At 41.2% G+C, this 288358-nt stretch overlaps 1 protein-coding gene across 1 annotated transcript; it reads left to right on the plus strand.

The window, feature by feature from the left end:
- Positions 1–32642: 32642 nt before the first annotated feature.
- On the plus strand, positions 32643–35495 carry LOC147458979 (uncharacterized). The gene is given in 7 exon segments (XM_086509742.1): positions 32643–32711; positions 32834–32956; positions 33173–33404; positions 33642–33728; positions 33731–33794; positions 34987–35105; positions 35257–35495. Coding segments are annotated over 7 exon segments (933 nt in total).
- The last annotated feature ends 252863 nt before the right edge of the window (positions 35496–288358 follow it).

Consider the following 288358-nt stretch of genomic DNA (forward strand, 5'->3'; position numbering starts at 1 on the left):
TTCAAGGTCACTTGCATGTGATGGGCCAACCTAAAGATGCTTTCTAAATGCCAAGACAGACAAGTCGAGATACCCCGCAGGAGCCACCTGTAGGGCCTCATGGTGGGGCCCACCTACATTATGCACCCCTATGGAACCTTCACGGTCTAAAATGATATTTTTGGTGAATAGATAGTCCCTTTTATGTCCAATATTCAATGTGTGGTCAAATGACACTTAATTAGGGCTAATCACTTACCCTAATTAAGTGTAGCATAATCCCACTCCTACACAACTATAAATAGCCCCCCTTGGAGAGACTCAAGGACACACACCTATATTTTCAACTTCATGTTGTTCTTGATCAATAGTAGAGAAACCCCCAACTCTCCCTCTTTCACATCCTCCCTCCTAACCCTCCTCTTTGGAGGAAGTGCAACTCTATCCTCCACTCTTTCTATTTTACAATCTCTTACTCCATCAACCCAATAAATCATTGTAGCACCTCGATAACTTGTAGATACATCATGATCTCTCTCATGGTTATGTTAATGATCATTAAATCATCTTCAAACAATCAAGTGTCGCAATTCGTGATGGTTAGCCAGCGTCTGTCTACCCCTTAAAAGGTGTGCGAGAAATCAAGTAAGTGTTCTACTCTCAATTTACCATTGGTTTGTTTCTCCACACTTATTCAATTAATCTAAAGAAAATTCTCACTCCAACTCTCTTTTGCTTCATTACATATGCATGTGGCTACCTCTCATGGTGATTTTATTTGTCACGGCATTGCATAGATGGAGATGAGCTCTCTATGCAAAGTGTGTTAGTTCGATGTAGGTGATTCTCTTGTCTGTTTGAGAGGCAGGTCTTGTGCGCATGATTTTTTGATGAGTGCTTGAGAGAGGAGGAGTTTGGATGTATCATGGGTATTCTTATGGGGATAAGGCGAATGCTATTACACAAATTGCATATTTACATTTGATGCACGGCATTGGGTTGCATAATCGTTTATGGTGTCAAGTGTCCAAAGTGTACATAGAGTAAGGGTTCTCAAAGTGTGTTGCTTGAGTGGGTGAGTGCAAATGTTATTTTGATTGGTTTCCTTCTCCACTCCCAAAAGAAGGTGGTGCCCCAAGTAGTGTGCGTACCTCTTTACGAACATTTTGTGAGGGTAGGCCCATTGGTTTGGGTTTAGAGGCCCCATTTCAAAATGCTCGCCTTCAATGGCTTGCAAAATTCAAAGCGAGCATGCTTTACCTGCAAAATATTTTTGCCTTGTATGGTTGGGGAAGCACACGTTCACCATGTGTAACAGTTTTTCCCTTCTACAGCAGGACCACAACACTAGGCTGGCTTTCTGTTTAAGCCGTAGGATGAACTGCTCCGCATCCGACCTTACAAGACAAATTACATTCTTTTGGAGATAGACTACCCGTGGCGTGTGCTCCTTTGGCAGGCACTCAAGTTCCTCAGGGATTTCGCTGCAGCTGGTTAGTAGCACGCCATTAAGATCAAGCACAATCATCCACCTGGGTCTAGCAGCCACATCAGGCTGCAACAATGCGCTTGTCGGTGTCTTGTCTAGCCACCAACTTACTACAACACCAACAAACATAATGAGTGGGGACAAATACACATTGAAAACATCATATCTAACTGGTCCAAAAACTACCAAATTTGGTACTGTATTGCACAAGTGATAAGGACTATCCGAAATCAAAAGTTCAAGAAGTACCAAATTGGTACTGTAATAGTGGACAGACGTGCACCCAAGTTCAACAGTACCAAAAAGTACCAAATTTGGTACTGTAATGCACATATAGTGAGTACAACTGAAACAGTAATGTAACGAAAGGTAACATACCCACACAGAACTAGATAGAAAGAACAGATAAAGCTCAGGGCCAAAAAATCAAGTTGACTCAGTCACTAAAATGCACAAAGTGAGGAATACAATAGATTTTCACTGGCTACAGTTTGCATGCAAGGGATAATTGATCACGGGCGCGATTGTGCTTCTTTCTCTGCAAACAGAAAAGTTCCTGCAGGGTCACGGAATCAGGGGAATCACCTCTCCGCTTCGAAACAACATCGGTAGCAGTAGAGTCAATGCCCCCGTGGGTGCTGTCCACAACAGTATCGTTCACAAGTACTTCTTGCTGCTCATCCTTGGCCTCCCTCCGATCTTTGTTTCCTTTTGACCCCTCTTTGACCTCCCCTTCACTCCTCTTTGTGGTTTCCACCCCCTCCCCAACACCCCCCTTTGTGGGTTCTTCCTCTCCCTTCTTGGCCGTTGCTTCATCGAGCTTTGTGTTGGCAGCATCCTGGCTTTCCTTTGCATCCAGCTCCACAACAACAGGGACTTTACCTTCCTCCTTGTCCTTAGTATTTTTACCATCTCTGGCCTCCTCCTCACTTTTACTTTCGCTGTCACCTATCTTTTTATCATCTCTGGCCTCCTCCTCACTTTTACTTTCGTTGTCACCTGTTGCCTCACATCTTTGCCCCGTCACATTGTCTTTCCCTACAGAATTACCTTGCTTCAGATCGTGGAGAACATCTAATATCTCCCTTGTCACCTCATCCACATCCCATATTCGACTTGCAGCCAACTTTGTGGCGTGCTGGTCAACAACTGCAGCATCATGCTCCTCTGCAAACACAAAGAAAGATAGCACATACTAGCTTGTATGAAAACCTCACTGAGTTGCAAGTGTGCATATGTATTAAAAAATGCACACATACTTACTCCTGACAACTTGAAGCCCATTGGCCTAGGACTTTGCCAAATCAGAGATTACCATATTACAACCCAGCTTGACACACTGATCCCTGCTTTGTAACAGAGCACTGAAGCACAACGGATGATACTGGTGTCGGCACTCTAGCATGAAGGTTCCGACTACATGTGCGCACTCCAAGGGCTCACCGCATGCAACACACACACCAAACACCGGGATCACAATTACCAAATCATTAACCTGGGGCCTAGGATATAGTAGGAACCTCTTCCCAAGCCTGATATTAGACAACATCTCCTTCACAAATAGGGTATGCTCTTGACCTTCCTTCCATTTTTTCTCCAGAGTGTCATACTCAGCCTGTTGACAACCAGCGGTCCCAATTAGTTTCAAAAACTACCAAGAAGTCATACCGAGACTCATACTTCTAAGTACTCTACTATGAAACAGAACCCAAACTACCAAAACCACCAAAACTACCAAAAACTACTAAGGCGGTCCGGGGCGGGCAACAAGAAGAGCAACCTCTAGACACCCTTCAAGGCTCCCGTGCTGCTCAATGGGGTTGGGGCACAACACAACACAAACCAAAACAACAAACCCACAGCCAAATCCCAACTACACAAGGGGCACCACCTAGTTTAAGAGCGAACTAGGACGCAAAAGAGGAGAATCGTTAGAGCAACTCACAAACAAGCAAGGAATTTACACTAACCCTAACACCAATGGAACACTCTCACACACTAAAACACGAGAGAGAGAGAGAGAGAGAGAGAGAGAGCGAGAGATAGTGCTCGGGCTGCTTTGAAACGTATCGGCAATGATCAAGCAAACACAACTATATATTTAAGAAAGAGAGAGAAAGGGGGAGGGGGTTCTTGTTGCATAAATACCTTCTTAATAATCTGTCATGACAAATCAAAGTTAGATTAGTATTTGTTCAACATAGCTTGCGTAAATTTCACCACAACACATCACAAAAAAAGCCACCCCAATCACTGTCTTAAGGCCAGGGGAGTCCTCTCCACCCTGTCGCCCTCTTACAGTATGTGGGCTTTATGGCTAGATTGATGACAACAGGAGAGACAAGCTATCAAGAACTTAACAAAAAACACAAAGACACTTACGCATCATTGTTGTCTATTACTTCACGTTGGAAGGGAGACAAAGTATCCAAGCTTAGTCCAAATCCACCCTCCTTGATTCAGCAAATGTTGGGCTTACACTAGTAGGAGAAATGATAGATTTCCTACTCTCAATTGAATGATCACTCTCTCTCTTACAATGGCATAGAGTTCCCTTGCTAGTCCCCTATTACAACACATGCACATGCATAAGACAATGAGCTTCCACTCAAGAGCTCCTTCTAGAGAGGTTGAGCTTGGCTTCTCAAGCTATAGCATAGTGCTCTGGCTATGGCTCCCCCTTTTTGTGCTAGCTACACCCTCCTTTTATAGCAATTTTGAAGGCTAGGGTTACTCCTCTAACCATGGTTGGGTTAGATTTTCTGCAATATATCTAATTTCTTTTGCTTGGAATTATCAAGAAGTTGGTGGGGAAAGAGAGAGGAGAGAAATGGAGGTGATAGGACTTTTCATAGTGGGTTAGTGTTAGTAGAGTTAGTATTAATTTACAAATGGAATTGGATATTTACAATGGGAGTATCCATGTAGGATACAAATAAGGAAGAAAAACTCTTAAGAGGTAAGAAAAGGTGGATTTCTTACAAGGTTGATGCTCCAAGTGTCTTGAGTAGGGCCAATTTTGACGCTTGTTGACGGTCCACTAGCTTTGAGAGTACATTTTTCTCCACTCTTGACCTTCCTTGAGAGACAAGGTAATTGAAGCTGAGTAATCTACCACCATGATGCTGTCTTTTAAGAGAAGAGGCTGAATTTTGTGGTTTTTTTGATAGATATGGGTAATTTGGAGAAGGAAAAATGAGACTAGGTAGTCAATTTTGGAATGGAATTGTGTGTGGGAGGTATGAGTTCACCATGGTTTTTCTTACTCTTCAAGGTTGAGGAGAAGGTGAGTAGGGTGCAGAGAGGAGTGGTGAGAGAGGTGGGGATGATGAGTGGAGAAGTGTGTGTGAAAGAGGAAAATGATAAAGCGGAAGAGAGAGTGTGGCTGCATAACATGGGAAAATTGGGGTCCACTAATAAAATCATAGCTCACAGCGCGTAGCTCAAAAAAATATGAAAAAATTTGAGGCAAAAGTTCAGTCCACGAGCTACAACTTTTGTTTGTATCACCTTTTCAAATTCGGAGAGCAAGTGAACTTTAAAAATTCAGCAAAATCGATCGTTTTTTTCCACTGCACAAGGTCCTTGTGGGGTCCGTCTTTGGATGATTCTTTTGAATACCTCCAAGAGTGAGCCCTCCATAGTGCATGTATGCATGCCACCTACCCTCGACTTTATTTGGTAGGTCTATAATTGAAGATATTGTTGAGATCATGATATAAGTGAATAGTACAACTAAGAAAATCAAATATTGAGGGGTCTAAAAAATATGTACATGTCAAATATAAATAATATAAGTGGAAAAAATATAGAGGGGTCAAAAGAAATCTCTCTCATTATGAGGCTATCATAAAAAGATAAATATTTTTGGTGTTCTAATTTTTTAGAAAAAAAACAAAATAGATGTAGGAAGGGAAAAATCACAATAGTGAAAAAAAATATACACATAAATAAAACTAGTTTTTTTGGAATTTTTTTTTTTGGGGTGGAGCTACACCAAATATAAGAGAAGCTTACATGAAAATATTTCTGTATAGAATAAAGAGTATGAAAAATGGTAAGAAAAATTGTGGTAATGGTGAGGCAATGTACAGAGCATAAATAACACACACCTAGGTAGAAATATTTAAATAAATACCAAAATAATTATGAAAAAATCTTTTATTTAGGCCCTATATACAAAGAAATATTTACATACGCATGGGCCATAATATACTTATATTTTTATTTTATTTTATTTTTTTGGCTCAACTAGCCCAATGACTAGCTAATTGAGGGTTTTTTATTTTAGTAAGGAGATATGGGAAAAAGTCCCCTAACTCACACTCACCTATATACAGTGAAAGGGTGAGGGTAACCACAGTGTTTGAGTGATTTGATAGGGTGAGGAAGCTTACTATGGCAGTTATGGAAAGCCGAAAAATGGCTATCATTAGCCCCCCCCTTAGATAATGGTACATTCATGTACCATTTATCCGATCATACAACATGTAGATTGTGTAACGTCTGTCTTTGTCTGCTCTCATCTTTGAAGAAACTTTGTTGTATGATTAAAAAACCTTGTGTGATATGAAAGGTTCTCGAGCCAATAGTAGGATGAAGTGACTGAGGAAACCTCCTCCACTGAGAAAGTTTCCATAAGCACCCCCTAGGATCAAAGATCTTGAAATATCTTTCCCAAAGAGAGATGTATGGTATGGAATCACTTACTGATTTTGGTTGAAGAAACTTGTAGATTTTACTGTTTTCCATCATTGCATCTATCACTATGAATGTGATATAAAAGATTGGTTGCTCTTTCTCTTGTATAAAGTTGATGTATCTGCTACGATCTTCAAGAGCTTGTATGAGCGAATTCCTGAACTGTAGCTCATAAAATTCATTCAACCTGGGTAGGCTCACCAAGTAAAAAATTATATGGCCTTCATGATTTAGGAAAGCTTGATCCATGCTTCCAGCTGCTATTGGAAGGTATTGCAAATAGTTTACCACATAAGTAGATAATAGACGAAGGTTTCTATTGCTTCCAACACATTGGAAGAGAATAGATTTTGGTACTGATTTATGAAATATCCACATGTAGCAATCAACAAGTTTTTCATCTATGATGAAGACCAGAAGCATCACAATGTGCGACCTCCATACACCAAAGAACCAAGTGAAGAAGATTTGGAAACATCCGTTTATCACCAAGTATTCATGTCCTCTTCCACTTAAGAAGGTATGGTGTCCCCGATGAAAGTTATATGTGAAGAGAGGAGAAGTTGACCTTGAAAAGGTGAAACCCAATGTGAAGATGATTGGGGCTTCAAAAGCTTGGATTTTCTTGCTAAGAGATTGTCCCATGAATGAAGAGCCACCCACTAAAACACCATTGGAGAGAATGATACCCTTCTGATAGTTTCCTTTTATAATTTTATCTTTTACTACTCTCCCATGTTCTTCATCCCCTTCTAAGCCCCCCCTTTGGCAAGGTTGTAACTCCTCACATTGTACCACCTCAAAGGTTGATGGAATACTGTTTGATTTTGTGAAACATTTGGCTTCTTGCATGATAGGTTCCTCTATGCTTAACATACATGGGTCATACCAATGCTTTTCAACATCCTCAAACACTTCTTCAAGATTTTCCTCACCTGGATTCAACTCACACTCTTCTACTTTGTTTTGGAGTTGGCATTCCATGTACACAATCATCTCTTTATGATCAATGTGGTCTATGATCTCTCCACCTATGATTTCATCTTCTTCTTCACTCTCTTCTTTTAGAAAAGATACACTCTCAGAACATTCCATAAGATCAAGGTTACCTTCAAGGTCTTCATTCTCCATAGAGTCATGTTGTGCAAAAGCTTCGTCTGCTCGGACTAGAAATTGATCCTCCACCAAAAGGTTGGATGTATCCATTATTGAATCATCAATGCCATTTGAGATATCTTGTGTCGATTTTTGCATGCTTGTGATAAAGGTAGAAGAAAGAGATTCCACATTTGAATCTTGGCCACACACTTTAGCACTTGAATAATCAGTTGGCATGTAAGTAACTTCTTCAACATTTGTCGGAGTAGAAGGAGACAAGTATGGCAAAGGAGATGACTCCTTGATAGAAACACTTTCATCAAGGTTGGTTCTTCCAGCATGATGGAAACCATTTTTGATGTAGAAGTACTTGTGAAACTTCCTTCGGGCAATAATGACCGCTTCTTCAAAGGTAGAGGGTCCACTACAAGTAACCTTAGTCTTTAGGAAAGGAGACAAACCCGAAATAAATTGCTCCATTTTTACATAATCTGGAAATGTAGAACTAAACCCATATCCTCCCCATTGACGAGAAAAAATATTCTCATAAGCATAGTAGTTTTCACCATGTTGTTGAAGTCTCCATTCTAAAATCAGCAAGAAAATCATCAACATCTTCTTCTAGATTTCCGAAGAAGATTGGGATATCATCAAAGGTCTAGCGTGTCATAGTCTCTCAATGCTAGAAACACACAAAGATTAGTTCCAAACAATCATTTTCTCTCATGACATCAACTAACTACACAAAGTTTTGAAAGGTCTTTCAACATGAATTTTAGATTCTTATGTGAAAATGTTTTTTTTTTTTCTTATGTTATGCTAATCCAAACCATATTCTAGATCAATTTTTGTTCCCTTGAAATTAAACTCGGTTATACATGTTTTCATGATTCATAAAATCTACTTGATTATGCTGAAATTCAAGCATACATTAAATACAACAACACTAAGCACACGATCTCTCCTCCGTGGGGGCACCAATTTGAGGCGGTCCGGGGTGGGCAACAAGAAGAGCAACCTCTAGACACCCTTCAAGGCTCCCGTGCTGCTCAATGGGGCTGGGACACAACACAACACAAACCAAAAAACCAAACCCACAGCCAAATCCCAACTACACAAGGGGCACCACCTAGTTTAAGAGCGAACTAGGACGCAAAAGAGGAGGATCGTTAGAGCAACCCACAAACAAGCAAGGAATTTACACTAACCCTAACACCAATGGAACACTCTCACACACTAAAACACGAGAGAGAGAGAGAGAGAGAGAGAGAGAGAGGGCGAGAGATAGTGCTCGGGCTGCTTTGAAACGTATCGGCAATGATCAAGCAAACACAACTATATATTTAAGAAAGAGAGAGAAAGGGGGAGGGGGTTCTTGTTGCATAAATACCTTCTTAATAATCTGTCATGACAAATCAAAGTTAGATTAGTATTTGTTCAACATAGCTTGCGTAAATTTCACCACAACACATCACAAAAAAAGCCACCCCAATCACTGTCTTAAAGCCAGGGGAGTCCTCTCCACCCTGTCGCCCTCTTACAGTATGTGGGCTTTATGGCTAGATTGATGACAACAGGAGAGACAAGCTATCAAGAACTTAACAAAAAACACAAAGACACTTACGCATCATTGTTGTCTATTACTTCACGTTGGAAGGGAGACAAAGTATCCAAGCTTAGTCCAAATCCACCCTCCTTGATTCAGCAAATGTTGGGCTTACACTAGTAGGAGAAATGATAGATTTCCTACTCTCAATTGAATGATCACTCTCTCTCTTACAATGGCATAGAGTTCCCTTGCTAGTCCCCTATTACAACACATGCACATGCATAAGACAATGAGCTTCCACTCAAGAGCTCCTTCTAGAGAGGTTGAGCTTGGCTTCTCAAGCTATAGCATAGTGCTCTGGCTATGGCTCCCCCTTTTTGTGCTAGCTACACCCTCCTTTTATAGCAATTTTGAAGGCTAGGGTTACTCCTCTAACCATGGTTGGGTTAGATTTTCTGCAATATATCTAATTTCTTTTGCTTGGAATTATCAAGAAGTTGGTGGGGAAAGAGAGAGGAGAGAAATGGAGGTGATAGGACTTTTCATAGTGGGTTAGTGTTAGTAGAGTTAGTATTAATTTACAAATGGAATTGGATATTTACAATGGGAGTATCCATGTAGGATACAAATAAGGAAGAAAAACTCTTAAGAGGTAAGAAAAGGTGGATTTCTTACAAGGTTGATGCTCCAAGTGTCTTGAGTAGGGCCAATTTTGACGCTTGTTGACGGTCCACTAGCTTTGACGGTACATTTTTTCTCCACTCTTGAGCTTCCTTGAGAGACAAGGCAATTGAAGCTGAGTAATCGACCACCATGATGCTGTCTTTTAAGAGAAGAGGCTGAATTTTGTGGTTTTTTTGATAGATATGGGTAATTTGGAGGAGGAAAAATGAGACTAGGTAGTCAATTTTGGAATGGAATTGTGTGTGGGAGGTATGAGTTCACCATGGTTTCTCTTATTCTTCAAGGTTGAGGAGAAGGTGAGTAGGGTGCAGAGAGGAGTGGTGAGAGAGGTGGGGATGATGAGTGGAGAAGTGTGTGTGAAAGAGGAAAATGATAAAGCGGAAGAGAGAGTGTGGCTGCATAACATGGGAAAATTGGGGTCCACTAATAAAATCATAGCTCACAGATCGTAGCTCAAAAAAATATGAAAAAATTTGAGGCAAAAGTTCAGCCCACGAGCTACAACTTTTGTTTGTATCACCTTTTCAAATTCGGAGAGAAAGTGAATTTTAAAAATTCAGCAAAACCGATCGTTTTTTTCCACTGCACAAGGTCCTTGTGGGGTCCTTCTTTGGATGATTCTTTTGAATACCTCCAAGAGTGAGCCCTCCATAGTGCATGTATGCATGTCACCTACCCTTGACCTTATTTGGTAGGTCTATAATTGAAGATATTGTTGAGATCATGATATAAGTGAATAGTACAACTAAGAAAATCAAATATTGAGGGGTCTAAAAAATATGCACATGTCAAATATAAATAATATAAGTGGAAAAAATATAGAGGGGTCAAAAGAAATCTCTCTCATTATGAGGCTATCATAAAAAGATAAATATTTTTGGTGTTCTATTTTTTTAGAAAAAAAACAAAATAGATGTAGGAAGGGAAAAATCACAATAGTGAAAAAAAATATACAGATAAATAAAACTAGTTTTTTTGGATTTTTTTTTTTTTGGGGTGGAGTTACACCAAATATAAGAGAAGTTTACATGAAAATATTTCTATATAGAATAAAGAGTATGAAAAATGGTAAGAAAAATTGTGGTAATGGTGAGGCAATGTACAGAGCATAAATAACACACACCTAGGTAGAAATATTTAAATAAATACCAAAATAACTATGAAAAAATCTTTTATTTAGGCCCTATATACAAAGAAATATTTACAAGAGGTTGTGTGCTCTTGTGACGCTGTTAGCGACGGAAATACACTAGGTTTTTATAACCCCCAGCGTCGCTAAAACCGTCGCTAGTAGCGTCGCTACGAGAGCGTCGCTATAACCGTCGCTATGAGCGTCGCTATATAGCGACGCGTATAGCAACGTATATAGCAACGCTCATAGCGACGGTCATAGCGACGTTTACACAGAAAACTATAGCAACGCTACAGAGCCATAAATAGCGACGGTTATAGCGACGCCCGATAGAATTTTTTTTTGGTGACAGGGCGTTGAATGCCCTGCCACCCATCAACCATATTGTACTTGATTCACTTTTTAAAAAAAGTGCAAGGGTAGATAATAGACCCAAAATAGTCACCCACAAGACGCATTGTTTGCAAAATTGACAAGCGTAAAATTGACAATTGTACACATCATAGGCAAAATGAATTGATTGGCAAATGTAATAATGACAATTGTACAACATCATAGACATAAAGAATTGATTGGCAAAAGGAACTGCGGTGACAATGTAATAATATACATGGTTCAAAAAGACGTATAAAACCCGTCTCATGATACATAAGCTATGAGAAACCGTAAACTAATGCTATCTAGCTACGGCTAAACTGACGTCGTCTAGTCAGACGTCTCATCGCGTCCAAGCGGCGTATCTGTCGGATTCTGCAAAAAAAGACAATAAGACAGCTTTCAGTAAGTATAAACATATAACGACATTTATAAAACAATACAAAAAATAGAAAAGAGTAAACCCTAATACTAACCATGCCGCCGCGAGAACTGAGAATGTCCACCAAGGCGTTTAAGCCCTTCCTGCCTGCGTACTCGCGCTGGTACGGTGTGGGATCACGTCCTGTCATCGACCATTGTCAAAACATACAAAGATTTTATTATGTTAGAACTAAAAAACTCATAAACCCTAAACTATCGAACATGCATAAAGAGCAATGTGAAAAGACTTACAAAATCGGCCTCAAATGATGCCCATCCACCGCTCCCCAAGTGGTGCGAGCTCCCTGCCTCTACTCGCGCTCTGGCTGCATCCTTTTGTTGCTTCCACTTGTCGGGATTCTCACGCGCTGCTTTCTTCGCATTCTTCCAATCTTCTTTGGACAGCCAATCCGGCCTGTTCCACCCATTCTTGATTGCTTTTTGCACTTCGGAACGCTTGTGTTTGCAGTATTCGCGCATTCGAATCTTCATCACGTCTTCATTGAAGCGCTGATCCCGTGTTGGAACGGGAAACTCATCATGAAGTATAGTGATGACTCTGTTTTTTAAATCACTTAGTACTTCACTCCATTTGTTTAGTATATAGTGTCTAAATAGCTGAGAGCAAAGACCACGCATGCACGAGATCACCTTCTTGCCGTCATCATCCATGATGATGCCGCCGCTGAAGTCGACGGAGTAAGGCAAGTCCTATGGCCGGTGACGCGTGAACCTGGGTGTCCCGGCTGGGGTCTCTAGCAGCATGTCGATGGGGGTACAGACGTCAGGTGTCTCCACTGGCGTCTGGGCCCCGAAGCGAAGAGTGTCGAGTGGGGTGGCTCCTAGCGGAGTAGGTAGAGGTGTGTAGCTGCTAGGAATAGTCAGCCGCGCAAAACCTGGCGTAGATGGCGATGCTGTGGCTAGTGTGGGGGCGGGCAAAGAAGGGGAGGGTAAAGAGCCTCGTCGAACACGAGGTGGCGTGGAGGCATCGGCGACGGAATCCCCACAACAACCGCCACCGCCACCACTGGAGCGCCGGTGTCTAGACGAGTGTGAAGATCTTCTCGTCGATGCCGAAGCTTCGGAGCGCGCCGAATGCTCTGAAAGAGAGGGAGATGCGGATGGAGTAGGAACGCGCGATGATGCGCGAGAGCGATGACGCTCCACGTACCACTGTCTCTGCTGCGGTGACAAAGAAGAAGAAACTCCTCATCATCCATACCTGCATTAAACACACGAATATTTAAACTTAATATTGAATGAATAGAGTAGACAATGACGCAAAGACCATTAAATACAATGACGTAATGACGCATATAAATACAATGACGCAATGAATTGAGTGATAGAAGAGGCAAGTCGAAAACTTAGAATTTTCAATCAAAAGATGTGAGCGCGAGTAGAAAAGAGCGTTATACACCATGGAAGGTACTTAGAGAGCCAGAGCTTTTACAACACAGAGCAAAATTGTTCAAATACCATATTTGTGGCTTTAAGAGATCTCTCTCTCATCCTGGCATAACTCAGCATAACTTCCTAAATCTATATAGAGCTCTCCGTTTAAACACATATCCTCTGTTTAATTTTGTAGCTCCTTTGCATGCACCCCATATAGAGTAGTAGCATCTTGATGCTCATCTGGCACCACCGCAGCGGCTTCTGATTGAGCATCTTCTCTGATCTCCTCCATTGATGCCGTTGTGATTGGCACATGGTAGCCTTCATACGTCCTTGCACTACGAGGGGCTACCTCTATGACGTACCACCAGTTTGATGTAGACTTTGTAGGATGAAATATTACCTGCCAGAGCCACATTGTTGTGCGCTTTTCAATTGGTTGTGCAACCATCTTAAGCTCATGAAGGTTGGTAGGCTCTCCAGACCCGTCGGATAGTGCATCGGTGGTCGTCTTCCCCGTCTCCACTCGATTCGTGCCCTTTGTCGCTCTTGCTTTGCATCCTCATATTGTGAAATCCACTTTTGCATCACTGGATTGTGAAGCATGCAAAATCGGTTGATTTTAGCCTCTAGATCTTCCGTCATCTTCTTCTCAACACCGAGATTGCACATGACAATCCCAGATATGCGCTCATCATCTATGGTTCGCCATAGCGTGTCCCGAGCTTTATCAAATCCGTCCAGCCACTCTCCAATGTACACTAGGGACTCTGATACCAACCAACCTTCTGCCATGCTACCCTCCGGACATGCCTTTTGACGCACATATCCCTTAAGCGTTTTCATGAAACGTTCTAAGAAGAACACCCATCTGGAATGAACTGTGCCAGCTATTTCCACCTCATCAACTATGTGAACAAGAAGATGCACCTGAATGGTTAGCATGGTAGTAGGAAAATATTTCTCAAACATGCACACAAGCTCCGCAGCATTTAGTTTGGCGAATGGTATGGAGTCTACGTTGATCTCCTTTTGTGAGATCCATTGCACCAGCTTTGCAAGTTTGTAGATTGTGTTACGGATGTCGAGAGACAAACATCCCTCAATGGCAACCGGTAAAATAAACTGTAAAGTATGTGCAGCAATGATATTAAAGTCCACATTTTATGCAATGATATTAAAGTCCACTATGAACGTACCTGACACATTTTATGCCAATCGTGTGACTTCAAACCGGTAAGCTTTCCGTCTTTAGTAAAACACGTTCGGAGCGAGTGCATTACGGCAGTGGGGGTCCGCAAAGATCGAATGGTCTCTTTTACTTTGCGTTCTTGGGCTCCTGTGAAAATCCATGGTGCTTTAGGGAGTTTTATCGATCCATCAGACGCTGTTTGCGGCCAATATTACTCCATACGATCCACATTTCTAAGGTCAACTCTGGCTCCCAAAGTATCTTTCTTTCCGGTTAGATGGTTCCATAGTAGATTACCCACATTCTTGAATATGTGCATTGGATCGAGCAAGTGATTGATCATGAGTCGGGGCCAGTATGGTAACTCGTACCATAGAGATAATCTCTTCATCCCTGGAGGAAATCCATCATCGCACATCTCCTTCTTCTCTAACCATGCTTGTGCAAACATCCTTGGTGGCTCTCTTCCCAAAAAGCCGTCGCGTAACACATGATTCTCTGGAAGATACGCTTGATGACCTTCGTAGATTTTCTTCTTTAGTGAGGGCGCCCTACGTGCATTCAGTCTAGGTCCACATGTGACACATGCTCTGTATCCACTTGTTTGAAGCCCTGCATGTATACACATGATAATAGATCAACTATGGGAAAAAACAACATTTACAGTGTCTGAGTAAGGAGTGTCAATAGATCACCTGAGCATTCTGTTAGCCCGGGATAGTCATGCATGGTCCACATTAGAATGCCTCTGATCAAAGCATTCCGTCGTCCTGTGTGTCGGCTCATATCCACCACCTCTATGCCAATCCACAATTGTTGTAGCTCTTCCAATAGTGGACGAAGATACACATCCATATTCTCCACTTTATATCGCCCTGGCACAATCAAGCTTAGCCATAGGTGCCCCTTCTTCGTAGTCAACCACGGGGGAATGTTGTAGTTGACAATGACAACGGGCCATACACTGTAAGATGTTTATCTTTGACCAAATGGATTAACGCCATCCATAGCCAGGCCTAAGCGCAAATTTTGAGCTTCCCTGGCAAAATCCGACCATGTTCCATCTATATGTTTCCAGGCTGCGCAATCTGCAGGAATTCGTAGCACACAATCGGAAGATTTATTCTCCTCATGCCATGATGCTAGGGCGGCCATGGACTTACATTCGAAGAAATGCTTGATGCGAGGAAGCAAAGGAAAATGTCGCAAAACCTTTTGTGGAATTTTTGTCCCGTGGAGATCTACTCGATATCTTTCGGAATCACATTTCGGACACTTCTCCATGTCTATGTATTCCCCTCTGAAAAGAATGCAATCATTAGGACAAGCGTGGATAGAATTGTAATCCATCCCCAAGTTTCGCAAAATCTATCTTGCTTCATCTCGGGAATCTGGCATCACATTGTCAGCTGGTAGTATGTGCTCTTTAAGCAATCTACACAACATAAAAATACGATACAATCGTGTAAAAATCTATCAGATCATTATACATTTAGAGTTGTATTAATAGATCACCTGAAAAGCGTTGTGACGCTAGTGTCACTCCATCCAAACTTTGCCTGCATGTTGAGAAGAACCAGGAGTGCTTTCAATCTAGACATACGTGCTCCATTATACAATGGCGTATCGGCTTCACTTTTCATATCATCATAGATAAGCCTTTCTGAATCCATGATCGTCTCGATCATTTCATCAATCTTGGGCTCAAACATTGCCTCGTTGGGAATGTGCTCTGCATGATCATCCCCCGAGCTGTCAGAGGCTACATCTTGTGGCCTCACATATGCTGCTTGACCAAAGCGCCTGCGAACACGTCTATTGGGTTGCAAGATTGCTGCTTGTTGGCCAGCGTCAGAGTCCGACGAGTTATAATTGGCAACAACTCGATCTATAATAGATGGATCGAACTCGCCAAATTCGCGAACGTGCTGTAAAGAAACACGTCTTGTCTGTCGCACAGCATGCTTGCATTGATTACAAGGACATAAGACCCTCGTTGAGAGATAGGTGTTCCGGTTGGACGGTCCCACATCCTCGTCACTACTCATAATGAGGATAAAAATCTTATAACCTGGACAACAAATTTAATATTCTATTGGCATTCTTCGTCTTATCTCTCTCTCTCTCTCTCTCTCTCTCTCTCTCTCTCTCTACCTCACATTCTCTAGTCATGTCCAATCCCCGCACACCTCGGTCTAGAGGTGCACGGAGATCAGAACCACCGGGTTATAATCTCGTCTTTATTGGTCAATACCTATATTTGTGGGTACAAGAAATCTACAGACCCACGTCTACATGATACTGCATGTAGTTGACAAAACCCCTTTGCCTCTTCTCTAGCTGTAGCACTTCACAGCATCTTAACATCTTTTCACAGTAGATCTTTTCACTTTTCGTCTAACTCTAAACCCTAAACCGTAAGTAATTCTTGCGTGGACTCGATCTAACGTAAATAAGCGTAAATCTATTTAAAAATAAACCTAAATCTAATTTAACGTAAGTCTACATCTAACCTAATCTTTAACGTCTTTTGAGATAGTTTCCTACGACGTTAAAACTCTCTTCTTCTTGTGTGTGTGTGTGTGTGTGTGTGGGTAAACCTAAATAAAACTAAGTCTAATCTAATATAACATAAATCTAAATCTAATGTAAATTATGTTATATTAAAAACAAAGAACTAAACTAACAGGGATTATAAGAACCTTAAAACTGATTTAACACATAATTTTTCACATAACTCGGCAAGAGTTGGCATTCTCATCACTAAAGATGTGAGAGTTAACTTCCGGCGGTGATGCTGCCTCATCTCCATCCACATCTGACGACAGCAATTGGCCCTTTAGACCGTTCTTGCTCTTGTTACTAACTTTGAAGTTCCTGTTGAATGACTAGAGGTTGTCTAGATGGTCATTGTGTGGGGGATGTAGTGACTCTTGCCGCCCTGAAGATCCACCTTCTTCCCTATCTTCTGAAGACATTTCACCAATACTTTTGGATCAACGGAGCCCACCATGAGTGAAGGCAGCAATACCCTATATTCCATTGAGGGCTTTCTTCACCCGCTTCATGCAGGCATCGCAGTCTATGGAGACCTAAATCTAATCTAATATAACGTAAATCTAAATCTAGCGTAAATAAACGTAAATCTAATTAAAAATAAACCTAAATCTAATCTAATTTAACTTAAATAAACCTAAATCTAATTTAACGTAAGTCTACATCTAACCTAATCTTTAACGTCTTTTAGGATAGTTTCCTTCGACGTTATAACTCTCTTCTTCTTGTGTGTGTGCACGTGTGTGGATGCGTGTGCCAATAAAAAGAGATAAATGGTATAACCTTTCTATCACCCATGCCAAGTATGATAGATTGGTTATGCCATTTCCCTCTTGAATAATAGGTCTTGAGTTCAACTCCTCGTCGGCTAGATCTTTAGGTCTTTTAATTTTAATTAGTTTCCTACGACGTTAAATTAGTTTCTCTCTCTTTCTCTCTCAATGTGTGTGCGTTTTTTTGGATCGTATGCATGTTTTCTCTCTCTTTTCCTCTCTCAATGTGTGCGTTTTTTGTTTATACATGTTCTCTCTCTTTTCCTCTCTCAATGCGTGCGTTTTTTGTTTATGCATGCTCTCTCTCTCTTTTCCTCTCTCAATGTGTGTGTGCATTCTTTGTTTATGTATGTGTGTGTGCGTTTTTGTTTATGTTTGTACTTTCTCTCTCTCTCTCTCTCTCTCTCTCTCTCTCTCTCTCTCTCTCAAAAACACTATGTGTGTGTGTATGTGTGTGTGTGAGAGAGAGAGAGAGGGAGAGAGAAAGAGGGGAAGGGAACATGAGAGTGAGGAGAGGGAAGGAGCATACCTGGCTCTCCTTCCTCTCCTCGTGTGTGTGTGTGTGTGTGTGGAGAAGAAAAAGATAGAGAGAGAGAGAGAGAGATAGAGAGAGAGGGAGAGCGTTACCTGCTCCTTGCTTGAGGGCACCGAAAAACTCAGATGTGAGATCTGAGTTTTTGGGCGCGCTATGTTATTTTTTTAGCCCAGTCGGCGTCGCTATGAGCGTCGCAAATTTCCAGAAATTTGCGACGCTCATAGCGACGCCGGGAGTTTTTTTTTGAGTGTCGCTGTGTGAGCGTCGCTAATATGAATAGCCTCTTGTAGTGATAGTACCAGAAATACCAAACCATAAGATAGAAGGAAACCATAAACTACCTAGAATAAAAACAGTTCTACCATGAGTACCTAATACTAACAATCCCACCAAACCAAGCATAAACAGTTCTATCAAAGGTACCTAACACTACCAATCCCACCAAACCAAGCATAAACAGTTCTACCAAAGGTACCTAACACTACCAATCCCACCAAACCAAGCATAAACAGTTCTACCAAAAACTCCCAAAACTACCAGCACCTGTTGCTCTAGAATCTCCTTGTCGAGCAATGACGTATCTTCACTGATTTCGTATCGACGTAGCATCCTTCGACTGGCAACCAAATCAACTTCTATCACATTGATTTCTGCATCATAGCCCGTGTTGGCCTCTCTCAGTGTTTCCAGTTGGGTCTCATATTCCTTGATGTCATCCATAATCTGCTTGACAAGTTTATTGGAACCCTCTGCCCTCAAGAGTGTTTCCTTCTTCTGCTTCAGAGACATTGTCAGCTCTTTTAGCCTATCGGCTACCCCGACACATGTCCGAGGGACTCTCCCAACCATAGCTTCAAGGTCCGCAATATAATCAGGTGTCTTCTCCTCATGACGCTGTGGGGGGACTTTCTGTGTAGGGGGCATACTACCAACTGGCGTAAGTCAGGGCTTCTTGGTATTTGACGGGTGGCCTCCTTGGGACTCATTGTTTGCCTTTCTCCAATTCTCAACCTTCTTTTCCAAGCTCCTAGTCGAGAGGAACACATGTTGAGTACACTCTCATCAAACCCGGCCCATGCAACCATGTGGCCCGCAGGGTCCTTTGTGGCTGCATGACACTTATCATATGCAAAATAGCGGGCAAATTTTGTAGTGATCTCCCCACATGATGGTGGGGCTTGGTACACCTTATGGAATAGGAACCTGCATTCATCCTGAAGCCATGGTTTCACATGATTTAAGTAAATCTTTGTCTTCTTCTGGCTGGAATGCCTGAATATAGTGAGCCACTGGTCATCGGGGATGTCATCTTCCATAAGATCCTTTGCCAGCACCCCCTCCATGCTCAATCCATAATCATCATGAAGCTCTTGTGCTGTATAGCAGAACTTTGTCAAGATTGGGTACTCCTCCATCTTGTTTTTTTCTGCGATGTGGAAACAACACGCAAGTAAAGACATGCCCTCATTATATGCCTCATTTCAGTTGTGCAAAACAAAACACAAGGAATGAAATGAATGTATCTCATTCAGGTGACAATTGCAAAATTCAGTTGTGTACAAAGCCAAATTTGGTAGTGGTTAGTATCAAATTTGGTACTGGTTAGTACCAAATTTGGTTATGCTGACATCCCTACTGAGCTTCAACTTTGTGCTATGCTCATGCACAACATATACTGATTTTTTGCACTTGCATGCATGTAAGTTAGCAATCTAAAGAGCGGCTTATACATGTAACTTTGTAGCTTTCCTAAACCCTAAATTCCTAAGAAAATCCCAAACATGCACATGTACTTACTGCATGCAAAAAAATAAAATGCAGACCTCATCAGATAAAAGACATGTAGAAGCTTGCATGCATGGAAAATAAAATGGTAAATCACCAGAAAACGTACAGCTCTCATAGCACCTACCTTTAGATGTTGTAGATGACTGTGGAGTCTCATCATCGGCAAAATGAGGCCCAGGCTTAAATGAAGTCTCCATGGACACAACAGGTTTCTCCCTCTCCACAAAGGAGTCCCCCTTGCTAGCCCTCGTATTTGGGGTGTCGATGTTCTGAGGGGATTTTGCATCCATTGTCCTCTTCTTCTTTTTCCCATTGTCCGGTGACGCTTTGGCTGCTGATTTCCTCGATGGTGTCCTCATCTTCCTGATTGTGAGTAGCCGGGGAGCTTGTTACCTGCAACTGTAGTGGTTTGTAGAAGGCGACGTAGTAAGAGAGCAAGGCGGAAGCTGGAAAATGTGTTGAGCAACTGCGCCACTCGCAGTCTGTGATGGGACTTTTGGCATGGTTTCAAAACACCACTCACATTACTTATTGCCCCACCCACGTTTTCTTTCATGGAAATTTTAAATCATAAAAATTTCCCTCCTACCATTCTTTAACATAGATGAAAAAAAAGGTTCCCTCCAAAGTGTGGACATATGTAGAAGTACCAACCAGGTAGAAGAAAAAAAGGTCCTTTTTTGGTACCACCAAACCATTCTTTCACCCGGCAATGAGTATCCTCTTTGGGAGCTTCGATAGTGGAAGCTCTAGGAGTCTCATTGCGAGAATTTATTTTGGGGAAAGAACGATAGCCATGTCCTTGATCCCAACACTTAAAACATTTGTGATCTTTGCGAAAGGTTTCAAGCTCTTCAAGAGAGAGTTTATTTTTACCTTTGTTAATTAACTCCTTTCTCCTTGGACCGATTGTTGTTGTTATTGTTGGAATGGCCGTCGGAAAAATTTTGGGCATTAATTTTTCCCTTTGCATCACTTTTGTCTTTATTTTCCATGGGTTTGACATACTGTCTAACCCCTTGTTGGAAATTGATGCGTGAAGCAACCATGGTATGGTGGATAACTTTGTTGATAGAGTCAGGCGGTTGAGAGTTGACATACTCGGCTATCTCTTCAGGTAATCCCACATAGAATTGTTGTTTTCTCCTAGCAAAGTTTATCTTTTGAAAGACAGTATCCTTGAGATGTAAATCCAAAAAGTTGTCCACATATTTTTGGATAGACTCATGAGGGAGAAGCCTTAAACTCCGCCATTCGGTGAGCACTTTGTCCTTTGCATCACTTGCAAGGAATTAAACCATGATGGAAACTCGTAGATTTTTCCATGTCTTTGGGGCTTCACCATTGCCTCAAAGGCTAGCCCACCATTGATGATCCAAGTTTTGGAAGTGCATAGCTACATTGCGTAGCTTGGAGGACTCCGTGAAGCCCTCGTCTCCAAAGGCGGCATCAAATTGTTGGATGAAGGCCAATACTTTGTCGGTAGCACCAAAGGTGCCATCATAGGTGAGAAAAGAGATACTCTTTCCTCCCTCTTTGAACTTCTTGAGCTTTTGTGACCTTCACCATGCAGAGTAAGATTTGCGATGTCCTCCCCTCTTATATTCTCTAGAAGAATAGCCATAGCTTTCATCGGTAGAGGAGGAAGGTGAAGAAGAAGGAGAAGAGGGTGACCTCTTTCTTGTCCTTTTCTTCCTTCCTGTCTTCCCTTTTGGAGTGACGAGGAGAAGGACTATGGGTTAACCGTTTCCTCTTGTGAGGAGTTGGCGATCGTTTAGTCCTCCTTCTTCGTGGAGCCACATCTTTGGAGGAATTTATGGATGCATTGCTTTCTTGATCTTTGGATTCCTCCTCTTGTATGGGAGAGAGTCTTCTTTTGGGGGTCTCTTCAAGAGGCCTCGTAAACTCTCTCTCCTCTTGGAGAGGAAAGGAAATCCCATAAGCACGACGTTGTTTGAGTAACTTTGTCTTGCAAAGTGGGGTTGCCCATATCTTTTTGCAACCTAGTGAAAAGATAATTAACAAACATGGGGGCATCATCATTGGCACCTTCATGTGAAAAATCAAAGTTGTCAATGTTCATTCTCCTCTCTTGGTTATTGTCATCCATGCTAATTAAACTTATGTGTCTACTTAGTGTACGCTTTGGCAATTCAAAACCTTAGTTGCTACTCCTCTTAGCCTTTGAAAATAGGCACTTAAGTATCTACACCCACGGCTCGAATTGGTTAATTATAGAGAGTAGTGGAGTGAGTCTAACATAGTGAAGTTGTCGAGGGATAGCTCCTTTCGGACTTCTTATTGCTCAATAATGGTAAATCCTTAGGCATGTCTAAAAAGACTCCATTATTAAGACAAAACCTCGCGAGGTGTGCTCCATATCCCACATAGTGGGCTCAACAAAACCGATAATAGATCCCATACCCACTTACCCTAATATAATTAACAAAAACAACCATTAATAGGCTACTTAACACTAGGTTGGTAATGGGACACTTTAATGTCTTGGGACACTTTTATGTCCTGTTAAGTGACCATTTTCCTTGAATTATGTCAAGAGTTTCAAAATGGATTTTGAGGTGCTATCTGTCTAGAAAGTTGTCTAATGAGCTGAAAAAAACTTGACATTTTTTTGGAATATCAATTCCATCTTTAACCTTGTCCTTGCACAACATTTCACAACCTAAACTGTGTGAAAAAATGGGTGCTGTTTTTGGCTTTTTTCAACTTTCTGCAGCTATACCACTCTAGAATTCATGTTTGTGAGGTCCATAATGCTAGAGAACTATCTTTAGTAGTCCTCAACATGTCCTGATGCTTCTAGGGAGAAATAAATGTTAAAGTTGTAAGTTATGACCAAATTACAAAAATGGTCAAATCCTGTTTTTTAGCCAATTTTAGCTCTTCTATGATTTTTTTGGTGGCTTTCATGATATCCAAATGCAGTTTTGATTTTCTATGTCGCATATTGTAACATAAAGCTAATATTCCTTAAGTTTTGGGGCACCTAATACCCTATTTTTCATAGTAGACAACGATGGTTGATTTTTTCAATTATAGAAGAAAACAAAGCATTCTAGTATATCAAGTATAGCTTTTTCAATATTGTTAGTTTCTCGTGACAAATACATGCATTTTGTAGGTAGTAACCATATCTAGTCATAAGGATCAAATTTGGCTAGATATTGAATAGTTTCTATGGGATTCTACAACTCATAATGTTGAACCCAGTTTAATTTTCATGTTTGCTGTACTTAGCACTTCATCTTTGTCCCCAAGATTCCCCTTGGTAAGATATGTATTATTCTTTTGACATGCTCCATGGCTCCTTATGAACCTAAAGGACAGTAGGGAACTAAGAAAACATGCATATAATATTATTTGTATTGAGCGTGGCTATAGAAACTTTGACGATAGGTTTGCAGAATGGTAAAAATTCAACTTTTTTGTACCTATTTCTTTTGGAAAAACAAAAAATGGTGAGTGAGAAGGAATCATATGTAAAGATCACCAACCCTTTGAAGTTAACTAGGGAATTTATCTCAAGTCCTACAAAAATACCTAATCTTATTTTTATGCAACAAAACGTAAGAAATGACTGTTTTGATGAAAATGTACTGGTCCATCAACTTTGGAGGCTTGGTGTGACCAAAAGATGACAAATTTTACAAGTTTCTTATTTTTTCCATGTGTAGTAGGCCTTGAAATATAACCTCATGAAAGGATTTTACAAAATGAGTGGATCTACTATGGTCTTGGAGGTTTTTTTCAAAACCCTGAAAGGACACTTTTATGTCCTGTTAGGTTACCAACCTAGTGTTAAGGACCGATCTTCTTAAGCAACAAAAGAGGAACCAAATGCTCTGATATCAATGTAATGTAAATTGCCTATGAACTTTGAGAGTAGCGGAATTAGGAAATTAGGTGAAGCACTTTTGAGAGATTCTTTGTGAGCATAGCGGTTGAACTCAATTGATGGTAGCAACATAAACATGGTACTTAGTTAAATTGGAATGAACAATACTTTTGCAAGAGAGAGATTTTAGAGAGCATGACAATAGTTGAGGACCGGATTCATATGGAGCCCGTCTCCCCTCCAATAGGCATTTGTATTATAGTTTCTCCCATCAAGAGAGACTTGGTACAATACAATCTTGTGTTCCTTTTAATCTAGGTGATGCAATGAATATGGAAATTATCTTCATGCATCACAAGCATAACATAAACTTGAAGAAAGCATTAACTACCCCAAGCCTCAGTCCCAAGGCCTCAAACACCTTCAAAGGTGGAGAGAGCTCGCGGGGAATGAGGATAGGGAAGAGGAAGAAGAAACATTCCATAAGAGAAAGAAATAGTTCCTCACTTATCATTACTCTTCTTGCTAGCATACATAATAGCATAGTAATGAAGATGGAGAAGATGGCAAGCTTAATCATTAAAGCATGACTCTTGGTTGGATTTGCATTCCATAGCCAAGAGTGTTGGTGTAGGCTTTCACAAGCTTGGAGAAGGAGGTGGTGTTCCTCAACTTTCACCAAGTGAGAATGTCTTTGCAAAATGAGTGTGCGTGTGTGGAGTATATCCCCCTAGCATCCCCCCCCTCCTTGCTTTGGGTGAGTGGTGACCTTTCTACATGTTGCAAGCTCATTGGCCCCTCTCCCCCTAGCCAATCACATACATCATGCAGTCAAGTACATGGGTAGTCTTTTGACAAGTGTTCTCCTTACCCCTTAGAGAGAGAGAGATTGAAAATATCTAGATATTTGTTAGATGGAAGTAGAAGCTCATTGGACGCCTCTTTAACCCAACCAATAGCATTCAAGCACACCATGTGGTTAAGTTTAGTGAGAGTCTCACATGTGTCCCATGTGCTCTTTTAAAATTCCCCTAACTTTGAGATTTTTATACATAAAAATTTTCTCAAGCAACTTCCTCATTAAGTGTGTAGGTTCTCTTTTTGACTCAAGCATCTTACCTCCCATGTGTAGGAAGCTTCTCAAGAAACTTCCTCATTAAATATGACAAGTACCTCAAGTACCTTAGTCATCAAGCATGACAAGCACCTTAGGTGGAGTTCCCACCTCAAGCATAGCCCTAGCTTGCTTAAGTTTAGGTCGGGTTCCCACTTCAAGCTCAGCCCTTAGTTAACCTTGCTCTTTGACATACCATCTCTTATTTGGTCCCCTTTACCATTGGCCTCGTGTTAAGATAGATCCGTAAGCACATTTCTATATTCTAATCCTTGTTCCAATTTATTATCCCATATTAAATGATGATTTTAATATGAGAAAATCATTTAGGTTGGTTAGATATTAGATATTTAATGACAATATATTCTCTCTCTTTCTCTCTCTCTCTCTCTCTCTCTCTCTCTCTTCCCCCAATGCGGTGTACACATATATTCACATTCCACAAATTTATATTTTTCTTGAGTACGATTTTATTCATAACACCCATTCAAGGGTAGCAATAGCCGCTAGGTGCCTTTGGATGGAGCCCGGCTCATGGCCTAAACTCCATGCTTGGTCACATTGAGAACTTCTCCCCTATGAAAAAGCTTTCGTAACTTTGATGTTTATTAAAAATTGTATAAAGGTGTTTAGGTTTCAAGATCCACCACTTGTCCAATTCAACCTTGCTTCCATTGAGAAGCAATGGCTGGACATTAAGAATAAAGGTCCTCTCATTGTCTACCTTGGGAATTGACATTAAAAGTACATGGCATTAAAACGAGGTCCATCACTTGTCTAAGCTATAGTCTAGCGAAGAAAGAGGGTTTTGGTTTCAAGAACAACTAGTTGGGCCACCACTTGGGCCGCCACTTGTTCAACATTGATTCCATTGCTAGATTTTCATCTATTGGTGTATCAAGGGTGGTTTAATCACAATATCTGCTACCACTTGTCCAACCTACCTACATCTTTTGCATGTTGTAACATGGGGAATTTGAACTTGAGAGAACCCAAGCTAAGCCCCATTGATGCATGGAGCTAACCACTTGTCCAACATAGACTTGATTGGGCTCATTGCTTTGAGACTAAGTGGAGTTATAATTCTTATAACCCTCATGTATTTTGTAAAATGGAAATTTATTTATGACTATGAACTTGACAAGACCATCTTTTTAACTTACAAGATGGATTTCAAATCTCGAGAGAACGTGCATATGATACTTGATGATGAAATTGAGGGTATTGGTTGTGTGTGTAGAACAGATCGAGATTCCCTTTTGTGGGGGTACAAAGATAGGACCAGGAAATGTATCTATACTAGTAGAGGAATGTTTGAAGGATGTGGTTCTACACCGTTCGATGGCCTAAGTAGGGATTTTATTAATAACATTGAGTAATCACTTTTCAAAATACACGATCACGTTAAATATTCACGTGACTTCCCTAACCGATAGAAATTGTCCAAATTTGTAAGCTCACTGGGATTTTTTCACTTCTTGGTGGGCTTAGTTTAGCATTCTTATAGTTTCTCGGTGGTCCCATCGAGGAAAAACATATACCAGGTGAGGTTTTGGTAGGTTTCCAAGTCACAACTTATGGGATTTTTTGTGATCACATTAATTGTCATTATGTGAATGTGATAATAAACATTGTGATCACATGAAATTTCACATGATCACGTAAACATTAAACCCCTGGGCCTAAGCTTTTCTGACAGTCTTTCATAATAAATGATAATTTAATTGAAAAAAACAACAGTTATAGTGGTGATTAACAAGGGAATCATTCTGATCCTCTAGTGACAGATGTAATACCCATAACAAGCCTAGAATTTGAAACATTGATTCAAGAATTTTGGAGAAATCAGACGGTCCTATTAAAGGATGACACAATGATGCAGATTGTAAATGAAGGCACCATATTATATGCATTTCCACATGATTATGTCAACTTTCAAAAACTTGGTAATGATTTTTTGGGTGTGTGGGTATTGAAAGGGCAAATGCAATCACTGAGAATATGGTTGAAGTGGGTAGCATCACTTTGCCAAAGTGGCCCATCAAGCAGACAACATTGTTGAATGGAATCCCATTACAACGCTTTGTTCATATTGATGGTATCCATGATAGATGTGAGGATGTATCCAAAGATGATAATGTTGGAAAAATTCTTGATGGGAGTAACATTGTCCCTTTGTCAAGGAAGAGACGATACACATTCATCAAAAAGACTCAAAAAGCAAAAGCGGCACCAGCTGCTTCCTTTTATCTCTCATCCGAGTCAATTCAAAGGGTTTCATACATTGATTGTTGTAAACAAAACTATTGTCAATTTGCAGATTGTGATATGGTGACAGGGTTATGCAAAAAATTTTGGAGATAGTCTTAGAAAGCATGCACTAATTATGTTTATGATGTTCTTTCTATTTGCTATTCGAAAGATGAGAAGATGCAATATCAAGTCAGGCTAAATGGCTCTATTGTGTGTCGTAGAGTATGGTATGAGCTACATGGAATACCAAAGACATCATTTTACTGCTACAAGGAAAAAAATTGAAAATGGTGTGCGTCAATATGTGCATGGAAACACATATACATGGAGAAGAGGACTTCAATATACCAGTTTAGCAAGAGCATTGCTAAACGAGTTTGTCGATAAAACCTCTAAGAAGATGGCACATAGAAGTAAAACACTTCTAGATGGCTCAATAGAGACTCAATTAGTGATTCCATCAACATAGAATCAAGTAGATATTTTAAACAAAATCAACATGACACTTGACCAAATGGACTATGAGAAGAAGTTATCCCAGTCCTCTTTCAGTAGAATTTGGAACAAAAAATACTTACACGTCACTTTAACAAAGACGAGTGAGTTCTCTAAGTGAAATATTTGTAGTTCAATCAAAGCAAGGTTAGAACCTAAACCTTCTCTTGAAGAGAGATCTCTTCTCTTCAGAGAAGAGAAGAGCAATATTTGTAGTTCGATCAAAGCAAGGCTAGATGCTAAACCTTCTATTGAAGAGAGAGCTCTTCTCTTCACACACACACACACACACACACACAGAGAGAGAGAGAGAGAGAGAGAGAGAGACAGAAATCCACATGGCACAACAAAAGTGCTGTAGGATCTTATATTATGCATGGCGCACATAATCAAAAACTCAACCACAAAAATATGTGTGTATAATTCATGATAAGATGGATCAAAAGAAGAATTTCATTCCTCGATTACGTATTGTTCCTAAGGGTGTGGATTTAGGATATGATTTGCAGGTGGCATTGATAAGTATGATAACTCATGGACATGGAGAAAGTCATTACAGACACTTTTTCTTGAATAGTTTGTGGCCAGATGATCCAAATCTTACAATTGGCTCAATTGCTATTTTTTTACATAACTTAGAGAGGATAGATAAGCATCCTCTTGGGGATCTACTAACAAATGGACTTCCAAGGAGTAGTGTTTCACTTCTACATGCTTTGAACTCAAGGGACGCTTTGGACTACCACAACTTGTGTGATGGAAAAGAGCCCATTGTGCAACCATCAGAAACTGCAGAAGAGAAATGAACGTCAACATTTCAAAAGCTACCAGAGAACTTGCTACTATAGCTAGATAATGGTATAGGGGGAAAAAAAATTTGATATTTATTTGACTATTTGTTTGCTTGTTGTAGAGGGGTTTACAAAACTATCTAGCTAGGAGTTTTGATGGTCGGGCATACACATGAGGACATAGATACCATGCTCGGTAGGTTTTTAGATAAACTGAGAGTAACCCAAGCATATACTTTGCTGCATTTGATGGATACGTTACGAAATAGCTCATCTTCATGTCCATCTCCATTTCTGCTTACATAGCTCCCTGATTTCAAGCAATATTGTGATGGTTATCTTTGTGATGGACAAGACATACTTGTTGGACATTCCAAACCACTTCAATTTATGTTTTTTATGCAAGAGGAGACACCAATGATGCAATATAAAGCACATGCAGGTATGTCAAGTTGGAGTGGAAGTATTTGTCTTTGGAAAATAGATACAGAAGGCAAACCAATGTTACCACATGGAGATCCACGTCCTTTGGTACCAATGACGGAGTATGTCAAGGCTCATGAAGAAGTGATTTCAGGGGGAGGAATTATATAAGGTTTTGGAAAAATTTAGGGAATGGTTCAAGTGTGCCACAATATTATAGACCTATGATAGATAATTGGAGTAAGGTAATTGATGAGATTGGAAAAGTAATTATATCATAGGGAGTCTTGTATGAAAATTTTTGGCCAAAAGCTCAAGAATATTCTCCTACAAAGGACTACAATGAATTTACAACACAAAGCTGAAAGATTCCTTGGCCTTAAAGAGCTGTATGATCATTTTTGTCGTCCTCAACGGGATAGAACAAGGGAAGATTTTGACCATATGACTGATGTGCACCAAGGTGACTTTGATATGCTAGTTCCAAGTGACACTGAAATCTACTCGATTTGGCTTGCAATGGCTTTATCCGACATTGATAATGAGCCTACATCACCAAACTATAGAAAAATTTTGATTCAATATTTGGCACCTTGCGCGAGAAAGGATGGGATGACAGATGCTCAAGCTTACACGAACTTTTGAAAAGATTTTTGGGTTGTCAACTATAAGGACCCACAAGTGTGGGAAACTGTAGATACAATTGTTTGGTCCTGGAGACCTAGCAAAGAAGGACAATTTTCTAGACTTAAGATCCTAGAAAGGCATTATGTAAAAGCAAAAGCAGGCCTCAATTGTGCACATCAATCACGCTTGGATCAAAGTTTGGATACAATATCAAATTTTCAGTGGATTATGTGCAGCTTCTATTGTGACTATAATAGTCAATTTTGAAAACATGGTCTTTAGATGTACCTTTCTTTGTTTTATTTAATCAATAGTATTTTTTCAAATTCATGTGTTGTGTGTACTCATGTTCTGGTTTTTATGAATACCACAATTCTATAAGATTTTCACTCTTTTTACCAACCATACATTGATAACTTCTCATTTTTTCCCACTTTAAGTGAAAATTTCCCAAATTACACGAACTTGGTCGATTTGGAGATTCCCATAATTAATGAGGGATTTCTACCAAAATACCTAATATGGTCTATACTTTCTCGAGCATTAGAATGGCCCTTCCAGCACTTGAACCCTCTTCCCCAATTTGGCCTTTCTTGAGCCCTTTTGGACCCAAAAAACCACATCATACATACATTTTCACCATCCCTTGCCTACCTAGGCCTTGCATACCAGCTCTAACACTTGACCTCACACTTGTAGGCACCCTTTGCACTACTTGGAACCACTTTTAGCTCGAACCAACTTTTCTTGCACCAACGTGCATCGGCTAGGAAGGGGGAATTGTTTGGCTAGAACAGCTTATAGGCACCCTCCTAGTCAGACACACAATCCAAAGCCACATTTTTCACATATTGTATCATATTTTTTGGGAAACTATGTAAATGAGTCTATTTATTTTGATCCTAGACCTATAGATCCTTGAGTTGAGCTGTAAATGTCAGATTATGTACTCAAGACCCAAAGTAGCCAACCATTGGCCATTTTTTAAAGCCCTAGGTATAAAAGCCAATAAATCTAGTTTCAAAGGATGATTCTTTTGGAAAAGAAAAGCTCTATTGAACAAACTATCAAGTGGCTTCACAACTCACATTTGTACATGCCATCATTGGGGATGGAGCAACACGATGCCTTGTGCAAGAATAAGCCATCCAAATAACCATTGTTTCATGCCTCAATACCATTTTTTGTCCATTCTTTATGATAAATATATTTTCCTTCTTTTTTTTAAATATTAGATAGACAGAAGTACCCAAAATTGAATATTTAGTGCCAAAGCAAGGGCAGTAATGTTTGAGATAATAATGCTGGTAATGTATGCGATAATAATGGATTGCCATCTTGAATATACATCTTCTTGAAGTAACCAACTATTGACTTGGTACAAATCCTTCTAGTGGGTGCTTGTACTTGTCCAATCATAAAGAAAACCATTTTTCCTTGGCACTAGTGTAGGAGAGCATGTAGGGGATCCGGTTGTCAAGTGATGGCATGGGTGTTGCAGCAACTAGTGTTATGATATGCCATTGTGAAATAATCTTGACAATTCAATCATTGTCGGTGCTCCTAGACCCTCCTGCTGAGAGAGAGAGAGAGAGAGAGAGAGAGAGAGAGAGAGAGAGAACCAACTTTCTCAGTGCCGAAGATGGTGGCCTACACCTCAACCGAAGAGAAGAAAAGAATGGTACTTCTTGTGCCCTTGAGTTGACATTTTGAGAAGCCTTAGATTAACACGTACCGATATTGAGAAACATGTATGCAATTGGGGTTGAAAAGCTGTGCAAATTTTCCATTGTTCGATTGATCGTAGGACATATATGATGACCCTGATCTGACGTCAGAGAACTCAAAAATGTGGAGGAGTTTGGTGGCTCATTTGATAAAAAGGCCTTAGGCCAACCATGTAAAGGTAATCCACATGCCCTCAACTTCGTTTTTGATTGCATCTGCCCATCATCTGCTAGCTACAATCTCATTGACAAGCTTGGTTGGCCTTGTTGTGACAATTTATTTTCTCAAGCTATAGTAAAATACTATTGAAGAATTTTTTTCAGCAAATAGTATATCACGATGAGTTCTTTGCCCATCTTAGTGTCTTCCAAATTGTGACATGCCTTCAAGACGCAAGCATAGATGCTATGCTTGGATTTGGAGAGGTGTTCTTGCTTTGCATCAACTAAAAACAGTCCAGAGCTTCCTGGCCCTGCCCATGTTTGGCATATCCCACAATGAGTGCATTCTAAGACTTGACATTCAGGATAGTCATCTCCTAGTGTTTTTTGAAGTACATCGCACTTCTTGGACCTACCCCTGTTCTACATATCCTGCAGTTAGTGTGTTTCAAGAGTCGACATTCTATACAAGAAGCTCCACAAGCACTTTCTGTGCTTTTTGAAGTACACTATATTTGGCATACTTGTCGACCAAGACAATGCCAAGCACAACTTCTCTTTTGTGCAATCCTTGACTAACAATATCATCGTAAATTTGTTTATCCATATCAATGTCTTGACTAGTTTCGCATATCAATGTTTATCCACATTTGGCAATGCCAAGCATAATGTTTTATTCAAGAGTCCCTAACTAACAATATCATCATAAATTTGTTTATCCTTGACTAACAATATCATCGCAAATTTGTTTATCCATATCAATGTTTATCCACATTTGGCAATGCCAAGCATAATGTTTTATTCAAGAGTCCCTAACTAACAATATCATCATGAGCTCTTTTGCCCATCTCAGCGTCTTCGAAGTTGCCACGTGCCTTCAAGATGCAAGCATAGGTGATTGCATTTGGAGAGATGAGCTCCCTGGCCCTACAACGTAGATTGTTGATTACATGTTTGCTGTTCTCTCCATGCACTGCTAAATGGAATTGTGCAAAGCTTGGAAAAGCACCATCGTAGGACGAAGCCGATTTAGCTTCCCAAGTCACGATAAGTAGCCTTACAGCATATCCGAGTTTCTGCTGTTAGAAGGCATAACTTATAAGAGCTCTCTCTCTCTCTCTCTCTCACACACACACACACACATTCACAACAAGTTTTAGAGCTTTTCGCACCTGTGAAAAAGAGTGAGAAAATTGAGATTCACACCCACTGTGTGGGAAAACGACATTTTCATACGCGCAAGCGAGAAAAAATTGAGCGTGAAAATCTGATTTTCTATTGAAAAAGAAAAATTATCGCTCTTGGAACAGTCACGGCGCCGTGACTGTTCCAAAAGCGAGTGGAAAAGTCAACTTTCACTATACAAAAGTTCATTTTTTTAATGGGAATTCTATTTTTTTAATCGTGAAACTTTTATACGTCATCCAAAATTCTTCGATGAAGTGTAAAAAGGAGTGGAAAAAGGGGCCCTTTTTCCCAACTAGTGAAAAGTTCTAAAACTTGTAGTGATTAGCCTAGAATCATGGCCGCACCTGTATTCTATACGATATCCTCAGTCCAATACCAGGGATACATTGATAACCCATTTCAGGTATAAATGAAGGAGTGTGTGTGAAATGTGTGTGTTCATGTCTGTGTGTGTGTGTAAGAGAGAGAGAGATAGAGAGAGAGAGAGAGAGAGAGAGAGAGAGACTGAGACTGCACGAGTTGCAGGTGTGGTACAAGGACGACTGGTGGAGATTTACGGAGGACAAGGCAGGCAATCCAGCGTTTGCCCTCATCAACAAGGGCTCTAAGGTGGCTCTCAAAGCGGACGCCGATGCCGCGCCTTCTCATGTGCTGTTACTGTTACGTACATCACTCACAGCTAATGATATCATCCTGAATATATGATCATGCATGAAATGAAACTGGACCTCCCATTACGAGCCTAGCTTGGGATCAGTAGAGCCCTCACCAACAGAAGAGCGCCTAGCTTGGGATCAGTAGAGCTCATAGGTTTATATGATCTCGATTTAGTATCAGGCATGAGAAGTATTATTGATTGTGTAGGTGTCTCTCTTCACTGAGTACGATCGCTCTAAAGACACCACCCTGACCACCGCGTGGACACTGCGCGCAGTTTCCTCCTCGTCGGAGTACGTGACCATCTTCTCGGTGGCTCTTCAGATGCCCTTGAGGCTTGGCATTGGGACGTCCGCTCCAAAACCAGGCGATGGTGTTGCTGCCATTCTCAACGCCTCCTCCTCCTCTGCTACAGGGACGTGGACCCTCGAGGCTTTCGGTAACTCGATCTCTCCCCGTTGTCTCTCTCATTTCCTCACTTGGGCTTGAAATAATGGATATCAGTATCAAGGATATCATTCAAGGGGATTATTTCTAGGTTGAATAGTAGAACATTGGGTTTTTTCATGAACGATCCACTGTATATACAAGGACCTTAAACACACTTGATACAGAGGGTTCACATATAATAAATTATGAAAGACTCAAATCAACTAATGTATTGTCATGCCTCCAGTTCCAAAGGCCTATATTCTCCAATCACAATGGGTTAGCCAGATTCTTGTTGCTAAGCCACCTCATACGGATGTAACATTCACCTCTGGTGCTCTTTCAATAACTAGCTTGGAGTAGTTGGAGTCAATCAAGCAAACACTAATGGAGTGCAAGAGGTAGGGTAAAACCCCCAACTTAAGGCCACCTAAGAGAGGATGCATCGTTCACAAACGATGCTGCATCGTTTTCGCCTTGGAGAGGCACGTTTGAAAGTGGAGCAAAAACCCTATACGCAGCAAAATTTGAATCGCGACAGAGAAACACAGACGCAGAATGACGGCGAAATGCAAACTGTGTGTATCAAAAAGTGGAGCATAATGTGAACCACTCATGGGCATGAAAGCAGCTGTTGCGCCACGGGGGTTTGAACTCCTCATCAGACGGCCAAGATGCATAGAGTGTTGCTTTAAACCACCCAGCCACCACTAGCGCTTGCTTGTCTCATCTCCGGTGCGAGATTATCCTTATGCAGACAGCAACTGTGTCCTCCATTCCGGGGGCGGTTTTCTATTGGGGTCTTTACCCTAGTACATAACTCTTTCCATGTTATCAACCCTATGAAGTAAACACTTTTTATCTTAAAGAATTAAAAAACTAGCTATGTTATATGTTACAAATTGTCATGTATGTTATTTAGCGTCTTAATGATCTTCTGTTTAAGAGTGATCAACGAAAACTTCCATCAACTTCCAAAACTGCAATCTAATGATGGAACTAGCTACATATGGTTTTTGGCTAGCCATACAAATTAATTTGTATTTGATATGTCACGAAAATAGTCCAAGCAAATTCTTCTACAGATTCATTATGGTCCCAAAGGTGAGGAGGATCTCAACTTGAGTAACTCTAAACTCTGTAGTAGTAAAAATCATGCATCAATTGATGCCACCATTCTTTGACTAGGGGGCAATCTTGAGAAGCGTCTCTAGTTGAATCTTGAACTTGTTGCAAGCATTGAGGGTGTACCTCACATTTATATTTTGACACTAATGTGTTCAAGTATTCACCCACGTAAAGAAATAGGGACATTTTAAATAGAACGTTAAGACTAGAAACATACCTATACATGTCAGACATTTTTTTCCACCTCTTCTTCAAAATTTGATTAGATGGGCCTCATTAATCTCAAGATGACGTGTGACAACTTTGTCAAATTAACCTGATTATGTTGTCGTGTTAAGATGTATAGCTAGAGCATTTCGAACATCGGGATTATGAAAGTAAATTTTTAGATATGATTTTATATTTTTATTTACACACTCCACCATTGTACACATAATTAGACATATTACTTGATGATGGCCTTGGGTTTGGTATAAAGTGCTTGCTGCGAGTCCACTCGAAGATTCCAACTCTTCATTCTTTATCATTAGTAAGATGAATGGAAAAGCTTTAAAAGGATCCACAAAACCAGGAGATAAGGTATGGTTTACATTTTCTTATTTCTTGAATAATCATATGAGATCACATAGCCCACTGCACTTCCTATTCATGCTAACCTATAGTTTTAATTATGAATAATATTTGATATGTGAGCCACCAATTGTTTATCACATTTCAATAAATGAATATGTACATGTTAACAGAGTTTGATCCTCTTGATTACAACTTTGTCTGGTCCGAGGATCGATCATTGAGTAATGGACAGAGATACCTTGCCATAAATCTTCCAAATAGTGATAGCAAACTACATTGGTTTCTTCCACCGGACAAAGAGTACCAAAAAGCAGCTTATAATCATCCTCTTACCTTACGTGAAGCTACAACTTCGTCTGATACTAGAAGCCAATGGAGTTTTGTTCCCTTCACCTCTTGATGTAAGCTTTACTTGAAGCCTCATTGATGCAATATATTTGTTAAACCTTTTAATGATAATATTGATGAGATTTTTATAGTGTTTCTAATTTATGATTATTGATGTTCCAGGCCATTCATGTGAATTTCATGCTTGATGGGAAGAAGTAGCTTATTTTTCACTTCCTTCATACATCTTTTAACCATGTCTACCACTTTTTAAGAAGCCAACAACAAATAATGTACTTGACAATCGAATTAAGACATGTACTTTATTGACTTTTATGTTTAGTAATGGCTCAAAAAAACATACAATGTTGATGTGTTATGAAATAATGATGTTACAATCCATCCTTTAAATCTCCATGGGTATTCATTACCATCACATCTCAAATTCCCAGCTTGTGTACACCCCACTAAATATCATATCTTTTCTAAATTAAAATCTCAATTTGCAAACCGGTTTTTTGTTTTACCAAGGTTTTGGGGTTGTCCTATGTACATTTCCTCTCAAATTTGCAGGGTGCGACCCCCAATGTGCTATCTAGTTGTGGGCCCAATTTTGCACACATATATCTTGAATTGTAGGGTACATGGATCACAAGCAACATTTGAAATCTCTCTAGAGCAATGGTTAGGCGTTGTTGTGCGGATCTCACAGCCAAAAAAATAATTGATTTTGGCAATGGGCACGATCCATGTTCCACCCTCTTTGTGGACTGTGGTTGCATGGCAAGATTTTGCCCTTTGTGGGGAATTCACTGGTAAAATATTTTTGAATCTCGATATCATTTGATATCTCGATGGGCCCCTAAAAATTTGTAAAATCCCTATCTTACATTTGATCTGTGCAGATATTTCAATGATTTTTGAACCATTCAAAATTGATCTTGCTTAGTTAAGGTTCATACCTATGAAATCTGGTGGGGTAAGAGGCCTATGAGTGTCCGTATAGATGAAAAAACAGTAGCTAGTTCTACCTCACCAAAGTTGTGTGTGTGTGTGTGTGTGTGTGTGTGTGTGATAGAATGCAAATGATCTCTATCCTTCCCAATTTTTCCTATTTGCTCCCTACCTACCCAGAGCGTTGAGTGTATTCTTACCTTGTTTCCTCACATGTTTCATGTCATACCATCTACGGCTCAAACGGATCATCATTTGGATTCCCGGTCATCAATGTTCCCTGATTTTGAAAAACTTCTTGACTTGTGCCAACTTCTTTCAAACTTGACATGCTCAAAGCTCTTGCTTTGTAGATTCAAATGTTTGTTTTCAAAACTTCAGTCCTCATTTTCTAGCTTTGTTTATTAATTTTTTATCCTTAGTTTAAAAAGATAATAAAATTACTAAAAATTTGTATTATTTGGCCAAAAGTTTAGCCAAAATTATTCCATACACTCATATATACATACTCTAATTCTGGACATCATGTCTGTTGAGATTTGTTGTTATGGCTCATTACTATGCCTAATAACAGTTAAATATTACTAAAAGAAAAAAAAAACATTTTAGCGACAAAACACTCATCATCTTGCAGCTTTAGATCTTGCAACAAGCTTCTCAAGCTACTATTACTCCCCACTTCCCATCCCGAGTCATCCCAGACGAAGGTTTGTGCAATGTGCTTGGGCACAAATAGCATGTCTATGCAAGGCCGTGGAATGTGGCCGTATTACATGTAAGGAAGACATGAATTGGGTAACAATATGATGTGCATTAGGCAGATAATGAACCAATTGTGCAAAGGTTTTCATTGGCAAGGTTCTATCTAAATTGTGTTGTTCGAAAAAAAGATTTTCTAAATGGCACGCTCATTCTTTGATGGTTGGTTTTGTGAGTACTTTTGGTTGGTAATCATTTCGCTAGGCATAGCTTTTTGTACCCATGTGTAGTTTGGTTTTGGAGATTGCCAAGGTTGTTGTCGTTTTGGTTGCCTGGGTCTCCATTGCCAAGTTGGTTTATTGGAGGTTGGTGGTTTGGATGATTTGGATTCTGAAATCTATTTATACTTGGGTTAATTAAATAAAGTGTTGGTGTCCTGTGTGGATTTCTTACTCCAAGTATAACCACATTGAGGGATTTGTTTCCTATGGAATGTGGCTGGATTGAGATGAAAGGCTCATTTGAATTTGGTGGCTTGGGTAGCCACATCTGCTTCAAGCTTGTTGTCATTATTGATTTCTTTATCCAAAATTTTTTGATTTATTTTCCTTGGATTTGTGAAGGTTATATAAGCCGCAATGCAAAGTGTGATTCTAGTTGTACTTGGTCCAAATTCCAAAAATGATATGTTGGTGCCAACGAAGTGACATACGAGGTGCCCTTAAGATTGAACTTTAGGGTGTCATATTTCCAATCTTGAATGGCCTTGTACGTTTGCATCCACCATGAGACTCCTAAGATAAGTGCTTCATTGAGATCATTGTCGTCCATTATGTGGAGTTGAGGTGGATAGTGATTGCATCAATGTTGAATGATATGTTAGCCTGTCCTAAGCTGACCATTGTGCCTTTGTTGGCTACTCTCAGCTCGATCTTTATTGGTATAAATATCTCATCTGATAGCTTGAGTTATGTCGAATACTTCATGGAATTGACATGTGCATCCATATCTACAAGTTCTCTTTCTTTTGATCCATGTGTTAGCTATATATTGATCCGTATATCCATACCATCAAGACAATCTGGCCCTCTCTAAATTGCCTCGATAGGAGGAGATGGGGTTTTTAATTGTCGAATTGGAGTTGTGTTGTGCCATTCTTTACGATGTAAAAATCAGCAACTTTGCTTCCTCCTGGGCATGGTCTAGGATGGCTTGATAAATCTGCTTCCATTTCTTTCCTTGATGAAGCATGTCAGTAGTGAGTGGTAAATGATCTCTTTAAGCTGCAACCATTGATCCAGTTAGACATCAGGCTACACTAGGTGATATGTTGTTGATCACAAATGGGCCATTTCCCTGCTTTTTCAATTTCTTGGAGTGATGATTCAAGGTATAGGCCAATACATAGTCCCCCTTTTGAAAATCCTCGTTTATTATGTGTTGATCATGAAAATCTTTAATTTGTTGTTTTTGTGTATATATGGTTGCAATAGCCTAAGTTTAATTCATCTAACCTCGTTAATCAAATAGCCATCTCTGACCATTCATGTCCAATCCATCCTAAATTTTTGGCTACTCCTAGTGTGGGAACTAAGAATTCTATGGGCAATATGACATTTCTCCCAAATACCAAATTGAGAGTGTTGTTGTGAGTTTTGTTTTGTATGCTACCCAATATGCCTAAAGAGCTAAATGTAGCTTCTAGTCCTAGTTTTCTCTTGATTCATCTATAATTGTGGTGAGCACTGTACATAAAACATTATTTGGGCTCTCCGCTTGTCTGTTCTCTTGAGGGTGATATGGCATTGACTTTTATGTTTATTAATGGTTCCAAAAGACATAAAATGTTATTGTGTTATGAAATAATGATGTTACAATCCAGCCTTTAAATCTCTATAGGTATTCATTACCATCACATCTCAGATTCCCATCTTGTGTACAATCCTACTAAATGTCATATCTTATTTTCTCTCTCTTACACTATAAGAGGAGTTGTCTATAACCGCTAACATTGCCGTAGAAAAACAAAAGAAAAAGGAGAGAAAAATCAGCGGGGGTGGCAATAACCGCCGTTATGTATGTGGTAGTGGTTTCTCAGCAATAAGCGCGGTAATAGTCATGACAATATACCCGTAGGTATTATCACTTCAGATGTCGTGTTTATTACCGCGCTTATTCCGCTACACGCTAATTCAAAAATAAAGGTGCTCATTTGGGCCACCCATTTTGGGTGGCCCAAATGAGCACCTTTATTTTTGACATGCATAAAACAATGAAACATCAATTGTCTTTTGGAAGAGTATAAAAAATACCAAAGAACTGAAACATAAACCCAAACCAAATTCAACAATTATCAACAGCTCAAAACAATTGATACAAAATTACTTGTTTAAACTTACCGCTTGTAGTGGTCCAACCACCGCGTCTGATTGCTCGTGAGAGATGTGGTTGTTTTTGTACAACCATCGCCAAGTATCAAATTCTGTATGTCGCTCCCAATACTTGACCATCTCTCTGGTCGGTCAAGAGAGAGGGATATTTTCCTAAGTTAGCAATAACAATACCAAATCATTAACTACAATCATTATAATCACCGATCGACATTATAATTCAATTACTCTTACATATTTATCCTTTCAAGCTCCCTTGCCTCCTTAGCCATAGTGCGTGGGAGTTTGTCTTGTGCGAGCCTCGCGTTGTTGTCTATATGATGATCCCGTCGCAACTTGATCGCTCTTCTCTTAAATTGCCCACTCCCGCTCCGCGTCTGCCATGTTTCCACCGCGGTAGCTCCTTTCTGGATCTTTGACCTGGTTGGCTGCTACACGCTGCACACTAGACTGCTTGTTTTTGAGAAATGTCTTTATGTAGCCCTCCAACCATTGTTGTGAAAAACGTTGATCAGGGGTGTTTGAAAATCTAGCTAACAGAGCGTCCTCAATGTACCGTGCATGATCAGGCATTTGGTCTCTAAAATTTATTAAAAAATTCTTATATGTTGAATGTATAAGAATTTGTAGATAGCGTCAAAATGCCCTGCCATGCCCTATGCCAAAATCCACCTCCCTGCCATATTTAACCATGTAGTAGCACCCATGCGTGTCTGGCACGGGTGCGTCAGTATCCTCGTCCTCTGCATCAGGGGCGGCGCGCTCTGAAAGTGGGGACTCCGTTCCCCCACCACTACCAAAACATGCAAAACCACAAGATCCACTGCCCGCTTCGTCTCTCACGGTGCTCGCTGCCCTGAGACAAGCGTCAACGCGTGCTGCCAGAGGAAGTCCGTCGACGATGTTCTGGCGAAGTAGAAGTGGAGTGGAGTGGCATAGGACCCTGTGATGCCATGGGAGTAGGACCCTATGATGCAAGGGGAGTAGGACCCTGCGATGGAATAGGAGTAGGACGATAGGAAGGGAGAGCAGAGGGAGGTACTCTCGGTGCAACGCTTTATAGGTAAGGAGTCCCTCCCTGACTCCCCCATGGTGTAGTCTACGGAGAAATGCCGTACATGGCAATCTAATACGGAGTGTAACGGCCAAACGAATCCTCCATCGAATGGAGGCACTGCACTCATAAAGAGATAGCCAGCTGTAAGTGAGGATCTACGACCGGTGGAGGAACCTGAGAAGGGTAGGTGTAGGATGGCCATGCCTGCAAATAACAAAAAAAAAACCTATGACACTCATGGTTTAGGGTTAACTACGTAGAAACATTCTTTATTTCTTTGCTTGTTCTCACCGACTTAAGACTCAGGTCCACTGGAGGCGATGTCCCACCTCGGTGGGAGCCCACCCGAGATGTGAACCAACCAAAAGGACAGCCAGCTGGCTACTCCTCACTAGTTGGTCTCTCGTGTGACATCTACATTACAAAGAGCAATATAAGATAAATCTTTCCATCCTACTCACTCATCTAAAAATACGTACACAAGTATATTAGCACACAAACACGTAGGTACATATACATACTAGTAGACCTAAGTAGAGGCTAGTAGTGCCAAAGGTCAACCGCATCTCTTTAGATATCATCGCAGTCTCAACCGTGGTAAAACCAAAGGTACATTGCAGTAATCCATGCATGTGTGGATCAATGACCGCAACGCCACGATTAAAAAAAGGACTATACCCAAGAGGAAGCGTCTAAGCTTCGGTGCTATGCTCCCATACTTAGTGTCTACATACATGCATAAACAAATATATATGTACACACATACATATGTTATGGTTTGTAGATGTAGCCATAGTTTTGTGTTGGCTACACCTAGATTCAACGTCTAAGTGATCAATTGATTGTAACATTAAAATTCTCTCCCAGAGGATATATATATATTAGCACACAAACACGTAGATACATATACATACTAGTAGACATAAGTAGAGGCTAGTAGTGCCAAAGGTCAACTACACCTCTTTAGATATCATCGCAATATCAACCATGGTAAAACCAAAGGTGCATTGTGGTAATCTACGCATGAGTGGATCAATGACCGCAATGCCAGAATTAAAAAAGGACTATACCCAAGAGGAAGCGTCTAACCTTCGGGTGCTATGCTCTCATACTTAGTGCCTACATACATGCATAAACAAATATATATGTACACAAATATATGTTATGATTGTAAATGTAGCCATCGTTTTGTGTTGGCTGCACCTAGATTCAACGTCTAAGTGATCAATTGATCGTAACATTACAATTCTAATGTAATGCAATAAGTAATTCCATTTCTCTCACTGAGTCTCTCTCTCTCTATCCCTCTCGCTCTTCCCTTCTCGGTCTTGGAGTTGAACTAGAAAGCGGAAGCTCCAACCCAGAGTCATGCCTATGCCTCCATGTAAAGCAAGCACTTCATTCAACAAAGCGTCCTTGCCTTGAAGGTAATCTTGGTGTTGGTCGCTCAGGTATCTCTTTGGAGCCCAATTTTCATCTCCTTAACTTCTTTCTCTCTGTCCCTCTTTCCCTCTCTCTCTCTTTCCCTCATTCCCTATCTCTCTCTCTTTCCCTCGTTCCCTCTCTCTCTCTCTCTCTCTCTCCCTCTGTCTCTCTCTATCCCTCATCCTCTCTATTTCTCTCTCTCTCTTTCCCTCTTTCCTATCTCTCCCTCTCCCTCTCTCTCTATCTCTCCCTCTTTCCCTCTTTCCTATCTCTCCCCCTCTCTTTCTCTCTCCCTCACTATTTCTCCCTCTTTCTCTCTCTTTCTTCCTCCTCCTCCTCCTCCCCCCCCCCCCCTCTCTCTCTCTCTCTCTCTCTCTCTCTCTCTGTATGTATATATATATATATATATATATATATATATATATATATCTTTCTCTCTCTTTTTAAAACCCGTAATATGCGGGTATACACAAGGCTGAAAAAACCTTTGTCTCTCCCTTTCTCTCTATCTCTCTTTCTCTATCTCTATCTAACTTTTTTTATCTATTGTTTTTTTTTTAAAAGGGGGGAACCCATAAGATGTGGAGTGGCACCAAATAGGTCAAAAATAATTTCTTCAATCCTTTAAAATGCATAACAGGTTCTTTGAACCTTACTCTTAGTAATGATAATCTACTAAATCCGATATTAAAAGTGTATGTGCATATAAGGAAGATTTCTTGTTGACGAAATATAACTCCACCGAGTTTGGCAAGCCCAAACTGGGCGCATACAGTTGGCAAAGGCACTGGGTATCATAATGATAAGCGCAGCGGACTGCATATAAGAAGCGTAGAGGGCTTTCAAGAGAAAAAACCGACTGTGCACTCATACTGAGAATTCTTTCACACACACACACACACACATCGTAGGCAGTGTGGCTTGGTGTTGTCCTTTACACAACATGGCTTGGTGCTGTCTTTCACACACACACACACAGTGGCTTGGTGCTGTCTTTCATACACACACACACATCGTAGGGAGCGCGGCTTTATGCTGCTTCAAGCTTGAAAAAAAGGGACGCATGTCTATTTGAAGGAGAGCTGTCCTAATCTTACATAAGCGACTCACACACGGAATCTCAGTTGCCGAATCCTCATCATCCAGAAGCATAATCAGGATAGGCGTTGATAGCATTGGAATACGGCACGGTAAGGGAAACCTGCGATTCTTTACAGTACTATAAATCCTGTTACATTATGAAATGTTTAAATCTTGGTAGTTTGATGTACGTAAGGAAGGTTTACAGAAATATTGTTCGACATGTAAACTACTGTACTTTGTATATAAAAAAGAAAACCATTTTTTAGAGAAGAAAACTCTATGCAATGCAATAGAAGAAGAAACGGAGAACGGATAACTGCTCTACATAAATGTGTATAGACGCATGTTTTCAGTCTGATATAAACTCTGTTCACATAATCTAGAACACTATTTTATCTGCATGTTTTGGAACACGGGGTATCTCATATGAAAACAAATACATGGTGTAACTATTAGAACAGACATCGGATATACCATGGGCTAACTGTATTTGATATCAAATTCCAAAAAAAGTAAGATAATGATTGAGACAAACATAGAAAAGGAAAAAAGGTTTTTTCTGAACAATGATTGAATGAATAATGGTAAACTTGTTCGAATTAGGGTTACAGAGAAACACACACATCTTGGAGAAGACAAAGGAAGCTCAAGGCACACAATAGAGAGTGTGTTACTTAGTGTGCAATGGAAAGATAGATAGCCCTAAAGTGATGGGCATATATACAATGCACGGGGGAAAAAACCTCCTAAAGAGGGAATAAATGCCCCGGAGGTCCTAGTGTGTTCACACACATCACTACCACATGTATATGGTAACAAATCCCCCGTGGAGTGATGCGGTGAACGAGAGCTGGCACATGAGTAAAGGGAAGTGCGATGCCTTGAGGATAGGATCAGTCCACAAAGGGGAGTAAGCCCAAAGCTTTGCGGAAAGCTTCAAGCTTCTCACGAGACAATGCCTTTGTGAAAAGATCTGCAAGGTTGTCCTGTGTTGGCACATAAGCCAAGCTGATCTCTCCTGCTGAGAGCCTCTCCCTGACATAGTGGTAACGCACCTCAATGTGCTTTGTGCGAGCATGAAAAATTGGGTTTCTCACAACTGCTAATGCGCTCTGACTGTCAGTGTAGATAGTGTTGGCAGTGTCTTGTCCAACACCCAAATCAGCCATAAGGCGTCTGAGCCATACACACTCAACCGTAGCTGTGAAGACTGCCTTGTACTCAGCCTCACAACTCAAAGTGGCCACAGTAGGTTGCTTCTTGCTCAACCATGATATACATGAACTGCCAAGCATGAAACAAAAACCACTTGTGGACACTCGCATGTCAAAACAACCAGCCCAATCTGAGTCCGAAAAAGCATGTAAGTCTGGCGGCAATGATCCCCCCTTGGGATAAAACAAGCCAAGATGTAAAGTGCCACTAAGGTAGCGGAAAATCCTCTTGACAGCCTGCCAATGCTTAGACCCTGGGCTATGCATAAATCTGTTGACCTGTGAGACTGCAAACTAAATATCTGGCCTCCTATTGCATATATAAATGAGGCAGCCAACAGCAGTTTGGTAAAGAGTGACATCAGCAGGATCACCAACATCATGTAGACTCAACTTCAAACCTGTTTCCATGGGAGTGGCAATAGGTTTGCAATCCTCAAGTCCAAACTTACATAGCAATGTCTCTATGTAAATTTTCTGACACAAGGAAATACCACCATCACACTGCTTAAACTGTATAACCAAATAATGATGCAACAGCCCCAAATCTTTCATCTTGAAAGTAGCATTCAAATCAGCCTTAAATTCAGCAATATGTCTCTCATTTGGTCCAGTGATCAGCAAATCATCAACATAAAGAACCACAATGAGAAGTACATCACCCTCACGCTTTACATACAATGTGCTTTTTGTTGGACTGTTACGAAAGCCTTGTTTGAACAAATGAGTGTCAGCTTTCTCATACCAAGCACGAGGAGATTGCTTCAACCCATACAAAGCCTTGTTCCATTTGCACACTTTGTCCTCTTGTCCTTTTATGACAAAACCGCGAGGCTGCGTTACATAAACTTCTTCAAATATGTCACCATTCAAGAAAGCAGTAACAATGTCTGATTGATGTACATCCCAACCAAAATGAGCTGCCAATGCACATAGAAAACGCACAGTAGTCATACGACAAGTGGGAGAAAAAGTCTCTTCATAATCTATGCCTTTTTGCTGTGCATAAACCTTTGCAACAAGTCGAGCTTTATGGTGATCGATCTCACCATCCGGCTTGCGTTTCAACTTGTAAACCCACTTAGTACCAATGGCCTTTTTGCTTGGAGGAAAATCACATAAAGTCCATGTGTCATTTTCTATAAGTGCATCATATTCTGATTACATGGCAGCCATCCAATTTTCTGAATTTTGTGCTTCATCAAAAGTCAGAGGCTCCTCAACATCATGTAAGCAAAGCATAACAATCCGATGCATAAGATGCATGGCAAGAGCCTGATCAAGTACGACTAGACAAAGGTGCATCCAATTTACTATCACACAAAGTGTGCACCAACCATTTTGGCATACCTCTGGCCTGCTCATTTTCATCCCTTTCCTCATCAAGTACATCATGTACATATGCATCAGTAACAGGCTGATCTAGAACATCTTCAGAAACCCCCATAGGTTGTACATTTGACTCATTGGAACTTACATTCGTATTTCCACCACTGAAAAGAGGCAACAAAGTGTCATAAATGTCCTGTGAGCTTACATTACTGTCTCTAGTACATGACAGCAAGGGCTGAACATAATCTTCCACAAACACTACATCCCGTCAAACCAGAATACGTTTTGTTTGTGGATGATACAACCTGTAACCTTTGCTTTCAGCACTATAACCAACAAAACTAAATTTGACAGCCTTATCATCCAATTTTCTGCGCTGCACTTGTGGCACCAAAGCATATGACAAATAGCCAAAAACACGCATGTGCTCAATAGAAGGCTTTCTATCATGCCATGATTCATATGGAGTAATAGACTACAAAGCTTTCGTAGGACACCTGTTAAGTACATAAGTGGCACACATAATGGCCTCAAGCCAAAAAGAATGCGGCAAAGCTTGACTTTTGACCATACATCATGCCATTTCCGTCAGTGACCTGTTTTTCCTCTCAGCAACACCATTTTGCTGAGGTGTATAAGGCACTGTACATTGGTGTTTTATCCCACGACTAGCCAGAAATGCATTAAATTCATGAGACATATACTCCCCCGCTCGATCAGAACGGAGGGTGCCCATAGTACATATATTTCGAGACATTTTCAGCCATAGCTAGAAATTGTTTGAAGCACATAAAAACTTCGGACTTCGCTCTAAGCGGAAATACCCATGCATGCCTAGAGTAATCATCAATGAAAGTCACGAAGTACAAGTAATTTCCCAAGGACGGAGTTTGCATGGGCCCACAAACATCACTATGCACAAGCTGCAACCTGCATGTGGCCTGAACTGAACCATCCTTTGGAAACTTAGAACGCTGCATCTTACCCAAAATACAGCCTTCACAAACATGTTTGATAGGTGCTTCAAGAGGTGGCAAAGAAGCAACCATATCAGATTTCTACAAACGCAGCAAACTGGCAAAATTCAGATGACCAAAACGTGCATGCCAAAGTTTTGCATATGAAATAGCCCTTGAATCTACAACAGCATTTGCAAAATTTTGTCCACACTTGTCATACAAAGTGAGCTTATACAACCCACGGCACAAAAGCCCAGATGCAACAATTTCATCACCAAAACTAAGATCATGAACTGTACATCTGTCATCCACAAATTTGACTACAAGTTCAAGTCTAGCAAGTGCGGATACAGACAAGAGATTCTTCTTGATCCCAGGTACATAAAGTGCGTCAACAAGTGTGAAGGAACTGCCATTAGCAGCAGTGAGAAACAATCTTTCCAATTCCCTGAACTGGATAAGAGGCGTTGTTGGCACAAGTGACTAAATTCCCATGAGGGACAGACTCAAGAGAGGTAAACAATTCACGATGTGAGGTAATGTGCTTTGTAGCACCACTGTCGAAATACCACACATGTGAATCTGCAGCAACAGACAAGCATGCATCATGGATAGCAGGATTGTAAGTGCACTCTGCGCTAAAAGCCCATTCTGCATCAACATCAACAACACAGTCTCCTTTCACAGAAGACTCAACAATGGCTGCATTTGTAGTGGAACCAGCATTTGCAGTGGAATCACCCTCTTTCTTCTTAGCCTCTTTGGCCTTCAACTTAGGACACGACTTGATCAAGTGATCATTGGCTTTACAATAATGGCAACACATCTTTCTTTTGCCCTTATCACCAGAATTGCCATATGAAGTACTGTCAGCAGAAGCATTAGGAACATAATTTTTGCCACTCGCAGCAGAACCATAAGAAGTGGCTGCATTACTGTTACCACCCTGTCTTTGAGAAGAAATAAAAGCATGTTCAACTGCACGCTGCCTAGTCCTATTTTTTCTAGAAAGTGACTCTTGCAACAGCAATGTGCATAATGCATCAAACTTGACAACTTTAGGATTTCCCTGGGTCATCAGTCTCCAAGTACTAGCAAAATTCTGGTAGGAATCTGGTAAGGCATCAAGAACAGTCTGCACAAGGGAACTGTCTGAAATGACCACCTGTAGAAATAAGCTTCTCATTGATATCCTTGACACTATCAAGAAAAGTGTCCATATCATCTTCCTTATGCATAATCTTCGACTCCAGCTCTTTACGCAGCAAAGCAATTTTAGACTCATTGCGGCTTGCATAAAGACCTTGCATAAAGACCTGCTAAAATATCCCAAGCCTGTTTTGCAGATTTTGTTGAACGGATGTGAGGAACAATGGTGCGCTTCACAGACAACGCAATCAATGCATGAGCCTGCACATCCTTAACATCCCAACGAGCTTGTTCTACCGTAGGCAAAACAACTCTAACAGCTGCAATCCTTGCAGCAAGACCTGCAACATCCTCAACATTGCCTACATCATCAGAACCAGGACATACATCAATGCCCTTCACAATGTTCCAGACACCCTTTGACACAAGAACATGTTGCATCATATAAGCCCACATAGGGTAGTTGTCCCCATCCAACCTGTCCTCAACAACAAACATCTTGAACACATCTATGTTGTTGTTGTCAGCCATGGTAAATGCTGCACCTGATGTGAAAACTGCCCGAAAATAGGAGAAACAGAGCGGGAACAACCTGTGCTATATAGCACAAACCGTAGAAGACTATAAGGCACCTGTAATGCAAGAAACAGCACTGACAAAAATTCTACACAAAATGACAAAATAGCCTGTGCAGTACTGCCTGTAGTGGAAACGGAGGCCTAAATGAGCCCAAATCAAAATTTTGATTTTTGTCAACCTGCGAACGCTTGCCAAAGCTCACTGAAATCGGAGAAAGTGAGCAGGCGTGTGCTGGAGCAGCTGGCGACTAAGCTCGGGAGGACGTGACTTGCTCTGATACCAATTGTTGGAATTAGGGCTGCAGAGAAACACACATAGCTTGGAGAAGACAAAGGAAGCTCAAGGCACACAATAGAGAGTGTGTTACTTAGTGTGCAATGGAAAGATAGATAGCCCTAGAGTGATGGGCATATATACAATGCACGGGGGAAAAAACCTCCTAAAGAGGGAAAAAATGCCCCGGCGGTCCTAGTGCACTACAAGAGGTTGTGTGCTCTTGTGACGCTGTTAGCGACGGAAATACATTGGGTTTTTATAACCCCCGGCGTCGCTACGAGCGTCGCTACGAGAGCGTCGCTATATACGTCGCTATCAGCGTCGCTATATAGCGACGCCTATAGCGACGCTCTCACAGAAGACTATAGCGACGCTCATAGCGACGCTACAGAGCCATAAATAGCGACGCTTATAGCGACGCCCGAGAGAATATTTTTTTGGTGGCAGGGGATTGAATGCCCTGCCACCCATCAACCATATTGTACTTGATCCACTTTTTAAAAAAAGTGCAAAGGTAGATAATAGACCCAAAATAGTCACCCACAAGACGCATTGTTTGCAAAATTGACAATTGTACACATCATAGGCAAAATGAATTGATTGGCAAATGTAATAATGACAATTGTACAACATCATAGGCATAAAGAATTGATTGGCAAAAGGAACTGCGGTGACAAATGTAATAATATACATGGTTCAAAAAGACGTATAAAATCTGTCTCATGATACATAAGCTATGAGAAACCCTAAACTAATGCTATCTAACTACGGCTAAACTGACGTCGTCTAGTCAGACGTCTCATCGCGTCCAAGCGGCGTATCTGTCGGATTCTGCAAAAAAAGACAATAAGACAGTTTTCAGTAAATATAAACATATAACGACATTTATAAAACAATACAAAAAATAAAAAAGAGTAAACCCTAATACTAACCATGCCGCCGTGAGAACTGAGAATGTCCATCAGGGCGTTTAAGCCCTTCCTGCCTGCATACTCGCGCTCGTACGGTGTGGGATCACGTCCTGTCATCGACCACTGTCAAAACATACAAAGATTTCATTATGTTAGAACTAAAAAACTCATAAATCCTAAACTATCGAACATGCATAAAGAGCAATGTGAAAAGACTTACAAAATCGGCCTCAAATGATGCCCATCCACCGCTCCCCAAGTGGTGCGAGCTCCCTGCCTCTACTCGCGCTCTGGCTGCATCCTTTTGTTGCTTCCACTTGTCGGGATTCTCGCGCGCTGCTTTCTTCGCATTCTTCCAATCTTCTTTGGCCAGCCAATCTGGCCTATTCCACCCATTCTTGATTGCTTTTTGCACTTCGGAACGCTTGTGTTTGCAGTATTCGCGCATTCAAATCTTCATCAGGTCTTCATTGAAGTGCTGATCCCGTGTTGGAACGGGAAACTCATCATGAAGTATGCTGATGACTCTGTTTTTTAAATCACTTGGTACTTCACTCCATTTGTTTAGTATATAGTGTCTAAACAGCTGAGAGCAAAGACCACGCATGCACGAGATCACCTTCTTGCCGTCATCATCCATGATGATGCCGCCGCTGATGTCGACGGAGTAAGGCAAGCCCTCTGGCCGGTGACGCGTGAACCTGGGTGTCCCGGCAGGGGTCTCTAGCGGCGTGTCGATGGAGGTACGGACGTCAGGTGTCTCCACCGGCGTCTGGGCCCCGAAGCGAGGAGTGTCGAGTGGGGTGGCTCCTGGAGGAGTAGGTAGAGGTGTGTAGCTTCTAGGAACAGTCAGCCGTGCAAAACCTAGAGTAGACAGCGATGCTGTGGCTGGTGTGGGGGCGGGCAAAGAAGGGGAGGGTAAAGAGCCTCGTCGAACACGAGGCGGTGTGGAGGCATCGGTGGCGGAATCCCCACAACAACCGCCACCGCCACCACTAGAGCGCCGGTGTCTAGACGAGTGTGAAGCTCGTCTCGTCGACGCCGAAGCTTCGGAGCGCGCCGAATGCTCCGAAAGAGAGGGAGATGCGGATGGTGTAGGAACGCGCGATGATGCACCAGAGCGATGACGCTCCACGTACCACTGTCTCTGCTGCGGTGACAAAGAAGAAAGAAACTCCTCATCATCCATACCTGCATTAAACACACGAATATTTAAACTTAATATTGAATGAATAGAGTAGACAATGACGCAAAGACCATTAAATACAATGAAGTAATGACGCATATAAATACAATGACGCAATGAATCGAGTAATAGAAGAGGCAAGTCAAAAACTCAGAATTTTCAATCAAAAGATGTGAGCGCGAGTAGAAAAGAGCGTTATACACCATGGAAGGTACTTAGAGAGCCAGAGCTTTTACAACACGGAGCAAAATTGTTCAAATACAATATTTGTGGCTTTAAGAGATCTCTCTCTTATCCTCGCATAACTCAGCATAACTTCCTATATCTATATAGAGCTCTCCGTTTAAACACATATCCTCTGTTTCATTTTGTAGCTCCTCTGCATGCACCCCATATAGAGTAGTAGCATCTTGATGCTCGTCTGGCACCACCGCAGCGGCTTCTGATTGAGCATCTTCTCTGATCTCCTCCATTGATGTCGGTACAAGAAATCTACACACCCACGTCTACATGATACTGCATGTAGTGGACAAAATCCCTTTGCCTCTTCTCTAGCTGTAGCACTTCACTTCATCTTAACATCTTTTCACAGTAGATCTTTTCATTGTTCGTCTAACTCTAAACCCTAAACCGTAAGTAATTCTTGCATGGAATCCATCTAACGTAAATAAGCGTAAATCTAAATAAACGTAAATCTAACTAAAAATAAAGCTAAATCTAATTTAACGTAAGTCTAATGACTAGAGGTTGTCTAGATGGTCATTGTGTCGGGGATGTAGTGACTCTTGCCGCCCTAAAGATCCACCTTCTTCCCTATCTTCTGAAGACATTTCACCAGTACTTTTGGATCGACGGAGCCCACCATGAGTGAAGGCAGCAATACCCTATATTCCATTGAGGGCTTTCTTCACCCGCTTCATGCAGGTATCGCAGTCTATGGAGACCTAAATCTAATCTAATATAACGTAAATCTAAATCTAGCTTAAATAAACGTAAATCTAGTTAAAAATAAACCTAAATCTAATTTAATATAAGTCTACATAGAACCTAATCTTTAACGTCTTTTAAGATAGTTTCCTACGACGTTATAACTCTCTTCTTCTTGTGTGTGTGCGCGTGTGTGGATGTGTGTGCCAATAAAAAGAGATAAATGGTATAACCTTTCTATCACCCATGCCAAGTATGATAGATTGATTATGCCATTTCCCTCTTGAATAATAGGTCTTCAGTTCAACTCCTCGTCGGCTAGATCTTTAGGTCTTTTAATTTTAATTAGTTTCCTACGACGTTAAATTAGTTTCTCTCTCTTTCTCTCTCAATGTGTGTGCGTTTTTTTGGATCGTATGCATGTTTTCTCTCTCTTTTCCTCTCTCAATGTGTGTGTTTTTTGTTTATGCATGTTCTCTCTCTCTTTTCCTCTCTCAATGCGTGCGTTTTGTTTATGCATGCTCTCTCTCTCTTTTTCTCTCTCAATGTGTGTGTGCATTCTTTGTTTATGTATGTGTGTGTGCGTTTTTGTTTTTGTTTGTACTCTCTCTCTCTCTCTCTCTCTCTCTCTCTCTCTCTCTCTCTCTCAAAAACACTATGTGTGTGTGTGTATGTGTGTGTGTGAGAGAGAGAGAGAGGGAGAGAGAAAGAGGGGAAGGGAACATGAGAATGAGGAGAGGGAAGGAGCATACCTGGCTCTCCTTCCTCTCCTCGTGTGTGTGTGTGTGTGTGTGTGTGGAGAAGAAAAAGAGAGAGAGAGAGAGAGATAGAGTGAGGGAGAGCGTTACCTGCTCCTTGCTTGAGGGCGCCGAAAAACTCAGATCTGAGATCTGAGTTTTTGGGCGCGCTCGGTTATTTTTTTTACCCCAGCCAGCGTCGCTATGAGCATCGCTATAAGCGTCACTATGAGCGTCGCAAATTTATTTGTAAATTTGTGACGCTCATAGCGATGCCGGGAATTTTTTTTTTTGAGCGTCGTTGTGTGAGCGTCGCTAATATGAAGAACCTCTTGTAGTGGTGTGTTCACACACATCACTACCACATGTATATGGTAACAAAACTTATACTCACAGATAGCATATTGTATGTGGTTTATTTGGAAACATCATATCAGACAGCATTCGAAAACGGTTTAAGCAAGACACATACAGATGACGACCCCGAGATCTCAGGTAGACTGTCAGCCTACTGAGAAGGTGTTTTTCCAGAATGAGGCACTAGGTATCATAATGATAAGCGCGGCGGACTGCATATAAGAAGCGCAGAGGGCTTGCACGAGAAAAAACTGACTGTGCACTCATACTGAGCATTCCTTCACACACACACACACACCATGGCTTGGTGCTGTCTTTCATACACACACACACACACACACACACACACACATCGTAGGAAGCGTGGCTTTATGCTGCTTTAAGCTTGAAAAAAGGGACGCATGTCTACTTGAAGGAGAGTTGTCTTGATCTTACATAAGCGACTCACACACAAAATCTCAGTTGGAAAATCCTCATCATCCGGAAGCACAATCGGGATAGGTGTTGATAGCATTGGAATATGGCACGATAAGGGAAACTTGCGATTCTTTACAGTACTGTAAATCTTGTTACATTATGAAATAATCTAGAACACTATTTTATTTGCATGTTTTGGAACATGGGGTATCTCAAATGAAAACGAATACATGGTGTAACTATTAGAACAGACATCGGATATACCATGGGCTAACTATATTTGATATCAAATTCCAGAAAAAGTAAGATAATATTTGAGACAGACATAGAAAAGGAAAAAAGGTTTTTTTTGAAAAATAAATAATGGTAAACATCTACTCATAGATAGCATATTGTACGTGGTTTATTTGGCAGCATCATATCGGAAAGCATTCGAAAACGGTTTCAGCAAGACACATACAGATGACGACCCCTAGCTCTCAGGTCGACTTTTAGTCTACTGAGAAGATGCAGAATTAGGCATAAGGTTTCCTTTCTTTAAATTGATATAGAAAGTAGGAAATTATTAGCAAAATGTGTATAATTCTTGTATGCAAAATCTAATGTAATCTTCTGAACGAGGTACTTGTAAATGAAATGCTACGTAATATGTAAGCAGAAGAATATCCTTATGTAAGGATCCGCAGAGAGGAAGGTGGGATGTGATAGAAATAAATACATTTTTTTCTAGAAGGTAAAGATGGTTGTTTTTATTTATTTTTTAAAGTGTGACATAACCATACCTTAGAAAGTACGTATATATTTGGATAGATAGGTTTATTTTTACTCTCTTCAAGCATAAATCCTCATGTGAGGCTCCTACAAAAGGAGGGATAGTATACTTTTTTGAAAAATGGGTCCACATATAAACAAAACTCTGCAAAAAATTTGGCAAATTATATCTTATCCATTATACAAACCCAAAAATAGCTATCGGATCCTACATTTTCTTAATATTTTTTCTTAATATCTCTCTCTGTATCCTCTCAGGCTATAACTCTATCCATTTAGAGGATAGTATGTCCAAACCTCATAGATAGTTAATAGGAAAGTGTTGTTGTATAGCCGAGTTTTTCCAATTAGTCTTGGAAACGAGCATCTAGAATAGACCACTAATAGACAAGATTTGGTTTATATACATGTACTATAGGGCATGATGCTATCTATTGGAAGCCAAACTATGGGGGATATACCATCCTTTGAGAATGCAAGCCCAAAAACGCGCAAGAGATGCTACCTACCCAATGGAAAGCCACGTCCCTCCGCCATACATGATTTTCCGAAAGGATGCAAATCAGCCTTCATCATCAAACCTGAAACAACCATTGTACCAGTAGAAATTATGGTAGAGGAAAGTCTGCCAAACAAAATTATGGTGGAAAGTACCGTTAAAAGATGAATCATGCCTGCTAAAGAAGCAAAGAAAAAACTCCGTCGAAATGCATATAAGGAGAGTGAAGGGGTTTAGAGCTATGTGATAGCAATAACAAGCAAAATAGATTGTTTGGATACCTGTATTCCCATCAAGGTTTCCCATGTTCTAACTGGCTGCTTATGTTGGATGGTGGCAGGTATAGGTCTATTCACTCATGGATTCTGGGACTCATTTAGTCTTCTACCAGGATTGGATGTACCAACTTCATTTATAAAAAAATGGATTGTGTCGATTTTTTCATATATTGGCTACTGTAATTTAGGTCTTGTCTATTCTAGGTCAAGTGTCAATATAAGAGGGGATGTCAAATTTAATCTCTCTCTCTCTCTCTCTCTCTCTCTCTCTCTCTCTCTCTCTCTCTCTCTCTCTCTCTCTCTCTCTCCTCCCTCTTTCTCTCTATCCCTCATCCTCTCTATCCCTCTTTCTCTCTATCTCTCCCTCCTCCTCTCTCTCTATCTCTCCCTCTTTCCCGCTTTCCTATGTTTCCCTCTCTCTTTCTGTCTCCCTTCGTATTTCTCCCTCTCCCTCTTTCCCTCTCTCCCTGTTTCTCTCTATTTCTATCTATCCCTCTCTCTCTCTCTCTTCCTATTCCTCTTTCTCTCCTTATTTCCCTCTATTTCTATCCCTATCCCTCTCTTTGCCCCTCTCTCTCTCTCTCTCTCTCTCTCTCTCTCTCTCTCTCTCTCTCTATATATATATATATATATATATATATATATATATATATATATCCCTCTTTCTCTCTCTTTCTCTTTCTCTCTCTCTCTCTCTCTCTCTCTCTCTCTCTCTCTCTCTCTCTCTCCCCCTATCCCTCTCTCTCTCGTTCTCTCTTTAACTCTCTCTCTCTCTCTCTCTCCATTTATCTTCCTCTCATTAATTCTATCCCTCTTTCTCTCATTCTCTCTTTATCTCTCTCTCTCTCTCTCCATGTATCTCCCTCTCATTAAATATCTCTCACTATTTATCTACCTATATCCCTCTTTCTTTCTTTCCATCTTTACCTATCTCTCTCTCTCTCTCTCTCTCTCTCTTTCTCTCCCTCTCTATCTATTTCCCTCCTCCTCTCTCTCTATTTATCCTTCTCCATTTATCTCCCTCTCTTTAAATTTATCTCTCTCTTTATCTCTCTCTTTCTCTAACATTCTTCCAAAACAATCATTTCCAAGCGTGCCTAACAAATCAACTTGATTTTTGAAATTTTACCCTCTTTTGTTTACCATAAACACAATCTTCACAGAACTCTAAGTCCACTTCTTTCAAACTTGGTAGTCGCCTCTTTATTTGAAGGATTTGCATTCCTTTGGAGCTCATATGCCCAAGCCGTTAGTGCCACACCGTAGTGTCAACTTTTATAATTGTTGCACAAGCTGAAGGTTGTATGCTGATAGTACACAAGTAAAGTGTACCGACCTTTTCTCCCTTGGCAACCACCAAAGATCCTTTTGAGATCTTCTACCATTTGTTTCCGAATGTAATGTTGTGACATTCATCGTCCAATTGTCCTATAGAGATCAATTTTTTCCAAAGACACGGAACATGCCTAACATCTTTAAGCTTCCATTCATTTCCGTTAGCACTTTTGACAGAAATTGTACCTTTGCGGGCAATCTTAGAAGCTTCATTATCTACCAAGTATACATACCCAAAATTACCTTGGGTGTAATCTTGGAAATGTTGCTTGTGTGGTGTCGCATGGAATGAAGCCCCAGAATCTACTATCCAGGAATTAGACACATTGTCTAATGAGAGAATTAGAGCATCTTGCTCTACTTTACCTGCCACATTGGCCTCCGATGTTGGCTTGTTGTTTTGAGACTCGGTCTCCTTCTTCTTCTTAGACCAGCGGATCTCAAGGGCCTCTATTTTCTTGGTACTGACCTCATGAGGCCCTGGGCTTAAAAAATGCTATATCTTGAGCTAGAGACGTCAGATTTCAGTGTTTTAAAGAGCTATCCTATGGTTTTTGGATGTTTCGAATGCATCCGTGGGCTTAAAAAGTGCTATATCTTAATCCTAGGACCTCATAAGGTCAGAACCAAGCGAATAGAGGTCCTAGAGACCCCTCAAGCACCCCTTTTTGCTTTGTTCTGACTCCTTCATAGTCTTAAATAGTACCTATCAATCACTATCCAGTACAGTCTGTTCGAATTTAAATTACGAGTATTTCATAAAAAGGTGATTGATACTTGTGCGAGATGCACAAGTACAATTACTTCACTTTATAGGATAGCAACAACGGGTCATAAAATGGCGTTCGGTGCTTGTGCCAGATGTCATTATCAAGCGCCTTACTTTTCTGATGATAGTGAAAATTTCACCAAAATGGTTTCGTGGACATTTTCAAAATGAGAAAAAATGTTTTTTCAACGTAACGTTAGCCTTCTTCCTATTGGCTAAGTAGCATTCTCTCACTAGAGTTGAAAGGCCCGAAAATGAGTCCATTTCTTTCCTAATGCTTGAGCGATCACGACCCTTTTGGTTTTTGAACCTCTCCTTAGGTCTTCCTCTTGTTTCCACTGACAGTGCAACACTTGATGATTCTTCTGTGCTTCTCCTTTGTATTTCCTTGTTTAGGAGAACACCCACAACATCATCAAAATTAAGAGTATTTGTGCCAAAAATAGAATTACTTACAGCCATCACAAGGCTGTCCCAACTATCCGATAGAGATGATAGTATAAGGAGAGCTCGTACTTCATCATTGAAATTGATTTTCACCTGATCGAAGTTGACTTATGTTTGTGTTAAATTCATTTAGGTGTTCTACAATTGAACCATTCTCTGCCATCTTTGGATTGAACAAGCGCATCATAAGAAATACCTTATTGGATGCCAATGGTTTCTCGTAGAAGTCGTCAAGTGACTTCATAAGTCCTCCGTGGTCTTCATCCCCGAAACTTTGAAGTCCACCATTGACACCAAGCTTAACCGGATTTTTCCCTGTGTCTTTTGATCAAGGACAATCCATGCTTCATCTGCCATTGTTGCAGACTTCTTTGCAAGACCGCCTAGTGGCAAATAGAGGTCCTTCTGGTAGAGATAGTCTACAATTTTCATCTTCCAATGTTGGTAGTTTTTGTTGTTGAGCTTCTCGATCTTGAGCTTCCCTTCCTCCGCCATAACTCCCACTCAATTCAAGGAATCCTTTCCTTGAGATACCTTAGCTATGAGAAAACCTTGCTTTGATACTAGTTGTTAGGAAATTAATGACGTAGCCAAGTAGATAATTTAGTAGATTACTTAATGGAGAGAGATAATTTACACACACAAGAGATTATAGAGTAGAGAGAGAGAGTACACACAATATACGTGGTTCACCCAATGTGGGCTACGTCTGCGGGAAAGCAGCCACTCAATGGTTTTAGTACTTCAAAACAAGAAGTAGATTACAAAGGGATTATACCCTTTTGGAGCTCCCGCTTTGCTTCACTCTCACCACCTCACACCCACTTTGTTGCGTCAACTTCACACTATGAAATGTGTGTAGAAATGGACTCCTTTTATAGGCCAAAAGGGTTGCGCTCTATCATGAGAGGTAGCCGTATGTAGCCCCCTTGCGTAGATAAGTCCAGATCGGGACCCTCCAATCCGCCCATGTGTGGCCGCCCTTGAGAAGACAAGTCCGCTTTTGAATTCGGCCAGCGGTCATTAACTTTCGACCACTTGCCACCGGCAATTGAATATCGGTCACCCGCCGACCGGCCAACAGACCGCTCATTTTTCAACCACCTTCGGGCCGTCGTCCGACCTGCGGCCATAATATTTCGGCATTAAAATTTTGGTTTTTGGTGAGTGATTTTTCTTCCCGCACGATGGCTTCTCCTCATAATGGGGGCCTTACAAATGTGCGTTTTTAACAAAAAAAATTACAAGGGGTAAATCAGGCTCCATACCTAACAAGTACATCGGTAGTGTTTGGTCAAGTGTTCTCCTTACCCCTTAGAGAGAGAGAGCTTGAAAATATCTAGATATTTGTTGGATGGAGCTAGAAGCTCAGTGGACCCCTCTTTAGCCTAACCAATAGCAATCAAGCACACCATGTGGTTAAGCATATGGAGAGTCTGACATGTGTCTCATGTGCCCTTTGAAAAAGCGGTGCCCTTTGGGTGAGTGGAAAGTTAAGTCAAAGATTTCCCTAACTTTGGGACTTTCATGCATAGGAATCTTCTCAAGAAACTTCCTCATTAAGTTTGTAGGGTCTCTTTATTGACTCAAGCACCTTACCCCCCATGCATAGGAAACTTCTCAAGAAACTTCCTCATTAAATTTGTAGGGTTTCTTTTTGACACAACCACCTTACCCCCCATGCATAGGAAGCTTCTCAAGCAACTTCCTGATTAAATTTGTAGGGTCTCTTTTTGACTCAAAAACCCTACCCCCCATGTGTAGGAAGCTTCTCAAGCACCTTCCTCATTAAGTATGACAAGTACCTCAAGTACCTTAGTCATCAAGCATGACAAGCACCTTAGGTGGAGTTCCCACATCAAGCTCAACACTAGCTTGCCTAAGGTCAAAGGCAAGTTTAGGATGGGGTCCCACCTGAATCTCAGCCCTAGCTTGCCTAAGGTCAAAGGTAATTTTAGGTCGGGTCCCTACCTCAAGCTCAGTCCTAGCATGCATAAGGTCAAGGGACTTTTAACACTAACCATTGGAGGTCTTTAATGAAGCTATCCCTAAGGTCTCTTAAGCTCCATTAGATGCACATTGCTCTTTGATAAACTACCTTCTTCTGGATCCCTATTGAGATGTAACCATCTCTCCTCTTGGTCCCCTGCAAAGGTAAGTCTACAAGCACTTATTGCACTTGCTCTTTGATAGACCATCTGTTTTGGACCCCTATTGAGATGAATCCATCTCTCCTTTTGGTCTCATTTTGACATAGGTCTAGAAGCACATGTCTCTATTCTAACTCTTGCCCTTTATTCTCCCACATTAAATTATCAGTTTAATATGAACTTTGAGAGTAATGGAACTAGGAAATTAGTGAAACACTTTTGTGAGATTATTTTGTGAGCATAGCGGGTGAACTTAATTGATGGTAGCAACATAAACATGGTACTTAGCTAACTTGGCATGAACAATACTTTTGCAAGAGAGAGAGTTTAGAGAACATGAAAACAATTGAGGATCGGATCTATACGGAGTCAGTCCCCCCTCCAATAGGCATTTGTATTATAGTTTCTCCCATCAAGAGAGACTTGGTACAATACTATCTTTGTGTTCCTTGTGACCTTGGTGATGCAATGAAGATGGAAAACTTCATGCATCACATGCATAACATAAACTTTGTAAAAAGCATTAACTATCCCAAGCCTCAGTCACGAGGCCTCAAACACCTTCGAAGGTGAATAGAGCTAGCGGGGAATGAGGATAGGGAAGAGGAAGAAGAAACATTCCATAGGACAAAGAAATAGGTCCTCACTTATCATCACTCTTCTTGGTAGCATACATAATAGCATAGTAATGAAGATGGATAAGATGGCAAGCTTAAGCATTGAAGCATGGCTCTTGGTTGGATTTGCATTCCATAGCAAAGAGTGTTGGTGCAGGCTCTTACTTCTCACAAGCTGGGATAAGCAGGTAGAGTTCCTCAACTATCACCTAGTGAGAATGAATCCACACAATGAGTGTGTGTCTGGTGTATATCCCCCTAGCACCCACCTTTCTTGCTTGGGGAGAGTTGTAACTTTTCCACATGCTGAAAGCTCATTGGAGCCCTCTCCCTCTAGCCAATCACATGCTACATGCATTCAAGTACATGAGTAGTCTTTTGACAAGTGTCCTACTTACCCCTTAGAGAGACACAGCTTGAAAATATCTAGATATTTGCTAGATGGAAGTAGAAGCTCATTGGACCCCTCTTTAGCCCAACCAATAGCATTCAAGCACACCATGTGGTTAAGCTTAGTGAGAGTCTGACATGTGTCCCATGTGCCCTTTGAAAAAGGGGTTCCCTTTTGGTGAGTGGAAAATTAAGTCAAAGATTCCCTTAACTTTGGGACTTTCATGCATAGGAAGCTTCTCAAGCACCTTCCTCATTAAGTTTTTAGAATATCTTTATTGACTCAAGCACCTTATCCCCCATGTATGTGAAGCTTCTCAAGCACCTTTCTCATTAAGTTTATAGGGTCTCTTTTTTACTCAAGCGCCTTACCCCCCATGTATGGGAAGCTTATCAAATACCTTAGTCATCAAGCATGACAAGCACCTCAGGCACCTTAGTCATCACAACAAGCACCTCAAGCTTAGGTCGGGTTCCCACCTCAAGCTTGCCTAAGGTTAAAGGAATTTTAGCACTAACCATTGGATGTATTTAATGAATCTAACCCTGAGGTCCATTAGTTGCACGTTGCTCTTTGATGGACTACCTCTTTTTGGACCCGTATTGAGATGTAACCATCTCTCCTCTTGGTCCCCTACTGAGATAAGTCTAGAAGCACTTATTGCACATTTCTCTTTGGTAGACCATTTTCATTTAACCCGTATTCAGATGCAACCATCTCTCCTTTTGGTCCCATGATGAGATAGGTCTAGAAGCACATGTCTCAATTCTAACTCTCGAATCGTTTATTCTCGTACATTAAATGATCATCTTAATATGAGAAAATCATTTGGGTAAGCTAGATATTAGATTTTATGACATTACCTCTCTCTTAAAATCATAGTCTTATAAGACTAGTTTTTTTTTTATTGTGTACAAATTTAAGAAGTATGCATGCTTAAAATCATGGTTGTGGTGACTACGTCTCCCAAACACCAAGTAGAACTTGTCACTCTACTTTGGAAGTATGATATGGACTAAAGAGCAGACATGCTTGCGGCAACTATGTCTCCCAAGCACCAAATGAATACGTCATCCATCTTGGAATGATGTCGTACGGTAAAAAGAGATCCTCTACTTGCTAAGAAACATGGACTAATGACTAGGCTTTATCTTTTGTACCTCATAGTTGAGGATGACTATGATCTCAAGAGAGAGGTAATGTTCTAAAATATAATATCTAACTTTATCAAATGATTTTCTCATATTAAACTGATCATTTAATGTGGGAGAATAAAGGGAAACAAGAGTTGGAATAGAGACATGTGGCTTCTAGACCTATCTCAAGACGGGACCAACAGGAGAGATGGTTGCATCTCAATAGGGGTCCAAAAGGAGATGGTCTATCAAAGAGAAATATGCAATAAGTGCTTCTATACTTACCTGACATGGGACCAAGAGGAGAGATGGTTACATCTCGATAGGGGTCCAAAAGGAGGTAGTCTATCAAAGAGAAATGTGCATCTAATGGAGCTTAAAAGACCTTAGGGATAGCTTCATTAAAGACCTCCAATGGTTAGTGTTAAAATTCCTTTGACCTTAGGCAAGCTAAGGCTGAGATTGAGGTAGGAACCCGACCTAAACTTAACTTTGACCTTAGGCAAGCTAGAGATTGAGCTGGGAACCCGACCTAAACTTGCCTTTGACCTTAGGCAAGCTAGGGATGAGGAGCTTGATGTGGGAACTCCACCTAAGGTGCTTGTCATGCTTGATGACTAAGGTACTTGAGGTATTTGTAAAACTTAATGAGGAAGGTGCTTCAAAAGCTTTCTATGCATGGGGGGTAAGGTGCTGGAGTCAAAAAGAGACCCTAAAAATTTAGTGAGGAAGTTGCTTGAGAATGCATGGGGAGTAAGGTGGTTGAGTCAAAACGAGACCCTACAAATTTACTGAGGAATTTTCTTGAGAAGCTTCCTATGCATGGTGGGTAAGGTGCTTGAGTCAAAAGAAGACTCTACAAACTTCATGAGGAAGGTGCTTGAGTCAAAAAAAGACCCTACAAACTTAATGAGGAAGGTGCTTGCGAAGCTTCCTATGCATGAAATTCCCAAAGTTAGGGGAACCTTTGACTTAACTTTCCACTCACCCAAAGGGCACCCCTTTTTCAAAGTGCACAGGGGATACATGTCAGACTCTCCTTATGCTTAACCACATGGTGTGCTTGAATGCTATTGGTTGGGCTAAAGAGGGGTTGAATGAGCTTCTACTTCCATCCAACAAATATCTAGATATTTTCAAGCTCTCTCTCTCTCTCTATAAGGGGTAAGGAGGACACTCGTCAAAAGACTACCCATGTACTTGAATGCATGTAGCATGTGATTGTCTAGAGGGAGAGGGGTCCAATGAGCTTGCAGCATGTGGAAAAGTTACAACTCGCCCCAAGCAAGCAAGGTGGGTGCTAGGGGGATATACACCACACACATACACTCATTGTGTGGATTCATTCTCACTTGGTGAAAGTTGAGGAACTCCACCTACTTCTCCAAGCTAGTGAGAAGTAAGAGCCTACACCAACACTCTTGGCTATGGCATGCAAATCTAACCAAGAGCCATGCTTCAATGCTTAAGCTTTAAATCTTCTCCATCTTCATTACTATGCTATTATGTATGCTAGCAAGAAGAGTGATGATAAGTGAGGAGCTATTTATTTCTCCTATGGAATATATCTTCTTCCTCTTCCCTATCCTTATTCCCTGCTAGATCTCTCCACCTTCGAAGGTGTTTGAGGCCTTGGGATAGTTAACGTTTTCTACAAAGTTTATGTTATGCTTGTGATGCATGAAGATTTCCATCTTCATTGCATCACCAAGGTCACAAGGAACACAAAGATTGTATTGTACCAAGTCTCTCTTGATGGGAGAAACTATAATACAAATGCCTATTGGAGGGGAGATTGGCTCCGTATGAATCGTGTCCTCAATTGTTGTCATGTTAACTAAACTCTCTCTCTTGCAAAAGTATTTTTCATGCCAAGTTAACTAAGTACCATGTTTATGTTGCTACTGATAGCCGTTTTTCGGCTTTCCATAATTGCCATAGTAAGCTACCTCACCCTATCAAATCACTCAAACACTGTGGCTATGCCTACCATTTCACTGTACATAGGCGTGTGCGAGTTAGGGGTCTTTTCCCATAGAAACCCTCAATTAGCTAGTCACTGGGCTAGTTGAGCCAAAAATAAAAAAATAAAATAAAAAATATAAGTATATTATGGCCCATTTGTGTGTAAATATTTTATTTTATATAGGGCCTAAATAAAATGATTTTTCATAATTATTTTGGTATTTATTTAAATATTTATACTTAGGTGTGTGTTATTTATGCTATGTACATTAACTCATCATTACCATATTTTTTCTTACCATTTTGCATACTCTTTATTCCATATAAAAATACTTTCATGCAAGCTTCTCTTATTTTTGGTGTAACTCCGTCCCAACAAAAATCCAAAAAAACTAGTTTTATTTATGTGTATATTTTTTCACTATTGTGATTTTTTCCTTCCTACATCTATTCTTTATTACTCTCATAAATTAGAACACAAAAAATATTCATCTTTTATGGTAGACTTATAATGAGAGAGATTTATTTTGGCCCCTTTATATTTTTTCCACCTATATTATTTATATTTGACATATACATATTTTTTAGACCCCTCAATATTTGATTTTTTTAGTTGTACTATTCATTTATATCATGATCTCAACAATATCTTCAATTATAGACCTACCAAATAACGTCAAGGGTATGTGGAATGCATGCATGCACCATGGGGAGCTCAGTCTTGGAGGTATTCAAAAGAATCATCCAAAGAAAGACCTTACAAGGACCTTGTGGAGTGGAAAAAACAATCGGTTTTGCTGAATTTTTAAAGGTCACATGCTCCCCGAATTTGAAAAGGTGATACAAACAAAAGTTGTAGCTCGTGAGCTGAACTTTCACCTCAAAGTTTTTCATATTTTTTTGAGCTACGAGCTGTGAGCTATGATTTTATTGGTGGACCCCAGTTTGCCCATGCTATGCAGCCACACTCCCTCTTCCACTTTATCATTTTTCTCTTTCACACACACTCTTCCCTCTCCTTCCCACTCCCAAACCTGCAACTCCTATGTCCTAATTCACCCTCTTCACCATTGCCACATATCTCACACCTCCATAGCCTTCATCCTCCATTTCTACACCCTATGTGTCCCCCTTTCTCTCTACATATGTGTCTATATTACCATACTCTATTCATCTTTGTAAAGAACTTCAAAAAATCGGCAAAAATCCATAGTTAACCTCTGCAAATGAAGGCTTTATCATGAATTTTTCAAGGTTTGAAGATAACATAGCTTCATCGACACGCGCTACTTCGCCATGCTGATCGCTTCTTCTACCGGTGGTGTAAAGAGGTGAATGTCAACTTCTCCAAAGCTTCAACCTCTCTTTACAAGCTCATCCCTTCTCTAACCTTTCTCATCATATATCTCACCATTTGGTGAATGATTTTGTAAATATCTTTTAGTGATAATTACTAACTACTAACCACTAACCTTATTGTAAAATGCACCCTCTACTAGAGTAGGCACTCCCAAATTATTCACTCAATCCTCTCTCCTTTCATCCTCAATAATTCTCTTACCCTGAGCCCACATCCATGTGACTCAAAGGACAAGAGAGACCCACCCTAATTAAAATAAAAAAATAAAGAAATGCATAATCTTTTATTCCTTCAAATAAACTTGATTAGGCCTAATCCTAATCGGGGCTTGTAAAACCTATAAATAGAGCCCTTCTCTCCCTTGTAAACCACATGATTACACTACACAACACCATTCTCAACACATAACACACCACTCTTCAAGACTAGTTGTGTAGACTGTGTGCATTGTGAGTGCTCTATTCCATCACTACACATAGGTGCATGTAGAAGCTTGAAGTTAGTTATGCCATCTAGAGGAGTGGAGTGATACTATACTCTGCAATCACACTTGTAGCCTACTCTTGTCCATAAATAAGATTCATAGTTTTGGGTGCAATTGTATGTTGCAACTACGACTCTTCTCTCCAAATTGACTTGATAAGTTGGCTCATCAGGTGGTTGAAGGTATATTGTCCTTGAAGTTTGTTGTTTCATTTCATGCTTGGTGGTTTGAGGGCTTGTTGAATTGTTTGCCTAAAAGGTCAATTGTAAGAGGGTGCTCGGTGAGAGGGCTCCCGTGACCCTAAGACAATTTGTGTATTGGCAACAAGGTCAAGTTTTGTGTTGTCTCTCTATTTCTCATCAAGCTTTGTGTGCATCTAGTCTTTAAGGCTAAGACTGAGTTGCTCAAGTTGATTTGTGCGCTTTACCTCTCTGGCATGGTGAATGTTTGTGTTTGGTGTGTGTGTCTATCTTGCATTCCCCTCTCTTTGTGCGTTTGAGTACAAGGAGATATCACGTGCGTCCTAGCTCGCATGTACAACTAGGTGGTGCCCCTTTTCTTGTTTGGTTTCTGGCTGTGGGTTGTTGTTGTCTCTGATTGTGCTTGCCACAGTCCCATTTGAGCAGCACGGGAGCCTCGAAGGGTGTTTAGAGGCCGCTCTTCTTGTTGCCCACCCCGGAGCGCCTCAAATTGGTGCCCCCACAGAGGAACCAACTTGTGTATAGTTTTGTGTAGGATCAATCTTTAGAATAGTCAAGTAGTTTGCATGAATAACGAGAATTTGTATGATCCCTTCATTCCCATTGAAAGGCAAAAGTTACACATAATTGTTAGTACTAAGTTGCAATTTCAACATGTAATTCGTAGAATTTTAGGTCCTCTTAGGTTGGCAGAGATAAACGCATCAGTAAATCCTTTTATTTTGCCTCTCATTAGCTACGACTTTAGTTTGGACGTCTATATTTTTGTTTTGTTTTAAGAATTAGGTCATGCATAGACCATGGATAATGGCCCAAGAATAGAGGTTTTCCCCTTTCATTTCACTCCACACATTAGAATAAACATTGCAATTAGTAGAAAAATCCATTTTCAACAACATATGGTATTCATGTTTGGTGCCCAAAGAGTAGGAGAAATTCTCGCATCACCAAACCCTGTCATCCTGCCTCTTATTGATTATCATAGGTCATTTGATGTGAATATTTTTATTTTGTTGTACAATAGATTGCAATTTAGAAAACATTATTGTGTAAATTTTTTAAGAAAGAAAAACAAAAATGTGTTGTCACTTTGAAACCGATTCAATGGAGGCCCAACGCCAAATGTCCGGATATCCTCTTTTCTTTGGAGATGCTGGAGAGGATGTAGAATTATTTTTAGCAAATTTCAAGATGTCTTGTCGTATCAAGAGGATAGTAACTGATCAAGAACGTGTAGAGATGTTTGAGGTGGTCCTTAGGAAAGATGCTAGCACTTGGTTTGACTCTTTGCCTGAGGAAGTTAAAGGGAATTACACGGAAGTTGTGAATCATTTCAAGAGATACTTCTTTGATCCCCAAAACACTCAAAAGCTATGGCAAGACATTGTTTCTCATAAGCAAAAAGACTTAGATGACTACTACTTGTACAAGCAAGAGTTTCTACGTCTTTGGGCTGTATGGGTGAGAAATGTTGCTAACCCTCGTGATGGTGTAGAATTTCTAAAGAAGGAGAGGTTCATAGCCGGACTCTTTCCTGACCTTAAGGTAAAAGTTGAGGCGGGTGCACTTGCTACCTTTGATGCAGCTGAAACTAGGGCTGCTGAGAAATATAGGAAACTCAAGTGCTTAAGAGGGGAGGTTCCAATAGAAGGTCTTAGACCCAAAGGTAAGTCACAAGCATCAACATCTAGAGAGATTCCTGAGGTACCGACGGAAGTGATTGAGAAGTTAAATGAATCTATAAGCAGCCTATCAATTCACCTTGCACAAGCTGTAGGTTCAAAGGGACAAGCAAAGAAGTCTGAAGAGCGAGATCCACGACCTAGGAGAGTCTTGCAATGTTGGAATTGCGGAGAGTCTGGACATGGGATGTATAATTGTCCTTGGCCCCGTGGGGAACCAAGGAGACCTAGCTTGAATTACCCAGTGATGAATGCAGGTGAAGGAACTGGTCAACAACCAAGGCTTCTACAAAGGCCAAATGGAGCAAGACCACCTCCACAAGGGGTAGAAGGAGTTCCACCTTTGCCAAACCCAAAGGTGCATGTGGTAGAGGTGAAAAACTCAAATGAGGTTGACATGGAAGCAAATGGCATTAAGCGTGGCCGAGGAAAAGGTAAAGAGAAAGAAGGTGTCACATCACAGAGTGACCATGGACGAGGCAAGAAGGCAAAGGAGACCAAGGAAGCTAAGAGGAATCGACGTCGTATAAATCTCCAAGACTTTCCTCTTGGACATGGTATGGATCCATACAACCTATTGGAAGAAATGAGAGGTAAGGGTCCTGATATCTCATGGCCTCAGTTTCTTGCATTATGCCCACAAGTTAGGAGGGATTTAACAAAGGCAGTTAGCACTAGGAGAAAGGTAAAAGAGAGTGTGCCTATTTTAAAAATTGCACATGTTGAAATGAATGAGGATATTACACCTGTGCTAGATTGTTACATCAAAGGAAGATTGGTTAGGAAAGGTCTAGTGGATGGGGGTGCACAAATTTGCATCATGACAAAGGGACTCATGCAAAAACTAGGCATGCACATCCATGAGACACCTGAAATTAAAGTCAAGATGGAAAACAATAGCAAAGCTAGGTGTGTAGGCATTTGTAAGAATGTTTTTGTAGAGACCTTTGGCATTAAGAAGGCGGCGGATTTTTATGTTATGTCTACCAAAGAAAATGGTTACCCATTTATCCTAGGGAGACCATGGCTGATGAAAATGCGAGCTTTGCAGGATTGGGAGAGTGGAAGGCTAATTTGCAGGAGCTCCATGAAGAATCATCTCAAAGTGAGACGGAGGAAGGCTGGACCGATAGCACTTCAGACGGAGAAAGTAGCGGCAACATTACTGAAGAGGAGTCTTCCATCAAAGTCATGGGGGTAAGGTTTAAGCCAAATAACCAAGAGACCTCTTGCCCAGGTTTGGAAGAGGTAGGTTCCCAAGAAAACCAAAAAGTGGAAGATGAAAGAATGCTAGAAGGTATGTTATCTACAACACTTACAAAGGATGAAAGAGAGGAGCTCAAAGGTGTGTTAAGGAAATTTCCTAGGCTTTTCGCTAAAGACTACACCGATGTGCGTGGAGTAGATGTTGTTCAACACAAAATTGAGTTGAAGCCAGAGGCCACACCTAAGGCTCAAAAGCTACGAAGGCTAGGAGTCATCAAGGAGCAGGCTTTACTCAAGGAGGTAAGAAAGCTTCTAGCAGCAGGTTTCATTTATCCAGTGGAGAATTCAGAGTGGGTCTCTCCGTTGTTGTCACTCCTAAGAAAAATGGCAAGTGGAGGGTGTGTGTGGATTACCGTCCACTCAATGAGGCAACAAAAAGAGATCACTTTCCCCTCCCATTTCAAGATGAGATACTAAATGAGGTAGCTGGTCATGAGAAGTACACTGTGTGTGATGGCTACTCGGGTTACTTTCAAATAGGTATCGCATTGGAAGATCAGTTAAAAACAACCTTCATCACTCCTTGGGGTTGTTATGCTTTTAGAGTCATGCCATTTGGTCTGACAAATGCTCCTGCAACATTCCAACGTTTCATGAACATGGTGTTTCAAGCATTCTTTGGAAAGTCAATTAGGGTGTTCATTGATGATTTCTGCATTTATAGCTCAAAATCATTGCATCTACAAAAGGTAGAAGAAGGTTTAAAGAAGCTCTATGACATGGGAGGTCAACTCAACCCCGACAAATGTCACATAGGTGAGGATGAAGTGATCTTTCTTGGTCACAAGGTTTCCTATAAAGGCATTGAGGTGGATCCTTCAAAGGCAAAGGCTCTTATTGAGCTCCCATCACCCAAGAATCTCAAAGAGGTCATCTTATTCATTCAAAAGGTGAAGTATATGTCACGCTTCATTCACTTAGCCTCGGAGTTACTTCACCCTTTGCAAAAGTTGACACAACAAGTAGAATTTGCATGGTCTGATGATCTTGAAGAGTATTTTTGTAATATTAAAGTCATTTTGTCAGAGCTACCAACACTCGTGCCTCCTTGTTGGGAGTACAGATTCTTTGTTAGCTCTAATGTTGGAAAGGAAACGATTGGTGCAGTTTTATTACAACAAGATCCCCACAGTACCAGGATGCAACCCATCTACTTTGCTAGTAGGGTCATGAATGCTTTGGAGAGAGGCTACACGGAGGTAGAACTCATGATGCTGTCTCTCATGTTTGCGGTGAGAGAAAGTTTAGATCCTACTTGCTACTAAAACCTTTTGTAATTCTCACTGCAAAAAATTTGTTTCCTTGGGTGTCATCTCAAATGAATCTTAGCACTAGGATCTCAAAGTGGATTATGGAATTGCAAGAGTTCCAATACTTTTTCAAGGTAGAAGATAGTGTGCGTGCACAATTGGCAGGGATCCTTACTTATAGGGTACATGAGAAGGAGATTAAGGTGCCTGAAATAAAGACCCTACCATTGCCACCACCGAAAAATATTCCTAATGCTTTTACCTTGTTCTTTGATGGAGCTTTTCGACGAGTCACAGGAAAAGCAGGGGGAGGGCTAGTGTTGCTCAACCCAAGTGGGGAGGTGGTCATGAAAGAGAAGGTCAATCTACCAGGTTCAACTAGCAACAATGAAGCAGAATACGACACACTACTTCATGGTTGAAAGATATGCATTGGTCAAGGTATACAACGTCTCATGGTAAAAGGGGATGCACTTCTCATTGTGAAGCAAATTTTAGGCATTTGGGCATGCAAGAATGAAAGCCTAAAGACAAAAGTTCATGCCATTCGTAGATTGTTTAATCAATTTGAAGAAGTACAACTATATCATATTCCTAGGAAACAGAATGAAGATGCCGATTTACTTTCACAACAAGCAGTTACATGTGTTGAGAAAGAAGTGCAGGTCATCATGGTGGCAGCAACTGTCAAGCAACTGAGATACCAAGGATTGGAGTCATTGACTCCCATTATTAGCTACATTTTGGAGGGTGAGTTTCCACAAGACTTCACGAAGGCTCAGAAGAAGAGACTCATGAAAAAGGCAAGCGCGTATCTCTTTCTAGAAGGATCCCTTTATCAAAGAGGGAACGATCAAGTGTGCAGAAGAGTACCAAGTACTGAGGAAATCCCAGCCATTCTAAAAGGTTTGCATGAGGAAGCGTGTGGTGGTCATTTTGCACAGGAACTCACTGCAATAAAGATTTTTCTTGCCGGATATGTTTGGCCAAGCTTGCACATTGATGTTCAACATTGGTGTAAAATCTGTCACAACTGTCAGATTAATGGAAACAAGCGTCTGTTACATGGTCCACGTCAGTTAGTCCTTACAAATGGTCCATTTGAAAAATGGGGCATTGATGCTATGGGTCCATTGCCTAGGACTAAAAATGGGAAATCGTATATCTTGGTGGCCATAGACTACATGACGAGATGGGTAGAAGCACAAAGTGTGGCAAAGGTAAATGAGAGGACAATGAGAAAATTTGTCTACACTCACATTTGTTGTAGATTTGGCACACCTTTGGAGATTGTTCTGATAATGGTCCAAGGTTTAGAAAGGGCTTGCTTACAGAAGTCTGTGAAGAACTTCACATTCTACATCGTCATAGTACACCCTACTATCCCTAATCCAATGGTCTGGTAGAAAAAGCTAATGGTGTCATTGCAGGCATCATTAGAAAGATGGTGAAAAACAAGACAAAGTTGTGGGATGACTTCTTGGATGGTGCCTTATGGGCATATCGAACCACATATAGGGAAGCCACGGAGTTCACACCATTTCACTTGGTCTATGGTCAAGAGGCTTTACAACCAATTGAGCTCAACATTCCAACAATACAACTTCATGGCAAAGCAGCAAAAGATGATCAAGAAGCATGGATGGATCGACTTCTTACCTTAGCTGAGCTTGAGTGGAAAAGAGAAGCAGCATACGAGTGCTACAAGAGGAAATCTACGCAGGCGAAAGAAAAGCTTCACAAGAAACTAAAGGACAAAGGCATCAATGAAGGAGATCTTGTGCTAAGGTATGACAATCGACTCGATAATCGTTTTGATGCCAAATTTGAAACTAGATGGCAGGGGCCATACATAGTCAAAAAGGCTTTCAACTCAAGTTATTATCAGCTTACGGACTTGAATGGGAAAGAGCACTCTAGGAAGGTAAACGGGTATCGCTTGAAGCCCTATTTGAGTCGCCTTCTACCAAAGGATCTACCAAAGATCTTTCAAAAGGCATCTATCTCATGTAGGTATTGTTTTGTGAAGCATGAGTGTAACTCAAACATAGAAACCCTCAATTAGCTAGTCACTGCGCTAGTTGAGCCAAAAATAAAAAAATAAAATAAAAAATATAAGTATATTATGGCCCATTTGTGTGTAAATATTTTATTGTATATAGGGCCTAAATAAAATGATTTTTCATAATTATTTTGGTATTTATTTAAATATTTATACTTAGGTGTGTGTTATTTATACTTCATCTTTTTATGGTAGACTTATAATGAGAGAGATTTATTTTGACCCCTTTATATTTTTTCCACCTATATTATTTATATTTGACATATACATATTTTTTAGACCCCTCAATATTTGATTTTCTTAGTTGTACTGTTCATTTATATCATGATCTCAACAATATCTTCAATTATAGACGTACCAAATAAGGTCAAGGGTATGTGGAATGCATGCATGCACCATGGGGAGCTCAGTCTTGGAGGTATTCAAAAGAATCATCCAAAGAAAGATCTCACAAGGACCTTGTGCAGTGGAAAAAATAGCCGGTTTTGCTGAATTTTTAAAGATCACATGCTCCTCAAATTTGAAAAGGTGATACAAACAAAAGTTGTAGCTCGTGAGCTGAACTTTCACCTCAAAGTTTTTCATATTTTTTTGAGCTACGAGCTGTGAGATATGATTTTATTGGTGGACCCCAGTTTGCCCATGCTATGCAGCCACACTCCCTCTTCCACTTTATCGTTTTTCTCTTCACACACACTCCTCCCTCTCCTTCCCACTCCCAAACCTGCAACTCCTATGTCCTAATTCACCCTCTTCACCATTGCCACATCTCTCACACCTCCATAGCCTTCATCCTCCATTTCTACACCCTATGTGTCCCCCTTTCTCTCTACATATGTGTCCATATTACCATACTCTATTCATCTTTGTAAATAACTTCAAAAATCAGCAAAAATCCAAGGATAACCTCTGCAAATGAAGGCTTTATCATGAATTTTCCAAGGTTCGAAGATAACATAGCTTCATCGACACGCGCTACTTCGCCATGCTGATCGCTTCTTCTACCGGTGCTGTAAAGAGGTGAATGTCAACTTCTCCAAAGCTTCAACCTCTCTTTACAAGCTCATCCCTTCTCTAACCTTTCCCATCATATATCTCACCATTTGGTGAATGATTTTGTAAATATTTTTTAGTGATAATTACTAACTACTAACCACTAACCTTATTGTAAAATGCACCCTCTACTAGAGTAGGCACTCCCAAATTATTCACTCAATCCTCTCTCCCATCATCCTCAATAATTCTCTTCCCTTGAGCCCACATCCATGTGACTCAAAGGACAAGAGAGACCCACCCTCATTAAAATAAAGAAATAAAAAAAATGCATAACTGTTTTTTCCTTCAAATAAACTTGATTAGGCCTAATCCTAATCGGGGCTTCCAAAACCTATAAATAGAGCCCTTCTCTCCCTTGTAAACCACACGATCACACTACACAACACCATTCTCAACACATAACACACCACTCTTCAAGCCTAGTTGTGTAGAGTGTGTGCATTGTGAGTGCTCTATTCCATCACTACATATAGGTGCATGGAGAAGCTTGAAGTTAGTTATGCCATCTAGAGGAGTGGAGTGATACTATACTCTGCAATCACACTTGTAGCCTACTCTTGTCCATAAATAAGATTCATAGTTTTGGGTGCAATTGTATGCTGCAACTACGACTCTTCTCTCCAAATTGACTTGATAAGTTGGCTCATCAGGTGGTTGAAGGTATATTGTCCTTGAAGTTTATTGTGCCATTTCATGCTTGGTGGTTTGAGGGCTTTTTGAATTGTTTTCCTAAAAGGTCAATTGTAAGAGGGTGCTCGGTGAAAGGGCTCCCGTGACCCTAAGACAATTTGTGTATTGGCAACAAGGTCAAGTTTTGTGTTGTCTCTCTATTTCTCATCAAGCTTTGTGTGCATCTAGTCTTTAAGGCTAAGACTGAGTTGCTCAAGTTGATTTGTGCGCTTTACCTCTCTCTGGCGTGGTGAATGTTTGTGTTTTGTGTGTGTGGCTATCTTGCATTCCCCTCTCTTTGTGCGTTTGAGTACAAGGAGATATCACGTGCGTCTTAGTGCGCATCTACAACTAGGTGGTGCCCCTTTTCTTGTTTGGTTTCTGGCTGTGGGTTGTTGTTGTCTCTGATTGTGCTTGCCACAGTCCCATTTGAGCAGCACAGGAGCCTCGAAGGGTGTTTAGAGGCCCCTCTTCTTGTTGCCCGCCCCGGAGCGCCTCACTACCATGAATTAAGTTTACCAGCTATGCTTACAAAGTAATCTTATAGAAGTGCTCTATCTTATTTCGTAATTCCGCCACTCTCAAATTTTATAGGCCATTTCCATTACATGTTTCACCAAAATCCCTTGATTAGAAAACTCATTATGAATAAAATTTTCCAAGGTGATATCTTGCACTACAAAGGTGATTGTATATATAGAAGCCCGGTTTAGTGGAGTTTTCATGGTACAATTGTTGCTTTATATATATTTTAAGGTTTACAAAGGATACAATAATCAAGCATAACATGTCTTTTTATTTCCTTACTGTTTTATTAACCTCTCTCTCTCTCTCCATCTCTCTCATTATGCACTTGCACACTCGCCATGGCTCTTCTTCCCCACTAACTGCATCCACCATAGGCTTGCAACCCATTTTCACCTACCTCGCTTACCTTAGATGAAAGGGTCGTTGATCTGGGGCTTTGCTGGATAGAATGTGTTTCCTAGGTCATGTTATTTTTGTTAGGCTCACCTACACGATTAGTGTATCGATGGTTGAATGACCTACACGGCTAACACATCGGGGATTTTGCCTTGTCTTTGATTAAACACCTGGTGTTGGGCATCGAAGAGGCATGGCACCTAAAATGGTATGGTTGGTGTTGATACCCTACTACCTACTAGTACTTGGTATCCTTTTAGAGCTTGGTTTCATGAAAGGAGACGAAGCAGTCTCAGCTTATCTCTGGCTCAGGTAGGTTGGAGGTGTTCTGGCTCTCTCGCGGGTAAAGTGAAATTCTCTTTGTCCGTAGTACAGCACAAGTGGATGGGTGTACCGGCCAATCCCTACACGAGGTTCGATGCTCTGCTAGTTATTTTGTCATAAAGTTTTTGATGTTATGGTATACCGAGATTTTGTCATTGCATTAATGTATGGTTTAGTGCTTCATTTAGATGTGGCATTTAAGATTCTATGTTGTCATCCTGTCATCTCTCTATGAACTCTACTTCATCCTCCACTATTATAATGGAAATTGCCTATGAACTTTGAGAGTAGCGGAATTAGGAAATTAGGTGAAGCACTTTTGAGAGATTCTTTGTGAGCAGCGGTTGAACTTAATTGATGGTAGCAACATAAACATGGTACTTAGTTAACTTTGCATGAGCAATACTTTTGCAAGAGAGAGTGTTTAGAGAACATGACAATAGTTGAAGACCAGATTCATATGGAGCCGGTCCCCCCTCCAACAAGCATTTGTATTATAGTTTCGCCCATCAAGAGAGACTTGGTACAATACAATCTTTGTGCTCCTTGTAACTTAGGTGATGCAATGAAGATGGAAAGCTTCATGCATCACAAGCATAACATAAACTTGAAGAAAGAATTAACTATCCCAAGCCTTAGTCCCAAGCACTCCAACACCTTCGAAGGTGGAGAGAGCTAGCGGGGAATGTGGATAGGGAAGAGGAAGAAGAAATATTCCATAGGAGAAAGAAATAGTTCATCACTTATCATCACTCTTCTTGTTAGCATACATAATAGCATAGTAATTAAGATGGAGAAGATGGAAAGCTTAATCATTGAAGCATGGCTCTGGGTTGGATTTGCATTCCATAGCTAAGAGTATTGGTGTAGGCTCTTACTTCTCACAATCTTGGATAAGGAGGTGGAGTTCCTCAACTTTCACCAAGTGAGAATGGCTTTGCAAAATGAGTGTGTGTGTGGAGTATATCCCCCTAGCACCCCCCCCCCTCCTTGCTTTGGGTGAGTGGTGATCTTTCTGCATGTTGCAAGCTCATTGGACCCCTCTCCCCCTAGCCAATCACATGCACCATGCAGTCAAGTACATGGTTAGTCTTTTGACAAGTATCCTACTTACCCCTTAGACAGAGGGCTTGAAAATATCTAGATATTTTCTAGATGGAAGTAGAAGCTCATTGGACCTCTCTTTAGCCCAACCAATAGCATTCAAGCATACCATGTGGTTAAGCTTAGTGAGAGTCTGACATGTGGGCCCATGTTCTCTTTTAGAATTCCCCTAACTTTGAGAAGTTTCTCAAGCAACTTCCTCATTAAGTGTGTAGGTTCTCTTTTTGACTCAAGCATCTTACCCCCCATGCATAGGAAGCTTTGAAGAAACTTCCTCATTAAATGTGATAAGTACCTCAAGTACTTAGTCATCAAGCATGACAAGCACCTTAGGTGGAGTTCCCACCTCAAGCATAGCCCTAGCTTGCTTAAGTTTAGGTCGGGTTCCCACCTCAAGCACACTCCTAGCTTGCTTAAGTTTAGGTCGGGTTCCGATCTCAAGCACAGCCCAAGCTTTCTTAAGGTTCCCACCTCAAGCACAAACCTAGCTTGCTTAAGTTTAGGTTGGGTTCCCACCTCAACCTCATCCCTAGTTTGCTAAAGGTCAAAGGACTTTTAACACTAACCATCGGAGGTCTTTAGTGAAGCTAACCCTAAGGTCTTTTAAGCTTCATTAGTTAACCTTGCTCTTCGACAGACCATCTCTCATTTGGGCCCCTTTACCATTGGCCCTGTGTTGAGATAGATCCATAAGAACATGTCTATATTCTAACCCTTGTTCCCGTTTATTATCCCATATTAAATGATCAGTTTAATGAAAGAGAAATTGACTACGGGACCAGTTTTGACTTTGCCGGACTTGCAGAAGTCATTTGAAGTATATTGTGATGCTTGTGGTCGTAGTTTGAGTGCGGTCTTAATGCAAGAAGGCCAAGTCATTGCTTATGAGAGCCGATTGTTCTCAAGGCCGGAATTGACAACACAGATTTATGAGAAAGAGTTTTTGGCGGTTATCCATGATCTTACTTAGTGGCGGCATAACCTCTCTCTTGAAAATCATTTGGGTTGGTTAGATATTAGATATTTAATGACATTACCTCTCTCTTGAAATCATAGTCGTCCTCGACTATGAGGTAAAAGAGATAAAGTCATAGTCATTAGTCAATTTGTGTTAGCGGGTAGAGGATACCTTTTTACTCTACGACATCATTCCAAGATGGATGACTAATCCATTTGGTGCTTGGGAGACATAGATGCCGCAAGCATGTCTGCTCTTTAGTCCATTTCATCCTCCCAAGTAGAGTGACAAATTCTACATTGTGTTTGAGAGACTTCGTCATCCCAAACATGATTCTTAGTATGCATACTACTTAAATTTGTGCACAATAAAGAGAGAATTAGTCCTATAGGACAAAAACATTGATCTTTTAAAAGAAACATGTACATTTGGTTACTCTAATGTACCATTGTCAGCGTTGACAAGGTTCATAATATCTGTTGGCGGATACGCTGCGACGGACGTTAGCACAGCGAGAACTTACCTAGCAAGATTTGTCAGCTAATGACAAAGCTCGACCTGCAGGCGCGTGGAAGCAAGCATAGGGCGTCAACCTACACTCGACTCACTCAACTAATTCCTACAGAGGGCTCTACCCAATGTCTAAGATACAGCCTTCAGGAGTGCATAAGTAAAGGTTTCCTACAACGCTTCCAAGAGCCAAATACCCATCAAACGGTCTCGAAACGCCACAGAACTTGAAGGAGACCCTACTAACACCAATAGGTCGCTCTCCCTAAGGTCCATGAACCAAAATCCCAACCTTAAACACCTGGTGCAATATCACATAGGATGTCTGGTCGAAATTGTAGGTCGTCGTTTTGAAAACTAAAGTGCCTAATGTGTAGCTCTACTCAATGCAAACGTGTGGATATGCTGAAATGCAAAAACGGATAACATATGCTCACCAAATCACCAGTTGAAGCTCGTAGGTTGAGCCACGAAACCAGACCGTACACCCACAATGTAGGTATCGGCGCGTAGCTCTCGTTGGGGGCAACACGTTGCACTTCTCCACACTCGATTCCGACCATGGTGCACGCGTAGCGTCAAGATGAAACTCTCATTGTCTCTCTCTCGTACACAGTACGCTCACTCACAGACATAAATTTTTTAAAATGACAAAGGTTTTCTATTAAGGTCAAAAAGTTTTATAAATACCTTACAATCTCAAACCCTAATGTTCCAATTTAACCATCTACTCAATCTAAATGTCAAAAATGGGATACAATCCGGAAACTTCTATAAGCCCCAATATTTACAAAGGTGAAATGTCAGTTTTGCTCAATAAAGGAATAATTACAAAAAATAATCTTTCACCGAGCTCCATAGGGTGTGTCCTGTTGCTTTTCAGTCTAGGCTTTCTCTCATCTTGAGAAGTGACTCATATCTCGCATGTTGAGCTAGTAGCGTCGGGCCAAATATGTATGTGCTGACCGTGAAGAAGCCGGTGTAGAAGAATTCTTCAAAGACCTAGAGGTGATACGATGGCAAAAACATGATCCTTTGATACAATGCATGTATCACCTCGTGGGAAGGCTGACCAGACAGATCATATGCACATATGTATGTATATTGAAAGAATAAGATAATGTCTATTGCCTGGCCTGGTTTGAATGCTTCAAAGACTCCCAAAAGTTTTTTACATATCTTTCTCATCATGATGCAAGATAGGTCAGGTGAGCCAATGAGATATTTGATGGCGCTCGTTAGGGTTTTCACCATGTATTGGTCACTTATTCTCTCCCCTGTCTTCAAGCCTAGCAGCTTCGGGTAATTTAGCCAAGTAGGTTGGCTTCTCTGCAACAGCTCGTGGGCTTTCCATGTCCTCATCCTTGGTAGAGAGCATAAACTGAGGTTATCTCTAATCACTTTAGGTGCCTCTACCAGATGGATTAGATATTGAGGATACTTTGTCAGCCATGCCTTTCTCCACCTTGGCTAAGAGTCCACTATCAGCTTGACTCCTTCATGTTTGGAGATATCTACTTTGTACAATGGCACTGTGGGTTCCTCTTTTATTCATTTTTTAATCGTGGGAGCTTCATATTTTAGCAGAGGATATGGGAGAGAGAGATGTATCCATTCATGCCGAAGGTTGCTGGCATCTATCTTCTGAATCATCATCAACTTAAACACCCTCTGCGCCCACTCCAATGCTTCCCAAGCTGTGTCTTTGACTGTTGCTTCTATGTCCTTTTGCAGCTTCTCTTCTTCTTCTTGTGTCAGATCTTGTGGCTCTTGTGAGGGTCTTAGAAGGATTTCCTCTTGTATGGTGGTGTCCACGGGTTTGACACATTATCTATGTCTATTCCCTCCATGGCTGCTAGCCCAGTGCTAAACTGCTGCTCTTCGGTTTGTTGCTGGCCTCTCAGCTCTTCTATCTACTTCTGAAATGTTTTCTTCTCCTCTTTCACTTGCTCTCCCATGTTTACTAGGAGGTTGTTTAGATCTGCATATATTTTCTCCGCCTCCTCGAGATTTCTCTTGATGGATTCAAGCTCATTCCTTCTGGCCTAATTTTCTTCTTCTAGACGGTTTTGCATGATCAATGACCCCTCGGCCAGAATCAGCCTTTGTCGCTTCTCCAATGTTAACTCCTTTTGGAGATCCTTCATTTGTTCTTCATAAAGCTCATTATCTGAAGAGGTGTGAGCCGAGATAGCAGCTCTCACTATGGTAGGAGATGCTCGCAGCATTTGGATGGTTTGATCTTTGACTTTCATCTGCTCTTTAAGCTCTATTACCTCATCGTGGCTCGCCTCATGCTCTATCTCTGCCTTTTCCTTGGCATTTCTCAATGTTTCCACATCCTTGGATTCTTCAACAAGTTGTAGGGTTAGGTTGTCCCTTTTCCTCTCTGCATTTGTCAATGACTTGTTGGTTTTTCTGTATTCTTCTTCAGCTCTTTGAAGTCTTTGATATGCTGTCTGATTTTCCCATTCCATCTTCTGGCATCTTTGTAATGACGTGGCTAGACTGGCTTGCAACTCTGCTTCTTTCTCTATATGCTCTTGGCTTTGTTTTTGTAATGTGTTGACTTCAAATTTGATAAGAACTTCATTGGCTTTTAGATTGTCAATCTCACTTTCCGTGGCCACTGATCTTGCCCTGAGCCCGGTTAGCTTGCGCATCATCACATCCCAGTCATTGGTAGGTGGATGTACATTAGGAAAAATATGGACCCTCCTTGGGCCTTTTTGATTAGTGAAGGCTTAAGCGAGAACCAATGAGAGGGCTCTTGGGATATCACCTAGAGGGGGAGGAATGGTAGGGGTGCAACCTAATTGTCTCCCTCTTCAATGCTTGGTTCTTAGAGAGAGGTGGGGGGGGGGGGGGGGGGGGGGGGATAATAGGGGGAAAGAGGTGTCATAAAAGAGGGAGGGACCCCCCAAAAGAAAAAATGCGCAGGCTTAAAAACTCTAAAAATTGTTTTTTTTTTAAAGTGTCAAAATTGACTCATTTGCCTCCAAAACTGTCCCAAAACATAAACTAACTTCAAAAAGTCAATTTCCCCTCCTAAAATTCACTTTTCTCTCCCTCCCTCACTACTTTTTCTCTCCCACACTCTCCCTCTTCTCCCTCCTCCCATTATCTCTCTACAGTCAAGGCAGCCATAGCCAAAAGATTTCCACCACTCTCTTCCTCTCTCCATAGCTCCCTCTTCTCTCACACCTCCATCAACCCTCTACAGTACCACACCCCATAGCCCACAACTCCACTATCCTCTCGACCTCTCACTCCTCCCCTCTTTCTCTATCTCCACTGTCAAATCCACCATAGCCACCATAGGCAGCTCACCTCACCCTCCCCTGAGCTCCTCATTCTCTCTCCACATTACCCACACACAATAGCCCACATCCTTGCCCACTTCTCTCCCTCACCTTCCTCCCACCCATTTCCAATCCCTTCCTAAGCCCAACTTCCCAAGCATGTCCATCCCTAACACGCATAGACGGCCCAAACCAGAGATACAAGAGATTGTGTTGCACAACACAAAAAGTTTAGAGAGGGGATGGATCCCACAGGTATTCAAGAAGGGTTCATGGGTCTACATGCAACCGTCCAGTGTTGGACCTCATCGCGTACAATGTTGAGGCGTATTGGAACTCCATTGGAAGGGAAGACTATTGGCATTCAAAGAAACCAAGTTCGGAATGGTGGCCATCGTGCAACATGTGTACAGTGCAACTGAGATCCACCTGAAGAGAGCTTCAACTCAATTTGCACCTCATTGTAAGTCCTCATGGTTTAGCTATCCCATGCATATATCATGTTTACGTACATGCGATCATTATGTTTGACTAAGGGCATTTGTAAAGATGTTTTTCCATCCAGCTTAGTTGAGGAACAACCGCTTAAGTGCCTCTCAGGCATGTTCATGGTTGTGAATGCTCACATTGGGGAGCTTATGTTTCCTAATGTCTCATCGAAAAAACTTACCGAGCAACGAATATTCATGTACTCCCACAAGTACATGGTGCCGAAGTCAAGCCAAAGCTATGGTAGGTTAGAAGTCGTGGAGACACCCTCATTGCAGAGTGCAGAATGGCCAACTCCAGACCATTGGGCCTTGCTTTCTTTCAAGCACAAGGTGCTGCAAGATTTCCAAGGGTCCCTAAAGTTTGTTAAGGCAACCAGATTGGTGGGTCTCAGTTGGCATTGTCCCATTCATTTGTTTGTGCATGCATTCCGCTCTCTGCCGATTGTAGAAACGCCGACAATGTTTGTTTGCAAAGAAGCTGACATAGATGCAATGGAATCCATTCTAGGTGTCAATTGGGGCTATGTTGAGGGTTTACATGATGGTGACCATTACAAGTGCAATGTGTCCCCCACAAAGCTTTGCCTTTGATATTTGAAGGCAAGGTGCACCTTGTATGCACGGTTTAGCTACGAAAGGTGGATGCACAAACGTGGCAAATGGATACCCTTGCAGCTGATAGCCGAAGAGGTTCAATCCTTTGAAAGTTGTGTCCGCATGCCCAATAATGAGGTGGAGGTGGTTGTAGTGAATCCATATTGGACTCTTGCCAATCTTCGGGAACACTTTGTCATAATGGGATTCGAGGATGTCGGCAATGCAAGTTTCAAACTGGAACAACGCAAGGTCTGCTTTGTGCTTGCTTAGCTACCTTTTCTTAATTTTTGTGGGTATTTGTAATTTGATTGCCCATTTTTTGGTTGTGTAGATTGGAAGGCGGATGGAGGCCACTATGCTTGTTTACAAAGATTGTGGTACAGACGAAGTCATCTTGTCTAAGTGAATTGGCTTGTAACTTTAATCGTTTATATATTGGATATTTTATTAAAGATTTTGAAAATTTTTCAGGTGTTGTACTTGATTTTTTACTTGAGTTTTAAAATTTATTTTTAAAATGCATATTTTTTATTTTTTTCGAGATGGAATATGTCTATATAAGGGGGAACACCTCCTCATTTCACCATTTTCATCCCAGCATTGCAGAGAGACCTAGCATACCCAATCACGCAAAGAGAATACATGGCTGCTACTAGTGCTTTAGATGCATTCCTTACTAAGGCTGGGCATTCAAATCGCCCTGAGCTTCAAGCATTTTTCACAACCCAACCCGATTTGGAAACCACCTTGACCCTCCACTCTCAATCTCTTGAGCACATTACTTCATACATTTCCACGTGCATGGGGAGACTCATTGTTGAGTTACCAAACTGGCAAGGGAAATGGGTCCCTAAGGGACTTCTGCACCACATCTACCAAGGGGACATGCCATTTCATCAGCGGCTTGCACGCTTTGCCACCATAGCACAACCCGCTGGACAATATGTGCGGTTTGAAGTTGATGATGTGCGAGCAATGCGTAAGGGAAGGATCGGAAACACTTTTTCTCTGTCGAGGCCATAATGATCTTCCTCCTTCACAAGTGCCCAGCAGGCCCTGACGTAGTGCTACCACACTTGCAGATCGGCGGGGTACTGGCTGATGTGAAGGACCCCAAGCCCTCGGCCATTGACACATCCGCAAAGGAGAGGACGCTTGTCTTGAACTACCCTGTAGGGATTTAAGGCCTCTTGGAGGCCTCTCCATCTGTCAGTTCATCCTCGGGACCGCCAGAAGGAACCAACACTCTGGATGCCATCCCTGAGGTAGAGATTACCCGCTTCTCCTCCATTGTGGTGGGTGGGGAGGAGTTTGTGTTTATGCACGATCTGGAGAAATCCTTTGAGATTTGCATGGATGAGTGTTTTTCCATCCTTGATGCCCATGGAAAGTTTGAGATTGATACCACCACCTCCCATGACGATGATCTCCTACTGTCCACGGGGAATACTTTGGCGGACACAATGGCGATCGCACAAGCCAAGGTGGCAGCGGCCGGGCAGGCCAAGGTCTCTAAGGAGGAGTTTGCATCCGTGCAAGCCATGTGTTTGGCTAAACGAGCAAGAGTGGATTCACCATCACCTCCTACAACACCTGTTTTGCTTGATCCAAAGGGGATGTCAAGGGTGGATCTATACTTGCACCCAGATGCTAATGAGGAGGATCGTAGAAAAGAGGTATAGATGCTCACTTACATTTGATTGTTACAAATGATTTTTTTAATATTATATCATAATTCTCTGCCATATTTCTCACAAACCTATGTTTTGCAGGATGTTTTGGAGGTTAACGCCTGGGCGCAACGGTCAGGCGGGAGGAGGACGCCGTTCGGACCTCAAGCGGCACTTGCTCACTACCTCGGCACACTTCCGACTGGTGTTGTGCTGTTTGTGCATGCCGAATACTCTCCCAATGGTCACTACAACATTTTTGCTCTCCGTTCACTCTCCAAGGCGTTGTGCTTAACAACCCTTGCCCAATCGGCCAACCTTGTAGTGCTTGTAAAGAAAGATTTTGCAATATCCACTTTCGGCGTTAACTTTCGCGGGCGCCTTATCGCCCATGTCGGCATGAACCAAGCTGTAGGGGTTAACGACACCCAAGAAATCACAACCACTTTACTAAACAGGGAGCCACCCCAAAAGGCCAAGCACCAGAAAATTGTAAATCGAAAGATCCTAAAGCAAAAGCCGGATATCATGTAAAGCATTGATTTTTTTAATGAAACTACTTTTTGGTGTCTACGACTCTCTTACTTGCAAGTTTTTGAATTTGTTATATGTTTGGCTTCCATTGTGTATGAGAAGCACCATAATTTTTGATATGACTACTAAAGGTTTTGGCAGGCCTTAAAATTATTAATATGCATACTTTGTTATATGTTAGGCTTCCAAAGTTATTGATTTGCCTAGTGAAGGGCTTGGAAGGCCCCAAAATGGGCTGCCACAAGGGCGCGCATTTGGGCCTTCCATCAGCAAATGAAAGGGGCAAATGCGCGCCCTTGTGGCAACTCATTTTGGAGCATGTAAAACCCATTTAGGAGCATACCCAGGTGCATTACATGTGCAAAACCCAAAGACAAGAGATAAACATGTTTTGGCAACTCATTTAACGTAATCTCAAGCCCATTTTGGACTAGACCCAGATACTTAAATTTGTAACACCAAATCACAAGAGGAAACCATGTGGAAGCTCATTTTGGAGCATAGGGCTAGATCCTTTACAGTTGCAATAACCATCCTTCAAAATTTCTATGCTACATGGACTAAGGGGGGATGATTTCTAGATGCATCTATGCTAATTGAAGCATTGAAGCAAATGAAATATCCTTATTGCTTGCTGAAATTTTTTGGAAACCATTGGAAAGGGCTTGGAATGCCCTAGAAAAGGCTTCCACAAGGGCGCGCATTTTGTCCATCCATATGCCTCTGGAAGCCCCAAATGTGCGCCCTTGTGGCAACCACTTTGGGGGCATTCCAAGCCATTTTTAAGACTTTCTAGATGATTTTTCAATGCAGTAGTGAGTTTTCCCTTGCTTCAATGCTTCACATAGCATGGATGCATCAGGAAGTGCATGCCCCACTTAGCCAAGGTGCTTAACATAGGCAAGTTTTCACAATAACAAGCTAATGGCTACATACATACAAAACAAGGTAGACAAAACATGGTCCAATGCTACATCGCATGGTACATAATTAAAGCAATACAATGCGCAGTGGGGTATACAATCAAAAGACGCTTATATTCAAATTCTTCCCAATCTTGGAAGTTTTGTAAATACAAAAAGGTTTGATGCCTAATTACAAGCTATTTCTCATGGCGCAAACGGCAGGCAAGCTGCATATCCTTGGGCATAATGGTTACACGCTTTGCATGGATGGCACATAGGTTCCAATCCTCGAATATGCTAGTTAGATATTTCTCTGCTGCCTCTTGGACTGCCTCTATGGCCATGGCGCCCATCCGAAACTGAGTGTTGTACAATTACAACACCTCCTTGCATAGCCTTACAGAAGGGGCCCTCCGAATCAAGAGCTCGGTGCTCTTCTGATAGTGGCGAATCTCCGCAAAAGCACGGCTGCGCTTTTGCACCTTCTAAGGTTGACGGGGAGGTGCATTTGTTGCATGAGTTGGGACAACTTCCTTCCTCTTCTTGTAGAAAATGCTCTTTCTCTTTTTTGGCCGCACAAGCACTTCCAACACCCACTCTCCATCTAATTCGTGCTCTTCACTATTGAGCGGATGTGATGGTGTAGGTCCACTCCCTTTAGGGAGTGTGTTACCCCCAATAGACATGTGAGCCTCATAAGTTTGTATTTTGATGCCAACCCATGGGGGATCTCTATCCGTTTGCATCTCTTCGGAGCCTTCTGACGGCTGCTTTTGGTTGTTTGTTTCTTTGCCTTGGTTGCTTGCATCCTCCCTCTTGCCATCAGAATCGTTGGAGTCTGATGAATAGACAACAAGACGATGCTTCCTTCTCTCTTTTGCTGCTGTAGAGGACTGGCCATGCTGATTTGAAGCTCTAGCTTCTTCTGTGTGGACCTCACCTTGAGCTTGTGAAGTTCCAGCTTCTGTTGCTGTACCTTTGAGTCGTTGGCCATCCGGCCCCTCTGGATATGCAATCCTTGCTATTTGTTTTGTTCTTGCCAAGGTAGCACCTAGTAGGGAAAATGACAAAATGAGTGCCTTCAACCTTTAGATAGGGTTTTTTGGGATTTGGGCCCTTTCACACTATGCGGCCAATTAAGTGAAACTCAAATAAACCAATTAAATTTAACAATTAAACCTGGATCATGAGGATGAATGACGCAACGCCCAAACGCTGCCTTTTCCATACTTAGTTGCATGCCAAGCTTCATGGCCCAGGGACGCTCGCGAGCGTTTCCACTTCTCGGATGCTGCAGTACGGGAGGCATTGCGTAACTGCTTTGCTAACATCGACTCTCTTGCTTTCTGAATAGTGCGAGTTCTCCCAAAGGTGTGCCTAAAAAACCAGTTAAACATCTCTTAGAGGTAGTTGGAGTGTGAACCACCACCACCATGCCGAGCATTCTTGAAGTAGACTCCTTTTGCTCAATAGTGGGACTTCTCCATGCCTTGTGTACTCCATATATCAAGCGAACCATAGTGGTCCATGAATTATGCACCATGCGCATAGAGAATGTGCTAAAACAACCGAAAAGGAGATAAGCCAACAGAAAAGTTGCATTTTCAAACATTGCATATGTATTAAGTCCGTTAAAACAAACCATGTAGTGTGTAATCTTGCTTTCAGACCATCCGTCCTTAGCGGCCTTTGTGAATTCATAAAGCACCTTCTTGAACTCCTCTCGCTGCTCAACGGTGGTGCTTGAAAGATGCATCAATTGCACAACCTTTTGAAAGGATGACCATACTAACTTGCGTTGGTTAGCAACCTCCACATTGGGATCTTTGTCTGTCATTCATGAACACAAATCTTTCCACAACTCCCACCGCTTCTCACTTGCTAGATCGACACTTGCCTTGGATACGTGCATTGGATACTTTGACATCTTCTTGAAAAATCAACGTGCCTTGGCTCCATTCATGGAAACCTTATGTGCCACCTCATATGTCTTCTCCCTACAAGTCCCTGCTACAATGTTGACCCTTGATCGGTGACATCCAATCTCATTAAGGAGCATCTCCACCCCTTGCAAGGAGTCTTTTGGCCGTTGAAGGGGCTTCATTGTGAAAGCATAATAAATGTGATGCTTTAGGATCCTATCAAATATTCGCATAAACGCATGCAATGTACAAAAGTGAACATTGTCGAGGGAGAAGGGAACTATGGGGTTCCACCCAGAATCTTTACTATCCCTATTAGGCACCTCTAGCATATCACATGAAAGAACCGAATTTTGCCACTCCCTATTTATATGGTCATCATTATCTTCGTCTTGAACTTCCACTTGAGTTGCCCGACTTGTCTTGTGCCCTTTCACACAAAATGGGCAGGGAAGTAAAGAATTTGCACCTTGTTTGCATCCAAGCATGCACTTTATGGTCTTTAGATCACCACCTAAATTACATTCAACATCAAACTCCCTACATCCTGGAACCATGAGCTTCTCACCATTTATTTGAGCTTTAATGACCTTTGTGACCCATGGGATTCTACTAAAAATCCATGCAAGGACTTCATGTGTCTCTTTCGAAACTTCAATTGCACCAAGCCACCATATATCCTTCTCTGATTGCACACTAAAAGAGGGCTTTGTCGCTTCACTCGAACTGCAAGATTGCTTGGCATAATCTAGGGCTTCATTCATAAGCGTGATGCTCATTCTCTCCAGCTTTCTCCCTTTTAAAATTACACACTCATCCAATTTCAGCACAAACACAAGGTTGCCTTAAAGAACTGCCAACAATATAAAGCCTCAGAATGCATGTTATGACACATCATAAATCATGTAGGCAACCCTAAACTAACCTGCATCACTCAAATTGTAGAAAACAGCCATGGACTGCTGCAACCATATCAAGTCCACAAAGATATTTTTGAATTTGGTGTAAACAAACCCTTCGGTCCACAACACACTGTTAAAAATAGAACCGCTTCCCTTCCTGCGGCCCTTCCTTCCTTGTGATTTGCTACGGAGCGGCTGAAGAGGCATCGTGTCTTCAATATACAAGTAGTCCCCTAATCGGTGAACAACATCTTCATTTGACACCCTCTTGGTAATCTCCACTCTGTGAGGAAGTGGGAATAGGTTTTCCGTGACTCCTCGACTTCTTAATGCATCTTTTAACACTTGATGTATTGCTTGATATCCCTTCATACTAATCCCAATAGCACCACAAATATCCTAAACAACTAGATTAGTGACAATATTAGAAAAAGCACCACAAATATCCTGAACATCTAGATTAGTGACAATATTAGAAAAATCACTAAGAACACTCTTAGTGATTGCATCTTTCAAGTGTTTTGCCTCTAGAGCATCAAGCATCCCAATAAAGTCCTCTTTGTTGAAACAAGAACGAAGTAAAGAAGCCCGAGCTGACACATTCTTGCCGCCGCACATTTCTTGGACGAAGTTCCTACTACCCAAAACAAGACTTGAACAACATGAGGGACAGAACATCTTACCTCATAGCTGTCACCCTTTGTTTTCTTGCACCACCACGTGGTGCAAGAGTCTGAATTTCGGACAAATCTCATTTCATCACCCTACCTCCCATGGAAGTACTCTTCATGTTTGAAAGAGTATCCTCAAGCTTTTTAATTACATTTTCCTTGGTTACGATGGTGTTCTTTGCCTGCTCAAGCGCACTAGTAGCTGTTTGCATCTAATCTTGAAGATTGTGGAAACTCCCATTCAACAACTACCAATGATGCAAGTAGATCTCGGACTGCACAATCTCGTGTCTGTTGAGTCTCTTGCAGTAGCCCAACAAACCTTGCTCTCCATTTCCAACGTATTGCAACAATGATGGAATGTTTGTAAAAGGCGGATGGACATTGAGAGAAGGATCCTTTGGATACAAGCATCCGTTTGTCCAGAGATCCACATTCTTCTCCCCTTGAGCGCGGCGTTTGTTGGCTAAAGGTAATCTACCGAAGCATGTCTTCTTTGTCGGAACATACTCTTGAGGTAGGCGTAGGAAAAGCCCCGGAGACCTACCGTGTGAAGAGCTTGCTGGGACATTGGTCACGTCGTCAAGAGGCATTGTAGGATGGAGAGATGAGCTTGAGGATGGAGAGATGAGCTTGAGGATGGAGTGGAGCTGAGATGGAGCGATGGTGTAGGTGCAGCAGCGCAGGTGAAAGTGCAAGGGGGATGGGTGTAGGAGAGGAGCTTCGATTAGGAGGGAAAGTGATCAATTTTGGGGGGAATTTCCTAAAAGTCTTGGAGGGAGTAAAAAAATGCTGAATTATAAGTAATTTAGCTTAAAAATATTTTTTTTCAATATGTATATATGTTGGGGGTACTTTTTAGGGAGAAATAGAGTTTTTTTGAAATTTTTTGAAAAAATCATTTTTTTGACCTCTTTGACCCACGGATTTGATTAGGTGGCATGGGAGAGTTAAGAGGCCACTTACAAGTCGGCCCAAAAGCTAGAGAGAGAAGACCCCCTACCCCCTTACTCTTCAAATGGTTTAACCCCCCCCTTCCCTACTTTTAAATAGTTACCCCCCCCCTTCCCCCTACATTTTTAGGGGTCAAAGGTGGAGGAGACCCTACCAAAATAGCCCCATTCAAAGCCTTTGTCCCCCTTAATCTTGGCAGGCTTCCTTGAAATTAGGAATTCTTACAAGGCCCATGGAGAGTCCATATTTTTTCTTAATGAGGTCCACTGTATCAGTGGCCATCTCTTTTAGTTCTACTAATCGCAGGCTCTGCATCTGTTCCTTGGGCCTTGTGCTTTCCAGCTCAAATGCCACAGTGGCTGCCTCTTCTCGTGAATACCCCGCAGCTAGTAGATCAAGGAATGTTCTGAAATTCTTTTCTTTTGGATCCACCTTTTCCTCTTTCTTCTCATCGTCTTCTTTCTGCTCTTGCTCTTGGCTCTTTCCTTGCTTAGAATCTTCTTGTTCCTCCTCCTTTTGTTGGGTTTGTGGAGGGCTAAGAGGAGGTGGTGATAGCGGTGGGTTGGACTCCCTGCTTGACGGTGGAGTTGGTGGCTTTCTCTTGAAATCCCTGTCCACCTTTGTCTTTATGTCCCTTTCTTGGCCTTCCTGCTCTTCTAGCAGTTGCCGTCGTACTTCGTCCACTTCTTCTTCTGTAAAAGGGACATTTGGAATATTTTCTGTTGTAGCATCTAAAATTTCAAAATTCTTGATGTAGTCTTCAAATCGATCTTTGTGCACCCTTCGGGATGATCCCGACATGGCTTCTAGTGAGGGCTTCCACAGCTCGCTTAGATCTCCCTTGAGGGCTCTTTCGGCTCTGAAGCTTTCCATTAGCCGCTCTAGCCGCGCGGTTTTTTGTGATTTGGTTTCTTTGATCGGCACTTGTGCACTTTACTTCTTTCCTTTCTTCGACTCCGGTGGGTCTTCTAACACGGTCTCTAACCGACACTTTAAACGTGTTGCTACTCTGTGTGCCCTTGGAGGCTCTTCTTCTTTATCTTCTTTGAGCTTTAGCCAGTCATTCTGTGATGGAGGGTCAGGCCATTTTCCCTTGGCATGTAGTTCTCCATAGACCACTTTTGTTATCAGCTCACCCGACACAATGTAGGTGGGATTCTTGTTGCCCATCTTCACCAAGTTGTCATGGATATAAGCAGCATAATTTATCACCTTTGGCTTGCTCTTTTTCATTTCCCAGGTGAAGGTGGTAGCAATGGCTCCAAGCGGCACTCTGTACTTTTGTGGCCGCTTTGTACACATGTGGAAGTACTGGGTTGTAGAGCTGGCTCATGATAGCCACTTTAGGGTTTGCAATATTTTCAAAAGTGTAGTTGTTCTTCTTTTCGGAGTACACCTTGACTTCATCTCTTCTCTTGGTCACACTATCTCCTTTGTTGGAGATGTCTAGTGCAACTGCCACCACCCTCTCTGTGATGATAATCATAGTGTCTGGCTTGCCTTGTAGATCAGTGACCTCGGCCACTCCATCTTCTTTGATAGTGGTTACAAACTCCCAGACTCGTTTGATGTCAATCCCCGCTGCCAAAGCTTCAAAGTAGTTATGAAGATCTATATTCTCTAGGTAATATCCCATCTTGCTTCTCAAAAACTCATTCAGCTCCCGTGATATCATGGGTAGCTCTACTGCATTTCCTTCAGGATCTTTGAGCACGCCTTGGTAGATCTTCAAATGATTTGACTCTAGCAAATCATCCTAGCAAATCAAAAAGTGCATTTCTGGACAGATTCAGGCTTTTTGGCTTACAAATTGGTAGGATGTCCTCAACAGGTGGAAAATGATATTCAAATGGGTTTTGAAATTTTGATATATGAGCTTCTTGCCACCATGTTAATGGCCCCTTGAATCATTTCTTGCACAGTAAGTCAAAATCATGATTTACTTGTGAAATTGGTTCTGTGGGTAGCTCTTGGCATGTGGAACATGGCACTGCTCTTGGATTTTTAATTTGGACAAGAATTGGTGTTGTTTAAGAGCATGTGTAGTGTTTTTAGGCTCAAAAATTGCATCTTGGAGGTGTTGGGGGCCAAAAGAGATGGGAATGGCTTGAAACTTGATATATGAGCTCGTGAAGGGGTTAATAAAGAGATCTGGAGTTGAAAAATACCATCTGGGGGCCAAAAATGTCATTTAGACATCCTACGTGTAGCGATGTCTATTTCATCATTTTTTACATGTGACCACACGGATAGCTTGGCAATGTGCTCATGAGTGTATTGTGCAAGTTTATGTGATTTGGACAAGTTTTGGTAGGTCTATGGCCCATTAATACCTCTATGCCCTAAGTTTGCGTTTTTTGATGCACATGAGGTCAATTTCTGTCCAAATGTGATGAAACTTGGTGGCTAGCTTGTACAGGCTATCTAGAAGCTGTGTGTGATGAGAAATGTTAGGTTTGGTGCCCAGATTTGGCCTTGAGACATCCTACATGTAGGATGTCTCCTGATGAAATTTTTGTTGGAGGTGCTACTGGTGCCTGCCCTGAGCCCCCCTGAGTCCCTTTTAAGAATTACTTCAACAAAAAAGTCAAATTGATAGAAAGAAACTCCTTGTGTGGATTTCAGAGCCTTCGAGCCGTTTTTTGACTTTTGGAGTACTTTTTGGCGATGAAATTTCTTGATGTTGGTCTCCATAGCTTCCCGATCCCTTGAGGATCCTTGCCATATGGTTTTTGTCGACATTGGCTTCACTGGAGCTCTACTTGGCAATTTGTCGCTTTGAAAGCACCCGTGGTTGCGTTTTCATGTCTTTGATGACTTGTGGTGGTCTAACACCATAGGACTTGGTTGTTGATGGTTTAGGAAAGCCGCTCGTGAAGTTAGGTGACAAACGGACATGCGGTTTGTCCGTGAGAGCTATTTAACGCTTTGTGTGTCTGATGCCGTTTCTAAATTTTAGTGCCGCTTCAGGTCACTATATGGCCATGTGGGCTATATAGACTTGTCGAGCATGTTGAGATTCCTACCCATGAGTTTTGGTAGCATTTGGGCGCCTTTTCGCCAATTTCCCATTTGGTGGCCTCTTGCGGAGCTCTAGGAATTAGGGTTTTTCCCGATGGTTTTCTACTGCTTTTGTTCATCCAAAACTGGTCTCCTATGCTAGGTTAAGCCTCCGATGAAGTCTCATTGCTTTTGGGTTAGCCGTTAGGTGGTCACTTCTACCTGTAGGTCTCTACTGCCCTCTTCTCGTGTGAACCCTACGCTAGTTTTTGCGACAAAACAACAAACATCCGCGAAAAGCTCAAGGTGGTGAGCCTACCTCTCATGTCTGGAGTCTGTTGGGTAGTCGTGCGCATCATGGAAGCTGCTAGAAGTCTTGTTTGCTCTAGGTGGCAGGAGCTCTCTCTCAAAAGGGAATAGTAGAAATGAGCTTAAAATGAAGTGAAAATTTCTTATAATGGGGCGCCCCAAACCACTTTCCATGAAATTTGACATGTGCTCCCAACTTCTTGCGAGATGCGGTTTAGGCTCAAAAAATTTGACGTTTCCATCAGAATCTGGCCAAAACACACTTTCTGCTCCATTCACATAATTGCACCCCCATTGTACCATAGGTTTTCCTATAGTCACTGATCATCCCCATATTTTTCGTTTTTCATTAGGACCGTTTTTCACCTGCTTTTTGTATTTTTGAAGTTTTTCTGCTGAAAATTAGTAAATTTATAAGAAAAATAGCAAATTAAATCCAAAAAAATCCCTAAAAATCATAATAAATCAAAAAAATCACCGCAAAACACTATATACACTCACATGCAATTTTTATGGATAAATTTCTTTCCGTTTTTTCAATATTTTTTCCGAGAAATGGCTATTTTTACTTATATACACACACCTAGGGGCTTGATTTGGCGTTTGGCCCCATATACTTGTCTATTCATGCTGTTTAAGGGCATATGTACTTGGGTTAGTCCAAAAAAATTTCGCAATCAAACGACAACCCTTAAAAATAGTCGAAAAGCATGTCCTTTTTTGCTCTTTCTGCCTGCATTGGGTCCGAATTTGAGAATGCCTCCCCCCCCCCCCCTAGCCGAAGTCCTCCCGGACGACAAGGTATCGCCTCGGAGTATGTTTCGTGCATGGGTTAAAAAAAATTATGCTAATGCTTGGCCGTGTAATGTGGCCCTATATGATGCATACTCGGTCAATGCATGGAAAAATTAATGATGTGCAAGAGGAGGGTATAAACAAGATGCTTATTGGCATTTTCCATCGAGGTTTCCTGTTTGTTGTTGATTTGGTCGGCAAATTTTCTTTGCAAAGTAAAAGTTGTAACTCTACCACTCTTTGTTTCATCGTCTTTCTTGCAAAAGTTTCTTGTTTTGTCTCTATTGTCGATATGGCCATAGTCATCTCCTTGGAGACAATTATCGTGTCAGAAATGGCCATAGTCTTTATCTCTTTTGCTTTCCATTTGTAGCTTTGCTTTAGTGGTTTGTGTAGGTTTATTGCTACTTCCACGGTTGTCATGGTGTTGCTTCTAATTGGCACCCACATAGATTTGTTTGTTAGTTTCATATGTAGTGTGTGTCTGTATGCCGATGTTGCTTGTAGTGAAGGGAGTTTCTTTTGTTTTGGTTTCAGGATCCAAATGCAAGTCGCACTTAAGTTGTTACTGAGCATTCTTTTGGGGATCCATATCTCTTTTATTCCTTTGATTTTTAGTTGAACTGGCTGCTTCTGTTGACTTCTTCTGTTGTATTGTGGTTTGTCTTCCATGTCACCTCTATCCTTCCTCACCCATACTTGTCTTTCGCGTGTTGCTAACCTGGATGTTTTCACTACAATCTATGTTGTTTTATGCTTGTAGTGAACATGGTTGGCAGTTCCCTGTTTGTTAGACATGGGTATCGTGTTGTTCTTTAGTGGAACCCATCATTTTTGTTCCTTATCCAATGATTGTGTTGATGGTAGCTGGTTCTCTTCTGGGGTTGTTGAGCAAAGGTTACCACCTGTTGTTCTTGTGCATGCTGAATCTTGACTGCATCCACATTCCAATCTATCTGCACATTGTACTCTTTTTGCCAAGGTTGTCCCAACAACATGGGGTGTTGTGTGCTTTCATCCACGACCACATAAAACTTGTTTGGGTAAATATATTGATGTACTTGTACATGCAATATAGTCCAGCCCACTGTTTTCAGCGAGTGTGATGTACTACTTTCCAGCACTTGTGGAGTAGGATGTACTTGACCTTTGGGCTTGAACAGTTTGTATAATCTGGAAGAGATTAGATTTTCTTGAGCTCCAGAATCAAGCAATGCCATCGATTCAACTTGATTGCTACCCACTTTGACTGCAATTATTGGCTCCACTGTGTCTTCATCAAAATTCGTTAGTCGAATGGCATTTATTCGCAAAGGTGATCCACATTGTTGTTGTTGTTGTTGTTGTAAAAGCCGTCTTTTTGCAATCTGTTCTTTTGCTTCTGCTTGGGCTTCTTCCCGTACCCTCTGTTTCTCCTTTATCCGTTGTTTTTATTGATGGATTTGCTGAAGCATGTCCTGTGTTAGTGGTAAATTATATTTTTTTAATCGACACCCACTAATCCAATTTGGCATTTCTTCACCTCCTAATGTAGCAAGCTTGACAGCTCCACTTTGTGATAAGTCACTAATCACAAAGGGTCCCGTCCCTCATTTTTTAAGTTTCTTGGCATGTTGTTTCAAGGTATAAACAAGTACATAATCACCTGTTTTGAACTCTTTCGTGCACACATGCTTGTCAAAAAAATCTTTTTGTCTTCTCTTTTTAGCATAGATCGAAGCTACAGCTCTCAAGCGAAGTTCATCGAGCTTTTCAAGATCATCTATTCTTGAAGAGAGATCATGCCCTGTCCCTTCTAAGCGTTTTGCTACTCGTAGAGTTGGAATAAAAACTCTGGATAATATAGCATTTAGGCCAAACACCATGTTGTATGGTTTTGTTTCTATTGACGTTTTGTATGCAGCCTACACTGTATGCCCATAGTGTTGAGTATAACTGCTGATCCCAGTCTGTTCTTGACTCTGATACAATTTTAGTCAAAACAGTGCATAGTGTTTTATTTGTGGCCTCAGCTTGTCCATTTTCCTGTGGATGATATGGAGCAGATTTTCTATGTATGACCATGAATTCCTCTAGTAGATATTCAATGACTTCATTAAGAAAATGTGTCCCTCAATCACTGAAAATTGCTATTGGTAATCCCTATCGTACAGAGACATTCTCATACAAAAATTGCGCAGTAGTCCTTGCGTCTGCGTTTTGTGTTGCCTTGGCTTCCGTCCATTTTGTGAGATAGTCCGTAGCCACAATGATATATTGGGTATGGTTGCGATATGCAGGGTGTGAAATAGGCCCCACAAAATCAATGCCCCATTTTGAAAATGCCCTTGCTCCCATCATTGGCCGTAGTGGCATCTCATCTCTCTTTATTGGCACCTTGGTGCGCTGACATACGTCACAACGCTTTACAAACTCCTCGGAATCCATATGAAATGTAGGCCACCATATCCCTCCGATCGGTTAAGACAAATTTTGCCGTCTTATCGCCTGAAAAATGGCCTCCACTTATGCCTCCATGTGCGTGTTATAGAATCAGCATGTATTCACTTTCACTCGCATAGATTCTAAGTTGATTGTCCTTTCCTTGCTTATAGAGTTGGTTCCCAATTAAATTATAGTCGCGAGCCTCCAGCTCTATAGCCCTTTTTCATTCTTTTGTTATGTTTTCAGGAAATGTCCTTGTGGTTAAGAAATCAATGATATATTGACTCCATGCAGGTACAATGTTTATCTGAAACAATGTCGTGTGACCCACTGGTCGTTTGGCACTACATATAGTACAGTTGTTAACATAAGCATGTGTGTCATCATACATAGTTGGCCAATAAACTCCTAATTGTTTTAGTCTTTGGTGTGTTTTCATTGTTGAACAATGAAATGCACAATCCTGGACGTGCGCTTCTTCAAGATAACACTCGTATTCCTCTAGATTTATACATAATCATAGAATCTGGTCCGATCCTAGATGATATAGTCATTCTTCAATCAACTGGAAGTTTTTTGTTTGTCGAATTGTTTGTTGTTTGGATATGTCTTCCTTGTTATCAAACCTACCTCCAAAGGAAAGAATGCTAACAATTTCCTGAGACCAGACCATTTGGGTATCATTTCAATATTGAAAAGATAAGCATCATGTATGTCATCATCTACTCCTTCAGGAGCCTCCCCCCTTTTGCAGCCTTGAAAGATGATCCGCTTGTAGATGAGTTTTACCCTTTTTGACCACCACTGTGAAATCAAACTCTAGCAATATAATAAACCAGCGTACAATTCTCCCAGTATTGCATGGTTTTATTTACCAGATACAAAAGAGCTTGATGATATGTGAAGAACACAAATTTGTTTGCAAGAAAATAATGCCGAAATTTCTTTACAACATAAATCATTCCTAACCCCTCTCTTTTGGTGGTTGTGTGGTTCTTCTCTGCACTATTTAACTGTCGGCTTGCATAACAAACTAGAAAATCCATTGTTCCATCTCCAGGTTGAGCCAGAATACTCCCGATTGCATATGCAAATGCATCAATGTGAACATGCAATATCTTCTCCCAATCTGGTGCTTTAAGTAAAGGTGCTGATACAAGGTTTTCCTTCAGCTTTTGGAATGAAGTTTCACACTCCTCAGTCCAATCGAAAAAGACTAACAAATGATACAGAGGTTGTGCAATGACTGCATACATATATATGAATCTTCAATAATATCTGCAGTGTCCCATGAAGGATTGCACTTGTTTCGCATTAGTACGCCTGGGCAGGTCTACTATGACTTTGATTTTATCTAGGTCAGTGGTCATGCCATTTCTTGAGACAATATGTCCTAAGATGCCGCCTTGCCTAACCAGAAAAAATGCACTTTTCCGGGTTGAGACAGATTCGATATGTTCTGCATTTCTCAAATACCTTTTCTAAATGGTCAATATGTTCCTCTCGTAGAAGAGAGTGTACACAAAGATCATCCATATATATTTCTAAGAATATTCTCAAGTATTCTTTGAACGCATGCGTCATTAACCTTCGAAAGGTAGCTGGGGCATTGGTTAAGCCAAAATGCATAACTCTATATGCATATATTCCCCATTCTATGGAAAACTCTGTTTTGTGTTGATATTCTATTGCAATTGCTAGTTGGTTATACCCTGAAAACCCATCTAGAAAGGAATAAGCCCATTTCCTAGCCACCCGCTCAAGTACATATTCTCTGATCGGCAAGGGATAATTATCGCTTATGGTGGCTGCATTTACCTTGTTGAGGTTCACACACACTCGCAGCTTTTTGTTCTTTTTGGAGACAACCACAATGGGTGACACCCAACCTTTATGTTCAATTTCATAGATGAATTCAACATCCATCAGCTTGTCAATCTCCTCTTTGATTTGTTTAGTAAATGTGTCATTATACGTATAAGGACGTTGTTTGCTTGGTTTGGCATCTGATTTCAAAGGAATTGTATGTTGGCATATCAATGGATCAACTCCCTTGAGGTCTTTGTAGGACCATGCAAACACATCTTTATACTTCTTGAGAAGTTGTGCTAACTGTTCTTCTTTTTCAGGCTCTAAATCAATTGCAATATAGACCGGCTGATGCTTTTCACCTGGTTCCGCAAGGTCTATCCGTTTTGCATTTTCCGGCCCATCGTAAGATTCCTCGTTTATTCTTTCCCTGATTGGTGGTGTCATTATGATTTTTTTGTCTTCGATGGTGAATTTCGGATAGTGTGATGATGGTACATTCATGTTTCCTTTTTCTAACCCCTCCTTACCATCACTTTCTCCCTCAGTAGTCCATACCTCTCGTAAAGACTGTTTTAGTTCTTGGTATTTGTTTTTACGCTCCAATTTGGTCCACTCTAGGTCTTTTGTTTTTTCTTGTTTTGATTCTTGAGATTTTTTTTATTTTGTTTCTGTTTTGGCTTTCCGTACTTTTTTTATTTCCTCTTGCGTCCGTTCCCTTCGCACTCTCTCGAGAATCTGTCTAATATTTGGTCTTTTACACGATCCTTCGCTTTGACAAGCATTAGATAGTGAGTTTTATCTTTTATCATGGCATCAGTTTCTCTCTCATTTTGTTTTCTACTTGTTTTTTCCTATAGCATTCCTGGCGTCTAGGGTGCCGATTGACAAAATCATAAAACTTCGTATTCGCTGTTTTCTCCCCCCCCGCTCGCTTGAGCTGTCGGAACACTCGTTATCTGCATCGTGCTTTACCTCCAGATGCTCAGAGGAGTTATAAAACTCTTCTTCTTCTGGTGGTTCTACAATCTCATCTCCTCCTAGTATAAGGCTTACCATGTAATAGGGTAGCACATCATAGCCATCCTTATCGCAAAATTTTGTCGTTGGGCATCTTTAGGAAAAAGTTCCAGAATATAATCCTTGTCCTCAATGCCTCTTTCTAAGACGCATTCCTCTCTTTTTAAGCTCCCACAATGTGAAGCTCCGCACATCCATAGCTCCTTTTTTTTCCCTAACCATGCTGGGAGTTCGGACCCTCCCAATGTAGCTGAATCAAACTCTTCCACCAGTGTCTGGTTCACATCTTTGTAACTATGGTCTTTCAGGTGTATTTTGGTCGTAGTGTCTCCATGTCTGAGGTATATGTGATCCTAACCCCAATCTTGGACCATCTTTAATTGTCTCATGAATGGTCTTCCCAAGATGATCTCGTAATTGTTCTTTTTGTCGAAATCGACTATTGCAAATGTATGCTCATACTCAATTCCACACAAGGTGACAATTACTTTTTCTAAGATCCCTAGAGACTTTTTCATGAACCCATCTGCCAATTTCAATTTCATTCTGGTAGCTCTCAAAGCCGGTTTTTCCCATTTTATCTAGATTTCCTTGGTGGCTATAGTGACTCCTGCTCCACTGTCGAGAATAGCTTTGGAAACTACTCCTTGGAATTCTACTGGTAGCGTGGTGTTTCCATCTTCTCCCTTGCAATATTCTCCAACCTTGTTTAAAGGTATCGGTCTAGTGTTTAGTTGAGGCTTGTCCAATTCTCTGATCCCTTCTTGAAGCTTCGAGGTGGGGTCTTTTACTCCAAATGTTTATAAGCGTTTGCCTACTGTGGTCCACATGTTTGGTCGTAACGTCCTCAGGAGTTGGGCTAATGTGATTGCACATGCCACATGGGTAGACAATAACTCAATCAACCTTTGTAAATCCATCACTCTGTTAGAAGAAAGTCTTTGAGATGGGATTGCTCTCACCTCAGACTTGGCTTCATACTCTCCTAGGTAAGAGGGTAGAGTTTTTAGCGAGTCTGGTTGGCTGTGCCCCGAACTAATTGATCCCTGGTCTCCCCCTTGTGAATGCATATCAAGGTTCAATTGTGATCGTGCCTCAAATTCTTCAATAGGAGGTAAGATCTCAGTTTTCTCTTTTCTCGTGCTATTCATGTGGTAACTCACCCTATTAGCTTCGTTGGCATCACGGATTTGCTTCCACAGGTCATCTAAACCATTACAATCCTTACCCATTTCTACCAATGTTTTAGGTTGGAACCCCTCACTTGTCTCATCTGTTGTATTTGGCACTATGATAGGTTCTCTCCTAGACTCAAAGGCATTCGTGAGTCTCTCCTTCATTTCTACTTGTCTCTCTAAATTTGGTTTGATAGGGGTTGGTACTTCATGCCAACTTGTAGGTTTACCAAGCGGGTTTTCTATTGAGGCGGTCCGGGGCGGGCAACAAGAGAGGCGACCTCTAAACACCCCTCAAGGCTCCCGTGCTGCTCAATTGGGGCTGGGGAAACTACAAGCACAACAAAATAGCAAACCCACAACCAAACCCAAACAAGATAGGGGCACCACCTAGTTATGGTATGCGAACTAGGACGCAAGAGAGATTTTGGTACAACCAAGAAGATGCACCACACAACACACACAAGCAACCTCACACCAAGACACACACAAAATGGACCAGAGAGAGATAGATCAAAGGGAAGAAAGAGAGAAAAGGATCTTGCGTAATACCTTATTTGTGACTTGCAAATGGAGATGGTTCGTTATGATGCTATCGTAGAACTTGTACAAAACTCACTCAATGCTTAGTGATTGCTAAACATTGCCAAAACACACACACACACACTGTCTTAGGGTGTGGGAGACCTCTCACCACAATACCCTCTTACAATGGACACAAAATTGGCAATGAAAAACACACTAAAACACTTCCTAAAATCAAGATCAACCGATAAAAACTCAAAATACACAAGTCACCTTGAATTCACCAAACCGTATTGCACAAATGGAAGGACGAAGATTTGAACATTGAATCACGCCTTTGATGCACCAAACCTCAATTTATTGATGATGAAGGAGCATATAAAATAGTGGTTTTGAGATTTGTGGAACTCGCGCTCTCTCACTTGCAATGTGTAGCTTGAAAGATTCTCTCACACCAAGAGTGAATCTCACAAGTGGTTGCTACACCTAAGTCTCTCCTCACACATAGAGTGTTGGGGTGCTATGTGAGATGTTGGAGGTTGTTTTACAAGAAGGAGAGGGGCCTATTTATAGGTTGGAGACCCCTCATTAAGATTATTGGAAATCCTAATTTACAAGCTAACAAATCAGGATTATGATTTTTTTGAACATCAAAACATTGCGGGCCTTCTTTGTCTGCTTGAGTCATGGGTGTGGGCTCAAAAGAGAGCATTATTGATGGTAGATAAGGTGAAAGTAAGTAAGGAGAGAGAGAGAGAGAGAGAGAGAGAGAGAGAGAGAGAGAGAGAGTTTTTATACACATGTCTTGAGGTGAGGTGTCTTTTATAGTTAGGTCAATGGCTATTTTGTGTTAGTATGTTAGTGATTAGTGTTAGTAATCACTAGAAAGTTAATGATATATTTACAATGGGTAGAATGGGGGGAATGGTTGAAGTAAGATGGTTGAATGAAGTGAGAAAATCCTTGTGATGGTGAAGCTTGAAGAAGTTTTGGACTTACTTGTGTAGGTTCTCTAAATGACTATCGATCTTCTTCTTCGTCTTCCCTTCTTTACGCCACCGCCGCCAAGGTTGATATCGTGATGAAAATGGTAATTCCGTTGATGAGATCTCTTGATTTGCAGAGGTTAAGCATGGTACACATGCTGAATGTATGTATATATATAAGGAGTAAGATGGAATTGTACTTTGGAGATAATAGAGAGAGGCATAGAGATGGTGTATGTACATGTGGAGCTTATATGAGAGCTATGGGAGTAAGAGGGGAGGTTAATGGTGAAGAAGGTGAGGGAAACCATTGAAGGTGCAGGTTTGAGTGAGGGATTGAGAGGAATGTGTGTGTGTGTGTGTAGAAGTGTGGAAAGGGTGAGAGAGGACTATGGGCTACTTGTGAGAAAAGTGGGTAGACTCGGGTCCACTCAAAAAATCATAGCTCACCGTGGTGGTCCAAAAATCACCAAAATTTTTGAGGTGATTATTCAGATCTTGGTCCACATTTTCTCTTTTGACCACCGCTCCAAATTCGGAGTGGAGATGGGTGCCAAAGTTCTCACCAAAAAGCCTGTTTTTATGCCTGCAAAGTCTTTTAGTGGCCCCCTCCTTTGTTGAATTTGTAGAATTCATCCAAGATGGAGCCTCTCCTTTGTCATATCATAATACAAAGCATCCAAGTTGCCCTTGACCCATGCATGGAGGAGGATTATTGGTGGATAAAGAAATATATACATGGTGGGACTAGTGTATGAACTATTCATGGACTTTAGCTCAATGAGCACATGGTGTTAGAATAATGAGTAAAAATAATAATAAAAATATGGAGGAATTATGGATATGGAAAGATATTGGAATCATATGATATGGTCCCTCTTTGTATTATTTTGGGTGAAAGAGGAAAAGGTATGCAAGTAAATAATATAATAAACGTGACCAATGAGTAGAAATCAATTTTTTTGTTTTCACGAGGGTGAGGGTGAAAATGTGGGGGTGATTCGTATAAAAGAAAAGATGAGGTTAGAGTATGTACACATTGTCAAAATATACTTATGGTGTAAGAGGATGAAAGAAGGCTTACACAGGTTTAATAAAACACACACCTAAGTATAAATATTTAAATAAAATACCAGAATAATTATAAAAATCCCTATATTTAGGCCATATATATAATTCAATATTTACACACAAATGGGCCATAATATATTTTATTATTTTTATTTTTTTATTTTTTGACTCAACTAGCCCAGTGACTAGTAACTGAGGATTTTAAGAAGATATGGGAAAAGCCCCCTAACTCACACACGTCTATTTACAGTAAAATGGTAGGGATAGCCATAGCGTTTGGGTGAATTTTGTAGGGTGAGGTAGCTCACTATGGCAATTACGGAGAGCCAAAAAACGGCTATCACTATCAAGGATTGGGCTGGTTCAATCATCTTTTGACACATTTCCAACCTCTGTTTTTCTATTTCAGCATATGGATAAGTCATCCATCTTTGCTCTTGGGTTTGGTTGTTTTTGAGTCTGGCTTCGTAAGCTTTTAAAAGTGCGTCTAACTGCTCATTTACCTTTTTTGCCAACACTGATCCTCCTGATCCTGCACTTTTGGATTCTTCTATTTCCTTGGGTGCTATGGTTGCCGCAGTGTGTGAGCTTAGACTAGCTAGATCCTCTAACCGCTCTAATCTATCCTTTGTGTCTTTTAACTCCTCGGATAGAGCCGTTTGCTCTTGTTCTCTCCTGGCTTTCATACGTACCTTTCTAGCTTTCCAAGTGCTTCTCTAATTTTTCCTTTCTGAACTTGGGGCATTGGTTTTTGGATCTTAAATTATGGGTTCATTCGTCATTCTTTGAGCTTGGGCTCGTGTAACTGCCTGAATAGGTATTATTGTCTCGTTTTTTGACCCTCCACTGGAAGGCATTGCTTCCAGCATCTTCAAGGTAGTTTTTTCTCCTTTGCTCAGGTTCTTAGGGAAATCAGGAATCAAATGAGTAATTCCACACTCGGTGCAATATACATTGACTCTAATGATTTCATCATGAGGACAGTCTCTTAGTCAATGGTCTCCACCACACTTGTAGCAGAGTCCCTTAGGTTTTTGAGGTGCTCCTTGAGATCCTCTTTGTTGGTATGCATGTCTCTGTCCGCCCATGCCTCCATTGGATATGAACAAAAATGTTCGTTCATCCAAGCTATATCTTCCTTCTCCTGCTGCTTGTGCAGCTGTTGGTGGTCCTGCGCTTCCTATCATGCTCCATGGTTCTCGCGTTGAGGGTTCTTCCGGTGGATAATGGAAAGGATTTGCAGCATATCCATTGGGATCTTAGTAATATGCATTCATAGGCACCAAAGCCTTCTCTTCTGGTTCGGTTACTGTTGGTGTGTATCTTATGCCAATTGGTTGTAATCCTGGTAGGGGTGGTTGCTGCCCCAATACTGGTTGTGGTCTCTCTACACCTACAGTCCTGGTAGGTTTCTTGCCTGATATCGAGGCATTGGCTAAAGTTGAGGAGATGCTACCTGAGCCTCGGGAGCATAAGGTCGTTCTCTCAAATACCCCTTGTTATAATAACATTCCTCTGTCCCATGGTTTGTCCATTTTTGTTCAATAGCACACCATTTTGGCTGTTTAGCCTGAGGTTTGGTATACAGGTTAATTTTTTTTAGCACTTTCTCCACAAGCTGCTCCTGGCTTACAGCTACTTCTCCATTAGGTGTTGTCTTAGCGGACTTACTTCCACTTTGTTGTGAGGATGAATCATCGTGAAGATCCTTGAATTCACCCTCTTTGTAGACCGCACAATTGTCCACAAGGTAAAGATCCTCCTTAGTTAACTCATTTAACGTCGTGCTCCTCTTCATATGTAAGTCCTTTCTAGAGATCTGCATTCCTTAGTCCTTGAATAAATATAGGCATAAGTCCGGACTGATTTAGCAATTCTTCCACAGGGTAGAATTTAACATATCTTTTTAGCCGTAGGGCTGCCTTTCACACAGATTCCCCGTATTTCTGTTTGAATTTATGGATTTGTGAGACTGTATTATGAGCTAACCCCCTTTGTGATAATTCCTCGATAAACTCATCAAACGCCTCCTCCATAGACTCAAAGTCTCTACGCTCCATAGAGTCAAACCAAGTAGCTGCATCCTTCTCTAGAGTTATTCCAAACCCTACAAATTGGGTAGGAAAGTCTAACACCTCTTCTACTCTAATTACATGCACAAAGGCTGCTACATGATCTCGAGGATATCTGTTTCCCGTGTATTTCTTGTTTACCCATTTTTTCACTTGAGAAGGTCTAGTTCTACGATGGTCTACAAATCTCATCATTGGATCTCCTTGTCCCAATCTATATACCTCCTCTGGCCTTCGGTAGTGGGCAGGTTCCTCTCCCAGTGGTTCTCCTAAGCAGTAATTTCTGACATTTTTGCAAGAGATGGTTCATCTCTGCGAACTCGTTCTATGGGAGGTCTTCCAGTCTCTATTGAACCTTGATTTTTGGCTTACTCTCACCCTGATACCGTGAATAGAGTGGTGGTTCTTATAAATCCCTTAGCCCTTGTGCGATTGGATAACCATCTCAGTTTCAGTCTTGTTCTAATGTTGCACTCTGTCGAAGCCATGCCTGCAATGATGGTTGAGTTGTTGGTTGGTTTTGGTAGTTGAACATCTGTTGTCGGGTACAATGTGAGGTAGCGTCATACTCTTATAAAAATGGATTTGTCGGCTTGCCAGGGGTGTAGGTGGCTCTTCGCATTTCTTTAGGGGCATATGTTGATGCTTCTGGAACTGTTTCCTTTTCTATTTCCTCTGGCAGAATACGTTGGTATTCTTGCCCGTACCTATCAACAAAAACAATATCCTTCCCCATAGCAATTTCATAAGATAATAAGTAAAGAACCTTGTCTTTGCTTAATTAATTTGGATAGGGTTCTTTGCACTGAAAATAGGAGATTATTCCCTCGTTCTCATGCTTGTAAATTCCCACATTCTCATTATAAGTTGAGACCCTGGTTGTTTTCTTATCATACATAAAAAGAGCTCCGGGTCGATCAATGTTTGGTGGCGGTTCTTGAGTTTCTGAAACCATTTTTCCTTTTGCCACGTTATCTCCATATCTATTGTAATCCTCAGGGTTACTAACTATTAGATAGTGGTTCCCCTTTTCGTCTCGGAATCTATCTCCATCATCATAGACTCAAATTATCTCCAGTCTTTGAGCCGGCCTTTCTTCAATACAAATACACTTGCGTCCTCGATAGTTAGAGTAAACTATGACTCCCCTCGAGTTTGTTCCTTCTAAGAAGATTACAGTGAACTTGGAATCATTCAAAGGATTTAGGGAGGTGCTTCCTCCTAGCATTGGTCCTTCATTGGAGAAACCTCCTGGCTGTTGACTACCCATCATGAATAAGGGTTTTTTTTATGAAGTGTCAGTATCACCACCCTCCTTAATGATCAGTGCTAGTGGATCTAGCCTTGTCTGGGTTACACTCTCTTCGGTGGACACTAAGCTACCCTGATCACCTGCCACCTTTTGATCTCTAAGAATGTGTCTTCCTGATCTTAAATTCATCAAACTTAGCTATGAAATTTAACACAAATCCAACCACTCACTTGGAAAAGGATCAGTTTCTGCTCAACTTCTTGCTTTGCTACTGAATATACCTATACACAAGCGTTTAACTTCGGCAATCGAATCAAAGCATTTAACCGCTAGAGGTGGTCTTAGTAATGATTGGTATAACTGGAGGGTTAACCCCAACCACTACTGTATTTTATACACTTCTAATGTTCTGGATTAGGTTTGCTAATCTGGAACTGTACTTCCATCAAATGTTGGTCAATTTACATGAAAAGTCTTAGTTCAGTCTTTGCTCCGTCAATAGGTCAAACAAGGTCCAAATTCACTTCTGAAAGAAGTTCTGGAATTCTTAAGTTAATTGGAACATCATTGTATGTCCTTAGTCAATTTTTCACTTCCCTAAGCCCCAGTAGACATCCTACGCGTAGGATGTCTCCTGCTCTGTTTTGCCTCGTTTTTGCACTATAGACTCCCCTTGATGTGTTGAGTCCACAACTATTTTTACTTTTTGATTTGGACACCTATAAGCTGGTCAATTGATCAGAAATCTGTTCCAACAGCGTGATGTTGGTGTGACCAGTCAAATCAACTCCAATTTGGACCAAAATTGACTAGGAGGCTTGCCTCAGGCTCCCGGGGAGGTCACCTAATAAAAATGTAACCTATCACATGAGTTCAACAAAAGGGTATTTAAAGTTCTTGAAACTTACAAAAATATATATACAAAAGGGAATTACTTTTTAAATTTGAAAAAAACTTACAGATTTTAAAAGAAAAGGGTAGTTTATATTCCTTTAAAAAATCACATATAAGGGGTTTTACAAACATGACTTGAACGCACGTCATATGGTAGTTTTACATATAGTGAACCCCCCGAGCTTAGGCTGTACAATACCCTGCTATGCCTACAATCAGTTTCTGGCTCCAATTTCATGCATTAGACATTCTACGCGTAGCATGTCTAACTGCTTAAAATGATTTCAAATGCAGAGCACAGACTCTCCTTAAGGTGCTGATCACTTTGGTATGCTCAAATCAAGGATTGGAGTGCTAAATCACACAGATGACATCCTACGCATAGGATGTCTTTTTGGCCAGTTTGATCCCATACTTGAGTCACAGCTTCCCCTTGATGTCAGCAACCCAATGCTATGCTTAGATTTTGGTTTGGATTTCAAAAGACCCCAATTTTAGCTGTTCTAGCCCTTTTCAGTCAAAGATGCTAAAGTCTGCTTAGAACCCAATTTTCTCACCCAATTGAGATGAAAACTTCCTCAGACACTCGATTTATCATGCAGATCATGCTCATGCAGCCATCCTATGGTTTTGGTCTTAAAATAATACCTTGGCACAATTTGGATAGGATGTCTGGCAATTTCTATCTAACTGGCCTTATCCTGTCAAGATATGGTCAAATTTCCACTTTCCAGTTGAAAAATAGGGTAAACCCTACCTTCTGAACTCACTGGTCTACTCAAAATTTCAAATTCCTACTAGATCACCCTGTAGACATCCTACGCGTAGGATGTCTCCTGCTTAAAATATAATTTTTTCCTGAGAAATTCTCCTGATGCTCTCCAGCTCTCTCAGAAACACTCACAGCAACTTTTAACTTCACTTCAACTTTCAAACACTCTTTTGCGTCTTTTACAACCTTGTGATGAACCTATCAGCAAGTGTAACATGCATGAAGTGCTCTAGATCATAAATCATGATGTCCTACTTACTCTACTCCTACTCATCATGTGAAATGGTGATAATGGTGTTTTGGTTGCTTCCTTGCCTCTTCGGACTCTCAAGCTCTCCTTTCACCGCTTCTACCACTCGAACTCCTACTCTTTACACCACAACTAATTCCTAAAACTATCTAAGTCTATCTAAGTCGAAGGATCTAGGCGAGACACACGCTCCCTAGACTCCCTCTAATACCTAGAGAGTCCTCCACCCTCTGATCCTATCTAAATGTAAAACGAGACTCTGGCAAGCCAGAGAATCCCTATCCTCAAGGACTAGTCTCGGTCACCTACCTAGGGTTTTCGTCCCGGCAGCGGCGCCAATGTTGGCCGATACGTCGCAACGGACGTCAGCACAGCGAGAACTCACCTAACAAGATTTGTCAGCTAAGGACAAAGCTCGATCCGCAGGCACATGGAATCAAGCATATGGTGTCAACCTACACTCAACCGACTTTCGAGTAATTCCTACAGAGGTCTCTACCCAATGTCTAAGCTACAACCTTCAGGAGTGCATAAGAAGAGGTTTCCTAAATTAACACTTCCAAGATCCAAATACCCATAAAACGGTCTCAAACACCACAGAACTTGAAGGAGACCCTACTAACACCAATAGGTCTCTCTCCCTAACGGCCATAACCAAAATCCCAACCCTAAACACCTGGTGCAAAATCACGTACAATTTCTGGTCGAAATTGTAGGTCGTCATTTTGAAAACTAAAGTGCCTAATGTGTATCTCTACTCAATGCAAATGCATGGATATGCTGAAATGCAAAAAACGGATAAGGTATGCTCACCGAATCACCAGATGAAGCTCGTAAGTCGAGCTCGCAAAACCAGACCGTACATCCACAATGTAGGTATCGGCGCGTAGCTCTCGTCCGGGGCAACACGCTGCAGTTCTCCGCAATCAATTCCGACCACCGGTGCGCGCATAGCGTCAAGATGAAACTCTCACTCTCTCTCGTACACAGTACGCTCACTCACAGACATGTCTTTTTTAAAATGATAAAGGTTTTCTATTAAGGTCAAAAAGTGGTATAAATACCTTAAAATCTCAAACCCTAATGTTCCAATTTAACCATCTACTCAATCTAAATGTCAAAAATGGATACAATCCGGAAACTTCTGTAAGCCCCAATATTTACAAAGGTGAAATGTCGGTTTTTTTCCATAAATGAATAATTACAAAAAATAATCTTCTGCCGAGCTCCATAGGGTGTGTCCCGCTGCTAACACTATCCTTAAGCTGGATTCCTTGCATCCATCTAGCATCTTCAAAAGGATAATTTTTGAACTTAATAAGATACCGTTGGATAATCTTACCATGTCATAGTACCTTGTCTTCATGCCGAAGGATAGCTTCGGGTTGTAGTACCTCTTCTTGATCTTCGATTTAGGAGGGTCTTCAATAATTGGTTCATTTGGAGGCTCTCCTTTGTAGGACTTGAGTAGGATCACATGAAAAGCATTGTGTATGAGCCAATGGTTAGGTAACTTGAGTTGATAAGCCACCTCATTGATTGGCTTCAAAATTTGAAAAGGACCTTAGTATCTTTTTGCTAGTTTAGCATAATACTTTTGATGGCCCGTAGGATTTTTGCCCATCGTTTGCCTCAATCAAGCCTTAGGAAACTTAAGTAAGACCCAATCATTTTCTTTGAACGTTAAGGCCCTTTGTGTGCTTGTCAGTAACAGCTTTTTTCCTTAGTTGGGAGATGGATATAGTTTCCTTAATCTTTTGAAAAGATGTTTGTAGGTCACGGCTATACTCTTCGGTAGCGAAGATCTTCCCATGTACTTTAAGTAGCAAGGGACTTTTAGGTCTTCCCTCTATGATTTCAAAAGGTGATTTTCCCATAGAAGTATGGAACTAGTATTATTATATGCATACTCTATAAGAGGTAAGTACTTTTCCCATTGTGAGCGTTGATCTACTTCTGTGACATAGGTCTTTAGTAGATCAAGAATCGTAAGATTTGCTATCTCACTTTGGCCATCCGTTTGTGGGTGATAGACCGAAGAGAAATTCAATCTTGTATCTAGATTTTTGAAGAGACCTTTCCAGAAATTATTGGTCATTCTAGGATCTCTATATGACACGATGGATGTTGGCAATCCATGATGTTTGAAAATATGTGATATGAAGAGAGTTGACGTTTGGTGTGTCTTAATAGTCTTCTTGACAGGGGTAAAGTGTGCTTGCTTGCTAAACCTGTCGACTATTGTCCATATTCCCATTTTCCCATGGATAGATTTTCGTAATCCAAAGATAAAATCCATGGATATACTCTCCTATGGTGAATTAGGAATTGGCAACGGCTGGAGTAATCCAGGATGCTTCCCTCTATCATACTTGGTCTTTTGGCATACGACAGATTTTGAAACATACTCTTGTATGTCCACTTTCATGGTAGGCCAATAAAAGTATGTCTCTACTCGTGAAGAGTAGGTTGAATGCCTCTATGCCGCGCATAGGGAGGAGCATGGGATTCATACATGACTTTCTCATGAAGGGAGCGGGTAACACATAGCCTATTGCCATGGAGAAGATAACCATCCTGCAAGGTGAATGGTCCTCTTTATTCCCCCAAAGCAAGGGCTGACATTAGTTCTTTAAATTCATGGTCAGTAGCATACTCATCTATCATAGAGAAGATAGATCATTGTGAGTTGCTATTGACACAGCATTAACTTTTGGTCGTCGTGAAACTGCATCAGCCACTTGATTGTGCTTACCAGCAATGTGAGCAATGTGGAAATTAATTTGAGAAAGAAAATTGGCACACCTCATTTGTTTGTCGGAAATCTTTGTTTGCATCAGGAAGTACTTGAGACTTTGATGGTCTGTTCGTAAGATGAATGGAGTCCCCAATAGATAGTGCTTCCATATGTTTAGGGCATGTAGAACAGCTAACAGCTCTTTCTCATAAATGCCTAAGACCCGTTCATCCGTGTTGAGCCTTCGGCTCTCATATGCTATGGCATTACCTTCTTGAATCAAGACTGATCCAAGGCAATCACCATAAGCATCACATTGGACCTCAATGACTTTGAGAGATCTGGAAGCATAAGGACTGGTTGGGAGATAAGCTTCTCTTTGAGCTTGTCAAAAGCACTTTTCTCCTTAGCAGTCCATGAATACTTAATGTTTTTCTTTGTTAAGTCATGTAATGGTCCTGCTATTTGAGAGAATTTTTCTATGAAGCGTCTATACTATGCATACATACCAATAGCTCATGTAGATTCCTTGTATTAGTCCATGCTTTTATTACCTCCAACTTTGATGGATCCATATGGATACCATCTCAAGAGATAATATGACCTAAGTATTGAATCTCTTGAAGGAAAAATCTGTTTTTCTTTTGATTGAGAAAAAGCTTATTCTCCCTTAATGCTTGAAAAATCACTTGGATTCCTCCAAGGAATTGGAGTGAATGATGATATCATCAAAGAACACTCCATTGAATTTGCGGTAGGGTCTAAAACATTTCTCCATTAATCAATTAAATATAGCTAGTGCATTAGTCAATCCAAAAGTCATGACTAGATACTCATAAAGGCCAAACGTTGTACGAAACGCGGTCTTTAGGATATCTTCATCCCCTGGATTTGGAGGTAAGTCCATAGGGATATCATCAATGAGCACATCTTGGAATTCTTTTAGAAAGTTAGACAAGTCTAACTCTTCTTGATTCCTACCATTCACCTTTGATGAAACATTAGGACCTTTTAGGGATTCTTTGACAAAAATCATGTACGCAAAAACTGAGCTTTTCATTGATTTATCAAGGGGGAGAGGATTTACAAGTGGTATAGTACGACCAGAATCATTAGCATCTATATACACATTCTTTCCCCTGTCCTTTCAAGGAACTTCATGTTGGCAACCATGCGGTTGAACCATGGTATCCCTAGGAGACAGGAGATATGAAGAAGTCTTCTTTGTCGACATAGCTTTGGACATGAAGCCTCAACTTCCCAATCAGGGGAGTAACGGAGGCTTGCTGTCCCTTGAAATTGGCATCAGCAGTTACAACATCTTCCATCTAAAAAGCTTGAATGCCCAACTTGGTGGCCAACTCCATTGATATGAAGTTGAGAGTAGAACCAGGGTCAAACAAGATGAAATCATCATGCTCCCTTACCTTTGCCCAAGCATAGGAGAGAGGTGATCCTTTGCAATGAGTATCCTCTTTTGGAGCTTCGATAGTGGGAGCTCTAGGAGTCTCATTGCGAGCATTTCTTTTGGGACGAGAACGATAGCCATGTCCTTGCTCCCAACACTTAAAACATTTGTGATCCTTGCAAAAAGTTTCAAGCTCCTTATGAAAGAGTTTATTTTTACCTTTGTTAACTCCTTTCTCCTTGGACCGATTGTTGTTGTTGTTGTTGGAATGGCCGTGGGAGAGCTTTTGGGCATTAATTTTTCCCTTTGCATCACTTTTGTCTTTATTTTCCATGGGTTTGACGTACCGTCTAACCCCTTGTTGGAAATTGATGCGTGAAGAAACCATGGTATGGTGGATTACTTTGCTGATAGAGTCAGGCCATTGAGGGTTGACATACTCGGCCATCTCTTCAGGTAATCCCGCACAGAATTGTTGTTTTTACTCAGCAAAGTCTATCTTTTGAAAGACATTAGACTTGAGATGTAAATCCCAAAACTTATCCACATGTTTGTGGATAGACTCATGAGAGAGAAGCCTTAAACTCTTCCATTCGGTGAGCACTTTGTTCTTTGCATCACTTGCAAGGAATTGCTTCATGATGGAAACTCGTAGAGTTTTCCACGTCTTTGGGGCTTCATCATTTCCTCAAAGACTAGCCCACCATTGACGACCCAATTTTTGGAAGTGCATAGCTACATGGCGTACCTTGCAGGACTCTGTGAAGCCCTCGTCTCCAAAGGCCGCATCAAATTGTTGGATGAAGGCCAATACTTTGTCGGTAGCACCAAAGGTGCCATCATAGGTGAGAAAAGAGATACTCTTTCCTCCCTCTTTGAACTTCTTAAGCTTTTGTGACCTTTGCCATATGCAGGGTAAGATTTATTGCGATGTCCTCCCCTCTTCTCTATTCTCTAGGAGAATAGCTATAGCTTTTTCATCGGTACAGGAGGAAGGGGAAGAAGAAGGAGAAGAGGGTGAACTCTTTCTTGCCCTTTTCTTCCTTGGTTTCTTGTCTTCCCTTTTGGAGTTACAAGGAGAAGGACTATGGGTTAACCGTTTCCTCTTGGGAGGAGTTGGAGATCGTTTAGTCCTACTTCTTTGTGGAGCCACATCTTCGGAGGAATTTAGGGATTCATTGATTTGTTGATCTTTGGATTCCTCCTCTTGTATGGGAGAGAGTCATCTTTTGGGGGTCTCTTTAAGAGGCCTCGTAAGATCTCTCTCCTCTTGGAGAGGAAAGGAAATCCCATAAGCACGACGTTGTTGAGTAACTTCGGCTTGCAAAGTGGGGTTGCCCATAGCTTGTTGCAAGCTAGTGACAAGATAATTAACAAACATGGGGGCATCATCATTGGCACCTTCATGTGCAAAATCAAGTTTATCAATGTTCATTCTCCTCTCTTGGTTATTGTCATACATGCTAATTAAACTTATGTGTTTACTTAGTGTATGCTTTGGAAATTCAAAACCTTAGTTGCTACTCCTCTTAGCCTTTGAAAATAGGCACTTAAGTATCTACACCCACGGCTTGAATTGGTTAATTATAGAGAGTAGTGGAGTGAGTCTAACATAGAAAAGTTGTCGAGGGATAGCTCCTTTCGGACTTCTTATTGCTCAATAATGGTAAAGCCGTAGGAAAGTCTAAAAAGACTCCATTATTAAGACAAAATCTCCCAAGGTGTGCACCATATCCTACATAGTGGGCTCAACAAAATCGATAATAGATCCCAGACCCACTTACCATATATATAATTAACAAAAACAACCATTAATAGGCTACTTAAGGACCTCTCTTCTTAAGCAAGTAAAGAGAAACCAAATGCTCTGATACCAATGTAATGGAAATTGCCTATGAACTTTGAGTGTAGCGGAATTAGGAAATTAGGTGAAGCACTTTTGAGAGATTCTTTCTGAGCATAGCGGTTGAACTTAATTGATTGGAGCAACATAAACATGGTACTTAATTAGCTTGGCATGAACAATACTTTTGCAAGATAGAGAGTTTAGAGAACATGACAATAGTTGAGGACCGGATTCATATGGAGCCGGTCCCCCCTCCAATAGGCATTTGTATTATAGTTTCTCCCATCAAGAGAGACTTGGTACAATAAAATCCTTGTGTTCCTTGTAACCTAGGTGATGCAATGAATATGGAAAGCTTCATGCATCACAAGCATAACATAAACTTGAAGAAAGAATTAACTATCCCAAGCCTCAGTCCAAAGGCCTCAAACACCTTCGAAGGTGGAGAGAGCTCGTGGGAAACGAGGATAGGGAAGAGGAAGAAGAAACATTCCATAGGAGAAAGAAATAGTTCCTCACTTATAATTACTCTTCATGCTAGCATACATAATAGCATAGTAATGAAGATGGAGAAGAAGGCAAGCTTAAGCATTGAAGCATGAATCTTGGTTGGATTTTCATTCCATAGCCAAGAGTGTTGGTGTAGGCTTTCACAAGCTTGGAAACGAGGTGGTGCTCCTCAACTTTCACCAAGTGATAATGGCTTTGCAAATTGAGTGTGTGTTCACGGAGTATATCCCCCTAGCATCCCCCCCTCCTTGCCTTGGGTGAGTGTGACCTTTATACATGTGGCAAGCTCATTGGACCCCTCTCCCCCTAGCCAATCACATGCAGCATGAAGTCAAGTACATGGGTAGTCTTTTGACAAGTGTTCTCCTTACCCCTTAGAGAGAGAGATCTTGAAAATATCTAGATCTTTGTTAGATGGAAGTAGAAGCTCATTGGACCCCTCTTTAACCCAACCAATAGCATTCAATCACACCATGTGGTTAAGCTTAGTGAGAGTCTAACATGTATCCCATGTGCTCTTTTAGAATTCCCCTAACTTTGAGACTTTTATGCATAGAAATTTTCTCAAGCAAGTTCCTCATTAAGTGTGTAGGTTCTCTTTTTTACTTAAGAATCTTACCCCCCATGCATAGGAAGCTTCTCAAGAAACTTACTCATTAAATGTAACAAGTACCTCAAGTACCTTAGTCAAGCATGACAAGCAGCTTAGGTGGAGTTCCCACCTCAACCACAGACCTAGCTTGCTTAAGTTTAGGTCCAGTTCCCACCTCAAGCACAGCCCTAGTTTGCTTAAGTTTAGGTAGGGTTTCCACCTCAAGCACAGCCCTAGCTTGCTTAAGGTTCCCACCTCAAGCACATCCCTAGCTTGCTTAAGTTTAGGTCGGGTTCCCACCTCAAGCTCAGCCCTAGTTTGCTAAAGGTCAAAGGAATTTTAACACTAACTATTGGAGGTCTTTAATGAGGCTAACCCTAAGGTCTTCTAAGCTTCATTAGTTAACCTTGCTCTTTGACAGACCATCTCTCATTTGGTCCCCTTTACAATTGGCCTTGTGTTGAGATAGATCCGTAAGCACATGTCTATATTCTAACCCTTGTTCCCATTTATTATCCCATATTAAATGATCAGTTTAATATGAGAAAATCATTTAGGTTGGTTAGATACTAGATATTTAATGACACTATATTCTCTCTCTTTCTCTCTCTCTCTCTCTCTCTCTCTCTCTCTCTCTCTCTCTCTCTCTCTCTTCCCCCAATGCGGTGTACACATATATTCACAATCCACAAATTTATATTTTTCTTGAGTACAATTTTATTCATAACACCCATTCAACGTAGCTATAGACGCTAGGTGTCTTTGGATGGAGCCTGGCTCATGGCCTAAACTCCATGCTTGGTCACGTTGAGAATTTCTCCCCTATACAAACGCTTCCGCAACTTTGATGTATATTGAAAATTGTATAAAGGTGTTTAGGTTTCAATATCCACCACTTGTCCAATTCGACCTTGCTTCCATTGAGAAGCAAGGGATGCACATTGAGACGAAAGGTCCACTGATTTTCTACCTTGGGTATTGACATTAAAAGTACATGGCATTAAAACGAGGTCCACCACTTGTCTAAGCTATAGTCTAGCGAAGAAAGAGGGTTTTGGTTTCAAGAACAACTAGTTGTTCAACATTGATTACATTTCTAGATTATTATCTATTGGTGTATCAAGGGTGGTTTAATCACAATATCTGCTACCACTTATCCAACCTACCTAGATCTTTTGCATGTTGTAACATGGGTAATTTGAACTTGAGATTACCCCAACCCAAGCTAAGCCCCATTGATGCATGGATAGAAGCAAGGTCAACCACTTGTCCAACATAGACTTGATTGGGCTCATTGATTTGAGACTAAGTGGAGCTATAATGCTTATAACCCTCATGTATTTTGTAAAATGGAAATTTATTTATGACTATGAACTTGACAAGACCATCTTTTTAACTTAGAGGATGGATTTAAAATCTTGAGAGAAAGTGCATATCATACTTGATGATGAAATTGATGGTATTGGTTGTGTGTGTAGAATAGATCCAGATTTCCTTTTGTGGGGGTACAAAGATAGGACCAAGAAATGTATCTATACTAGTAGTAATGTTTGAAGGACATGGTTCTACACCGTTCGATGGCCTAAGTAGGGATTTTATTAATAACATTGAGTAATCACTTTTCAAAATACGTGATCACGTTAAATATTCACGTGACTTCCCCTTACCGATAGAAATTGTCCAATTTGGTAAGCTCACGGGAATTTTTTCACTTCTTGGTGAGCTTAGTTTAGCATTCTTATAGTTTCTTGGTGGGCCCATCGAGGAAAACATATACCCCGTGAGGTTTTGGTAGGTTTCCAAGTCACAACTTATCGGATTTTTTGTGATCACATTAATTGTCATTATGTGAATGTGATAATAAACATTGTGATCACATGAAATTTCACATGATCACGTAAACATTAAATCCTTGGGCCTAAGCTTCTCTAGGAGTCTTTCATAATAAATGATAATTTAATGAAAAAAACAACAATTATAGTGGTGATGAACAAGGGAATCATTCTGATCCTCTAGTTAAAGATGAAATACCCATAACAAGCCTAGAATTTGAAACATTGATTCGAGAATTTTGGAGAAATCAAGGGTCCTATTAAAGGATGACACAATGATGCAGATTGTAAATGAAGGGACCATATTATATGCATTTCCACATGAATATGTCAACTTTCAAAAACTTGGTAATGACTTTGTGTTGAAAGGGCAAATGCAATCACTGAGAATATGGTTGAAGTGGGTAGCATCACTTTGCCAAAGTGGCCCATCAAGCAAACAACAATGTTGAATGGAAGCCCATTACAATGCTTTTTTCATATTGATGGTATGCATGATAGATGTGAGGATGTATCCAATGATGATAATGTTGGAAAAATTCTTGATGGGAGTAACGTTGTCCCTTTGTCAAGGAAGAGATGATACACATTCATCAAAAAGACTCAAAAAGAAAAAGTAGCACCAACTGCTGCCTTTTATCTCTCATCCGAGTCAATTCAAAGGGTTTCATGCATTGATTATTGTGGACAAAAATGTTGTGAGTTTGCAGATCATGATATGGTGACAGGGTTACGCAAAGAATTTTGGAGATAGTCTTAGAAAGCATGCACTAATTATGTTTATGATGTTCTTTCTAATCGCTATCAGAAAGATGAGAAGATGCGATAGCAATTCAGACTAAATGGCTCTATTGTGTGTCGTAGAGCATGGTATGATCTACAAGGAATACCAAAGACATCATTTTACTGCTACAAGGAAATTTGAAAATGGTGTGCATCAATATGTGCATGGAAACACATATACATTTTGAAGAGGACTTCAATATACCAGTTTAGCAAGAGCATTGCTAAATGAGTTTGTGGATAAAAAATCTGAGAAGATGGCACATAGAAGTAAAACACTTCTAGATGGCTCAAGAGAGACTCAATTAGTGATTCCATCAACGTAGAAACAAGTAGATACTTTAAACAAAATCAACATGACACTTGACCAAATGGGTTGTGAGAAGAAGTTATCCTAGTCCTCTTTCAGTAGAATTTGGAACAAAAAATACCTACACGTCACTTTAACAAAGACGAGTGAGTTCTCTAAGTGAAATATTTGTAGTTCAATCAAAGCAAGGTTAGAAGCTAAAACTTCTCTTGAAGAGAGAGCTCTTCTCTTCAGAGAAGAGAAGAGCAATATTTGTAGTTCAATCAAAGCAAGGCTAGATGCTAAACCTTCTATTGAAGAGAGAGATCTTCTCTTGAGAGAGAGAGAGAGAGAGAGAGAGATAGAAATTCACATTGCACAACAAAAGAGCTATAGGAGCTTATATTATGCATGGAGCACATATTCAAAAACTCAACCAAAAAAATATGTGTGTATAATTCATGATAAGATGGATCAAAAGAAGACTTTCATTCCTTGATTACGTATTGTTCCTAAGAGTGTGGATTCAGGATACAATTTGCAGGTGGCATTGATAAGTATGATAACTCATGGACATGGAGAAAGTCATTACAGACACTTTTTCTCGAATGGTTTGTGGCCAGATGATCCAAAAATCTACTTACAATTGGCTCAATTTCTAATTGTTTACATAAACTAGAGAGGATAGATAAGCACCTCTTGGGGATCTAGTAACAAATGGACTTCCAAGGAGTAGTGTTTCCACTTCTACATGCTTTTGAACTCAAGGGGTTCTTTGGACTACCACAACTTGTGTGACGGAAAAGAGCACATTGTGCAACCATCGAAAACTGCGGAAGAGGAACGAAGGTCAACATTTCAAAAGCTACCAGAGAACTTGCTACTACACCTAGATAATTGTGTAGGGAAAACAAAAACAGATATTTTATTTGACTATTTCTTTGCTTGTTGCAGAGGGGCTTACAAAACTATCCACCTAGGAGTTTTGATGGTTGGGCATACACATGAGGACATAGATGCCATGTTCAGTAGGTTTTTAGATAAGCTGAGAGTAACCCAAGCATATACTTTGCCGCATTTGATGGATACATTACAAAATATCTCATCTTCATCTCCATCTCCTTTTCTGCTTACATAGGTCCCTGATTTCAAGCAATATTGTGATGGTTATCTTTGTGATGGACAAGAAATACTTGTTGGACAGTTCAATTTATGTTTTTTATGCAAGAGGAGACACCAATGATGCAATATAAATCACATGCAGGTGTGTCAAGTTGGAGTGGAAGTATTTGTCTTTGGAAAATAGATACAAAACGCAAACCAATGTTACCACATGGAGATCCACGTCCTTTGGTACCAATGACGGAGTATGTCAAGGATCATGAATAAGTGATTTTAGGGTGAATTAATTATATAAGGTTTTGGAAAAATTTAGGGAATGGTTCAAGTGTGCCACGATATTATAGACCTATGATAGATAATTGGAGTAAGGTAATTGATGAGATTTGAAAAGTAATTATATCATAGGGAGTCTTGTATGAAAATTTTTCGCCAAAAACTCAAGAATCTTGTCTCTACAAAGGACTACAATGAATTTACAACACGAAGCAGAAAGATTCCTTGGCCTTAAAAGTTGAATGATCATTTTTGTGGTCCTCAATAGGATAGAACAAGGGAAGAGTTTGACCATATGACTGACGTGCACCAAGGTGACATTGATATGCTAGTTCCAAGTGACACTCAAATCTATTTGATTTGGCTTGCAATGGCTTTATCCGACATTGATAATGAGACTACATCACCAAACTACAGAAAAATTTTGATTCAATATTTGGCACCTTGCGCGAGAAAGGATGGGATGATAGATGCTCAAGCTTACACAAACTTTTGAAAAGATTTTTGGGTTGTCAACTATAAGGACCCACAAGTGTGGGAAACTGTAGATACAATTGTTTAGTCCTAGAGACCATTAGGAAATTTTGGAGGTCATTTGGAGGGCCTTCTAAGAAAATGTATTTTTGGCACTCTGTCTCTAGAAAATATGGCGAATAATAGAGGCAGGTCTGTCATGGTAAAGTTCAAAAGGTGTACTTTTAGTAGATTCTTTACCCTTCTGAACATTCATCCGTAATGATTGAGGGATAATCTTCTTTTCAGTTGCATTGAATGAACCTCGTCAACATGGAGGGACGAAGCCGCAACAACTATGCACTTTTCATTAAACCTGCACCTTTGGCTAATGGTGCACTCCTCAAATGGGACAAATGTTACACAGAAATGAGACAAATATCACCTTCACAATGATTTGGACAACGAGTACCAACCATTGATTAAGCGGAGTAAAATAAACACACATATATCTCCTGCATCCATAGACACACTCAGAGCTCAGGGAGCTAAACACATAGATATCTAGATGAGAGGCTCTCTCTATCCTAAGAATCAAATGACTAATGCCTCTCCAGCATTTTTCAATCCTACAAGCTTATTGACCTTTGCTGGTGATGGAGAAAACAGCCTTCTGGGTTATTGTAAATCTCTTACAAGGCAAGCTGAAACTTATAAGGGCGTTCTCCAAGCTCAACAATGTGAGATTGTTCGTCTTTCACATTTTCATTCTACATATCAGGTTACCATTTTGCAACACAAAACAGAGGTACAAGAACTGAAAGGAAAGGTACGAAGTTGTCAAATGAAGGACACCATCTTGGGTGGTCGTATCCAAAAGAAGAAATTGCGCAATCTTGAAAAATTGCAGGTTGCATCCAGAGGTCTTAAGAATAGAATCCGAGCATTAAGGTGATGCTTCTTGGTTGACTAAATAGTCTTAGTTAAGTAGATTTTTTGTTTTTCTAGTTACGCATTGTTTTCATGTGCCTAAATAGTGTTAGTTAAGTAAATTTTATGTTATTTACTTATGCATTGTCTTCATGTAGAGATTCAATCTATCCTGACAAGGAAAACATTGACCCCAAAGCCAATATAGGAAAGAGATTGAAGCCACTTATAAGTAGAAGCCTTGCAACAGATATAGTACATGACAAGAAGTTTAAGTTCTACAACAAAATTTAGTGGACCGCTTTATTTCATAGAACTCAGTGCCTGCAAAAGAGATACAAGGCACACTTGATTCACTTGGGGTAAGCAAAAGAGGATATTTGGCTATACAGAAATCTGTGTCATTCATCTTTGTTAATAAGGGAATAAAGTCCAAACTTTTACCATTAGCCTCAAGTTTTTGGAAAGAGAGGCTTCAACTTAACGACGCACAGGGAGAATATCTTGGACAACCGTTTCATATTAAAGCAACTTACAGTGGCCATGGAGCAAACATAGCATATGATGAGTTCAATAATATTTTTATGGACCTGCAGATGTTGCAGAAGAGAATGGTGGAGTTTTACAACATCACATTTGAAGAGTCACGAGGGGTATTACATTTTGTGTTGAAACTGGATGAGTGTGAGCTTGTTAAAGACAAGAAGCTAGAGCATGTTACTATTACTACTAATGAATAGAGCCCTCTCAAAGTGTCCCACTGATGATCCTTTGTATTTTAGTGTTCAATCAGAATCTAACGTATGGTGGCTTGGTGCTTTTGAGGTAAGCTAGATTCTCAGCTGAGCTCAAATGTTCACATCTACTTAAGTCTCATTTATTTTTGTTGCAGGTAAAGAAAGAAGATCATGACGTTCTATATTGGTTGTTCCATCAAACTAATGTTCTAGAGGTGATTGATCGACAGACTAACCATGGAGAGGTACTACATCTAGATGGAAGGGGAGACTTTCAAGTTCAGTGGCATCTTGCAGGTGACCTCAAAACATTAAAGTGCATGTATAATTGTGGAATGGGTGCAATGGAAAAGTCGCCGTGTTTGTTCTGCATGGAGCCTGCAAAGGTCATAGACTCAAAGTGGTGGAGAAAAGCTCCAACACATCACATTGAGGACCCTGCTTTTTGACCGGTTTTGAAAATACCACTTATGAATGTCCACATCTGTATAATGCATGCCCTTTGTAGAATTGTGGAGAAATTGGTCTACTTATATATTGGGTTTGCTTGGAAAATCAAGAACTTAGCAGAGCGACAGATGTCCCTGCAGTGCTTACAATTGGTACTGTTGGATATGGGGCTTCATGGTGGCAATGTGAAAATCCAGCAGGATGAAAGAGATCAACTGTTGAGAAGGATGTCCCATGCAAACCATCCATCGGTGGGGTGAAGGCATGGAGGTTTTTGTCTAAACCCCTAGGAATACGAGATCCAAAGCTCAAAGCATGGAAAAATATATAAACATCTTATGTTAGCAAGGTAGAGTATCAGAGCTGGAAAAAGCTACATATTGCAGTCAAAGATCAAGAACCAACTACTCATAAAGCGAAGGCTGAGGTTTGGCGATCGATAGACATGTCTATTTTTGATGTGCGATAAAGATGACTAGTCATAAGGTGATATGAGAAAGTTCAAGGAGAATCTCAACCTTGTCAAGAAATCATTCAAGACAGCATGGACAGACACCCAGATTACTCACTATATGGTATTATTGTGTATTCTGATTCTCTTTTATGTGTAACTATGTGAGTGTAAAACATTCTAAGTAATATGTTTTCATATCCAGCACATCATTTTCAATCATTTACCATATTTTATACAAAAGTATGGGAACCCGGCCATATGGAATACCCAAGGGATGGAAAAGTCTCATTACATGGCCACAAATGCCTATTTCAGGCACACACAACATGGCAGCTCTCGAATCAAGCCTAACAGTTTGAGAGAACTATTTGAATGGTTCTATCGTAGAATCATTCATCAAATGCAGGCAAAAGAAGTATTGGCCTCTTAAGCAAAAGCACAAGCCATCAAACATTTACAACAAAATAAAATTAAAAGATCAATGGCATACACTAACTTCAGTGCTCATGAAGGTCAACGAAGGTGGAGAGACACAATGGTGTATGTGAACCAGGAGTGGAGAAAGATACTCTGAGTGGATAACATTGTACAAAATTTCAATATTTCTATAATACATGCTCTTAATACAATTGCTACTTGAAGTGTATCAAGATTTTGAAGGTTCAATTTTGTTTTTCGGCACATCACCCTTGTAACGAATCATGAGATGTTTTCCATACTCTAACATTTCATCTGGGTTTTGTCTGCCAAGAGCTAGCGCCATTGCTGTGTAAGTGTAGTAATATGCCGCCCACCACCTGTATCGGCCGGGAAAATACGCACACACACTTGCACACGAATGCCAAAACAATTTTGCAAACATTGTCCACAAGAATGACTTATCTGCACTTTTGGGCAGCAGGGGTCCACCTAAGAAGCACAATAGTGTCTTTAATGTGTAAGTTGTTGTTGTACCCTCTTGTGACATTCCATTGTGAAAAACTATTATCGGCACCTTGCAAAGCTTTGAAAGGTACTGTGATAGGGCCGCATCCCTTCCACGATACTCTCGAGTCTGCAGTCCAAGGAATTCATCCTTGTCAGCAATCCAAGACTGCACATATCATGTCCGAGTAAGTGACACACACACACACACACACACACAGAGTTACCATGAAGCTCTCATCCTGCAAAAAGAGGTTTTCCTACCACAGGTCCACAAAAGTAGTTGACTCCTGACTTGAATGGCTAAACCAATCCTCCACTTGTTTGTGACTTGTTGATGGTCTTAGGCTTTGTCTTATTGCTTGGAAGGTGGCTTTTTCCGATAGTGTCTACTTGTATTTTTCAGCTTTCTCAAAGCAACTTTGGAGGCATTCCATTGGATTGTTGGATGTTTCCATTGCCTCATCATCGCTACTATCCTCTGAAACAAATCCACTCCTCTCCTCTTGGATTCTAGGAATGATAGCCAAGGAGAAGTCCTCCCTTAAATAAAAGATGCTTTGCACATCATGTAAAAAGATATAGGTCCTATCTCCAATCTTGAACTCAGGCACAACAGGCAACATCATCTGAGCATGCTTCTCAATGAAGCCACTGACATCCAAGGGTAGTTTAATTTCTGTTGTTTTCACAAAGAGCATCTTACTTCTTTGAACTTCAATTTCCTCAACCTCAAGGTCGACTGTATCTTCAACCTCCTCGACCTCTTGTATGTGTGTTGTCTCCTCGTATTCTTCATATGGTGCTGCATCCTGCTCCTCTATCACCTCATCAAGATTCTGCATGAGGAGTCCAAACAGAGTGTTCAGGTAAATCATAAAGCCAAAGGATTCTTGAATAAGTTTGCACTCTTTTTGGTGCGAAGGGAAAGTTGAATGTCGGCAAGTAGGTGGTAATTCCCTATACTTATTCAGTCCCTGTCCTTTGCCGCCGCAATCATTTAAATGAACCATAGCCATATTGGGCAGAACAACCCTCCTTATCTGTATCATAAGTTCAAATTGATCTCTGTAGCGCTGCAAGAATTCACTGTGCTGAGCTAAAAGGTCTTCCATATCAAATTTTGAGTTAAACATAGAGTGAACTAGATCATATTTGTCCCCAGCAGCACACGATGCTGCAAAATTGAACAGCCTCTCATCAGCTACAGCTGGCTCTTCCAGAGAAGGCACATCATCTTTGGCTTTACCTTTACTTGCACAAGGACTGCTTGCTGGGAGATGTGCATCATCTGCGAAGTCTATATTCCTCTTTGGTGTATTTTTCTTGACAAGTATTGTAGAGGGTGAGGGAACCTTGTAGGGTGAGGGATCCTCTTCGCTAGCCAACCTCTCTGACTCATCTTCATAGATTGACTCTTCTTGATCAAAGTCCTAACAAAAGTCAACAGTTCTTTTGGCAGAAGCTCTAAGTAACTGAGCTTGTAAAGGTTGGAATCCTGGCAAAAGCTCTGGGTCCGGTTTTCATATTTTCTGCCTACTGCACCTTAATCCTATTCATCAGGAATCAATGTCAAGTCTTTGTTCTCTCTCTCTCTCTCTCTCTCTCTCTACCTCTCCCCAAATCACATCAAAACACACACACACACACACACACACACTCTCTCTCTCTCTCTCTCCTCTCTCTCTCTCTCTCTCCTCTCTCTCTCTCCCCAAAGCACATCCAAACACACACACACACACACAAACTCTCTCTCTCTCTCTCTCTCTCTCCAAAGCACATCAAAACACACACACACAAAAAAAATCTCTCTCTCGGTCTCTCTTCTCTCTCTCTCTCTCTCTCCTCTCTCTCTCTCTCTCTCTCTCTCTCTCTCACACACACACACACACACACACACACACTTTCTCTATGCCTCTCCACAGTACTAAAGGCGCACGTAGGGACTTCCAACGTGTACTTGGTTGTCTCCACGTGCCTTTAGTACACACACACACACACACACACACACACCCAGTGCGCCCCTGTGTCTGTGTGTGTGTGTGTGTTTTATAGAGAGAGAGAGAGAGAGAGAGACAGAGTTTTTTTGTGTGAGTGTGTGTGTATCTGTGTGTTCAACAGTATAGATTTGTTTGTTTCCACACACACACACACACACACGGCTAGCTATTGTTAGAAAGAGAGAGAGAGAGAGAGAGAGAAAGAGATGACCTTTTTTGGGAGGAGTCTATAGAAACTCCTTGGGAGGCGTGTGCTCCATTGCTCTCTCTCTCTCTCTCTAACAATAATAAGTCTCCCTCCCTCTCTCTCTCTCTCTCTCTCTCTCTCTCTCTCTCTCTCTCTCTCTCTCTCTCTTTCTCTCTCCCTCTAGAGACGTGTTAACGTTAACACCCGGCGGTGCCCCACGCGTGACATAAAAATAGTATGTTTACGGATATCAATCAGTACCCGATCATGGTTTTGGTCATTTAATGCGGCGCGATTACTGATAACGGTTAGTGATTGAAACCTAGAAAGGATGAGAGAGAAAGAGAGAGACCGAGAGATTGAAAGCGAGTGAGAGACATAGCAATAGAGAGAGTGAGAGTGAGAGTGAGAGAGAGTGAGTGTCTGCAACAGAGGTTGCGTCTGTGACAGAGAGAAGGAGAAAGAGAGAAAGACTGAGACATAGTAGAGTCAACCAGACAGTCTCTCTGTGACAAAGAAAACCAAGGTTTGGCCCTCTCTCTCTCTCTCTCTCTCTCTCTCTCTCTCTCTCTTTCTCAAAGGTCTCCCTATCTCTCTCTCTCTCACTCTATCAGTCTCTCTCTCTCTCTCTCTCTCTCTCTCTCTCTCTCTCTCTCTCTTTGTCACAAGAAAATTTCCATATCTCTCTCTCTTACACTCACACACACACACACACACACACAGAAACTCTCTCTCTCTCTCTCTCTCTCTCTCTCTCTCTCTCTCTCTCTCTCTCTCTCTCTCTCACTCTCTCTGCTCTGTGTGTGTGTGTGTGTGTGTGTGTGTGTGTGTGTGTGTGTGTGTGTGTGTGTGTGTACTAAAGGCGCGCGGAGACATCCAACTACTCTTTGGATGTCTCTATGCACGCCTTTAGTATTGTGGAGAGGCAGAGAGAATGAGTGAGAGAGAGGGAGAGTGTCTGTGTGTGTGTATGTTTTGATCTGCTTTGGAGAGAGAGAGAGAGTGAGAGAGAGAGAGTTTGTGTGTGTGTGCCTGTGTTATAGAGAGAGGGAGAAATAGCTCTAAAAACGCAGTCGTTTTTTGACCTAGTATACAGCAGTCCACTCTTTTGATCATAACTTCTTCATCCGAACTCCGATTTGGGTGATCTATAGCTTCAATCGAAGAGCACGAAGGCCTCTATACATTGATGTAAAGACAGAAATTTTCAGAGTTATGGAAGGAGTTTCTGTAGCAGCATTTCCGAAGTGAACAGGTTCAACAAAATTGACTCTCATCTCCTATTTTACATACAATATTTTACATACAATGTCTTCCGGCACTCGCAAGGGTTCTTCTTCTTCAACAAGGTCCACAACCATTGTGGAAAATGATCCAAAATCTCCTAAGTGTGGAGATAGCAACACTTCCACCCAACCAACGACATCGAAAACCATGATCATGGCGTTCTTGGTATCATTGCAAGAGACCGTAAACAAACAAGGCGAAGACTTACGAGCACTTGCAATGGAGAATGGCACACTAAGGGTACTTGTGGTTGAGAATGAGAATCTCAAGAGGACACTTGAGATGCAAACAACACGTTTGATGCAACTTGAAGAGGAAGTCAAGGAATGTAAACGCTCTCTTGTGGACTTGAATGCTTTGAAGGAGCGGATGAGCAAAGTAGAGCATGACCATGTATTGAAAGAAGAGAAATTTGACACTATGAGCCGGGATGTATGCGACATGAAAAATGTATGTACAAACAAGTCTTGGGCTGATGTATGTGGTAGCAATGTGGTTTCTAATTCCTCACTCATGCAAGCTATGGTTCAAACAAAGAATGTTGAGAATGTGGATGTGGAGGAGTTGAAGGAATGGGAGCGATGTTCCAAGAACATTGTTATTCGTGGAATTCCCGAAGAGAAGTTAGAGACACCTCCTTCTCTTGCCATTGTTAATGAATATTTCTTCAAAACCCACTTTGGCATGTCCGGAGTTATGGTCTATGGAGCACATAGAGTGGGGAAGCAAGGAGCTCCTCGCTCGGGAGAACGGCCAATTGTATGCACCATGCCGGATGAGACCAAGCAAAAGATTATCCTTGATAATAGTTGGATCTATTTGAGGGATACAAAATGTTTTGTATGTGAAGATCGCACTATTAAGCAACAAAATATGTGTCGCAAGGCATATGAGGAAAAGAATAATAAAAACAAGGAGGTCTCTCATGAAGAAAATGTGCCCAAGGAGAAGGCAAGTCTCTCAAGCAAATAGGGATGCGTGACCTATGAGACCGAGTTACAATTGAAAATATGCTTTTGGAATTGTAATGGATACCCATGGAATGCGGGGGTTGGCATTGATGAACTAACAAGCAAAGCCGATGTTGTACTTCTTGTTGAAACTTGGGAGCATGATACACAAAGGATTAACGGCTTGGAGGATTACAATGTACATTCATTGATGTGGTCAAACAATCTCAAGCAACAAAGAGGACAAGGAGGGTTAGCATGTATGGTTAAGAAAGGATTGGAAGATTTTGTATCAATTGTGAAAGATGACAAGTATAAACGTTATGTATGGCTGAAAATTATGACACCAAAAAGAGCACCCGTTTTTGTAGCCGGTTGCTACATTCCTCATCATGATTCTCCCTTTTATGCTTGCATGGATAGAGATCAACCATTTTCTGATTTGGAAGAGGACATTGCTTATTTCAAAGGTGAAGGTGATGTTATTGTATTTGGGGATATGAATGCTCGTACAAAAACATTGCAACATGATACTCAACAATTTGATATGCCATACATTTCAAGGGAGTTGGAGGAAGTTCACTGGTATGATCGTACTTCAATGGATGAGAAAGAGCCGGATCACTATGGAAAGTTACTTTTACACATGTGTAATAGCACGGGTATGCTCATTGACAATGGTGTATCTTTGTGGAGTGGAACCAATGGATTTACATGTAGGAGACATAATGGGGATAGTGTGATTGACTATATGCTACTCTCTGAAGCCATCATGTATCGCATAAAGAGTTTTATGTTTGGTCAATGGACCCCGGAATCCGACCATCGCACCTTATGTATTGACCTTTCATGTGGAGAAGCAACTAAGCATGATAATCTCAGCCAAAGGAAAGAGAAGTTATCACTATGTATGAATTTCAAACGGGCACCAATGTACATTGAAATGGTTGAGCAAAAATTATGGATGACAAAGCTTCAATGTGATGCACCATTGGAAACTAAATGGGAAGATTTCAAGAAAGCTATTTGTTCTTGTGCGGAAGAATGCTTTGCCATAAAGCATCTCCATGGTATCAGCAAAGATAGATCACGCAAAAGGTGGTTTGATAAAGAATGTCAAGATGCTCGAAAGTCCTTGATAAAGCTTGATGCAACTATGGACAAAGACAACTATCAAAGTCATTTGCATACATACAAGGCATTGATTCAAAAGAAGAGAAGAAGATGGGAAGTAAAGCAACAAGAATTTCAAGTCCAAGAAAAGGCACATGCATGTGGAAGATTTTGGAGAAACTTGAGAGGCAAGCGGGTTGAGAACTTTGGTAACTTGAGTCTAGTGGATATGTACACACATTGTAGGCAATTATATGAGCAAGTAAATACTGAAAAAATGCCATTTTATGGTTCACTCCCATGTATGCCGTCTTTTTTTACTATTGAGGATGTATGTGGTGGGCTTGAAAAGTTGGCCACTCGCAAAGCGGGAGATCTTCAAGGTATCAAGCCGGAGATGATCAAATGGACGGGAGATTTTACCCATGAGTGGATGCATGATATGTTCAACCTTGCACTTCAACATGGTATGCCTTATGATTGGAGTACTAATTGGGGTAAGCCTTTGCATAAAGGAGGGATGTAAAGAATGTAAGCAACTACCGGACTATAATGATTGCGTCTCTTATGGCAAAGTTGTTTGGGTGCATAATGGAGATGAAATTGAGTGATTGGGCTGAAGAGAATGACAAGCGTGCAAAGGGACAAGCGGGTTTTCATCGATGCCATAGCACCATTGATCATCTTGTCACTCTTCGTGTTCTCATGGAGGAAAGTCGGTTGAAAGGCAAGCGATTGTATTGTTGTTTTGTGGACTTTAAGAAAGCCTTTGATATGATTCCACGTAACAATTTGTGGAGAAGGATGGAAGAACTCCAAGTGCCAAGTGAGTTTATGCTTGCGGTTTCTCGAATCTATGAGAAGGTGATTTGTCAATTGCGCATGGGAAGAGAAATTTCAGAAATTTTTGTAAGCACTATTGGGGTTAAACAAGGATGTCCATTGTCACCAACTCTCTTTGGTATATGCATCGATCAATCAGAACAAATGGTACTTGACTTTATGCAAGAAGAAGGCATTGAAGAGGTCACTATTTGCAATGCGGTAATCATGCTTTTGTTGTATGCGGATGTAGTGCTTCTAGCACACACTTTAGAAGATGCACAAAAGCTTATGGTTGTCCTTGAGAACTTTTGCTTGCATAGTGGGCTGATTGTAAATGAATCCAAAACAAAGGTTATGCTTGTGAAAACCAACCATAAGGAGAAGCCATGCATTGTGTACGAAAACGAGACACTTGAAGTTGGTGAGAGCTTTAACACTAGGTTGGTAACCTAACAGGACATAAAAGTGTCCTTTCAGGGTTTTGAAAAAAACCTCCAAAACCATAGTAGATCCACTCATTTTGTGAAATCCTTTCATGAGGTTATAGTTCAAGGCCTACTACACATGGAAAAAATAAGAAACTTATAAAATTTCTCATCTTTTGGTCACACCAAGCCTCCAAAGTTGATGGACCAGTACATTTTCATCAAAACAGTCATTTCTTACGTTTTGTTGCATAAAAATAAGATTAGGGATTTTTGTAGGACTTGAGATAAATTCCCTAGTTAACTTCAATGGGTTGGTGATCAGAACATATGATTGCTTCTCACTCACTATTTTTTTGCCAAAATAAATAGGTACAAAAAAGTTGAATGTTTACCATTCTGCAAACCTATCATCAAAGTTTCTATACCCACGCTCAATACAAATAATATATGCATGTTTTCTTAGTTCCCTATTGTCCTTTAGGTTCATAAGAAGCCATGGAGCATGTCAAAAGAATAATACATCTCTTAGCAAGGGGAATCTTGGGGACAAAGATGAAGTGCTAAATACAGCAAACATGAAAAAGCTGGGTTCAACATTATGAGTTGTAGAATCCCATAAAAACTATTCAATATCTAGCCAAATTTGATCCTTATGACTAGATATGGTTACTACCTACAAAATGCATGTAGTTGTCACAAGAAACTAACAATATTGAAAAAGCTATACTTGATATACTAGAGTGTTTCGTTTTCTTCTATAATTGAAAAAATCAACCATCGTTGTCTACTATGCAAAATAGGGTATTAGGTGTCCCAAAACTCAAGGAATATTAGCTTTATGTTACAATATGCGACATGGAAAATCAAAACTGAATTTGGATATCATGAAAGCCACCAAAAAAATCATAGAAGAGCTAAAATTGGCTAAAAAACAGGATTTGATAATTTTTGTAATTTTGTCATAACTTACAACTTTAACATTTATTTCTCCCTAGAAGCATCAGGACATGTTGAGGGCTACTAAAGATAGTTCTCTAGCATTATAGACCTCACAAACATGAATTCTAGAGTGGTATAGTTGCAAAAAGTTAAAAAACGCCAAAAACAGGACCCATTTTTTCACACAGTTTAGGTTATGAAATGTTGTGGAAGGACAAGGTTAAAGATGGAATTGATATTCCAAAAAAATGTCGAGTTTTTTTCAGCTCATGAGACAACTTTCTAGAAAAATAGCACCTCAAAATCTATTTTGAAACTCTTGACATAATTCAAGGAAAATGGTCACTTCACAGGACATAAAAGTGTCCCATTACCAACCTAGTGTTAAGTACCTTGGCCTTGAGGTTCCATCCAATCACAAGTGGCATGAATGTGCTATGCGTCGTTTGGAAGCGGGAAAGAGAGCATATTATGCATTTGAGAATATGTGTAATGCGCGAAACATCAAGTGTTGGGTTCTCAAGAAGTATCTTTTTGATGCATTGGTGACACCGGTTCTTCTTTATGGAGTTGAACTGTGGGGCGGGAGCATCTCAAAGTCTACTTGGAAAGAGTTTGAGAATGTCCAAAAGCGTTTTCTTACAAACTTTCTCCAAGTTAAGACAGAAACACCATATATGCTCCTACTTCTTGAGTCGGGATCTCTTCCAATTGAGGTTATGGGCATGGAAAGGGTTGTGGAGTACATGATAAAGATGCGTCAAAACCCCTCATATCGACTTCCTACAATTGCATGGGAAGCAAGCAAAAAAGTTCAAAAGACGCATAAAAGCAAGATCTTGAGCACGGGATGGATGCAAGACATAAAGAAGTGGTTTGGGAGATGGGATGCATTACACTTGCTACATGATGCTTCAATTGACTCTCAAGTGAATGAAGCTTTTCTACAACGCCAATGTATTACGGCTTAGGAGAAATCCGGTGGGTCACGCTTCATACATTACACCACCTATATTGCCCCCAACTACAAAACCATGTTCTTCGCTGAGAGAGGAAACCGTACTCACACTTACATGCTTGAGCCTATTCCCTTGTCCGTGATACGCACTATCGCAGCAATTCGGCTTAGCTCCCATTTCCTTCGATGCGAGATAGGGCGTTGGGGCAATGGAGAAGAGTCAAATCGATTGTGCACATTATGCTCACTGCAAGTTCAAGAGTCTGAGTACCACACACTACTAGAGTGCTCAGCTTTTGATCACATCCGAACTTGCTTCTCTCACATTTTCAGCCATAACTTAGACCTACACACTTTCCTCTCCCAGCCAAAGTGTGGGCTCTCCATTGCGACTCTCATCACTACAATTTTGGAGCATCGAGAGTCACTCATCAGCCATACATATACTGCATCACATGTAACTTTGGTCCCATAGGTCATATTTGACCTCCGAGGACGATAATAAAATCTATCTATCTATCTATCTATCTCTCTCTCTCTCCTTTTCACTAACGACGCGTGGAGGCGTATTTTATCGTCATAAAATGCTTTCACGTGCGCCGTTAGTGATGAGATAAGTTTTGGTGAGAGACATGGAGAGTAAAGCTCCCTCTCTCTCTTTCCTTTTCACTAACGGCGCGCGGAGGCATATTTTATCATCATAAAATGCTTTCACACGTGCCGTTAGTGATGAGATAAGTTTTGGTGAGAGACATGGAGAGTAAAGGAGAGAGAGAGAGAGAGAGAGAGAGAGAGAGAGAGAGAGAGAGAGAGAGAGAGAGAGAGAGAGTTTTTAGAGAGAGAGAGAGACACTCTTCTGTTTGTATACAGTGGGATGGCTAGAAGAAAGGCCACTGCAAGAATGGGGGGAAAGGGACCAGGGTTAGTAGAAGCTAAGGCAAATAGCAGATCTGCAACCCCAAAGAAGAGACCTGGAAAACCAAGTAAGATTTTGAAAGGTCCAAGGATGAAGAAGGTACAGAGCTTCATGGGACTTTTTAGAGAAATCAGGAAGGCACAGAAATGTGTTGATTTGTGCATACCAAAGCTACCCTTCCAGAGGATGGTGAGGTCCATTTGTGAGGAATCAACCTGGGGCACTAAAAGGTGGAAAGTGGTTGCACTGATGGCTCAATAGGAAGCAACAGAGGACTTCCTGCTTGAATACTTCAGTGACATGACCATTGTAGCATCCCATGCCCATAGGGTGACTGTAATGGACAAAGACATCAAGACACTCAAAAGGGTAAGGTGGAGGTATGACAAACTCCTGGTACCCAATGACTGCAAGGATTAAAAAATGAGGGAAATTTTGCTATACAACACCCCCCCCCCCCCCCCCCCCCCCCGAACTATTGCCACAAGTCACAGTTGTAGATGTCACACTTGATGTTAATACAAGGGCAAGGGCAGAGACGGCTGCTCTCCAAACAGAAGACATAAGGGAAGCAGAACACAAGGAGAAAACAAAAGTAGCAGTGGAGTCCCATAGGAAAAGAGAATGCAATGTGACACGCTCTATAGATGCTAGCAGCAAAGATACTATACTGTTAATGAAGGATGGTTTGCTTGCAGAGATACCATTTATAGACGGAGCCAGAAAGCTGGCTCTAGATACAGTGGATGTTAATATATTGTTGGATCCAGATGCTTAGATAACAGATTCAATTTTCTATATTTATCTTAAGTAAGTTTTAATATTTTGCTAACTTTGAAAATTCAAATGATAGGTGCACTAAATTAGGTACATTCCTTGCAGCTTGATCAAAAGTCAACTTCCACCCACGCACCCCCACATGGAGGTGTTTCTTCTTGATCCAAAAATTTTTGTGATTATTAGACAGAAGAACACTCCATCTGGCACATTCGAAAGTTGGTTTTCCCACTGTGCTATGCTAGAAGTAACCGTCATCGTCTTTCCTTATGAGAACAACCATCACTGGAGTCTCTCATATGCCTTGATGTTCACCAGCTAGCATTGTGGGTGTTCAATTCAATAAAAGGAACCCACCCTGAAATTAGGTTGTAAGTGTTATGTATCAGAAAGTGTTTCTTATGGATATCTATCTAAATTTGAAAGCCTCAAGCTAACATCTTGATACTCTTTCATGCAATTATGTAAAGAGATTATTGCTTGCTTATGGCAAGCTATGTGGAAGGTACGAGCTATACAAGGCCCCAATCAAAGATGTGCCTGTACCAAATCAAACCGATGCAAGTTCTTGCGGCTGGAGATGTCTTCTCCATGCTGAATATGTCCTACAAAGCTACTTTTCATTAAACCTTTCATGACTAAGGTAACCATTTGGCAATGCATTGAGTTAGTTTTGGTTTTCTATATACAAGACTTCTCACTATATGGTCTAGTTTCCATTTTGTAGAGTGTTGTGGAGAACTACACATATGAGTATTTGCAAAGATATCGGGAAACTCTAATAAAACACCTACTCACTATGTCGTACCCCAGAGTATTAGAAGATGAAGATAGTTGCTTGGACGACCGCACAATCGATATTACAATACGTGAAAAGCCACCACCACAAGCCTTGCATCAGAAATAGTGAAACCACAATGGGCCGAGGGTTCATACCAGCCAAAGATGAAAGGGCTGAGGATGCAGAAAGGCCAAATGAGGATATGCAAGGTGCTAGTGTACAAGCAGAGGGGCTTACGGAGGAAGACAATGAAAGAGGCAAGTAGGCTAGTGGAGGAGCCAAAAAAGCCCATGGAGGAGACGCTGGTTGAGACAAGCAGGTATATGGATGAGGCAAGCGATCCTCCGGAGGAGCCCCACAAGCCCATGGATGCGACCCTGGATGAGGCAAGCAGTCCTTTGGATGCCGCAAGCAGGGAGGAGACAATGGAGGAGGCAAGTAGGCCAGAGGTGGAGCCAAAAAATCCCATGGAGGAAACCCTAGATGAGGCAATCCAGTCTCAGGAGGAGCCCCAAAATCCCCTGGATGAGGCACACCAGTCTCAGAAGGATCCCCAAAAGACCATGGATGCGACCTTGGATGAGGCAATTGGGCCTTTACATAACGCAATCATGGATGAGGAAAGCAGGCCTATGGATGAGGCAGTCCGGCCAATGGGGGATCCCCAAAAGGATATGGATGAGACAAGCCGGCCAACGGAGGGTGAACAAAAGACCTTGGAGGAAACCATGGAAGACAAGCAAATTGATGAGGCACAAAGAGCTATGGGGGAGACCCTTGATGAAAATGAGAATGAAGACTACGACGACGAAGCTAAAGCAGAGGATAGCAACAACAACAACAACACTTCAAAGACCCAGTATGGACCCTTGCTACCTGTAGATACGGTTGTTCCGGTAATGTCTATTCAAGTATGGCAAAATATGTTCAGCTTCTAGCTACTTATATGTACTTGTGAACTTTTGCAGAGGTTGATTATCTTGGACATCAATGGATTGTTGTTGATGCGCCTGGCTCTGGGTATAACAGACACCTACAAGGATTTGTAACATTTCGGATGGGTACTCATCGAGTTCTGGTTCATCCACGAACAAAAGAATTTATTCAGTTTCTTCTTCCGCGCTTCAGAGTTGCCGTATGGTCTTTAGTGAAACCGCAAAACTTGTTGCCACTAGTTAGAATAGTTTGCGTTGTATCCGGTGTTCATACGGGAGATTTTGCCTTTTTGTATGATCAGAGAAGATACGTTACCATCGAGGGCCACTACCACCCTAAAAAACCCAATTTACATCTTTTGTACAAACTGTCCAGCCAAATTGATGTACCCTTTGATGCAAATAATACACTACTGATTGATGATAATGCTAAAAAGGGAGACCTAAATCCACCAGGAACAACTATCTCACCACCCTCTTTTGAAAGGCATACCTTTGATTTTTACCTTGAAGACATTTTGATTCCATACTTACAGAAATTGTATCTCAGTCCATTGTTCACGGACGATTTTGTACTTTCTAATGAATTAAGATGACTCTTCTATCATGTCTTTGTGTTGCCTGACATTGTGTCTGTGTGTGTGTGTGTGTGTGTGTGTGTGAGAGAGAGAGAGAGAGAGAGAGAGAGAGAGAGAGAGATATGGAAATGGCTAAAGAAATGTATTTCATAGACCACGATTGACAAATGAGCTCAAAAAAACTTCATGTATTGAAAGTCACTCATATACACTTGGGTTCACAAGAATCTCTGTTACATTGACACTATTTCAACCCAACCATCCAACTCTTTTCACAAAATATCTTTCTCCCTATGCCGCATTAGCTTACGGCCAACTGGGAAAAAGGAAAAATTTGAAAGGTCCCTGTCCATTGACTCTTCGATTATGTCCTGCCGCAGCTGCAAAAGACTGCATAGCTCCCTTATTGTAACCACCAACATTAGGCCATGCTCTTTATCAAATACTTCCACATCCGTAGCAGGATTGTCTTCCAAACCTGCAGAAACCTGATCCATAGGAATGTAATTTACCTCTGAGCATTTGTGATCGCATATACCAAAAGGAGACTAATAGTGATTGGCTTGCAATCATGTACTTGACAACTAGAGTGTCAAGCGCGACCTCAGTCCGTATGCCAATCTCTTCCTTTATAGACCATCCTCTGTCAAGAAGTTTGTCACAGGATGACTTGCACATGAACATAGTTTTCATAACACGTATATTGTAGTTATGAAACAACTTTATGAATAGTGCAGCAGGACAAAAGATTGAAATTCTAACCAGTTTGGTGGGAATAGAGCTACGTAGAGACCTCTGTATATCCTTGTAGAGCTTACTTCGCATTGCCTCCACCATTGTTCCCTCGGGAACCGGCCAGTCCACAGTGTTCCAGCCGGTTGGTAGAGGCACTTTCACCAACATGCCATTCTTATTCCCTGGGCAGAGTTGGTAGAAGTGGTCATAGAAAAATATTCCTTCATCAGCCAGGCTTTTGCTGGTTCTCCATGAATACTGTAGAAAACCAATGTGGGCATGAACGACAAGGAAGAGGCCTATTATGCACTCCACAGGCTCCCATTGCTCATAAGAAGAGGGATAAACATCTGCAAAATATATAACAAGAGTTAAACGAAGAGTATCAATAAGTGAAAATGAAAAATCTAATGTAGTTGAGATGTTAAGAATGGAGCCATTTCTCATAAGAAGAGGGATAAACGTTGCAAAATATATAACAAAAGTTAAACTGAGAGTATCAATAAGTGAAATGACAAATCAATGTAGTTGAAAAGTGAAGAATACTTACAATTGCAATGTGGTTGATGTATATCTGACACATTTACACCCTTCGCTATCACTTCTGGATGGGTAAATACATGCTGAACAAGAACTTCCTTTACATATCTTTTGTTGATTTCAACTTGGAAATCCAACACTCTGGCCTTCCATGCTGATTGGTAGACATTGATAGCACTAGACCTCTTGGCTCTTCTTGGTTGCATTAGGACCCATGAACCTTTGCTTATCCTTTGTCCAACCCATTGGTTCTCTGCACTTATTAAGGTTGATATTGTAATTGATGTTATGCTACTACTTGGCCTTCTAGGCAAAGTGCAGGTGTTGCTAGTTGGTGTGAGAGACCATAAACACTTAGAGCTTCTTGGGCGGGAAGATGTGGAAGCCATAGCTCTGAGAGAAAAGATTTAGTGGAGGGAGATTCACTTTGAAAGTATCCTAATGCAGGGAAAGTGTTTTACAATTCCAATATCTTGTACGGGCTTAATGGCCACCCTCCACTACGTTAATGACCATAAGAGAATATCAGCAGTGGGACCACACATGCACCTAACAACTCGGTAAAAGAAAAGAAGTTATGATGCCACAATGCTAGATTTGTGAAAGTTTTTAAATTATTTTCCTATTTCTTGACTCTTTCCACATATTTTCCTACGTAACGTAGCCCTAAAGCTCATTGGACGCGCTCTATTTTCTCTCTCTTTCATATGGCCCTCTAAATGACCTCCAAATTTTCCTAATGCTAGCAAAGAAGAAACATTTTCTAGACTTAAGATCCTAGAAAGGTATGATGTAAAAGCAAAAGCAGGCCTCAATCCTACACATCAATCATGCTTGGATCAAAGTTTGGATATAATATCAATTTTTTAGTGGATTATGTGCAGCTTCTATTGTGCCTATAATAGTCAATTTTGAAAACAGGGTCTTTAATTGTGCCTTTCTTTGTTTTATTTAATCAATTGTATTTTTTCAAATTTATGTGTTGTGTGTACTCTTGTTCTGGTGCTTATGAACACCACAATTCTATAATATTTGTACTTTTTTTACCAACCATACATTGATAACTTATCTCATTTTTTCCCACTTTAAGTGAAAATTTCCCAAATTACACGAACTTGGTCGATTTGGATATTCCCATAATTAATGAGGGATTTCTACCAAAATACCTAATATGGTCTATACTTTCTCAGGCATTAGAATGGCCCTTCAAGCACTTGAACCCTCTTTCCCAATTTGGCCTTTCTTGAGCCCTTTTGGGCCTAAAAAACCACATCATGCATACATTTTCACCATCCCTTGCCTACCGAGGCCTTGCATACCAGCTTTAACACTTCACCTCACATGTGTAGGCACCCTTTTCACTACTTGAAACCACTTCTAGCTCGAACCAACTTTGCTTGCACCAACGTGCATCGGCTAGGAAGGGGGAAGTGTTTGGCTAGAAAAGCTTATAGGCACCCTCCTAGTCAGACACACAATCCAAAGCCACATTTTACACATATTGTATCATATTTTTTGGGAAACTATGTAAATGACCGTATGTATTTTGATCCTAGAGCTATAGATCCTTGAGTTGAGCTATAAATGTAAGACTATGTACTCAAGACCCAAAGTAGCCAACCATTGGCCATTTTTTAAAGCCGTAGGTATAAAAGCCAATAACTCTAGTTTAAAAAGGATGATTCTTTTGGAAAAGAAGAGCTCTGTTGAACAAACTATCAAGTGGCTTCACAACTCAAATTTGTACATGCCATCATTGGGGATCGAGCAGCCCGATGCCTTGTGCAAGCTAAGCCATCGAAATAACCATTGTTTCATGCTTCAATACCATTTTTTGCCCGTGATGACACACTAGTACCCGTGCACATGTTCTTATCCTTAGAAGTTATAATGCAGCGAACTGGAATTCACTGCTCATAACTTTCAGCTTCCGAAGTTGCACACTTTTCCTTGTATGTATAAGTAGCCTTACAGGCCCAGCTTCAGCCAGCATATCCGAGTTTCTGCTGCTAGAAGGCATAACTTATAAGAGCTCTCTCTCTCTCTCTCTCTCTCTCTCTCTCTCTCTCTCTCTCTTCTATCTCTCTCTCTCTCTCTCTCTCTCTCTCTCTCTCTCTCTCTCTCTCTCTCTCTCTCTCTCTCACACACACACACACACACACACACACACACACACACACACGTTAGCCTAGAATCATGGCCGTACGTGTACTCTATACGATATCCTCAGTCTAATACCAAGAATACAAGCTGACACCACGGGGCCCTCAGGTTGTGCTGGAAGTAGAAGACATTGATAACCCATTTCAGGTTTAAATGAAGAAGTGTGTGTGAAATGTGTGTGTTCATGTGTGTGTGTGTGTGTGTGAGTGAGTGAGAGAGAGAGAGAGTGACTCAGACTGCACGAGTTGTAGGTGTGGTACAAGGACGATTGGTGGAGATTGTTAGAAGCTGGACACACCCACGGAGACTAACTACTTAGGGGATTATCATTTTTTTTTGTCATTATTCATTTATTGAGGAAACCTGATTTTTCACCTTGTAAATATTGGAACTTATAGAAGTTTCCAGATTGTATCCCAGTTTTGATAGATAGACGGAGTAGTTGGTTGATTTTCGAACTTTAGGGTTTGAGAATTGTAAGGTATATATACCACTTTTCAACCTTAATGAAAAACCTTTTGTCATTTTTAAAAACAAGTTTTGAAGTCTGTGTGAGTGAGTGTACTGTGTACGAGAGAGAGAGTGAGCTTCATCTTGACACTACGTGTGCACCGATGGTCGGAATCAAGTGCGGAGAAGTGCAACGTGTTGCCCCTGACAAAATCTACAGGCCGATACCTACATTGCGCGCGTACGGTCCGGTTTTGCGAGCTCCTTCTACGAGCTTCATCTGGTGATTGGGTGAGCATACGTTGTCCGATTTTGCATTACAGTATATCCATGCATTCACATTGAGTAGAACTAACACATTAGGAACTTAGATTTCGAAAATGAAGACTGAAATTTCGGCCCAGACATCCTACCTGATTTTGCACACGGGTGTTTTGGGTTGGGGTTTTGGTTCATAGACCTTAGGGAGAGCGACCTCTTGGTATTAGTAGGGTCTCCTTCAAGTTCTATGGTGTTTCAAGATTGTTTGATGGGTGTTCGGCTCTAGAAAACGTTGTAGGAAGTTTCTCTTATGCACTCTCAAATTGAAGGTTGTGACTTAGACAATTGGTAGAGACCTCTGTAGGAATTAGTTAGGAGTCCGTCGAGTGTAGGTTGACACCTTATGCTTGCTTCCACGTGCCTGCGGTCGAGCTTCGTCCTTAGCTGACATTATATGTTAGGTGAGTTCTTGTTGTACTAACGTCTGTCGCGGCGTATAAGTCCAACATTGGCGCCGCTGTCGGGGACGAAAACCTTAGGTAGGTGACCGAGACAAATCCTTGACCCTACTTTCTAATGAATTAAGATGACTCTTCTATCATGTCTTTGTGTTGCCTTACATTGTGTGTGTGTATGTGTGTGTGTGTGTGTGTGTGTGTGTGTGTGTGTGTGAGAGAGAGAGAGAGAGAGAGAGAGAGAGAGAGATGTGGAAATGGCTAAAGAAATGTATTTCATAGACCATGATTGACAAATGAGCTCAAAAAAACTTCATGTATTGAAAGTCACTCATATACACTTGGGGTTCACAAGAATCTCTGTTACATTGACACTATTGACACTATTTCACCTAACATTATATGTTAGGTGAGTTCTTGTTGTACTAACGTCCGTCGCGGAGTATAAGTCCAACATTGGCGCCGCTGTCGGGGACGAAAACTTAGGTAGGTGACCGAGACAAATCCTTGACCCTACTTTCTAATGAATTAAGATGACTCTTCTATCATGTCTTTGTGTTGCCTTACATTGTGTGTGTGTATGTGTGTGTGTGTGTGTGTGTGTGTGGTGTGTGTGAGAGAGAGGAGAGAGAGAGAGAGAGAGAGAGAGAGAGAGATGTGGAAATGGCTAAAGAAATGTATTATCATAGACCATGATTGACAAATGATCTCAAAAAAACTTCATGTATTGAAAGTCACTCATATACACTTGGGTTCACAAGAATCTCTGTTACATTGACACTATTTCAACCCGACCATCCAACTCTTTGCACAAAATGTCTTTCTCCCTATGCCGCATTAGCTTACGGCCAGCTAGGAAAAAGGAAAAATCTGAAAGGTCCCTGTCCATTGACTCTTCGATTATGTCGTGCCGCAGCTGCAGAAGACTGCATAGCTCCCTTATTGTAACCACCAACATTAGGCCATGCTCTTTATCAAATACTTCCACATCCGCAGCAGGATTGTCTTCAAAACCTGCAGAAACCTGGTCCATAGGAATGTAATTTACCTCTGAGCATTTGTGATTGCATATACCAAAAGGAGACTAATAGTGATTGGCTTGCAATCATGTACTTGACAACTAGAGTGTCAAGCACGACTTCACACCGTATGCCAATCTCTTCCTTTATAGACCATCCTCTGTCAAGAAGTTTGTCACAGGATGACTTGCACATGAACATAGTTTTCATAACATGTATATTGTAGTTATGAAACAACTTTATGAATAGTGCAGCAGGACAAAAGTTTGCAATTCTAACCAGTTTGGTGGGAATAGAGCTACGTAGAGACCTCTGTATATGCTTGTAGAGCTTACTTCGCATTGCCTCCACCATTGTTCCCTCAGGAACTGGCCAGTCCACAGTGTTCCAGTCGGTTGGTAGAGGCACTTTCACCAACATGCCATTCTTATTCCCTGGGCAGAGTTGGTAGAAGTGGTCATAGAAAATATTCCTTCATCAGCCAGGCTTTTGCTGGTTCTCCATGAATACTGTAGAAAACCAATGTGGGCATGAACGACAAGGAAGAGGCCTATTATGCACTCCATAGGCTCCCATTCCTCATAAGAAGAGGATAAACATCTGCAAAATATATAACAAGAGTTAAACGAAGAGTATCAATAAGTGAAAATGAAAAATCTAATGTAGTTGAGATGTGAAGAATGGAGCCATTTCTCATAAGAAGAGGGATAAACATTGCAAAATATATAACAAAAGTTAACCTGAGAGTATCAATAAGTGAAATGACAAATCAAGTGCAGTTGAGATGTGAAGAATACTTACAATTGCAATGTGGTTGATGTATATCTGACACATTTACACCGTTCGCTATCACTTCTCGATGGGTAAATACATGCTGAACAAGAACTTCCTTTACAGATCTTTTGCTGATTTCCACTTTGAAATCCAACACTCTGGCCTTCCATGCTGAGTGGTAGACATTGATAGCACTAGACCTCTTGGCTCTTCTTGGTTGCATTAGGACCCATGAACCTTTGCTTATCCTTTGTCCAACCCATTGGTTCTCTGCACTTATTGAAGTTGATATTGTAATTGATGTTATGCTACTACTTGGGCTTCTAGGCAAAGTGCAGGTGTTGCTAGTTGGCGTGAGAGACCATAAACACCTAGAGCTTCTTGGGCGGGAAGATGTCGAAGCCATAGCTCTGAGAGAAAAGCTTTAGTGGAGGGAGATTCACTTTGAAAGTATCCTAATGGAGGGAAAGTGTTTTACAATTCCAATATCTTGTGCGGGCTTAATGGCCACCCTCCACTACGTTAATGACCATAAGAGAATATCAGCAGTGGGACCACACATGCACCTAACAACTCGGTAAAAGAAAAGAAGTTATGATGCCACAATCCTAGATTTGTGAAAGTTTTTAAATTATTTTCCTATTTCTTGAGTCTTTCCACGTATTTTCCTACGTAACGTAGCCCTGAAGCTCATTGGACGCGCTCTATTTTCTCTCTCTTTCATATGGCCCTCTAAATGACCTCCAAATTTTCCTAATGCTAGCAAAGAAGGAACATTTTCTAGACTTAAGATCCTAGAAAGGTATTATGTAAAAGCAAAAGCAGGCCTCAATCCTGCACATCAATCATGCTTGGATCAAAGTTTGGATATAATATCAATTTTTTAGTGGATTATGTGCAGCTTCTATTGTGCCTATAATAGTCAATTTTGAAAACAGGGTCTTTAATTGTGCCTTTCTTTGTTTTATTTAATCAATTGTATTTTTTCAAATTTATGTGTTGTGTGTACTCTTGTTCTGGTGCTTATGAACACCACAATGCTATAATATTTGTACTCTTTTTACCAACCATACATTGATAACTTATGTCATTTTTTCCCACTTTAAGTGAAAATTTCCCAAATTACACGAACTTGGTCGATTTGGATATTCCCATAATTAATGAGGGATTTCTACCAAAATACCTAATATGGTCTATACTTTCTCGGGCATTAGAATGGCCCTTCAGGCACTTGAACCCTCTTTCCCAATTTGGCCTTTCTTGAGCCCTTTTGGGCCCAAAAAACCACATCATGCATACATTTGCACCATCCCTTGCCTACCCAGGCCTTGCATACCAGCTTTAACACTTCACCTCACATGTGTAGGCACCCTTTTCACTACTTGGAACCACTTCCAGCTCGAACCAACTTTGCTTGCACCAACGTGCATCGGCTAGGAAGGGGGAAGTGTTTGGCTAGAAAAGCTTATAGGCACCCTCCTAGTCAGACACACAATCCAAAGCCACATTTTTGACATATTGTATCATATTTTTTGGGAAACTATATAAATGACCCTATGTATTTTGATCCTAGAGCTATAGATCCTTGAGTTGAGCTGTAAATGTAAGATTATGTACTCAAGACCCAAAGTAGCCAACCATTGGCCATTTTTTAAAGCCGTAGGTATAAAAGCCAATAACTCTAGTTTAAAAAGGATGATTCTTTTGGAAAAGAAGAGCTCTGTTGAACAAACTATCAAGTGGCTTCACAACTCAAATTTGTACATGCATTCATTGGGGATCGAGCAACCCGATGTCTTGTGCAAGCTAAGCCATCGAAATAACCATTGTTTCATGCTTCAATACCATTTTTTGCCCGTGATGACACACTAGTACCCGCGCACATGTTCTTATCCTTAGAAGTTATAATGTAGCGAACTGGAATTCACTGCTCAGTAACTTTCAGCTTCCCAAGTCGCGCACTTTTCCTTGTATGTATAAGTAGCCTTACAGACCCAGCTTCAGCCAGCATATCCGAGTTTTTGCTGCTAGAAGGCATAACTTATAAGAGCTCTCTCTCTCTCTCTCTCTCTCTCTCTCTCACACACACACACACACACACACACACACACACACACACAAACGGTTCGCGACGCGGTTGTGGAGACGACATAGAAACAAACATGATGCCGATGCGATCGCATGTGCAAATGTCATAGAAACAAATGTAATATCAATGTAATCACATGTGCACACATATATACAAAGCCGAGATGTATGAACATATTGGGGTCCCCAAGATCTCAACAGCTGGCAATTGTCATCATCATGGATTTACGTAGCATGGCATCATGGTATTCACCATGGCATAAGAGACGCTCAGAAAAACTTTAAAATAGTAATCATCATGGTTTTACATACCATGGCATCATAGACGTTTTCTTCAAATCAAACAAAAACTGTGAAATAGTAATCATCATCATGGCTTTATGTACCATGGCATCACGGTATTCACCATGGCACTAGAGATGCTCAGAAAAATACTGTGAAATAACAATCATCATGGCTTTACGTACCATGGCATCATAGACGTTTTTCTTCAACTTTTAAATAAAATTTAGAAAATAGTAATCATCATCATGGATTACGTACCATGGCATCAGAGATGCTAGTTTTGTACGAAATCTGCAAAACCTCAAGACAATAATTAGTGAGTAGATAATGACTTGGTAAATCTTGTAATCTCTTGATTGATATGATTCACATGAAAACCATCACATACGTTAGTATACAATCTCATAAGACGATCATAGAATTACGTGAAGTATTTATGAAAAATTGCAACGAGATCAATAGCAACAAATTGCAAGAATTGATGTCCAAACATACAATCTCAATATGGCAAGGTTGAGGTGGCCAGAAATATTTGTGCCTCAATCCAGGTAGAAACAAATTACAAGAACTTGAAGGCTCAAAATAACAATCAACATGTATACCCATTTAGTACTTACGGGAAAATATATTCATAAAGATAACATGATGGTGCTACTCTGATCGAAGCCAAAACCAACCTTCACGCTGGTCATTAAAACGGTTCGCAGAGACCGCAACAATCAAATAAGAGGTTTTTGCAAGTTTCTCTTGTCGGCAATAATAGCAACAATAATATTTCACCTTGGTGAAGCATGATCAAAACAAAGTCACTGCAAGTTGGGGCATTATCGTACGGCCATGACGACTGCGAGCTCATCATAGTAGCGGCCCATGCAGATTTGCAGGTGGTTGTTGAGGCCAACCTTTACTGTAGTATACATGAGAGCTCGTAGCGGCCCAACCAGATCTGCAAATCGAGAGTTGTGACAATATAATAGGCCAATAATACTAGGCTTGTCAACTCTAGACGACTAGATGTGCTAACTACATGTCCAGTAGCTTGTGGCACATAATCTCTTAAGTCGGCATGGGGCAGCCACCATAGGCATGAGAGATCAATCTACGAAAACACGTCATGGTAAGGTAGACAAGCTATGACCAACACTTGAATTTGCTATTTTTGGACAGAAGATGGTGGCTCATTGCTTTGCAGTCATGCCAGACAAGCTTGTGATTTGTAGTTACGTCTGCCTGAGGCCAAAGCAACCAGACACATGCGCACACTTGGTTGCTTTGTAGCCGTACTTACCAGCTACGTACGGCCAAACAAAGAACACACAAGCGCACATGCTTGGATGTTGCTTTACATCCTTATAAGCTGACGACGGATGAAAAGAGCGTGATTGGCCACCCTCTTTAGCGCTAGGTGTGAAGAGATGCTGTAACCAGCTAAATAAAGCAAGTCAAAAGCAGTCGATGAGTTAAATAAAGCAAGTCAAAAACAGCTGATTGCATGCATATGAGCGCCATTGCCAATTGCGTGCAGATGAGCAGTGCAAGTGCAGAAGGAGGGCCGATGGACCGGTGAGTTTGCAGCCTTGATGGCTCCTCCCGACGAATTATTTTCCTGTCCGATACACCTGGGATGCAGCCGCCTGTGTCCGGATAACCACTGCTCGCTACCTGGCTCGTGATGAGATGCAAACACTCGACTGCAACTCATCTCTTGTCACACTTAAACTGTTCTAATTTGGGCAAAGGCATGCTGACGATAGCTAAAGACAGGAAAGGCAGTGTTTTTTTTTTTGAATAACGCAGCCTAGTTTAGAATAACACAGAGTATAAAATAGCGGGTATTTTCTTAATATACATATGTTGCCGATTGGGGCGCCATAGTAAAATAGACTTGTTGGGGCCAACGGTTGCATGAGTAGCCCTTGTGAGATGCTGTTGCATGGAAAAAAAAATGTTGCACGTGCAAGGCTGCAACCTGTAGGGCTATGAGTACCTTCAACCGACGTTTCTAAGACTCATGAGGTTTACGTCGAGTTGCCAGTTGCTTATCTACAAGTATACCTAGCCGCTACTCTTCCTGTTCATGCTGCTATAAGCCTACATCTCTAAGTTTCTACGCTTAACCATAAACAAAATTGAATAAAACAAAGCTTCTTGAATTATCATAAGAAAAGAACAGCATGAGTAAACTTATCTTTCATGTCTATGCTCTCCATAGCTCTGATACCATGTTGAACCGGAGAGAGAGAGCGCAGGTAGACGAGAAGAGAGACAAACGACACCATCATATGCAAACCCCAAAGTGTGTCTACTGATCACACTAGATGTGTTTATATAGAGGGGACCAGGGTGCTATATATAGAGATACTATATATAGCTCAACACATCCAACAAAAAAAACCAACCAGCAAACCAGCCATCATTGCAGGCATGGCTTCGACAGAGTGCAACATTGGAACAAGACCAAAGCCGAGATGGTTATCAAGCCGCACGAGGGCTAAGGGATTTGCAAGAACCACCACTCTATTCAAGGTATCAAGGAGAGAGTAAGCCAAAGACTCAAGGGTCAACAGAGCCTAGAGGGACACCTATAGAACGAGTTTGAAGAGATGAACCATCTCTGGCGAGAATTGTTAGAAATTATGGGTTAGGAGCACCACTGGGAGAGGAACCAGCCTATTACAGAAGACCTGAGGAGGTATATCGATTAGGACGTGGAGATCCAATGATGAGGTTTGTAGACCATCAAAGAATTAGACCTTCTCAAGTGCAAAAATGGGTAAACAAGAAATACATAATAAGCACAGACCCAAAAGATCATGTAGCAGCCTTTGTGCGTGTAATTAGAGCCAAAGAGGTGCTAGAATTTCCTACCCAATTTGTAGGGTTTGGACTAACCCTAGAGGATGATGCTGCCACTTGGTTTGACTCTGTAGAGCGTAGAGACTTTGAGTCTATGGAGGAAGTGTTTGACGAGTTTATCCAGGAATTCTCACAAAGGGGGATAGCTCATAATACCATCTCACAAATCCATAAATTCAAATTTAAAGATGGGGAATCTGTTCGAGAGGCAGCCCTAAGACTAAAAAGATATGTTAAGTTCTCTCCTGTGGAAGAACTGCCAACTCAGTCTAGACTCATGCTGATATTCATCCAAGGACTAAGGAATGCGGATCTCCAGAAAGATTTACATATGAAGAGGAGCACGACGTTGAATGAGTTGACTAAGGAGGCTCTTTACCTTGTGGACAATTGTGCGGTCTACAAAGAGGGGAGTTCAAGGACCTTGACGAAGATTTATCTTCACAACAAAGTGGAAGCAAGTCTTCTAAGACAGCATTGAAAGGACAAGTAGCTGTAAACCAAGAGCATCTTGTAGATGAAGTGCTAAAAAAGATTAACTTGTACGCCAAACCCCAAGTTAAACAGCCCAAGTGGTGTGTTATTGAACAAAAATGGACAAACCGAGGAATGTTATTATTAAACAAGGGATATGTGAGAGAGAGACCTTACGCTCGCCAAGCTCAGGTAGCTTCTCCTCAAGTTCCACCGATGCCTAGGTATCAAGCAGGCAACCTACCAGGACCTGTAGGTGTAGAAATACCACAACCGGTGTTGGGGCAACAACCACCCCTACAAGGATTACGACCAGTCGGTATAAGATACACAACAACCGTAACTGAATCAGAGGATAAGGCTTTGGTGCCTATGTATGCATATTATGAAGATCCCAATGGATATGCGGAAAACTCTGTCTATTATCCACCGGAAAAAACCTCGACACTAGAACCATGGAGCATGATAGAAAGTACAGGACCACCAACAGCTACACAGGCAGCAGTAGAAGGGAGATATAGCTTAGATGAACGAACATTGTTGTTCATATCCAACAGAGGCATGGGCGGACAGAGACATGCATACCAGCAAAGAGGAGCTAAAGGAGCACCTCAACAACCCAAGGGACCCTGCTACAAGTGTGGTGGAGACCATTGGCTAAGAGACTGTCCTCATGATGAAATCATTAGAGTCAACACGTATTGCACTGAGTGTGGAGTTACTCATTTGATTCCAGATTGCCCTAAAAACCCGAGCAAAGGAGCAAAAACCACCTTGAACATGCTAGAAACAGTACCTTCCAGTGGAGGGTCGGAAAATGAAACAATCATACCTATTCAGGCAATAACACGAGCCCAAGCTCAAAGAATGACGAATGAACCCATAGTTGAAGAGCCAAAAACCGATGCCCAAATTTCAGAAATGAAAAATCAGAGAATCACTTGGAAAGCTAGAAAGGCGCGTATGAAGCCAGGAAGGAACGAGAGCAAACAACACTATCCGAGGAGTTGAAACATACAAAGGATAGATTAGAGAGGTTAGAGGATCTAGCCAGCCTAAGCTCACACACCATGGCAACCATAGCACCCAAGAAAATAGCAGAGCCCAAAAGTGCAGGATCAGGAGGATCTGTACTGGTAGACAAGGTAAATGAGCAGTTGGATGCACTTCTAAAAGCTTATGAAGCTAGACTCAAAAAGAAACAAACCCAGGAGCAAAGGTGGATGACTTATCCATATGCGGAAATAGAAAAACAAAGGTTGGAAATGTGTAAAAGGATGATTGAAACAACTCAATCATTGATGGAAGACCCGCTGGGTAAACCTGGAAATTGGCATGAGGCACCAGCTCCAACACCTACCCAACCAACTTTAGAGGAACATGTAGAAACAAAGGAAAGACTCACTAATGCCTATGAGTCCAGAGGAGATCCTATCATAGTGCCAAATACCACAGATGAGGCAAGTGATGGGTTCCAGCCTAAAACATTGACAGAAATGGGTAAGGACTGTAATGGTCTAGACAATCTATGGAAGAAAATCCGTGAGGCCAACGAGGCTAATAGGATGAGTAACCACATGAATAGCATGAGAAAAGAAAATAATATAACCTTACCTCCTATTGAAGAATTTGAGGCAAGGTCACAAATGAACTTTGAGATACATTCACAAGGGGGAGACCAAGGATCAATTAGTTTGGGGCACAGCCAACCAGACTCACTAGAACTTTACCCTCTTACCTAGGAGAGTATGAAGCCAAGTCGGAAGTGAGAGAAATCCCATCTCAAAGACTTTCTTCTAACAAAGTGATGGATTCACAAGGATTGATTGAGTTATTGTCCACCCCGGTGGCATGCACAATCACATTAGCAGAACTCCTAATGTTACGACCAAACATGTGGACCACAATAGGTAAATGCCTAGAAAAAATTAGAGTGAATGACCCCACCTTGAGGCTACAGGAAGGGATCAGAGAGTTGGATAGACCTCAATTAAACACTAGGCCAGTACCATTAAACAAGGTTGGAGAGTATTGTGAGAGAGAAGATGGAAACACCACGCCACCAGTAGAATTCCAAGGAGTAGTTTCCAAAGCTATTCTTGACAGTGGAGCAAGAGTTGCTATCACCACCAAGGAAATATTGAAAAAATGGGGAAAACCAGCTTTGAGAGCTACCAGAATGAAATTGCAATTGGCAGATGGGTTCATGGAGAAGCCTCTAGGACTCTTAGAGAAAGTGATTGTCACTTCGTGCGGAATCGAGTATGAGCATACATTTGCAATAGTCGATTTCGACAAAAATAACAATTATGAGATCATCTTGGGAAGACTATTCATGCGATAATTGAAGATGGTCCAAGATTGGGGTTACGACCACATATACCTCGGACATGGCGAGACAACAACTAAACTACACCTGAAAGACCATAGTTACAAAGATGTGAATCAAACACCTGTGGAAGAGTTTGATTCAGCTACAGTAGCAGGATCAGAACTCCCAGCATGGTTAGGGCAACAAAAAGAGCTATGGATGTGCGGAGCTTCACATTGTGGAAGCTTAAGAAGAGAGGAATGCGTCTTAGAAAGAGCAATTGAGGACAAGGAGTATATTCGGAACGTTTCCCTGAAGATGCCTTGGAACCTCTAGAATGGGAACACATACTAGCAACATTGGATGTCTGTACCATTACAGATAGTCCAACAACAAAATTTTGCGATAAGGATGGCTATAATGTGCTACCCTACTACATGGTAAACATTCTACCAGGAGAAGATGAGACGATAGAACCACCGGGACAAGAAGATTTTTATGACTCCTCTGAGCATCTGGAAGAAAATGATGATGCAGATAATGAGTGTTCATACACCTCAAGTGAGCGTGGAAGGGAAGCCGAGAATATCAAGTTTTATGATTTTTCTAATCAACACCCTAGACGCCACGAACGCTATAGGAGAAAACGAGCAGGATTGGAAACAAAGTGAGAGAGAACCTGATGCCGAGGATAAAAGGTAAAACTCACTATTTGGTGCTTGTAAAAGCAAAGGATTGTGTAAAAGATCAAATATCAGGAAGAGTCTCAAAAGATCGAAGCGAAATAATGCGAGAGGAAATAAAACAGGTACGAAAAGCTAAAACAGAAACAAATTCACAAAAATCTCAAAAATAAAAAAAGAAACAACAAAAGACCAAGAGTGGACCAAATTGGAGCGTAAATAGAAATACCAAGAACTGAAACGGTCTTTATGAGAGATATGGACCACTGAAGAAGATAGTGATGGTAAAGGAGAGTCAGAAAAGGGAAACATGAATGTACCATCACACTATCTGAAATTTACCATCCAGGACAAAAAAATCATCATGACACCACCAGTCAGGGAAAGAACCAACCAAGAATCTTATGATGGGCCAGAAAATGCAAAAAGGATACACCTTTCAGAACCAGGTGAAAAAGCCTCAGCCAGTCTATATAGCAAACGATTTAGGGTCTGAAGAAGAAGAACGGATAACACAACTTCTCAAGAAGTATAAAGATGTGTTTGCATGGTCCTATAAATACCTCAAAGGAGTTGATCCATCGATATGCCAACATACAATTCCTTTGAAATCAGATGCAAAACCTAGCAAACAACGTCCTTATACATATAATGATACATTTGCTAAACGAATCAAAGAAGACATTGATAAACTGATGGAAGCTGAATTCATCTATGAAATCGAACATACAGATTGGGTGTCACCCATTGTGGTAGTTCTCAAAAAGAATGGAAAACTGCGAGTGTGTGAAACCTCAAAAAGGTAAATGCAGCCACCATAAGGGATAATTATCCCTTGCCAATCACAGAACATGTACTTGAGCGGGTAGCCGAGAAATGGTCTTATTCCTTTCTGGATGGGTTTTCAGGATATGACCAACTGGCAAAAGCAAGGGAGGATCAACACAAAACGGAGTTTACCACAGAATGGGGAATTTATGCGTATCGAGTTATGCCGTTTGGCTTCCAAAGGTTAATGACACATGCATTCAAAGAATACCTAAGAATATTCTAAAAATTTGCATGGATGATCTTTGTGTACACTCTCTTCTACGAGAGGAACATATTGACCATTTTCAAAAGGTCTTTGAAAAATGCATGACATATCGAATCTGTCTTAACCCGGAAAAGTGTATATTCATGGTTAAGCAAGGCCGCATTTTAGGACACATTGTCTCAATAAATGGCATAACCACTGACCTAGACAAATTCAAAGTCATAGTGGACCTACCCAGGCCTACTAATGCTAAACAAGTGCAATCCTTCATGGGACACTGCGGATATTATCGAAGATTTATATACATGTATGCGGTTATTGCACAACCTCGGTATCGTTTGCTAGTCAGTTTTGATTGGACCAAGGAGTGAGAAACTTCATTCCAAAAGATGAAGGAAAACCTTATATTAGCACCTGTACTGAAGACACCAGATTGGGAAAAGATATTCCATGTTCACATTGATGCTTCTGCATATGCCATTGGAAGCATTCTGGCTCAACCTGGAGAAGGAACAATGGATTTTCCAGTTTGTTATGCAAGCCGACAGTTAAAAAGTGCGAAAAAGAACTACACAACCACCGAACAAGAAGGGTTAGGGATTATTTATGCTGTAAAGAAATTTTGGCATTATTTGCTCTCAAACAAATTTTTGTTATTCACAGATCATCAAGCTCTTTTGTATTTGGTAAATAAACCATGCAATACACGGAGAATTGTACGCTGGTTTATTATATTGCTGGAGTTTGAATTCACAGTGGTGGTCAAAAAGGGTAAAACCCATCTACGAGCGGATCATATTTCAAGGATACACAACGGGGAAGCTCCTGAAGGAGTAGATGATGACATACCAGATGCTTATCTTTTCAATGTTGAAATGGTACCCAAATGGTCTCAGGAAATTGTTAGCATTCTTTTCTTTGGATGTGGGTTTAATAATACGGAATACATATCCAAACAATAAACAATTCGACAAACAAAATACTTCGAGTTGATAGCAGGACGGTTGTATCATCTAGGATCGGACCAAATCCTACGATTATGTATAAATCCGGAAGAATTCGAGTGCTACCTTGAAGAAGCACATGTCTAGGATTGTGCATTTCATTGTTCAATAGTGAAAACACACCAGAGACTGAAACAGTTAGGGGTTTATTGGCCAACTATGTATGCAGACACACATTCTTATGTTATCAATTGTACTATATGTAGTGTCAAACGACCAGTTGATCACGCGACATTGTTTCAGGTAAACATTGCACCTACATGGAGTCAATATATCATTGATTTCTTAACCACCAGGACGTTTCCTGAGAACATCACAAGCGCACGGAAAAGGGCCATAGAGCTGGAAGCTCGTGAATTTCAGTTGATTGGGAACCAACTCTATAAGCGAGGAAAGGACAATCAACTTAGAATCTGTGCAAGTCAACGCGAATACCTGCTGCTGATTCTAGAACATGCACATAGCGGAATAAGTGGAGGCCATTTTTCGGGCGATAAGACGGAAAAAATAGTCTTAACCGCAGGTATATGGTGGCCTACATTGCACATGGATGCTGAAGAGTTTGTAAAGCGTTGTGACGCTGTGAGCGGGATGGAAACACACAGAAGGCCTCTATAACGACCCGACACACACTCTTGGGAAGATACACACACACACACTATGGGGCACCACTCGGCTTAGACAACACACCTGGCCGAGACAGGGAACACACATCTGGAGTGAGAGGAGAGAGACTATCCACTTGCCCACTCCACACGGACACACACACACACACACCCAAAAAACTCAGCTCAAAAGAGGATAATTTCTGATGTTTAGATACAATTGAGCTTGGGCCAACACCAATGGGGTAAATATCTCACACAATATGGGTAAAATAAGCCAGATACAATCACAAACTGGAGCAGAAACTTCGCTCATAGGAGAAACTTACACAGAAAAACAGCAGGAAAAGAGTGAGGAATTTGGCAAAATGGACAGCACCATCGCATCCGGAACGGCCCAAAACCCAGTCTACAATGTCAAAGTGCTCAAATCCGGCCTCGGATGAGCAGTTTACGGCCAAAACAAGCTCCAAAATGAGCAAAAACACACCTGCGGCTGTTCCTCCTCTCTTCTCCACGTTTTTCTCGTCTTCTCTCAATTTTTTCAGTTCCCACACTTAGCTTTATTAGTTGGGCACTCTTGGCCTTTTAGATGACCTCAAACGGACCCCGAACAGGCCAAAAATTGACTTCGCAGTGCATAGTTGTCACCCTGCTGCATCCATGCGCACACGTGGCACTCATTTCTTTTCAATAATGCGTCTCTCAACCACGTGAAGTGGCCCCAAAAAGTGGTCCTAATGATGACCTTTTTGCATAACTCTCACAAGAAAACACCACTTTGTGTCTGTATTCATCCACGTGCAAATATTGACCCCATTCGCCCTCCTGACGCCACTAGATGCCATCTGACGCACCTTCTTACCTCATGTCGTTGGCCCGCGGATAGCTTTCTCGAGAAGTTTTACACGCTATAAACTCCTCATTATTGTAGAAAAAACATACAGGTAAAACTAGTGATAGTGAAATCGTTGCACTATGTACATGCTGTCCTACTGTACACATGTGGGCCCCACGTAACCACCTGGCTATGGAAATTGGCAATCCTTTATTCGATGCACCATGCATGTGTATGTACATATGCGCAATCCCTTGCTCCAAAAAACTCCTGACAACGCGTGTCAGTGTTAAGTATGGAGCCTGATTTACCCTTGTAATTTTCTGTGGTAAAAGCGCACATTTGTAAGGCCCCCATTATGAGGAGAAGCCATCGTGCGTGAAGAAAATCACTCACCGGAAACCAAAATTTTCACGGACAAGAATCAGGGGAAACTTTAAAGGCTCGGGGCGGAGGCCCCCGAGACTTTTTTCGCCGGAATATTCTTTTTCGCCGAAATATTATGGCGGACGGCGGCGGGAAAGTGGTCGGAAAACAAACCGGTCGGTTGGCCGGTGGCCGGTAGTCAATGGCCGATGGCTGGTGGTCGGAAGTCAATGGCCGGTGGCCGGTGGTCGAATTCAAAAGCGGAATTGTCTTCTCAAGGGCGGCCACACATGGGCGGATTGGAGGGTCCGATTTGGACTTATTCGCACAAGGGCGGCTACACATGGCTGTCTCTCATAAGAGAGGGTAGCCCTTTGACCTATAAAAGGAGGCCATTTCTACACACATTTCATAGTGTAAAGTTGATGCAACAAGGTGAGTGTGAGGTGGTGAGAGTGAAGCAAGGCGGGAGCTCCATTAAGGGTATAATCCCTTTGTAAATTACCTCTTGTTTTGAAGTACTAAAGCCATTGAGTGGCTGCTTTCCCGTGGACGTAGCCCACATTGGGTGAACCACGTATATCGTATGTACTCTCTCTCTCTCTCTCTACTCTATAATCTCGTGTATGTAAATCTGTCTCTCTCCATTAAGTAATCTACTCAATTATCTATTTAGCTACGTCTTATTTCCTAACAACTGGTATCAGAGCAAGGTTTTCTTGTAGCTAAATTATCTCAAGGAAAGGATTCCTTGAATTGAGTGGGAGTTATGGCGGAGGAAGGGAAGCTCAAGATTGAGAAGTTCAACGGAAAAAACTACCAACATTGGAAGATGCAGATTGAAGACTATCTCTACCAGAAGGACCTCTATTTGCCACTAGGCGGTCTTGCGAAGAAGCCCGCAACAATGGCAGATGAAGCATGGATTGTCCTTGATCGAAAGGCACTGGGAACAATCCGGTTAAGCTTGGCGTCAACGGTGGCCTTTAATGTTCGGAGATGAAGACCACGGAGGACTTGATGAAGTCACTTGACGACTTCTACGAGAAACCATCGGCATCCAATAAGGTATTTCTTATGAAGCGCTTGTTCAATCTAAAGATGGCAGAGAATGGTTCAGTTGCAGAACACCTAAATGACTTTAACACAAACATAAGTCAACTTCGATCAGTGAAAATCAATTTCGATGACAAAGTACGAGCTCTCCTTATACTATCATCTCTACCGGATAGTTGGGACAGCCTTGTGATGGCTGTAAGTAATTCTATCTCTGGCACAAATACTCTTAAGTTTGATGATGTTGTGGGTGTTCTCCTAAGCGAGGAAATGCGAAGGAGAAGCACAGGAGAATCATCAAGTGTTGCACTATCAGTGGAAACAAGAGGAAGGCCTAAGGAGAGGTTCAAAAACCAAAAGGGTCGTGATCGCTCAAGGCGGAGCAAGTCACGCACAAAGTCAGTTCTTGAATGTTGGAACTGCGGCAAGAAGGGCCACGTCAAGAAGGATTGCTGGTCCAAGAAGAAGAAGGAGACAGAGTCTCAAGACAACAAGCCAACATCGGAGGCCAATGTGGCAGGTAAAGTAGAGCAAGATGCTCTAATTCTCTCATTAGACAATGTGTCTAATTCCTGGATAGTAGATTCCGGGGCTTCATTCCATTGACGACACCACACAAGCAACATTTCCAAGACTACACCAAAGGTAATTTTGGGTATGTATACTTGGGAGATGATGAAGCTTGTGAGATTGTCGGCAAAGGTACAGTTTCTGTCAAAACTACTAACGGAAATGAATGGAAGCTTAAAGATGTTAGGCATGTTCCTTCTCTTCGCAAAAATTTGATCTCTACAGGACAATTGGACGATGAAGGTCACAACATTGCATTCGGAAACAAACGGTGGAAGATCTCAAAGGGATCTTTGGTGGTTGCCAAGGGTGAAAAAGTTGGTACACTTTACTTGTGTACTTTTAGCACGCAACCTTCAGCTTGTGCAGCAACTACAGAAGTTGACAGTGCGGTGTGACACTACCGACTTGGGCATATGAGTGCCAAAGGAATGCAAATCCTTCAAACAAAGAAGCTTCTACCAGGTTTGAAAGAAGTGGACTTAGAGTTCTGTGAAGATTGTGTTTATGGTAAACAAAAGAGGGTAAAATTTCAAAAATCAGGAAATGAAAGAAAAAATAAAAAACTTGAGTTGGTTCATTCTGATGTTTGGGGTCCTGCAAGTACACCATCACTTGGTGGCTCATTGTACTATGTAACATTCATAGACGATGCGACTAGAAAAACATGGGTTTATGTCATGAAGAATAAATCCGATGTATTTTCCATATTTCAAAGGTGGAAAGCCTTTGTGGAGAATGAAACGGTACCAAGGTTAAATGCCTCAGATCCGACAATGGAGGCGAATATTGCAGCCAAGCTTTTGAAAGCTTTTGTGCTAGCAATGGCATTCGGAGGCAAAGGACAACCCCAAGGACACCTCAACAAAATGGGATTTCGGAAAGGATGAACAGGACAATCATGGAACGAGCACGAAGCATGCGGCTACATGCAGGCCTACCGCTTGAGCTTTGGGCAGAAGCTGTAAGTACGTCTGTGTACTTAATCAAGCGGTCACCCTCAACGGCATTGGATGGGGGAGTTCCAGAAGAGGCATGGACAGGTAAACCGGTGAATTATGCATTTCTCAAAGTGTTTGGGTGTGAGGCTTTCATGCACATAGATAGAAGCCTAAGATCAAAGTTAGATGCAAAGTCCAAAAAGTGTTTCTTCATTGGCTATGGAGAAGGAGACTTTGGGTATCGCCTATGGAATCCTGAAGATGGTAAAATATTAAGGAGTAGGGATGTAATTTTTAACGAAAAAAATATGTACAAAGATTACTTGGAAAGAAAACAAACAAAAGAAACAGGTGATGAGTACATGGAGCTTGAGGACGGTGAAGACTCAAGGACTGCAAACGGTGACAATGTGCAACAACGTCAACCAAATGAGGAGCCTCAACCTATTCCCCGAAGATCTACAAGAGCAAGTAGACCTCCAGAAAGGTTTGTTCCTTCCTTCAACCATCTCTTGATCTCAGATTCTGGAGAGCCGGAATCATATGAAGAAGCTATGCAACATGAATCCAAAGAAGAATGGACGAAGAGCATGCAAGTGGAGATGGACTCACTACATCGCAACCAAACATGGGAGTTGGTTGAGTTGCCTAAAGGTAAGCGGGCACTTCAAAACAAATGGGTGTACAAGATAAAGGAAGAAGAAGGTGGGAAGAAAAGGTACAAGTCTAGGCTTGTGGTAAAAGGTTTTTCTCAAAAGAAAGGTATTGACTTCAATGAAATATTTTCTCCTGTTGTAAAAATGAACTCAATTAGGCTTGTCTTAAGCCTTGTGGCTACTCATGATCTAAATCTCGAGCAAATGGATGTAAATACGGCATTCCCTCACGGTGACTTAGAGGAGGAAATCTACATGCTTCAACCAAAGGGGTATGAAGTAAAAGGTAAGGAGAAAATGGTTTGCAGATTAAAGAAGAGCTTGTATGGTTTAAAGCAAGCATCAAGACAATGGTACTTGAAGTTTGATCGATGGATGTTGGATCATGGATTCACAAGATGCAACTCGGATCATTGCGTCTACACAAAGAATTTGGGAGATGGGAAATTCATCATCCTAATGTTGTATGTTGATGACATGTTGATTGCAAGTGCTAACATGCAGGACATCAAAGACCTAAAAGAGGAGCTGTCCAAATCTTTTTCAATGAAAGATTTAGGTGCTGCAAAGAGGATACTTGGTATGAAAATATCAAGGGACAGGACGAAGAAGACAATAAAGCTATCTCAAGAAGATTACATCAAGAAGGTACTAGAAAGGTTTGCAATGCAAAATGCAAAACCAGTTTCTACACCTTTCGCTGGTCATTTTAAACTAACGAAGGATATGTATCCAAAGACACAAGAGGAGATAGCCTATATGTCTAAAGTTCCATATGCTGCAGCGGTAGGTTCTCTAATGTATGCTATGGTCTGGACAAGGCCAGACATTGCACATGCAGTGGGAGTTGTGTAGGTTCATGGACAACCCAGGTAAAGAGCGTTGGCAAGCTGTGAAGTGGATACTTAGGTATCTAAAAGGGACAACAACAAATGCTTTGTATTTTGGAGGAACTGATATTTTTCTAGAAGGGTATGCTGATGCAGATATGGCAGGTGACAAAGATACTCGAAGGAGCACTATGGCTATGTGTTCACGGTTGGAGGCACAGCAGTAAGCTGGGCTTCAAAGCTGCAGAAAGTGGTTTCACTTTCTACCACGGAAGCAGAGTATGTAGCAATGACGGAGGCAAGCAAAGAAATTCTGTGGCTTCACAGATTCTTAGAAGAGCTTGGATTCAAACAAGACAATTGTGTCTTGTACAGTGATAGCCAAAGCGCTATCCATCTTGCGAAAAACTCAGCCTTTCATTCAAGGACAAAGCACATTGAGGTGAGATATCACTTCATACGCACTCTTTTGGAAGAGGGACAACTAAAGCTAGGAAAGGTGCATACAAGTGAAAATCCTGCAGACATGTTTACAAAGGTGGTCAACAAGGAGAAGTTGAGCTTTTGCTCATCTTCAATCGGCATTCAAGGATAAGAAGCCAGAATGGAAAGCAGTCACAGGTTTGGTTTGGAGATCAGTCTCCAAGTGGGAGATTGTTAAGTATGGAGCCTGATTTACCCTTGTAATTTTCTGTGGTAAAAGCGCACATTTGTAAGGCCCCCATTATGAGGAGAAGCCATCGTGCGTGAAGGAAAATCACTCACCGGAAACCAAAATTTTCACGGACAAGAATCAGGGGCAACTTTAAAGGCCTCGGGGACGGAGGCCCCTGAGACTTTTTTCGCCGGAATATTCTTTTTCGCCGGAATATTATGGCCGGACGGCGGCTGGAAAGTGGTCGGAAAACAACCGGTCGGTTGGCCGGTGGCCGGTAGTCAATGGCCGATGGCCGGTGGTCGGAAGTCAATGGCCGGTGGCCGGTGGTCGAATTCAAAAGCGGACTTGTCTTCTCAAGGGCGGCCACACATGGGCGGATTGGAGGGTCCGATTTGGACTTATTCGCACAAGGGCGGCTACACATGGCTGTCTCGCATAAGAGAGGGCAACCCTTTGGCCTATAAAAGGAGGCCATTTCTACACACATTTCATAGTGTAAAGTTGATGCAACAAGGTGAGTGTGAGGTGGTGAGAGTGAAGCAAGGCGGGAGCTCCATTAAGGGTATAATCCCTTTGTAAATTACTTCTTGTTTTGAAGTACTAAAGCCATTGAGTGGCTGCTTTCCCGTGGACGTAGCCCACATTGGGTGAACCACATATATCGTATGTACTCTCTCTCTCTCTCTCTCTCTCTCTCTCTACTCTATAATCTCGTGTATGTAAATCTGTCTCTCTCCATTAAGTAATCTACTTAATTATCTATTTAGCTACGTCTTATTTCCTAACAGTCAGCGCACCAAGGTGCCAATAAAAAGTGATGAGATGCCACTACGGCCAATGATGGAAGCAAGAGCATTTTCAAAATGGGGCATTGATTTTGTGGGACCTATCTCACCCCCTGCATATCGCACCCATACCCAATATATCATTGTGGCGACGGACTATCTCACAAAATGGGTCGAATCAAAAGGCAACACAAAAAGCAGATGCACGCACCACTGCCCAATTTTTGTATGAGAATGTTTTTGTACGATACGGGTTACCAATAGAAATTGTCAGTGATTGTGGGATACATTTTCTTATTGAAGTCATTGAATATCTGCTAGAAGAATTCATGGTCAGACATAGGAAATCTGCTCCATGCCATCCACAGGCCAATGGACAAGCTGAGGCCACAAATAAAACACTATGCACGGTTCTCACTAAAATAGTGTCAGAATCAAGAACATATTGGGATCAGCAGTTACACTCAACACTATGGACATACAGAGTAGCTTACAAAACATCAATAGGAACAACACCGTACAACATGGTGTTTGGCCTAAATGCTATACTACCCATAGAGTTTTTAATTCCAACTCTACGAGTAGAGAAATGCTTAGAATGGACAGGGCATGAGCTCTCTTCAAGAATAGATGATCTTGAAAAGCTAGATGAACTCCGCTTGAGAGCTGTAGTTTAATCTATGCTAAAAAGAGAAGACAAAAAGAATTTTTTGACAAACATGTGCGCACTAAAGAGTTCAAATCAGGTGATTATGTACTTGTTAATACTTTGAAGCAACATGCCAAGAAACTTAAAAAGCGAGGGATGGGACCATTTGGGTGAAAGCATGTTAACATGTCGCGCTTTTTGTGCTAGTTAGCAGTTTCAAGTTAGCACATCTTCAAAAAGTTGGGCATCCGATAAATTTTTTACAAATAATATCAAAATTTGTCAGAGGTTGTACATTTGGATTCCTTGTTTCAAGTGCTTTCTATTGATATATCATATGTCATAGATCTTGGAGATGTAGCTCAAGTTATTGTACTAGTTAGCATATGTCAAATTTGTACTAGTTAGCATTGTCCGGGACATGAAAAAGCACGAGAGGTTAATATGCTTTCACCCATTTGTGATTAGTGATCTATCACAAAGTGGAGTTGTAAAGCTTGCTACATTAGCAGGTGAATAAATGCCGAACTGGATTAGTGGATGTGGACTGAAGAAATATCATCTACCACTCACACAGGAGATGCTCCAACAAATTCATCAAGGAAAACTACGAGAGGAAGCTCAGGCAGAAGCAAAGGAATGCATTGCAAAATGAAGACTTCTGCGACAACAACAACAAAGTAGAGCACCATCACGAATCAATGCCATTCGACTGACGAAGTTGGATGAAGACACAGTGGAGCCAATAATTGCAGTCAAAATGGGCAGCAATCAAGTTGAATCGACGACATTGCTTGATTTTGGAGCTCAGGCAAATTTGCTCTCTTATGAATTATACCAACAACTCAAATCTGCAAGCCAACTTCATCCTACTCCTCAAGTGCTGGAAAGTAGTACATCACACCTATTGAAAACATTGGGATGGACTATATTGCATGTACAAATACATCAATATATTTACCCACACAAATTATATAGGGTGGAGGCTGAAAACACACAACACCCAATGATGTTGGGACAACCTTGGCAAAAAGAATACAATGTGCAGATAGATTGGGATGCAGAGGCAGCTTCTACGACGTGCACGACTACCCGACGAGCTTCAGACATGAGAGGTAGGCTCACCACCTTGAGTTTTTCGCGCATGTTTGTCATTATGTCGCGAAAACTAGCGTAGGGATCACACACAAAGCGGGCGGTAGAGACCTACAAGTAGAGGCGGCGACCTAATGGCTAACCCAAAAGAAACAAGACTTTATCAGCAGCTTACCCTAGCATAGGACACCAGTCCTGGATGTCCAAAGGCACTAGAAAACCATCGAGAAAAACCCTAATTCCTAGAATCCCGCAAGAGGCCACCAAATGGGAAATCATCGAAAAGGCGATCAAATGCTATCAAAATCCATGGGTAGGAGCATCTCGACATGCTCGACAAGTCTATGTGACCCGCATGACCAAAAAGTGACCCGAAGCGGCACTAAACTTCAGAAACCGCATTAGACACACAAAGCGTCAAATTGCTCTCGCTGCCAAACCGCATGCCTGTTTGCCACCAAACTTCACGAGCGGCTTTCCTAGACCATCAAAAACCAAGTACTATGGTGGTAGACCACCATTAATCATCGAAGACATGTAAACGCAACCATGGGTGCTTCTAGAGCGACAAATTGCCAAATGAAGCTCCGGTGAAGCCAAAGTGGACAAAAACCATACGGCAAGGATCCCCAGGGGATCGGGAAGCTATGGAGACCAACATCAAGAAATTTCATCGCCAAAAAGCACTCCAAAAGTCAGAAAATGGCTTGGAGACTCTGAAGTCCACACAGGGAGTTATTCTCTATCCATTTGACTTTTTTGTTGAAATTAGGCTTAAAAGGGACTCAAGGGGACTAAGGGCAGGCACTAGGGGCACAATCCATGAAAAAATCATCAGGAGACATCCTACGCGTAGGATGTCTCAAGGGAATTTCTAGGCACAGATCCCAACATTTTTCATCATACACATTTTCTGAATGACCTTTACATGCTATCCACCAAGTCTCATCACATTTGGACCTAAATTGACCTCATATGCATGAAAACGCAAAGTTAGGACATAGAGGCAATAATGGGCCATAGACCTACCAATCCTTGTCCAAATCACATGAAACTTGCACAACACATTCACCAACACATCACCAACCAATCTGTGTGGTCAAAAGCAAAAATTGGTGAAGTAGTCATCCTACGCGTAGGATGTATATTTGACTTTTTGGGCCTGCAGAGGATGTTCGTTCATTACAGATCCAATCACCTCATCATCAAGAGCTCATATATCAATTTTGAAACCATTCTAATCATTGTTGACCCCCAACACCTTCAAGATACACTTTTTGAGCCCAAAAACACTACACAGGCTCTTACAAGCATCAATCCTTGTCCAAATCCAAATCCAAGAGCATATCCATGTTCCATAGGCCAACGACTACCCACAAAACAAATCTCATGTCATTTTGATGAAAAAGACATCCTACGCGTAGGATGTCTCTAACATAATTTGGACCTTCTGTGCAAAGAGTGACATCATGGGAGCCAATACCATGATGCAAAGAGCCCATATACCAATTTTCAACCCAGTTGGATATTAATTGCTACTTGTTATGGACTTTCTACCCAATTGGTGACCTAAAGCCTGAAACAGCCAAAAAATCCACTTTTTGATGCCCAAATCCATATCCAAGCATATAGCCATGTTCCATAAGCCATGCACTACCAGCATGTCAAGTATCAACCAATTCTGATGAAAAAGACATCCTACGCATAGGATGTCTAAATGGAAAATTTTGGCCAGATTTGCACTGTGAGCACATGCACAGCTTCACAAGTTCCTTTTAAGCTTTATTTTCAATTTTCAAGTCATTTGGGTAGTTAAAACTCAGTTTCTCAGCTAATATGGAAAAAACGCTAACTTCGGACTACTGAGTGCAACAGGATCTATGGAGGCCGCGAAGTCACCGGCCAAGAAGAAAAGAATGACCATCAAGGATTACCTAGAAGAAGTGGAACCCTTCGTCATACCAGAAGGAACATTAAAGCCCACCAGCACATGGATCCAAGAAGATCTGTTAGAGTCCAACGACCTAAAGATCTACCAAGGAGTATTTAAAGACACTGAAGGCAATGTGATCGAGCTACCAATGCTATCACGAGAACTCAATGAGTTCGTAAGCAGCAAGATGGCCGGGTACTTGAAGAAGATTGATCTCCACAACTACTTTGAAGCTGTACCGGCAGGGGTGGATATAAAGAGAGTCTGGGAGTTTGTGACAACCATCAAAGAAGATGGAGTGGCCAAAGTAACAGATCTACAAGGCAGGCCAGAAATAGAAATAATCATCATTGAGCAGGTTGTAGCAGATGCACTAGACCTCTCCAACAAGGGGGATAGTGTAACTAAAAGAAGGGATGAGGTTAAGGTGTCCAATGAGAAGAAAGGAAACTACACCTTTGAAGATATTGCCAACCCAAAAGTGGCAATCATGAGCCAGTTGTAAAACCAATACTTCCACATGTGTATGAAGAGGCCACAAAAGTACAGAATGCCGCCAGGTGCAATTGCCACGACATTCACTTGGGCAATGACGAAAGGCAGCCCAAAGATAATCAATTATGCATCATATATACATGACAACCTAGTGAAGATGGGTAACAAGAATCCAACATATATTGTGCCAGGAGAACTAATCACTAAGGTGATTTATGGGGCACTGCACGCAAAAGGAAGATTGCATGACCCCCTGTCTCAGAACGACTGGCTGAGGCTAAAAGAAAACAAAGAAGACGAGCCCCAAAGAGCACCAAGGGTTGCCGCAAGACTGAAAGACGGCTAGAGCCGGTCCTAGAAGAGCAGCCTGAGCAAAATAAGGGGAAGAAAGAGTTTCTCCAAGTGCGGTGTGAAAGAAACAAAGTCACAAAAAGCGGCAAGATTAGAGAGGCTAATGGAGAGCTGCAGAGCAGAGAGAGCCCTTAAAGGTGATTTAAGTGAACTCTGGAAGCCTTCTCTAGAAGCTATGTTGGGATCATCCCGAAGAGTGCAAAGGGACAAATTCGAGGATTATATCAAGAATTTTGAGATTCTTGATGCCGCATCAGAGAATATACCGCATGTACCTTCAGAGAGGAGGAAGTGGAGCAAATACGGCAGAAACTGCTAGATGAGCAAGAGAGCCAAGAGAGAGAAAGAAAAACAAAGGCAGACAGAGATCTAAAGAAAAAGCCTACATCTCTACTGGCCAGCCCATATCCCTCACCACCCCTCTACAAGAAGATAAAGAGGCTGAAGACAAACCAGAAGAACGGGAAGAGGCCAAGCAAGAGCAAAGCCAGGAGTCAAAGCCAAAGGAAGAGACTAAGCCTCGAAATGAGCAACAAGAGTCGGATGATTCATATCACACATTTTTGGACCTTCTAGCTACAGGATACAAAAAAGAAGAAGCTGTTACAGTCGCATTTGATTTGGCCAGCACAGGGCCTAAGGAAAAAATGCAAGGCATCAGGCTCGTGGAACTAAAAGAAATGGCCACAGATACAGTGGATCTGCACCCACCTTCCAATGATTGGGATGTGGTGATGACGAAGCTAACCGGGTTGAGAGCGCAGTCCATGGCTTTAGAAAGCAAGATGGTAGCTCTCAAGGCCACTGAAATAAAGATAAAGATGGAGGTAGATTCTCTGCAAGGACAAAGACAAAGGTAGAAAGAGAGAGAAGCTGAGCTACATGCCAGCCTAGTAAGGGTATTGCAAAGATGCCAGGCAATGGAGGAAGAAAATCAGGCAACAGCACAAAGAATGCAAGGAGTTGAAGAGGAATGTCAGCAGCTCAGCAAATCACTGATAGATGCCGAGAGGGAAAGAGTTAACCTGACCCTACAGCTGGCTGAGGAGTCTAAAGAAGTTGAATCCATGAGAAACGCCAAAAAAAAGGCGGAGATAGATCAAGAAGCCAGCCAGGATGAGGTCCTTGAGCTCAAGGACCAGATCAATGTGAAAGATCAGACCATCCAGAGTCAGAGCTACTAGCTCGACTCACATCACTACGGAAAGTCAACTCTATGAAGAACAGATGCAAGAACTTCAGAAGGAGCTGACTCTAGAGAAAAAGCAAAGATTGATGATGGCAGAAGGGTCTATTGTCATGCAAACAAGAATGGAAGAAGACCAAAAAGCCCTGCAAGAGGAAGTAGAAAGTATAAAAAGAAAGCTCGAGGAGGCGGAAAGGATAAACGCTGAATTAAATGACCTCCTCCTCAATATGGACGAAGAAGCTGAATCAAGAAAACAGAAACTCCTAAAGTAGATTGAGGAGCTGAGAGCGGACAGTAAGTAGGAGAGAAAGAGGGCACAGGGCCAGCAGCCAATGACGGCATGATTTAGAAAAATGTGTCAGATCGGTGGACATGCCTATGCAAGAGGAAATCCTAGAAGGATCCTCTCATGAGCCACAGGATCTAACACAAGAAGAGGAAGAAAAGTTGCGTAAGCAATAGAGGTGAGATCAGAGAGGCAACAAAGGAAGCCTTGGAGTGGGAGAGAGGGTTTCAAGTCCATGACCATCCAGAAGATCGATGCCATCAACCTCAGGCGCGAATGGCTTCAACTCTCTCTCCCATATCCATTTTTGATGAAATATGAAGCAGCCACCATCAATAAGCGGATAAGAGAAGAGCCGACCGTACCACTCTACAACGCAGATACCTCCCAACCAGAAGGGGTCAGGCTAATTGTTGACTCTCAGCCAAAATGGAGTAAGGCCTGTCTCACAAAGTACCCACAATACCTAATCCACTTGGTAGAGGCACTGAAAAACATCAGAGACAACCTCAGCTTTTGTCCTCTACCAAGGATCAGGACGTGGAAAGCCCAGGAGATCTTGAAAAGCAGCCAACCCACTTGGCTGAATTACCCTAAGCTGTCGGGCTTGAAGGCAGGTGAGAGAATAAGTGTCCAATACATGGTGAAAACCCTAACGGGCGCCATCAAATTGTTCACTGGCTCACCTAACCTTACGTGCATCATGATGAAGAAATTCTGTAAAATTCTCTTAGGAGTATTTGAGACATTCAAGCCAGGCCAGGTGACAGACAGTATCTTCTTCTTCCAAGATACTTATAGATGCGCTTATGATCTGTCTAATCAGCCTTCCAAGGAGGTGATACATACAGTGTATCAAAGGATAATGTTTCTACCATCCTATCACCTCCAGGACTTTGAAGAAGCGTTCTACACAGGCTTCTTCACCATAAACACTAATATTTTCCGCCCAACAATGATGAACCTGCATGCAAGATACGAGTCACTGATCAGGATGCATGAAACCATACGATGAAGAAGCGGATCAGCGGCCATGTCGGGGATGACATGAGCAAGGAGGGAGGGAGTGTTAGAAGCTGGACACACCCCACGAAGACTAACTACTCGGAGGATTATCATTTTTTTTGTAATTATTCATTTATTGAGGAAACCTGATTTTTCACCTTGTAAATATTGGGACATACAGAAGTTTCCAGATTGTATCCCAGTTTTGATAGATAGATGGAGTAGTTGGTTGATTTTGGAACTTTAGGGTTTGAGAATTGTAAGGTATATATACCACTTTTTGACCTTAATGAAAAACCTTTTGTCATTTTTAAAAAAAGTTTTGAAGTCTGTGAGTAAGCATATTGTGTACGAGAGAGAGTGTGAGCTTCATCTTGACGCTACGTGTGCACCGGTGGTCGGAATCGAGTGCGGAGAAGTGCAGCGTGTTGCCCCCGAGGAGAGCTACGTGCCGATACCTACATTGTGCGCGTACGGTCCGGTTTTGCGAGCTCCTTCTACGAGCTTCATCTGGTGATTGGGTGATCATACGTTGTCCAATTTTGCATTACAACATATCCACGCGTTCACATTGAGTAGAATTACACATTAGAAACTTTAGATTTCGAAAAAGAAGACCTACAAATTTTGGCTAGACATCCTACGCGATTTTGCACCGCGTGTTTTGGGTTGGCGTTTTGGTTCATAGACCTTAGGGAGAGCGACCTATTTGTATTAGTAGGGTCTCCTTCAAGTTCTATGGTGTTTCGAGATTGTTTGATGGGTGTTAGGCTCTAGAAAGCGATGTAGGAGGTTTCCTCTTATGCACTCTTGAAGGCTGTGACTTAGACAATTGGTAGAGACCTCTGTATGAATTAGTTAGGAGTCGGTTGAGTGTAGGTTGACACCTTATGCTTGCTTCCGCGCACCTACGGGTCGAGCTTCGTCCTTAGCTGACATTATATGTTAGGTGAGTTATCATTGTGCTGACGTCCGTCGTGGCGTATCCGTCCAACAAAGATTTACGGAGGACAAGGCGGGCAATCGAGCGTTTGCCCTCATCAACAACGGCTCTAAGGCGGCTCTCAAAGCGGATGCCGATGCCGCGCTTCTCATGTACTGTTACCGTTACCTACATCACTCACACCTAATCATATCATCCTGAATATATCATCATGCATGAAATGAAACTGGACCTTCCATTACGAGCCTAGCTTATAGGTTTATATGATCTCAATTTAGTATCAGGCATGAGAAGTAATATTGATTGTGTAGGTGTCTCTCTTCACTGAGTACGATCGCTCTAAAGACACCACCATGACAACCGCGTGGACACTACGCACAATTTCCTCCTCGTGAGAGTATATGGAAATTTTCGGCATCAAAATCTGACTCGTATGACCCGTTTTAGCCTAAAACCAATTTTTCATAACATTGTCCGGGGAGGCACGGGGGCCCGGGAGTGTGTGGGAACAGGTTCCAAGCCACTCCATACCAGCTTTAGCAGCTAGGGAGCACCCTCTTGCCTTGTGGGAGTCTTTGGGAAGTTTCCAAGCTTGCAACTAAGTGTGAGAACCAGTTAACTAAACCAACTGGACACTTGGTGGGCAGGCAACTAGACTTGCCATGCAAGGACTGAGTGCCCACTCAGATGCTTATAGCAGCAAAAATCGATTTTCAGCTTGAGGAGGCCTATTTAAAGGCATGCACACACACACACACACACACACACAAATGCTCACACACACACCCAGTACACACACACACACACACACCTACACACACCTTGGGGAGGTGCTGCCGTTACACACACAGTTTTTGAAGGAGAAGCAAGGAGGGAGGTGCTGCGAAATTCTCATCTTGAGGATTCATTGGATCAGAAAAATCAGAGGATTCTCAGCCCCTAATCACAGTAATCATGGTTTAATTACTGCTCTTCTTAATTCTCATCTTTATTCTCCAAATTCCTTAGCTACTATGCTTAATCCTGGCTATAATTCCCTATAGCTGCTCTCTAAATCTCCATAGCTATACTCCATTGCATAATCATCATTCAATTAGCTAAATTATGTAGCCATTCATCATCCTTAACCAAGGATTAATTCATGATTAGGAAAGATTCTCTCTCTAGGCAGCATAGTTAATAAATTTATCAGTCAGTAATAGTGTAGATTTGATGAAATTCATTCGTTTACCACTCAATAGTGTTGTAATTAAATTAGACTCAATCTTCTCCCACATTAAAATGTGATTAAGGCTGAAAATTAATCCGTCATTAGTCCATTAAGAAGAGAATCTTTATGTCACACATACCTGCGACAATTCTGCATCTTCATATTGTTCTAGGAAAATAATTGAGCTTGCTTACTTCATATCTTTCGTGAATCAATTAGTAAAATTTTTGAATTTCTTAATCATCTAAACAAAGTAATTAACCTTAGAGCCATTTCCCATAGGGTAAGTAAGGAATTACCCATAAAAATGCTAGGTCTCGAAGGAAAAATCTAATCTCTTCCCCTAAGGAGGATTCTTTAATAATTCTAATCTTCCATTTAGTTGTTATGATGCTCTCGGACTTTAGCTCTTTTCTTCAAGTTTATCAGTAAAATAGTGATTAAAATGGCCCCGGTTAATATAACTCGCTTCGGTGGTGCCCACAACCACGAGGCGAGAACGAGCAATACAAATGGAAAAGAAAAAGCTCCCATGGTCGAACAAGCAGCGGCCATCTCATGAGCCAATGATGAAGAAATGGAAGAGGTAGATCACAGTTTTATTCAAGTTGTTTAATTTAACATTGCATACGTTTACCTAGGAATGAACATATCCCCAAACATGTTGGAGAATCCGACGGAAACCTCGGCAATTGCATTCATTTATATATTAAAGTCTAAAGTAGGAAAGAAATGATTGACGGATATACTGCTTGCAATAGGAAAGAATGTCTGCTAGGAAACTTTAGCTCGGCATGTTCATTCTATTTCCAATGTTGAATTAGTCATGAACCCCCTCCTGATCACAGGGGTAGAGTTCCTGGTTAAGAGCTCTTGAATCCACGAGTGTTGGTTAAGCGGTGGATACCCACGACTGCTGATTAAGCGGTGGGAACCCACGTCTGCTGGTTAAGCGGTGGGAACCCACGTCTGCTGGTTAAGCGGTGGGAATGTCCATGTCGTGCTTTCTATGCGGTGGACATACCTAGTTGTATGGGCAGGTAGGCAACAACGGGAGGAGTAAACTCTCGCTGGAGGGGGGGATGTTGTACCTCCAGAACATTGGAATTTTAATGAATAAGTTTGAGTAGAATTTTTTACTAGAATAATGTCTTGGTGTTGTTTGCAATACTGGTTGAAGGGCTGTCTTAACGAACAATGTGCTTCGGAATAAAACAAGGAATGTTTATGTTAAACAACCCTTATATATAGTAATTAGGTCACACAAGGAAGTGTGAGTGTGGGGGTGGAAAGTGGGGCTTGGCTCAGGTTGCCAATGCCTACGAGATGGGTGGTCCCGATTGGTCGGGAACTCTCTGTCCCCATAGTGCCTAATTCGATATTAGTAATACTCATTGCCCCTAGAGCGGTGAAATCTCGAGAGTACGTGCCTCTGAAACATGGGGAAAAAGGCACTCGAGGTTTCTCTCCTCTTGTAAGGTGAGTCTTAGGATCGCTAGATAGCTTAAGTACGCTTCCCCTACGAGGTGGAGCTAGATCTCATTGCTAGTAGGCTCGAGCTCGACTCACTTTGTGATGAGAGATCGTCCGCTAGCTGAACCCTAAACCACTTTGTTTGCTTCCACAATAGATCTAGTGGCCACCAGGTTCACCATCAAATCCGCTGTTTGATATGGCGGATTGGGGAACCTCACACCTAGTATCAGAGCTATAGGTTTACGAACGTGAAAATGATGTTGTTTGAAATTTTAAAAAATAAGGGATAGTAGGATAGATCGTACTCAAAGCTTGAGCATGATGTTTCCTAAAATATTGACATTTGATTTGTCTCGTGGATTGTCTAATGAGTAATGCTAAAGAGTTTTACTCGTTGAGCTTGTTGGGATTCAGTGGGTTTCACATTATGTTTTTTGAGAAGTCGTTGGTGCGACTAGTGCTGCGGGCAGGTAGCATGTTGATGCACATAAAGTTATAAGTATGGATTAAAGCTCTCGAGTAAAGTTTTTATCATTATTTATCGGACAGATTGGATGTATTCAATGGAATTTAAATTGATGGTGGAATGGTTAAATCCTTTGTGATAGCTGTACAGATTAAGTAGGCTGGTTAAGCCCAAAAGTTAAATTTTTCTTGAGTATGAAAAAGCCTAGGTTCATTTGAGAACAATGCTATAGTAATGAGGTTTATACCATTGGATAGGTACCGTCTATTGGGCTATATACCGCCGTTCAAGAGAAAAAGCTTCTCCTTAAGCAAGCTCAGCCTCCAACCTTTAAAGGCGAAGGGGAAAATGTGGGAAGAGATGCAGAAGTATGGATGGAGCCTATGGATGACTATTTCGAAGCTGCGAGAACTCAACCCGAGAACCAAACCATGCTTGAAATGTTCCGCTTGTCTGGTGATGCCAAGATCTGGTGGAAACAACATTGCAGGGACTTGGATATCAAGGGATCTTCCCAGTCATGGGAAGACATCAACGCTGCTGTGATGGAGCGTTACTTACCACCCGCCTATAAAACCTTGAAGATGAATGAGTTCTTTTCCCTTCGGCGGCTGACTTCATCTGTCGAAGAATATTATTCAAAGTTTGTCACTCTTCGGAGATATGCTCTCTAAGATAACATTGGAACAACAGGTAGCACGGTTCTGCCAAGGACTCATCGACCCCCTGAACAACCGACTAGAAGATCTTAGGCCAGCAACTCTGCAAGATGCCTTGCTTAGGGCCAAACTGTTAGCTAAAGAGATTCAGAGGATTACCCAAGATAGTCAATACTATTTGTCAAAGAGGGCCAGGACAGACAACTGGAGTAAGAGTCCAATCAACCCTGCATATGACCATCGTCCGGTAGTAGCTACTACGGCAGCTACCGAGTTTCCAATATAAGATGCTTTGAGTGCCAGGAGTATGGACATTACAGAAGCCGATGCCCAAAAAGGATTTTCCAAACATCCGGTATTAATAATGTACCTCCAAACGTTGTGAGCGGGATGAAAACACACACAGCGTCTCTATAACGACCCGACACACACTCTTGGAAGGATATACACACACACTATGGGGCACCACTCGGCTTACACAACACACCTGGCCGAGACAGGGAACACACCTCTGGAGTGAGAGGAGAGAGACTATCCACTTGCCCACTCCACACAGACACACACACACACACACACCCAAAAAACTCAGCTCAAACGAGGAGAATTTCTGATGTTTAGATATAATTGAGCTTGGGCCAACACCAATGGGGCAAATAGCTCACACAATATGGGTAAAAGAAGCCAGATACAATCACAAACTGGAGCAGAAACTTCGCTCATAGGAGAAACTTACACAGAAAAATAACAGGAAAAGAGTGAGGAATTTGGCAAAATGGACAGCGCCATCGCGTTCGGAACGGCCAAAAACCCCAGTCTACAATGTCAAAGTTCTCAAATCCGACCTTGGATGAGCAGTTTACGGCCAAAACAGGCTCCAAAATGAGCAAAAACACACCTACGGCTGTTCCTCCTCTCTTCTCCACGTTTTTTCTGGTCTTTTCTCCATTTTTTCAGTTCCCACACTTAGATTTATTACTTGGGCACCCTTGGTCTTTTAGATGACCTCAAAAGGACCCCGAACTGGCCAAAAACTGACCTCGCAGTGCATAGTTGTCACCTTTTTGTATCATTCGCACACTTGGCACTCAGCTTTTTTCCAATAATGCATCTTGCCACCACGTGAAGTGGCCCCAAAAAAAGGTCCTCATGATGACCTTTCTGCATAATTCTCACAAGCAAACACCCACGTTGTGTCCGTCCTCATCCGCGTGCAAATATTGACCTCGTTCGCCCTCCTAACGCCACTAGATGCCATCTGACGCACCTGCTTACCTCATGTCGTCGGCCCGCGGATAGCTTCCTCGAGAAGTTTTACTCGCTACCAACTCCTCATTATTGTAGAAAAAACATACTGGTACTGGTGATAGTGAAAATCGATGCACTATGTACATGGTGTCCTACCTGTACACATGTGGGCCCCACGTAACCACCTGACTCTGGAAAATGGGCAATACTTTATTTGATGCACCATGCATGGATATGTACATATGTGCAATCCCTTGCTCCAAAAAACTTCTGACATAATTTGTCCATCCCCTAGCCTGCTAGATCATTCATGATCAGCAGCAGCAAAGAGCGATATGAGACTCGCCGCATCACATGTCTCCTGATCGAGCCAAACTTTCCCGGCCATGATAAAGAGGTAAATTGGTCCTCAATACGAATAGTTCCCCAATCATGCCTTGAGCTGCTTCATGTGCCTCTCCATTTAGAGCACGTTCAATGTGTCTGATGCTCCATGCTTCAAACTTTTTTAACAGGCCTATAATTCTAAAGCACATTTCCTTCAATGAGGTGTTCTTGCTCTTCCACACACCCAGCACTTGCTTCAACACTAACAAGGCATCACCTTTTATGCTCAACCTTCGAACCCCATGCTTCAAACAAATGTGTAATCCGGCTTCCAATGTAGCATATTCAGCCTCATTGTTACTATGCGCATCCAATTTGAACCCTCTCTTGCATACTAGCTTCCCCTCTGGATCATAAAGTGCTATACCCCCTGAAGCTGCATCGTGGCTCTTTCTGTATGAACCATCAAAGAACAACACATGTGCATTGCTGATCTGTGGCACTTCTTCAACTACCTTTCTCACCACCTCTTCCTTAACAATAAGGGGATTCTCCTTATAGGTCAACAAATCAGCTAGGGTAGCCCTTGTACTATCTTCCACTAGAAAAGAGAACTCAAACTCTTGCAGCTCAATTACCCATTTCTTCACCACATTTGACATGTTAATACCATTAATTAACTGTGGCAAAAAGGCATAACTCGTCAAGAAAACAAAAGGCCGTGGTAGCAAGTAATGACGAAATTGTCGACAAGCAAATATTACACTGGCCATCACTAGCTCTACTTCCGATAACTTTCTCTCCGCTACCAGCTTCACTCGGCTTGCACAATAAACTGGCCTCATATAATGGCTGCCCTTCCCCTTTTGCAATAGCATGCCTCCAATGGCATCATCCCCTACTGATGGATTTACATTAAAAACTTTCTCCCAATCAGGAGCCTGCATGGCTGACAACCCCCCTAACACCTCTTTCACCTCTTGAAACACTTCTTCACACTTGTCATCCCATTGCAATGGATCATGCTTTGCCACTTTCTGTAATGGATAAAGAAGCTGCGAAGACAATGGAATAAACCATGCCATGTACTTCACTTTGTGTGTAAAGGTTGCCAATTGCTTCGTACTCGTAGGTGATGGAAGAAGAATAATAGACTTAACCTTGTTTGGATCAGCCTCAATGCCATTTTCAGACACCATGTGGCCCAATAACTTCACCCTTGGCTATGCTAGATGACATTTCTTTGGATTTAGTTGTCCTCCACATTCATCACATCGAGCCAATACCATCTGCAGCTTCTCATGGTGTTCAGCCCTACTACTATAAACACAGAAGTCATCCATAAAAGCTTTAACACAACTACCAATGAACGGTTCCAACACCCAATTTGCTCTCTCTTGATAGAAGGAAGGTCCATTTGACAACCCAAATGGCAATACTGTGTAGCAATAGCAGCCCCATGGCATAATAAAAGTTGTCTTTGTGCGGTCTTTAAGAGCAATCTTCAATTGAAAATAGCCTGAAAAACCATCACACACACTGTACCTCTCATAACCTGCCACTGAATCCAAGATCTGATCAATGAATGGAAGAGGATATGGGTTCTTCTTAGTGGCTGTGTTTAAGGGTTTAAAATCCACACAAATTCTCCACTTCCCATCCTTCTTTGGACTGACTACAACTGGACTCACCCATTTTGTGGTCTCCACTGGAACTATGAACCTTGCCTTCAATAACTTGTCCACCTCTACCCGCAAGGCTTCCATTTTCTCTTGACCCATCCTTCTTAGCCTTTGCCGCACTGGCTTAGCACCTTCTTTCAGCTCTATATGCATCTGTTCACCCTTGAACCCTCTGATCTCTTCATATGAAGTAATGAACAAATCAGGAAAACTAGCCAGCATATGCAAAAATATATCCTTCTCCATAGCTGAGAGGTCTCCACTAATCATTTGCGTCATTAATTCCTGCTTCTTTGACAACTCAACCTTGGTTTGCATCAGCCCTTCAATCACTTCATAAGGCCCTTCACTTTCATCTTCAACTTCATTCGCAAATGCGACTAAACCACACTCCTGGATTTCTTTATCCATCAAAAGAAATGCAACATCAACATCCTCATCACTGCTGGTAGTGCTATCACTATCCTCATTTGTCACCGTGGAAGAGTCTTCATCACTAGACTCATCCTCATCTTCATAAAGCTCCTCTAATCGTTTCCTTGTGTCCATATTATAAAGCTTCTTGATACCTGTCTTTCCATAGAGGCTAATCGTACCATGTCGCGAATCTTGAACAGCTCCCACTGCACGTAACCATGGTCTGCCCAGTATAATAGGATATGCTCCCAACCCTGTTGGCATCACATGAAAATCAACCACTGCCTTCGCATCATATGCCTCCACTTCTAAGCTCTTTACAACACCTAAGCATTTTACTTTTTGATGGTTTGCCAATCTGATCCGAAAACCTGACACCCCAGCCACTGTGAGACCCATCTTCTCAACGCATGAGTGTGTTATGACGCATATTTGGGCTCCGCCATCCACATAACCTTGTCCCAAATTTTTCCTTTTATGCCACACATCTACTATTGGACAAATGTCCCCTGGTAGCTCATCCATTGCCAACACCTTCACTGAACCTCTCTCTGGCTCTTTCTCCATTGGGTTAACCATCCTCTTCCACTGTCGCTTTAGTTTAGGAACCATTTCTATGAGCTGCCCAAAGTAACATCTGCCTTCTTGCTCGTCAGATCCTCCTTCAAGTCATAGCTTAATTGCCCATCCCCTAGTGGAAAATCTGAAACATGAAACTTTCGACGAGCTCTCCTTTTCTCTTGGCCTTGACATCCTCGCCTTCATGGCTCTTTCCTTTTTCTTACTAGGACCTGGGGCACTTCTTCCTTCCTTATCCTCTGTGGTCCTCTTCCCAATAGGCATCACTAATGTATCCTCTAGCTTTGATGCCTTCTCCAAGGTGACTACACTTAGCACTTTTGTCTTTCCCTTTTCCTCCTGGGTCAATCCACTGGTTCCTTCGTCTCCCTTAATTTCGATGCCATAATCATTTGACCTAGTTAGCACTGTCTGGCAATGTATACATGTCTCCCCATCTTGGTGGCTTATCACATTGCGGGCTGATGTGACCCAACTCTCCACAATTGTACATGTGGGTGTCTGCCTCCAAAACCTACCATTGCTTTGTCCAACACCATTCCTAGGCCTTTCTTCACCTCCTGGCTGATTTGCAAAACCGCCCTCGACCTCGATTATTTCCCACTTGACCTAGCATGTTTAGGCTGAGATTCTTCATCAAATCTACCATTTGCCTCATGTCTTGCCTTAGCCCATCATCTTGCACTGCTGTAGTGACCACTGCTGGCATAACCTGAGTAGTAACAGGAACCATTGGTTCGTGATGAACCCCTGACATGCGACCTTGTAAAGACTCTATAGGCTGAAATTCAGACCTCATGGGCAAAGACTCCACCCCTAACTGGCTCATTTTCCTCAACTTCCACTCTTTGTTCCTTGCCACCTCTAGTGCATCTTCATATGTCCTAGGCTTCTTTAGCTCCACTCTCAACGTATATTCTCCCAAAGACCAGCCAAGAACCTGTCCTTCTTCATCATGTCAGGCGGGGGGTACCTGTGGTGCTAAAGCCTTGCACATCCTCTCCCATGCCAATGAAAACTTTCGTATATACGCATCTACTGGCTCACCTTCCTTTTGCACTAAAGCCTGTACTTCTTGCCACACTTTGTCAGGGTCTTATATCTTCACAAACTCCACTTCCAATCCATGCCTTAGATTGTCCCAACTCAATCTTATAGGTGGATCAGCCATACGCAACTCCTCTTCAAATACTTTGGACCAAGCTCGTGCATCACTCTTCAAACAAATTTGGAGAAGACGTAACATTTGCGCCGGTTCATGAATCTGGTTGCTAATGCAGGCAACCTCCATCTTTTCCAGAAAGTCCTCCACAACTTCATCACTTCCATGAAACTCCGGATAAGAGAAATCCATGGCTAGAGAACCCCTTCAAACACACGTGCAAGAACCCAAAACTTTTCACTACCCAATCCCCAGAAACTTCAATGGAGCTCAGATTTAGATGAGAACAAAACATGCACATCAAATGAGTTTTCATAGTTGATCATTGGAATTACCACAGGCAAAGGACATTCCAGGATCTCTCTCAATCTCCTTGGTCCAAACATAAAGACTATGCGCTGCTGGAGAAAGATCTTCCTGGACACATGAACATTAATCTGAATTCTTTGAGTTAAATGAAAAGGAGTGAACTGAGGGCCATTTTGATCATCCATTAAAGCCAACCATGAAGCTCCCAAAAATGCACACCTGACTCAACCTCTGATTTTGCCAAAATTTCAGCAGCATAACATCATAAAATGGCTCAAAAGACCAAAGACCAGCCATCATAACTTGGAAAAATTTTGACAGAGTTTCCCCAGAAATAGAGCAATGAGAACCCAAAATATAGACTGTATCAGTATGCATAAACTGCCAACAATAGAACTCGAGCATCAAATAGGACTCACTAGTACATAGCCTATGGCGAGGTCACAAAAAGGGTGCTCCAGCTACCTGTATCACCGAAATGATCTCCACATTTGAGAATCCCCCAGCTCAATAAAAACCTCACGCTATCGACCCTCACACGAAGGATAATGCAAATCGCGTATAGTCAAGTCTCAGAAATGACTATCCTCCAGACCAAGTCTCAAAAATGGCTGGGACTGCCAAATACAACCAAGTATGGCTCCACAAATGCGTACAATGGCAGTTTCCACAAGTAACGTACAATCCAGTAGACAATGCGCTCAAATAGGCGCCAAGTGATGCATATCCACAACAACTGCAAGTGACATCACTGCTAGTATATCACTATACTCCAGCTACCTGTACCTGTGTTAATTACTTGCACTTGTATCTGTAACCTGTAACCTGTAACCTGTAATCTGCAACCTGCAACCTGTAATCCCCAATCTCGAAGCTCGAAGCTTGAAGCAAAAGGTACTCAAAGAAGATCCTCCGTGGGGACGCCAAAAGAATGTGAGCGGGATGAAAACACACACATCGCCTCTATAACGACCCGACACACACTCTTGGAAGGATATACACACACACTATGGGGCACCACTCGGCTTACACAACACACCTGGCCGAGACAAGGAACACACCTCTGGAGTGAGAGGAGAGAGACTATCCACTTGCCCACTCCACACAGACACACACACACACACACCCAAAAAACTGAGCTCAAACGAGGAGAATTTCTGATGTTTAGATACAATTGAGCTTGGGCCAACACCAATGGGGCAAATAGCTCACACAATATGGGTAAAAGAAGCCAGATACAATCACAAACTGGAGCAGAAACTTCGCTCATAGGAGAAACTTACACAGAAAAAAAAACAGGAAAAGAGTGAGGAATTTGGAAAAATGGACAGCGCCATTGCGTCCGGAACGGCCAAAAACCCCAGTCTACAATGTCAAAGTGCTCAAATCCGACCTTGGATGAGCAGTTTACGGCCAAAACAGGCTCCAAAATGAGCAAAAACACACCTGCGGCTGTTCCTCCTCTCTTCTCCACGTTTTTTCTGGTCTTTTCTCGTTTTTTCAGTTCCCACACTTAGATTTATTAGTTGGGCACCCTTGGTCTTTTAGATGACCTCAAAAGGACCCCGAACAGGCCAAAAACTGACCTCGCAGTGCATAGTTGTCACCTTTTTGCATCATTCGCACACCTGGCACTCAGCTTTTTTCCAATAATGCATCTCGCCACCATGTGAAGTGGCCCCAAGAAAAGGTCCTCATGATGAACTTTCTGCATAATTCTCACAAGCAAACACCCACGTTGTGTCCCCTCATCCGCGTGCAAATATTGACCTCGTTCGCCCTCCTAATGCCACTAGATGCCATCTGACGCACCTGCTTACCTCATGTCGTCAGCCTGCGGATAGCTTCCTCGAGAAGTTTTACTCCCTACCAACTCCTCATTATTGTAGAAAAAACATACTAGTACTGGTGATAGTGAAAATCGATGCACTATGTACATGGTATCCTACCTGTACACATGTGGGCCCCACGTAACCACCTGGCTCTGGAAAATGGGCAATACTTTATTTGATGCACCATGCATGGGTAAGTACATATGCGCAATCCTTGCTCCAAAAAAATCCTGACAACGTCAACAGGCGAGGCCAACCAAACGGAAGAGGAGGCCGAGGAAGAGGAAACATAGGACAAGGAAGCGGAGCTTTCGCTTATGCCACAGTGAGACAACCAACTGTGGGTGATGAAGCTGATGAGAGAGCATCTCTGTATGGTGCAAATGCTAGTGAGCAATAATTCAAGCACCAGGACATTATCAAAGTTCAGCAGAATAAGACACATAAAACTAAAGACAATTCTATTATCAAAGGATGACTTTACTTTCGACAAGGGATATATGTACCTAAGTAGTTAGCATAGAGTTTCTCTGGATGTATCTTGAGATGAGGACATCTCAAATTTTTCACGATGGGGAGGTTGTAAGGTCTCTGACCCCGATCAAAAAAAGCACCATTGTACCTTGAAATGAATATAATGGAAAAAGTTACTATTTCTAACAGTTTTCCAAATTCTGTCAGTGCCATGATGTTAAGAATGTTTTAAAGCTTCGAAATGTGAATTAAAATAATTTTTGTGAAAATTTTCCAACTATAGTAAGTTTTTGGTCTCCCGACCCGTCTAGTTTTGACCGTCTCGAAAATCCGTATCCGTACCTCGAATTTGAAAAAGAATGCATTTTCGAACGCCAAGGGGGGGGGGGGGGGGGGGGGGGGGCTTGCTAAATATGGCAGGTACTCGGGCCAGTATGCCTTAGTTAGAGCTTGCTATAGCAGTTTTTGGCATCAAAATCCGACTCGTATGACCTGTTTTAGCCTAAAATCAATTTTTCATAAAATTGTCTGGGAAGGCACCGGGGGCCTGGGACTGTGTGGGAACAGGTTTCCAGGCCACTCCAGAGCAGCTTTAGCAGCTAGGGGGTGCCCTATTGCCTTGTCGGAGTCTTTGGGAAGTTTCCAAGCTTGCAACTAAGTGTGAGAACCAGTTAACTAAACCAACTGGACACTTGGTGGGCAGGCAACTAGACTGGCCATGCAAGGACTGAGTGCCTACTCATATGCTTATAGCAGCACAAGTCGATTTTCATCTTGAGAAGGCCTATGTAAAGTCATGCACACACACACACACACACACACACACACACACACACACACACACACACCAGTACACCACACACACACACACACCTTGGGGAGGTGTTGCCGGTACACACACAGTTTTTGAAGGAGAAGCAAGGAGGGAGCTACTGCCGAAATTCTCATCTTGAGGATTCATTGGATCAAAAAAATCAGAGGATTCTCAGCCCCTAATCACGGTAATCATGGTTTAATTACTGATCTTCTTAATTCTCATCTTTATTCTCCAAATTCCTTAGCTACTATGCTTAATCCTGCCTATAATTCCCATAGCTGCTCTCTAAATCTCCATAGCTATACTCCATTGCATAATCATCATTCAATTAGCTAAATTATGTAGCCAATAATCATCCTTAACCAAGGATTAATGCATGATTAGAAAGATTCTCTCTCTAGGCAGCATAGTTAATAAATTTGTCAGTCAGTAATAGTGTAGTGTAGATTTGATGAAATTCATTCTTTTACCACTCAATAGTGTTGTAATTAAATTAAACTCTATCTTCTCCCACATTAAAATGTGATTAAGGCTGAAAATTAATCCGTCATTAGGCCATTAAGAAGAGAATTTTATTTCACACATGCCTGCGGCAATTCTGCATCTTCATATTGCTCTAGGAAAATGAATGAGCTTGCTTACTTTATCTCTTTTGTGAATCAATTAGTAAAATTTTGAATTTCTTAATCCTCTAAACCAAGTAATTAACCTTAGAGCCATTTTTCATACGGTAAGTAGATTTCGGACTTTAGCTCTTTTCTTCAAGTTTATCAGTTAAATTAGTGAGTAAAATGGCCCCGTTTAAGAGAACTCGCTTCGGTGGTGCCCACTACCACGAGGCGGGAACGAGCAATACAAATGGAAAAGGAAAAGCTACCATGGTCGAACAAGCACTGGCCATCTCACGAGCCAATGACGAAGAAATGGAAGAGGTACATCACAGTTTTATTCAAGTTGTTTAATTTAACATTACATACGTTTAGCTAGGAATGAACATATCCCCAAACATGTTGGAGAAATTCGACGGAAACCTCGACAATTGAATTCATTGATATGTTAAAGTCTAAAGTAGGAAAGAAATGATTGACGGATATACTGTTAGCAATAGAAAAGAATGTCTGCTAGGGAAAATTTAGCTGAGCATGTTCATTCTATTTCCAATGTTGAATTAGTCATGAACCCCCTTCTAATCACAGGGGGCAGAGTTCGTGGTTAAGGGCTCCTAAATCCACGACTGCTGGTTAAGCGGTGGATACCCACGACTGCTGGTTAAGTGGTGGGAACCCACATCTGCTGGTTGAGCGGTGGGAATGTCCATGTCATGCTTTCTATGCGGTGGACATACCTAGTTATATGGGCAGCTAGGCGATAACGGGAGGAGTAAACTCTCACTGGAGGGGGGGATGTTGTACCTCCAGAACATTGGAATTTTAATGAATAAGTTTGAGTAGAATTTTTTACTAGAATACTGTCTTGGTGTTGTTTGCAATACTGGTTGAAGGGCTGTCTTAACGAACAATGTGCTTCCAGATTAAAACAAGGAATGTTTATGTTGAACAAACCTTGTGGTAGTAATTAGGTCACACAAGGAAGTGTGAGTGGGGGGGTGGAAAGTGGGGGCTTGGCTGAGGTTGCCAATGCCTACGAGTTGGGTGGTCCCGATTGGTCAGGAACTCTCTATCCCCATAGTGCCTACTTCGATATTAGTAATACTCATTGCCCCTAGAGCGGTGAAATCTCGAGAGTACGTGACTCTGAAACATGGGGAAAAAGGCACTCGGGGTTTCTCTCCTCTTGGAAGGTGAGTCTTAGGATCGCTAGATAGATTAAGTACGCTTCCCCTACAAGGTGGAGCTAGATCTCATTGCTGGTAGGCTTGAGCTCGACTCACTTTGTGATGATAGATCGTCCGCTAGCTAAGCCCTAAACCACTTTGTTTGCTTCCGCAATAGATCTAGTGGCCACCAGGTTCACCATCAGATCCGCTGTTTGATATGGCGGGGCGGGGACCTCACACCTGGTATCAGAGTTATAGGTTTACGAACTGGAAAATGATGTTGTTTGAAATTTTAAAAAATAAGGGACAGTAGGATAGCTCATACTCAAATCTTGAGCATGATGTTTCCCAGAATAATGACATTGGATTTGTCTAGTGGATTGTCTAATGAGTAATGTTAAAGAGTTTTACTCGTTGAGCTTGTTGGGATTCAGTGGGTTTCACATGATGTTTTTTAAGAAGTCGTTGGTGCAACTAGTGCTGCGGGCACGTAGCCTGTTGATGCACATAAAGTTATAAGTATGGATCAAAGCTCTCGAGTAAAGTTTTTACCATTATTTATCGGACAATTTGGATGTATTCAATGGAATTTTAATTGATGGTGGAATGGTTAAATCCTTTGTGAAAGATGTACAGATTAAGTAGGTTGGTTAAGCCCAAAAGTTAAATTTCTTCTTGAGTATGAGAAAGCCTAGGTTCATTTGAAAAGAGACTATAGTAATGAGTTTTATACCATTGGATAGGTACCGTCTATTGCGCTATATACCGCCGTTCAAGAGAAAAAGCTTCTCCTTAAGCAAGCTCAACCTCCAACCTTTAAAGGCGAAGGGGCAAATGTGGGAAGAGATGCAGAAGTATGGTGGAGGCTATGGATGACTATTTCGAAGCTTTGAGAACTCAACCGGAGAACCAAACCATGCTTGCAATGTTCCGCTTGTCTGGTGATGCCAAGATCTGGTGGAAACAACATTGCAGGGACTTGGATATCAAGGGATCTTCTGAGTCATGGGAAGACATCAAGGCTGCTGTGATGGAGCGTTACTTACCACCCGCCTATAAAACCTTGAAGATGAACGAGTTCTTTTCCCTTCGGCAGCTGACTTCATCTGTTGAAGAATATTATTCAAAGTTTGTCACTCTTCGGAGATATGCTCCTAAGAAGACATTGGAAGAACAGGTAGCACGGTTCTGCCAGGGACTCATCGATCCCCTGAACAACCGACTAGAAGGTCTCAGGCCAGCAACTCTGCAAGATGCCTTGCTTAGTGCCAAACTGTTAGCTAAAGAGATTCAGAGGACTACCCAAGATAGTCAATACTATTTGTCAAAGAGGGCTAGGACAGACAACTGGAGTAACATACCAATCAACCCTGCATACGACCATCGTCAAGTAGTAGCTACTACGGCAGCTACCGAGTTTCCCAATATAAGATTCTTTGAGTGCCAGGAGTATGGACATTACAAAAGCCGATGTCCAAAAAGGATTTTCCAAACATCCGGTATTAATAATGTACCTCTGAACGTCAACAGGCAAGGTCAACCAAACAGAAGAGGAGGCCGAGGAAGAGAAAACATAGGACAAGGAAGCGGAGCTTTTGCTAATGCCGCAGTGAGACAACCAACTGTGGGTGACAAAGCTGATGAGAGAGCATCTCTGTATGCTGCAACTGCTAGTGAGCAATAATTCAAGCACCAAGACCTCATCAAAGTGCAGCAGAATAAGACGCATAAAACTAAAGACAATTCTATTATCAAAGGATGACTTTACTTTCGACAAGGGATATATGTACCTAAGTAGTTAGCATAGAGTTTATCCAGATGTGTTCTTGAGATGAGGTTATCTCAAATTTTTCACGTTGGGGAGGTTGTAAGGTCTCTGACCCGGATCAAAAAAAGCACCATTGTACCTTGAAATGAATATAATGGAAAAAGTTACTATTTTTAGCAGTTTTCCAAATTCTGTGAGTGCCATGATGTTAAGAATGTTATAAAGCTTCGAAATGTGAATTAAAATAAAATTTGTGAAAATTTTCCAAATATAGTTAGTTTTTGGTCACCTGACCCGTCTAGTTTTGACCGTCTCGAAAATCTGCACCCGTACCCCGAATTTGGAAAAAAAATGTATTTTCGAACCCCGGGGGGGCTGCGAAATATGGCAGGTACTCGGGCTAGTACGCCTTAGTTAGAGCTTGCTATAGCAGTTTTCGGCATCAAAATCCGACTCGTATGACCCGTTTTAGTCTAAAACCAATTTTTCATAAAATTGTCCGAGGAGGCACCGGGGGCCGAGGACTGTGTGGGAACAGGTTCCAGGCCACTCCAGAGCAGCTCTCGCAGCTAGGGGGTGCCCTCTTGCCTTGTGGGAGTCTTTGGGAAGTTTCCAAGCTTGCAACTAAGTGTGAGAATCCAGTTAATTAAACCAACTGGACACTTGGTGTGCGGGCAACTAGACTTTCCATGCAAGGACTGAGTGCTCACTCAGATGCTCATAGCAGCACAAATCGATTTTCATTTTGAGAAGGCCTATTTAAAGTCATGCACACACACACACACGCACGCACGCACACACCCATGCTCACACACACACCCAGTACACGCACACACACACACCTACACACACCTTGGGGAGGTGTTGCCGGTACACACACAGTTTTTGAAGGAGAAGCAAGGAGGGAGCTGCTGCCAAAATTCTCATCTTGAGGATTCATTAGATCAGAGAAATCAGAGGATTCTTAGCCCCTCATCACGGTAATCATGGTTTAATTACTGCTCTTCTTAATTCTCATCTTTATTCTCCAAATTTCTTAGCTACTATGCTTAATCCTGCCTATAATTCCCTATAGCTGCTCTCTAAATATCCATAGCTATACTCCATTGCATAATCATCATTCAATTAGCTAAATTATGTAGCCATTCATCATCCTTAACCAAGGATTAATGCATGATTAGGAAAGACTCTCTCTCTAGGCAGCATAGTTAATAAATTTGTCAGTCAGTAATAGTGTAGATTTGATGAAATTCATTCTTTTACCACTCAATAGTGTTGTAATTAAATTAGACTCAATCTTCTCCCACATTAAAATGTGATTAAGGTTGAAAATTAATCCGTCATTAGGCCATTAAAAAGAGAATTTTATGTCACACATGCCTGCGGCAATTCTGCATCTTCATATTGCTCTAGGAAAATGAATGAGCTTGCTTACTTCATCTCTTTTGTGAATCAAGTAGTAAAATTTTGAATTTCTTAATCCTCTAAACCAAGTAATTAACCTTAGAGCCATTTCCCATAGGGTAAGTAAGGAATTACCCATAAAGTTGCTAGTTCTCGAAGGAAAAATCTAATCTCTTGCCTAAGGAGGATTCTTTAATAATTCTAATCTGCCATTTGGTTGTTATGATGCTCTCGGACTTTAGCTCTTTTCTTCAAGTTTATCAGTTAAATTAGTGAGTAAAATGGCCCCGTTTAAGAGAACTCGCTTCGGTGGTGCCCACAACCACGAGGCGGGAATGAGCAATACAAATGGAAAAGGAAAAGCTCCCATGGTCGAACAGGCACCGGCCATCTCACAAGCCAATGACGAAGAAATGGAAGAGGTAGATCACAGTTTTATTCAAGTTGTTTAATTTAACATTACATACGTTTAGCTAGGAATGAATATATCCCCAAACATGTTGGAGAAATCCGACGAAAACCTCGACAATTGAATTCATTGATATGTTAAAGTCTAAAGTAGGAAAGAAATGATTGACGGATATATTGTTTGCAATAGAAAAGAATGTCTGCTAGGGAAAATTTAGCTGAGCATGTTTATTCTATTTCCAATGTTGAATTAGTCATGAACCCCCTCCTGATCACAGGGGGCAGAGTTCGTGGTTAAGGGCTCTTGAATCCACGACTGCTGGTTAAGCGGTGGATACCCACGACTGTTGGTTAAGCGGTGGGAATCCACGTCTATTGGTTAAGCGGTGGGAATGTCCATGTCATGCTTTCTATGCGGTGGACATACCTAGTTGTATGGGCAGCTAGGGGACAACGGGAGGAGTAAACTCTCACTGGAGGGGGGGATGTTGTACCTCCATAACATTGGAATTTTAATGAATAAGTTTGAGTAGAATTTTTTACTAGAATGCTGTCTTGGTGTTGTTTGCAATACTGGTTGAAGGGATGTCTTAACGAACAATGTGCTTCGGAATTAAAACAAGGAATGTTTATGTTGAACAACCCTTGTGGTAGGAATTAGGTCACACAAGGAAGTGTGAGTGTGGGGGTGGAAAGTGGGGGCTTGGCTGAGGTTGCCAATGCCTACGAGATGGGTGGTCCCGATTGGTCGGGAACTCTCTATCCCCATAGTGCCTACTTCGATATTAGTAATACTCATTGCCCCTAGAGCGGTGAAATCTCAAGAGTACGTACCTGTGAAACATGGGGAAAAAGGCACTCGGGGTTTCTCTCCTCTTGGAACGTGAGTCTTAGGATCTCTAGATAGCTTAAGTACGCTTCCCCTCCGAGGTGGAGCTAGATCTCATTGCTAGTAGACTCGACCTCGACTCACTTTGTGATGAGAGATCGTCCGTTAGCTGAACCCTGAACCACTTTGTTTGTTTCCGCAATAGATCTAGTGGCCACCTGGTTTACCATCAGATCCGCTGTTTGATATGGTAGGGTGGGGACCTCACACTCTTACCTTACGTGAAGCTAAAATTTTTTCTGATACTAGAAGCCAACGGAGTTTTGTTCCCTTTACCTCTTGATGTAAGCTTTACTTGAAGCATCATTGATGCAATATATTTATTAAACCTTTTAATGATAACATTGATGAGATTTTTATAGTGTTTCTAGTTTATGATTATTGATGTTTCATGCCATTCATGTGAATTCCATGCTTGATGGGAAGAAGTAGCTTATTTTTCACTTCCTTCGCACATCTTTTAACCATGTCTACCACTTTTTAAGAAGCCAACTATACTTGACAATCGAATAAAGACATGTACTTTATTGACTTTTATGTTTATTAATGGCTCAAAAAAACATACAATGTTGATGTGTTATGAAATAATGATGTTACAATCCATCCTTTAAATCTCTATGTGTATTCATTACCATCACATCTCAAATTCCTATCTTGTGTACACCCCACTAAATACCATATTTTTTCTAAATTAAAATCTCAATTTGCAAACTGGTTTTTTGTTTTACCAAGGTTTTGGGGTTGTCCTATGTACATTTCCTCTCAAATTTGCAGGGTGCTACCCCCAATGTGCTATCTAGTTGTGGGCCCAATTTTGCACACATCTTGAATTGTAGGGTACATAGATCACAAGAAACATTTAAAATCTCTCTAGAGCAATGGTTAGGCATTGTTGTGCGGATCTCATAGCCAAAAAAAATTTGATTTTGGCATTGGGGGAACATCGATCGTGATCCATGTTCCACCCTCTTTGTGGATTGTGGTTGCATGACAAGATTTTGCCCTTTGTGGGGAATTCACAGGTAAAATATTTTTGAATCTCGATATCATTTGATATCTCGATGGGCCCCTAAAAATTTGCAAAATCCCTATCTTACATTTGATCTGTGCAGATATTTTGATGATTTTTGAACCATTCACAATTGATCTTGCTTGGTTAAGGTTCATACCCATGAAATCTGGTGGGGTAAGAGGCCTATGAGTGTCCGTAGTAGATGAAAAACCAGTAGCTAGTTCTACCTCACCAAAGTTGTGTGTGTGTGTGTGTGTGTGTGTGTGTGTGTATGTATGTGTGTGTGTATGTGTGTGTGATAGAATGAAAATGATCTCTATCCTTCCCAATTTTTCCTATTTGCTCCCTACCTACCCCGGACTGTTGAGTGTATACTTACCTTGTTTCCTCACATGTTTCATGTCATACCATCTACGGCTCAAACGGATCATCATTTGGATTCCCAATCATCAATGTTGCGTGATTTTTCAAAACTTCTTGACTTGTGCCAACTTCTTTCAAACTTGACATGCTCAAAGCTCTTGCTTTGCAGATTCAAATGTTTGTTTTCAAAACTTCATTCCTCATTTTCTAGCTTTGTTTATTAATTTTTTATCCTTATTAGTTTAAAAAGATAAGAAAATTACTAAAAATTAGTATTATTTGGCCAAAAATTTAGCCAAGATTATTCCATACACTCATATATACATACTCTAATTCTAGGCGTCATGTCTGTCGAGATTTATTGTTATGGCTCATTACTATGCTTAATAAGGGTTAATATTACTATTTTTTAAAAAAACATTCTAGCAACAAAATACTCATCATCTTGCAACTTTAGATCTTGCAACAAGCTTCTCAAGATACTATTACTCCCCGCTTTCCAACCTGAGTCATCCCAGACAAAGGTTTGTGCAATGTTCCTGGGCACAAACAGCATGTCTATGTAAGGCCGTGGAATGTGGACGTATTACGTGTAAGGAAGACATGAATTGGATAACAATATGATGTGCATTAGGCGGATAATGAACCAATTGTGCAAAGGTTTTCATTGGCAAGCTTCTATCTAAATTGTGTTGTTCAAAAAAAAGCTTTTGTAAACGGCACGCTCATTCTTTGATGGTTGGTTTTGTGAGTTCTTTTGGTGGGTAATCATTTCGCTAGGCATAGCTTTTTGTACCCATGTGTATTTTGGTTGTGGAGATTTACAAGGTTGTTGTCGTTTTGGTTGCTTGGGTCGCTGGTTTATTGGAGGTTGGTGGTTTAACTGATTTGGATTCTGAAATCTATTTATACTTGGGTTAATTAAATAAAGTGTTGGTCTCCTATGTGGATTTCTTATTCCAAGTATAACCGCATCGAGGGATTCCGTTTCCTATGGAATGTTGCTGGATTGAGATGAAAGGCTCATTTGAATTTAGTGGCTTGGGTAGCCACATGTGCTTCAGGCTTGTTGTCATTATTGATTTCTTTATCCAAACTTTTTTGATTTATTTTCCTTGGATTTGTGAAGGTTATATAGGCCGCAATGCAGACTGTGATTCTAGTTGTACTTGGTCCACATTCCAAAAATGATATGTTGGTGCCAACGAAGTGACATACGAGGTGCCCTTAAGATTTAACTTTAGGGTGTCATATTGCCAATCTTGAATGGCCTTGTACATTTCCATCCACCACGAGACTCCTAAGATAAGTGCTTCATTGAGATCATTGTCGTCCATTATGTGGAGTTGATGTGGAGAGTGATTGCGTCAATGTTGATTGATATGTTAGCTTGTCCTAAGCTGACCATTGTGCCGTTGTTGGCTGCTCTCAGCTTGATATTCATTGGTATCAATATCTCATCTGATAGCTTGAGGTATGTCGAATACTTCATGGAATTGACATGTGCATCCATATCTACAAGTTCTCTTTTTGTTGATCCATGTGTTAGCTATATATTGATCCGTATATCCATACCATGAAGACAATTTGGCCTTGTCTAAATTGCCTCGATAGAAGGATATGGGGTTTTTAATTGTCAAATTGGAGCTGTGTTGTGCCATTCTTTATGATTTAAAAATCAGCAACTTTGCTTCCTCCTGGGCATGGTCTTGGATGGCTTGAGAAATCTGCTTCCATTTCTTTGCTTGATGAATCTTGCCTAGCATGTTAGTAGTGAGGGGTAAATGATCTCTTTAAGATGCAAACCATTGATCCAGTTAGACATCAGGCTACACAAGGTGATATGTTGTTGATCACAAATAGGCCATTTCTTTTCTTTTTCAATTTCTTGGAGTGACAATTCAAGGTATAGGCCAATCTAAGCTCTATAGGTAAGGAGTCCCTCCCTGACTCCCCCATGGTGTAGTCTACGAAGAAATGCCGTAGGTCGCAAGCTGCTGCTAGTGTAGCGGCCAAACAAATCCTTCGTCAAATGGAGGCACTACTCTCGTAAAGAGATAGCCTGCTGTAAGTCAGGATCTACGATCGATGGAGGAACCTGAGAAGGGTAGGTGTAGGATGGCCATGCCTGGAAATAACAAAAAAAAACCTATGACACGCATGGTTTAGGGTTAACTACGTAGAAACATTCTTTATTTCTTTGCTTGTTCTCATCGACTCAAGACTCGGGTCCACTGGAGGCAATGTCCACCCCGGGTGGGAGCCCACCTGAGATGTGAATCAACCAAAAAGAGAGTCAGCTGGCTGCTACTCACCAGTTGGCCTCTTCTCTCACATCTACATTACAAAATCAATATAAGATAAATCTTTCCACCCTACTCACTCATCTATAAATACGTACACAAGTATATTAGCACACAAACACGTAGATACATATACATACTAGTAGACCTAAGTAGAGGCTAGTAGTCCAAAAGGTCAGCTACACCTCATTAGATATAATCACGTCTCAACCGTGGTAAAACCAAAGGTACATTGCGGTAATCCATACATGAGTGGATCAATGACCGTAACGCCACGATTAAAAAAAGAGGAAGCGTCTAAGCTTCGGGTGCTATGCTCCCATACTTAGTGCCTACATACATGCATAAACAAATATATATGTACACACATACATATGTTATGGTTTGTAAATGTAGCCATCGTTTTGTGTTGGGTGCACCTAGATTCAACGTCTAAGTGATCAATTGATTGTAGCATTACAATTCTCTCCCAGAGGATATATATATTAGCACACAAACACATAGATACATATACATACTAGTAGACATAAGTAGAGGCTAGTAGTGCCAAAGGTCAACTGCACCTCTTTAGATATCCACAACAAGAGGTTGTGTGCTCTTGTGACGCTTTTAGCGATGGAAATACAGTGAGTTTTTATAACCCCCGACGTCGCTATGAGCGTCGATACGGGGACGTCGCTATGCCAGTCGCTATAAGTGTCGATATAAACTCTCTATATAGCGACGCTGCAGGGCCATGAATAGCGACGCTTATAGCGACGTTGCAGAGCCTAATATAGCAACAGTCATAACGACGCTCGAGATGAAATTTTTTTGGTGGCAGGGCATTGAATGCCCTACCACCCATCAACCATATTGAATGTTTCATTTGTCTATTTACCTTTGAAAAAAAGTGCAAAGGTAAATATAAACCCAAAATAGTCACCCACAAGACAATATAATCATTTAACTCCATCATCCATAGTACGTATTGTTTGCAAAATAAAGATACAAAAATGACAAGCGTGAATTGATGAAAGTAAATCAATGACAATTGTACACATAGGAAAAATCACTTGATTGTTAATGTTTGCAAATATATTAGTTACAAACCATTGTCATTATTTAAAACATATACATGGTTTTCAAAAAGACGTATAAAAGTCGTCTCATGATACATAATCTATGACAAAAAGAAACTAATGCTAGCTAGCTATGGCTAAACTGGCATCGTCTAATCAAACGTCTCATCGCGTCGATGCGGCATATCTGTCGGATTCTACAAAAAAATAAAATAAGATAGCTTGTTGTAAGTATAAACATATAGTGACGTTTATAAAAAAATACAATAAATAGAAAAGAATAACCCCTAATACTAACCATGCCGTCGCGAGAACTCAGGATGTCTATAAGGGAGTTTATGCCCTTCCTGCCTGCGTACTCACGCTCGTACGGTGTGGGGTCACGTCCTGTAAATGACCACTGTCAAAACATACAAAGAATCCATTATGTTAGAATTTCAAATCCCATAAAACCTAAACTATCAAACATAGATACGAAAATACTTACAAAATTGGCCTCAAATGATGCCCACCTGCCACTCCCCAAGTGGTGCGAGCTCCCTGTCTCTACTCGCACTCTAGCTGCCTCCTTTTGTTGCTTCCACTTGTCGGGATTCTTGCGCGCTTCTCGTATGCTTCCAATATTCTTTGGCCAGCCAATCTGGTCTGCTCCACCCATGCTTGATTGCTTTTTGCACTTCGGAACGCTTATGCTTGCAGTATTCGCACATTCAAACCTTCATCACATCTTCATTGAAGCGGTCATCCCGTGTTGGAACGGGAAACTCGTCATGAAGCATTCTGATGACTCTGTCTTTTAATTCATTTGGTACTTCACTCCAGGTGTTTAATATGTAGTGTCTAAACACCTCAGAGCAAAGAATGCGCATGCACGAAATCAGCTTCTTGTCTTCATCATCCAAGATGATGCCGCTGTTGAAGTCGACGGAGTAAGGCAAGCCCTCTCTCCACTGACGCGTGAACCAGGGTGTCTCGACAGGGGTCTCTAGCGGCGTGTGAACGGGGGTACAGACGCCATGTGTCTCCACTGGAGTCTAAGCCCCGAAGCGAGGAGTGTCCACTGGAGTGACTCGTGGAGGAGTAGCCAGTGGTGTGTAGCTCCGGGGAACGGCAGTCAGCCGTATAAAACCTGGTGTCGATGGCGATGCCGCGTCTGGTGTCGGGATGGGCAAATAAGGGGAGGGTAAAGAGCCTCATCGAACACGACGCAGTGTCAAAGCATGAGTGGCGGCACCCCCACAACAACCGCCACCGCTACCACTAGAGCACCAATGCCTAGACGAGTGTAAAAATCGTCTCGTAGACACCGAAGCTTCGGAGCGCGCTGAGGACTGGAAAATAGAGGAAGATGCGGATGGAGTAGGAAGGCCGGATGGTGAGCCAAAGTGATGACACTCCACGTACCACTGTCTCTGTTGATGTGACAAAGAAGAAAGAAACTCCTCATCATCCATACTTGCATTAAACACACGAACAATTAAACTTAATATTGAATGAATGGAGTAGAAAACATGGACAAGTAGATAGATATATAGATAGATAGATAGATAGATAGAGAGACAGAGAGAGAGAGAGAGGAGGAGAAGGAGGAGGTGGTCGTCGTCTCTGCTTATGAGAACATACCTAGAGCATACGTAACTGGAGTGGATGCAAAGACCATTAAATACAATGACGCAATGATGAAAATACTTAGAGAGCCAGCTGAGTAGCGTTAAATGGTAACCTTGCATTTGCACTACATTTCTACTCAAATGTATATATTTTTTATCAAAGTTTTAACCTAGTGTTCATTCTCTCTTTCCGTAATAGCCTTTTTCCATACAAACACCTTACCCCTATTAGATCTTTATGCATTTACACATATTTCTCTCTTCATGCTGAATGTAAATAGTAAACTTAATTCTACTCTCCTAGTTTTTTTACTGCATATTCTTTTAACTAATTACCTTTACTAATTTAAATACCTATCTACATCCCATAATTTGTAAATAAATAATTTATGGGCACTTATCTTACCCATCTTCTCTCAAGGGTAGGGTTAACCTTGTAGGCCTTCCCTTCCCCACCACTATGTGACCCAAGTCTTGGATCATTTACTTGTGTTGGTCAACAAATCTTAAATATAATTTATATCCCCAATAAATCAAACTTTATTGGAGCCTACCTCATTTGTTTAAGGTGGATTCTCTTTTGAAAAAGCAGGCTACACCTTGGATGCATGCTAAAGGGCCCCCTACAAGGAGACTTGGTTCAAAAGGTGTTTTGGATGCATCTTGAACGCCTTAGCTCATGGGTATACTTGAGGAGCACTCCAAAATCATCTTAAACACTTTGAGAAGGTCAACTTTGCCTTTTACAGCACCCAATTATGAGTTACAGGCTGAAAGTTATGGTGAAAACAAGGTACTACGAACACTGTTACTACAGGTCAAAGTTACAATCAGGTAAACCACAAAGGTGAAAAGTTTTCTTGACTTCTCCAACATTTTAAAATACCAATGGGGAGTTAAAAACCACTTGCATTTGGAGGGGTCGGCCCAAGATGCTTCCAGAGACACAACAAACAGGATGGGGACACTCTGCAGGGGCCACTGGAGGGACATCATGGTGGGGCCCACATACATTATCAACTCTTATGGAGACTCCACGACCTAAAAGTCTATTTTTAATAAAAAAATAAGTCCCTTATTCGCATAATTGAAGGAATGGTCAAAAGGGAACCTAACTATGGTTAATTACCTACCCTAGTCAAGTTTAACCTAACCCAAGGTCTTGTACAACTATAAAAAAGCCCTTTGGCAAGCACAAAACTACACACACCTACTTCATTGCTGTAAATAAGCTCCTCTAAGGTTAGGGAAGCCCTAATCTCTCTCCTCTTGTCTCCCTATCCATTTCCTAAGCTCGCTATCATAAGCGGCACCATAGAGAGAGCATCAATATGCTATTGCTACCATTCTCTTGCAAACATTCCTCTTATCATACTCACCCCTAAATAAGGATTGTAGATTCTATATGAGAGCAAGGATATCAAGTTCAATGATCTATCTCATGGTCTGATCAACAAATTGTTGCAATTGGGGTGTCGTCGTCACACTTTTACTCTAAACGCATGTAAAATTCGCAAGCCTATCTTGGCAGCTTCTCATATTTTGTGCTCATTGGGTTGCTTGTTTGTTGAGAAAGTCTTTTGTGCACCATGGTGTCTATTTGCTTGGCTTCTCTCCTTATGTTGTGTGTAAGTAAGTCTTGGGGCTGCATAGATGGAGAAGAGCTCTCTATGCATGCCGCCTTATGTGTGTAAGTAGTCTCTTCTTTTGGGAAAGGAAAGGAGTTGTCAAGTATTTGTGCATTATGGTGTTTTGAGTTTTGAGGTCTTGTGCTTGCTTTTCTTAGAAGTATATGAGCACTAATATCAATCTTTGCATGTGAGTTTGTGCAGTGTTCAAAGGGATTGCTTAAGGAGTGTGTGTTGAATGGTTGAAGGGCATTTTGTGTTGAAGCACATAAGGAAGGTGTGAGTGTGTGTGTGTGTGTGTGTGTGTGTGTGTGTTGTATATGGTTTGTTTTGGTTTCCTTCTTTCTCCATAAAAGAGGGTGGTGCCCCTAATAAATATGCGTGTGTAGGGTCTCACGGAGTGGTTGTCTGGTGGGAGTATTGAGTTGAGCCCCATCTCCAGAAATCCGCTCTCATAAAAGTGGTGCCCCCACGAAGGAACTTTCCTAATTGCCTTCTATTCTCCTCATGAACAATAGAGTTGCACCATATGCTTTTCATCTTTCACAACGCATTAGAATTAACATTTGTGTAGATCGCAATTTTTTTTTACCAACAACACATTGTTTTTATGTTTGGAGAAGAAAGACTTGGTGAAATCTTGGCATCTCCAAATCCCATGATTCTTCCATTCATTAATTATGATGATTCATTTGATGTCCATGTTTTTATTTTTTTTTGAGGCAGGGACAAGAGGCGCTTAGATAGCGATCCACTCAAAAGAAACTTTCTTCAAGAGAAAGAAAAAGGAGAACACATTGTCACATGAACCAACCTGGAGCTGCTTCTCCTTTTACACCCATAGCTCGTCAATCTGTGCACATCATAATTGCTACAAAATTTAGATTTCAAGCAACCATTAGGAGAATTTTTGGACCCACTCGCCTTAATGAAATTAATGCCTCAATCAACCCTTTTATTTTGCCTATGATAAATTATGAACTAACACTTGATGTATATATTTTCATTTTGATGTGATCACTCATCGTAGTCAAAACTTTGTGGTACACAAGCCTCCTTGTATTGTAAAAATTTCAAGCACTTTTCCTACCTTTCATTCTAAAAATGGTGAGGATGCACAAGAATTTCTGGATAATTTGGAGATGGCACACCTCATCTCTGGGAGAGATCAAGAAGAGGTAAAGCTGCATGCTTTTCCACTCGTTTTCAAAGGGGAGGCTAAGGCATGGTACGAGGCCTTGCCACCTCAAAACAAAACCAATTGGGAGAGGCTACGTGCAATTTTTCTTGCCAAATTTGGGCAAGGAGATACTCCAGAGGGTCTTTGGAATTGTCTACTTCAACATAAACAGGTATTCCTTGAAGACTACCCATCTTATGAGGCCGTTTTCCTTAACCTATGGGATAGATGGGAGGCTACCTTACAAAACCAAGGTGGTGCACTAAACTTTCTAAAGAAAGATAGGTTCATGGATGGCTTGTATCCAATTTTGAAGACCAAGGTAGAGTTAAAATTCCCATCAACATTTGAGGAAGCACGTGAGGTGGCCATGGTCAAATTCAAGAAGTTAAATTTTCAAGCACATAGAACAAGGGACCTAAATGAAGTAATTGAGAGGGATTCTTCACCAAGCATGGGAGCACAAGTTAGGGGCTCTCTTGCCCAAACTTCACAAATAGGGGAAGGATCACAACAAGAGATCTTGCAAAGATTAACTCAACAACTAGAGAGTCTCACCTTGAATCTAGTGCAGGGCCTACCCCAACAACGACAACCAAGAGAAGGGAATCGCAATCAACGACGTCAAGCACAAGAGTTGAGATGCTGGAATTGCAACGAAGTTGGTAATGGCATGTATAATTGCCCTCACCCTCGAAGGCTTCCAGGGGACATATACCCTCCTAGACCCCCTCCGCTCATGGTGCAGCAAGAGCATGCTCAAGCCCCACAAATTCTTCGTCGACCATCACCACCTCCAGTGGCAAACATCCCTCCTGTCCCACCAGTGGAGGAAGAGAGGGGAGTAAATGTCATAAAGCTGGAAGAGGAGATAGAGGTGAGCCCTATACATTTTGATGTTATGCCAGCAGAAAAGCGCACAAGAGCACACAACAAGGATGAAGACACAAGGAATGAAGAGTCAGAACCTACAAGGAAGGAGAGGAAGAAAAAGTCAAAGAAGGAGGAAGGAGGCAAGAAGCAGAGGTCAAGGCGAAGGGAGATCGGCATCAACGATTTTCCATTAGGAAAGAATATGGAACCCTACAACATCTTAGAAGATTTGCAAACTCAAAAGCCCAATATTTCTTGGCCTCAACTCCTACATCTATCACCCAAGGTGAGAAAGCACTGGTCCAAACTTGTAAGCACAAGACTCCCAAGAAAGAAAGAAAAGGTGACAGTAAAGGCATTGACTTCAAAGCCACAAGAAGATGTGGAACCTATTGTAGACGCTTATGTAAGGGGTAGGAAGGTATCCAATGTGTATGTTGATGGTGGAGCACAAATGTGTGTGATCACGGAAAGAGCCATGAATAGACTAGGGCTTGAAATCACTAAATCCTCTAATTGTCAAGCTAGGCTGGCCAACAATGCAAGTGTGAAGTGCCTAGGGATCATTGAGAATGTAAAATTTTATGTATGTAATATAGATGCACGTGTGGACATGTATGTTATGCCGGCCAAGGGGGAGGGCTATCCCATCATCCTAGGGAGGCCTTGGCTCATTGCTGTGAATGCAGATCAAAAATGGGGACGAGGACAATTGATTCTCAAAAAGGGGCAACATGTAGTTTACGATTGGCATGAAGGAAAGCAGCTCGACATCAACTATGAGACCACGACTGATGAAGAAAGTGAAGAGAGTTTTGGCTCAAGCGATGAGGAAGGTTCAACCACTACATCCAATAGCGAAGAAGAATCATCTTTGGAGGTAATGGGAATCATCTTCAACACATCAAAAACTCCATCAATAGAGGTTGACCCAACAAAGGAGAAAACAAAGGATGACAAAGGTGACCACAAGCACTTTGAAGACTTTGAGAGGATGCTTGCAAAAGATCTTACCCCTGAGGAGAAGCGGTCCTACATCGATATGCTCAAGAGGTATCCCAATTTGTTTATCACTGATTACTCACAAATTAGAGGTGTGGATGTTATAGAGCATGGCATAGAATTAAAACCAAGTACTAAACCTGTGGCTCAAAAGCTAAGGCGCCTAGGAAAAATACAACAAGAGGCACTTTTGACAGAGGTTAACCGGCTCCTCAAACCTGGTTTCATTTACCCTGTGTCTAACTCTGAGTGGGTGTCCCCAATTGTAGTAACTCCTAAAAAGAACGGAAAATGGAGAGTCTGTGTTGACTACAAACCGCTCAATGCTGCAACAAAGAGGGATCATTTTCCTCTTCCTTTCCAAGATGAAATCTTAAACGAAGTAGCCGGCTATGAATGTTACACAGTGTGTGATGGGTATTCAGGGTATTTTCAAATCAGAATAGCAGAAGAAGATCAATTAAAAACCACTTTCATCACACCTTGGGGTTGCTTTGCCTATGGAGTGATGCCATTTGGGCTCACAAATGCTCCTAGTACCTTTATAAGGTTTACAACTCTTGTCTTTCAGCCCTTCTTTGGAAAGTCAATTAGGGTTTTTATGGATGACTTCTGTATCTATAGTAGCCAAAGACTTCATTGCCAAAAAGTTGAGGAGGGGCTTAGGAGGCTTCATCAATTTGGGGGATAGATTACTCGTGACAAGTGTCACATTGCAGAGTCACAAGTGGTATTGCTAGGTCATGTGGTTTCTTTGCAAGGAATTCAAGTGGATCCATAAAAAATAAATGCTCTCTTGTCACTACAACCACCAACGACAACCAAGGAGCTCATGACTTTCAACCACAAAGTAAGGTACATGTCTCGTTTCATTCACCTTCTAGCGGAAGCTATTGCACCTTTGCACAAGCTAGCAAACAAACCCACATTTGAATGGAGAGAGGAACACGAATTATGCTTTACTGAAGTAAAGGGTATTCTCAACTCTCTTCCAACAATAATGCCACCAAATCCAAAGGATACATATTACATCACGCCAAGTGTAGGAATGGAGGCCATCGGTGTAGTTCTCATGCAAAAAGACCCAAAAACATGCTACATGAGGCCAGCATACTTTGCAAGCAAAGTCATGACCGCTGCAGAGAAGGGCTACACCGATATGGAGAAGGTGGTATTCACAATTATGTTTGCGGTAAGAAAGTTCCGATCATATCTCTTACCTACACCATTTGTCATTCTCACCATGGAAAAAAAATTACCATATGTTGTGCAACACATGAGCCTCTCATCTAGGATAGCCAAATGGGTTCTAGAACTTCAAGAGTTCGAATACACTTTTCTTGTGTAAGATAGCACAAGGGCAGGTCTTGCAAACATTCTCACATACAAAGTGAGAGAAAGGAAAGAGTCACCAAAGGCAGGAGACAAAGCTACACCACAAAAGAATGAGGAGGAGATGGACAATGCACACATTTTGTGCTTTGATGGAGCTTACAGACGACAACACGATCAAGCAGCGGGGGGGTTCTTATTCTAAGTCCACAAAGGGAAGTTCTTGTTAAGAAAGGTATCACCTTGGAAAATGTTCATTCTAATAATGAGGCTGAGTATGTCACCTTAAAGTTGGGGCTTGAAGAATGTAGAAAACTTGGCATCGAAAGACTTATAATAAGAGGTGATTCCTTACTAGTTATTAGGCAAATCCAAGGGATATGGAAGTGCAAGAACCCTACTCTAATGGAGTGGCTTAGACAGGTGAAGGCTTTGATAAAGAAATTTGAAGCTACACAGGTACAGCATGTTGTGAGAACCCTCAACAAGGAATCAGATTATCTCGCCAATGAGAAACTTCAGATCATGGTGGGAGGTGTGAAGCTCTACGAACCAAAGTACCAAGGCCAAGAGGAATTGAAGGACATCATATTTTTCCTCCAAACTGGTGAGTGCCCTAAACACTTGGATAAAGTGCAAAGGCATAGGTTGGTAAAAGAGGCAACTCCTTACCAACTCATAGGAGATGATTGTATCATAAAGGGAAAGATTTGGTGCTAAGAAGGGTGCCCTCTGTTCAAGAAATAGAGAGAATCCTCTTTTCATGCCATGATGATGTTTGTGGGGGTCATTTTTCTCATGATATTACAAACAGGAAGATTTTGCAAGCAGGGTTTGTTTGGCCAAGTCTACACCGTGATGTCCAGCATTGGTGTAAGTCATGCAAAGGTTGTCAGATTGCTGGAAATCGACGACTCACTTACGAACCTTGAGTTCTAATAATTTTGTATGGTCCTTTTGAGAAGTGGGGTGTGGATGCAATAGGACCCTTACCTCGCACATCTACCGGGAAGGTCTTCATCATTGTGGGACTAGATTACATGACACGATGGGCGGAGGCAGCAAGTACAACACGAATTACAGCCGAGGAGGTATCAAAATTTATCTTTGATCACATATGCAGTAGATTCGGCACACCACTAGAGATTTTGTCAGATCGTGGTCCAGGGTTTAGAGTAGAGCTCCTAGATAATCTTTTGGCAAAGTTAAAAGTCAAACATTTGCATTCTACACCTTACTACCCTCAGTGCAATGGGTTGGTTGAAAAGGTGAATGGAATGATATGTAAGATCATTTCTAAGCAGGTTGCAGATCGACCAAACGACTGGGATCATCATTTGACCGCAGCTCTATGGGCATAGAGAACATCTTTCAAGGTATCCACTCAATTTACTCCTTTTCATTTGGTATATGGACAGGAGGCACTCCTTCCTATTGAGATGGAGATTGCAAGCCTACGCATTCTCTAACGGGGAGCAAAGAGGCCAAAAGAAGCTTTGCAGGAAAGAATTTTAGATCTTCAATGACTTGAGCTTGATAGAGAAGAGTCCATCGACTATTACATTGCCCAAGCCACAAGCAAAAGGGACAAAATCAACAAGAAGCTCAAGGGGAAAGGATTGAAGGAAGGTATGTTGGTTCTTCGCTATGATAACCGACTTGATACTCGACTTGACAAATTTTTTTTGCAAAGATGGGAGGGACCTTTCATGATAAAAACAAAGTTTGGGAATGGTAGTTACAGATTAGCAGATTTATCAGGAAAACTCCACAAGACCAGAGTCAATGGATGGAGATTAAAGCCCTACTTTCAACGTATCAATCCGTTGATAGGAAGTCATCTACCCACATCGTCTAAGCTCCAAATTCGCATGGCTCCCTTCGGCTTGGCAAATGCTCCACCTATTTTTAAAGATTTGATGTGCAAAGAAGAACCAGCCTTGGAATCTCAACATACCCAAGGCAACCCTCCCATCTCCGATTTATGGAATTGAGGTAATGAAAAGCAGGTCTAATGAAGTAAAAAAGTGTATATCACTCCTCCTTTTTTTAGAAAAATAAGAAAAAAAGAAAAAAAAAAAAGAAAAAAAAAAAAAACTCTTTTGTTTTATCTAGGAGCATGAATGATCCTAGATGAAGGGGGAGGGCTAATATGAGTAGCGTTAAATGGTAACCTTGCATTTGCACTACATTTCTACTCAAATGTATATATTTTTTATCAAAGTTTTAACCTAGTGTTCATTCTCTCTTTCCGTAATATCTTTTTTCCATACAAACACCTTACCCCTATTAGATCTTTATGCATTTACATCATATTTCTCTCTTCATGCTGAATGTAAATAGTAAACTTAATTCTACTCTCCTAGTTTTTTTATTGCATATTATTTTAACTAATTACCTTTACTAATTTAAATACCTATCTACATCCCATAATTTGTAAATAAATAATTTATGGGCACTTATCTTACCCATCTTCTCTCAAGGGTAGGGTTAACCTTGTAGGCCTTCCCTTCCCCACCACTATGTGACCCAAGTCTTGGATCATTTACTTGTGTTGGTCAACAAATCTTAAATATAATGTATATCCCCAATAAATCAAACTTTATTGGAGCCTACCTCATTTGTTTAAGGTGGATTCTCTTTTGAAAAAGCATGCTACACCTTGGATGCATGCTAAAGGGCCCCCTACAAGGAGACTTGGTTTAAAAGGTGTTTTGGATGCATCTTGAACGCCTTAGCTCGTGGGTATACTCGAGGAACACTCTAGAATCAGCTTAAACACTTTGAGAAGTTCAACTTTGCCTTTTACAGCACCCAATTCTGAATTACAGGCTGAAAATTATGGTGAAAACAAGGTACTGCGGACACTGTTACTGCAGGTCAAAGTTACAATCAGGTAAACCACAAAGGTGAAAAGTTTTCTTGACTTCTCCAACATTCTAAAATACCAATGGGTAGTTAAAAACCACTTGCATGTGGAGGGGTCGGCTCAAGATGCTTCCAGAGACACAACAAACTGGATGGGGACACTCTACAGGGGCCACTGGAGGGACATCATGGTGGGGCCCACATACATTATCAACCCTTATGGAGCCTCCACGACCTAAAAGTCTATTTTTAATAAAAAAATAAGTCCCTTATTCGCATAATTGAAGGAATGGTCAAAAGGGAACCTAACTATGGTTAATTACCTACCCTAGTCAAGTTTAACATAACCCAAGGTCTTGTACAACTATAAAAAAGCCCTTTGGCAAGCACAAAAATACACACACCTACTCCATTGCTGCAAATAAGCTCCTCTAAGGTTAGGGAAGCCCTAATATCTCTCCTCTTGTCTCCCTATCCATTTCCTAAGCTCGCTATCATAAGCGGCACCATAGAGAGAGCATCAATATGCTATTGCTACCATTCTCTTGCAAACATTCCTCTTATCATACTCACCCCTAAATAAGGATTGTAGATTCTATATGAGAGCAAGGATATCAAGTTCAATGATCTATCTCATGGTCTGATCAACAAATTGTTGCAATTGGGGTGTCGTCGTCACACTTTTACTCTAAACGCATGTAAAATTCGCAAGCCTATCTTGGCAGCTTCTCATATTTTGTGCTCATTGGGTTGCTTGTTTGTTGAGAAAGTCTTTTGTGCACCATGGTGTCTATTTGCTTGGCTTCTCTCCTTATGTTGTGTGTAAGTAAGTCTTGGGGCTGCATAGATGGAGAAGAGCTCTCTATGCATGCCGCCTTATGTGTGTAAGTAGTCTCTTCTTTTGGGAAAGGAAAGGAGTTGTCAAGTATTTGTGCATTATGGTGTTTTGAGTTTTGAGGTCTTGTGCTTGCTTTTCTTAGAAGTATATGAGCACTAATATGGTGAAGGTCAATCTTTGCATGTGAGTTTGTGCAGTGTTCAAAGGGATTTCTTAAGGAGTGTGTGTTGAATGGTTGAAGGGCATTTTGTGTTGAAGCACATAAGGAAGGTGTGAGTGAGTGTGTGTGTGTGTGTGTGTGTGTGTGTTGTATATGGTTTGTTTTGGTTTCCTTCTTTCTCCATAAAAGAGGGTGGTGCCCCTAATAAATATGCGTGTGTAGAGTCTCACGGAGTGGTTGTCTGGTGGGAGCCTTGAGTTGAGCGCCATCTCCAAAAATCTGCTCTCACCAGAGTATTTACAAAACGGAGCAAAATTGTTCAAAACGGAGAATCGTAAAAGACTTGAAGGTGCTTGTAGCTTTGGAATGTTCAAAGGCTAGCAGCAACAGAAAGCGTTCTTCTTCTACTCAACTTGAGTGATGTAAGAGGCAAGTGCATAACTCTAAATTTACAAAACGGAGCAAAATTGTTCAAATACAATATTTATGGCTTTAAGAGATCTCTCCCTCATCCTCGTATAGCTAAGCATAACTTCCTCTATCTATATAGAGCTCTCTGTTTAAACAGATGTCCTCTGTTTCATTTTGTAGATCCTCTGCATGCACCCCATAGAGAGTAGCAGCTTGATGTTTGTCTGGCACCACCTCCACGGCTTCTGACTGAGCATCTTCTCCGATCTCCTCCATTGATGCCGCTATGAATGGCACATGGTAGCCTTCATACGCCCGTGCACTACGAGGGGCTACCTCTATGACGTACCACCAGTTTGATGCAGACTTTGTAGGATGAAATATCACCTGCCGGAGCCACATAACTTACATGAGAGCTTCCAAGCACATAAATTCTAAAATGGGATGTTAACTATTTACATACTTACTTGTTCACAATGCTCGGCTAGTACGAAAGTGTCTCTTAGGTCAGTCCATTTCTAAGTTGAATCCACCTTAAGAAAACCACACTCTCCTCTATGCACAGTAGCATTGCAACCCTCCATGATTATCTTGAACCATTGCACGTCCAACAAGTCGACAAAAAATCCTCTATAATCAATCCTCAAAATCTCTTGTAGCGTGCCGAAGTAAGTGAGTTCCGACACCACAGGATCTGCATCAGAGGACCTTCATCGACTAGACTGTTCAAATTTTGCCATGATTCCACAATCTTGAGTAAAACTCCTTTTGTCGATCCGCTCCACCCTAAAATGTCGACCTTTACACCATGCTGATGTGTATGACTTATACTACAATAAACAAAGAATATGAGTGGCCGTTCAAACATCTAGAAAGTCACTAGTCGTACATTGCAAACTTACCTTGGTCGCGCAACCCCGAGAGTACTCCCACTCTTCCTCAGTCAGTTCTTCACCGCATTGTTGTGCGCTTTTCAATTGGTTGTGCAACCATGTTAAGCTCATGAATGTTGGTAGTCTCTCTAGACCCGTCGGATAGTGCATCGATGGTCGTCTTCCGCGTCTCCACTCGATTCGTGCCATTTGTCGCTCTTGCTTTGCATCCTCATATTGTGAAATCCACTTTTGCATGACTGGATTGTGAAGCATGCAAAATCGGTCGATTTTAGCCTCTAGATCTTCCGTCATATTCTTCTCAACACCGAGATTGCACATGACAATTCCAGATATGCGCTCATCATCTATGGTTCGCCATAGCGTGTCCTGGGCTTTACCAAATCCGTCTAGCCACTCTCCAATGTACACTAGGGACTCTAATACCAGCCCACCTTCTGCCATGCTACCCTGCGGATGTGCCCTCTGACGTACATATCCCTTGAGCGGTTTCATGAAACGTTCTAAAAAGAACATCCATTTGGAATGTAGTGTGCCCGCTATTTCCACCTCATCAACTATGTGAACAAGAAGATGAACCTGAATGGTTAGCATGGTAGTAGGAAAATGTTCTCAAACATGCACACAACCTTCACAGCGTTTAGTTTGGCAAATGGTATGGAGTCTACGTTTGATCTCCTTTTGTGAGATCCATTGCACCAACTTTGCAAGTTTGTAGATTGTGTTACGGACGTCAAGAGACAAACATCCCTCAATGGCAATAGGTAAAATAAACTGCAAAACACGTGCAACAATGATATTAAAGTCCACACACGAATTTGTTACACAATTACCACTATGATTGAACATACCTACAATTTTTATGCCAATCGTGTGACTTCAAACAAGTAAGCTTTCCTTCTTTATTAAAACACGTTCGGAGCGAGTGCATTACACTAGTGGGGGTTCGCAAAGTTTGAATGGTCTCTTTTACTTTGCGTTCTTGGGCTTCACTGAACATCCATGGTGCTTTAAGGAGTTTTATCTATCTATCAGACGCTGTTTGCGGCCAATATTTCTCCATACGATCCACATTTCTAAGGTCAACTCTGGCTCCCAAAGTATCTTTCTTGCCGGTCAGATGGTCCCATAGTAGATTACCCACATTCTTCAATATGTGCATTAGATCGAGCAAGTGATTGATCATGAGTCGGGGGCCTGTATGGTAACTCGTACCATAGATATAGTCTCTTCATGCCTAGGGGCAATCTATCATCACACATCTCCTTTTTCTCTAACCATGCTTGTGCAGAGATCCTCGGTGCGTCTCTTCCTAAAAAGCCGTCGCGTAACACATGATTCTCTGGAAGATACGCTTGATGACCTTCGTAGATTTGCTTCTTCAATGAGGGCGCCCTATGTGCATTCAGTCTAGGTCCACATGTAACACATGCTCTGTATCTGCTTGTTGAAGCCCTGCATATATACACATGATAATAGATCAGCTTGAGTAAAACCAAGATTTATAGTGTCTGAGTGAGGAGTGTAAATAGATCACCTGAGCATTCTGTTAGTCCGGGATAGTCATGCATGGTCCACATTAGAATGTCTCTGATCAAAGCATTCCATCGACCTGTGTGTCGACTCATATCCACCACTTATATGCCAATCCACAATTCTTGTAGCTCTTCCAATAGTGGACGAAGATACGCATCCATATTCTTCACTTTATATCGCCCCGACACAATCAAGCTTAGTCGTAGGTGCCCCTTGTTCGTAGTCAACAAGGGGGAATGTTGTAGTTGACGATGACAACGGGTCATACACTGCAAGATGTTGATCTTTGACCAAATGGATTTACACCATCCATAGCCAGGCCTAAGCGCAAATTTTGACCTTCCGTGGCAAAATCCGACCATGTTCTATCTAAATGTTTCCAGGCTGCAGAATCTGCAGGAATCCGTAGCACACCATCCGAAGATTTATTCTCATCATGCCATGATGCTAGGGCGGCCATGAAATTACATTTGAAGAAATGCTTGATGGGAGGAAGCAGAGGAAAATGTCGCAAAACCTTTTGCGGAATTTTTGTTCCGTGGAGATCTACTCGATATCTTTCGGAATCACATTTCGGACACTTCTCCATGTGTATGTATTCCCGTCTGAAAAGAATGCAGTCATCAGGAGAAGCGTGGATCAAATTGTAATCCATCCCCAAGTTTTTCAAAACCTTTCTTGCTTCCTCTCGGGAATCTGGCATCACATTATCAATTGGTAGTATGTGCTCTTTGAGCAATCTACACAACATAAAAATATGGTACAATTGTGTAAAAATCTATCAGATCATTATACATTTAGAGTTTTATTAAAGTAAACTAATTGTAATAGATCACCTGAAAAGTGCTATGACGCTAGTGTCACTCCATCCAAACTTTGTTTGCATGTTGAGAAGAACCAGGAGTGCTTTCAATCTAGACACACGTGCTCCATTATACAATGGCGTATCGGCTTCACTTTTCATATCATCATAGACAAGCCTTTCTGAATCCATGATCGTCTCGATCATTTCATCAATCTTGGGCTCAAACATTGCCTCGTTGGGAATGTGGTCTGCATGATCATCCCCCGAGCTGTCAAAGGCTACATCTTGTGGCTTCACATATGCTGCTTGACCAAAGCGCTTGCGAACACGTCTATTGGGTTGCAAGATTGCTGCCTGTTGGCCAGCATCAGAGTCGGACGAGTTATAATTGGCAACAACTTGATCTATAATAGATGGATCGAACTCGCCAAATTCATGAACGTGCTGCAAAAAAAACGCGTCTTGTCCGTTGGACAACATGCTTGCAATGATTACAAGGACATAAGATCCTCGTTCAGAGATAGGTGGTTCGGTTGGATGGCCCCACATCCTCGTCACTACTCATAATGAGGGTAAAAAAATTATAACATGGACAAAAAATTTAATCTTCTATTGGAATTCTTCGTCTTTTATTTTTCTCTCTCTCTCTCTATCTCTCTCTCTCTCTCTCTCTCTCTTTGTTCACACTGTAAACTAACTCACATTCTCTAGTCATGTCCAATCCCCACACATTTCACACTGTAAACTACCTCAAATTATCTAGTCATGTCCAATCCCCGCACACCTCGATCTAGAGGTGCACGGAGATCAGAACCATCGGGTTATAATCTCGTCTTTATTGGTCAATGCCTATATTTGTGGGTACAAGAAATCTACACACCCACGTCTACATGATATTGCATGTAGTGGACAAAACCCCTTTGCCTCTTCTCTAATTGTAGCATTTCACAGCATCTTAACATCTTTTCATAGTAGATCTTTGTTTGTAGTATGCACGTACGTCATTCTTGCAATGTAGCTGATGTCTGCTCAAGGCACTTAATTCTTACTCTAGATTGACGGGATGTGGTGTGTGTGTGTGTGTGTGTGACCCTTGGAATCGTCATCTTTCATCACTAATTTCTGTGTAGGCGTATTTTTCTCTTCCATTAGCTGAACATGACGGCTTATTGTATGGTAGTAGCAGTCCAACATGCAGGTGGAATTGGTGGTCCGCATGGACTGTCAAGGTTGTGAGCACAAGAAATTTTCTTGCCATTTCTTCAAGCCTCTTCTAACCTTATTTTTATCTTAAACGATAAAAATAAGAAAATGGTATAACCTTTCTATCACCCAAGTGTGGTAGATTGGTTATGCCAATTCCCTCTTCAATAAACAGGTAAATAACGTAAATAAACCTAAATTAATAAACCTAAATCTAATCTAATATAATGTAAATCTAAATCTAACGTAAATAAACCTAAATCTAATCAAACGTAAATCTAACTAAAAATAAACCTAAATCTAATATAACGTAAGTCTATATCTAACCTAATCTTTAACGTCTTTTGGGATAGTTTCCTACGACGTTAAAACTCTCTTCTTCTTGTGTGTGTGTGTGGGTGTGTGTGTGCCAATAAAAAGAGAAAAATGGTATAACCTTTCTATCACCCAAGTGTGGTAGATTGGTTATGCCATTTTCCTCTTGAATAACAGGTCTTGAGTTCAACTCCTCGTCGGCTAGATTTTTAGGTCTCTTTAATTAGTTTCCTACGACGTTAAATTAAAATCTCTTCTTCTCGGGTGTGTGTGTGGGTGTGTGTGCACGCCATAAAAAAAGGAGAAAAATGGTATAACTTTTCTATCACCGAAGTGTGATAGATTGGTTATGCCATTCCCCTCATGAATAACAGGTATTGAGTTCAACTCCTGTCGACTAGATCTTAAAGGTCTCTTGGGATATTTTCCTACGATGTTAAGACTCTCTTCTTCTTCTTCTTCTCTCTCTCTCTCTCTCTCTCTCTCTCTCTCAATGTGTGTGTGCATTCTTTGTTTATGCATGTGTGTGCGTTTTTGGTTTATGCATGCTCTCTCTCTCTCTCTCTTTTCCTCTCTCAATGTGTGTGTGCATTCTTTGTTTATGCATGTGTGTGTGCGTTTTTAGTTTATGCTTGTGTGAGGAGAGGGAAGGAGCATACCTGGCTCTCCTTCCTCTCCTCGTGTCTGTGTGTGGTGTGGAGAAGAAAGAGAGAGAGAGGGGGGGGGGGGGGGGGGGGGGGGGGGGGGGTTTTACCTTGCTTGCTTGAGCGCGCACCGAAAACCTCAAATTTGAGATCAGAGTTTTCGGATGCTCTCGGTTATTTTTTTTAGCCGTGGCGGTGTCGCTATAAGCGTCACTATGAGCATCGCTATGTTACAAGTAACATAGCGATGCAGTGGTTTTTCATGTTTGAGCGTCGCACTACGAGTGTCACTACTATTAAGTACCTCTTGTAGTGATCATCGCAATATCAACCGTGGTAAAACCAAAGGTACATTGCGGTAATCCATGCATGAGTGGATCAATGACCGCAATGCCACAATTAAAAAAGGACTATACCCAAGAGGAAACGGCTAACCTTTGGGTGCTATGCTCCCGTAATTAGTGCCTACATACATGCATAAACAAATATATATGTACACACATATATGTTATGATTGTAAATGTAGCCATCGTTTTGTGTTGGCTGCACCTAGATTCAACGTCTAAGTGATCAATTGATCGTAGCATTACAATTCTAATGTAATGCAATAAGTAATTCCATTTCTCTCACTGAGTCTCTCTCTCTCTATCCTTCTCGCACTTCCCTTCTCGGTCATGCAGTTGAACTATGAAGCGGAAGCTCCATCTCAGAGTCATGCCTATGCCTCCATGTAAAGCAAGCACTTCGTTCAACAAAGCGTCCTTGCCTTGAAGGTAATCTTGGTGCTAATCGCTCAGGTATCCCTTTGGAGCCCAATTTTCATCTGCTTAACTTCTTTCTCTCTCTCCCTCTTTCCCCTCTTTCTCTCTCTCTTTCCCTCGTTCCCTCTCTCTCTCTCTCTCTCTCTCTCTCTCTCTCTCTCTCTCTCTCTCTCTCTCTCTCTCTCTCTCTCTCCCTCCCTCTCTCTCTCTCTCTCTCTCTCCCCTTTCCCTCTCTCTCTCTCTCTCTCTCTCTCTCTCTCTCTCTCTCTCTCTCTCTCTCTCTCTCTCTCTCTTTCCCTCGTTCCTATCTCTCCCTCTTCCTCTCTCTCTCTCTCTCTCCTCCCTCTCTCTCTCTCTCTCTCTCTCTCTCTCTCTCTCTCTCTCTCTCTCTCTCTCTCTCTCTCTCTCATCTCTCTCTCTCTCTATCTTTCTCTCTCTTTAAAAACCCGTAATATGCGGGTATACACAAGGCTGAAAAAAACCTATGTCTTTCGATTTCTCTCTATCTCTCTTTCTCTATCTCTATCTCTAACTTTTTTTTCTTAAAAAGTGGGGAACCCATAAGATGTGGAGTGGCACCAAATAGATCAAAAATAATAACTTTAATCCTTTAGAATGCATAACAGGTTCTTTGAACCTTACTCTCAATAATGATAATCTACCAAATCCGATATTAAAAGCGTATGTGCATATAAGGAAGATTTCCTGTTGACGGAATATAACTCCACCGAATTTGGCAAGCACAAACTGGGTGCATACAGTTGGCGAAGGCACATGGTATCATAATGATAAGCGTGGCGGATTGCATATAAGAAGCGCAGAGGGCTTCCAAGAGAAAAAACCGACTGTGCACTCATACGGAGCATTCTTTCACACACACACACACATCGTAGGTAGCGTGGCTTGGTGCTGTCTTTCACACACACACACACACACACACATCATGGCTTGGTGCTATCTTTCATACACACACACACATCGTAGGCTACGTGGCTTTATGCTGCCTTAAGCTTGAAAAAAAGGGATGCATGTCTACTTGAAGGAGAGCTGTTCTGATCTTACATAAGTGACTCACACATGGAATCTCAGTTGGCAAATCCTCATCATCCGGAAGCACAAACGGGATAGCCGTTGATAGCATTGGAATATGGCACGGTAAGGGAAACCTGTGATTCTTTATAGTACTGTAAGTCTTGTTACATTATGAAATGTTTAAAGCTTGGTAGATTGATGTACGTAATCAAGGTTTACACAAATATTTTTTGACATGTAAACTAATGTACTTTGTATATAAAAAAGAAAAAAAAAATTAGAGAAGAAAACTCTATGCAATGCAATAGAAGAAGAAACGGGGAACGGATAGTTGTCTACATAAATGTGTATAGACGCATGTTTTCAGTCTCATATAAACTTTATTCACATAATCTAAAACACTATTTTATTTGCATGTTTTGGAACACGGGGTATCTCATATGAAAATGAATACATGGTGTAACTATTAGAACAGACATTGGATATACCATGGGCTAACTGTATTTGATATCAAATTCGAGAAAAAGTAAGAGAATGTTTGAGACTGACATAGAAAAGGAAAAAAGGTTTTTTCTGAACAATGATTGATTGAATAATGGTAAACATCTACTCATAGATAGCATACTATATGTGGTTTATTTGGCAGCATCATATCGGAAAGCAGTCCGAAATGGTTTCAGCAATACACATACAATGAGACGACCCCGAGCTCTCAGGTAGACCTTCAGTCTACTGAGAAGGTGTTTTTCCAGAATTAGGCATAAGGTTTCCTTTCTTTAAATTGATATAGACAGTAGGAAATTATTAGCAAAATGTGTATAATTCTTGTATGAAAAATCTAAAGTAATCTTCTAAACGAGGTACTTGTAAATGAAATGCTACCTAATATGTACACAAAAGAAGATCCTTATCTAAGGATCCGCAGAGAGGAAGGTGGGATGTGATAGAAACAAATACATTTTTGCTAGAAGATAAAGACATTTTTTTTTATAATAAAAGTGTGACATAACCATACCTTAGAAAGTACGTATATATTTGGATAGATAGGTTTATTTTTACTCTCTTCAAGCATAAATCCTCATGTGAGGCTCCTACAAAAGAAGGGATGGTATATCCTACAAATATATCTTATCCGTTATACAAACCCAAAAATAGGTATCTGATCCTACATTTTCTAAATATTTTTTCTTAATATCTCTCTCTGTATCCTCTCAGACTATAACTCTATCCGTTTAGAGGATAGGATGTCCAAACCTCACAGATACTTAATAGGAAAGTGTTGTTGTATAGTCGAGTTTTTCCAATTAGTCTTGGAAACAAGCATCTAGAATAGACCACTAATAGACAAGATTTGGTTTCAATAAATGTACTACAGAGCATGATGCTATCTATCGGAAGCCAAAATATGGGGTATATACCATCCTTTGAGAATGAAAACCCAAAAACTTGCAAGAGATGCTACCTACACGTCCCTCCGCCATACGTGATTTTCCGGAAGGATGCAAATCAGCCTTCATCATCAAACCTGAAACAACCAATGTACCAGTGGAAATTATGGTGGAGGAAAGTCTGCCAGACAAAATTATGGTGGAAAATATCGTTAAAAGACGAATCATGCCTACTAGAGAAGCAAATAAAAAACTCCCTCGAAATGAATATAAGGAGAGTGAAGGGGTTTAGGGCTATGTGACAACAATAACAAGCAGAATATATTGTTTGGATACCTGTATTCCCATCAAGGTTGCCCATGTTCTAACTAGCTGCTTATGTTGGATGGTGGTAGGTATAGGTCTATTCCCTCATGGATTCTGGGACTCATTTAGTCTCCTACCAGGATCGGATATACCAGCTTCATTTATAAAAAATTGGATACTATAATTTAGGTCTTGTCTATTCTAGGTCAAGTGTCAATATATGGTTCTATAAGAGCGGATGTCAAATTTAATCTCTCTGTCTCTCTCTTTATTTCCCGAGTTGTCCTTGGTTGGACAACTACCATGTATTGAAGTTTCCTTCATTAATAGCTACTTACAAAGTTATCTCTGGGAACATCCTTCAAGTTGGCTGGATTGTATCCCTCACACAATCTGGATACTCCAACAATAAAAGGTTTCATATCCCTCCTATTGGAACACAATGTTTACTATCATGCTTCAAAGGGACTGACTTTCATAAAAGTCTCCTTGACTATGAGAAGAAAGCAATACAGGAACAAGAGCTTTTTGCCTTAAAAAAACCATTTGTTAATGACTGGTTAAAACTCTTATCCCTTGCCAAAAAAGAACTTACACAACTTACTAACTTACTAAATTCTTTCCTACTATCATTATGCTTTATTGATGCTCATGGATGTTCGGATTTAGAGTTCTATTTTTCATCCCTACCCTCCATAATTAATAAGCTATATTTTATCAATAATCTCCCTATCTTGCCGCTAGCAATTAGACAATCTCAAGAGATTGTGAACCCTCTTTTAGATCTAGATCTCTTGGATCAAGAAGAAAAGGAAGCCCTAGGCCTAACTGAGGACCCTTCTTCTCAAAAATTGAAAAGTTCTATGCCGAGACATTTTTCTGAAGTCATTCCGCTACTTCCTTTCAGACAAATTGAGCTCGACACTATTCACCTTGAAAACAAACTTTGGGATTTTGAGATACCGACTCAATGTGCTCCATTCACAATCGACTCTTTAGCTCTGCTTTGTAGTTTACCACCTGATGTGGTAGAACAATGCAAAACATCTCCACTTCAATCAAAACATCTACTATCGCAGGATAAACCCTTTACACTAAAGTATATAAAATTGTCCAACATTGACAGTAAAAAGTGCTCTATTTCTTCTATGGTAGCCCGTACAAAGGGACTGTCACTCAACGAGAAAGAAAACCACGTTTGGAAGTTCTTGAAAAATTGCTAGAATACATACAGACATTCATCAAGTGTACTTGTAAGAGGAATGCTGATTCTAACTTGCCCAAAAAATTTCATATGGTTTGATCACCTTCTTTGGTTTGTATTTCAAAATCTTCCGAGGTTTTTTCCTTACTCTTCTGGGCCCACACAAGTATATGCTTTCATTGGATGGGTAACATATTTTCCCATTGAGGTTCGACATGTGATAGTAGTCTTTTATGCTCTTCATGAGCATCTGATTGATGTAGCAAAAGGTTTGGTATTATATACACCAGGAACTCCATTACTCTCTCGAGTTCCACTACAAGAGGTTGTGTGCTCTTGTGACGTTTTTAGCGACGGAAATACATTGGGTTTTTATAACCCCCGGCGTCGCTAACAGCGTCGATATGGGAACGTTGCTATGAGCGTCACAATAACAGTCGTTATATGCGTTGCTATAAAAGTCTCTCTATAGCGACGCCTATAGCGACAATTATAGTGACATTTGCAGGCCATCTATAGCGACGTTCATAGCGATGCTGTAGAGCCTTATATAGCGATGCCCGAGAGGAAAAAATTTTGGTGGCAGGAAATTGAATGCCCTACCACCCATCAACCATATTGAATGTTTCATTAATTGATTCACCTTTGGAAAAAAGTGCAAAGGTAGATATAGACCCAAGATTGTCTCCCACAAGACAATATAACCATTAACTTTATCATCCATAGTATGTATTGTTTGCAAAATAAAGATACAAAATTGACAAGCGTGAATTGATGAAAGTAAATCAATGACAATTGTACACATCATAGGCAAAATCACTTGATTGTTAAACTTTGCAGATGTAATAGTTCCAACACCATTGTCATTATTGAAATAATATACATGGTTTTCAAAAAGACGTATAAAAGTCGTCTCATGATACATAAGGTATGACAAAAAAAAACTAATGCTATCTAGCTACTGCTAGACTGGCGTCGTCTAATCAAACGGCTCATCACGTCCAAGCAGCACATCTGTCGGATTCTGCAACAAAAAAAAGATAGCTTTTTGTAAGTATAAATATATAGCGACGTTTATAAAAAAATACAACAAATAGAAAAGAGTAAACCCTAATACTAACCATGCCACTGCGAGAACTCAAAATGTTCATCAGGGCGTTTAAGCCCTTCCTGCCTGCATACTCGTGCTCGTACGGTGTGGGATCATGTCCTATCATCGACCACTGTCAAAACATACAAAGAATCCATTATGTTAGAATGTAAAAACCCATAAACCCTAAACTATCAAACATAAAGAGCAATGCAAAAACACTTACAAAATAGGCCTCAAATGATGCCCACCCGCCGCTCCCCAAGTGGTGTGAGCTCCCTACCTCTACTCGCGCTCTGGCTGCCTTCTTTTGTTGCTTCCACTTGTCAGGATTCTCGTGCGCTGCTTTCTTCGCATTCTTCCAATCTTCTTTGGCCAGCCAATCTGGTCTATTCCACCCATGCTTGATTGATTTTTTGCACTTTGGAACGCTTGTGCTTGCAGTATTCGTGCATTCGAACCTTCATCACGTCTTCATTGAAGTGGTCATCCCGTGTTGGAATGGGAAAATCGTCATGAAGCATGCTGATGACTTTGTCTTTTAAATCATTCGGTACTTCACTCTAGGTGTTTAGTATGTAGTGTCTAAACACCTGAGAGCAAAGACCACGCATGCGCAAAATCACCTTCTTGCCTTCATCATCCAAGATGATGCCGCCACTCAGGTCGACAGAGTAAGGCAATCCCTCTCGCCGCGGACGCGTGAACCTGGGGGTCCCGGCAGGGGTCGCTACTAGCGTGTCGACGGGGGTACGAACATCACGTGTCTCCACTGGAGTCTGAGCCTTGAAGCGAGGAGTGTCCACTGGAGTGACTCCTCGAGGAGTAGCTAGTGGTCTGTAGCCGCTAGGAGGGGAGGTCAGCCGTGCAAAACCTGGTGTCGATGGCTATGTTGTGGCTGGTGTCGGGGCGGGCAAAGAAAGAGGGGAGGGGAAAGGCTTCATCGAGCACGATGGCGGTGTCAAAGCATCGGTGGCGGCATCCCCACAACAACCACCACCGCCACCAGTAGAGCGTCGGTGCCTAGACGAGTGTGAAGATCGTCTCATCCTCGACACCGAAGCTTCGGAGCACGCTGAATGCTCCAAAACAGAGGGAGATGCAGATGGAGTAGGAACGCGCGATGGTGCGCCAGAGCGATGACGCTCCATGTACCACTGTCTCTATTGGGGTGACAAAGAAGAAAGAAACTCCTCATCATCCATACCTGCATTAAACACACAAACATTTAAACTTAATATTGAATGAATGGACTAGAAAACATGGATAAGTACATATAGAGAGAGAGAGAGAGGAGGAGGAGGAGCGTAGTGCTTGTCGTCCCTGTTTGTGAGAACATACCTAAAGCATATGTACCTGGAGTGGACGCAAAGACTATTAAATACAATGACGCAATGATGCATATATATAGAAATGGACAAAAAGCCACGTGAACACAATATATATTATAAAACGGAGCAAATCTATTCAAAATGTAGAATCGTACAAGAATCTTAACTATCTCTTTCTTTTTTGACGTATAACTCGAAGGTGCTTGTGGCTTTGGAATGTTCAAAGGCTAGCATCAACAGAACGCGTTCTTCTTCTATTCAACTTGAGTGATGGAAGAGGCAAGTCGATAACTCATAATTTTCAATCGAGAGAGAGAGAGAGCGCACACACAATCAAATATATCTTACAGTCAAAAAACCAGGTGGTGGAGCTGCATGTGGCCATGGATTGCCCAGGATGTGAGTACAAAACCAAAAGAGCGTTATACAACATGGAAGGTACTTAGAGAGCCAGAGTTTTTACAAAATGGAGAAAAATTGTTCAAATACAATATTTATGGCTTCAAGAGATCTCTCTCTCATCCTTGCATAGCTCAGCATAACTTCCTTATCTATATAGAACTCTCCGTTTAAACAGATATCCTCCATTTCATTTTGTATATCCTCTGCATGCACCCCATAAAGAGTGTCAGCTTGATATTCATCTGGCACCACCTCAACGGCTTTTGGCTGAGCATCTTCTCCGATCTCCTCTATTGATGCCGCTGTGATTGGCACATGGTAGCCTTCATACGTCCGTGCACTACGAGGGGCTACCTCTATGACGTACCACCAGTTTGATGCAGACTTTGTAGGATGAAATATCACCTGCCGGAGCCACATAACTTACATGAGAGCTTCCAAGCACATAAATTCTAAAATGGGATGTTAACTATTTACATACTTACTTGTTCACAATGCTCGGCTAGTACGAAAGTGTCTCTTAGGTCAGTCCATTTCTAAGTTGAATCCACCTTAAGAAAACCACACTCTCCTCTATGCACAGTAGCATTGCAACCCTCCATGATTATCTTGAACCATTGCACATCCAACAAGTCGACAAAAAATCCTCTATAATCAATCCTCAAAATCTCTTGTAGCGTGCCGAAGTAAGTGAGTTCCGACACCACAGGATCTGCATCAGAGGACCTTCATCGACTAGACTGTTCAAATTTTGCCATGATTCCACAATCTTGAGTAAAACTCCTTTTGTCGATCCGCTCCACCCTAAAATGTCGACCTTTACACCATGCTGATGTGTATGACTTATACTACAATAAACAAAGAATATGAGTGGCCGTTCAAACATCTAGAAAGTCACTAGTTGTACATTGCAAACTTACCTTGGTCGCGCAACCCCGAGAGTACTACTCCCACTCCTCAGTCAGTTCTTCACCGCATTGTTGTGCGCTTTTCAATTGGTTGTGCAACCATGTTAAGCTCATGAATGTTGGTAGTCTCTCCAGACCCGTTGGATAGTGCATCGATGGTCGTCTTCCGCCTCTCCACTCGATTTGTGCCATTTGTCGCTCTTGCTTTGCATCCTCATATTGTGAAATCCACTTTTGCATCACTGGATTGTGAGCATGCAAAACCGGTTGATTTTACCCTCTAGATCTTTTGTCATCTTCTTCTCAACACCGAGATTACACATGAAAATCCCAGATATGTGCTCATCATCTATGGTTTGCCATAGCGTGTCCCGGGCTTTATCAAATCCATCTAGCCACTCTCCAATGTACACTAGGGACTCTGATACCAGCCACCTTCTGCCATGCTACCCTGTAGACGTGCCTTCTGACGCACATATTCCTTGAGCATTTTCATGAAACGTTGTAAAAAGAACATCCATCTGGAATGTACTATGCCAGCTATTTCCACCTCATCAACTATGTGAACAAGAAGATGCACATCAATGGTTAGCATCGTAGAAGGAAAATGTTTCTCAAACATGCACACAACCTCCACACTATTTAGTTTGGTGAATGGTATGGAGTCTACGTTGATCTCCTTTTGTGAGATCCATTGCACCAAATTCACAAGTTTGTAGATTGTGTTACGGACGTCAAGAGACAAACATCCCTCAATGGCAACCGGTAAAATAAACTGCAAAACACATGCAGCAATGAGATTAAAGTCCACACACAAATTTGTTACACAATTCCCACTATGATATATTCCTCTATGAACCTAACTGATACATTTTATGCCAGTCGTGTGACTTCAAACCGGTAATCTTTCCTTCTTTAGTAAAACACGTTTGAAGGGAGTGCATTACGCCAATGGGGGTCCGCAAAGATCGAATGGTCTCTTTTACTCTGCGTTCTTGGGCTCCTATGACAATCCATGGTTCTTTAGGGAGTTTTATTGATCCATCGGACGCTGTTTGCGGCCAATATTGCTCCATACGATCCACATTTTTAAGGTCAACCCTGGCTCCCAAAGTATCTTTCTTGCCAGTCAGATGGTCTCATAGTAGATTACCCAGATTCTTCAATATGTGCATTGGATCGAACAAATGATTGATCATGAGTCGGGCCCACTATGGTAACTCATACCATAGAGATAGTCTCTTCATCCCTACGGGCAATCCGTCATCACACATCTCCTTCTACTCTAACCATGCTTGTGCAGACATCCTCGATGGCTCTCTTCCCAAAAAGCCATCGCGTAACACATGATTCTCTGGAAGATACGCTTGATGACCTTCATAGATTTTCTTCTTCAATGAGGGAACCCTACGTGCATTCAGTCTAGGTCTACATGTGACACATGCTCTGTATCAGCTTGTTTGAAGCCCTGCATGTATACACATGATAATAGATCAGCTTGAGAAAAACCAAGATTTACAGTGTCTGAGTGAGGAGTGTAAATAGATAACCTGAACATTCAGTTAGTCCGGGATAGTCATGCAGGGTCCACACTAGAATGCCTCCAATCAAAGCATTTCGTCGACCTGTGTGTCCACTCATATCCACCACTTCTATGCCAATCCAAAATTCTTGTAGCTCTTCCAATAGTGGACGAAGATACACATCCATATTCTTCACTTTATATCACTCCGGCACAATCAAGTTTAGCCATAGGTGCCCCTTCGTAGTCAACCACGGGAGAATGTTGTAGTTGACAACGGGCCATACACTGTAAGATGTTGATCTTTGACCAAATGGATTTATGCCATCCATAGCGAGGCCTAAGCACAAATTTCGATCTTCCTTGGCAAAATCCGACCATGTTCGATCTATATGTTTCCAGGCTGCAGAATCTGAAGGAATCCGTAGCATACCATCCAAAGATTTATTCTCCTCATGCGATGATGCTAGGGCGGCCATGGACTTACATTCAAAGAAATGCTTGATGCCAGGAAGCAGAGGAAAATATCGCAAAACCTTTTGCGGAATTTTTGTTCTGTGGAGATCTACTCGATATCTTTCGGAATCACATTTCGGACACTTCTCCATGTCTATGTATTCCCCTCTGAAAAGAATGCAGTCATTACTAGGACAAGCGTGGATCAAATTGTAATCCATCCCCAAGTTTCGCAAAACCTTTCTTGCTTCCTCTCAGGAATCTGGCATCACATTATTAGCTGGTAGTATGTGCTCTTTGAGAAATCTACACAACATAAAAATACGCTACAATTGTGTAAAAATCTATCAGATCATTATACATTAGAGTTTTATTAAAGTAAACTAATTGTAATAGATCACCTGAAAAGCGGTGTGACACTAGTTTCACTCCATCCAAACTTTGTCTGCATGTTGAGAAGAACCAAGAGTGCTTTCAATCTAGACACACGTGGTCCATTATACAATGGCGTATCGGCTTCACTTTTCATATCATCATAGACAAGCCTTTCTGAATCCATGATCGTCTCGATCATTTCATCAATCTCAGGCTCAAACATTGCCTCTTTGGGAATGTGGTCTGCATGATCATCCCCCGAGCTGTCAAAGGCTACATCTTGTGGCCTCACATATGTTGCTTGACCAAAGCGTCTGCGAACACGTCTATTGGGTTTCGGGATTGCTGCTCGTTGGCAAGCGTCAGAGTTCGACGAGTTATAATTGGCAACAACTCTATCTATAATAGATGGATCGAACTCGCCAAATTTGCGGACGTGTTGGAAAGAAACACGTCTTGTCCGTCGCACAGCGTGCTTGCATTGATTACAAGGACATAAGATCCTCGTGAGAGATAGGTGTTTCGGTTGGACGGCCCCACATCCTCGTCACTACTCATATGAGGGTAAAAATCTTATAACCTAGAGAACAAATTTAATCTTCTATTGATATTCTTCATCTTATCTCTCTCTCTCTCTCTCTCTCTCTCTCTCTCTGTTCACACTGTCAACTACCTCACATTCTCTAGTCATGTCCAATCCCCGCACACCTCGGTCTAGAGGTGCACGAAGATCAGAACCACTTGTTTATAATCTCGTCTTTATTGGTGGGTACAAGAAATGTACACACCCATGTGTACATGATAGTGCATGTCTCTAGCTATAGCATTTCACAGCATCTTAACATCTTTTCACAGTAGATCTTTTCACCGTTCGTCTAACTCTAATTTTTTTACCATAATCTCGATGCTAGACTCTAATATAAAAACTCAATCCAAAATCATATCTTGTATCTAACCTAATTGAACATGTGGTGATTCGCTCCATTGAAGAGTAAAAGACATACCAATGGGGCTACTAGCTATGTAGATGTGAATGGGCCTCACATATACAAATACTTCAATGCAAGAGTTTAATACTCTCACCTCTCCACCTTGTAGATCCATGACCCAGGTGATGGGAGAAAATCCTCCTCGAAGTTGGCCTAGCTACCACTCCCCAGGTGATGGGATAATCCCATCTTGATGCAAACTCTTGCTGCGTCACTTTGTTGCCACCACCTATCTGAATTGGTCATCCTCTCCTCCCTGATCCAAGAATCTCCTCATCCAAGCATCATCAAATGTATTAGGGAGGAGAGGACAACCAATCCAGACAGGTGGTGGTAGCACATGACGCAGCAAGAGTTTGCATCAAGACGGGATTATCCCCGATGCAGCGTCGCAATAAGATAATCCTTAGAGGCTTTATCTTGATCCCTCCAAGAGACCATGACACACTACAATGTGTCAAAAAACCTGTTTACACAACTGTTGTATGCGGCCTATCACTTGCTTCCCCTCAGGGGTCATAATGGTCTCATCGGACATACGATTGATGAGGTAGGTGTATCACTTTGGCATGTCCCTCCCGTGAACTATAGCAACCCTGTCCGATGAATGCTCATCATCCAGGCCTCTAGGTGACCCCGACGCAGTGTTCGAGTCACTCCTAAGCATTTCGACGTAGTGGCCGGGACACCACTCTCAAACGCGTAGGCAGTATAATCCTTCGATGTACTCAAAATAAAGCTAAATTTAATCTAATCTAACTTAAATAAACCTAAATGTAATCTAACGTACAAATCTAAATCTAACCTTATCTTAAACGATAAAAAGAGGAAAATGGTATAACCTTTCTATCACCCAAGTGTGGTAGATTGGTAATGCCATTTCCCTCTTCAATAACAGGTAAATAACGTAAATAAACCTAAATCTGATCTGATATAATGTAAATCTAAATCTAACGTAAATAAACCTAAATAAACCTAGATCTAATCTAATATAACGTAAATCTAAATCTAACGTAAATAAACCTAGATTTAATCAAACGTAAATCTAACTAAAAATAAACTTAAATCTAATCTAATTTAGCTTAAATAAACCTAAATCTAATCTAACGTAAGTCTACATCTAACCTAATCTTTAACGTCTTTTGGGATAGTTTCCTACGATGTTAAAACTCTCTTCTTCTTGTGTGTGTGTGTGTGTGGGTGTGTGGGTTTGGGTGTGTGTGCCAATAAAAAGAGAAAAATGGTATAAGCTTTCCATCACCCAAGTGTGGTAAATTGGTTATGCCATTTCACTCTTGAATATTAGGTCTTGAGTTCAACTCCTCGTCGGCTAGATCTTTAAGGTCTCTTGAATTAGTTTCCTACGACGTTAAATTAAACTCTCTTCTTCTCGGGGGTGTGTGTGTTTGTGGGTGTGTGTGCATGCCAATAAAAGGTGAAAAATGGTATAAATTTTCTATCACCCAAGTGTGATAGATTGGTTATGACATTTCCCTCATGAATAACAGGTCTTCAGTTCAACTCCTTGTCAACTAGATCTTTAAGGTCTCTTGGGATAGTTTCCTACTATATTAAGACTCTCTTCTTCTTCTTCTTCTTCTTCTTCTTCTTCTTCTCTCTCTCTCTCTCTCTCTCTCTCTCTCTCTCTCTCTTTCTCTCTCTCTCTCTTCTCCTCTCTCTCTTTCTCTCTCAATGTATGTGTGCATTCTTAGTTTATGCATGTGTGTGTGCGTTTTTGGTTTATGCATGCTCTCTCTCTCTCTCTCTCTCTCTCTCTCTCTCTCTCTCTCTTCCTCTCTCAATGTGTGTGTGAATTCTTTGTTTATGCATGTGCTCTCTCTCTCTCTCTCTCTCTCAAAAACACAATGTGTGTGTGTGTGTGTGTGTGTGTGTGAGAGAGAGAGAGAGAGAGAGAGAGGAGAGAGAAAGAGGGAAGGGAACATAAGAGTGAGGAGAGGCAAGGAGCATACCTGGCTCTTCTTCCTCTCCTCGTGTGTGTGTGTGTGTGTGTGTGTGTGGTGTGTGTGTGAAGAAGAAAGAGAGAGAGAGAGAGAGAGAGAGAGAGAGAGAGAGAGAGAGTGCGTTACCTTCGCTTGCTTGAGCGTGCACCAAAAACTCAGATCTGAGATCTGAGTTTGCCAACGCTCTCGATTATTTTTTTACCTCTGACGGTGTCACTATAGGCGTCGCTATGAGCGTCACTAAGTTACTTATAATTTAGCGACGTTCATAGCGATGTCGTGGGTTTTCACATTTGAGCATCACACTGCGAGCGTCGCTAATATTAAGTACCTCTTGTAGTGTTCAACACCACCCAATTGGTCTAACCATCGACACAATTTTCAAACCCTCTAGAAGTAGGGAACAACTGAAACGTATTGCTAATACACCAACCAATACAACATCATCATGAAAACAACCTCGACAATTTTGGTGAATCTAAGGACTTGGACGTCGAAACTCCAAGGATGCTTGAATACAATATAGATGACAAGGTACGAATTTTAATTACAGAACTAATGAGTAAAATGGTTTTGGTGAATCTAAGGACTTGGACGTCGAAACTCCAAGGATGCTTGAATACAATATAGATGACAAGGTATGAATTTTAATTACAGAACTAATGAGTTAAAATGGTTTAAACAAGGTAATAAAAGGAAACATCGGTTTATCCATTTGACTTTCATTAATAAATTTATGGAGTTTGTACACCCTCACACTTTTTTGATGAAATGCTAAAAGATATTAGAATCAAAAATAATCTTGAGCATTTTCACATTAAATTTGGATGGAAATACACGAATAATGTTGGCCAATACTTGTATAAACCTTTTGATACATTTGCTAAACCTTTTGATCTTAATGAACCTTGTGTTTGCCAGAGTCAGAAACGGTTTGGAAATTTCCTAAAGAAATTTGAACATCATGGTGAGCACGTTATTACTACTGAACCATCATTCATAAGACACCACACACTAAGGGATAGCATATCCAAAGGCTTTAACCATATCCTGCTTGTCTCTGTACATCTACATTCAATTAAAGCCAAATTCAAGAAGGGATGGGAAAAATTATGCCATTTACTAAACATAAAATGTACACAATCTCACTTTCATTTAATCGAGATAAGACCGGAAAAAAACTTTCACTCTACATTTCCAAATTATAGGCAAACCAAAGTCCATGGTTCATGGAAAAAGATATGCTAGACGAAATTGAATTTATCCAAAAACAAATTTTTATATGTAGTTTGGATAAATCAGCTCAAACTCTTGTGTTTATTTGTAAAAGAATCATTAGACTATACGCAAAGAATAGATTAGATTCTTTAGAATTCATGCCGATAAACGAATGCAATAACACCATCATCGAACTCATTAATACATGATGCAAGGAGTTTAATATTATACCTTCTCATAAGAGAGATCTTCCCTATATTATGGGAAATTACAAAATTCACAAAACAGAGTTCCGATGGATAACAAATACCCATGATTGTGTATTTTCTCCTATGGCTAGTAAGATCACTAAGTTCCTACATGGTTTGTCTAGTGGGCTTATTGAATATACTGAGAATTTTCAAAAAAAGAACTTCAAACAGTTACAAAAGTGAATACAAATGCATACTGGGTCATTAACAACCAATACGATGCTTTGATAAACCTCCCCAAACTAGTTTACAATATTCATACGTAGGATATTAAAGCTTGTTATGAAGCAATTCCTCACCATGGAAAGCATAGCTTGATGGAGTCCTTGAATAACATTAAAAGACTAGTGATTGGGCAAAGCTACAAAGGGTTTAAACCATCTAGGAGTAAAAACACCCTTACAAAAAAAAGAAGTCGGCAGTAAAATGGTCCTTTGAATTTTTTGAAACTTTAAATATTTTTGTGTTAGACAATTGTTTCTCACGGTTAGGATCTAATATTTTACAACAAACTAGAGGAATTCCAATGAGATACTCATGGTGCAATCTATATCTGGCTTGGTTTGAGCTGGAATATGTCATAAAATTATCGAGACTCAAAAGGAATGATATGCTTTTAGCATTCTTACACTCTAATTGGTATATGGATGATCTTCTTTTCATAAATAACACATATATTACAAGATGCATGAATCATAACAAACCCTTGTCCCCTGAGGACCCATTTACAATATATTCATTGGATACTATTTCCTTAAAAATGACTCATACAAGATTTGTCTCTACATATTTAAACACAAAAATAATTCTACAAAGACCCTTTATCGAAGAATACACTACAGAAAAAGCATGGAAGAAAGATGCATTACCAGGATACCAAGTATCATTCATACAAGCGGCCACTAATTGCCCGACACAGTTAGCATACAAAGTATGTGTGTCCCAGATCTTACCCATCATTTATAATGTGTCATGTGTAGTTAAAGCATTCAATGATTTGCAACGTCTGAGCTTTATGTTTGCTTCAAATGGATGCAAAAGAACAAGTATCATAACATTAATCACACAATTTCTAATGAAAGGTAACTTCTGTTTGGTGGATACGAGCGAACAGGCATATGCACACCAAACCCGGTGGATACTCTTTTTTTTCGGCAAAAACCCTGTAATTCTTCCTAAAATGAGTTGTAATCATAGCAAGATTAGACCATACTCCTTTTTATTTTCTCTGAGTCTACCCCTTGTAAGAGGCCGGATGGCCATGGGAAAGGCCCCCTAACTTTTAAAGTCAAAACCCTTAGTTTTGAACAGTGGATTATCATTAGCTTGGAGAAGAAAACGTGCACTGCAAAAGTTTCTTGTGACTAAAATTTGTAATCATCATTTCTCCTGAACGGGTAATCAGAATTCTATTCCGAACAGTACATTGCTTTCCTTGTCTCTTGCTCTTCGATCTAAGTGTAATCATTTCCAATTCTGTTGTGGTTCACGACGAGTCGATTGTGAACTAAATGCATTGATTTGGGAGTCAAAATGGTTGTTTTTTGATGTTCTGACCATGGAGAAGTGTTTCTATGCTTAAGGTGGATCTTTCCAAGTACTTCTGTTTCAGTTTTCTGCACATTTTTTGTGATGGATCGTGATTTATGTACCTTCCTAGATGGTGTCATAACTTGCTAGGATTGAGCCCATAAGTGTTGTGATACCTCTCCTTAAGTTTCATGACATTCTGAATTCGTTTGGATACCAAAACGGCGTGATTATGTTGAGTGTTGAGAATGGACGCATACCGATTGTCTGACTAGGAAGTGGTTGATTTTCTTTTGTTGTAAGAACAAGTAGTCTTTGAGTTCACTTTGGTGAGATTGACACTCTCATTAACTCTCCGTGACCCACCCCGAGTCTCTTCCTTGCATATTGACATTATGTTATTACAAAAGAGCTATGTTGTAGACGCCCTTTGCGACGACCCGCTAACATTGGCGCTGCTATCGGGAAAACCGATCCTTAGGTGGTGAGTGACTCAGTGTACAAAAAAACAAAAGGAGAAATCTCCCTTCAAGCTTTTGATACCTGTTCTGTTTACCCATAGACAGTGAAGCATCTAGACGTAGGTTTAGTGCTTAATAGCGACTGGAGTCCCAGACTAGCCAGTGCTATTCCTTAAGAGCAAAGAAAGTTGTGAGTGAGATACAAGATAGTATTTCGTTCTTTGATTTTTCACATGCTTGGAAAGGGTTGTTCCACCACACACATTGTTGTTATTTTAGTACTGTTAAGTTCAGATATGTTTGCACATTCGTTTCAGTTGTAGGAGTTAGGTAACAAATTACACCATCATTTGTGGCCAAAAGGATCGAGGGAAAAACTGTCAAAAACCTTATTTTGGTGTTGAAGACCATAACTCGGGAAAATTGAAGAAGTGATGGTCAGAGCTTCAAAACTGGACCAAACCCAGTAAAACTTTCAAGAAGGGGATAAAAATACTTGTTGAAAAAGACTGTGAAAAAACCTGTCAAAAATCTTGCCCAACATGGATCGTGATCCTTATACCTTTTTGGAAAAATGTGCTAAAATTATTTCCTCTGCTTAGAACAGGCTCTCAGGCATCAGAACATTGAGTTTGGTGAGAAGAAGAGGACCAGAAGATCATAAAAATCAAGATTGGGGCGATCAGACCAAAAACCTGGGAAAAAGGAAAAAAAGAAAACAAGGAAAAATTGAACTTTTAATTGCCCAAATCCAAAAAGAGATGAGAATTGGAACCAACTAGAACCAAGGAATCCACTAAACCAAACTTCGCGCCCAGGTGCTTCCCAACATGGATCACGATCCATGTTCCAGGTAGACATCTGACATCAAGATTTGACCAGTGTACTCCTGATTATTAGTTGAACAACTTTCCCAAAAGGAGCCATAGACAAAAAGTGAAAAAAGATGGTCAAAATACCAGAAAGAGAGTGGTTTGCAAAAAATCGCAAAACAGACACAAAACTTTGCTTCTCACTTGGAAAAAAGTAACCAAATCAAAAAATACTTGGGGAATAGCATCATCATACCTTGTGTGATCATCTCACAAAGTGTCAGTCCAAAATCATGCCAAACATGGATTGCGATCCATGTACCTTTTTAGAAGTTTGAGCTGATAAAAGACTAGCAGGGAACTGATAACAATTGGAGCACTTTCTCCTAAAGGATCCTTATCAGGAAATCTCAAAAAAGAGGAAAAAAGGTGGCAAAAATCAGGTCAAGGGAGAAAACCAATGACATAAACCTTAAAACTGACTTTTTCTGTCCTAAAAAGCTTTAAAGCATTCAAAAACCATATAGGCAGCATCACTAGGCCAAGGACTAGCCGTGGGACAAAATTCAGAGTATTTTGACACAAAGAAACATGGATCGCGATCCATGTTCCTTTGACACAAATTGACACCAAACTAGTACCATAGCTAGAGAGTATCACAGAGAGTCTAGTGGCTCCGTGTTGTAAAAGCTCTGGCTCTCTAAGTACCTTCCATGGTGTATAACGCTCTTTTCTACTCGCGCTCACATCTTTTGATTGAAAATTCTGAGTTTTCGACTTGCCTCTTCTATCACTCAATTCATTGCGTCATTGTATTTATATGCGTCATTACGTCATTGTATTTAATGGTCTTTGCGTCATTGTCTACTCTATTCATTCAATATTAAGTTTAAATATTCGTGTGTTTAATGCAGGTATGGATGATGAGGAGTTTCTTTCTTCTTTGTCACCGCAGCAAAGACAGTGGTACGTGGAGAGTCATCGCTCTGGCGCATCATCGCGCACTCCTACTCCATCCGCATCTCCCTCTCTTTCGGAGCATTCAGCGCGCTCCGAAGCTTCGGTGTCGACGAGACAATCTTCACACTCGTCTAGACACCGACGCTCTAGTGGTGGCGGTGGCGGTTGTTGTGGGGATTCCGCCGCCGATGCCTCCACACCGCCTCGTGTTCGACGAGGCTCTTTACCCTCCCCTTGTTTGCCCGCCCCCACACCAGCCACAGCATCGCCATCTACGCCAGGTTTTGCGCGGCTGACTGTTCCTAGCAGCTACACACCTCTACCTACTCCGCCAGGAGCCACCCCACTCGACACTCCTCCCTTCGGGGCCCAGACGCCGATGGAGACACCTGACGTCCGTACCCCCATCGCCACGCAGTTAGAGACCCCTGCCGGGACACCCAGGTTCACGCGTCACAGGCCAGATGGCTTGCCTTACTCCGTCGACTTCAGCGGCCGCATCATCATGGATGATGATGGCAAGAAGGTGATCTCGCGCATGCGTGGTGTTTGCTCTCAGCTGTTTAGACACTACATACTAAACAAATGGAGTGAAGTACCAAGTGATTTAAAAGCGAGAGTCATCAGCATACTTCATGATGAGTTTCCCGTTCCAACACGGGATCAGCGCTTCAATGAAGACCTGATGAAGATTCGAATGCGCGAATACTCCAAACACAAGCGTTTCGAAGTGCAAAAAGCAATCAAGCATGGGTGGAACAGGACAGATTGGCTGGCCAAAGAAGATTGGAAGAATGCAAAGAAAGAAGCACGCGAGAATCCTGACAAGTGGAACCAACAAAAGGATGCAGCCAGAGCGTGTGTAGAGGCAGGGAGCTCGCACCACTTGGGGAGCGGTGGATGGGCATCATTTGAGGTCGATTTTGTAAGTGTTTTCGCATTGCTCTTTATGTTTGATAGTTTAGGGTTTATGAGTTTTTTAATTCTAACATAATGAAATCTTTGTATGTTTTGACAGTGGTCGATGACAGGACGTGATTCCACACCGTACGAGCGCGAGTACGCAGGCAGGAAGGGCTTAAATGCCCTGATGGACATTCTCAGTTCTTGCAGCGGCATGGTTAGTATTAGGGTTTACTCTTTTCTATTTTTTGTATTGTTTTATAAATGTCGTTATATGTTTATACTTACTGAAAGCTGTCTTATTGTCTTTTTTTGCAGAATCCGACAGATACGCCGCTTGGACGCGATAAGATGTCTGACTAGACGACGTCAGTTTAGCCGTAGCTAGATAGCATTAGTTTAGGGTTTCTCATAGCTTATGTATCATGAGACGGATTATATACGTCTTTTTGAACCATGTATATTATTACATTTGTCACCGCAGTTCATTTTGCCAATCAATTCTTTATGCCTATGATGTTGTACAATTGTCATTATTACATTTGCCAATCAATTCATTTTGCCTATGATGTGTACAATTGTCAATTTTACGCTTGTCAATTTTGCAAACAATGCGTCTTGTGGGTGACTATTTTGGGTCTATTATCTACCCTTGCACTTTTTTTGAAAAGTGAATCAAGTACAATATGGTTGATGGGTGGCAGGGCATTCAATGCCCTGTCACCAAAAAAAATTTCTCTCGGGCGTCGCTATAACCGTCGCTATTTATGGCTCTGGAGCATCGCTATAGACTTCTGTGTAAACGTCGCTATAACCGTCGCTATGACTGTCGCTATGAGCGTCTCTATATAGCGACGGTTTTAGCGACGCCAGGGGTTATAAAAACCCAGTGTATTTCTGTCGCTAACAGCGTCACAAGAGCACACAACCTCTTGTAGTGTGGTCCTTTCAAAGTTGAAATTGGGTACAAGAAACCCTTCCAAAAGCTCAGAACTGACAGGAGCTCAGGCAAAGTGACAAAATCAACTTAGCTTCCAATCCAGAGATTCATTTCTAAAAATTTTGATACCATAAGATCCCTTAACCATGTTGAAGCTGAGGGTATCAACAAAAGTTCAAACATGGATCGCGATCCATGTACCTCTGAGACAAAACAGAGACAGAAATTTACCACACAAGGAGCTAGGCCATAGCAACCAGGTGCTTCTTTCGAAATTGAAATTGGATCAAAATTGTTGAGATTGTGTAGGGAATTTTGTGCCAATTTTTGTCGAACAAAAGCAAGAACTGACAAGAATAGCTGTAAGCTTACAACTATCAAGCACATTCTTGACAGGTTACAGGTACTAGAAGATATTTCCAGCAAGCAAGAACAAACGGGAGATTCAAACTATTTCATGAGATAACTCAGTTTGGATTTTTCTTGTTACCCATTATTCATGAATTTACGATCAGGAAGATTGTACCAGAATAGGAACCACAACATCTTTCATCAAGGGAGTAATCACTCAACAGAAGAAAGTGTGAATCAGAGACCACTACCGCCTTTGGAACCTATTTTAGAGGAGAGTTTCTCTGACACTTCGTCTAAGAGATCATACGGCCTCATGACTGAAGATTCTAACAAGTCAAACCCTAAGGGAATAGATTCGATGGGTGCAGATCCTTCACAACCCACATCTGATGTGAAGTTGTTGTATCTGAAGTTTCAATTTGAAAATGTGCTTAAAGCCAAAGTCTATAAGGATGGAATGGATTGCTAGTGTGTTAAGTTCGAAAATAGGCCAAGCGAGTTGAGAGACCTTGTAGATGTTTATTATGATGGGGATAGGTATTTCGACCGAGAGGGAATGATGTACTTAGTGGTTCATAACCCATATATTGTGGATAAATGGGGAATGACCGGCACCAAGGACAAAGTAGATAATGAACCGGTCGATGCACCACCCAAAATGGAGAAACAAAATGCGATACTCAAACGCACCAATGAGATTGAGTGTCTTAACATAGACAACACATATGTGGGGCTTTATAAGTTCAATAATGGAGACCAAACACTCTATTAATGTGACGAGCCTCGCATCAAAGAATTAACCAACCAAAAAAACTTGTATGTTTACACTTACACGGAGGGTAGAAGTATTCAGGTGGTCATAATAGACAAGTATGGCCAAGAGTACTCCGCAATAGACCAGAAGCATTTAGAGAGATATACATATTTTGGAGGACCACTCCACCAATACTATGTAAATCCGGAAGCTGAAAAAACCACGACTACTCACATCACACCTGAGACTGTACTTGAGAGTCCCTTGAGAACAAGAGTGGAGGATTCTTATGGACATGAACGAGTGCCGATAACGGAACCCTTAGGGTCAACAGCAACTAGGGCTTCCATGAAAACACACAGGGGCAGCTTTGTTCCTGAATTCACTTACACCACTGGAATCCCTTCGACTATCACAAAAGATCGAATTGATGAACGTAGGGCGGATAGGATACACCAATGTTAGTACCAAGACGAGTTTACAAACCAAGAGAAGCCATTCCAGGGGGACTAGGAGTTGTCAGAATGGTTGCAGAGGCCAGGCGTATGCGACCATCCCCAGTGGCAAAATTCTTACCCAAAAAGTGTAATGGATATGGCGATCCGTATGCCCATGTTTCAACCTTCAAACAAGTATTGAGAGCGGAACAGGTGATTGATTTCCACACCCAGTATGAAGGATTTGGGTTGACATTGGAAGGTAATGCCCTGACTTGGTTTCAACCATTAAACAACTTAGAATTCCCAAGTATTGAGCAACTTCTTCGAAGTTTGCTGAGGAATGGGTTGACATTGGAAGGTAATGCCCTGACTTGGTTTCAACCAATAAACAACTTAGAATTCCCAAGTATTGAGCAACTTCTCCAAAGTTCGCTAAGGAATTCTCAAAAAGAGGGATCAAGCATAACCATGTCTCCCAGATTTATGCATTTAGGCAAAAGGAAAAGGAAAGGTGAAAGAAGCATCGCTTCGTTTCAGGCAGTACATTGAAAGATACCCGGCTCGAGAACTACCTCACGATGAAAGACTATCAGTCCTCTTCATAGAGGAATTGCGAAATGACACGCTCAAGAAGGACTTGCCCCTGAAAGCCTGTGTCACCTTTGAGCAAGTCATGAAAGAGGCATTGTATCTTGTAGATAACTGCAGAGCATATGGGGAGGTGACTGAAGACACAGATCAGGGGACTAGTAGCACCTCTTCAACTACGACTGAGTCCATAACAAAATCGGGAGGGCAAAACCCAACTTTACCGGGCGTTGATCGAGTGATCGAGGAAGTGATCAAGAGGATGAACCAAGGAAACAGGACATACCCAAACACACGACAACCGCCCACCCAAAAAAGGGATACTTGTGGAGGTGACCATCCAACCCAGTGGTGCAACCATCAACAAAGGCCAGGAGCTAATGCACAGTGGATATTGAAATGGTGTGCTACAGAATAAAAATGGGAAAACCATGAAACTCACGAATGTTTCTACAATCGGAACTATGTTAGAGAGAGACAATACGGACCACCTAGAGGACAACAACTTCCACCCCCTCCAAGGTACCAAGTGGAGCCAAATAACGCAATCTTGGGTCAGGAAAAAGCTCAACCGGTGTTGGGACATCAACCTCCTTTACCCTAGGAAAATAGGGCTATGGTAAGGATTTCTCAACCCATAGACCCCACCACTTGATGAGAGTATGATCCAAGTAATCTCACACCTAGTAAGATTCAGAGAGTGACTTATGAAATGGAAAGTGAGTTAGGAATGCATATGTTCCAGAGGGATATAATCCATGGATAATTCCAGAAGAAATGCCCGAGCCCTCATATATAGCACAACCAACCAAAAATCTGTACCTGGTTGATGAGAATATGCTAATGTTTATGGAAAATCAGGGCTACAAACCTAGAGGCTACCCCCTAGAACAGGACAACCCATGGGAGCTCCTCAAGCTTCTCCACCACCTGTAGGACCATGCTATGAATGCAGTGGGCATCACTGGGCTAGAGTGTGTCCAAACAAGGAGAGTAGGTGAAATTTTTTGGATTGTGCAACGGATGCATGACGCACCATTTTTATTCCACACTGCCCAAAAAACCCCAAAAATAAAGGAAAAGAAACCATGAAAAAAATAGGGATTGTGCCAAGCTCAAGTGGATCAAAAACAGAATGGAACATTCCAATAAAAGAAGTCACTAGAGCTCAAGCACATGAGGTAGCAAAGAGTGTCCCGGCCAGCCAAACAGAGATAGACAACTTATCTGTCCGAACCCGTAGAAAATCTTGGAAGGAAAAACAAAACAAGATCAAAGGCAAAAGAGAAAAGGAAAAAACGGCATTGGAAACCAAATTGCAGAAAACGAAGGAGCAACTTCAAAGGGAAAGAGGCCTTAATGGTAACAACGAGACAAAGAAACTGTCGGAAGTGCCATCCGGGGGTCAATCCTAGTAAACAAGGTGGTTGAACCCTTGGATGTAATTTTGAAAGCTTACGAAGCAAGGCTAAAGCCTAACCAAACCCAAGAGGATTGATGGTTAACGTACCCTCATCCAGGCTATGAGAAAGTGAGGCTAAAGATGTGCAAAGAGCTCATTCAAGCTGCTCAAGCGCTTATGGAACCATCAGTTCCTACGACTCCAAAAATTGAGGTACTCATACGAGAAAAGATTTGTGGGAGTTAGATGAGAGGGAAATTGAAGTGAATAACCTACCCAATATGGTCCACAATACACCTTTGGACACGAGGGTGGTAGCCAGTACAAACAAATGGAACGCATTCTCAGGTACCACTACCAATTCCGGAGGTAGAAGAACAATGGCCTCAAGAGCTATGGGAACATATCAGGAATAGGAAGGACGGGAGTGCCACACTTGTGTCAGATCCTATCCTGGAAATCCACCTAAAGCATGAGCTCTACCCAAATGACATCCAATCATTATATGGAGATGCAGGCACATCGATATCGAACGACAGTAAACCATAAACATTGAAGACATCCAATCATTGTATGGAGATGCAGGCACATCGATATCGAAAGACAGTAAACCATAGTCGTTGAAGACTTTACCTTCATTTATTGGTAACCCTGAAACTCGATCAGAGGGAAGGAAGGTTCCATCTCAATGGAAAGCCAATATTAAGATGATGGACACTAAAACTTCACAGAGCTGATGTCATCACCTATCCATTGTACACTGACTTTGTTAGAGTTGCTGAACATTAGACCGCATCTTTGGGAAGAGGTCGCAAAAAATTGAAAAAGTAGGGCTTGTAATTCCTTCAACTGAGGTTTCTCAAAAAACGTAAAAAACACAACCCTCGAAGTAGACTAAACATGATCCAGTGCCAGTCAACAAGTTAGAGGACTATTGTGAAGGTGAAGAAGGAATTACTACCCTACCTGTAGAGTACAAGGATGTAAAATCGATAGCGATATTGGATAGTGGAGCCGGAATTGCCATAGCCACCAAAGCAATGTGGAAAAAACCTGCTCTAGGAAAACAAGAATGAAACTTCAACTAGCAGATGGGTACCTAGAGAGACCTATTGGCATCTTGGAGCAGATTGTAGTAAGCTCTTGTGGAATTTCATACAAACATACCTTTGCTATCATGAATTTTGATGAGAACAAAAATTTTGACATCATTCTAGGCAGACCATTCATGCGTCAGCTCAAAATGGTCCAAGATTGGGTTACGACTCTATCTATCTGAGGAACAAGGATGTCACTACGAAAAATTAGTGTCACCGATCATAGCTATAAGACGTAGACAGAGCCCCAGGAGAAGACCTGCATTCCACAACTTACCCGAAAGGAGGAATACCAGCCTAGCTCCAGAACAAAGCTTACCAATGGAAAGGAGAAGCTTCGGATTCTGGAAGTCTAAAAAAGGAAGACTGCATTCTTGATAGGATTGCACAGGATAAAGCATACATGCTAGAGCCTTTTCCATAGGAGATGTTCGAACCGTTTGGATGGCAACAAATACTAGCTACTCTTGATGTTTGTGTCAACGAAGTGACCCTCACCAAATTTTGTGAAGAGGAAGGGTATGATATCATTCCATTCCAAATGATGAATGTTCGCCTAACTCCAAAGACTGAGGAAGGCGTACCTGACAAAGAAAGGGTGGCCGAGTGCCGACGCATAGTGGACGAAATCATTGTAAGGGACCTTTTCCAAACAAATGACGATGAAGAGTTTCAAGACTCGGATGATAAGACGCTAGAGGAGAACGTGGACAATGAGCTGTCCAGTAGCTCGAGCCAGAGCATCAAATGGAAGGATCGTCGAGTGATCTACTATGATTTTCCAAACCAAAACCGTCCAAGACAACGCAGGTATCGAGATAAATGCAGAAACAACCACAACAAGCACCACAAGGACTCAGCACCTCTTGTTAACCGACAAAACGCAATACTTGAGATTAGTTGAAGCGACTGGCTGCCTCAAGGACAGGATATCAAATCGATACATGAGACATGACTCAACCAAAACATCATCAAAACATAAACCAAAAAAGGAGAAACATACCGAAAAACCGTTTAAATTGTCCAAAATGGAACGTAAAGTCAAATACAATGATTTAAAATAAGTTGTTTACATGATTAGGTAGGGAATCAAACTTGCACTCACACACACACAGTACAACTTGCATCACACTAGTACAATTTATCATGTGCTAGTGCATATTTATTTAACTATATATATTTAGTGCATAATTATTTAAATCTTGCCTCAATCTTCTACCACATTAGAGCCAGAGATGTCGACCAGGTTGATTGTGCGTTTGCAGACAAGCAAATGGTCAATCTCCACCTGTAAAGCGGCCCTTCGAGAGCTGTCTATGTACCCCCATGTCTCCCACTTGTCAAGAGATTCTTGCATTGTCTCAAAGACATGATTGAGTTCCTGGTCTCCGGTGTTGCGAGCGCGATTAAGGTGGTTGAACATCCGGATCTCGTTGTTTGTGTCACGATCTCTCTGTGTAAACGTCTTCTTTTCTTCAAGGGTGCGTTGGGGGGGAGTTTGTGAATCTCTTCATGGATTTTTGCAACTACCTCATTACCAGTAGTTTCATATCCTATAGGCATTGTATAAGTACAGGGAAAATGAAAAAATCTCTCTTGATTAGCACTCTCCGATTCACTTGTGCAGCATATGCTGCTTGCCTTGTAACATTTATATAGGCTAAAGCAGCATGCTCTCAAAAAGCATTGATAGTGATGGAAGAGTGGCATGTGTTAGTGACATGAGGGGTCCCACGCAACATATGCTAACTGCTAAATTGGAGCGTGCAATAATATATGCATGATTTGTCAATATGAATATTATGCTCCTATGAATATTATAATCGTCTACTAGTCCACCACTAACTTTTAAAGTGGGGCGTGCAATAAAATATGCATGATTTGTCACTACGATTATTATTCCCCTATAAAATTTATAAGCATCTAATAGTGCAATGAGTAGACACCACTAACTGCCTCTCTAAGGGCTCGGGAAACACTATGATTATTTTCCCCTATGAATACTATAAGCATATAATAGTGCAATGAGTAACCACCACTAACTGCCTCTCTAAGGGCGCGGAAAACATTATTTGTGGACCCGGCTTTGGAACCTTTTCACATGCATATGAACAAGCAAACTCTCTCTCTCTCTCTCTCTCTCTCTCTCTCTCTCACACACACACACACACACACACACACACACGTGAGTAGAAAACGTGCACACAACCTTCTTCTTCACAAAAAAACTCCAGTTTTACTTAACTCCACTTTTATCACAATGAAAATGTGGGATATTTATAAAATATATACATTAAACCAACACATAAACAATTCTATACCAAGTTACTAAATGAAATAATTTGAACCGGCTTGAGAACCTTCTTGCCCAAACTTGAGCTGGACTTTTTTCATTCTGAACCTATCTTTCCTCTCTCTTCTCTCCTCTCTCTCTCTCTCTTCTCTCTCTCTCTCTCTCTCTCTCTCTCTCTCTCTCTCTCTCTCTCTCTTTGTCGGTACTCTCACACCCCGATCCTATCTCTATTTCATAAGTATGTTTTTCTCTCTCCGTCTAATCCTTCTTCTCTCTCCTTCCCTCGGTACTTATTTAACATACCACAACGCCAACTTAGAGAGCATACATATGAGTGAAATCCATGCTTCTATAAACTCGAAAAAAGCATCACCTTTAGCAAAAAAACACGAATTGATTAACTCGCAAATAAAATTAAGCCAATCTGAAGCACCCCCAACAAACCGAGAGGAATCGTCACGTACGCAATCCTTAGAGGATGCAGGTAAATTACAAAGGATGCTCTCAAATGAGTTAACCACCGATGAAGAAAGGAAGAAATATGTCTCCATGCTGGGAATTTCACTACACTGTTCATTGATGGCTATGATAAGATCACAGGAATCACATTAGTACAACACCACATAAAACTCAAGGAAGGCAGTAAACCCGTGGTGCAAAAGCTCAGAAGACTTGGAGTAATTCAACAAGAGGCACAATTTAAAGAAGTGAGGAGTTTGCGACAGGAAGGTTTCATCTACCCTGTCGAAGACTCAAAATGGGTCTCCCCTGTAGTAGTCACATCAAAGAAGAATGGCAAGTGGGGAGTCTATGTGGACTATAAACCTCTCAATGCAGCCACAAAGAGGGATCACTTTCCTCTCCCATTCCAGGATGAAATTCTCAATGAAGTGGCGGGTCACGAGCGATACACAGTGTGTGATGGCTACTCATGATACTTTCAGATTAGCATTGTGGAAGAAGATCAGAAGAAGACAACCTTCATCACACCTTGGGGATGCTTTGCTTACAGAGTGATGCCTTTTGGCCTCACCAACACTCCGGCCACATTTCAGCGCTATGTGACCTTTGTTTTCCAACCCTACTTTGGAACGTCAATACGGGTTTTCATAGATGATTTTTGCATCTATAGTTCATGATACCTCCATTTAAGCAAGTTTTATGATGGCTTAACCGGGCTGCAAACCTTGGGTGGTCAGCTCAACGTGGATAAGTGTCACATTGGTGAAAGAAAAGTCACTCTCCTTGGCCATGTAATTTCAGCAAAAGGGATTGAGGCTGACCCTAGAAAGATTCAAGCTCTGGTATCTTTGTCATCACCCACCACCGATAAGTAGTTGGTTTCTTTCCTTTAGAAGGTAAGATACTTAAGCAGGTTCATTCACTTGCTATCTCAAGTCGTTCTCCCTCTACAACAAGTCACCTGGAGGGATGTCTTCTCATGGAGTGAATAAAATGAGTAGAAATTTACCGAGGTGAGACAAATCCTAGCCACGCTTCCCACCATTTCACCCCCCAAGTGGGACGAGCCATTTTATGTGAACCCCAGTGTAGGAGGTGATACACTCGGAGTGTACTAATGCAAAAGGACCCAAACTTCTTTCAGGCGTCCTATTTACTTCTCTAGTCGTGTCATGACCCCATCAGAAAAGGGATTCACCGAAGTAGAACACATGGTTCTTGCACTAATGTTTGCTACCACAAAGTTCCGCTCCTATCTTTTGCCTAGACCCTTTGTAATTCTCACAATGGAGGAGGTCTTTCCATATGTAATGCGACACATGGATGTCTCATCTAGGATCTGTAAATGGATGGTTAGATTACAAGAGTTTGACTACACCCAGGCAAGTGGAAAACCACCGGGCTAGTCTAGCGGTATTCTTACTCATCGCCATTATGAGAAGAATCTGAAGGTCAACAAGGAATCAAAAAGAGAAACACCAATGGTAGAATGTCCTAAGCTAGAAGGAGCTCACTCTCTTTTCTTTGATGGAGCATACAAGAGAATAGTGGACCAGTCTACAACTGGCATAGTCATTTTTAATGAGCAACAGGAAAGGGTATTCTCCATCCGAAGTTATTACACTCCCACTCCAACAATGAAGCAGAGTATGCAGCTTTAATTCTTGGGTTGGAACAGTGTATTTCACAAGGAATTCAGTGCCTAAATGTGTTTGGCGATGCTTTGATTTTGATAAGACAGATTAATGGCACTTGGGATTGTAAACATCAGTTTTACTTGGTCAACTATGTCAAGTTAAGGATCTTTTAAGGAAGTTTAAATCAGTGAAATTATTTCATGTCCCTAGGACAGAAAATCAGGAGGCAGCTCTAGCCAAAGAAAGAATACAAGACGTTCACATAGGAGCAATCAAGCTGAAACTACCCCTCTTTCAGGTAGTGATGCTATGCCTGATATCATTAACTTTCTAGATACAGGAGAATGTCTCAAAGGGTACACTAAAGGCCAAAACAGAGGCTGGTAAGGAAGGCCACCAAATACGGCCTTGTAAACGACCACTTGTGTTGCAAGGGCAAGGATGAGATTCTCAGGCGAGTGCCAACCTCTAGTGAGATCAGAGAGGTAATTTCAATGTCCATGATGGCGTCTGCGGTGGTCATTTTGCTCTAGATATCACCAGTAGGAAGATTCTACAAGCATGATACTCTTGGCCTAGTTTGAACAGGGTGTACACCATTGGTGTAAAACATGCAAGGCTTGTCAAGTGGCCAGTGATTTCACATTAACCTATGAGCCACATACTCCTATCATCTCATATGGTTCGTTTGAAAAGTGGAGAATAGATGCAATCGGTCCTTTACCAAGGGCCCAATGAGGTAAACTGTACATCATAGTGGGTGTAGATTACATGACCTGATGGGCAGAAGCAATAGCCACCACCCGCATCACAGCCCAAGAGGTAGCAAAGTTTGTATTTGAGCACATCTGTTGCCATTTTGGCACTCCTCTTGGATAATATCAGATAGGGGACCAGGTTTCAGAGGCGATCTGGTGGGAGAACTGATGGAAACGTTAGGCATCACACGCCGACATTCTACTATCCATAGTGTAATGGCCTAGAGAAAAGGTAAACGGAATGATCTGCAAAATCATCACAAAGCAGGTGAACAATCACACAGGAGACTGGGATAAACATCTCATGGACTCTCTATGGGCCTACTGAACGACGTTCCAAACATCATTAGGTTTCACCCCTTTCCATCTAGTTTATGGAAAGGAGGCAATTTTTACCCATTGAGATACATATACCTAGCTTACGAGTCTTTGCTAGCCAAATACAACGCCCAATTGTAAATCTCTGCAACCACATCCTGGATCTCAAAAGGCTCCAACTAGATAGGGAAGAAGCAATCAATCACTATGCAGTGCAGGCAGAACGACGCCACCTCACCTTCAATCTAGGGCTTAAGGAAAAGGGCCTGAAAAAAGGCATGTTGGTGTTGAGATACGATAACAGATTTGACACTAGGAAGGACAAGAAATTTCAACCCAGATGGGAGGGACCATTCATTGTCAAAAGGCGCTATGACAACGGTAGCTATAAATTGATGAAAGGAGATGGGAGAATTCACAAGACTAGAGTCAATGGGGAGGCTGAAAAGGTATTTCCTTAGATTTGATCCAGAGTTCATGCTAGAAATTCAAGAAGAGGGAGAACCCTCTAATTCCACATCTAACAATGCAGAGGAAAGGCTAGAAGCATGAATGCCTCTAGCCAGATGGGAGGGCTAATGACAGCAGGGTTTTGAAACCTCGACCGCGAGAACCACACCCTAAGGAAGGGAAGCCATATTACCAAAGAGAAAAAAAAAACATAAAGAACTCTTTACCATTCACCATCCCCCCCCCTCTAAGCCTAACCACTAGCGGGGAGCCACCAGTTTGGCCACACTTCTCCATTATCGCTAGAAGATGGATGCTCTCTCTCCTACTACTCGGATTTGCTAATATTCTCTCTCTCTCTCTCTCTCCCACTCTACCGCTGCATCACCCGGCCTAGTGGGCGCATAAGACACTGATGCCTCTGTCACACCCTCTAGTTGGCTGCCACAAAATATCTGGGCCGCCACAAATATTCTCCCTCTCTCTCTTTCAAATATTCTCTTCTCTCTCTCCCTTTTCTCGTCCACACCCCAGCCCCGGTGGGCCGCTACATTATGTCCTCTCCCCTCTCTTGTCCACATTCCCCTCGGTCTTATACCCCCCCCCCCTATCTTTCTTCCCAACCCTGGCGGACCATCTCTTCCCCCCCTTATTTTCACCTAGCTCTAGCTCTAGCTCCCTCCCTCTCTCTCTCTCTCTCTCTCTCTCTCTCTCTCTCTCTCTTCTCTCTCTCTCTCTCTCTTCTCTTCTCTCTCTCTCTCCTCTCTCTCGAGAGCGATCTCGCAGGCCTTAGAGGATTCCCTCTCTCTCTCTCTCTCTCTCTCTCTCTCTCTCTCTCTCTCTCTCTACTCTTCCCCCTCTCTCTATATTCTCTCTCTCCCACCCCTATCCTCTCATCCCCCCTCACCACCTCACACTTCTCTCTCACTCTCCTTATCCCTTGGTGGGAACCACCGCTAGGCATTATACTCTCTCTCCCCTCGTTGACTAATCTTCCCCCCCCCCCCAATCGTTTTTTCGGCCTCTATCGACGCTACTCACGCTCGCCCTCAACCCCCCGGACCCATGCCCTTGCGGGTGCAACACAACCACACGCACCTCTCTACCCCCCCCCCCCCCCCTCTCTCTCCACACCCTGTCCCTCTCTCCTTCACGCTGTGCACACGCCCTGTAGGAAGCCGCCATCTCCACGCTCTCTCTCTCCTTAGCCCGTGCAGGCACCGTTTTCACACACACACACACACACATGCTCCCACACACACCGTTTTTTTGGCCTCTATCGACGCCGCTCACACTCGGCCTCAACCCCCCCGGACCCATGCCCTTGCGGGTGTAACACAACCACCCACCACTCTTACCCCCCCCCCCCCCCCCCCCGCCCCTCTCTCTCTCCACACTTTCTCCCTCTCTCCTTCGCGATGTGCACGCGCCTTGCAGGCAGCCGCCATCTCCGCGCTCTCTCTCTCCTTAGCCCGTGCAGGCACCGTTTTCACACACACACACACACACACACACACATGCTCCCACACACACGCACATACCTCTCTTACCCCATCTCCCCCCCTCCGCCTCTGCATTGCAAATCTGAAATTTACAAAAATATATATATATATTTATATATATAATACCCACCCCCCCGTTCCCACGCACGCATGCACACTCACATACACACACACACACACACACACACTTATATACACATATACATATACATACTCACACATGCACCCATACATACACCCACACGCATAAACACACACAGATAAAAATTACAAAAGATGAGGATTCGATGATTACGACGACATCAACAAGGAAGAAGACCCGGATCACGCGACACCGACAAACAAAGAGAAAAATGCTCTGAAGGCATGCCCCGGCTGATCCAGAAGAGACGTACGCACTACACGGACGCATTGGTAAGCGGCCATTCACTGGCATCACGCGACCACGACAACCTTTTCAGTAAACCGTAGGTTATTATCATCATTTTTTCAGTTTTCACCCAAGCCTTGTAAAAAGATCCCAACTTGTAAATTTTCCTCTCTCTAAGTGATGGTTACAAAGGCCCACCTAGAAGTTTTAATTTTAAAAAACCGCCTTGCTTTTTCTCCCCGATTATCTTACCCTAATCAAAATCGGATTACCCTAATCCAAGCAGCCAACACCTATAAAAGGGCACTGAGAGGTCACTATCGGCGGGGGTGGCAGCTCATGAGAGGTCAGCACTTGTTTTAGCGGGAGGAATTGACACTATTGGCATCACAAGAGGGGGATTTAGTGTAATGGTTTGTTTTGAGAAATGCATCATGTGAAGGGAGCTACGTCCACCTCTCAACCCTAATTGTCGATGCGCACACACACACCTTCTTGGTAGCAAGTTTCACATCATCGAGTTGTCTCTAGAGAACGCACCAAGTAGGTTCACTATCTTCCCCTCTATTTCTCTATCACCACGGTGTACTACCTCGTCGAAAAGAAGATCATTTGTAAATACAGTGATAGCCGTTTTTTAGGCTCTCTGTGATTGTCATAGTGAGTTACTCTACCCTACCAAATTCACCCAAACGCTATGGTTACCCTCACCCTTTCACTGTATATAGGTGCGTGTGAGTTAGGGGACTTTTCCCATATCTCCTTACTGAAATAAAAACCCTCAATTAGCTAGGCATTGGGCTAGTTGAGCCAAAAATAAAAAAATATAAAAAAATAAGTATATTATGGCCCATGCGTATGTAAATATTTCTTTGTATATAGGGCCTAAATAAAAGATTTTTTCATAATTATTTTGGTATTTATTTAAATATTTCTACCTAGGTGTGTGTTATTTATGCTCTGTACATTGCCTCACCATTACCACAATTTTTCTTACCATTTTTCATACTCTTTATTCCATATAGAAATATTTTCATGTAAGCTTCTCTTATAGTTGGTGTAACTCCACCCCAACAAAAATCCAAAAAAACTAGTTTTATTTATGTGTATATTTTTTCACTATTGTGATTTTTCCCTTCCTACATCTATTTTGTTTTTTATTTCTAAAAAATTAGAACACCAAAAATATTTATCTTTTTATGGTAGCCTCATAATGAGAGAGATTTCTTTTGACCCCTTTATATTTTTTTTCCACTTATATTATTTATATTTGACATGTACATATTTTTTAGACCCCTCGATATTTGATTTTCTTAGTTGTACTATTCACTTATATCATAATCTCAACAATATATTCAATTATAGACCTACCAAATAAGGTCAAGGGTAGGTGGCATGCATACATGCACTATGGAGGGCTCACTCTTGGAGGTATTCAAAAGAATCATCCAAAGAAGGACCCACAAGGACCTTGTGCAGTGGAAAAAAACGGTCAGTTTTGCTGAATGTTTAAAGTTCACTTTCTCTCCGAATTTGAAAAGGTGATACAAACACAAGTTGTAGCTCGTGGGCTGAACTTTTGCCTCAAATGTTTTCATATTTTTTTGAGCTACGAGCTGTGAGCTATGATTTTATTAGTGGATCCCAGTTTTCCCATGCTATGCAGCCACACTCTCTCTTCCACTTTATCATTTTCCTCTTTCACACACACTTCTCCACTCATCATCCCCACCTCTCTCGCCACTCCTCTCTGCACCCTACTCACCTTCTCCTCAACCTTGAAGAATAAGAGAAACCATGGTGAACTCATACCTCCCACACACAATTTCATTCCAAAATTGACCACCTAGTCTCATTTTTCCTCCTCCAAATTACCCATATCTATCAAAAAACCACAAAATTCAGCCTCTTCTCTTAAAAGACAGCATCATGGTGGTTGATTACTCAGCTTCAATTACCTTGTCTCTCAAGGAAGGTCAAGAGTGGAGAAAAAATGTACCGTCAAAGCGAGTGGACCGTCAACAAGCGTCAAAATTGGCCCTACTCAAGACACTTGGAGCATCAACCTTGTAAGAAATCCACCTTTTCTTACCTCTTAAGAGTTTTTCTTCCTTATTTGTATCCTACATGGATACTCCCATTGTAAATATCCAATTCCATTTGTAAATTAATACTAACTCTACTAACACTAACCCACTATGAAAAGTCCTATCACCTCCATTTCTCTCCTCTCTCTTTCCCCACCAACTTCTTGATAATTCCAAGCAAAAGAAATTAGATAAATTGCTGAAAATCTAACCAACCATGGTTAGAGGAGTAACCCTAGCCTTCAAAATTGCTATAAAAGGAGGGTGTAGCTAGCACAAAAGGGGGGAGCCATAAGCAAGAGCACTATGCTATAGCTTGAGAAGCCAAGCTCAACCTCTCTAGAAGGAGCTCTTGAGTGGAATCTCATTGTCTTATGCATGTGCATGTGTTGTAATAGGGGATTAGCAAGGGAACTCTATGCCATTGTAAGAGAGAGAGTGATCATTCAATTGAGAGTAGGAAATCTATCATTTCTCCTACTAGTGTAAGCCCAACATTTGCTGAATCAAGGAGGGTGGATTTGGACTAAGCTTGGATACTTTGTCTCCTTTCCAACGTGAAGTAATGGACAACAATGATGCATAAGTGTCTTGGTGTTTTTTGTTAAGTTCTTGATAGCTTGTCTCTGGTGTTGTCATCAATCTAGCCATAAATACCACATACTGTAAGAGGGCGACAGGGTGGAGAGGACTCCCCTGGCCTTAAGACAGTGATTGGGGTGGCGTTTCTTGTGATGTGTTGTGGTGAAATTTACGCAAGCTATGTTGAAAAAATACTAATCTCACTTTGATTTGTCATGACAGATTTGTAAGGAGGTATTAATGCAACAAGCACCCCCTCCCCCTTTCTCTCTCTTTCTTACATATATAATTGTGTTTGCTTGATCATTTCTGATATGTTTCAAAGCAGCCCGAGCACTCTCTCTCTCTCTCTCTCTCTCTACTTGTCCTAGTTCGCATCCAAAACTAGGTGGTGCCCCAAATTTGTGTAGGGTTAGGTTGCGGGTTTGTGTGTGTGTTTGTTGTTTTTTCCAACCCCAACCCAATTGAGCAGCACGGGAGCCTTGAAGGGTGTCTAGAGGTTGCTCTTCTTGTTGCCCGCCCCGGACCGCCTCAAATTGGTGCCCCCACTGAGGACGGCTTGTGTATTTTTGTGTAGAATCAACTTTAGGATAGTCAAGTAGTTTGCATGAATCACGAAAATTTGTATGATCCCTTCATTCCCATTGCAAGGCAAAAGGTACACATAATTGTGAGTACTAAGTTGCAATTTCAACGTGTCATTCGTAGAATTTTAGGTCCTCTTAGGTTGGCCGAGATAAACGCTTCAGTAAATCCTTTTATTTTGCCTCTCATTAGGTACGACCTTAGTTTGGACGTCTATATTTTTGTTTTGTTTTAAGCATTAGGTCATGCATAGACCATGGATAATGGCCCAAGAATAGAGGTTTTCCCCTTCCATTTCACTCCACACATTAGAATAAACATTGCAATTAGTAGGAAAATCCATTTTCAACAACGTATGGTATTCATGTTTGGTGCCCAAAGAGTAGGAGAATTTCTCGCATCACCAAACCCTGTCATCCTACCTCTTATTGATTATCATAGGTCGTTTGATGTGAATATCTTTATTTTGTTGTAGAATAGATTGCAAGCTAGAAAACATAAATCTTTTTAAGAAAGAAAAACAAAAATGGGTGCAAATCTTTTATAGAAAAGAAAAACAAAAACGGTCTCGTCACTTTGAAATCAATTCAATGGAGAGCCAACGTCAAATGTCTGGATATCCTCTTTTCTTTGGAGAGCCTGGAGAGGATGCAGAATTATTTTTAGCAAATTTCAAGATGTCTTGCCGTATCAAGAGGATAATAATGATCAAGAACGTGTAGAAATGTTTGAGGTGGTCCTTAGGAAAGATGCTAGTACTTGGTTTGACTCTTTGCCTGAGGAAGTTAAGGGAATTACACAGAAGTTTTGAATCGTTTCAAGAAATACTTCTTTGATCCCCAAAACACTCAAAAATTATGGCAAGACATTGTTTCTCATAAGCAAAAAGACTTAGATGACTACTACTTGTACAAGCAAGAGTTTCTACGTCTTTGGGCTCTATGGATACGAAATGTTGCTAACCCTGGTGATGGTGCAAAATTTCTAAGAAGGAGAGGTTCATAGCCGGACTCTTTCCTGAACTTAAGGTAAAAGTTGAGGCGGGTGCACCTGCTACCTTTGATGCAGCTGAAACTAGGGCTGCTAAGAAATATAGAAAACTCAAGTGCTTAAGGGGGGAGGTTCCAATAGAAGGTCTTAGACCCAAAGGTAAGTCACAGGCATCAACATGTAAGGAGCTTCCTGAGGTAACGGCGGAAGTGATTGAGAAGTTAAATGAATCTTTAAGCAGCTTGTCAATTCACCTTGCACAAGCCGTAGGTCCAAAGGGGACAAGCAAAGAAGTCTGAAGAGCGAGACCCACGACCTAGGAGAGTCTTGCAATGTTGGAATTGCGGTGAGTCTGGACATGGGATGTATAATTGTCCTTGGCCCCGTGGGGAGCCAGGGAGACCTAACTTGAATTACCCAGTGATGAATGCAGGTGAAGGAACTGGTCAACAACCAAGGCTTCTACAAAGGCCAAATGGACCAAGACCACCTCCACAAGGGGTAGAAGGAGTTCCACTTTTGCCAGATCCAAATGTGCATGTGGTAGAGGTGACAAACTCAAATGAGGTTGACATGGAAGCAAATGGCATTAAGCATGGCCGAGGAAAAGGTAAAGAGAAAGAGGGTGTCCCATCACAGAGTGACCATGGACAAGGCAAAAGGCAAAGGAGACCAAGTAAGCTAAGAGGACTCGACGTCGTATCAATCTCCAAGACTTCCCTCTTGGACATGGTATGGCTCCATACAACCTGTTGGAAGACATGCGAGGTAAGGGTCCTGATATCTCATGGCCTCAGTTTCTTGAATTATGCCCACAAGTTAGGAGGGATTTAACAAAGGCAGTTAGCACTAGGGAAAGGTAAAAGAGAGTTTTCCTGTTGTAAAAATTGCACATGCTGAAATGAACGAGGATATTACACCTGTGCTAGATTGTTACATAAAAGGAAGATTGGTTAGGAAAGGTCTAGTGGATGGGGGTGCACAAATTTGCATCATGACAGAAGGGCTCATGCAAAGACTAGGCATGCACATCCATGAGACACCTGAAATCAAAGTGAAAATAGCAAACAATAGCAAGCTAGGTGCGTAGGCATTTGTAAAGATGTTTTTGTGGAGGCCTTTGGCATTAAGAAGGCAGTGGATTTCTATGTCATGTCTACCAAGGGAAATGGTTACCCATTTATCCTAGGAAGACCATGGCTAATGAAAATGCGAGCTTTGCAGGATTGGGAGAGTGGAAAGCTAATTTGCAGGAATGACAATCACAAGAAGGTTGTCTTTGACATGAAGGAGCAACACCAAGAGGAGCTCCATGAAGAATCATCTCGAAGTGAGACGGAAGAAGATTGGACTGAAAACACTTCAAAAGAAGAAAGTAGCGGCAGCATTACTGAAGAGGAGTCCTCCATTGAAGTCATGGGGGTAAGGTTTAAGCCAAACAACCAGGAGACCTCTTCTCGAGGCTTGGAGGAGGTAGGTCCTCAAGAGAACGAAGGTGTTCAAGATGAAGGGATGCTGGAAGGTATGCTATCAACAACACTTACAAAGGATGAAAGAGAGGAGTTCAAATGTGTGCTAAGGAAGTTTCCTAGGCTTTTTGCTAAAGACTACACCGACGTGCGTGGGATAGATGTTGTTCAACACAAGATTGAGTTAAAGCCTGAGGCCACACCTAAAGCTCAGAAGCTACGAAGGCTAGGAGTTTTAAAGGAACAGGCTCTACTCAAGGAGGTAAGAAAGCTTCTAGCAGCAGGTTTCATTTATCCAGTGGAGAATTCAGAGTGGGTCTCTCCCATTGTTGTCACTCCTAAGAAAAACGGAAAGTGGAGGGAGGGTGTGTGTGGATTACCGTCCACTCAATGAGGCAACAAAAAGAGATCACTTTTTCCTCCCATTTCAGGATGAGATACTAAATGAGGTAGCTGGTCATGAGAAGTACACTGTGTGTGATGGCTACTTAGGCTACTTTCAAATAGGTATCGCATTGGAGATCAATTGAAAACAACCTTTATCACTCCTTGGGGTTGTTATGCTTTTAGAGTCATGCCATTTGGTCTGACAAATGCTCCTGCAACATTCCAACGTTTCATGAATATGGTGTTTCAAGCATTCTTTGGAAAGTCAATTAGGGTGTTCTGATGATTTCTGTATTTATAGCTCAAAATCATTGCATCTACAAAGGGTAGAATAAGGTTTAAAGAAGCTCTACGACATGGGAGGTCAACTCAACCCCGACAAGTGCCATATAGGTGAGGATGAAGTAATCTTGCTTGGTCATAAAGTTTCTTACAAAGGCATTGAAGTGGATCCTTCAAAGGCAAAGGCTCTTATTGAGCTACCATCACCCAAGAGTCTTAAGGAGGTCATCTCATTCATTCAAAAGGTGAAGTATATGTCACGCTTCATTCACTTAGCCTCGGAGTTACTTCACCCTTTGCAAAAGTTGACACAACAAGTAGAATTTGCATGGTCTGATGAGATTGAAGAGTACTTTTGTTACATTAAAGCCATTTTGTCAGAGCTACCAACACTCATGCCTCCTTGTTGGGAGTACACATTCTTTGTTAGCTCTAGTGTTGGGAAGGAAACAATTGGTGCAGTTTTATTACAACAAGATCCCCACAGTACAAGGATGCGACCCATCTACTTTGCTAGTAGGGTCATGAATGCTTTGGAGAGAGACTACACAGAAGAGAACTCATGATGCTTTCTCTCATGTTTGCGATAAGGAAGTTTAGATCCTACTTGCTCCCAAAACCTTTTGTTATTCTCACGCAGAGAATTTGTTCCCTTGGGTGTCATCTCAATGAATCTTAGTACTAGGATCTCAAAGTGGATTATGGAGTTGCAAGAGTTTCAATACTCTTTCAAGGTAGAAGATAGTGTGCGTGCACAATTGGCAGGGATTCTCACTTATAAGGTACATGAGAAGGAAATTAAGGTGCCTCAAGTAAAGACCCTATCATTGCCACCACCAAAAAGTATTCCCAATGCTTTTACCTTGTTCTTTGATGGAGCTTTTCGTCGAGCCACAGAAAAAGCAGGGGGAGGGCTAGTAGTTTGCTCAACCCAAAGAGAAGTCAAGTCATGAAAGATCAATCTACCAGGTTCAACTAGCTAACAATGAATAGAATACGACACACTACTTCATGGTTTGAAGATGTGCATTGGCAATTAATAAACTCTCATGGTAAAGGAGATGCACACCTCATTGTTTAAACAGATTTTAGGCATTTGGGCATGCAAGAATGAAATCTTAAGGACAAAAGTTCATGCCATTCGTAGGATGTTTAATCAGTTTGAAGAAGTGCAACTATATCATATTCCGAGGAAACAAAATGAAGATGCCGATTTACTTGCACAACAAGTAGTTACATGTGTTGAGAGAGAAGTGCAGGTCATCATGGTGGCAGCAGCTGTCAAGCAACCGAGATACCAGGGATTGGAGTCATTGGCTCCCATTATTGGCTACATTTTGGAGGGTGAGTTTCCACAAGACTTCACGAAGGCTCAGAATAGGAGACTCATGAAAAAGGCAAGAACATATCTCTTCCTAGAAGGCTCCCTCTATCAAAGAGGGAGGGATCAAGTGTGCAGAAGAGTATCAACTATTGAGGAAATTCCTGCCATTCTAAAAGGTTTGCATGAAGAAGCATGTGGTGGTCATTTTGCCCAAGAATCAACTGTGAAGAAGATTTTTCTTGCGGGGTATGTTTGGCCAAGATTGCATGTGGATGTTCAACATTGGTGTAAAAGCTGTCACAATTGTCAGATAAATGGAAATAGAAGGTTGGTGCATGGCCTGAGGCAAATAGTGCTTGCAAATGGACCCTTTGAAAAGTGGGGCATTGATGCTATGGGTCCTCTGCCTAGGACAAAAAATGGTAAACTCTACATTCTAGTGGCTGTAGACTATATGACCAGGTGGGTGGAAGCACAAAGTGTGGCAAAGGTAAATGAGAGGACAGTGAGCAAATTCGTCTACACTCACATTTGTTGTAGATTTGGCACACCTTTGGAGATTGTTTCTAATAATGGTCCATGGTTTAGAAAGGGATTGCTCACAGAAGTCTGTGAAGAACTTCACATTCTACATCGTCACAGTACACCCTACTATCCACAGTCAAATGGTTTGGTGGAGAAGGCTAATGGTGTCATTGCAGGAATCATTAGAAAGATGGTGCAAAAATGGACAAAATTATGGGATGACTTCTTGGATGGTGCCTTGTGGGCATATCGAACCACATATAGGGAAGCCACGGAGTTCACACCATTTCACTTGGTCTATGGTCAAGAGGCTTTGCAGCCTATCGAGCTCAACATTCCAACAATGCGACTTCATGGCAAAGGAGCACAAGATGATCAAGAGGTATGGATGGATCGACTTCTTACGTTAGTGGAGCTTGAGTGGAAAAGAGAAGCAGCATATGAGTGCTACAAGAGGAAAGCCACACAAGCGAAAGAAACGCACGACAAGAAACTGAAGGACAAAGGCATCAAGGAAGGAGAGCTTGTGCTAAGGTATGACAATTGACTTGACAATGTTTTGATGCCACGTTTGAAACTAGATGGCAAGGGCCATACATAGTCAAGAAGGCTTTCAATTCTAGTTACTATCAGCTTATGGACTTGAATGGTAAAGAGCACTCCAGGAAGGTAAACGGGTATCGCTTGAAGCCTTACTTGAGTCGCCTTCTACCAAAGGATCTACCAGAGCAAAAGGCAACTATCCCATGTAAGTATTGTTCCATGAAGCATGAGTGTAACTCTAGCCAAAATTCTGAGCGGCCAAACAATGAAAATCTCGTCAAGGACTCTGAAGCACTCTCTTTGAAAAAGATGCTCTATGATGGTACATGAATATACCATCATTCTGGGGGAGGGCTAATGATAGCCGTTTTTTAGGCTCTCTGTGATTGTCATAGTGAGTTACTCTACCCTACCAAATTCACCCAAACGCTATGGTTACCCTCACCCTTTCACTGTATATAGGTGCGTGTGAGTTAGGGGACTTTCCCATATCTCCTTACTGAAATAAAAAACCCTCAATTAGCTAGGCATTGGGCTAGTTGAGCCAAAAAATAAAAAAAATAAAAATATAAGTATATTATGGCCCATGCGTATGTAAATATTTCTTTGTATATAGGGCCTAAATAAAAGATTTTTTCATAATTATGTTGGTATTTATTTAAATATTTCTACCTAGGTGTGTGTTATTTATGCTCTGTACATTGCCTCACCATTACCACAATTTTTCTTACCATTTTTCATACTCTTTATTCCATATAGAAATATTTTCATGTAAGCTTCTCTTATATTTGGTGTAACTCCACCCCAACAAAATCCAAAAAAACTAGTTTTATTTATGTGTATATTTTTTCACTATTGTGATTTTCCCCTTCCTACATCTATTTTGTTTTTTTTTCTAAAAAATTAGAACACCAAAAATATTTATCTTTTTATGTTAGCCTCATAATGAGAGAGATTTCTTTTGACCCCTTTATATTTTTTTTCCACTTATATTATTTATATTTGACATGTACATATTTTTTAGACCCCTCAATATTTGATTTTCTTAGTTGTACTATTCACTTATATCATAATCTCAACAATATCTTCAATTATAGACCTACCAAATAAGGTCAAGGGTAGGTGGCATGCATACATGCACTATGGAGGGCTCACTCTTGGAGGTATTCAAAAGAATCATCCAAAGAAGGACCCCACAAGGACCTTGTGCAGTGGAAAAAAACGCTCAGTTTTGCTGAAGTTTTAAAGTTCACTTGCTCTCCGAATTTGAAAAGGTGATACAAACAAAAGTTGTAGCTCGTGGGCTGAACTTTTGCCTCAAATTTTTTCATATTTTTTTGAGCTACGAGCTGTGAGCTATGATTTTATTAGTGGACCCCAGTTTTCCCATGCTATGCAGCCACACTCTCTCTTCCACTTTATCATTTTCCTCTTTCACACACACTTCTCCACTCATCATCCCCACCTCTCTCGCCACTCCTCTCTGCACCCTACTCACCTTCTCCTCAACCTTGAAGAATAAGAGAAACCATGGTGAACTCATACCTCCCACACACAATTTCATTCCAAAATTGACCACCTAGTCTCATTTTTCCTCCTCCAAATTACCCATATCTATCAAAAAAACCACAAAATTCAGCCTCTTCTCTTAAAAGACAGCATCATGGTGGTTGATTACTCAGCTTCAACCCAACTTTTACCTTGTCTCTCAAGGTCAAGAGTGGAGAAAAAAATGTACCGTCCAAAGCGAGTTGGGGACCGTCAACAAGCGTCAAAATTGGCCCTACTCAAGACACTTGGAGCATCAACTTGTAAGAATTCCACCTTTTCTTACCTCTTAAGAGTTTTTTTTCCTTATTTGTATCCTACATGGATACTCCCATTGTAAATATCCCAATTCCATTTGTAAATTAATACTAACTCTCAACACTAACCCACTATGAAAAGTCCTATCACCTCCATTTCTCTCCTCTCTCTTTCCCACCAACTTCTTGATAATTCCAAGCAAAAGAAATTAGATAAATTGCTGAAAATCTAACCCAACCATGGTTAGAGGAGTAACCCTAGCCTTCAAAATTGCTATAAAAGGAGGGTGTAGCTAGCACAAAAGGGGGAGCCATAAGCAAGAGCACTATGCTATAGCTTGAGAAGCCAAGCTCAACCTCTCTAGAAGGAGCTCTTGAGTGGAATCTCATTGTCTTATGCATGTGCATGTGTTGTAATAGGGGATTAGCAAGGGAACTCTATGCCATTGTAAGAGAGAGAGTGATCATTCAATTGAGAGTAGGAAATCTATCATTTCTCCTACTAGTGTAAGCCCAACATTTGCTGAATCAAGGAGGGTGGATTTGGACTAAGCTTGGATACTTTGTCTCCTTTCCAACGTGAAGTAATGGACAACAATGATGCGTAAGTGTCTTGGTGTTTTTTGTTAAGTTCTTGATAGCTTGTCTCTGGTGTTGTCATCAATCTAGCCATAAATCCCACATACTGTAAGAGGGCGACAGGGTGGAGAGGACTCCCCTGGCCTTAAGACAGTGATTGGGGTGGCTTTTCTTGTGATGTGTTGTGGTGAAATTTACGCAAGCTATGTTGAAAAAATACTAATCTCACTTTGATTTGTCATGACAGATTTGTAAGGAGGTATTAATGCAACAAGCACCCCCTCCCCCTTTCTCTCTCTTTCTTACATATATAATTGTGTTTGCTTGATCATTTCTGATACGTTTCAAAGCAGCCCGAGCACTATCTCTCTCTCTCTCTCTCTCTCTCTCTCTCTCTCTCTCTCTCTCTCTCTCTCTCTCTCTCTCTCTCTCTCTCTCTCTCTCTCTCTCTCTCTCTCTCTCTTTACGCGTCCTAGTTCGCATCCAAAACTAGGTGGTGCCCCAAATTTGTGTAGGGTTAGGTTGCGGGTTTGTGTGTGTGTTTGTTTTTTTTTCCAACCCCAACCCAATTGAGCAGCACGGGAGCCTTGAAGGGTGTCTAGAGGTTGCTCTTCTTGTTGCCCACCCCGGACCGCCTCAACGGCAAGAAGTAATTCTCCCTCACACCCCCGAGGGCTTTCATCATTTGTTCATTCTCTCTCTCTCTCTCTCTCTCTCTCTCTCTCTCTCTCTCTCTCTCTCTCTCTCGCTCCCTGTGTGTAGGTTCGTGATATCTCACATCACCATTGTGTGCATCCTAGCTGCGCAAAGCTAGGTGGTGCCCCTTGTTCGCTTTACCGTGACCGGCTTGCGGCGTGCATCGACTCCTGACGTTTTAGAGGCCGTCGGGGTCCGTGTCTCGCTTTGCTCCTATCAACACAAAAGACACAACCCTCAAAACAAACTAAACATGAGCCAGGACCAGTAAACAAGGTAGGGGATTATTGTGAAGGTGAAGAAGGAAATACTACCCTACCGATGGAGTACAAAGAGATTAAGTCGATAGCAATCTTGGATAACGGGGCTGGAATAGCCATAGCTACCAAAGCCGTGTGAAAAAAATGGGGGAAAACCTGCTCTCAGAAAGATGATAATGAAACTTCAATTGGCAGATGGGTATCTGGAAAGACCCATAGGCATCTTGGAGCAGATTGTAGTAACCTGTTGTGGAATTGCATATGAACACACATTCTCTATTATGAATTTTGATGAGAGCAGCAATTTTGACATCATATTGGGCAGACCATTCATGCGTCACCTCAAAATGGTGCAAGATTGGGGCCATGACTATATCTATCTCTGGAACAAGGATGTCACTACGAAAATTAGTGTCACAGATCATAGTTATAGAGACGTAGAAAGAACCCAAGGAGAAGACTTGCATTCCACAATTGACAAGGGAGGAATAAAGCTCGCCAGTGGACAGGAGAAGCTTTGGAATGTGGAAGTCTAAAAACGGAAAACTGCATTCTTGATAGGACTACACAAGACAGGGCATACATACTAGAGCCTTTTCTAGAAGAGATGTTCGAACCTTTTGGATGGCAACAATACTAGATACTCTTGATGTTTGTGTAAACGAGGTGACCCTCACCAAATTCTTGATGAGGAAGGGTATGATATCATTCCATTCCAGAAGATGGGTGTCAGCCTAAGTCTGAAGACAAAGGGGGAAGTCCCTGACAAGGACGAGTGGCCGAGTGCCTACGCACAGTGGACGTAATCTGTGTAAGAGACCTTGACCAAATGGATGAAGAAGATTTCCCAGACTTGACTGATAAGATGCTAGAGGATAACACGGACGACGAGCTGTCTAGTAGCTCAAGTCAGAGAATCAAATGGAAGGATCGACGGGTGACCTACTATGATTTCCCAAACTAGAACCCTCGAAGACAACATAGATATCCAGATAAACACAGAAACAATCAAAACAAGCACAACAAGGACTCAATACCTCTATTAATTGACAAAACATAGTACTTAAGATTAGTGGAAGACACTGACTGCCTTAGGGACATGATATCAAAGAAATACATGAAACCTGACCCAACCAAAACCAAATAATAAAAAAACACACACAAAAACCAGAAAAGGAGAAAAATACCAAAAAATCAATTAAGTTGTCCAAAAAGTAGCGCAAAGTCAAATACAATGAATTGAAGCGAGCCTTGGAGGAAGTTTGAGCAAAAGAATTGGAAACTAATGAGTAATCAAATGATGATAAATTTGATGCACCTTTCCACTATAAGAAGTATATCATTCAAGATAGGAAGATCATGGTGAAAAAACCCAAACGAGATCCCAAGGAACCAGGAATTTCATATGATGGGCCTGGAAACACCAAAAGCATCAACTTAGCAGAACCAGGTGAGGAGCCTAAACCGGCATACATTTCCACGGACCTTACTGAAGAGGAAGAGCAACTTCTAGTCTATACGCTCAAACGATATAAAGATGTCTTTGCATGGTCATACAAAGATCTAAACGGGATAGATCTTGAGATCTGTCAGCACATGATTCCCCTTAAGAGTGATGCCAGACCACGCAGACAATGTCCTTACACGTACAATGAAACTTTTTCCAAGAAAATTAAGGAGGAGATAGACAAAATAAAGGATGTTGAGTTTATCTACGAGATTGAACACACCGATTGGGTGTCCCCGATTGTGGTGGTACCCAAAAAGAATGGCAAACTGCATGCCTTTGTAAACCTCAAACAGGTAAATGCAGTCACCATCAGGGATAACTATCCACTACCAATAACTGATCATGCTATTGAGAGGGTAGCAGGGAAAGAGGCCTATAGTTTCTTGGATGGGTTCTCAGGCTACAACTAGTTGACGATTAAAGTGGAAGATCAACATAAGACAACATTTGCAATAGAGTGGGGTATATTTGCCTACAGGGTAATGCCTTTCGGCTTGACCAATGCCCCAGCTACATTTCAAAGACTAATGAGCCACGTATTCAAAGAAAATCTCAGACAATTTTTGGAGATCTACATGGATGATCTTTGTGTTCATTCCCATCAACGAAGTCACCACATCACTCATCTGGGAAAGGTCTTTGAAAAATGCAGAACGTATCATATTTGCTTAAACCCAGAGAAATGTGTCTTCATGGTAAGACAAGGTAGAATTTTGGGGCCACAATGTGTCCAAAAATGGAATTTCAACTGATCAAGAAAAGGTATAAATAATTGCTGCACTGCCGAGACCAACAAGGATTAAAGAAGTGCAAGCATTTATGGGGCATTGCGGGTACTACAAGAATTTCATATATATGTATATTGTAATAGCTAAACCATTGTACACCCTCATAACTAAGTTCGAATGGACGGAGGAATGTGAGCAGGCTTTCCTAAAATTGAAGCAGAAAACTAATTTTGGATCCAATTTTGCAAGCCCCTGACTGGAGCAAAATCTTTCATGTCCATGTGGATGCATTAGCCTATGCCATTGGGTGCATATTAGCCCAGCCAGGAGAGAGAAAATGGATTTTTCCATTTGCTACTCTAGTCGGCAACTAAACAACGCAGAGAGAAATTATACCACAACAGAAAGAGAAGGTTTGGGAATGATCTATGCTGTCAAGAAATTTAGACACTACCTTCTAGCAAACAAGTTTTTCTTCTTTGTGGATCATCAAGCACTGCTTGTCTAGTAACAAACCTTGCAGCAGTGAAAGAATTGTTCGCTGGTTTATACTGGTGCTTGAGTTTGACTTCATAGTGGTAGTAAAAAAGGGGACCACACACCAAAGAGCATATCATCTTTGATGACTATTTCATGGGGAAGCACCTGAGGGTGTCGATGATGACCTTCCTGATTCATATTTGTTTAACATTGAAATGGTGCCGAGATGGAGCGAAGAGGTCATTCTTCTACTCACAATTGGCTCATTGCAGATAGAAAGACAACCATCAATTATCCATCAAACACAAAATCTCCAGCTTTTAGCAAGACGACTGTACAAACATGGTAAGGATGGGATACTAAGACTATGTGTACAGTCCGAAGATACCCCCTACTACCTCAAACAAGCTCATATACAAAATACGAGATTTCACATTGGTGAAACATAGAGAGGCCAATCGCTACAGAGACTGGGCATCTAATGGCCAAACATGGAACACAGTGTCCATATATATGTAAAATCCTGTGATAGTTGTATAATTCAACCCCTAGTGGAACATGCCACCATGTTTCCCATAGTACAAGCACCTAAATGGAGTGCTCACATAGTTGAGTACTTAAAAAACCAAACCTTTCTAGAGGAATGGGGCAAAGAAAGAATGAAAACTATCGAAGAAGACACCAAACACTATCTGCTCATTTCCAACCAACTGTATAGGCGGGGAAAGGACAAACAACTATGGCTATGTGCTACAGTAAGTGAATATTATGTTGTCCTAGATTAAGCACACTTAGGACAACCATGGGGACACTTCTTTGATGATAAAACGGCAAGGCTCATGCTACACTCAGGCATATGGTTGCCAACCCTGTTTATGGATGCAAAGACCCAAGCTCAGAATATTAAAACGCAAAGAACAAGCAAACCTCCAGAGGAAAGCACAACAGGAAGTTGCTATTGAGAATGCTCCGATAGCATCTATACAAATGGCAACTACATGGTTAGGAGGAATGGATCTACGTATTCATTTACAACTTGCCAATGGCACCATCAAAAGATCCTTAGTGGACACAGGGGCCAGAGCTAATGTGGTTAACTACTCCACTTTCTGAAAATTACGTAGGAACCTCTAATGCCCACCACTATGGGGTTCAAAGTAACTATGGATAGCTTGAGCCACATAAATTTACCAATCACCATTGTTGGAACCGTTTATCCGCATCAATTTCATGTGGTCAAAGATCAACATCTTAACAAAGCAGTTATTCTAGGAGTGCCATGGACGGACACTTATCAAGCCACACCAAACTAGCAGGACAACACCTTACTCCTCGAACATGAGGGCCAATCTTTCGCCACGCCATTCGTACAAACGGACCATGTATGGGGACCTCTACCATCTGCACATGCACCAACTCAGCAATACTCCACCACCATGGTCAAGAAAATATGGGTCAAAAAATCAAGCAAGGAAACCAAGCCTAGGCAATTGTGAATACCTAAACGACAAACCAATACAAGTGAGCCTAGATTGCCTACACAGAAATTCAACCACCACAAATTTTCCACCGCTGTTGTCACACGTCCTAACCCAATGGACCACTATCTTTGACATCTAAACACTGTCAAGTGGGTATGGCAACCAAAACAACCTCACTTTGATGATGCCTCTTCTAGCAAATCCAAACCTAAGCAATTTTGGTGGAAACCCAAACAAAGCCAAAAAGCCACCCAACCATTAACATCAAAACTTTTTCCGGTCACAGTCAAACACAGAGCGCGTCTTCTCCAATTACTATTGTTCGGACCACGCAGCTTCTAGGAGACCTCGCCTCCAATATCCACTGAACGTATTGTTCAACACCTCTCTCTTGCACAACATTTTGTTTCCCCCATGCATATCCTCCATCAGCATCATATAGCCACACTATACGGCTATGCATAGACACGCGCTTTGCTCCCAAGCACTTTGACACATGTTCGTCGGGGATGACTCACTCTAGGAAGGGGGGAAATGCGGCAGGATTATCATTTGTATATATTATTATTATCATATTACTTATTTTCTTTTTGCTTCCTTTTCTTTCTTTTTCTTTAAAAAACACATAATAAGTTTTTTAGAGCCTGACATACTCTTAGTTGGCATAATCATGAGCCATACCGTCACCATCTAATATCATGATAAGAGTATGTATATAAGGGAGGCGACACTAATTTTGGCTAATTTTTGGTCGACTAATAATCATTGTAGATAATTTTCTTTTACAAAAAAGCAAAAACCGATAGATAATCAACAAAAAATTGATAAGTAAAGCTAGGAAAGTCCGAATTGACTTTTGAAAGCAAACATCGAAACTTCAAAGCAAGAAATTCGAACATGGAAAATATGGAAAGATTCAACACAAGATGAATTTTGAGCCAACTTTTACAGGATCAAAACTGCATATCGAACGCCATTTGTAAATCGAGTGTCAGAATGACGAACGGTTTGAAGTGCAGGTGATATGAACAACAAGACATGATCAATGGAGGTAAGTATAAATGGGGCATTCCAGGTAGACTAGGAACATATATTCAAATGGGGCAACATAAGCTCATTTGCATTCACAGAGAGAGAGAGAGAGAGAGAGAGAGAGAGAGAGAGAGAGAGAGAGAGAGAGAGAGAGAGAGAGAGAGAGCATAGAGTTTCCAGAGTTTCTTCTACCCACTGCGACCACCTCAGTGGATCTTACTACACGAGATTTGACAGGTATGATCATTAACCTTGCAAGAGCTTGTGTGTGTGTCCCATACAATATAAATAGTGCCGAAACAACAGATCAAAGCAGTACAAGGTCACAAAATCGGCAAACTAATAGAGCGAATGGGGAAGTCCAAAACCCATCAAAAACCAGAAATATTTCATCAGTAGACCCCAACTAACTGACAGGCTCAGACAAGATAAAAACAACAAAAAAAGTGGTGAAACATGGATCGCGATCCATGTTCCCCAAACCCTAAAATCATGGAAATTTCTACACGAGCAAAAATAGAGGGTCAGGAACAAACTCCTATGACTGGATTTTCAAAATGCATCCCAACATGGATCGCGATCTATGTCCCTTTTTGCCAAAATCAAGATAAGAGTGGCTCACTAGCTCGACAATGTGCAAATAGTACTAGTGTTGCAAAATGATCACAAAAAGTGCTTTAAATATCATCAAACCCTCTTGGATTGCTACTTTTAGTCTGCAAATGGTCTTTTGGTCATTTTCACATGAAAAAAAGGTGGAATCCCAAGAAAAAATGCAGGAGAGGACAGATACTGGGATGCCAGCAAGACCTATAAAGAATGGCTAAAGATAAAGTCCTGAAAATTTTTCAAATTACTACTAAGGTCAATTGCGAGACTTCACTGTCTTCTCGAAGCCTATCAACAAGCTATTGTAACCTAAGGATGGTGGTAGGATTAAAACTAAGCAAAAGTTTACTTGCAAAATGGTAAAAATTGTAGGATTCAGTTTGTCTTCTCAGAAGAATTCAATGTCTGGTGGAATTTGCCAAGGAACCAGGCAAAGCTATGAACTACATACCTAAATCATCAGAAATCAAAACAATGATAGATCTCAAGCAAAACACGAGTCCAAAAAGTGGTTGCTAGAAACAGATATGGTCAAAACAGAAAAAACATGGCCATAAATTGAAAAATGGGGCAAACTAAGGAAAAACATGTCCAACGTTGAAAAAATTTCACCAGTGTACTAGGAAAACCTATGGGAAAAAATGTGCACAAGAACTGTATCAAAATTCTGTTCACAACATGGATCGTGATCCATGTACTTTTTTGCCCAATGTAAGTAAAAACCATGCCATCTGATTTAGTATGTTCAATAAAGCCAAGCCTTGGAGTTTCAAACCATTTGAATCTCGAAATCCACTTCAAAAAGCCAAAAATCTCTAAATCTGCACATGGTCTCCAAAATTTAGCCCAAGTGTCAAACCATTGATCCAAATCCCAAAAATTTTGGACCAAGGCATAATCTAGATGAACCCTACCATATGGTATCATCAAATTTCCAAAATATTGCCCAACATGGATCGCGATCCATGTACCTTCAACCCTAAATCCAGAGAAAATTGGTCAATAGCATCTCCATATACCCAGGAATAACTTCCAAAACTTAGAATTTCCAAATGCATCCCAACATGGATCGTGATCCATGTTCCTTTTTGCCAAAATTCAATTGTTACATTACATTCGTGTGTCTATAGTAATCCTAGATGCACTCGTGAAATTTGGTCAAATTTGGAGTAGTTTTGATAAAGTTATGCTCATTTTTTCATTCTATGGTCAAGTTTACACTTTTCGATAATTTTGATCAATGGTTAAAACCTATTTTCACATGCTAAAATTGGCAACAAGATGCCTAAAAGGAAAGCAAAAAGGGAGTGGAATGCGGCACCTTATGAGATAACCGATATCTCATCAAATGAGAAAACTCACCTCACCGAACAAGTACTTGAAGCAATTTCGGCGAGCATCTTCATCGGAAGGTTTCAATCAGCACACGGAGAAATTGTAAAGCCCACAATATTTCCATTGGAAATGTGGACTTTGCACCAAAAACAAGAAGTGCAAGCAGGGGGCAGGTGCCTACAACTAGACAACTTCTTATGACTGCCTCCTTGAGGAACGGACAATGGGGAAGCAACTCTGACAGACAAGGATGGTGCAGTCGTCCAGGTAAAGATCACAGCAGAAATCTATCAATAAGCCCTCCACCTGCCCAAGGGACGCACAATCTATTGCAAAAGACGAAGGTGATAGACAATGATAAAGCCTTTGTGAAGCAGCAAGGCCACAAGATGACGTATCAAGACCTGACCTACTCAGAAACCGAATTTCCATTGCGCCTTATATTGCAACATTAGGTGCAAAAGCCGCCTAGATATACCAAACCTTTGTTGCACATGGCCGTGGTAATGGCAATGGGTTGGTTGAAGGCAGGGTGGTCAGTTGCGACTTTGGAAACTATCTTCTTGACACTATTGTGGAAGAAAACCTGAAGGGGAGTCAAAGAAGTAAAGATTACATGAACGGGGGACCAATGCTCACACGTATAGCCTATAAAGAACTAGAAATTATTGAGGATCTACCACCTACCAAAGCTCACATAGATCTCATCCACAGATCCAAAAGAGTTGTAAGATGAGTGGCAGGACCTTCTACAAGGCCGAAACCAGAACTCAAACAGACAAGGAGAAATGCACCACTTAAGGATTCTGACAGCGAGAAGACCGAGTCAGATGCTCGGAGTAGCCAGGAAGAAGGGTCCCAACCAAGAGACACTCCTTCGGAGTACCAGTCTTTGGAGGAGGAGCAGGAGAGCCCATACATACTTGGATATACCGGTTGAAAAAAAGGCTGCGCACTTGGCAGAGGCTATCCCCATTACTCATTCCAGAGGACAATGGAAGAAGCTTAGGCATTGAGGGAAAAGCTCCGCGAACAAAAGCAAGATCAACATCAAACCCAAGGAACAGAAGCGGATGATGAAAAAGAAGAGGATGAAGCCAAAAATATGCCGCTGCTACGCAGGTAAATAGAGGCTTTGGAAAGGATCAAGCAACAAAAGAGGCAGGAAGCTGAAGAAAAACGGGAGATTTTCAGCGCCATGTGGCAGCGCATTCACAATGAGCTCATGCAAAAGATGGAGCAAAGGCAAAGAGAAGAATCAAAGAAGCCATGGGTCCATGATCTCGAATCATGTGACGAATCTAGTCAAAGAAAAAAAGAGGAAAGTCACACGCAAGGAGAGGAACAACAGTGACACACAGGACCAACAAGGTCAAGACCTTGGTTCTCCCAAGGATGCTGAGCCACTTCCAGAGACTTCTGAAAAAGAGGAAGGAGAAAGTACAGGACTGTCAGAGCAAGGGACGGAGGAAAAGCAAACGAAACACAAAACGGATCAGGAAATGGAGTCTGCACAAACAAAGCCTGCCACAACCTCTGATGCACTAAAAGATTCAAAACAAAGAGAAAAGAAAGCTGAGGTGGCTGAGCAATCGATCAGGGCCAAAAAGACCAGCATAGGCCAAGATCGCCACACTCACAAGTGGCCATGGAGGAAGAAGCGGAGATAGTCAAATCCTTTGACATTGATGCTCACTTAGAGCACATCAAGCTACAATTCCAATGTCAAAGGGCTCTGTACAATCTAAGAGCCCTGGAGTTAGAAGATAACAAGAAGGAAGCTTCTAGAACAGCGGCAGAATCCTTGCAGTTAAATCAACAAATCAAAGCACTAAAGAAGAAACCAACTCCAGGCACAATCGGAGTTGCAGAGAGAACAGGAGAATGCAGCCTACTATTACAAGGAAGTGAAAAAATTCAATGAGGCAAACTCCGCATTGCAGATCGAGCAGCAACGTCTCGAGGAGGAGCTAACCAGAGAAAGAGAACAAAATGAGAAGCTACAAGGCTCTTATGCGGTGGTTAGCAGATCTCTAACTTAGCTTCTGGCCATACAAGAGACCCCCTCCTCCTCAACGACGACTGCAGGATCTACTTCCTTGAGCCAGGAAATCAAAGAGTTGAAAGAAGCCCTAAAACAAGATAAATATGACAAATAGATCATGACCACAGGTCATAGCGCCCTACAACAGGCCAAGGATGAGGAAATCAAAGAGTTGAAAGAAGCCCTAAAACAAGAGAAATATGACAAATAGATCATGACCGCAGGTCATAGGGCCCTACAATAGGCCAAGGATGAGGAAATTAAAGAATTAAAAAGGAAACTGGCTGAGGCAAGAGGGAAATTAGTAGCTCTGAGAGCAGATGAACCAAAATATTAGTAGACCCAAGGGGAATTTGAGCAGGGAGGAGGAAACAATCCACGTTTGAAGCTCATCAAATAGAGGTGCCCACTACCAGCATTGTAAGAGGCACACAAAAATCTGCAGATCCAGCCATGACATCCACTTTGGAGTCGACAAGGGATGAAATTCAGTGCTGGATCTCAGAAGTAAAGGACCCTTTACACAAGGCTTATATGCAATATGAATTGAAGGTGTTGGAATCGGCTGCCCTCCTCATGATCACTCCAGATGAGGTAGTAAAGAATCATGGCCATGAGATGATCGCACTGCCATTGATGCGACAAGAAGTTAAGTTATGGCAGCAAAAAATTCTCCCCAAACTTGAACCAAACAGCAGAGGGGACTACAGAGAGGTTCCTATTATGGCCCTTCAGATTCAAGCCATCATAGACAATCAACCCCTCTGGCAGAAAAATGGTTCGATCAGCACCCAACAGATGAAACCTATTACAAGAACGCTCCCCAGAATCTCAAGATCGACCCCACTTACTGTCCCATCAACAGACGGCAATCTCAAGACATTTTTTATATTTGGAAACGCAAAAGACCGACAATGCTAAACTACTGGTAATTACAAAGCCTCTCAATAACAACCCACCATCTGAGCATTACATGAATCAACCTCTAAAAGGGGTAATCAACATGATGAAGGAGATCCTAGATCTTTCCTGTCAGATGCTTCTAAAGATTTTCAAAACGCTTATCACATGCATTGCAACTTTTCGTGATATCGAAGCAGTAGAGCATCCCTGGCAAGTTTTTGTCGAAGGTACGCAGGGCATTTGTTGGAATGGAGACATAAATCCCAAGCAAGAATGTCATCATGGGATTGTATGCAAGAGTCATGTTTCTGCCCTCTCATTACATGCAGAACTTCGAAGAGGCTTTCATGACAGGCTTCTTTGAAGTGGACTCTTCCATATTCAACCCAATGAGACAAAAAATCTGCCAGCACGCCACATCGCCTACCAAAGTACCCTCAGTAATAATCCCTTCAGAGAGCTAGCCACCATAGGCGAGATTGAAGCATGTCAGGACAAGGGTCCTGTACCCTAAGAACTCAGATGGTCATGGACTACGGCTAAGTGTCGGGCTAGACAGTGTGGACAGGGGATCCGTCTAGGGCAAGGGCTAGGAGCCCACCTATATAAAGGGAGGTTGGAGGAGGATCTTCAGTCTAGTTTCCCCTAGTTCTTACACTGGTATCAAATCTTAGGTCTCTCTTCCACTATGTCTCTAGGCGTGGTCACTTTTGGACCTAAAAATAGGGCCTTTAGGTGAGAACCGTGGCCTTTGTGAGGCTGTTTCAAAAATAGATTTTTTTTTTCTAATTTGGGATGTATTTCTTGTTTTGGAAACCACTGTGTGGTGCATGATTTCGAGAGGGCTTGGGCTTGAAGGAAGCGCCCTCGGAAGAAGAAGGGGAATCCAAGACCTCACTGCCTCTACTGACCTGAGCAAGCCGCTGAGGCGGTCAGGGGCGAGCAACAAGAAGAGTGGCCTCTAAGCACTCTTCTAGGCTCCCGTACTGCTCAATTGGGTTGGGGTTGGAAAAAAACAACAAACACACACACAAACCCACAACCTAACCCTACACAAATTTGGGGCACCACCTAGTTTGGATGCGAACCAGGACGCGTAGAGAGAGAGAGAGAGAGAGAGAGAGAGAGAGAGAGAGAGAGAGAAGAGAGAGAGAGAGAGAGAGAGAGAGAGAGAGAGAGAGAGAGAGATAATGCTCGGGCTGCTTTGAAATGTATCGGGAGTAATCAAGCAAACACAATTATATATGTAAGAAAGAGAGAGAAGGGGGAGGGGGTGCTTGTTGCATTAATACCTTCTTACAAATCTGTCATGACCAATCAAAGTGAGATTAGTATTTTTTCAACATAGATTGAGTAAATTACACCACAACACATCACAAAAAAAACCACCCCAATCACTGTCTTAAGGCCAGGGAAGTCCTCTCCACCCTGTCGCCCTCTTACAGTATGTGGAATTTATAGCTAAATTGATGACAACACCCAGAGACAAGCTATCAAGAACTTTAAAAAAAACACCAAGACACTTAAACATCATTGTTGTCCATTACTTCATGTTGGAAGAGAGACAAATTATCCAAGCTTGGTCCAAATCCACCCTCCTTCATTCAACAAATCTTGGGTTTACACTAGTAGGAGAAATGATAGATTTCCTACTCTCAATTGAATGATCACTCTCTCTTACAATGGCATAGAGTTCCCTTGCTAATCACCCCTAATACAACACATGCAGATGCATAAGACAATGAGGTTCCACTCTAGAGCTCCTTCTAGAGAGGTTGAGCTTGGCTTCTCAAGCTATAGCATAGTGCTCTTGCTTATGGCTCCCCCCTTTTATGCTAGCTACACCCTCCTTTTATAGCAATTTTGAGGGCTAGGGTTACTCCTCTAACCATGGTTGGGTTAGATTAATTTCAACACTTATCTAATTTCTTTTTCTTGGAATTATCAAGAAGTTGGTGGGGATAGATGAAGAAAAGAGAGAGGAGAGAAGTGGAGGTGATATGACTTTTCATACTAGGTTAGTGTTAGTGAATTAGTAGAGTTAGTATTTTTATTGATTTACAAATGGAATTGGATATTTACAATGGGAGTATCCATGTAGGATACAATAAGGAAGAAAAAACTCTTAATAGGTAAGAAAACATGGATTTCTTACAATGTTGATGCTCCAAGTGTCTTGAGTAGGGTCAATTTTGACGCTGGTTCACGGTCCACTAGCTTTGACGTTACATTTTTTCTCCACTCTTGACCTTCCTTGAGAGCCAAGGTAATTGAATATGATTAATCAATCAACACGGTGCTGTCTTTCAAGAGAAGAGGCTGAATTTTGTGGTTTTTTTGATAGATATGGGCAATATGGAAGAGGAAAAATAAGACTAGGTGGTCAATTTTGGAATGGAAGTGTGTGTAGGAGACATGAGTTCACCATGGTTTCTCTTATTCTTCAAGGTTGAGAAGGAGGTTAGTAGGGTGCAGAGAGGAGTGGTGAGAGAGGTGGGGATGATGAGTGGAGAAGTGTGTGTGAAAGAGGAAAATGATAAAGTGGAAGAGGGAGTGTGGCTGCATGGCATGGGCAAACTGGGGTCCACCAATAAAATCATAGCTCATAGCTCGTAGCTCAAAAAAATATGAAACATTTGAGGCAAAAGTTCAGCCCACAAGCTACAACTTTTCTTGTATTACCTTTTCAAATTCGGAGAGCAAGTGACCTTTAAAAATTCAGAAAATCCGACTGTCTTTTTCCACTGCACAAAGTCCTTGTGGGGTCCTTCTTTGGATGATTCTTTTGAATACCTCCAAGAGTGAGCCCTCCATAATGCATGCATGCATGCCACATACCCTTGACCTTATTTGGCAGGTCTATAATTGAAGATATTGTTGAGATCATGATATAAATGAATAGTACAACTTAGGAAATCAAATATTGAGGGGTCTAAAAATATATGTACATGTCAAATATAAATAATATAGGTGGGAAAAAAATAAAGGGGTCAAAATAAATCTCTCTCATTATAAGTCTACCATAAAAAGATTAATATTTTGAATGTTCTAATTTATAAGAGTAATAGAGAATAGATGTAGGAAGGAAAAAAATTACAATAGTGAAAAAATATACACATAAATAAAACTAGTTTTTTTGGATTTTTGTTGGGATGGAGTTACACCAAAAATAAGAGAAGCTTGCATGAAATTATATCTTTATGGAATAAAAAGTATGAAAAATGGTAAGAAAAATGGTGGTAATGGTGAGTCAATGTACATAGCATAAATAACACACACCTAAGTATAAATATTTAAATAAATACCAAAATAATTATGAAAAATCCTTATATTTAGGCCCTATATACAATGAAATATTTACACACAAAGAGGCCATAATATACCTTTTTAAAAATTTTTAAATTTTTTTTTGGCTCAACTAGCGCAGTGACTAGCTAATTGAGGGTTTTTAAAGAAAATATGGGGAAAGTCCCCTAACTCACACACGCCTATGTACAGTGAAATGGTAGGGATAGCCACAGTGTTTGGATGATTTTGGTAGGGTGAGGTAGCTCACTATGGAAATTTAGATAGCCAAAAAATGGCTATCACCGCCATAAGCCTCTCTCTCTCTCCTCACGCTGTCGACTGCGTTGCCTGTGTATTTTTTCATATTCACATGGCAAGGCCATTTGGCCATTGTTAGTGGCCCTTCCCACAAGCAAGGCGGCAAGTCAAGGCAACGACCTTGTAGAAAATTTTAGGTGACTCTTTCACAATTTTATTACAGATAATTGAAAGTTTCATGTGAAAAAAAAATGACTTTGGAGTATATAAAATAATGGAAATTTCCATGTGCTTGATATGGTTATTTCAAGCATATCGTTGTAAACAAAGAAAAATATGTTTTTGATGTATTTGTGAGTTTTAAAAAGTGACACACTGCTTGCCCTTTCCATTGAGCACTCAAGGTGGCAAGTAGAAGGGATTTGGTATGAAAAATTATTGGATCATTTTAAATATTCAAAACTGCATAAGAGAAAACTTTCATATTTTCATTCTTGAGACATAAGCATTCAAAACCTCAAACAATATCAAACTTTCCATGTAAATCAACTAAATGTATCAAATTACGTGGTACATAAACAATTGTGGTGCCTAAAACCTTGGTTTCAATGTTATTATGGAGAACTCCAGATTTTCAATAGTTTTTGCACGATAAAAAATTTAAGATAGAGTTCAAGCAACGAGATTTAATTGAGTTAGGGAGCCCAAAAAATACATAGTTTCTTGGTTTAAACATATAAAGTCATTTGTAGCTGTCAAATTGCACTAGAATAGTACCAATTTCATGAGGGGACCTTTGGAACACCAAAATTATGCTCTTATTCAACACGTGCTCAAGTACGAAATTATGTCTATAGCTTGCATGTGACTTGAAAAATTATCTTTGAAGTGCATCCCATTGTTTTGTAACACTAAGTGCTAACACTTGGCTTTTATAAACATAAAAAAGGCCATCTCTACAAAAACATATAATAATTTCATGATTTTTTTGGCAAAACAGCTTGAAATTTTACTAAAATTTATGTCTTAGAACATACCGAAATTCTCTCCATACAGATTGTATTTTGATATGGAGAGAAATCCAGTGTTTTCTTTTCCCTCATAACCAATCTATGGTGGTAGAAGCAAGGTGTAAAAAACTTCTTTCTAGCTTCACAAATAAATTGCCAAAACTAGGTAGAAAAATAGGACACTTTAGTGTCTCAATACACTTAAGTGTCCAATTACCGAACTAGTGTTAACTATAACCGCATTTAAACCCCGTAGTCTACGCACATGCGCATACTATCGTCCTTTTTCTTCACCAAAAGGATAGGTGAAGCACATGGTCAAGAATTGGGTTGTATAAACCCTCTGCTAAGGTAGTCAACAAGCTGACGTTCCACCTCAACAGCTTCTGAGTAACTCATACGGTAAGGTGGGTTACTAACAGGTTTACAGTCTGCAGTCACGTCACAGCCTGCAGTCACGTCAATGCCATGTTGCACTGAGCGTGTCGGCGCTAAACCTGATGAAAAATCATTAGGAAAGACATCTTGAAATTCTTTTGACAATTTTTGTAACTGATTAGCAACATTTGCTTGTGTAGAATTAGAAATTGGTGGAATAGAGGAGAGAGAAGCATGCGGCGTTGAGGAATGTTCAACACACTCAATGTTAGAAAGAAAATGAGACAGTGAGTAACACAAGAAACAAACCTGTTCTATTTCATTATCAGAAACGAGCTGATAAGCTCGGCAGTACAAATCAGTGTTGATGATGGTATATCTTTTGTCCTAACAACAACACATGTGTGCCATGGGAATCAAACATCAAACTGTTGTGCTCATAGCTACGCATCAGTGATGGTCCTAGGCTATGCAACCACTCCCTACCAAGAACCACATCAGCCCTTTCCATGTTCATAACTTGAAAATCCAAGCAAGTAGAGTACCCTTGTACTTCCAATGGAACAACTCGGCATTGAGTATCCCATATTTCAGTATCATGTCCATTCATCATTGCTACCTTGTAGCGGTGGGTACGCGGAGTTTGCGGCAGTTTGAGCTTTTTCACCAATCCATAATTGATGCAATTGTGAGTAGCGCCATCATCTACCAAGATGCACACCTTGTGCCCTTACAGATATCCGTGCATACGTACTAACTCATGTGGTCCAAAGGTTTGTTGCCACATGGAAGCTGTGAGACAGCATTCATGCACCACCTCAGTGTGTGTTACTTCCACTATGGAGAATTTTGAGGAAGACTTGAGAGGCAATAGTTGCACCATGTGCACTAATTTCTCTTTTCCCTGAGCAGCAAATTTCCCCTTGGGTCTTCCTCCTAATTGAAAACATAGCTTCTCTTTCTTGGCTTTATCAAAATCCTTAGGAGAGAGAGGACCCCTGAACCCCTTGGGTTTTTTAGATGCATCTGAATTAGAAACTATAATTTTTCTTTTATTGTGCCCATACTGACTGCGTGTATTACCATGTATACTAGCAGGCACATTACTATTATGTGTTTTCTTATCATCAGGGTCATCATGAATATGTGCTTTCACTATGGCTTCCTCAAGTGTTTTAGGGTCCTGGGACTTGACATACTTCTTAAGTTCTGGAGTCAGACCTCGTATGAACCCTCGTACTTGTTGAAAGGTATCCAAGCCTTCCAAATTGAGGATGACGTCCCTATAGTCAGAGATATATTCAAGGAGTGATGGATATTGGCGCATGGAACACGTGTCCCAAGCGGTCCAATTCCGATCGACCTCGTTTGTAGGAAACAATTCCTTGCTAAACATTGATTCAAAGGTTGCCCAACTCTGTGGTATGATGTTCTTCTCCTTGAGAGACATCCACCATTTGTAGGTCTTTCCTTCCAGAGTTAAGCTCGTTTGCAGAGCTCTAACTCCATCTGGAGTACGCCCTAAGGCGTGAATTCCATCCCATTTACTGAGAAAGATGTTCACTGCATCCTTATTGCGGTCCCGGTCTTCGTCCTTGAAAACTGGTGGTTTAAAATTCTTTAACAAGTCATCTACCTCTTTGCCAGTGAGAGTATGCAGTGGTTCATTAATTGGACCTTGCCCTTGTGTTCCAACATGCTCACGCATGTGGGTGTCAGCAGGACTCTTAGTGTGATGTTGCATTAATTGAATGACTAATGTGGAAATTTTAGTAACATTTCATTTAAAGCCTTAAAATTTTCATCCATGACTATCATCGTGTCTGAAGTGCATGAAAATTATTGAATATCGAGCAATTCATAAGTATCTTCTGCTGCCGTAGCATCGCGCGTACTCTCCTTGAGAGGATTCGGCCGTGAGCCATCATTGGTAGGATCGGGAGTACTTTGCTCAAAATCGAATGTCATGTTGATATCCAATCCATGGCTACACAGTGCAGTGAAAGAAGTACTCAGAAAAAAATACCTGATTTTGGTAGCACTTGCCAAGTATAGCTAACTCCCCTTGTGCGTCGTAGCACCTGACCATCGAATAAAGAAGAATTTGCACTAGCGGCGTATAAATCGAGCTCCACACAATCGCCCGTGGTTCAAAAGATGATTAATCAGCGGAAGATTATGTTGTATAAACGCCAACTGAAAGTGTCGTAACTGTAAAAATATGCAAGTTTCTGGAATTCTCTTCAATAAGTGAGCGTAGTCATACGTCGTGAGACTCGATGGAAAGCCGAGTGCTCTTGTTGCTTGCTCTGCCTGGCTAGTTCTTGATCATGATAGATTCTAAAATGCAAGGTTATATTTTTAAAAGACCCTCTAGCTAACATATTTAAGCATATCAAGAGGGTTTTTTTAAATAAAACCGTCTAATGCAAGTAGAATTTAATTTAAATTTGTTAATAAAGGACACTTAAAGTGTCTTGTTTCGGTACCAAACTAGTGTTAAGAACAAATACCCATTGCCAAGGGTAAATGAGTTATTTGATAAGCTAACACATACTCAAATTTTTACGAGAATCAACTTGCGGTCAGGATATCACCAAGTCCGTATTCGGCTTGCCGATATACCTAAGACTACATTCTGAACACTGTTTGGACATTACGAGTTTTTGGTGATGCCCTTTGGGTTAACCAATGCGCCCGCGAAATTCATGACACTTATGGATAGTGTCTTGAAGCGTTTTTGGAAAATTTTTCATTGAGTTCCTCGATGACATTCTAGTTTATAGTGCTTCTGAAGAAGAACACTTACAACATCTCAGACAGGTGTTTGAGTTGTTATGCACAAAAAAGTTATATGCCAAGCAATCTAATTGTGATTTTCTCAAGGAGAAAATTCATTATTTAGGGCATGTTATTTTAGCTAATGGCCTATACATGGATCAATCCAAAGTGGATACCATCCGGAAATGGCCACCTCCTAAAATTCTGGAAGAATTACATATCTTTTTAGGCTTTGCAGGAGGTTCGTTAAAAAACTATGCTCACATTGCTGTACCTATGACGTACCAACTAAAAGGCAAAGGGAAAAGTATCTCCATGGATTTCAATGTAGGTTACCAAGCAATATACGAGGTCATGACTCAGTATGGGTGGTCATAGACAGGTTGACTAAACTATGCAAGTTTATCCCAACCAAATCCACGGTTAAGACACTAGAACTAGCAAAGTTATTTGTGGACAATCTATACAAGTTGTATGGGTTGCCAAGTAACATTGTTAGTGACCGTGATCCCAAGTTTAATAGCCACTTCTAGAGAGCTGTATTTAAATGATTGGGTACACAACTCAACCTCAGTATAGCTGATCATCCAAAAACGGATGGTCAAACGGAACGGGTTAACCAGGTGCTAGAGGATATGCATACGTCAACAGAAAACAGATAGACTGGGAAGAATAATTACCTATTCTTGAGTTTGCCTACAACAGTTCTAAGCATGTCACAACAGGTTTAGTCCTTTAATGCTCATGTACGGGTTTCAACCTAGGTCACTAGTTACGGTTGGGTTGGCAACCAAAAAACTCCAACAAGTTAAGGATTTTCTCCAAGATCACATGGATATGTTGAAACTTGCTCGTCAGACTGTCTGACAAGCACAGGATCGGTATAAGAAATACGCTGATGAGAAACCTCGGCAAGTTACCTTCGAAGAAGGGGAGGAAGTATTTTTACGTGTGCGAGAACATTCAAAAAGTATGAAAAATGGACCGACACCTAAAGTATCTCCTCGATATTGTGGGCCTTTCTAAATACTCAAGCGAGTCGGTGATCGTGCCTACTAACTATTACTACCATCACATTCTCGCATTCATCCGGACAACATTCTCACATTCATCCGGTGTTTCATATAAGCCGTCTCTTCGAAAGCAGTAGTTACATGGGAACGACAACGTCATTGACCAACAGGTTTTGGTCGATTACATTGAACCTCCTACTTTACCGCATGAACCTGAACGTGTTATGGATTATCATGAGTTGCGTACACGACATCACGTACGACAACAAGCCTTAATCAAGTGGAAAGACCGACATGAAGAAGGTGCCACTTGAGAAAACATTAGTGTTCTTAAGAGTTTCCCACTTTTGGTTTTGAGGACGAAAAATCTTCTTTAAGGGGAGTAAAGTGTAATGTCAGACAAGGGTCTTGTACCCTAAGAACTAGGATGGTCATGGACTACGGCCAAGGGTCGGGCTAGACAGTGTGGACAGGGGATCCGTCGGGGCTAGGAGCCCGCCTATATAAAGGGAGGCTGGGAGGAGGATCTTTAGTTTACTTTCCCCTAGTTCTTACAAAGCAAGAGCTCAAAAATTTAGAAATCTCACTGCAATGCTCGAAAGAAGGCAATAGACTCGCTCAGAGACAGCTTGCACAAGGATGTGCAATGAATAGGAAGGGGGGAATGTTTGGTGGATACATGCATATACAGTTGTATGCACACCAAACCCTCTAAACAGTCTATTGTTTCGAAGAAAGCCATGTAATTTAGCCTAGGATGAGTTGTAACCATGATGTAATTAGACAATACCCTCTTTACTTCTCTGAGTATACACCCTTGTAAGAGGTTGGCTGGTCGTGGGAACGCCCCCTTAACTTTTAAAGTAAAAACCCTTATTTTTGAGGGGATATTTATCATTAGTTGGAAGAATAAAAACCTGCACTGTGAAGGCCTCTTGCTGCTACAACTTGTAGTCTTCTTTTCTCCTAAGCTAGTAATCAAATTTTGTTTCCGAATAGCACATTGTGTTTCTTGTCTCTTGCTCTACAATCTAAGCGTGATCATTTCCAATTTTGCCGTGGTTCGTGATGCATTGTTTGTGAGCTAAATGCATTGATTTGGAGGTTGAAATGGTTGTTTTTTGATGTTTTGACCATGGATAAGTGTTTCTATGCTTAAGGACGACCTTTCCAAGTACTTCTGTTTCAGTTTTTTGCACATTTTTTGTGATGGATCCTGATTTATGTACCTTCCCAAATGATGATAGAACTTGATAGGATTGAGCCCTTAAGTGTTGTGATACCTCTCCTTAAGTTTCCTGGTGCTTCAGATGTGTTTGGATGACAAAAAGGCGTGATGACCTAGAGTGGTGAGATTGGACGCATACTGATTGTCTGACTAGGAAGTGGTTGATTCGCTTTTGTCATAGAAGTAGTAGCCCATGAGTTCACTTTGGTGAGATTGACACTCTCATTAATTCTCCGTGCCCCCGAGTCGCTTCCTTACATATTGACATTATGTTAGTACAAAAGAGCTATGCTGCACACGTCCGTCTTGGTGACCCGCTAATAGAGACATGGAGAGAAGGTAATATCCACCATTCTTCCAAGCTTGGATCAACTGAAACATGGAGAGAATCAAGCTCCACGAGATGTCCAAACTGTGCTCCATTGAACCATGGAAAACCCTAGTTGTTTTTAATATCAAGGATTTCAGATTTTTTAGCCTAGCTCCGTTGGAACATGGGGATAAGAAAAGTTCCACCACTTGTCTAAACCAACCTCCATTTAAATACAAAGAGAAGCAAGTTTAATCATTTGTCTAAGTAAAGCTCCATTAAAGCGTGAAAACCTGATGGTGGTTTTATTCTACATGGGATTTTGGTTCTAGGGTCCACTACTTGTGTTGGGGGTCAGTATAGCATCACCTAATCACAACCCAAGACCAACAAAATTATCAATCTGTGGGTCAGCAACCCGCCTAGATCTTGGAGGCATGAGCATCATTGGATGTATTGAATGAGAGGATTCAAGAGAATCCTTCTCCATTGCAATAGGGATTAGCCATACATCACTAACTCTAATCACACCATAGTCATCAATCAAGCATCACCTTAAGTCCAACTTGCCATAGACTTGAATCTCAAAGAACTCTCTTGAAAAGCACACACTAATTGCATTGGTGTTGTCCTCTCCAATCACCCCATGCCAATCAAGGTACTTAATCAAAAGCTACACACACAAGGGTGAATGGTGCTTGAGTATCATTAAACCCATCCACACATGAGCAAACAATAGGGCACATACTCTAATCACAAGATTAAGAACCCACTTAATCAACCTAATTAGAGATGTTAAATATTACAAATTGAGTACTCATTGAATGATAGGAGGGGTCAATAAGCAAGAAGTCATCACCACACACTCAAATCTTGAATAATGAGAAGGTGAAACTACTTCATGACATAATGGAATATAGAAGAATTACGACTAATGAAGAAAGTAGAGATTAGATTAATCAAAAAGTGCTTCTCTAATTACAAGCAATTAGACTTAGCCTTCTAAGCATGGGTATTAAGCTCAAGGCTAGGCCATCCATAAAGTGAACACATGCACAAGAGTGAGCTCTGAAGAGTGATTACTCAAGAATGGATCCTCAAGCATGGAGCCTCTTTGCATAAAAGACTTTCTTACAAAGGCATGCACCACAAGCCTTCCTACTATGGGATTAAGTTGAGCCCTCTAGAATATACAATTTGGAACTTCTAAATGAGCCCAAGACCTTATGCAATGTGAATAGGAAATATTTTGCACATCCCTAGCTTGGTGCATAATCGGTGTAGCATGTGTTAGCCGCTGCTAACATTCCTCCCCTCCTAATTTGGCACACGTCCTTGTGTGCCACTGAAGCAAATCATAGTGACATGGTATAAAAGCACATCCATGGAGGATTTTTGAGTTGTAAAACATAAAACAAGTCATGAGTACAAAAGGCTAGCATGTATGAATAAAACATGAAGTTCAAAGAACAATCATGCAAAGTGAATTTTTGCTTCTAAAAGATGGGTCAATAATAACCAAAAACTAAACAACATAAAGCAAAAACACACATAAACTATCATGAAGATTAAACCACTTGAAATTTCAGTTTTATGCATGAAACACAAGTAGTCAATTATGACCCTAGGCTAATTGTTGAAAGGTCAACCTTTCAAAAATTCTTCCACAAAGATTCCATAAAGATTCCATAAAGATTCCTCAAAGATTCTCTAAAGATTTCAAATAAAGATGTTGATGAAGTGATGAAGACGAAGATGGATGCTGTAATGTGAAGATACAAGCTCATGGACATCATCGAATATCCCGTTATTATTATTTTGAGCCATTACGGCCACTTTTGTAATGTTTACGAGAACTTTATATTTTAAGTCAGCAATTGTATTGAGGCCATGGATGCTTGTTGGATGAGCAAAGCCAGCTCACGGTGTTGTAATTAAGCTCTATAGAATCCTAGGGACAAATAAGGTATTTTGGTCGGACATTAGGTTTTCTAAGGCTTAGTATATAAGCCAAAACCTGAAGCTTTGTAAGGAGACTTCTAATAAATCTGATCTTCTGTGTCGTTGGGAGACTCTGAGAGAGTGAGAGAGTGTGTGTGTGTGCTACAGGAGATACGGTGGTTGGAATCACAAACAGAGAGAAGTAGTGTGTTGCCCACGAGGAGAGCTACGCGTTGATACTTACATCACGCTTGTTCGTCTGTGTTTTGGCAGATTCACCCGCGAGCTACTTTTGGAGTTTCGGTGAGTAACTGTTGTCCGTTTTTGCATTTCAGCATATCCACGCGATCAAAGTGAGTAGAGCTACACATTAGGAACTTTAGTTTTTGGAAACGTCGACTTGCAAAAACTGGCCAGACATCCTACGCGTTTTATGCACGGAGGGTATTGAGTAGGTTTTTTTGGTCACGGACCTTGGGGAGAGTGGCCTATTGGTGTTGATAGGATATCCCTCAAGTTTCGTAACATTTCGAGAACGTCTAATGGGCTTTTGGCTTGCAGTAGCATCATAGGAGACTCTCACATTCACAGAACCGATGGCATGTAGAGTTGATACCTCTGTAGGAAGTAGTCATTAGTCGGTCGAGTAGAGGTTGACACCCTTTGCTTGCTTCCACACGCCTGCGGGTCGAGCTTCGTCCTCAGTTTGACATTATATGTTAGGTGAGTTCTCGCTATGCTGACGTCCATCGCGGCGTACCCATCCAACACTAATGCAATTTCATAAACCTACTAGCCTGAAAACTATATGACCAATCTTAATAAAGCATCCAAGTCTATCATGTCTATGGGCTATAAAAAAGCTCCTAACCTATAAGTACATGATCACAGCTTTTTGAAGCTCATGGAAGTTTGTTTTAACATTTCATAAAAAAAAATAAAGCACATCACAAGGGTACCACTCCAAGGCAAGTCTAGCTACGACTCTCGCTCCTTGGACCCTCAAGGAGGTGTTCCCAGAATCTAATGTCCTACCAAGGCAATGGCTAACCCCTATCAGCCCAGGGCATTGGTTTAGGGCCTTGACCAAGCAAGCCAAGGTGATTCCCGTTCCCTACCAAGTGCCAATAAGGCGTGATGCCTCTCATAGAACACAACACAAAATAGAAATTTCATTTTCATGTGTCTAGTAGCATTTGTGCTACTCTTTTTGGACACCTTTTTGCTCATTGTTTCATTTTTTTAGCGCTTTTTTATTGCTTCCATCATGAGATGGTAATGGCAAATGGACTAAGGGACTAAAATCCTAATCATAACCATAGGTCAGGCTAGAAGTGAATTGAGTATTAAGACAATCACTAAGAGCCTAAGTATAACAAGAAATGGTCCTACATTAACCTAAGGTCAATGCCAATTACCCATGATTAGCAAACATAAAACCAAAAATTTAATGAGTTTAATATTCAAAAAGCAAAGTGTTTAAAACTTTCATGTATGCCTAGATTTTTAAAATGAAAGGACCATAGCTTAGAAGCAAAATCACTTAATCCAAGCATAGAGATTTGAGAGATAAACGAAAGAGAAATATCATGGAAGGATTTCACCTATTCATGCTCTTTTGAGTATCCTTGAGAAAGCATCCACTTTGTATAGAGGCCCCTTGGTTCTTTTTTGTTTACAAGCTAAGCTTCTTGAAGCTAAGTGTTAAAAAACACAAGCTCCAAAAGGCATTTATTGAAAGCCAATAAAATCACACAAAAAAAGCGTTATTGAAACACCTAAAGCTAGGGTCTCAAATACCCAAATATGCCAAAGGGAAAAAACCCAAGGGAAAAAGTTCCTTTGGTTATGCACATGATGCTCTTTAGTAGCAAGTGTATGCATACACAAAAAAATGAGAGAGATAATGCTTCTACATAAGCACATTTTGCAATTTTTACAATCTCTCATGCATGATCCAAGTTGATTAATTGCTAGCTCAAAGAAAATGTGCAATTTAAAAGCAAAACAAAGTGAATTGGCTCTTGATAGCTAAATTGTACAATTGAAAAGCTCTCAAAGTTGGATAAACATTAGCTCAAATGAACTTTAGCATTTTTAGTGTAAGGTGGTGAGCTAGTGATTATAGAATTTCTATCAAAAGAATTGGAATGGCTCTAAATAGCCAAATCTTTCAGTATGTTGCAATGTCGATTCCCCTTGGATCATTGAAAGCACATATCTTCCCACAACCCTTCAAAAACAACTCAATTGTTAGTGCTCTTAAGCATACTCAACACAAGCAAACAACAATCAACCATAATCCCAAAAGTTAAATGCTCTCTTTTGGCCATCAAACAAGCTCAATTTTTAGTGCTTTGCAATGATTTTTCACTCAATTCAAGCACTAAAATGTACAAACAATGTCAAAACCAAATTTTAATGAACACTCTCCATCATGAATGAACACTCTCCATCAAGAATGAATGCATCATCAATGTAGTTCTCAAATGAAGCTTGTATGCTTGCCAAAAGAATTGTTCATGTAGTGCAATGAAAATGCCAATGAATTTGAGCATTAAACCATGCACAAGTCAAAAAATTTATGGAATGAGAGTTCATTTATGCATGAAAATGATTACACAGTGCCCCTTAATAGGCATTTCAATCCTCAATTTTCTCTCAACCTGCCAATCACCCCCCTTCACAAAACCTCATTCGTTAGTGTTGGGAAGCTGTTTACATTCAAACTAACCATAAAAAATCATTGCACACATGCACTCATCTAGAAAATCATTTCATCCACGGCAAGAAAATAGGGTGTCTACATCGTGGATAAAGCAAATTTTCTCATTATTGGAACGTGTTGACCAAACACAAGTAGGAGCACCACACAATTGAGGGACAAGCAAGGAGGTTCAACTTCAATAGTTGATTTGCAATTTTTTATTTTCATTTTTTAATTTGTGAGGACCTCGAACTACCTGCAATCACTCCATAGTGCCCAAAAAATTTAAAATCGTTATTAATTTTGGTATCCTAAATTCCTTTGAGCCAATTTGAAGTTAGTACATATGTGCTCGTTTTGTACATCTCTGTTCAAGGCTCATTCAAGATGAGAAAGGGGAGATAATCTAATCCAGGAGAAGTTTTGTTTCTAGTCAGGGCTGGAGTTGCAGTCCATAGGGTGAGGATGAGAGTGAGAATCACTTCTTGATAATGGGAGTCACCCCTTTTCTTTTCCAAATTTTTTTAAAATTTTATATATTTTTTAAAATTTGTGGTTTTATTCTTCCCTGGTGGTGGCGGCCCAACTATGATGAATCAAAGAAAGACTGGGTTGAGTGAGGGTCCGATAGCCAGAGGCCCAAAGGGTGTATGTATGTGTGCCTATATGTGTTCCAAACCTGGCGGGCAAAGTCAACAAAAGCCTTAACAGATGAGACCCAAGTTTGACTCTTAGTGAAAAAGGGATGTGTGCTTTTCTACAGTGGTCATAAGGCTTGCTGAATCATTCAGCGCGCGCGAGAGAGAGAGAGGTGTAGGAGGTAGCGACTCGCGAGATAATGTGGGGCCGCAACACCTACTACCCCATTTTGGGTGTGTGTATATGGCCAGGGCGAGTTAGGAAGTGTGTAGGTCTTAGCGATGGTAAAAGTAGGTCGCCTGAGAGAGCGGGTGTCTGTGAGCTACAGGCTGGAGCAATTGACGATGTGGCCTCTTCACGAGCATCCAAGGCAAGCACATGAGGGTCGGGTACTGAGCATGGACGATATTGACGAGTGTGTTGAATGTTAATTAGCAGCACCAAAAAGGCAGCACGACTCACCTACTTTGCCTCCGAGAAGATAGGGGTTTGGTATTGACAACATCTCCACGTTCAAAACTAACTGGTTCCAAGTGGGCCCAAGGAAGCAGTGCAAGAAATGTTTTTTTTTTTTTGGGAAATTTCCCTTTGGGAGAGGGTTCTCGCGGCTTTAGGAGCCTAGAAGAGGAGTGAGTGTGTTTGGCTCACGTAGATCTAGGCGAGCCAGGTTAAGCAGGATGGAAGAGTGAGAAGAAAGGAAAATTCTCAAGAATCTTGTATCCAAAAAACAAGGGAGAGAACATATATCTCGACTCTTGAAAGAATGTCATACATAAATACGTAGTCAGAAAGAAATTTTAACAATGTGATATTTGACTTTACAATTGATCAGGCAATGATACAATTTCACTCATATCTAATTGAACATTTTGACATTTTATGATGAGTATGCTCCCCAACCTTAGATCCTTTTTTAAAAAAATCAACAAGAGCGCATAGAGCATGCATTCCATAATGATTCTATCTATCTTATCTTTTTTTTTGGCATCATTCTAGCTTTCAAAATCCATGTTTATTTGTTTTAATAGTGTAGATACATTTTCGAAAAAAGAATTCATGCAAAACATCATTCAATATTTCCTTTTGTTTACTTCATCTTTTTTTACTCATGAGACCGGAGGTCATACATGCATCAATTCAATTTTCCAATTGGACATTGATGCATCTTACATTCGATTGGGCCATGCATATAAGAAATTTAATTGAACTTGTCATCTCATTTGCACAACTAAATCAATCATTGCAACTCAAGTTTCATATCTAATACCAAAATCATCCAACCTAATTAGGCTTGTCATTTATGGTTTGCATGGCTACGCATGAGTGACTTTTGGGTACTATTACACACACAATTGAATGCAACATTGCCATGTTCATCACATTGATCCATCATTCGCATAGCAATGTGCTAAAATTCTACATATTTGCGCACCAATTGAGCGATCTTTCTCAATCTTTAATGCCGATTTGTGATCAAGTATTTGGCCAATTCATCATCATAATTGGTAAAAAATACCAATTATTCAATGATTGATTGGCATATGCCATTGATTGGCATACACACCCAAATTTAGGCCAAAATTATATTCAAATAATCCATCAATCTCTCATTGCAATGCTAAATTTTCACACTTGATCAAGCATAAATGAATGTATGCTTGCTCAATTTCTAAAAAATTAACACTATTTTGACCCAATCAAGCAATGCACACACTAAAAAATTAAGCACAAAAGTTCAAATTTGGTTCAGTTGGAAATGCATTTAGGCTTACATCTAATGATTGCACACACTTTTCATGAACATTTCACAATCCAAAAGCATTTGGGTACAATCATTAAATCAAGTGGTCTTCAATTAGGCACGTACACATACTCAAGTTTTGCTCAATTTTTGGCAATTAGACATATCCAATGACTGAAATTGCCTAACATTCACTTCACTTACATGATTGCATAGGCATATATCATCAATTTTCTCAATTTCTATGCATGCACACACTCAAAATTAGGTGCACACATACTTGAATTTTATGGCAGTTTCTTCCCTCTTTGGTGCATTACACGAACATTGATTTTTATGCACACACATGAAATCTTTTGCAAATCAAGCTTAATCATGACACACACATCATTCATCAGTCAAATCTGACCATAAATTAGGATCTCAAAGTATGCCAATTGATTTACACACCTAATTTTAGCACTAAATTAGCAACACATTGGAATCAAATAAATCACCCAAAAATTTAATGGAGTAGGAAAATGCACTTACAATCAATTGCATCCAAGCTAATCCTTGCTCCATGCGATGATTCCACCATGCACACACATGTTGGAGATGGCGGCTATGGCGGGTGGACTCTCAGGGGTGCCATGACAAGGGAGAGAGTGGCAACACACACACACACACACACACACACACACACACACACACACACACAGGGAAGAGCTCGCCACAAATGAGAAACAACACTATTCTCTTATTTTTTGATTGACATATATATAGGGAAAAATTATCATGCAAACTGCTTCTTCTTAATTGCATGTCGGGGAAGATGTTCCCACAGGCTTGGAAACCCAAAAATCCCCCCCTCAAGCCCGAACTAGATAGGCCGTTTCATGATATCTCGGGTTTTTGGTATACTCGGCAACTGTGAGTTTTAGGTTCTCTCACAACCAAGGATTTCTAGTGTATCCATAACCTACTGCTAGGTGAGTAACCCCCCCTTGAACAGATAGGGTGTAGGTCAAAAATTTAGCTACTACCAAAAAGGAGTTTTGGCTCACTTCCAAACCTTGGGTTTCAGGTGTACCCAGTAACCTCATAAGAAGCGGGACAAAATGGGACTTGAGAACAAAAAAATATAAATTGGGAGGTCTTACCACTCAGAGGTGGCAGTGTTTATAACCCGTACAAAAGTTTGGCATGACAATAACTGACAATAGACAAGCTAAAAGAAGGCTTTGACTGAAAAGTATATGATTGTGGTGACAGATAGACTGAAAACATCTATGACATTGAATAGTTTTTAAAAAAATTGTGAAATTTTGTACCGCAATCTTGAAGCAGATCTTATTGTTCAGCATCTGTTGTGATGTATCAAATGCTTGAAGCAAAGTGTTGAAAAAGTCATGGGTGGCTTGCTTATCACGTGAGCTATGATTTTTGGATGCACCTTTTTACTCTTCTTCAGCAACACTATCCATACCAAGTTGTTGACCAACACAAGATTTATTGTAGCGCTTTGAGAAGCTTTTATTTGATTTGCATGCAATACATGTGACATTTGAAGATGCCTCACTTGCTACTGCAGCCTTTTCGATGCTAAGTGTGCATAGTACCAAGCTTTGCATTTTGAAATCCTAGCGATAGCATTCAAGAAAAAAACACCAATTCCTTGTTATACTATTGTCAACAAATTCTTAGACAGCTTGTTAGAACGCCTTGCATAAAATTGCCAAAGGTAGCACGCTTTGATACGCCTTTGTAGTAGGCGTTTTGAGATGTTGTCTGCAGAGAGTGTATCAGCACCACCAATAGCTACAACTTAGAGTGTTTTGATATGTTGTATTCTCAGAGAACCTTGTTGGATTTGCAATCTTGATCGATTGGGTGTGAAGGCCCTCTAGCCAAGGCTCAAAGAAGATGGCCGCTTTTTATAAATAGTGTGAAAAGGGAAAAATGGAAAATTCTGTATCTGAGGCAATAGCGCCGATGGCAAGAGTTTCTCAGAGCGAGTTGTGGAGGGAGATTTAGCAAACGAGCATGCATCGAAGTTTCATCATCATTCCAAGGCGACCTGTTTGATGGTGGTCATTATGGAAATTATGCAGGTCAATGAAGGCCCGGTCTCCACTGCAAGCAACGGTTCTCTCGTTTGAGCACAGGCCCTCGAGGTTGAACCAACACTCTGATACCAGCTGTTGGAGATGGCAAGCTATGGTGGGTGAAGTCTCAGGGGTGGAGAGAGCTGCAACACACACACACACACACACACACACACACACACACACACACACATAGAGGAAAGCTCGCCACAGTTGAAAAACAACGCTATTCTCTTCTTTTTTGATTGATGTATATGTAGGAAAAATTATCATGCAAACTGCTTCTTCTTAATTGCATGCCGGGGAAGATGTTCCCACGGGCTTGCAAACCCAACAACACATGTGTGGCTCTTCCAATTTGGCCCAAAAATTGACCATTGTAGGCTAAAAATCAACCACTCAAATCAATAGATTAGGCATGGATTAGCACAAAGAAACTTGATAAAAGTGTTGATTACACCTCTTATAAGGGGATTGAACATACATTACACATCTATGTTAGCGGTTAGGTTAGTGAAGTTAGTCAAAAATTAGTAAGAATAAGCGTGTATTTAGTACAATTAGCATGGAGAGGAAGCAAAATTAGTAATGATTAGTGAGAAGTTAGTGAAATTGGGGGTGGGATTGGGGATTTGGGGTATTCATAACTCAAAAATTAGCGTCCAATTACTTGCTCACACAATAAAATCAAACTAAAATTGAGTTACACACACTCAAAACCGATGAAATTAGTAGTGAAATTACTCTATTCTAAACACCCTCTACTCACTAGCTTGGATTATCGATCCCCGGAAACGGTGCCAAATCTTCGGGGTCATTGTTAGCATCACCTAATCACAATCCAAGACCAACAAAATTATCAATACGTGGACCGGCAACCCGCCTAGAGCTTGGATGCATGAGCATCATTAAATGTATTGAATGAGAGGGTTCAAGAGAATGCTTCTCCAATGCAATAGGGATTAGCCATAAATCACGAACTCTAATCACATCATAGTCATCAATCAAGCATCACCTTCACACATTAAGCCCACCAAAGTCTAACTTTCCATAGACTCAAATCTCAAAGCACTTTCTTGACAAGCACACACTAATTGCATTTGTGTTGGCCTCTCTAATCACCGCATGCCAATCAAGGTACTTAATCAAAAGCTACACACACAAGGGTGAATGGTGCTTGAGTCTCATTAAACCCATCCACACATGAGCAAACAATAGGGCACATACTCTAATCACAAGATTAAGAACCCACTTAAACAACCTAATTAGAGATGTTAAATATCACAAATTGAGTAGTCATAGGGCAATAGGAGTGTTCAATAAGCAAGAAGTCATCACCACACACTCAAATCTAGAATAATGAGAAGTTGAAACTACTTCATGACACAATGGAATATAGAATAATTAAGACTAATGAAGAAAGTAGAGATTAGATTAATCAAAATGCTTCTCTAATTACAAAGGATTAGCACTAGCCTTCTGAGCATAAAGTGAACACACAAGAGTGAGCTCTCAAGAGTGATTACTCAAGAATGGATCCTCAAGAATGAAGCTTCTTTGTATAAAAGGATTTCTTATAAAGGCATGCACCACAAGGCTTCCTACTATGGGATTAAGTTGAGCCCTCTACCATATACAATTTGGAACTCCCAAATGAGCCCAAGACGTTATACAATGTGAATAAGAAACATTGTGCACATCTATAGCACATCCCTAGCTTGGTGCATAATTGATGTAGCATGTGTTAGTCTCGCTGATAACAGCTTGTCTAAGCTGGGCTCCATTAAAAATGGAGAGCATCTAAGATCCACCACTCGTCCAAGCTAGAATTTTGAAACATTGACAACAAAATGCTCCACTACTTCTCAAATCTAAGTTTTATTGCAACATGGAAAAACCATATATATATATATGTTGTACATGAGGAGTTTTGTTTCAAGGTCCACCACTTGCCCAAGCTAGGCTCTATTGAAACATGGAAAAACTAGATATACATTGTACATGGAGAGTTTTGTTTCAAGGTTCAGTACTTTTCTAAGCTAGGATCTATTGAAACATGGAAAAATGGCAAAATATGTTGTACATGGGGAGTTTTTTTTAAAGATCCACCACTTGTATAAGATAATATCTATTGAAACATGGTGTGAAGAAAAGCTCCACCACTTGTCCAACCTAAGCTTGATAGATAGTAGTTTGTTAAGTTAAAAGATTCAACACTTTCTTAACCTCTAGAGAGAGGTGGAAGAAAAGCTAGTTATCTAAGGTAGGAATAGGGAAGTTCGGTCTTTAGAATCATTATGACATGGAGAGAAGATAATATCCACCAATTTTCCAAGCATAGATAAATTGAAACATGGAGAGATATAAGCTCCAGCTAACCATGGAAAACCCCAATTGTTTTCAATACCAAGGATTTTCTTTTCTTTATTTTAACTTGGCTCCAGTGGAACATGGGGAGAAGCAAAGGTCCTCCACTTATCTAAGCCAAACTCTATATTTGAAAGACAAAGAGAAGTAGGTTTAACCATTTGTCCAAGCTAATACCCATGATGGTTTTATTCTAAATGAGAATTTGGTTTCAAGGTCCACCACTTGTCCAAGCTAGGATCCATTGGATCATGGAGAGAAGCAACCTAAGTTGCATTATTCGTTATTTGGGAGACATATAATACGCGAATAATGGGCGTATTATTCATTTATCTAAATTATAAGGCCGTATTATACAGTGCCACATCAAGCATAAATGGCCAAGCGTATAACTTCTTGGTTTTTTGATCGAAAAACTTTTGGAATGAAATTATTTTCGATCAAAATATTATAACGATCAATATGTTAGTATATATAGCAACACGCGACATGCCTCACACCATCTTTCACAGTCAGTGTTTTCCATGTGAGTACTCTCACCGAACGATCAAAAAAGTAATTTGTAAAAAAATAAAACAATTTGAAGTAAATAAAAATTAAAATTCAATAGAATTTAAGTTTTGTGATTCAAATTTATGAATTTGTTTTGAAAAAATTAGTTTAAATAGTTGAAAGTTTGTATTTTGTGAAGAGTTTAATCTCTCACGTGATACAAACTGTAATTATAAGAATCATTTGTCAATGTGTTCAATTAATTGACACTTGAAAGTGACTAAAAAAAAAATTAGGATATTATCGTTGTGTGTAGAGTGTACTCTCACATGAGATAATTAGTTTAAAAATATAATTACATAAAAATTAATTTTATGTAATTTAAAGTTCGATTTTGATGTGTAGAGATTTCCTCCCACTTCAAAATGAATGTAATGAAACAAAATTATATTTTTACGTTTTGTGTAGAGCTATTCACACTGCTATGCTCTCAGTGGAGTAAAAATTTAGGAAAAACATGTCCAAAAATATTGATATTCTCTTATCTTTATTTGGACTGCAAAATCTATCGTACTGTGTGAGAGCATAATCGCTTAAAAATCTATGGTAAAGTGTAAGAACTTTTTGTTCGCTGTTAAAGCTACAAGCTTGCACTTTAGATAAATCGATGCAATTTATATGTAATCCAATGGTATTGTTTTTTATTATTGTATTTTTGTTCAATCATTATTTTTAAATATTTTAATTTCATTCAATCATTTTTAGTTAAATTAATTTAATGTTTTAATTGATTTGATTATGAAAATGATCATTGACTTTGTTTTTACTAGCAAATTACTTTTGTGCATCATGGTGAAAGGACAAGAGTGGAGTTATGTGCATGAGTTGAAATTTGGGAGAAATACATCTCGACTTAAATGTAAATCTTGTGACCACAAGTTCAGTGGTAATGCCACCAAATTAAAGAGCGTTTATTTAAAGTCCCTGACAATGTTGAAAAGTGCGGGGCACCACCAAAAGAAATTCATGAAAAATTTGCCATGTATTCTTGCAAAGTAAAGTTGATTCTTGTAGCTAAACATAAAGGTGTCGTTTCTAAAGATATTCATGCGAATATTGAACCATCTGTATGCAATGAGGCAATAGAAGAGGTGTGTACCACTCAAGTAAACGATCAAAGTTCTCAATTGAACCCTCTTCATGGACATGCTTCTACATCAAGAGGAGTTCCTAGCACAAGAAAATCCGGCAGAGCGTCATCCAATGGACTGACAATGCCTGAAGCATTAGGTAAACAATGGTTGCTTGAGTTGCATTTAAAATGGACACAAGCATTTTTTGCGTGTGGCATATCGTTCAATTCTATGCGCAATCCAATATTTCAAGATGCTTTGATGAGTACAACCAAAAAAGGATTTGTGCTTCCTGACTATAACAAGATGCGAACTGAATATCTTGATAAAGTCAAAGACAGTACTGAAGCCATTTTCAAACGCACAGTTCTAGAGTTTGTTCCAGCATATGGATGCCGGTGAAAGCATGTATAGGTGGACCGCTTTTGCCACTATATAGTACATGGTTTTTGGGGTTGAGAAAATGGGTGGTTTAGGCGTTTGAAATAGTGGGATTAAATTCAAAATTTATGAAAAAAAAGGGTTAAAATTTGACATGTACTAAGTGAAAGCGCTTACTCGTTAATGATCACCTCAAGGTACGTTCAAGCACTTAATGCAAATA

Source organism: Adiantum capillus-veneris, chromosome 4 (assembly GCF_014529385.1).
Source record: "Adiantum capillus-veneris isolate H3 chromosome 4, ASM1452938v2, whole genome shotgun sequence".
Lineage (NCBI taxonomy): Eukaryota > Viridiplantae > Streptophyta > Polypodiopsida > Polypodiales > Pteridaceae > Adiantum > Adiantum capillus-veneris.